Source organism: Simochromis diagramma, unplaced genomic scaffold (assembly GCF_900408965.1).
Source record: "Simochromis diagramma unplaced genomic scaffold, fSimDia1.1 OVJJ01000320.1, whole genome shotgun sequence".
Lineage (NCBI taxonomy): Eukaryota > Metazoa > Chordata > Actinopteri > Cichliformes > Cichlidae > Simochromis > Simochromis diagramma.
In genome coordinates, this window is record NW_024386773.1 from 5969588 (window position 1) to 6238294 (window position 268707).

General features: G+C 39.9%; 13 protein-coding genes and 1 long non-coding RNA gene across 28 annotated transcripts; 8 read left to right on the top strand and 6 right to left on the bottom strand.

The window, feature by feature from the left end:
* The first annotated feature begins 9685 nt into the window (after positions 1 to 9685).
* On the top strand, positions 9686 to 16780 carry pth4 (parathyroid hormone 4). 2 transcript variants are annotated; one of them, XM_040004898.1, is made up of 3 exons: positions 9686 to 10891; positions 12987 to 13075; positions 13375 to 16780. In XM_040004898.1, exons 1-3 carry the CDS (start codon positions 10883 to 10885, stop codon positions 13634 to 13636), a joined length of 360 nt encoding a protein of 119 aa, XP_039860832.1. In that variant the 5' UTR covers positions 9686 to 10882; the 3' UTR covers positions 13637 to 16780. The 2 variants fall into 2 exon arrangements, with proteins under 2 accessions (XP_039860832.1, XP_039860822.1); XM_040004888.1 differs by lacking the exon at positions 9686 to 10891 and adding an exon at positions 11035 to 11448.
* Positions 16781 to 18775: 1995 nt separating this feature from the next.
* Positions 18776 to 38645, top strand: cept1b (choline/ethanolamine phosphotransferase 1b). The gene is made up of 10 exons (XM_040004911.1): positions 18776 to 18996; positions 21834 to 22126; positions 24830 to 25004; positions 26721 to 26868; positions 26948 to 27089; positions 30776 to 30860; positions 31172 to 31303; positions 31684 to 31842; positions 33346 to 33471; positions 35019 to 38645. Exons 2-10 carry the CDS (start codon positions 21936 to 21938, stop codon positions 35139 to 35141), a joined length of 1281 nt encoding a protein of 426 aa, XP_039860845.1. The 5' UTR covers positions 18776 to 18996; positions 21834 to 21935; the 3' UTR covers positions 35142 to 38645.
* Positions 38646 to 41944: 3299 nt separating this feature from the next.
* Positions 41945 to 48243, top strand: dram2b (DNA-damage regulated autophagy modulator 2b). The gene is made up of 8 exons (XM_040004923.1): positions 41945 to 42141; positions 44785 to 44959; positions 45082 to 45149; positions 45252 to 45394; positions 45490 to 45667; positions 46279 to 46361; positions 46612 to 46704; positions 47044 to 48243. Exons 2-8 carry the CDS (start codon positions 44829 to 44831, stop codon positions 47176 to 47178), a joined length of 831 nt encoding a protein of 276 aa, XP_039860857.1. The 5' UTR covers positions 41945 to 42141; positions 44785 to 44828; the 3' UTR covers positions 47179 to 48243.
* A 4483-nt stretch (positions 48244 to 52726) lies between these two features.
* On the bottom strand, positions 52727 to 53634 carry LOC120717092 (putative nuclease HARBI1). The gene is made up of 3 exons (XM_040004935.1): positions 53441 to 53634; positions 53257 to 53366; positions 52727 to 53181 (listed from the first exon to the last, which is right to left on the bottom strand). Exons 1-3 carry the CDS (start codon positions 53446 to 53448, stop codon positions 52805 to 52807), a joined length of 495 nt encoding a protein of 164 aa, XP_039860869.1. The 5' UTR covers positions 53449 to 53634; the 3' UTR covers positions 52727 to 52804.
* Positions 53635 to 57746: 4112 nt separating this feature from the next.
* Positions 57747 to 64063, bottom strand: cunh6orf89 (chromosome unknown C6orf89 homolog). Its single transcript, XM_040005086.1, has 8 exons — positions 63769 to 64063; positions 61510 to 61776; positions 61061 to 61226; positions 60051 to 60199; positions 59426 to 59577; positions 58832 to 58967; positions 58397 to 58520; positions 57747 to 58097 (listed from the first exon to the last, which is right to left on the bottom strand). Exons 2-8 carry the CDS (start codon positions 61696 to 61698, stop codon positions 58015 to 58017), a joined length of 999 nt encoding a protein of 332 aa, XP_039861020.1. The 5' UTR covers positions 61699 to 61776; positions 63769 to 64063; the 3' UTR covers positions 57747 to 58014.
* Positions 64064 to 64932: 869 nt separating this feature from the next.
* Positions 64933 to 73097, top strand: nfs1 (NFS1 cysteine desulfurase). Its single transcript, XM_040005054.1, has 13 exons — positions 64933 to 65277; positions 66207 to 66277; positions 66392 to 66508; positions 67105 to 67188; positions 67904 to 68056; positions 68284 to 68377; positions 68548 to 68682; positions 69095 to 69252; positions 69342 to 69447; positions 69783 to 69864; positions 70315 to 70398; positions 70639 to 70728; positions 70859 to 73097. Exons 1-13 carry the CDS (start codon positions 65172 to 65174, stop codon positions 70920 to 70922), a joined length of 1344 nt encoding a protein of 447 aa, XP_039860988.1. The 5' UTR covers positions 64933 to 65171; the 3' UTR covers positions 70923 to 73097.
* Positions 73098 to 73791: 694 nt separating this feature from the next.
* On the top strand, positions 73792 to 100586 carry cpne1 (copine I). 6 transcript variants are annotated; one of them, XM_040005028.1, is made up of 16 exons: positions 73814 to 73946; positions 91936 to 92064; positions 92156 to 92335; positions 93447 to 93521; positions 93609 to 93680; positions 94069 to 94152; positions 94369 to 94458; positions 94543 to 94641; positions 94724 to 94810; positions 95275 to 95334; positions 95524 to 95657; positions 95842 to 95896; positions 96075 to 96129; positions 96568 to 96701; positions 96789 to 97025; positions 97484 to 100586. In XM_040005028.1, exons 2-16 carry the CDS (start codon positions 91936 to 91938, stop codon positions 97598 to 97600), a joined length of 1608 nt encoding a protein of 535 aa, XP_039860962.1. In that variant the 5' UTR covers positions 73814 to 73946; the 3' UTR covers positions 97601 to 100586. The 6 variants fall into 6 exon arrangements, with proteins under 6 accessions (XP_039860944.1, XP_039860936.1, XP_039860962.1 ...); XM_040005020.1 differs by lacking the exon at positions 73814 to 73946 and adding an exon at positions 89927 to 90752; XM_040005037.1 differs by lacking the exon at positions 73814 to 73946 and adding an exon at positions 89927 to 90607.
* A 113-nt stretch (positions 100587 to 100699) lies between these two features.
* On the top strand, positions 100700 to 130494 carry fer1l4 (fer-1 like family member 4). 2 transcript variants are annotated; one of them, XM_040004948.1, is made up of 48 exons: positions 100700 to 101244; positions 103051 to 103106; positions 107228 to 107316; positions 107909 to 108008; positions 108100 to 108197; positions 108325 to 108369; positions 109121 to 109285; positions 109400 to 109460; positions 110265 to 110396; positions 110475 to 110537; positions 110639 to 110723; positions 110804 to 110972; positions 112393 to 112570; positions 113223 to 113409; positions 113812 to 113891; positions 114844 to 114969; positions 115186 to 115252; positions 115928 to 116034; positions 116272 to 116380; positions 116678 to 116906; positions 117334 to 117466; positions 117556 to 117656; positions 117778 to 117865; positions 117953 to 118069; positions 118181 to 118333; positions 118706 to 118913; positions 119133 to 119257; positions 119528 to 119662; positions 120788 to 120961; positions 121242 to 121352; positions 121458 to 121619; positions 121758 to 121929; positions 122078 to 122190; positions 122316 to 122432; positions 122724 to 122763; positions 123087 to 123187; positions 124648 to 124782; positions 124855 to 124974; positions 125113 to 125240; positions 125625 to 125795; positions 126361 to 126515; positions 126833 to 127014; positions 127098 to 127282; positions 127412 to 127529; positions 128396 to 128519; positions 128801 to 129105; positions 129324 to 129424; positions 130017 to 130494. In XM_040004948.1, exons 1-48 carry the CDS (start codon positions 101166 to 101168, stop codon positions 130195 to 130197), a joined length of 6180 nt encoding a protein of 2059 aa, XP_039860882.1. In that variant the 5' UTR covers positions 100700 to 101165; the 3' UTR covers positions 130198 to 130494. The 2 variants fall into 2 exon arrangements, with proteins under 2 accessions (XP_039860882.1, XP_039860890.1); XM_040004956.1 differs by having other exon boundaries at positions 115931 to 116034.
* A 2860-nt stretch (positions 130495 to 133354) lies between these two features.
* On the top strand, positions 133355 to 153141 carry unm_sa1614 (un-named sa1614). 4 transcript variants are annotated; one of them, XM_040004970.1, is made up of 29 exons: positions 133355 to 133858; positions 134046 to 134221; positions 137788 to 137860; positions 137939 to 138084; positions 138683 to 138757; positions 138982 to 139031; positions 139150 to 139279; positions 139373 to 139458; positions 139548 to 139623; positions 140086 to 140166; positions 140260 to 140357; positions 141479 to 141548; positions 141672 to 141759; positions 141923 to 141971; positions 142355 to 142527; positions 143732 to 143865; positions 144621 to 144712; positions 144797 to 144983; positions 145160 to 145245; positions 145344 to 145459; positions 146042 to 146109; positions 146867 to 146974; positions 147383 to 147665; positions 147773 to 147940; positions 148037 to 148100; positions 148855 to 148898; positions 149542 to 149696; positions 150134 to 150259; positions 150887 to 153141. In XM_040004970.1, exons 2-29 carry the CDS (start codon positions 134096 to 134098, stop codon positions 150959 to 150961), a joined length of 3027 nt encoding a protein of 1008 aa, XP_039860904.1. In that variant the 5' UTR covers positions 133355 to 133858; positions 134046 to 134095; the 3' UTR covers positions 150962 to 153141. The 4 variants fall into 4 exon arrangements, with proteins under 4 accessions (XP_039860904.1, XP_039860913.1, XP_039860919.1 ...); XM_040004979.1 differs by having other exon boundaries at positions 134089 to 134221; XM_040004985.1 differs by having other exon boundaries at positions 133355 to 134221; positions 147773 to 147931.
* A 403-nt stretch (positions 153142 to 153544) lies between these two features.
* On the bottom strand, positions 153545 to 179621 carry st3gal8 (ST3 beta-galactoside alpha-2,3-sialyltransferase 8). 3 transcript variants are annotated; one of them, XM_040005076.1, is made up of 9 exons: positions 179493 to 179621; positions 166096 to 166435; positions 165834 to 165987; positions 165619 to 165757; positions 162655 to 162848; positions 162340 to 162519; positions 159574 to 159619; positions 158944 to 159063; positions 153545 to 158158 (listed from the first exon to the last, which is right to left on the bottom strand). In XM_040005076.1, the coding sequence occupies exons 2-9, from the start codon at positions 166244 to 166246 to the stop codon at positions 157928 to 157930; spliced, it is 1215 nt and encodes a 404-aa protein (XP_039861010.1). In that variant the 5' UTR covers positions 166247 to 166435; positions 179493 to 179621; the 3' UTR covers positions 153545 to 157927. The 3 variants fall into 3 exon arrangements, with proteins under 3 accessions (XP_039861010.1, XP_039860996.1, XP_039861003.1); XM_040005062.1 differs by having other exon boundaries at positions 165834 to 165990; XM_040005069.1 differs by lacking the exon at positions 179493 to 179621 and adding an exon at positions 166947 to 167059 and having other exon boundaries at positions 165834 to 165990.
* A 20063-nt stretch (positions 179622 to 199684) lies between these two features.
* On the bottom strand, positions 199685 to 226749 carry LOC120717223 (protein SSUH2 homolog). The gene is made up of 12 exons (XM_040005130.1): positions 226550 to 226749; positions 219616 to 219696; positions 219465 to 219540; positions 219252 to 219381; positions 218509 to 218569; positions 217558 to 217679; positions 216507 to 216569; positions 216338 to 216417; positions 214305 to 214397; positions 214039 to 214144; positions 213373 to 213480; positions 199685 to 201802 (listed from the first exon to the last, which is right to left on the bottom strand). The coding sequence occupies exons 1-12, from the start codon at positions 226560 to 226562 to the stop codon at positions 201662 to 201664; spliced, it is 1074 nt and encodes a 357-aa protein (XP_039861064.1). The 5' UTR covers positions 226563 to 226749; the 3' UTR covers positions 199685 to 201661.
* Positions 226750 to 227170: 421 nt separating this feature from the next.
* LOC120717232 lies at positions 227171 to 227720 on the top strand. The gene is made up of 2 exons (XR_005692125.1): positions 227171 to 227296; positions 227631 to 227720. It is a non-coding gene; the product is annotated as an uncharacterized LOC120717232 (long non-coding RNA).
* Positions 227721 to 229981: 2261 nt separating this feature from the next.
* Positions 229982 to 237791, bottom strand: LOC120720165 (protein SSUH2 homolog). The gene is made up of 11 exons (XM_040009790.1): positions 237773 to 237791; positions 237357 to 237437; positions 236995 to 237278; positions 235779 to 235839; positions 235205 to 235335; positions 234904 to 234966; positions 234740 to 234816; positions 234355 to 234447; positions 231289 to 231394; positions 230878 to 230985; positions 229982 to 230180 (listed from the first exon to the last, which is right to left on the bottom strand). The coding sequence occupies exons 1-11, from the start codon at positions 237789 to 237791 to the stop codon at positions 230040 to 230042; spliced, it is 1164 nt and encodes a 387-aa protein (XP_039865724.1). The 3' UTR covers positions 229982 to 230039.
* Positions 237792 to 245680: 7889 nt separating this feature from the next.
* On the bottom strand, positions 245681 to 263861 carry LOC120717208 (protein SSUH2 homolog). Of its 3 annotated transcripts, none has more exons than XM_040005107.1 (14): positions 263664 to 263861; positions 262798 to 262894; positions 260983 to 261063; positions 257861 to 257941; positions 257710 to 257785; positions 257497 to 257626; positions 256411 to 256471; positions 255846 to 255967; positions 255453 to 255515; positions 255289 to 255365; positions 253301 to 253393; positions 248894 to 248999; positions 248434 to 248541; positions 245681 to 247753 (listed from the first exon to the last, which is right to left on the bottom strand). In XM_040005107.1, the coding sequence occupies exons 2-14, from the start codon at positions 262808 to 262810 to the stop codon at positions 247613 to 247615; spliced, it is 1152 nt and encodes a 383-aa protein (XP_039861041.1). In that variant the 5' UTR covers positions 262811 to 262894; positions 263664 to 263861; the 3' UTR covers positions 245681 to 247612. The 3 variants fall into 3 exon arrangements, with proteins under 3 accessions (XP_039861041.1, XP_039861032.1, XP_039861051.1); XM_040005098.1 differs by lacking the exon at positions 263664 to 263861 and adding an exon at positions 263077 to 263211; XM_040005117.1 differs by lacking the exon at positions 263664 to 263861 and adding an exon at positions 263000 to 263028.
* Positions 263862 to 268707: the final 4846 nt, after the last annotated feature.

A 268707-nucleotide genomic window follows, 5' to 3' on the forward strand; every position in this document is an offset into this window, starting at 1 on the left:
ATTTTGTTTTTATCAGGCTGTAGAATTTAGCATCACAGTGGAAAGGACTGCGTTAAAGTGCATGAAGCATGAAATCTGACAGCAGGGTCGCTGACAGGATTAAAGCAACACTGAGGTCATGAACACAATTCAGCCCCCAGCGCAAGCAAAGATAAAATGTTTGTCTCTAATTATTTTGATCCTTATTAAGTCTGCAACTCTGTTATCAGCGTTCTGTTTCTCAACATCATCGAGTAAACTTGAAACTTGACATTAATGCCTAAAAGTAGTGAAATGTACAAGTTCCAAACTGCATTTCTTCCTTTCTTGTAAAACACTGTTTATGTGTCCAAGTTGTAATACTTTTCAGCTTTAGTTGAATTAATATGAATCAAAACAATGTTAAAAAGTGCTTTACAAAAAACATGTGATGCGACGAGATTAAACAAAGATAAAAATCCCCAAATTCAACCGTGCTCTATCATCACAGCTGACCAGTGTTGGTTATCTGGTCGGCTGCTTTGGTCCAGACTAGAATATCGGAGTAACCGTTGGACGCTCTGTCAGAACTGAAATCTCTGCACAAACATTCGTGACTCTCGGACAGGGAATCTTCTCCCTCTGGGATAAAGGAACACCGTGATAGATGAGGGAGCCTGGCTGGCTTCATGGCGTCCACAGATCTGGTCGGCCACAGTGGCGATCAGACTCCCTAAAAGAAAAATCCTTCACACTGACTTTCCCTTCAGTGCTAACACGAGGGTGACATTTTAGTGAAATATCTGGACACTTTATTGGACGGACAGACATGGAGTTTAGCACAAAACATTTGGTGTCCCCCTTTGAATGAGGTGTAACACCTTTGGTGGTCCTTTAGCTTTCCATCGGCTGAAACGCAGAGGTCGTGACCTCTGTGTCTTCGGTCCTGTCTGCTAGACTCTGAGCCGCAGTGGTGGTTTGTTGTTTGAGCCAAAATAAAACGTCCTGTGCTTCCCTGAGTGAGTGTGTTCGTGTGGATGTATTGGCTCGACAAAGGTGTGTTTCCTCAGTGCGTGTGTGTGTGTCACCTTCCCTGTTGTTCACTCCCATCCTGTCCGTTCCTGTCAGACACCCTCCTCCTGTTTGCTTCAATCTATGCAACAGAATCCTTCAGTTCGCCTCCAGTGGTTCATCCGGTTTCTCTCCCTCGCGCTCTCACTCTGTCCGCTCGTCCCCGTCTTTATCTGCTTTTTGTGTTCCAGTTCTTTGTACAGACAGAACCACGACACCACCTGTACACTGATATATGTCTGTGTGTGTGTGTGTGTGTGCGCGCGTGTGTGTGTGTTTGTATACAGCAGCTGTGTGCACACAGATGCACATACACACGCGCACACGTTTTCTTTACTCTTTTGTAAAATATGAACATGTGGAATGCCTTGGTCTTAGTGTCATGTCGTTTGAACTTAAGCTGAACAAAAGATGATAATCAAGCAACTGAGTACAAGTTGTTACATAAAGATATATATATATAATATATAAATATATATATATATATATAAATATATACAAATCTATACACATAAAATAAAGCCATTGAAATTTGAAATAAAGCTGTGTCAACTTGTGATTTTATTTTATTTTATTTATTTTTTGTCAGATTTTGAATGTCAGGTTTTTTTAAAAATAAAACTAGACCTGAACCTGCTGGGGGGATGAAAACCAGACTGTTTTGTAAGAGCTCTTATTTACAGATGTCCCCTTAATGCATCACACGAAGGCGATCATAAAAAGCACCGCAGGGGTCATAAAACCTGAGTGAGTTTGCATCTTTCCACATCTGGTTGCCTTTTCTTAACCTCAGTGGCTTTTAGATAAACTACTACTCACTACTGTATACAGTGCGTGTCATTTCACATCGCTGCCTGCATGAAAGTATCTACAAATTAGAGGTTTACATGAGGTCATCGTTGAAGCAAAAGCATTTGTGCATTTATCTCTGAGTGCGCATGTGTGTATTTCAGTGTGTGCGCAGATTTATGTGCTTTTGCGACCATAACAGTCTCAAAGGTTTAGTCCATCAGAGTTGCCTTTGTAAAAGCTGGAACTGTTTGGCTGGCCTGCCCCTTCAAAGGCCTATTTGAAGGCAACACTTGGTTTTAGAGATAACGGTTGGGCTAGGTTGGAGTAATGGTGCATTCACAGACTCAGGGGTATTTATTAATCCTGGGAGAAGATAGAAAAAGGAATCTCAATATATAAAACAAAAATGAATAAAAGCAGTCAAAGTGATGTGTTAAATTAGAATTAAATATTAGAAATACTACATGGATAGTACAGAAAAGTAAAATTAGTCCAGGTATCACAAGAAGGAGTTATAAAGTTTGATGGCCGCAGGCAGGAATGACTTCCTGTGGCTTTGAATTCATCTTTTGCTGAACAAAGTCTACGGAAATCAACCTGACTTCACTGTTTAAACCTTGGAGAAAAATTTGGGTCACAAAACTCTTTTAGCAGAGACTCTCCCAAAGACTGGATTCACCTGATGCCACAGACAGTGACTGACTCTTTATGTCCAAAATAATCCAAGGTCCACAGAGAAGCGTTGTTGCCAAGATTAAGCAGTATTAATTTTTTGCAATAAATGCAAACATTACCAAACTAAACTTAAAATAAGGATTTCAAAGACTAACTAAGGATTGTGTGAGATAAGGAGCAGTGTCTGTAGAGGTCTTGATCTTGTGAGGTCAAAGACTGTCTTCCTGCTCCAGCAACTAGTGATGGGATTTCCAGCTCTTTTTAGAGAACTGGCTCTTTCGGCTCGACTCACTAAAAAGAGCCGGCTCTTCGGGTTGTTTTGTTGCTTTAATTAATTTATTATTAACAATAATATAAAATTATGCACAAAAGGAATTACTAATGTAAAAAAAAAAGTGGTTTTATTTATATATGTTTATTAGGGGTTCAACGATACACAAAATTCACGGTTCGGTTCGGTTCGATACTTTGGTGTCACGGTTCGATATTTTTTCGATACAAAAAAAATGTTCATGCCTTTTTAATTTGTCATTTATTAAATTTTCACGGCACATTCTGCACCACATCTCTGTGCGTTCATGTGTTTGAAGCCTGCTCACCTCCTGCAACCACTTTTCCGAGAATACGCGCTTCTTTTGTGGTTCGGACTCCTGACATTTCTTTGGAGGTAGAGGAACATCACAGTAATTGCTTAAAGGAGCTTGCTTCTTCGACATCTTTAAGAGTTCTAAACAAATGTCTGTCCTCCTCCTGAAAATCTTATGTACGCAAACACGAGTTGCAACTTCTTATCTTGTGCGCGTTTTTTATTTTGACAGCGAATGCGCACCTGCGGACCACTTATGTGCAGCCCTGGTTATTTAGCTCGTCATATTGCAGCCACAGAAATTCTTTTGTCCATAAAACCATAAAGCTGCACTTTCTTTTTGCCTTATAGTCTGATTTGTCATAACTTTTCTGTTTTGTGGTAAGCTTTTCTTTGGCTGTCACTTCTTCACCCTGACCTGTCTTATTTGGCTCAGCAGAACTGAAATATATATCCTGCTGCTTTTACACACACACTCACATAACCCTCAGCGATTCTCTGCGCGATCAACCTCTCACATGTTTAAGCTTGCTGCGGGAGATTTCACTTGTCATGTTTGCATAGTAAGCTAACGATTGATAAGACGATGTCAGAGGAATTGGTGCGCAAATTATGTCGCTCTCTATACACAGTTCGCGCGATTGCAAAGTGAAAGCAAAAAAGCAAGCACAAATTCAAACGCGATTTCAATATGTCACATTGACAGTGGCTCACCGATGCCAATGACATAATTACCCAGCTACATTTCCGAAAGAATGCAAAAGCATTGACATATATTTTTCCTTCCTACAATAGCCCGACGGGCAGGGCAGAGATAGATTTTGGTAGCCTGACTGGAAAAATCGCTAGCCCCGGGACGTCGGGCTAGCGATTTTACGAGCCCTGTATCTGATTGAGGAATCACTCATCTTTGGAAAAGAGAGTTTATTACAGAGAAATGGCTCTTTCCAAAATAAAAGCTATACTATCCGCTTCTTCTGGGCTATATTCTCAGCAGCATATTAAACATTTCATGTCCCCATAAGGAGAATCCTGTGCTAACGGCTGTCTAAATGACGGGTAAAGTTTGTAGCATGCGTGCTTGTTGTTTTTGTCTGCTTCCACTTGTCTTTGCACTAGGATGATGTCCGAGTAAATGTACAGTCATATTCGTTGTGTTCCCACTAGTGCTGTCAGCGTAAATCTCGTTGAAATGACCTTAACGCAACAACACGGCAAATCTCCGTTAACAAGCTACCGCGGATCGCCCCGTGCATGGGGCTGGACGGCCAACACGTTAACGAGCTAACTGCGCTAACACACTAGTTCCCACCCATGTAATTGAGCATTGCTTGGCACATCCAACATACTGTTTTACTTTAGTCCATGACACGCTTACCTTCAGGGTCATACGTCACATGAAAACCAAAATAGTTCCAAACGCCAGATCTGAATGAGGTTCAATTTGCCATGTTGCAAGGAGAGCTTAACTTCTGTCTCGCTAGCTTGCCCTGCGCTCAGTGAATCTGCGTTCGACTACTCCGCCTAGGCTGCACTGTCGAGCGCAGATCCACTGAGCGCTCAACACAGACAGCATCGTCAGAAGGAAAGTTGATCAAATAAATTAAAAATTTTGTATTGTTCGATACATATGCGTACCGAACCGAGAGCACTATATCGAACGGTTCAATATCGATACGAGTATTGTTGCACCCCTAATGTTTATATATAAATATTTACGGTGGCCCCTAGAGACAAAGTACGTACAAATTCCAAAACACATTTCTAGCGTTAACTGAACTTCCAAAACATAGCTACCTAGATCACTTCAATTACACAATTGAAAACATATGTGTATGGTTTGTGTATTTATACACAAGCACTCATATATATTCAAATAATTTTAAAAAATGTTCATTTACCTGTTACTACCACAAACCAAATCCGGTCGTTGGTATTTGCTGGCTTGTGTAGCCACTAGGTAACAAAAGCCCAACACTGCGCCTAGCATCCTGGAGCACTTCTGTTGTGTTTTGTACGTGTTTTGAAGTTTGTACGTGCTTTGTCTCTAGGGGCCACCATAAATATGCTTTTATTTATTCACTCCACAGTGGAGTACACAGTCCGGGGCGCTACACATATAATACAAAAACCAACTAGTCACAGTTCAACTTTTAACTATTTAAATTTTCATCTTTTTCCTTTTAAACAAATTTAAATTGAAACAACACAAAACACTACAAACCACAACACAATTAAATATAAATTAAAATATGAAAACAAAAAGAAGATCCACATTCTCTGTCATATGGACCTGCATGAATAAACTTTCTGAATCCTTTATCATCCACAACTGAAAATAGTTGTGGATGATTACTACACCTTTCTAATGTGACGTTGTTGTCCCTGGCTCTCTTTCTCTGTCTCTCCCTCCCGCTCTGTTCCTGTGCTACTGCGAGTGTAACTACCGCCCCTCCCCCCTCTGCCCAGCGCAAAGCACAAAGCTCGCATGCCGAGTGAAGTGGAAAAAAGTGCGCGAGAGAGAGGGACAGAAAAGGAAAAAAAGCCCCACGGCTCGCGATAAGGAGTCGGCTCGCGGCGTTCACTTCAAAGACCCGGCTCTAAGAGCCATTTCGTTTGCCACCGACACATCACTACCAGCCACAGCCTCCAGGTAGCATCGCTTACCTTTATCTCCTTTTCCAGCCACTAGGTGGGGCACATGTAATCATTTTTGGCACCTACTGTGTGATTAAACTTTTCTTTTATGTAGACAAAGGAAGAAAATAAAAGCTGGGAGAAAAGTGAGGAAAAACAAGTCAGGGTGCACTCTTCCACCAGTTCGGAGTTAGGGGCAAATGTTCACAGATTTTCAGTGAAGCTTCACTTCACTTCGGTCTGAATGCATAATAATTGTTTGACAGTTAGGTGTTGGTCAAACTCAGGTTAGGAATGGATTATTGATTCTCAAAGATGGCTAAATCAACATGTGTATATTTGCTCCTGGCCAGTAACACAGAGTGGAGCAGCCACTGCAGGGGAAACACCAAGCTTATCCCAGCTGCCACAGGGCGAGTGGCGGGGTACAGCCTGGACAGGTCACCCATCTGTTGCCGGGCTCCTATTGAATAAAATTATCAAACAACTGATTGGCACTTGATAGTGCCTTGCACATAGACATTTATAGATGCAGCTTCCTAACCAAATCAGCTGATGGTTTTGAGGCTTAGAAAAACAAACAAAAAAACAAACAAAAAAAAACAATAGTAACGTCATGTTAACAATGCGATTTGTCTTTAAGAGAATTCATAGTTGTTGACCAATGCAGGTACATTAGACTCTGTTATACACCGTGTATTAGCTGCTCGTGCTTTTCATAAACGTTAAAAAGGTGTTGCATTTAAAGTGTTTTGATGTAGTGCTTTTCATTATGCAGGTGTATATCCTTTTGGCTCTGTTCTTTGAGACCTGAGTGATTCAAGGACCGAGAAACAAAAATGCCAAGAGAAAGATCTTGTGCACATTGCCCGAGGCCGTGCCAGTTGCATGTGACACTTACAGTTAGATTACTCTGTAGATTTTAAATCAAGCAATCAAGATGTGATTGATGTGCAGACCATCAGCTTTAATTTGAGGGTTTTAATAAAAGTATTGCATAGACTGTTTTGTTTTTTTTTTTATAAACAAAACAGTATAAACTGTATAAACCTGTTTATACGGTTGGGGAAACCTGCAGTCAGCTGAGACTGAAGAAGTCCCTTGGATGAGTGACGAAACGTTTCTCCCACTGAAAACTCTACGTCCAGATGAACAGAATCAACCTTTTGGGATTTACTTACCTGAATGATTGAGCATGCATCAAGACAGTAAGAAGGACAGAATCAAGATGTTTGCTAATGTTGTGACTGTAATGAACGCTGCTGCCTCTATGGGGCGTTACTGAGCAGTCCTAATGTATTTTACTGTATGTTACTCAGCAAATGAATTTAGTGTTGCAGTGTCTTAAACCTGCTGTTTGGTGGTTCATGAGCAACACTCAGCTGCTCAGTACAACACTGCCCCCATGTGGATACAGGTTGCTTTACAGGTGAGGATATCGTCCCAAACGATGGGGCACAGCCACTGCATGTTGAAATATTGGTTGTTATGTTTTTTGGGGGGGGTTTTAGGGAGAAATAAATAAACAGTTTACTGTTGCTATCAGCGGCAATCATTATTTAACTAAAAATTACATCTTTTTTTATTATTAATAATTTTTCTGAGTTGGTGTGTCGCAAAAGGTTTGAGAAAAGCTGGTGTGTTATGGCCCACGGTAATTCTCTTTCTCTCTTCCATGTGGCCCATAATTTGTCCATTTGTATTTCCTGGTGCCTTTTCCTGAACAACTACACCAAGGATCTCCTCTGCTGCTTAAAGAGCCTGCAGGCTGTGAGTGAAGGTGGCTGTGATTTGATGGGACGAGCTCACTGCTGTGTGCGTCTGAGCCAGAAACACTTTAAAGGACCTTAAAAATGACCCTTTTAAGGTCCTTTGCTTGGGCGCATTGTTTTTTCCTTCTGTCTGTTCTAGAAGTGGAAACTTATCTTCACCATCAGGATGCGATTGACATGCAGACTTTTAGCTTTAACTGACGGCTTTAACAAAAGTATTGCAAAAACTTTTTAGGAGTTACACTCTTGTTTATACATATAGTCTCACATTTTCAGATGCTCAAAAGTAATTGGACAAATATACAATTTCACAACCCCGCTTCCAAAAACGCTGGGACGCTCTGTAAACTGTAAAAACAAAATGCAACCCCTTTTTTATTTACAACTGAACAAAGAAAACACATCACATTTTTAAAATGAGAAAGTGTACAGTAAAGCTAAACCCCACTATACAGATTAGCATTATTTTGTCAAAACATGCAAGAACTTCTCTGGAAACGCTGTCGTCTGGGAACTGTGTATAAACACAGTTCCTTTATCAGGTATCTGTAGTAGCTTAAACAACATTCAGCCCAGACTGAAATACAGCACAACTAAAACTAAAGAGGACGGGAGATTTATAGAAGCACCTCGAGGCGAGGAGTGCTCTACTGAAGGAAATCTGGTTTGCTGAGTCAGAGACTTCCTTTAAGTTGTCTTAAAACTTTCACAGGAAAGTGTTCCTGATTTTACTCATGCTTGAACTTCTCTGTCTCTATTTCTTTTAAGAATCTGTAACTTTTATTGTGCTTCACTGGTATTTATAGACCTTATCTGAACATTGTGGTTCACGACAGAATTTTACACATTTCTGTAGATTCCTCTTTTATTTTGAAAGGATATCTTTCTGTATTTGTTTGTTTGTTTTTACTTTGTCTTTTTCTATTTTTTTTACTCTCATCGGTTTCTCCTGTTCTCACTCTGCTGCCTGTTCTTTTTTTCTGCCTTGGTGGATTCATTGTTTTTGGGTTTGTTTGTTATTTTTCCTGTTTACTATTTTTCTGCAGCTTTGAATCATCTTAGTATTAAATCGCCTCCCCCCCCCCCTGCATTTGGATCCTTGTTGGAACTGCTGCAAACCTTTGATTCATGCGAGAATCAAAGACAGATAATTTGGTAAACCACTGTTAGTGCGTAACAGCCAAGCAACTGGTATGATCCCCAGGTCATGGTTTTTGTTGTATGAGCTGTATCTCATATATCCGTCATAGCGACTGTGAGACCAGCAGATATCAGAATACTTTATTTATCCCAAAGGAAATTATGTAATCAGTTATCTGTACAACTGATTACCAGAAAATTACCAATTTCAGTAATGTGTTGGACAGTGAGACATCTTAAAAGTGCCTCATTGGTACAAAACAGACACAGGAACGGCAGAGCTGACCTTGTGCAAATTAAACAAGCCCAAAAGACACTACAAAACTCTAGTGTCTTAATTCCAGGTTGATACTTCAGGGCAGTAGATGCAGTGGGAGTAGGAATGGGAATTGATAAGAATTCCAAATCCAATACTGACATCAGTTATGATTGCGATTCTCTTAGATTCTCATTAGCTCCACTTTGAGTTACCACCATCTCTTAGCAGCACATCAAAGACATTCATGTAAATTAATTACAAGCTTTGTGTTCAAATGTTTGTGCAAGTTGGAGGTAGTTCCCTTCATTGTTGTGATCAGTGTTGGGGGGTCGTTGTAACACATGTTACACAGAATGCCTGAAATGCCTTTTCATATAATTAGCATTTAACAATATTAACCTATGGGCTACAGTCCCTGTGAGGACACACCACATGATCTTTGTCTTAGTATTTTAGGTATCAACACAAGGCAAAGATGAAAACCAGCACAGTGAATTAAAAACTTTAACTGCAGTGATGCTACTGTAGAAACATGAACAGGTAGAAACAGAGGCTGCACCCTGACTGCTAATCTCTGCTGTTGTTACTGTGGAAGTTCAGGGTCTGGCTGCTGCGATGGGGTCAACATTCACAGCATCACTCCGGGTTTCTGGCTAGCTTAGCATTAGCATGCTCTCTGTGCAGGTGCTTGTAAAGAGTTGTGTTAGCAGTATAATGCAGCTGTTTCTGTTCTAGATGCAGTTTTCACTTTACCAACGTGCTCTCGTCCTTATCTGTTGCACGAACATCTGTTTACTGGATGCTATGTAGAATAGATACACTGCATATATGCTGGAAAGATCACTATCACATAGCCACTGGCTTACATGCAAATTCAAAATCACCAATTAACCTGCATGCATGCCTTTTTAAGGAAGCCCGAGTACCTGAAGAGAACCTGCACAGACACGCCGCACAGGCCTCGGCTGGCCAGTGGATTCAAACCCAGGCAACAGTGCTAATCCACTGTGAATGTTTAACAATGAGTCTTCTATATAAAACAGAATTTGAGTATTGGGTTTGGACGTGAGTCATGTAAACACTCACTTCCTGCTGTGAGAAATTAACCTCCATCGGGCTGATTAGTTTCTTGTCTGGTTTCTTTCACCCTCACCACTCCTCCCTTGCTGTCCGTCTCTGAGTTTCTTCACACTGCCATCAATTACTCCTTAATGACCTAAATCACTTCTTCTCGCTCCCATCTCTCCACCCACGAGCCTCCGATGGCAGCCCACATTTCTCGCTGAGGGAAACTCGCCCTGCAAGATGTTGTCACGACGACTGCATTTCTAATGGCGACTGCGGCGCCACCACAGCAACCAGTGACTACAGTTTGTTTGGGTTCATTAGTGACGGTGGTCATAATGTGGAGAAGAGCTCCAGGCGACAAACATCTTAACTGCAGACAGATCATTTAGCAAAGTTTAGAGCTGAACTGGTAGACGGTTTGCTGACGCTCGCGTCATTCACGCTGACTCATTCCTCTCCGTGTCTTCACCCTCAACATCAATACAACCATTCAGCCCCATTTCTTAGTAGCCAGCGTGAGTCTGCAAGAGGAACCAGAGGGGATTAGACCAGAAAATAGAAAAATGATAATCCCTCAATTGAATTTCATCCTCCTTTTGAAAACACCTGCTTATGTAAAGAGCATGTATAAGTGTGTAAACCTCCTCCACTGTCACACTGGGGATCAAATTATTAACATGAATAAGCCCCAAAAAATGCTTCATGCTTTGCTCACTCTTCAGACACAAAGATCACAGATGTCAGAGATGATGGTGCTGACGTTTGTTTCAGGAGCAAATCAAACCATTTTCAATTAAGAGAATGGGAGGTCTGAGTAAAGTGTGTGTCCGTGTGTGTGTGACGGAGAGGGCTTTATAAAAGGTCTCGAGATTGAATCTGAAGTCAGTTTAGTGTCTAATCAGCCGAAGTACTGCAGTCGCAAACATGGGAAATGTAAGTACCTCTTTAAGAGTCGGATTACTTTAAAGAAGCTTTTAGTTAATTTTTGTTTCATATGATAGTTTTGTAGTTTTTAATTTGATTCATTTTTTTGTATTTAAATGTTGCTGGTATTTATTTTTTCTGTGTCAGTCAAACAGTTAAAAGTAAATTGAACTTTATAAAATTGAAATTGATATGAAATCCAGATTCATTTAAAGAAAACTGAAGCAGTTTCTTGTTGTGGACAGACCGACCCAACGGGGACGAAACAGACAATATCGGGAACGTTTGCATGCTCGTTTTACGTGTTTTTTCTTTTTTGTGTGTTGAGGCCCAGATGGAGTAGGATCCATCAGCTTGATTTGTCTTTGACTTTGGGAGATCATTAGCTCATCATGACTTACCCATCACACCTTTCTCTGCATACAGCCGATCTTCCAGCTTTGTGAAAAGTTTGAAGTTTGCTTCGAGGCAGAAAACAGCAGCTGTGTTCATTCTGGATTCTGATGCTGGGGGAAAAAATGAATGGCTGCAGAGGAATCAGATGTGTGGAGAACTCTTTGTTGTTTGTAGGTTCACAGAATTATCTCTTTGTGAGGTAGTGGAAGATAATTTGGTTGCATCCTCCAAAAATATCCTCCAACACTTAGAATCAGATTCATCCAGATTGTCCACATCATCAAACATTAAAACACAATCAAAACCTTCATAAATGATGCTTTGTGTTCATATTCTACAAGCACATTTATTTCTGGTATTTTTCAGGCTGATTACTGTGCTTTTATATTTACAGGAAATGAAAGAAAAGCAAATGTAAATAGCATATTCTGTAAATATAAGTTGTTCTTCTTAGCAAACACCTAAAGTAGTATCTTATATTTTCTGTATTGTTATATTTCAGTGACTTGCATAACTCAGTGGTTCCATAAGAAGTGGTCAGGACCTGGTAATGGGTTAAAGGTCTGTTGGCAGCTATCTAAATAGGGCAAGGTGTGCGTTACAGGTTATTATTTAGCAGTTTATTTGAAGACAAGTTTTTAAACTCTAATCAGAAAATACGATAAGCTTAAATGGGAGGTTTATTCTCATGCAAAAGTCTTTGCATGTTCCCATGTTCTCTTTTCATTCAGAAGAACTTGTTAACTTTAATTTTAGCTGCATTTCTGTCATATCTTTGAGTTTCAGTAGGGATGCATCCACAGATCAGCACGTCTCTTATTGAGTGTCACTTTTCTCATGAGACTCATGGGCTCCTGATTTGAGAGCCAATCAAAAGCTTGGACATTGTCTCAGTATGTGGATCGTGGGGATTGGGGATAAAAATGTGGCGCAGTCGCTGAATAGACTCGGGCACCTAATCATAGCCACAAGAAAAACGCACTCACTCGCTCACACGTACACCGCTGAACTAAACATTTCCACAGTTTACCTGACACACAAGCACGAGAACACAAATGTCAGATGCAGTCTGACATTTATGTGATGTCATAATGCATCACTCCATATAGTGCAGCTAACCGCTGCGAGTGGGCATTGTGCTCCTGCGCGCTCTGTGCAGGCCTAAAACACACTGAGTATTTCCAGCAGCGCTAAAGTGTCTGAGGTGCTCTACTTCCTGCTGTGTGCTGCATGTCAGAGGAGACCACTGTGGAAAATGCCCATAAACGATTCTCCTGCAGTTCATGTGTGAAAACGACTCATCTCTGCTGAAGAAAATTTCATTTTCCTCAGTTTGTTGAGCTTGTGCTCCTTTTTCCTGGGAACTGGTGGATGATTTTTATCCATAAGAAAGAAAAATGTTTCCAATAAATAAATAAAGTAAATGGGCTGGTTCTTATAGCACTTTTCAACTCTACCTAAGCTCTCAAAGTGCTTTATGTAGCATGTCTCATTCACCCATCCACACACACATATATACAAGCACTGTTTTCTATGTCTGGATGGGTTTTTTTAATCTAACATTCCCATAGATGAACCCATCAAAAGCAACTCAGGGTTCAGTGTCACCAACCTTCAGCAATAGCTGATGTGCATTCAGAACGTTTGTTTTGTACCTTTCGTATGAGAGGTTTTAATGTGTTTTGTCTTTGCTGCTGTTTTCATGCAGAAGATGCAGACGTCCCACAGGCCTGTGCAGTGGCTCGCTGTCATGCTTCTTGTCATTGTTACAACAGTCCAGGGCCAACAAAGCGACAGGTGGTCTCACTGTTCCCACTTTATTTCAGAGTTTATGAATAATAACTATTACTTATTTATTACGCATTTTCTGTTTTTGGTGTCACTTTGAATCTAAAACAGTTTTCACTCATTTAAAATGTATTCATGAGCTAAGAGATGAATGGACCCTGTTTGCTGTGCTGCGTTTGCGGCTCTGATTTTGTTTCCATAAATGAATCCGTGTGTTGGATACAACATGTCATTGATGGTTGCTGCATGAACTTTGAGACTGTGCGCTGACCAGCAGCTGCTTCCTGCTGTCTGTTTTCTTTCTGCAGTCGCCGAGCTGTGACCGAACACCAGCTGATGCACGACCGCGGCCGAACCATCCAGAGTCTCAAGAGACTCTTCTGGCTGTCCAGCGCAATTGAGGGTCTCCACACAGCACAGACCCGCTCTGCTGCTTTCAGCCCCACAAAGGTCTTAAACCTGGCTCTGAATCCAGAGCTGATCCCTGATGATGGAAACCCCCAGAATGCCCAAGTCAGGAGCCTCCTGAGAGACTTCTCTAATCTGTACCTGTCAAACGGAGACGACTAACAATGCACAGAAGCAAAACATGAAGCTGAACATATATAAAAAATTTATTGTATCAATTGTTTGAATAATAAAATGCACAAAAAGCACAACTACAAAATCATCCCGAGTGCCCAAAGCACCCATTCAGCTGCAGATGTGTCTCAAGTGTTTAAAAGCAGCTGTAAGTTTAAGTTTAGTTAATAGAGCTGCATGACAGTGTACCAGTGGGTATAGTGGTAAAGTTTCAATGTATGACTGCATACGTCTATATGACTGCATAGGCTTTAAAAAATATTTATTGGGGTTTTTTGATGTTGTTGTTTTTTAATCATGACTGAATATCACACGTTAAGGCAAACACGACAAATTATCTAGAAAACGAATATAAAACTTGTGGGTTATTGCAGACTTTTTTCAATATCCAGCTTTAGTTTTAGGACCAGCATATTCACGTGTTTGAAATTTCATAACTGCAGATGATGCCTGGAAAACCCAAAGTCACAACAGACCTAACTGTGACAGATAAAAGATACACGATTTAGTCTGTTATATATTTATTCATGGAAAAATAAGCTTTTTTTGTTCAGATATTTTTTAAAAAGTCATACTTATACTAAAATGGACAGTTTAATTTGTGACGTTCTTTTTTTGACCATTTCCCTACAGCTGGTTACCTGGTTAAGTTGAATAGGCTTACTTTTTGTAAACGAAATGCTGTAACCCTTTAGTTTTCAAATTTGGGAAAAAAATTACCAGCTGGTAACAGCAAGCATAAATATTTAAAAGACTGTATGCAGATTTTTCCTGTATAAATTCTTTGAATTATAAACACATGACCCCCGATATAGAAAAGCTATAATAGGTCACCCAGCTCTTCTACATATTTCAGCTCTCATTCTTGTCCATCAAATGCAAATATACAAATTTTTTGATTCGGCAAAAAGATGGCGAAAGTATGAAGCCTAGAAAAAAGTGTGGGACAGAGACACTTTGAGAACCCGCACAAAGGCATGTAGCAGTTTTAAAGAACCTGATCTGGATGAGAACCAAAATTTATTGGGTTCTTTTAAATAGTTTTTATGTGATTTTGCTGGCAGAGAAGCAGCATGGGATTCCCAAATACATTTGGGAGAAAACAACGCTCCTACTTCAACAAAACTTAAATTGCGTAAATTGGTTAATTTGTTTTTTTTAAATACCCTCTTCAATGTCCACCTTATAACATAAAAATATCATTTTAATTATGTTATCTTCTTGTAATGTTAAAAGGTCCTTGAAGCATTAGACATATTTACATACCTGCAGCTATGCCTTTCCCACACCTCAGTAGTGCTTTTTTTTTTATCATTAACTGAAATGTTTTCAGGTTGGTCTCTTTTGTCCTTTATTGTGCTGCTTTGAGCAAATTTGCCTGATGCACAACAGTGTTGTTGAGTTTTTGGAGGTGTCCGTTGCTCTGCATCCTACAGCTGCCCATAGCATCCCTCTATGCACAGTTTTTGCAGGGAGTCTAACCTGAACTTAACACGCATCGTAGCACTGTGTGCTATGATACGTTCTGAATAAAGAACCCGAGAAAGTAAATGCAGAGGTAACAGCAAGCTTTAAGTCGAACAGAGTAACAGAAAAATTGAAAAAAACTAAGCTGAACACATATTGAGACAGCAGCATCGCACAGGAACACAGCCAGTCTGACAAAAGCAAAGGCAAAACTATTGAAAACCACACAGAGGGACGCAGACTACAAGGAGACCACAGAGATTTAAGAGGTGCCCCTGAATGTAAGCATCTCCATCCAACGATTACAAAAAGTCCTATTGTCCAATGAGTATTATACAGTAACCACGACCCAGACAAAGATGTGCTGCCTAACAAAACAAGGATGTGGCTGCAGGTGAAGACCATGTTATATGTACAGCAGAAAAGGCAATAGAGAGTTATGTTCAATTACAGCAGCATGGTCTGATTTAACTCCTATACTGAAAGCTGACTGAGGATTTTGACTTTCAGCCTTTTCAGTGAATTCGTGTTACAAAGTGAACGATTACAGACACAAAAAAGCCTGCAATACAGGAAGGAATGAGGGGCTTTAGGCTGCAGTTACTACATTCAAGAAGACTGATGCAACTGTGTAAGAGGGAGAGGAAAGGAGGGAAATGATGACTCCTTTAGATCTTATTGCAAATATTTGAAATCATTTGCATTTGGCTTTGTGCAACTTTTATGCAGCTGTCAGCATGTTGGAAAATGCGCATGGTCATTGTGCTTTTCTTGGCTGCGTTAGACCAGTGCTTTGTGTAAAATAAAATCAGTGCGTTGTGGTTGGTTCAGTTGTGAAAATGCAAAACTGTGTTAAGTTTAACATGTCATATAGTGCAGCTTGAATTTACCCAGAGTCTCAGTAACATTTACAAATTTGTGTGATCAGTGTATAAAGAAATGTGCAAGTATGTATGCAACACTAATCTGAATGCCTGCAATTTTACCTTGTGAATATTTATATTAAACTAAGTGGTGCACAGTTGTACACACGGTCTGTGTCAGCTTACTGCTTAAAGGGGACTCATTATGCTTTGTCTCATCAATCAGTGTCGCAGACTTTACCTGAATCTGAGCAGAGAGCACAGAGTTCATCCTGTTCATCCTGCTAACCTGGTTCAGGTTTTACCTGGTACCAGGAAACCAGGGACTGTGCATTGTTTCAGGGCTGTGCAGTTAGTGTTAGATGTCAAGTCTAATCTGTCTTTCTTGTTCCAGAGTGTAACCTGTTGTTTGCACCTTGTCACAAACCCTCTGTATTTCTGTCTCTAATCTCATGATTAGAGACTTTTACAGTGATAAAGGAACCTCCTCGCGAGTGTTCTTGACTCGGTTACAGGTGTGAAGGGTTTTTCTTAACCCAGGAAAGAGTTTTGGAATCATCCACTTTAGGTGTCTTCTGTGGTCTCTGAGGCATTTTGCATTCAACACTTCTTTGGGCCTCATATTGTCAAATACCAAATTGAGTTAAAAATTCTGTGGCTTACCTTTAAAATCATAAACAATACTGCACCGTGCTACCTCATTGAACTCCTTAGTGCCTATATCCCTAGGAGAGCCCTAAGATCATCGGGACAATTACTCTTAGTGCAGCCTAGATCCCGGCTAAAGACCAGAGGTGACTGTGCCTCTGATTCCATCTATTCATTTAAATCTCAATTAAAAACTTACCTGTTTGACTGTTTCCCCTGTATAAATACCCCCACCTTATATTTATGAATACCCAGTAATTTTATCTCCTAAACTATGCTCTAATGTTTTATTTCTTATAAAATGTTTTATTTCTGTCTGTACTTTTGTAATCTGTTATAGCCTTTTATCTTATATCTTATGTTTTAACCTTGTTGTGAAGCACTTTGGTGTATCTTCGGTTTTAAGTGTGCTATATAAATAAAGTTGTATTGTATTGTATTGTAATTCTTTCTAACATCTTTATGGTTAGATTTAAAATCCACTGTTATTGTGTACAGAAGCAAAATTAAGAAAATTGTGTCACATGTTCCACCCATCCTAATCAAATCTAATCAGCTGCAGTTTTGTTCCAATAACCATTGAAATGAAGATAAATTTATGTAATTCTTCAAAATACCTATTATAAATACCCAAGGGCATTTCAAGATGGCTGTTGAGTAGCAGTACTTGCGCTGGGACGTTGGGTCAGTGAAGCCTGTGTAATCTCTGTAAGACAAAGGTTCATGTGATAAACTGTGCTGATGTTCCAGATGTGGTCAGCGCTAGCTTTCAGCACAGACACTCCAGTTACCTGTTGCTCAGATCTGTTCTTTATGAGGGAGAGACACTCATTTGCTATAAAGAGAGAGACAGGCGTGCAGCTTGTTGAGCTGAGCCTTGATGCAGCTCCAACAAGTGCTTTAGCACAGGCGTATAAGAGAAGTATAAGTAGGATTTCTTTGAATAGTGAATCATGTAAAGCTACTCTGGAGTCCAAAAATGAAAAGAATATGCAGCTGGAGATGAGCTGAAATAAACTTGGCATAATTTGATAAGCCTGGACTTTTACTGCTACAGAACTGAGGAGAAAGGTTTGAGTCTGGATTTGAAAGTCTGCACTTAGCCACCCTGGCGACCTTGGACTGGAGGTTTGTGCCAAAGGAGAAGAGCTCTGTGGCCAAATGCTGTGTCCTCAAAGGAATTTAGTTACTGAATCCAGGGACAGTTAAGAGCCCAGCGTGAAGGGTGTGATGGTGTATGTTGAGTAATAGGGCTGGAAATGTCAGGGGAAAGATAATCCGATTAGGACCTTGAAGGTCAGGAGGAAGATTCTGAAATCAGGTCTGGCTTATATTGCAAAGACACCTGGACAGGACAATTATGATCGAACTTTTTGGATAACAACTGCTGCACTTTGAACTTCCTGAAGACCACTTGTTGCTGTCAATCAGTTCTGGGTGTAATAAAGTCGGGTGCAAGGTTTGCAGCATCTGAAGTGGATGAGAGAAACTAAATCTGGGCTGTGTTATCTAAACAAAGAAGAAAAGACAGATAGATAATATTATTTTTGAGGTAAAATCTCAAAACTTACAAAATACAAAAGGTTTTCTGTCTTTTTAAATGCTATTTTTTGGGTTGTGAGGATTAAAAAAACTGTTTTGTTTTTTTTCATTATCAGATAATGATTGATTTATTGCAGCTTGGGTATGAGAAGCCTTTAAATCCATGTTAAAAAGGCTTCTAACCTTAAACTATCAATACTTAGTTACTAAAAGACATTCTTTGTAGCACTGACCCAAAGTCCTTGTCAAAGCAAGTCTCACCACTGTCAGTAAGTCCATTTAAAAAAAAAAAAAAAAATCTTCAAATTTCAAATTACTTGAAAGCCAACTCAAGTCAAAACTTTGCGATATTCAAAATTTAGAGATGCCAATTCAAATTTTTACTCGTATCTGCCTGGCAGAAACAATCTTCTTTATAAGGAAATAGGAGCCTTTGGTGGAGTGTTTTTATGCAGTGGTTTTGTTAGTCTAACCACCTAGACATCAGATCTGGGCTGTATGTAACAAACGAACTTGACACCCCTACACTGGAGGGCGTTTGAGCGGGCTGTGTGCCTGTGAGATGAGTTCAGGGCAAAATTTACCCACTACGAAAGGAAACTTCGCGAGATTTCTGTGATGGCTAACGATAACTAGCCTGCTGTGTCAAACCACAGTGACACCGGTCGTGGTGATCCACCTTACAGATGCAGACGCTTGTTTTGATACTCCAAGTCATAGAGGGGAAATCACAAAGCTAACCGAGGACAGAAAGGTGCTGTCTGTCGACTTGAAGCACTCCCACCTGGCCCTTGGACTGTCCGCGACTCTCGTCCTTTAATCGCTCAGGTCAGTCGGCATTACGTTCAGCATCCTGCCAGCAGTCTGGGTTAGCTAGCTAGGCTAGCCGCAGTCACCACGGGAGGTCCACGAGTTTCCGTCTGATCTGAGCAATATGCTGAGTATGCACCGGTGCCTTTAGCAAAATAAGTATGAAAAAGAGTCAATAAACTTGCTGCAAGCGTGTAAATTTATAATGCCACCCTGACATGAGTGTTCCATAGCCGTTCGCTGCGCTAACGTTGCAGATAGTCCAGCTAATGCACACGCTAACTGATGGGGACTGAGCTAACAGCAAGTGTGCTAGGTTTCAAGAAGCAGGTTGTTTGGTGCCCTCCGAGCTTTGTCAGCAGCTCAAGTGACAGTCACAAGAAGTAGTTTAGAAACGTAGACGAGGTTAATGACCGGCAGCGTCAACCGCTGGCGAGCTAACTCCTGTCAGTGTCAGTAATGTCTCAATAAATATTGCGTTATTGATTTAATCTTTCTTCATCGTCTTCTTTGCTCTGGGTCCTGTCATCAGCAACACATGGGCCTTCTCTGTTACTACAGAAATTTAGATGTGCCCTGTTGTCCCAGTTACGAGTCTTAATTTGCCTTTAATCTCAGAATATTATGGGGAGCATAATTAAGCTGATTACTCACATCCACCTATGATTGTAACTGGGTGGCTCTTTGCAGGAGTGTCTTTTCAAGCTCAATACAGAGAGTCATGTTCCGGATGACGTCGTCATGTGGATGTCTTGTCAGTGTGCATTTTCTATATATATCTGTATAAGACCCCAAGATACTTAAACTCCTTCACTGGGGGCAGCAGTTCATCCCTGATCTGGAGTGGGAACTCCACTCTTTCCTGGTTGAGAACAAGCTCCAGCTGAAAGAATGAGATAGATACAAGTGGTGGGAATGAGATTTCTCCAAAGGGTGGCTGGGTGAGAATTTTGGTCATTTGGGAGGGACTGAAAGAAGAGCCATTACTCTTACACATCGAAAGGAGGAAGCTAAGGTGTTCTGGGCATGTCCTACTGGGATAACACCTTGGTGTTCAGGCCCAGTAAAGCCTAGCAATGTCTTGTTGTGTGAGACTGAGGTCTAGGTTTCTTTGCTTAGGCTGCAGCCTCTATGACCTAACTCCTAACAAGTGGTGATGGATGGATGGGCTTATACATTAGAGTAGGGGAGGAACAACTTTCCAAATCCATGCTTTAGGTCGTTCCTAGGGTTTTTTTTTTTGTTTGTTTTTTTAAAAGCTCAGACAGATTATCATAGTTATGGGCTCATCTATCTGCTCCTGCAAAGACTCAAGGAAACTTACAACTATGGCATCTATTACATATACGCTTATATAAGTTTTTTTTTCCATGTAAAAGCACTGCTTGTACTGTACAGCAAAAAATATAAACCTTAAGGAGTCTAAACAAAGCCACATTTAAAAGTGTGTTTTTTCGCCAAACCAACAACTCGCAGGCAGTTTAAATTCAGTGGGCGCAGAGATGCCTGACAGGCTGTTGAGGCATCTCTGCTGTTCTTAGTTAATTTTTATAACATCCTGAATATTTGCAAAAAGGAAAATTTTCTTTGTCTAGCACTGACAGAAGTGTTAAATAGTCTGTATGTACTAGGAAAATGTTGAATCCATAATTGTGCACCTTTTTCCTTCACATGTGATGTAACAGCGTGCAGTTAACTTCCCTGTAAGTCCAGTCTGGTTATGTTAGTGCTGCTGCTGCTGCTCCACCACGTCCGTTGCCTAAAACCTGCAGTCTTGCTGTGAACTTGTGCTATCAGCATTAGCATTCAGGGCCTGCATCACAGAGACTTAGTCAGAGTTTCGTCTCTATTGATCTGCTAATGGCTCTTTTCTCCATATTGAAACTGTCAGTTAATGTTGATTGTACATCGATATAATTGATCAGCTGATTAACCCAAACATCTGCTGTCACATTTTAAACTTTACCCCGGTATTTTTAAAACAATAATACATGAGCCTATTTGGCTTTGTGGTAATTAATCTAGGTTTATAAAACACGAATAACAGAAATGGGTGAAGTGTAAAAGAGCTTTTTGTCATCGTGCTACTCATCTGATAGAGACAGGATCATGGGGGGAGGGGGGCGCGCAAACCCTCCTTTATTATACTGATGCATTTCCACTTTACTTGTTGCCTTAGCACTGGTTAAACATGGCATCAGACTTGCATTCTTTAACCAGTCTTGAGCATGTCTATGTGGGTGTTACAGGAGCTGCAGATATCTGCATTGCACTTTCACTTTCAAGAGTATTGCATCCACATTTCCATAGTGCAACAGGGCTATAGAGGTATTTGGGAGGTTGGTTGTTTAGGCTTTTGACAGCTCACTTTGCAGGAGCCTTTGTCTGACTTTATGCTAAAACTAGGGCATAGTAAGTGTTTAATTTACCTAAAATAGGTAAATGTTCACTAAAATTATTCAAGCAGGGAAAAAAAATCTATGCCATCAATAACAGTTGCAGTTGGTCATGCAGTATTCCCATGTGGCTCTTGGTATTAGTGAAGTGAATTCGTTTTTTTTTTATTTTAGTTTAAAAAAAAAAAGTGTATGTTATTTTTTTAATTTTAGCTGTTTTCAAGTTTTAGCTTTTCCAATTGAAGGATTTGTTAGAGAAAGTTCTTAAGCACCAGATTTAACATTGATGTATAAAAAGTAGCCTAGAAGAATAATTATAAAATAATTATGAAATAATAATAATTTTTAGTTGTAGCCTCTGAAATTGGTTTTTGGGATTTTAGGAGCTGCATTCTTTTTTTTCTTTTTGCTGAGATATTTCCACAGGGCAGTTTTATGGTGTTGGGTTTTTCTTCTTAGGCATCATCCGGCCTCACTGTGGATCTTTAGCCCCTCGGGCAGGGCAGTGGCAGTGGCAGAGGTAAAGCCATCAGGGACCAGACCAGCAGGAAGCAGGACTTCATGAGCGCCACGGGGCAGCAGCAAGGGGGGGGTCTGCGTACTCGCCGAGGCCTTAGCCGGGACAAAGACCCCGGGCACGGCATGGGCATGGAGGCAACCTGCTGGCTGTCCCCTGGAGTCCTGCGCAGGCTGATTGAGTTGCCCTCACCCCCCCTGTCTCGACACCAACTCAAGAGACTGGAGGAGCACAGGTAATGCAGGTTTCTGCTGTGTATGCTGAACTCAGGAAAACAAAGTGTTAGTAAGTGGAGTGAAAAGACAGTGAAATGTGGGAAATCTATTTGATGTCAAATGTGTACTGTTGCATTACTGGATGCTTGTATTAAAAACAAGCAAAGATTTCAAATAAGGAGGTGAGCGTTTCTACAGTAATCCCTGTGAGCTAAAAGCACATGCTCAGTTTTTTGTTCTACTCTTGGCTGTGTATGATTTCAAAGAGAGGGTGTAGTCATAATATGATCATCTCATGCACACAGGTGCAGTGTTCAAATCTTTTTGTGAGGGGCACCCAGTCAGAAGAGGGCTGACACTGAGTCACGAGATGCTCCTCTACACCAAATATTAAAAAAGTGTGGCAGCGTTTTTTAACTTCACATTTATTTAATGGGTTTATTTGATTAAAATAAAATGAAAGTTCAAGGAAATCCAAATTTCTTCTTTTTCAAATCGTAATAAAACTGTCATTTTTCCAAAGTCCAGGAATAATTGTGTTAAATAATCATCTCATTTATCTCAGACAGGATCATTTTTGGCCCTATAATAGGTTGCCTTTTAACAGTCTGAAGAGAATGGAGCTGAGTCCTCAGCCCTTGTCTACAATATCAGTTTCCAGTTCATATTTATAGCTAGCATAGTGACTCAAATTGTAATAATAATTTTCTGTAGAGACTTTGTGGTCTCCACAGCATGAAACACGACTTGCCTGCACCAAGTGTTCTCACTGACTTGTTTCAACGTGAAAAAAAAAAAAAAATTAAATGATTCCCACAGCCACTCAGACACAATACCTCCTAAATTAAACCCGATTTCTCCAGGAAAATTTGTGACTTAAGCTTATATTTGTCAAGATTTGTGCTAGCGCTCTCTATTATTGAAATATGTTATTCAAAAATAGTGTTACATTAATGGATAACAGATGTACGTAGTTATTATGATTGGTTTAGGAAAAAAACTGCTGGTATGTCAGGATTGACGAGCTATGTTACTGTTAACAGATCAGGCCTGTAGCAGCTTGTGCTGAGTTTTTTTTTCCCTTCCCTTCTTCGTGTTTCCCTCTCAGACTCACCGGTCGGGTTGAGTCACACCTCGAGTTGAGTCAAAAAGCTTATCATCACTTTCAGTTTAATTTAAGGTCAAATAATGCATCAGAAGTGAAAAGATATTCTTCCCAATTAAAACGGAAGTCATTTCAAAATTTAAAAAAAAGTTCAACAAAAGTACTTGTTTGAATTTAAGAACTTAATCCAAATAAGTTAACAACATTGTTTGAGTTTAACCACAGAGTTCTGGTGAACTGTTATTTTGAAGCCATTAGTCTTGTCTGAGACTAATGAGCTAGCAAAACCGGCATCTTCATTATCATCTTTAGTGTTTCCATCAGGATGTTACAAGCTCGATGGGGTGAAATTGATCCCCTCTTGGGCCTAAGCAGCTGGGATTTTATTTATTTTTAAGATGTTAAATTAGGCTGTTAAGATAAATTGGCTAATGATACTGTTAACGGGATTTACACATATAATAGCAGTCTTAAAGAAGCACTCACAGTGTGTTATCTAAAATGTGTAGGAGGTGAAACGGTGCTGGAATTTCTTGCAGTGACGTGATTAAGAACATTAAAAATCCATCCAAATGGAGTTTAAGGTAATGTTTCTATTGTCTGTGAAGGTTCTCAGTCATCCAGGCCATTGTAGTCAAAGGAGCTTACAAAGAAAAGTGTCTGGACTTCTTTAAGTTGCTTGAAGACGTTTCACCTCTCATCCGAGAAGCTTCTTCAGTTCTGTTTCTATTATTAAATCTGAAAACAGCTTAAACATTTTAACATTTAAAGGACTGGCCACTAGCCACCTCTGAATTCAGAGGACTTATGGTTATTGGTTTAAAGTTTTTAATGATGCTATTTGATGTCTATGGTATTTACCTATGAAGGGTTTTTGTTATGTTTGTCTGAAAGGTACTATAGAAATGAAATTGTACTTTTAAGTCTTTTTAGAATGTATTTAGTTATAATTTAGAGCACAAGCTGAGAAAAGTAGGTGAACCCTTCAGTTTATAACTCACAGAACCTCCTTTAGCAGCACCAAACTTGAAGTATTCCCACAAGCTGCTAATGAGACTTAAACAAGCACGAGGAGGACTTACGGACAAGTCCTCACTGGAAAACTGTTTCAGTTCATATTTTTGTATCCTCTGTTTTGTGTCTGTAACTGTGAGTGAGATGAAGATCACAAGACATTTTAAGTAATTAAAACAGAAATCTTTGCAAGAAAAAGTTTGTGAACCTTTGAGAGGAACAAATCTTCCAACTTTTAACCGTCCGAGACTAATGTAAAATTGTAACAAATATTCATGTATTTGACGAAACACCTATGTACTAAAGCAAAATGTTTTAGATCAACCATAAGCCATATAATGTAGCGTCCCATTTGTCTGGATGAGATTTTTGTGTTTTGTTCTCGTGCTGATTGGAGCATTAACCTTCATTGAGTACTTTGATGATAACTCTTCATTGCAGCTCACAAACTCAAGAAACTCTAGCTGTAACTCTGTTTCTACAGCTTGGTGAGATATATTTAAACACAGTTAATAATTGTCAAGCCCTCGTAAAAGTCGGTAAACATTCATATCTGTCGCTCCTCTGTGTCTCAACTGCTGCCACCTGTTGCCCATCCCTGCAGGTACAGCAGTGCTGGACGCTCCCTGCTGGAGCCTCTAATGCAGCGCTACTGGGAATGGCTGGTAGGACGTGTCCCTTCCTGGATTGCACCCAATCTCATCACCATCATTGGCCTGGCCACCAACGTCTTCACCACCCTCGTGCTCGTCTACTACTGCCCAACTGCCACTGAGCAGGTTAGCCGATAATCTTAAAGAGGATGAGGTCCATAGCTACAGCGCTACTGTTATTGTTATTTTCTGTCAGTGTTTTATATTAAAACATAACCAGATATGAAAGTGGTAAGATTAGGTCATAGGAGCTGCTGGAAGGCTTTTAATGTGAAACATCAGAAGAGCTCGGAGAAAGAAAAGTGTAATAAGAAAATCATCAGTTAACTCATGATTGAAAGCAGTGTTGGTAAAGATGCTTTTAGATTGGTATATAAAAGAAAAACATTGGCACTGTGGTGTTGTCTGTGTGTTTCTGCACATTTAAGCCTCAGTGTTGCTTTTTTGGAGGCAGAAATGATGTTAATTGAACACAGGTTGGAGAGAACTTTCAAGAAAACAAAAGAAAAATAGTATAAATGTGCTTATTAATTCTATAAAGTTGGACATTTTAACATGGGAATCTATGGGGTTGATGAAGTTTGAGGGTCAGCCTCAAGTGGCCATTAGAGGGACTGCAGTCTTTTTTGTTCTTGGTGTTAACTTCGCTGTTCAGATGCTGAGGTTGCTGCTTGGTTACAATTTCATGTTTTTTGTGGAAGTTATAAATGGTTATCAATATCCTTATTAAACAGGCTAATAAGTATTAAATGCATGTTTTGAATAAAGTCACTTTGAGCTGACTTGTTGACAAAGAGTCAGGATGAATGAATCAAATCATAAAGACATGTCACTTGCTCTGGCTTATATCCATGTAGACAGCTTTGTAATGATCTTTTAGTCTTTGTAATGCTAACCCATCGGACTGTAACTCTATTTAATTTCCACTGAAAACATCCTGGTTGGTCTGGAGAGTCCACATACCTGAATATCAGTGATTTTCCTTTGGAACTACCTTCAACCTCCAACAAAAACTGGTGACTTTCATATGTGAGCTCTTAGGACTCAAATATATGAGAGCTTCTGTAATTACTTCAGCTACCGTATATATTGTTTTTTTTTTTTTTTTTTTAAATCTGGTGATATTTATTTGGGTGACAGAGGGGAGTAAAAAGGCAACTGACGTTCTTGCAGCCAGCACTGACATGTTGCTGCTGCTTCTGTCATCTGTGGGCGTTTCAGCTACATTGAAATATCAAATCTCACAATGAGGGGGGGGAAAAGTGAGAGTATTTCTGTCTGCTGTTACATTAGAAACTGCACAGGTGCTTTTGTTTCTCCAGTTTCCTTAAAGTTTAATAAATTATTCTGATTCTGATTTGAGTGTGTTTGTCTGTAAAGACTTGAATGAGAGCGACAAGTGAGGCATTTTACACACATGTAATAATAGACTGAGCTGGATGAGTTACTACAACTACAAACCTAAAGGCAAAAAATTTTAATGACTGTTCAGATGATCTCCGTTCATTTCCACTCACTTAATTAATCTACATCATTCATTCATCATTGTATGTGAACAAGGCCTCACACTGAAGCCTTTACTTCATAGTAGGAACTAAACTCCCCACCCAGTTCCTCTTTCACCAGCACCACAGTACTCATTATGAAAGGTGTTAGCACAACCCTAACAATTGCAGTCTCTGTGTTTATGTATGTTAATGAGGTGAAAGAAACCATCATGTTCATGCTGCCCAATCCTCCACCAGCCACGGCATGTAAAATTTGCCTTAGACTGCACCTGTTCGTGAGCATCACCATAGAGTGACCTCTTCTTCATGTGATTATTTGTGTTTTTTGCTCCAGGCTCCTCTCTGGGCATACCTGTTGTGTGCGGTGGGTCTGTTTATCTACCAGTCGTTGGACGCCATCGACGGGAAGCAGGCCAGACGCACTAACAGCAGCTCTCCGCTGGGTGAGCTGTTTGACCACGGCTGTGACTCCCTCTCCACCGGTCAGTTTACATCCTGTTTGATTCTGTGTTTCAGAAAATCTGAAGCTCGGTGAACAATCTGTGTGTTTTTTCTCTGCAGTGTTTGTGGTGTTGGGAACCAGTATAGCAGCGCAGCTGGGCACCAACCCAGACTGGATGTTCTTCTGCTGCTTCGCCGGGATGTTTATGTTCTACTGTGCACACTGGCAAACATATGTGTCAGGAACGCTGCGCTTTGGGATGTGAGTCAATAAAAACTGCGTATTTTCCTTTTCTTCTTTAAGAGAACAGTTTGCAGCCATTTTTCTTATCTGTCAACACACGTAGTCGTCTTAAGACCAGTCTGTTTCATTTCTGATTTCACAGCAGTTCTTACTGATGCTTCACTGTGCTGAGTTTGTTAAAGAATTTATTAATATCTCATCACCGCACACCATTAGTACCTGTTGCTTTGAAGACCTTTGTCTCTATCTGTGGTGGAAAGTAAGACAATGACAGATTTCTTCTGATCTCCACAGTGAGCAGTTGTGCGTGGGTTGTGTCTCAGTAAGCTAACATTTTATTTGTACGCCTCAGCTGTAAAAGGCTGATGGGGTATTGTTGTCCACCCATCGTGCGGGTGGGTGGCGTGGACACCTAAATTTGTGAATGTAATAACTCGAGAACAAGGCGATGCTGGAGCTTCAAATTGATATCGTAGGTGCACCTACTAAAAATCTTGGATGAGTTTAAATTTCAGTGACCTCGACCTTAAGGTCAAGTTTTCTGAAAATCCTGCGAGTACGATAACTTGAGAACAAGGTGATGAAGGATTTTGAAATTGATACCATCGGTTTATCTACAGGGAGGCTAAGTACTGTTTATTTATGGGGGGGTTTAAATATGCAACCACTTTGCAATATGCAATCACAGCCTCACTGCTGTTCATGAAATACATTTTTGGTCTATTGATTCTTACTTCTGGGTGCAAATGTTCCTTTTCTGTTTTTTTTTTTTTGTTTTGTTTTTTTCATTTTACATTTTTTGTCAGTCTCATTTCTTCTGTCATGTCTCTCTACATAGACTCGCTCTATGTAGGATTTAAAAGATTAATAAATGTCCACATCTGGAGGCTGGAGTAGTTCAAAGTTCAGACGATTACCTCAAACCATTTGTGCTGTTTTAATGGTGTTTCTAATTATTTAAAAAAAAAAAAAAAATACTCTGCTAGGTTTAGGCACTACTTCCTGACAGGACAACTCATGGCCATGAACTTGATTTACTTGAGTTTCTGTAACTATTCCATGTTTTGCCATGAAGCCAGGCCAATTTTACAGTTATTCAAAATTTTAAACTGAAAGCAATAAAGGCTGCTGAAGTTAGCACAGCTAACATTAGCCCCACTTTGTGTATTCTGGCATTTTATATGCGTAATATTACGCATGACACAAATGGCCGCACAATTCATAGGATTTCATTATCAAAGGATGTTGTTAAGTCTCAAATGGTACTTAAACACACACAACAGCTGTAGAGACTGTTTAATTCAATCTGTTAGGTTGCAGATGTTTTTCTGGCTGTTAAACTAGTCAGCTAGTCTGAGTTTTTTATTATTAGTAGTAAATTGCTCAGTTTGTCAGCCAATAATCTCTGATTTTTATTACAAATGAGGGTGACATAAAATTTTTATGGTGACTGACTTAAGAATTGAAAACCCTGAAAAGTTCTAGTTGTTTACTTGACCTTTATGTGCGCTCTCACTTTTATTGAACTCTTTCTGTATAAATATAAACACTGATTTTTCTTTGAACACAAATATTAGATTGATGTGATTGATTTTTTAAAGCCAGCATCTTCATATTAGGCAGAATGGACTATTAGTATAGAAAGAATGTCGTCATTTTGAATCACCTCCTGACTTTACCTACTGAAACCTGTGAGAATCAGAATCAGAATACTTTATTGATCCCTGGGGGAAATTATTTTTTTTGTTACCCAAAAAAAAAAAAAAAAGTTTGTTAAAGAATTTATTAATATCTCATCACCACACACCATTAGTACCTGTTGCTTTGAAGACCTTTGTCTCTATCTGTGGTGGAAGGTAGTCATAAACAGGTTTTTCAGGAATTCAGTCCAAAGCTTTGAAAAAGTTAATAAAAGGTGCAGCGAGTTAATTAGACCTGAGGTTTAGTCTTGTCATTAGATCACAGCATTTATGTGTTCAGGTGACCCGCAGTAAATGTGGATGTGTTCTGTGTGTAGATTTGATATAACAGAGGTGCAGCTCTGTCTAGCAGGATTACAGATGCTCACAGCCACTGTGGGTCCCTGCCTGTGGAACGTGATGGTAAACTTTCTGGCTGCTGCCTGCATGGCTCACTGTTGTCCGCTTCCACAGTCAACTCTGACCTGCATGGAGTCACATGGTCAGATCGGCTCGTACTCATTTCTGCTTGAAGGTGCGGTCAGTAAAATATGGCTCTGAGTAGCATCAGCTGAAGCAATTGGGCAGCTAGCTTTCATCTGTTAAATATAACATTTATAAGATTTTAGTTTCAAACTTTTGTTAAAAAGGACTTTATGCATTTACATTTTTATAAACTAAATATTTTGATTAGAGGCCATAACAGAGCCTCCACCTGGTTTTACAGAGTGGCTGTACACGCTCTCTGTTGTACCTCTCTCTTCATGTCAACCGTAACATATGGGCAATGAACCAAAACTTTAAAACTTGGACTTATCACTCTAAGACCCGTTCCCACTGATTTTCAGCCAATGACGTGTGTAATTAGGTATATGTCAGTCTAAGAATGGCTTGACAGCCACCTTTCCACTGAGACTATTTTTAATGAAGCAGTATAAGAGTGTATTAACTGAAGGGGCCAGATGCATCTCTCTTTAATGGGGTTTTTTCGCCTCTTAAGAATATGACTTTCAGATCCTGTCTGTCTGCTCTACACAGGTTTTTTTTTTTTTTTTTTTTTTTTTTTTTTTTTTTTTTTAGTCCTCCCACGTCGTCTTTTGTACTCCAGTTTAGTTTCCTCAAAATCTTTAAAGACACACTGCACACCAAGCTGACAGATGCCAATTTATTCAGCTAACAGCTCTTTGGGTATAAACATAACATGCTTTTTGCAACAGGCTGCTAATCACAAAGTCTCTGTTATGTGTAGACAAAACATTGGTTTAGCTCTTGAGTTGGGTGCCTTTATCCTGTAATGATTCATAGGTCAGTCTTTAGTAGCTTAAAAAAACAAATAAAAGAAAGTCCTGGAAATGGTCAGGTGGAAGGACTTGACTGAAAATGAATGGAAAAAGCAGCCAATGTCAAGAGGAAAAACTTTGAAAGACCCTCAGAAAACTTGTAGAATTACTGCTCAACATCGCTTACAAAAAAATTTAATCTGGCTTCTTGGAAGCAAAGCATGAACGAATGAGCGGTGGCTTCAGACTTTCGAACAGTGCTCTATATCCCAAGACAGACTGTCAGCTTTGGAGCCAATAATAAGTGAAAACATGTTATCAGATGGTTTTAATAATCAAAATATAAGACAAACTTCGGCTGTCACCATGATCACAGCAAGAAGCAGATAAGGTGGAAACGAGCAGCAGAGGAACTGCAGCCTTGCTCGGGTATTGTCTACATGCATCAACCCTGATGTCCTAGTGACGTTTACTAGACCCATGTCACAGTTTGCCCTGCAGTAAACTTGCTCAAGTCAAAGAGATCAGGGGAGTGACTCACTCTGCTGACAAAACTCGTCCTTTTGTTGACCGAGCCAGTGAAATATTACTGATCGCACCTTTTAACCTCCAAATCAAACGTGTCGAGCAGAAGAGCGGGCTCCGTGTCCGGCAGCTTGTTGTGGAGGAATGCTGCAGGATGACTGTGTGCTGTTATACGTCACTAATCCTCACCGTAAACTCTCTGCTTTCTCCTCCCACTCAGCATTGATGTGACTGAGGTGCAAATCTTCATTATAATCGTGTATTTGCTGGCCGCCGTGGGAGGATCTGCTTTTTGGCAGTCACTGGTAATTCTGATTGATCTTAATCTGAAGAATTTGGAACCAATGACAGTGAGACTGTAATGTCATGACGTTTAACTTGATCATTTTAAAGTAATGCTGCTCTAACAGTCATGTTTGAACTGTTTTACTGTGATTGTTATAAGTGCCTTTTAGTAGTCTCTAACATTAGTCATGGTTGTTTAAATGAGGGTGGTGTAGTGAATGTGCTCTCAAAGTACAAAAATGCAAATTTTCTGTCTGATCAGGATTTGTTTTGATGACTTTGTGTTGCATAAAAACATCTAAGATTTCCATGTCAATGTCTCGAATTCCAGATTCCGATCCTAAATATCCAGATGAAAATGATTCCTGCCATCTGCACCTTGTTAGGAGCCATCTTCTCCTGCACCAATTATTTCAGAGTTATTTTCACAGGAGGTGTGGGCAAAAACGGATCCACGATAGCAGTAAGCCCTCAGTGTCCTGTCCTGGTTTGTAATGCCTCTTTTTGACTGATGCGCTGCACAGCTCTGCCCTGGTGCCTTATGAGAACCGCCCAGTGTTTTGACCAGCTTGACAGCCTATTTTTACATAGCAGATGATGGGGTAATTTACACACGGGGGGAACTTGATCTGCAGGCTGTGTCTTATGTAGCAGAGTACGTACAGCTGAAACCTATGTTAATGGATATCTGTAGAAAAAGAGCAGAATAAAGTTTCATTTCCGTTCAGAATAAAAGCATTGTTAGGCTAGCTTTAGTTTGTGTTACAGTTTTTTGTACCTGAGCAGCTCCTCTGTCGGTTTCCACTGATATTAATTGTCTTTTTCTCCTCCCTTGTCTTGCAGGGAACCAGTGTCCTCTCTCCAGTCTTACATATTGGTTCAGTCATAATTTTGGCGATGATGATATACAAAAAGTCTGCTGTCCAGCTCTTTGAAAATCATCCATGTCTTTATATCCTGGCATTTGGCTTTGTCTCGGCCAAAATCACCAATAAATTAGTTGTAAGTCAAACATACTTTTTTTTTCTCTCTTTATAATCATCATTAGTTTATATTTACTGAATTATGGTTGCGCTTTGTGTTTTTCACGGTTGTTATTCCTGATATCCTGCATAAAGATAGTCTGGAGAGGATGAACGATGCTCAGTGTTCAAGAAGGGTTTTAACATTTTTGCAAGTTTTACTTGTGAGCATCAAAGGTGTGATTAGCCTAGCTTAGCATAAAGACTGAAAGTAGGATAAAACTGTTTGAATAGTTCCATCAACAAACCAAAAAAAGCTTATATTTTTCACTTTGTAAACCTCATGCATGAGGTAGCTAACGTGCATATTTAATCGTTTCAGCTTTACTTCAGCTTATCAATGAAATAATAATTATTGGCAAAGGATTCCTGAAAAAGCATAGACGCTGACAAACTTAGCTATTTTTCCTAAGCCAGCTGAGAGACATGATCTCTCCAGGCTATCCTGGCTCTGCCCTGGCGTCTCTTCTCTGTTCAACATGTCGAAACGCCACACCTAACTCCTTTTGGTGTTGAGGATTAGTGGCTCTACTCTGAGCCTTTCCCAAATAACCAAACTCCCTTATCTCTGAGGGCCCAGACAATGAGGAAGCTCATTTCCACCACTTGTTTTAGTGTGTAATTCTTTCCGTCACTACCCACAGCTCATAGCCGTACGTAAGGACAAAGACTGCCAACCAGTAAAACTGCTTCCAGGTTTTTGGTACAGCATCCAAAACACTGCAGACACTGCAGGAGGATAAAAACAGGATTGTTTGTTTCTCTAATTTACACTGTTGGCTTTTCAGCCGCTTTCCATCAACAATCACGACACACGGTTGAAACTTAACATTAAAACTCAACATTTGACTCTCAGTTTAATTTATTGGTTGCTGACATTGTTGCCAACAGCAGCAAAAGGGACTCCGATCCAGGCAGGAGGCTTTGGCGTGAACTTTGCATGTTGTCTCCTCGTTCTCACCCAGGTTTTCTACTGGACCTTAAGTTTCTGCTGGCATTAAAAAAACATGTTTGTTAGTGCTCATCATAACAAAAAGTTATAAATACAGGTTTCAAAATAGCATTAAGATTCACAAATGCCACAAATAATTATTCTAAAACCTGTTATTGTAAAAAATAAATAAATCTTTGGGGGGGGGATTCAAGAGTCTAAACATCCCCAGGAAGAGACTTCTGAACTGCTCATGTTTAAAACTGTCTTCCTTTCCTGCTCAAAGTGGAGAGATGCTGGATGAGAGGCATCTCTGAAGATGTTCACAGACTAAACTTTATAAAATTAGGACAGAGATGGGGTGGGAAAACTCCCCAATAATTTAAGATGCATGCAAGATTCATTAGGCGAGCCACCACATCAAACTGTAGCAGAGGAAGTTTGATGCAATTTATGTAGAAAACTGAAACTTCAAACAACTCCAGTGCCTTGCAGAGATGACTGTTTAATTGAAACTCTGTGTGTGTGTTTGTGTGTGATCTTTGTGTACAGGTAGCACATATGACAAAAAGTGAGATGCATCTCCACGATTTAGCCTTCCTGGGACCAGGACTACTGTTCCTGGATCAGTATTTCAATAGTTTTATTGATGAGTACCTGGTGCTCTGGATTGCACTGGTAAGTACGCACGATGCCAAGTTTGGATAAATGTGGTCATGACATTTTTACTTTGAAAAGCTGGAAAATCACAGAGGTAACTAATAATATGAGTGATGGATGTGTTCCATTTAGCTGGGTCATGTCCAGAATTCAGTGTTTATATCTTTGTGTTTTTCCTACTCTGATAGTCACAGTGTCACCTTCAGTCAGTTATTGTTGCTGTTTAATCCATAATCGTTACACCTTCTCACTGATGGTGTCTGTGCTGTATGGAAGCCCATTGTTGCCTGTAAAGGTACGAAGCAATAAGTGAAATTGGTGTTCAGTGCGAAAACCCTGCTTCAGTCTGCACCACCAGGCAGTGTCAAGACTGTTATAAATGAACAATGATGTTATTTCTAAATTAGCCCAAACATTTATGCTTGTTAACAAGGACAAACCACATCACTTAATGAATTGCTGGCATACTTCAAATACCTAGAAATCATCCCTAGAAACAAAACGTAAGTCCGTAAAATTAAATATATATAAATTTACAGTTTAAAATAAACCAATTTTGTCCTTCAAGACAAAAAAAAACAAGTAGAAACAGATTTGTATCCGATGGACCCAAGCACATATTTTTTTATATATTTATAATTTTGGTTGCATTTGTTATTGCAGCTCTGTTTAAAAAATAAATAAATAAATAAATAAATTTTAAAAATGTGGTAATAGTGGGCTAATAAGGTGAAAACAAGAAGGTCATAACACATAAATGCTAAGTTATTACTAATTAAATGCTTGAGTAAAAGCCAACTAATCGTCTTGTATCAAGTGGTTTTAGCTGAGCAATGTTACACTGAAGTTTATGTGGGTTTTTTTTGTTTGTTTTTTTTGTAATAAGGTATCAGAAACTGGGGGGATAATGTGGAAATCATGCATGATTTTGAGGAAACCAGTTAGTAATCAGTATCGTCTTTAAAATCTTTTAGAATAAAATGGAAACATCTGTCCATTTAATTTTCTTGTATGCTGGCTTTAAAGTGGTATTAATTCATAATAATGACAAAGTACTGATTGGTGTTTCAACATATTGGGAGACTATTACTGTGTTATAATGCTGGAATTAGTCCTGCCATATGTCCCCAGCATTCGTCACAACACACAGTATGCATGGCCAATATACCAGTATCAGTATTATACCACTGTTACCTGTTGGTTTTGCTTCATAGCCATACATTTGCTGTGTAATATTACTCAGCTAAACCCAGTGCTGATACAAGATATTACTTGATTATTTACATATTATGTGGTAAATAAGTTTTAATAAGTTGCAGGTTCTGAATTATCTTCTTGTTTTCTCCTTATGACAGCACTGCTGCTGAGCTATCATAAAAAGTGCTACCATGATTTACCAAAGGGTCGTACGGGCGCATGCTGGAATATCTTAAACGTGTCTTAATTGGCCAGCCCATATATCAGTATCTAGTTTTCATTTTCTTGGCATCAGTGGGTTTCCGCAGTGTGTTAAGCTCCTGTTTTTCTGCTTTTAAAGAGTGACCTTGTTTCTTTCTCTCCCGCAGATCCTTTCCTTGTTTGACTTGGTGCGTTACTGTGTCAGTGTTTGCAACCAGATTGCCTGCCATCTTCACATTTTTGTTTTCAAAATCAAGCCTTGTTCAGTCCTCGGCTCAGCTCCTCACTGAGGACACGCCGGCCATTACTGACTCTGCACCCTTCCTGTTAGCTGCACTCACCTTTTCTTCCCTCTGTTTTCCACGTAGAGACGCGAGGGGGGGTGACGTGGTGTAAACTTTGTGCTTCTGCCAACTGAATGTCAGGACAAATAATATATATTAAGATACTGGAATATTACTGTCATTGTCTGTTTTTCACCAGTGCAGAATTACATTTATACCAGTTTCATTTTCTGCTCCAGTACTAAGAAATCTTCTGACAAACTTACAGTTGCAAAGAGCAGATATTTCAGGAGAGTACAGGTGCTACTCAGTATGCTCAACGACAGAAACTTACAGCGTGTTTTAACTGTTCACGTGCAAGAAAATGTATAGGAACCGAATCGTTCTCTTTGCTTTTCATGATTATAATTTTTGTAACTTTACCTTTTTGCTATTGTAAATACCAAACTGTTACAGTGTCTGTGCTTTCTTTTAAGTTAAAAATCCTATTTTGACACATTTATTTAACCTTCCTTCATGTGTATGATTTTTAAAGGCACTCCATCCCCTACACAAAAACAGTGCAGCTGTTTTACATCAGCAAAATGTGGTTTTGGAGGAAACCTGATGCCAGTGTTACTTCCTCTTTCTTTCTTTCTTTTCTGTTTAAAGCAAATCAGAACGTCCTTTTTGTACAAGCCTGCAAATTATTTCACTGCCACTTTCTTGGTTAAATTTGCACTTTGGATTTAGGTTCAGGTGAGATTTTGGTTTGTTTGTTAAGCTCTTTGCTAATATAGTCATCATGAAGTTGGTACTTTTGTTACGGGGTATAGGCTTTCTTTTATTTATATTGTAAACGTAAAAGGGGGCTGTGGACGAGGGCAAAAGGTCATTTAGTGTGCTGTAGTGAAAGGTCCGTCAGCTCCTTTTGACCTCATGTACGAATGAACTCAAATTTCTCATTTTTCAGTTGATGAGAGCAAAGATCAAAACATCTACAGGTGGAGTGAAGCAGTAGACTTATTTCATCCAACTCTGTTACTGATCTCTGCTTTATTTATTGGTGTTTTTTGTTTATTCGTTTTGTTTTTAAGTGTCAAATTCCACAATGATAAGAAAAATAATCCGCCTGCTTCTTTGTTTTTGTTTATTTTTCTGAAACATTTTATCCTGTGTACTTTTTGCAAAAAAGTCAGGTTGAAATTGTGCATTTGGGGGGAGTGGTATTGTTTTGAAAAGCAGATTAACATGCATTTTGCGCTCTATATTAGATGCATTCCCTGCAGCATGTCAAAATAAAACTGCACTCCATGTGTGTTCCAGTAGTGCAACGGTTTAGCTCATTTTTAATGATTTATCTGGCTTTGAGACATAGACTATGCTTGTTAGTAGGTCGGTTAAATTTCCCTTTCACTGTATTTGTCAAAGAACAGTTTTGAATAACAGAAAATGTGAAAATGAAACGTACACATGAAAAATGGTCCTTCGTGTGTTGCAGCTACTTTACTGAATCACTGCTGTGTGTTCAGTGTTACCATCCGCCTGCACAGTACATCACGTTTCCTCCAAAACACACGCCTGCCTCAGCAGAACAGGTGCGCATGTGAGTGTGCGGGAGGTGAGGTCACCTGATGATGTCACGGTTTTTAAGGTGGTGACTGAGTCAGATCAAACTTAATAAAAATGTGTTGATTTGAAATGTGGCTGCTGGTCGCTCTGCCTCCACATCGTCGTTGTCATCTGATGCTGTTACACCTCAAACAGAGTGTTTATCGCTGCTCCTGCTGGAGAGGACCTGTAGTGATGGCCTGCATTCACGTGGAGCTCATGTTTGTCCTTAACAGCAGGGGTTAGCTTCTTGCTTTTACATTTTGTGCCTGTTTTATTTACTTTCTGTTGAATACTCCCATCTGCAGATACTGTGCTTTGCCTCTGCGCCGTGTTTGAAATGACCCACAATGCCAAATGTTGACTGAATTGAGGCTCTCAGTGTACATTGTCCTCCGAGCTGCGTCATTGTCTCAGCTGGATGAGTTCTTGTGCAGGGCAGCGGTGGTGGTGTTATCTGGATGAAAAGAGACTGATGGCCATTGATTCATGTAAACAAAGCCTTCTACACACAAGTGTTAAAGGACCACTTCACCCAAAATCACACAAACCATTGTCCTCTAATGCCTTAAGATGAAATATTATGGCTCAGTGTATTGTTTTTATATCATGCAAATAAAGTCATTTTGAGTAAAGAGGTTTAATGAAAATAAAGGTTAAAAGAAAAACATTTGCGTGAGGGTAGAGTGCTTAAAGGTTTTGTGTATAATGTGATGGAAAATGGGAAAGTTGGAACACATATTTAAAGTCTTGACAGCTCATATAATGTATTTTTTAAGTTGTTATTCCCTTTTTGTCAGAAAATGTGAATATTATAACTAGACTAAATGGGAAATTAATGTAGAAGAAAAGCTTTAATATACTGAGACTAAAACTACAATAAATACTGAAAAGCAACACTGCTGGCAGAGGAAAGAATCGACTATAAAGGTGCTGAAAGAAGAAAATTTGCAATACTTTGAGAATGAAATTATATTCAGTGGATGTTTTCTAAAAAATACATTAAAAGTTTCTGCTGCGTAAAAAATGCTGGGCAATAAAAATAGTTTGGTATGGTAGAAAATAGGGAAAATAGCTATGAGTAGGTAAACCGCTTTAAGATATTTCTGGATTTAATCACTTCATAATGAAATGCCAATGTGTTTTTCAATGGTAAAGTAAAATTTAAAATATGGTAAAAACAAAAAAAATTAATTTTAAGTTTATTCATAATTGTAAAGAATAAAATCATTTTAACAATATCAGAATCTAGCTTCAGTTTTGGGGCAAAGTAAAACTAAGTTGATAAACAGAGAAAACCTTAATTTCTCTGATATTTCTGTTTTGCTTTGAAGGCATAAAGAAAAATTAAAATCTCAGAAAATTCTGAGGTGGTTTTGCGGTTTGGATGAAGTGCGTCTTGAAGAACACTGATGAGTCCATTTTTTGTTGATTTGTTTTTGACAGATTTTGTAGTTGTAAATTCTGCACGTTGTGCAATAAAGAACAGTACTGACTCAATGTCACATTTATTTTATTAGTAATATTCATTTTTATCCTTCTAAATTCTGCAGTTGGTGTCTGATCGTTGATGTAGGAGATGCTGAGCTAATACGCATGTGTAGTATTCTGCTGTATAGTTTTGTACTGTAACTAGAGACTCTGAGAGATTCAGCATCAACACATATATAGTTCCTGATGTGAGGTCACATCTCTCATTGTTACCAGTAAAGGTTTGCCTTAAATCCGTTTGTTTTCTATTGTTTTGTACAGAGACCAGCGTGTTGTCAATGTGTGCGTTGGTTATGTTGGTCAGACTGCCAAGCTCAGGTATCTCATCAGTGTGCACAACACTGTGTTCTCTTAAGATGGTAAACAAAGTCACCTGACAATCTCTCCTTCACCTGCCATTGCGAATAAATTTCATACTCCAGCCTGGAACCAGGTTTGTACTTGTGTTTTTTTTACTGTGAACATCAAAGTGATGGATTCACCTGCCTGCTTCTGTACCTTTCTGTGTTCCATGGAAAAGACTGGTGATGCACAGAGCGCCTTGAGTTTTAAACAGTGATGTAAGAACAAGATGATAAATGTCAAAGGAGTGCTTTAATATTTATTATCTCCATAATGCATGTTTACAGAATTACTCAATAAGTTAGGGACAGATCTGAAGAAATACGTAATGAAAGGTGAGGTTTTTAGAGGCCCAGCGTCAAAGGTACTGTCTTTGGAAAAGATCCAGGAATTTTTGGAAGAATTTACGAGCTTTACTATTGTGAGGTAGGATCTTTTGTGTCGTATCTTTGCAAATGCATATCAAAATGAAATGAGAAAAACTGGGAAATCTTGATGTTGACGGTCTTGATGTTCTCAAGAAAATATAACGAACTTATCTAGATCTTTCTATCCTCCTCATATATATGGGCGTGCACTATGGAAATTAAAAGAAATACCTGCTTGACCCCTAAAGTGACAATGTTCCTTTTGTATACATGTCAAACTCGAGGCCTGGGGGTTCCAGCTATCCTGGGTCTTCCCTGGGGCTTCCTTCTGGTGGAATATGCCCGAAGCAACTCATGCAGGAGACGCACAGGAAGCATCCTTACAAGACAGCCGAATTACCTCAAGTAGCTGGAATTAGAATTTTCTTCATAATTTTTTCTTTCATGTTTTTGTTTTAAATGTTTAAAGAAGTCATCATCATCTGCCAAAACAGTTACCTGGGGGAATTACTTCAGTTTCTCGGCTGCTTTGATCTGGAGCTACCTCAGCAGCCACTGGGTGAGAGCAGGGTGACCCTTGACATGTTGCCAGTCTATCAGGTCCAGCCAAAAGAGAGAACTCCTTACTCTCATGTCCACACCTATGGCTGATCTAGAATCTACAGTTAAGATTAAAAAAAAGTATGTGTTTGGACTGTGGTAGAACATGCAAACTACATAAAAGGGACTCATTGACCAGGAAGTCTGAACCCACAACCTTGTTGCAGTAAGGTGACCATGCAAACCGCTGCACCGCCCTGATCTAATACAGGATTTCCTTGTTTCTTCTACAGCTACACAAACACCTTCTGGTGAAACACTGTCACCCAGTGGTGATATTAGTTCCTTTAAACGACACACTTGCACAGTTTTTCATGCTACTAGAAAGCTTCCCAAAGGAGCTCGACAGCCCCTCCTTGGATTTAGTTTGTCTCAGTATCCTCTGTCTTTTCATGTAACTCCAGACTGAATATGCGAAGATCAGAGCTCAGTGGGATCCACCATCTGCTAAAGCTCCTTCTCCTCTTGTTGCTGAGTCGGGCAGTATGTTTGGGCTTTCTGTTGTGCTGCAGCGGGATTTAGGATCAGATGCTTCCCTGGAGGTTCTGCTTGATAGATCAACATCTAAAGTCTCTTAAGCCACAGAATTATGTGTCTGCTATGCAAACATGCACATAAATGACATAAATGAGATTAAATGCTGATTTCAAAATTCATATTTTTAATTCTCTGACTCCACTGGAGTAGATTTACATGGCAACTCAAAATCCATCTTATGTTGCTATAAAACTTTTCTCCCTTTAAACATTCAAAGCCTAAGTGATCATAAGTGAAAACCCAATTACAGCCTTTTAGATAAAATCCAAAAGAAATTCTTTGGTTAATACTTTTTGATCAGTGATTATTAGAATGATTGTTTTACCCTGACTGAAATAGAAAATTTTTAAAACCAGACTTGCACATTCTGAGAGCACAGAATTAAGATTAGTTGGAAAACTAGAAACAACACACAGCAAAATAAAGAAAAATTTTTTTAAAAAAAAGTCTGAGAGTTCAAATAAACCCTCCCACAGATTTTATATGGGAACCACTATTGCTGGGTTAAAGTAACACTTATTAACACCATCTGAATTTGAATGCACACCAGTTAGTTCACCTGTTCCACCATCCAGGTGTTGTTTTTCCCACCATGAGTTTGACATTGAACTTAGCTAGGAACAGAGCTTCTGTGCACAAAATACTGCTCTGAACATGAGGTGTCCAAGGACTGTTGGTTGTACCATACAGCCATCTGGCACAACATAGAAAAATTAGTCTGGACCCTGTAAGACGTTTGAACATCAAAGGGCTTCAAAGCAACTCAAGTCATGATGTGTAACAGCTGAAACCTGACTCTCTGATATCAAAAGCAGATCTCATCTCTCAGAAATATGTTATAGATATTATTGAAAACTGACATCTCATTGGCAAAGTCTGTTTGAACAAAGCTGAAATTTATTTTATCTGACATGTCAGACTGAATAACTCTAAAAACAAATTACAATACCTTTAACAGGTAAGGACTCCCATTGATAGAATGATTTGTGGGTAATTTCACTTTAGGTTCTTTTTCTATGATGCAAAAATATTTTACTTTACTAAACACAAACATCCCAGAAACCCTCCTGATGAATAACTATAAACGTCAGCACTCCAAATCTTCTTCAGAGAACCTGCCACCTTATAAACGACCAACACTAAGTAAGACAGCTGCTCCATTACTTCCTCAAGTTTGCCATAGTGTATGAATCAACACTTTTTTATTTGGCACGGAGTTGTTATAACATTTGATGCCCTCATGCAGACCTCCAATTTATCTGGACTTGAGACCAGCAATAGGAGTACACCAGCTGGTGACCTCCTAAGGCAGGTTGTCCATGGGCTACTAAAACTGACTTTAGAAATAAAATGAATGAATGAGAAATAAATGGGAATATTTAAGCTGTCACACCAACTATCTGCATGTCATCCTTCACTACATATATGAGTCTCTCTCTCCACATGCCCTGTCTATCCTGGTCACTCCAAGTGAAAATCTTAACATCTTCACCTCTGCCACCTCCTGTCTTTAGGTTAGTGCCACTGTCACCAAACCACACATCACAGTAGGTCTCACCAACATGCTGTAAACTTTTCCTTTTGTGCTTTATGCTGTCCTTGAAATTTGTTTCCACACACGCCACACACACTCTTTTTTTTTTTTTTTTTTTTACCTCTCTTCACACTGTCCATTGCTTTGGAAAATGAAATAAAATCAATAAAGAAAAATAAAATCAAATAACATCACATAGATATTTAATGCATTTAATATTTTAGCTGTTCATGTACTTATTTATGTGTGAGTTTAAGAGTTTTGAGTGTATGTCCTTAATGCCTACAAGCTCGCCTGCGAGTCCAAATTCAGGAGGTAAAGTAATATTTGTGGCTTCTGACAGGCGCATGCGCAGTTTTCAGTAAGGAACTCGAATGTTGTAGGCGCTTTAAAAAGTTTATATTATAAATGAGAGTCGGTTCCTTTTTCCGGCGATTACGGTGATTACCGGAGGTCTGAGAAGCTGCTTCGGGGTGTGAAACGAGTGACTGGAGCAGTTTTGTGCGCGCTGGGGGGGTTATGGTCGCAGGAGGACTCGAGTAACGTGAGTGTCATTATGTTGAAGTAGAGAAAAACTGACTTTATCTCCTTGGGATTGTTGGTTCCTCGCTGTAGCAGCTGTCTGCTTCAAGAGAAAAAAACTTTAAAGTAAAGATGTCCTATTCAGCAAATTCATTAGTGAAGGCTACTTAACGAAGCTAACTTTAGCTGGCTAACTAGTTGCTATACATTTTATGATTTTAGACATGCTTTAGCCATCTTTTAGCCATGTTTTATAGACGTCTCTGTCAGTATTTGTTGGCTTTATGTTGCCAGTTTAGCTCCATGCTTTGTTTTGGTCCTTCTGTCTGTAGGTAGTTCTTTATTTTCACGTGTAAATAAATACGTGCGTTCATTTGCAGCTTAATGTGTTGTCAAACGCCTTAAATTGTCTATTTTTACAGTGCACTTTGGTATTGAAACGTCTCCCCTGTGAGATATTTTCACTTTGTTTCGCTTCCTCAGTGAGAACAAGGGAATTTCCTGCACTCATGTTTGTACCCTAACACATTTTTGTCTCTCACGAGTCATGCAGTAACTCACATGGGCTTACCTGGATATTTTCTTTTTAAAAATTCCATCCTGGAGTATTGTTTATTTTTTGTTAAACGAAAGTCTGGTGCTATATCAAAACACATTTTGTATATTCTAAGCTAGCTCCCAGTAAAAATTAGCATTTTTTTGTGCATCTCATCATTATTGCTAAGAGGTTGTGTGAAATAATAATTAAGATCTTATATCATAGTCTTTGTACACTTCTGCATTCCCTCTTTCTCACCTGGTAGCTGTGATTTCACTCATCTACCTGCCCTTCTGTGAAAATGGCATGTTACACAAAAATGAGCAAAAACAGTATAAACTGTTACCTGTTATTATTCAGGGGTTTTTACTGAAACTTACTTCTTCAAAAGTACGTTTTTAGAAAATAAGTAGCAGAATTTTATTGCAGAATAATCCAAAATACAATACAACTTAATTATATTTGTATATATTTAATAAAATTATTATAATAATTATTGATTTGGGTTTTTGGTGAGGATGCACCTTTAAATCTGTATTTTTTTTTTTTTTTTTAGTTATATCTAGTAAACTACATTTAATAAAAATGCTGGCCATTGTCTCTATATGTGGGATGGGGAGGACTGAGGATAAAAATCGTGTCCATGTCAAGTAGTTATTTGGGTCACACTATTACGAACATGAAAGTGTTGTTCTTTAAACTTTACAGGTAAAAAAAAATGACACGATGGCTCTGGGCCACTAAAAAAAGTATGCTGGGCATGTTGAACAACCAGCTGCTGGGATATTTTGGTTAATGCTGGTGTATGCATTTAATTTACTGAGTGCTTCTCCTTCTAAAATTGTAATCTAGTTTTGTTATTTCTTAGACATTAAAAGCCATATAATTGACTTTGGCTGTTTTTGTGTGGGGAAGTGTTATGTTGAACAGTGCTTTTATATCAACATAAATATGTTGTTAACTAATTAAGGTTCAGATTAATTTCTTTTAAACATTTCAGAAAGACACAGCTGATGATATTTTGTTTTCTTTAAACAAACTAATAATATCCCGTTTAGACAAAGTAAAGGATGCATTCGAAAAATATCGTATGAATGTTTATTTTCTGTATTAGAAGTACCAAAATTACATTTACTTCCCTGTGAATGTGCATATATACATTTCAAAATGTCTCCTCCATAACTGAAAGGATTCACTTCAGGTCTATTTTAATCATCCTGGTTTACATCATCATTGGACCACAACAGGTTTCCAAACCAGTTGTGTTGTAACAATCTGTCTCATGAGTTCTTGAACATTTTTTTTACTTCCTGCTTTCAACAGAAGCATTATGACTCGGTCACAAACAATGATCAAAGCACTTTTTTTTTCAGATCACTTAAATCACAATCTCAAATAGGAGAATGTAACCCCACTTAAACTCTTTCACAGTGCAAAAACAAACAAAATGATTAAAAACATTCGTCACTGGGTGCATGTACATCTTCACAGTTACTTGTGCATGTGAAAGCATTACTCAGTATCTGGACATATCAGTGTAAAAATACAGTAGAGTTGGGCTGTTTTTAACAAGATATTCACCCTCTTTGGACTCTTAACAAGTTAAAGTTTAATATTTAAAGTTAATGATGTTGTTATGAGATCAAGTCAGGCTGAAATCCAAGCAGAATGGCTTTTTTTTTTCCTGTAACCTAGTTTGACCATCAATATAATAGGATATATGATAGTTTCAATATTGAAACTGCACGTTTAATGGCTGTTACATTAAATAACACATAAAACATCCAAAATTTCAAAAAGTGCTTTTTGGGTAAACTTTAACAGGCCGTGTCATTGTGTGTGACAGGTGGCTGGTCAAAGAATGTTAGAGCATATGAAAGGTCTTGTTTTTACTCACATTTAGATATCAGGCTCACCTTTGCGAGCTGCAAGTCTTCCTGTGTTTCACAGTATAAATGTTCAATTTTATGTTGAGTGGTAAATGTGCTAAAGTAATGGTGCACAACTCCCCAGCTGATTCGCAGATCAGGTGGAAACTGACTTAGAAATTAAATGCATGAAATTATTAAAAAAATAAATAAAGATGGAGTGCTCCCATAATAATGATGATGCTGATGTTTTGGACAGGGCACAGTGAATCAGCATCAGTGCACACATCCAGTGAGGGCGCCATGTGGTGGTTCCAGCAGGGAATGTGCTTCCTCCCTGCCGCTCTGGTCGTCTGGACGGCGGCGTCCTTCATCTTCCCTTACATCACGGCGGTGGTGCTGAGACACGTGGATCCTTTTGTGCCGTACATCAGGTCTGAACAAACACAGAGGAAATTTAAGTATTTTTGATGTTAAATAATAATTTATTGAACCTTTTGATCTGTTTAAGAAACAAACCAGACTTTTATAAACCAGCATTTGTTTGGTGTTACAGTGACACAGGAACGATGGCACCGGAGAGGTGTGTGTTTGGCATCATGATGGATGTGTCAGCCTTTTTAGGTAACACACACGGCTCTATTCCGTAAAAATGGTGTAAACACACAGTCATAACAGTAAAAGTGCTCAAACACATAGTGTAGCTGATGGTTATTGTGCTTGCAGGTATGGCCACGATGTACGTGCGTTACAAACAGGTGGAGGCTCTGTTGGGTGTGGACGATCTCAAACTCCTCAGATTGAACTGCATCGGGCTCTGGGTGGGCTGGACCAGCTCCTTCGGGATGTGCGTGGTGGCCAACTTCCAGGTGCGTGCTGCTGCTGGTCTGGAATCATTTTCTACATGCTCAGGTTCTGACGCATCGATCGTGTTATCAGTGTATCTCTGTGTCTGTTTGAGCAGAAGACCACCATTTTCTACATGCACCTCGTGGGGGCGATTCTCACCTTTGGGTTCGGGGCTCTTTACATCCTGCTTCAGTCGGTGCTCTCCTACTGCATGCAGCCCCACATCCACAGCAGGACCATCTACCTGCTGCGCCTCTGCATCGGATTCTGGACCCTGGGCAGCATCATCAGCAGTATCCTTCGACCCGCTGACCCTGTGTAGTCGTCATTTTTGCTTTAATCTAAAACAAGCAGGAAACTCAGGGCCTGAGAATGAAGCCAACAGAAGCAGTGCCTCTTGCTCCTCAGCCAACACACCCAAGTTGGCTGTTTCTTTGGCAAGTGTGCTTATAAAACACTCCAGAATTAGTCAGTTGAGCCATTGCACTGTTTTCATGCCTTTTCAAGCCTCTTTAAAAGTTTATGTTCCATAAAATTCAGTCAGTTACTTGGCAGTAATGTCAACTAACTGATTAATGCGTGTTGCACAAGTGCAGTTCATCATGCTAACACGTGCTAGATGATAATTTAGCAATAACCACCACTAAAGACACATTATACACAAAAATAATAAAAGCATATGCATGAATAGCTGCAAATGCATAAATACAACCCTTTAAAATGTTCTGGTGAAGCATTTAAATCCAGTTTTTCCTGTGAAAATATCACCAGGCAATCAGTCGAAGGGTAAATACCGAGGATGCAAAACATGCAGTCCATAATCGGCAGCTGCATCTGTCTTTTAGTCTGTTTGTTATATCCGATGTCCTGATGACTCTGAAAACAGTCCTCAACAGCCTATCAGTGTTTATATCTTCAGTCATCATGTACACCAGTCTGATAGGTGTCGACGTACCTCGCAAACTTCACTGGACTCCTGGAGAGACGGTCAGTAGTCTTCTGAGTGTGTTAGAAGGTTGAAAGTCATCAAAGTATTTTTTTAGTAGTTCTCAAGTCAAGAAAAATATGTTTTACTGTATTAATTCTTCAATTTTTAAAGTTTTGTCAGCACCAACAGCCACAGAAGATCTTTGATTTTAGCCAGCAGCTCTGAGCAGATGAACTGCTCCCACTGGGACACAAATACTCTTCATTTAGTATTACTGCAGCATTCAAGCTTGTCCTCTTTTTCCTTCAGGGTTACACGGCTCACATTATCAGCACAATCTCTGAATGGTTTCTGGCCTTCTCCTTCATCAGCTTCTTCCTCACCTACATCAGAGATTTTCAGGTACTCTTTGTTTCACTCACAGCAGCTGCTGAAGGTCTTATTTGACAGATTTACTCGTAACATAACACAATAATGATCTCGGCCTTGCTCCGGGGGCTTAAAAAGGAAAGTCATTTAGGTGGAATCCTTTTTTTCCCCTCCCCCTTTGACTCAGGCTAATAAGTTTCTGTACAGAACAAATTAGCCCGTGTTGCTTCGGTCTAACTGAAATACCACAAAACCACAAATGATGCCACTGAAGAGTAAAAAAAGAAGAAAGCATTCCTTTTATGTCTGCATTTACAAAGACCCGCTTCCTAATCTTTTCTTCTTTTTTTTCTTTCCTCCTTCGTAATAAAGAAAATAAATCTGCGAGCAGAGGTTGATTTGCAGAGCAGTCACCTGTACGACTGGACTCACGGGCACAACCCTGCATCACATCACAACAGTCGCGCACCCTCTGAAGTGTCTCCACTGCTGGCGGGAACAACATGATGAGAACAGGACTTCCTGCACCAATTTCTTTCTTTTTTTTCCCTTTATATTTTAATTTACATTTAAAGGCATTTTATAAAAGGTTTCTGACAGCTGTAGTGGTTCATAAAGAGTCAGTACGCACATACAGTGTCTCCTCCTAACATGTAGTCAGACATTAACGTTCGGCTGTTATGCTAATATTTCTTTCTCTACCTCTATAATGTGGAAGTGAATTTAGTTTGAGTCTTAATAATCCACAGCAGGCAGATGTCATAGTAAATATATCACCGAGTCCTGGCAGCATTTATGGTCCCTCCACACTTTTTTTCTGTAGCATGATGAGCAGGAAACCAGAGAGACTAAACGGGTGTTAATATGGTTTTATTTTTTACCATTTTTAAAAGTCTTTTTTTAGCTTTATTTGAGTTTTTGTTATTTTTTTATATAATATGTGCGGTATCTGTAGAAGTTCAGATCAGTACATTCAGTAAACCTGCATGAAAGCTGCTTCAAGCTGGTTGTGTTGACAACTTTGACCAATTCAGTTAGTTAGGGTTGCCATTTGTATTGTTCCAGCTTTTCACTCCTGAAGCAAACATTTAATCTGAATTTGGTGAATAACCTTCTTTGAAATCAATATTACAAATCCGAAGAGTCGCACATCTCAGTTGTCCGTTTTTTATTTTTAGTGTGTGTGTGTGGACTCTTTGTGCCTTTACTCTGAAGACACGTGTTTGACTGGTGGTCCTACTCGCAAAGAGATTATCTTTGTGAACAACAAGGTTATTAATACAGATATAAAGGACATATCTTTAGTTTTAGTCTTTGTTAGTTTGGTCGGATTTGTCAACAAGATGTCTGATGAGGTTTTGGTGCTTTTGTTACTGAGACTTGGATATCTACATGACTGAGACTCACCTGCCTTTACAGTCTTTTGTTTTTATCTAGTCTGATTTTCTTATATCTGTCTGGTGACTAAAATTTACACATTGAAATGGATAAAAAAAATGAAACTGACATGAGAAAACCTGCTCTGGAAACTAACCAAAAAAAACAAACTTTAAGTAAAAATGAAAATTAACTGAAAAAACAAAAAATTACTCTTGCAAACCACACATTTGAAAACCATCAGACAAACAGAAAAAACACTGAGAATCATGCAGATTGTGAGGCTTTCTTGAGAGGATCCTCCAAATATGTGGGAAAACCAGAGTGCTGGCAGGTATCCCATCACCTTCCTTGTATAGGGTTCGGTGGAGAAAGAAATCAGAATCAGAATACTTTATTAATCCCGAAGGAAATTAGGGTTACAGCAGGCAGCACGCTAATGGCGCATGCTAAATCAAACTAAATAAAAACCTGTCTGACTGAAGAGAGAAAACTAAGAGGAGAGATTTTTTTTTTATTATTATTATATGACCCGGTCAACATGAAGCTTTTGCACTTTTCTGTCAAACTATGTAACCGCTTTGCACTTTTTATCATTACTCTTTCAAAAAAAAAAAAAAAAAAGGGTATTCATGTTCATTTATGAATCATTACTGCTGTTCCTTCAGCAGTCTCTGGAGTCATTAGATGGAAAACTACTGTTTAAATCGAAGTCAGTCTGTTTGTATTTGAGTTGAGCTGCCGGCTTGTTCAGTTCAGCAAACATTAAGTTTCATTCAGTCGTGTTTGGCTGGTGTCAATAAAAAAATAACAATGCAGTTATGTTATCAGAAGCTAACCTGTAGTGTGCCACTGAAATGATTTTGATCACTGAAAGTGTAAAAACATTCCTAAAGAAAGACTTTTATAACTTGGTTTCTAAATAGTAAAATTTTAAAAGAATTTTATCCTTTACATTCTTAGTTCATTGTATCTGTTTTGGCATATGTTGTTTCCTGGTTACTTTAAAGGTGCGCTGTTCAGGTCTTGTTGAGGAAAAAAGGTTTACTGTCGGTGTGACACTCTAAAGTGCTCAATTTATTATTTTACTATTTTTAAACAATATATTTTTGTGTCTCCTGGCACACTACAGATGGCACTTCCTTGCTGTCAGTTAACATGTGATATGTTCTCATATCATATCATATCTACAAATATATAATCAAACAAATATATAATCTGAGAACGAGCTTCTAACTTTAAACCCTTGTTTCCCCTTCTGTACTGTGGCATCTGATGTGCATTTTTATACAAAAACTAATAAAGCTGCACTTGTGTTTCAATACTTTACATAAATGTAAACTTCAGTTCTGTCTATACAAATATTTTGATATAAATAAATATGTAAATATACTGCTGTTTTCTAGTCGTTTTTTTAGTGTTTTATTAAGAGAAGGACTGGGCATGTAAATAATCCTAAATTCAAATCTGAGGGGTTTAATTTCTCATGGTGGAAAAAAAAAAAGCTTTTTAAAAGCTTTCACCACCAGGGGGCAGCATTTCCAGTGTTTTGAGGCTGTGCCACCAAAGTACAGCCCAGGGGTCCGTTCTTCGTACCTCGTTTACTACATCCAAGATCAAATGACACATCCAAGATCAAATCATCGCGCCAACTTTGAGCTCGCTATTCCGGTTCTCCGAACACACCTGTTGTTGACGATTAGTACAGCTGGATGAAGTAATGTGAGATCACTGGGTGGCTTAACAGGGGCTACGCATCGATAGTAGAAACATTGATCGGCAACCCTTTGATTGGTCGGCGAAAATGTCGAAGGAGCGCGCTCAGTATTTTTCGGCAGCAGAGCAAGAACTCTTGATTGAGGGATTTCAGGAGTTTCAGAGTGTAATTAAAACGCAAGGGAACACTGCAAAGGCTGCAAAAGCAAGGAGAGAGGGCTGGCAGAAAGTTGCTGACAAATTAAACTCGTAAGTAATTTATTATATTATATGACATCATATCATATTATATTATATTACATTATATCCTCTTTCACATTAGAGCCACAACAGGACCCACTAGAACATGGGAACAAGTAAAAGTGAAATATAAGAATATTCTACAGAATGGTAATATTTATCACTTATATTACTTTTAGTCTCTTGAAAAGAGACCCTGAAATAATCTGTTTGTTTGTTTATAACAGCAACCAAGAAAAGGGGAGAGCAAAAAAAGACAGGTGGTGGTCCTGCACCCCCTCGTCACACCCCGGCAGAGGAGCTGGCCCTAGGGTTGAATGCCACCAGACCCATTGTTGAGGGCATCCCTGGGGGCAGCTCTTCCTTAGACCAGCAGCCGGGGTGCAGTAGCAGCAGCACCTTCATAACTGGTAAATGAGCTCATAATTCTATTTGTACAATGTAAAATATTTGGTTGTTGCCTTAATTAACATGCTTTTTGTACTTTGACATTTATTGACATTGTGGGGTTTTTTGTGTGTAGTTTTACATAACACTCCATCACTTTTACCTGTTCCCATGCAAGGGGTGACTGAAGCATGCACAGTAAGTTGGGAGATATATATATCTTTTTTTTTTAATTATTTAAACCAATAGGCTGTACCACATCCCTTTGTAACACCATTTTGTTTCCATTGCACAGGACAGTGACGCAACCCTGTCAGATGACTGTGGTTTGGAGGAAGTCCCTGTAAGTTCATGCATAATTTGGCCTGAATTTCTATCTACTTGTGTACTTCTATGTGTTTCTGACTGCAGTATGATTTGCAGGCAAAGAGGCCGGCAGAGAGGCCTGATACAGAGGTGGGCAGTGTTGTAATTAATTTTACTTCCTACAGGGAGTGCAGAATTATTAGGCAAGTTGTATTTTTGAGGAATAATTTTATTATTGATCAACAACCATGTTCTCAATGAACCCAAAAAACTCATTAATATCAAAGCTGAATGTTTTTGGAAGTAGTTTTTAGTTTGTTTTTAGTTTTAGCTATTTTAGGGGGATATCTGTGTGTGCAGGTGACTATTACTGTGCATAATTATTAGGCAACTTAACAAAAAACAAATATATACCCATTTCAATTATTTATTTTTACCAGTGAAACCAATATAACATCTCCACATTCACAAATATACATTTCTGACATTCAAAAACAAAACAAAAACAAATCAGCGACCAATATAGCCACCTTTCTTTGCAAGGACACTCAAAAGCCTGCCATCCATGGATTCTGTCAGTGTTTTGATCTGTTCACCATCAACATTGCGTGCAGCAGCAACCACAGCCTCCCAGACACTGTTCAGAGAGGTGTACTGTTTTCCCTCCTTGTAAATCTCACATTTGATGATGGACCACAGGTTCTCAATGGGGTTCAGATCAGGTGAACAAGGTGGCCATGTCATTAGTTTTTCTTCCTTTATACCCTTTCTTGCCAGCCACGCTGTGGAGTACTTGGACGCGTGTGATGGAGCATTGTCCTGCATGAAAATCATGTTTTTCTTGAAGGATGCAGACTTCTTCCTGTACCACTGCTTGAAGAAGGTGTCTTCATGGAACTGGCAGTAGGACTGGGAGTTGAGCTTGACTCCATCCTCAACCCGAAAAGGCCCCACAAGCTCATCTTTGATGATACCAGCCCAAACCAGTACTCCACCTCCACCTTGCTGGCGTCTGAGTCGGACTGGAGCTCTCTGCCCTTTACCAATCCAGCCACGGGCCCATCCATCTGGCCCATCAAGACTCACTCTCATTTCATCAGTCCATAAAACCTTAGAAAAACCAGTCTTGAGATATTTCTTGGCCCAGTCTTGACGTTTCAGCTTGTGTGTCTTGTTCAGTGGTGGTCGTCTTTCAGCCTTTCTTACCTTGGCCATGTCTCTGAGTATTGCACACCTTGTGCTTTTGGGCACTCCAGTGATGTTGCAGCTCTGAAATATGGCCAAACTGGTGGCAAGTGGCGTCTTGGCAGCTGCACGCTTGACTTTTCTCAGTTCATGGGCAGTTATTTTGCACCTTGGTTTTTCCATACACTTCTTGCGACCCTGTTGACTATTTTGAATGAAACGCTTGATTGTTCGATGATCACGCTTCAGAAGCTTTGCAATTTTGAGACTGCTGCATCCCTCTGCAAGATATCTCACTATTTTTGACTTTTCTGAGCCTGTCAAGTCCTTCTTTTGACCCATTTTGCCAAAGGAAAGGAAGTTGCCTAATAATTATGCACACCTGATATAGGGTGTTGGTGTCATTAGACCACACCCCTTCTCATTACAGAGATGCACATCACCTAATATGCTTAATTGGTAGTAGGCTTTCGAGCCTATACAGCTTGGAGTAAGACAACATGCATGAAGAGGATGATGTGGACAAAATACTCATTTGCCTAATAATTCTGCACTCCCTGTATATGACATATATTGACCGTTAAATGTTGTCTCTACAATTGAAACAGGGTGACATTCATTTGCTCTATAAGAGAAGTCTCCAGCAAAAAATGGAGTATACTGAGCTGAAGAAACAAAAGCTTCTAGGTGAAATCAAACTTCAAGCTCTAATGAGGCAAAAACTTCAACTAGAAATCGAGTTGCTTCAAAAGGAACTTCAGAGTAAGTAAAAATACACTTTCATACAGAGCACTATTGATGACCTTGCGTGACACAGTATATATGATTTTTTTTTCCAGGCAAATGATGACTCGCTTTTTTTTGATGAGACAGAAAAAGATGCTCAAATAAATTTCAATGAAAAATATGTTTTGTCATGTTTTTAATATTCGAAATTGTGCTGCACAATTCTGTCCCGTGCAGCTCTGCCACTAGGTTGGTCCAAGTGCACTGGCTGGAGGTCATCATCAGGCTGCACCTCCACCACAGGAGTCCTCTCTTTTCTGATGGTGGCAATGTTGTGCAGTACGGCACATGCAACAATAATGTCACATGCCCTGTCAGGTGCAACCCTCAGACTTTTCAGACACTGAAATCTTCCCTTTATTTGCCCAAAGGTCATTTCAATGCGTGCCCTTGTCCTGGCTAGAGCTGCATTGTAGCGGGTTTGTGGCCCAGGGTTGGGGTCAGGGAACGGTGTCATGAAGTACTGCCTGCATGCATAACCCCTGTCTCCAAGGAGAATCCCATTGTAGGCCCCTGTGTAATGGAGAAATGCTGTTATGTTAGGCCCAAAATAAGTATGAAATATCAAAATAAGTCTCTTTTTCTTACCACGCTCAAATAATGTGCATAACCCTGACTCTCTGAAAATCCTTGAGTCATGCACTGATCCGGGCCATTTAGCTTCCACATTTGTGATATGGCACAGAGTCACACACCATCTAAGAGATTTCATTATATGTGAACACACTCCTTTTCATTATATATTACCATCTAAAATATTAGTATTACTCACCTGCACATTTATACTGTGAACCCCCTTTCGATTGACAAAATCCCCTTCATTGGGGCCTGGGGGGGCCTTGATCGCAATGTGTGTGCAGTCTATGGTACCAATCACATTAGGGAAGCCTGCGGACAATCGAGCTATAGTTACAGACCTAGGTCATGATTGCATCACATTCATTATCGAATGTAATGTACCTGCAATGGGGGAGAAAAGCCCTGTTTGACAACCTGCGGTCTTAAGTGGCTTGGAAAAACCACAAACACACCCAGGAAATGCTTGAGTGCCAGCTATACTTTGCGAATGGAACGGCAGACAGCACTTTTGCCAATGTTCTCTGCGTCTCCAACAGCGTACAGAAACGTGCCACTCGCAAAGAAACGCAAGGCAATGCACACAGTTTGTGCAGTTGTTAATGCCCGACTACGGTGAGTGGAACTCTTAACATAGGGATCCAACAAGTTGGTTAAGTAAATAATTCCCTCACGGGAAAATCGATATCTCTCTATGAGCACACTGTCGCGCTGAGCTAAAGGATCCTGTCTATCCCGCAATATACGCTGAGTTCTGAAAACTCTCCTTATCAATCTTGCACCTTCCGCAATGGGTGGCTCGCGCACAAACGGACAGGACATGGCTGCAACTTCCCAAATCCACCTTCGCTTTTATAGCCGTGGTCTCTCATCTTGATTACACGAAGTAATTTACTATTACTACTCTAAAATATGAATTTTCATGTATTTGAAATAATCAAATACATGAAATAGAATGATTAATAGTACATTTCCCTTTTTTTAGGAAATGACCTGTATGTATCTGTATGGAATCAATAAAAGGATCAAATACTGCATTATCTTTAGTTACATTGATAATATTTATTTATGGTAAAACAGTGGTAAAATATCGCTGTTGCTTTCGTATAAATGAAGCGGACATACCTGAGTGGCCGCGATCTAATCCTGTTTACATAAAGTAAACCTGCTCCCAAGCAGGTTTACGCTTACGGATCTGTTGCTATGACAGCAAGTCCCGGATGAGCTTCGGAGAACCGAACGATCCAAGATCACGCGAAATCGTCAACAATCAAATCCAGCTAACTTACTTAGCGAGGTACGAAGAACGGACCCCTGGCCTTTGCATTAGTTAGCTATAAACTGCACAGCTAATGTAAGTCTACTTCTCCTGTAAGGTCCTTCAAAGGTACCACAATGTTGTAAAACGGGCCAAATCTGAATTAAATAATGGGTTTAAAGCAGGATTATTTGGATGTGACATGTAGAGCAGTTTTCTTGGCAAACCTTACAAATGCTTAAATGTTGACAAAATATTTAAATTAGACCTATTAATCATACTCATTTTTACTTTCTTTCATATATATTCAGAGGTTATGTACTAGTATCTCTGGGTTAAGGTTTTCAGACTTAACTTTTCCTTTCCTACTGTTAATTTGTCAGTCTAATTCTAAAACCTTTTAAAGTTTTTTGTTTTTTTAAACTAGATTTAGGCCATTGGTCTGGAAATACATGTATTCATTTGCATTGGGATGACATCAGAAACAGTGATGTCATCTCCTAATATGGGAATTTAAGGCCCAGAAGCCCCACCCATCTGCTGTTCTGTTTTAGAGGGGCAGCCAATCAGAAAACGGTTGGTTCAGATGGATAGGATTCAAAATAGAGGCTGAACTGATCCGGTGTAGTACAACAATGAGGATTATATTTAACTGTGAATCATCCAAGCTACTCTAGTGCAGTCCAAGAATGACTTTTGGAGATGACAATGAGCATACCAGATCACCTGTAGTTATTCTATTTTGTCTGCCACCCTGAACTGGATAAGCAGAAGAAAATGGGTGGATGGGCTTTTGTCTGCAAGACCTTTTGTTTGTTTTTGTTTAATTGTCTTCACAATACCTACAATTCCCCATAAAGTTCAGACTCAACTTTTTAACTTTTAAACAAAGTGTCCACACAGATGGAAGCATATAATACACGATAAGTTTTAATTTCCTCATAAAAGTGTTACATCTCTATGCAAAGCAAACATTTCAAAAGATGCAGCCCCTGACTTTGCTTCAGCTGCTTTGCTGGAAATGTAAAACTCTTAAACAAGCTGAGGGAGTTCATCTTTAAAATGCAGAAACTTTGGCAAACTTACTTGACATTATTCAGACTTTTAAACCCTGATAAGCACAAAATATATCCTCTGCTCTTGCTCTGTCTGTGCTAATGATCCCATGTAATAATCAAAAATATAATATTACAACACTTTATTATTAAAATTAATGGTTCAATTTCTATACAGCCATAACAATAAATAGCGACAATGAAATTAGAGAAGCAGCTTTTGTCTGTGTTATCAATAAAATGTCTCCCGTCTGCTGCTGTGTGGTGCCTTAGTGTTGCAAACTGGATGTTAAAGGGCCAGCTCACCCATATATTCTCTCACAGGTCTAAAACTTGTGTTGAGGCAGAGATGGCTCATAATCTAATAATCAGGTTAAAAACACTTTTGTAAAATGCTCAAATGTGACCAAAAAAAAGAAAGTTTAAAAACTTTTTCAAGAGAGTTTGAAAAGAACGAGAATCGCAGTGTTATGTTTACATTTGGCAAAAACATGAGCCAAAACAATTCATTTAAATTAAGCCTTTCCCAATTTTCCTTGTTTTCCACCATATTTATTGTTAAAATGAAGGATGCTCACATTAAAAGTGGCCAATTTTCAAATAAGGATGCCTATATATCCACATGTCATTTTCATTTCTTCTACTCTAAGATCTCTATGATGTCAGTAAGAAGGGGTAGGCCTGTGCGATATGACCAAAATCTCATATCCCGATATAAGAATTCTATCGTCCGATAACGATATAAATCACAAAAATGTAACATTTTCTGTAAATTCTGTGAATCTCGGGCAGCTCGACTTGCGTGAAGTGTTTCCAGCCGGGCGTTGCGTACCTGGAGTCGAGTGTTTTAACTGATGCATGAAACTATACTTTTTTAGACATTTTTTAGCACCTGACGGCTCGTTTTTGCTTCTCATCCGTAAATACTCTAGATCTTTCACGTGATTCAGTTTATTTTGAAAAGTCTCAACAGGATCTTGAGCTTTATTGTGAAAGGTTTGTGGAAATAACGACAACGCATAAAAACAAGCGCTTGTCTGTCTGTAGTGTGGTTATATTAAATATAAGAGAAAGAGAGAACTTTAAGAAATTAATATAACCACTACAGTGACCATAATGAAAAAAATATTGCCGTAAACAGTTTATTTTGCGACACCACGAAACAAACAATAGCGTAAAATGCAACGATAGACGTTTTTTATAACATCATCATCCGATATATATCGTTATATCGAACAGCCCTAAGATGGGGTAACTCTAATATCCTCTTACTGATACTAGAACATAATGGGTCCACTTTGAAAAAAATTACCCAAAATACAGAAAAACTAAAACGCAGTTCAAATGACAGACTGTTTTAGGTACTACGATATGTAACTGAGAATATCATAGTTTTAAAATTTGGGGTGAACTGTCCCTTTAACATAATCAAAAGAACCAAATAAAGGGCAGAAGCTGCAGGTGCGTCACAACAGATGGCAATTGTTTTCTTTAGTTTCTGGGTTTGCTTCTGCACTGAGCAGTTCGATGAGTTTTTCCTCTCGGCACCATCTGAGTTTGTTAGCGGCTGGAAGTTCTGATCATAGTCCGGCTCTTTTACCACATCCACATGAATCCAAATGACACCAAAGTTCCTTTAAAGTTCCGAGAAAGTGCAAAAACTTAAGCAGGTGTTAGAGGGAGAAGAAGAACGGGAGCTGTGGGGCATCCCCTGCGTTGCTACTGGTTCTACTTTGATTACTCCCAGTTTAGATTCATTTTAGATCAATCAGTTATTACAGATTAAAAAGCCACAAAGTTTAGGTTAATCCAGCCTGGGGTCGGCTGCACACGGCCAATATGCAAAGCACTAATTTTGTATCTCATTGTTCTTCCGTTGTACATGGTGCTTGGGTTGTCTCTGGCTGACCAATCAGCTGTGACTCAATATCTGAAACCCCAAGTCTCTTAAGAGGACTCCATTTAAAAGTCATTTTTCATAAATTTGACCCTCATCACTGTGAAGAGTCACACATGAAGACATTTTTCTGGCTTTGACACAAAATATAACTTTGTTTTCTCCAACCAACAAGGACAACAGCAGATATTTTAAAATCACTGAACGAGTCGGAGGTGTCGGCGGTGATTCAGAGACCTGGGACCGGGCACACTAAAGAGAAACAAAGATTTCTTTTGTTTGTTCTTTTTTTATCTAGATATCTGTGGAGCTATGGCACGAGATTACGTTCAGCTGGTAAACTAAATGAGTCACTTTTCAGTCCTCAAACCTCCATGTGTGCAGTTGTTCCAGCTCTCTGAGGATGATGTGAGGAAAGAAGGGGTACCAGGAAAAAGTAATAATAATAAAAGGTTGGGACTGTAAGGCATCAGTGGGCGGAGCTGGAGCAAGGCAGATGATCTCCATGTCACGCCTCAGTCCTGAACTCCGCCCTTCTTCTCTTGGCGCCTCCTGAAGTTTTAAAATGTCGACCCTCCACAGATGATGTTCTGGCCTCGACCCGGAAAGAGCTCCATCTGCCAGTACCGGGGGTCAGCGTACACTGTGCAGGTCAAAGGTCAGAGGGGACAACAAATCATCAATAGGTGCTCAGTGTGGCTTCAGCAGCTACACAAAACATTAACTGCTTTGATTTTAATTTGTCAAATTAAACATTAATTTATTAATGTTTAATTTGACAAATTAAATATTAATGAATTAATAAACTATATAAAGTCCTAACAACAAAAACTATATTTTAACTTTAAAAAAAAAAAAAAAAAAAAAAAAAAAAAAAAAAAAAATTATCTGTATTTCATCTGCTGTCCATGTGTAAAAATGTGCAGGTGCAGCAGGTGTTACCCATGTCTCCCGGCGTGAGCCACAGGTTGAAGGAGCTGCAGTGTTTCTGGCAGCGCTGAACGGGCAGAACTCGAACAGTTGGCAGCCCCTCGCCCACCACCAGCCAGCCCAACACCCTGACACCCTGAAACCCAAACGGCAGCTTACAACAAAGAAAGCTGAAAGGTGTGTTTTTGTAGTTAAATATTATCGAGGACAAAACGTCACTGAGGCGCTACAATCACAACTGCACAACCTCACACTTCAGCTGCTTTAACTTAATACTACTACTACTACTACTACTACTACTACTACTACTAATAATAATAATAATAATCCATTTTTTTCTTTATTTTTACCGTTTTTACTGTTTACTCTCTGCATCCATAACGATAATTAGCGTGGAGTTTCCTCCACGATTGGAATATGAACAAATATGAACACAGTTGGACTCACCTTGCTCTGAGAGTTTGTGCTGTGGGTGACCAGGCAGCGCTGCAGGATGGTCCCGGCGCTGTCCAGCAGGGGGCAGAGCTCAGCCTTCGGGAAGAGCCACCTCAGCACCTTCTCCCTGGTTCCATAGCTGAACCGCCTACAGGGACAGAAGTAATATGCACAACTACAACCACACAGACTGTATCCAGATATAATTAATGGTCACAGTGATGTCAGCTATTGGTTTTTAACGTCCAGTTTTAGGGTCATAGGGTCAGCGATCTGACAATTACAAGGCTGGCTCGCTCTAAAACATACTCTAGCATAGGGTGGACTTAACTTCCTCTTTTGAATGTAATTGAGACCACAATTTACAAAGGTCAAAGATCACAGGGGTAGTACAAAGATTTGTCTAAAAGTGTGGTAAGTAGACTTTTTAAGATAGATGTGTTGCACCCAGCATTTTATTTATTACACAGTATGCGTCCGCATGTAGATGTTTTAGTGGCACAACAATCTGATTCTGACCTCCTCGAGTATTAAATTAGTAAGTATTTTCCAGTGGTTTGGGTTAGTACTGAGCAAATGGAACACTACTTTAAAAATGCTAAGTACCAGAGCAACGTGAAGTTGGCAGGTCCCTGAGGGAGGCCGAGATTGTGGTTGTGCAGACCGTCCTCCTCCTCCAGCAGAATGGACATGGAGCCCGAATGAGCCAGGTAGAGCTCCTCGAGCTGCTGCCGCTGGACGCTGAGGGACTCCCCGCCCTAGAGAGAGCAGCATGGACAAATGGAAATAAAGATGAACAAACTGTTTTGTTTTTTATTCAAACTGAAGATTAACTGTTTACAGGGCATGTGATTTTACAGGTCTGCTTCTGACTTTTTCCTAGTGTGACAAGTGTCTTACACACATTCTTTATCTCTTGAGATCTGTGTGAGCGGCTCCCACAATATGCATGTGTCATTTGTTCAGCACAGTAGATGCAGTTATCATGATGATCTTAAGTTTTTGAAGTGTTTGTAGTAATAAATAAATAAATAAATACTTTGGAAAGAAAAATGCTCACGTGCACATTTCAGAAAGACAGAGGCTACGTTAATAACAGAATCAAAATTAAACAAGTCAAATCCTTTAAATGGCACCACTGGCACACACGGTGGTGTTTACAGACATTTTAAGCAGGTTCTCTATCAGGAATATGACACAAGGCTCTTTAGAGACAGCGTTGACCTCTGACCTTCAGCAGGACAAGCTGAGGACCTCGTCGCAGAGTGACAGTCCCTCTGAGGCTCTCAGGGACTTCCAACACTGAGGAAATCTCCGCACAGCCTGAACAGTTGACTAGATTTTGCCTGAGAGCGCCGGCGCTCCACCACTCATGGAAACCTGCAGCACACAAATAAACACTTAAGAAATGCATGTTTACAGGCTGGTCTGAAACAAACAAACAAACAAACAAGCTTTGGGCTCTAAGGATAGCTTCATTCTTGACAGAGCTGTCAGTGCTGTGCTACTGGAAAGTGAATTTCCCAGAGGAACCCACCCGAGGGATTAATAAAGTTTCATCTAATCTAATCTAACTGCATGGGTTGATTTAATTTCTCCTAAATAAGTCACCTGTTTGGATTTCTTTTAAAGACCTATAGTCTGACGGATGTCATCTCCACTAACTCGAGTCATTGAAGTGGTTCATGTTTATGGTGCCTTTAGGGACATTTTTACTGGAATTAGTTTACTGCCCTAAAATTCTAGTATGTTTTATTTTAGTTTGTTTGTTACAGTGATTAGCAGATAGCACTGTCTGTGCACTGCCCCGTAAAGTTTATGCATACAGCTTACAGGTAGGCACTCAAGTCAAAGATGTTATAATGATGAAACAGTTTTATTAAGTGTCCCTGCAAGTAACAGCATGCATAAACACAGGTCTGCCCCTAAGCAGAGATGCAAAAAAAAAAAAAAAAAAAAAAAAAAAAAAGTGTTTCTCCTTTTTGGTTTCAGTTTTTTCTCAAATGGAGAACAAGTTTACGGAACAGTCATGTTTGCTGCTGCACACAAACGTCAAATTTAATTTAAACTGAAACGTCAAATATCTTCTGGATTGGCATATCCCAACTACAGCTCTCTGCTGAGGTGCTGAAATGAATCGTGCAATCCTAGGGTAATAAGGACTTTCTCGTTAGTAGGAAACGTTGGATTTTGTTTGTGTACGCATGTTTGCGACAGAACAAAAACTGAAACAACTCACACCTTGCAGGTTGTACTTCTTGGCGATGGGTAGGGAGAGCAGGCGGACGTGGCTGAGAGGGGACGACCAGTTATAGCAGCCCAGATTGACCAGTCCCAGCTGGGGAGCATTCTGGGGGTAGGTGAAGGCCAGCACCACCACCAGCAAGAAGCCAACAGCCACCACAAACTGAAGAGACAACACAAAGACTTTGCAACTCAGACAAATGTCTCCTTTATCAGGACAGCACACGAATAACCGTCTGTGAAGTGTAAACCTATTTTAGAGCAACAAAAAGAGCTGAGTCTTCTACAAAGTAAACTTATTGGATTTTCACACTTTAAATCTATCTTAAAACAGTCTTTCAAACTAATTACCAACACTACTGAACTAAAATTAAAACTAAGCCTCTCTAGTGTCAAAGGTCTTCAGTATTAATCCGTTTCAGCAATGTAATAATTTATATGTGGACCTTGATGGTGGCTCTCAGGATGGGAAACTGTGGGGGCTCTCTTCTGGGCTCGTTGGTCTCCAGGACCTGCTTGATGAACCTCTCGATCTCCCTCTCCGACATTCCGTAGCGGTAACCCGACTGACGGAGGATGTCGATACTCTCGGACAGTTTATCATAAATACACGGCTCGCTCATCGTTGTCCCCATGATGGCGGCAGTGGCGACAGCTTCTTAGTCAAACGTGTCGATTTTCAGTTGCTAAAAGCTCTTGGAGCATGGCGTCACCTGTGAAATAAACCAAGGGGTCAGCTGACATGTCACAGCTTTCAGCACTAGCAAGTTACCATCACTGAAGGTGCAGATGATGTGGAAATACTTCTATGTTTAATCTGAATGTGGCTGAAGGTTGCCCTCTTGGCCACTCACACAAACATGTTTGTTCTTCCAGACACTGTCACAAATCTTTCAAATGAATTTCTGGCTTTCATAACTAAAACATATTTTACAATATCATCCTTACTATCATCTTGATTTGTGAGATTAATACGGTGGATTTATTATCGTCATGCACAGTTGCAAAAATTATTTGACTTATTAGATCAGCTCTGCATGACTCTCAAAAGGTCCAGTACAAGTCGCATCTTGTACTCTACAAAAACTACTATAGAGCATCATTTATTAATAAACTTAAAGAAAATGGGGGTGCACCTTCTTTGACATAAAAATGCATACACTCTGACCAAGCCACAGCTTTTATTGATTTTTAAGAAGCTCGGTTGAGATCATCTGTGTGCCATATTCTCTTGTGTCAGTTCTACACAGACTTTGGCACCAGTTACAGATAACTTTGCAAAACAGCCCTGTTTTGATATCATGAGGTTGGTGGCAAAATTTACATTTGCAGCACTCCAAAAATGCCCGTTAAGAACGTTGCATGTATAATTTTTGAACTTCTTTTTCCTGACAGCAAGAATTAAAAACCCCACAGTGACAAGTACTTCTTTTACCATTCATTTCAAATGAAGGGTATATGATCTCTAAAGTCCTGTTCACAGACTTTCGAGATTTCGAACATTTAAATAAGTTCTCTTCACTATTTACTTGTGTATTTGTTTGTTTATTGCTATCTGATCATAATGAAACAAGTGGTTCTTTCCAAAAGAAAGGGTGCAGGCCAAAGCAATGGCTTGCATACGATGCACCCCTCATACATAAAACAAGGTTTAACCATCCAGAAAGTAACATTACAACAGAAAATATTACCAGATAGCCACAGTGTCAAAGCTGGAATCTGAGACTTGCACTTGTGGATCAGGACAATAATTAGAAACATGCAACCAAAACGTCCAAAGAAACAAAACAAAAAACATTAAAAAGGTTTTGAAGTATCCTAGGCAAAGTCCAGGCTTAAGATGTTTTGGTTTGACCTTAAAAAGGCTTTTTGTGCTTGAAAATACAGAATTAAAACAATTTTATCAATAAGGGTGGGCCACGGTGATGTGAAACACTCATTGCCAGTCATCACAAATGACTGCAAAGACAGCAGCTCTTGCTGCCAAGAGTGGCAAAAACAATCAGCTTTAGGGCAATTACTTTTTTTACAAAGGGTCAGGCGGGTTTGTGTAGCTTTTTCAGTTTATAAATTAAACCATCATTTAAAAACCGTATGTTTTATTGACTTGGGTTTCATTTGTTTAATATTAAAATTTAAAAATAAAGTAAAACACATACACACATACACACATCAAAAAGGAAAAAAAAAAAGTGGACCCACACAGACTGTCCAGTGTAGGTAAACTGATAAATATTTCTCACTTATTTATGTTCCATAATAATATCTATACGAAAATAAAACGACAAGCTACTATTACATATTACAGTGCAAATTCAGTTTCAGTGCGAACGTAATATCAGACTGAGACTCGGGAGTTAAATCCCCACAGTGTTTAGTTCTGCTTTTCACTCGTCGTTGTAAATAACAAGTAAGAATTGACGCTCATGTTGGTGTCTAACGTTCAGGAAACTAGTTTTCTCTCCTTTTTATCTTTAATAACTACGATCAGTGCAGCTGCTACGGCCAGAAAACGCATGTAAATGTTAAATATAACACTACCTAATTTATTCGTTAATTTGACTAAAGCATAAACCCATCATATTATTTGATATTAATAAAAACAAAACCCCAAAACGTTTTTACCGTCCTGCCAGCAGCAGCATACTGACAGGTTAGCTCGTCTCTGCGAGCTTTCACATTACGAGCAGAAACCTCAAACTCACCTCAAAGCGAGATCCACCGCTCAAAAAGTTTAATTTTCCATCCCCGGTGTTTTTAAAAATAATATATAAATAGGGTTTTTAAAAGTGACCTAGCTAGGTAGCTAATGAGCTACATTCGGCTTCTCTTCCGGTTCTACCTTTTCTTCTTCTGTATTGGGCGAACGTCAAAAAAGCGCCACCAGCTGGTATGGAGTTTGGGTCTGGATTTAAATATTGCATTATCCATCAATTCTCTTCGGGGTCGCTGGAGTCTATCCCAGCTGTCTTAGGGCAATTTTGGAATCGCCAATTAACCCGCCCCCAACGTATTCGGACTGTAGGAAGAAGCCCGAGAGAACCAACGCAAACGGGGGAGAAGATGTAAAAACTCCTGATGGTGGAAGTGAACTCAGGACCTTCTATGCTGTGAGGAAACAGTGCGAACCACTTAACTCCAGAAATATACGCAAATAGTTATACAGTACAACACTTTCACCCAAAAATTTTACTGAAGCAAAAATAGATTATTTAAAAGTAGTGTATTCATAAGATAATGAAACATACTGAAACCACTTTGCACAAACTCGTTGCTTTGTAGCCAACCAAAAAGCAGAAGCGGTACCAAAACACAGAAAATTAACGAATAAGAGTGGTGAACGTTCACAGGAACTCCCGCCTCCTATTTCCGTTTCTTGTGCAACCATGAAACGGCATCGACATCGAGCTGCGTCAAGCTATCAAAGTAACCGAGTGAAGACGCTGCAAAGAGGCGGAAGTTAAAATAATGGGATTTTATTTAATGTATTGCACAATTTGTTTTGGCTGCAGAAGTCCCAAATTTTTGTGATAAAGAACATATTCCATTATCTTACTTAAATTAATTAACAGAAACCTGAAGTTTTTACCCTGTAAAGTCTAAGACATCATTACTGGTGACCCTAGTCCTATGATATTTTTTTATATTGTTACTTGCATTTATTTATCTGTTGCTTTTTCTCTCCCCTTGACAATCAGATGACAAAAACCGCTATCAGTCCGACTGATAAAAATCCAAATATATGCGCATATTATATACTTTTTTAGAAAATAATCCACTTTATATGAAACAATGCTTATCATTGCGATGGTTGTGAAAAGCTTTTAATTTGAACGTCTCACACGGAAGTGTTCGGTGTTACGTATTCATCTTGACATTTGTGTTTATACCTGGACGTAACAGACAGGCGGCAACATCACCGAACTTCACTCAAATTTAACCTTATGTTTAAGTAGTGATATTTTGTTATTTCTATTTTCTTGCGGAGGAACCAGTGGGTTAAGCTGGTCTGTGCCAAGTTTTCTGTTTTGCTGGTGTTCAGCACGAACAGCGTGCTGTTTTTGACGGAGGTCAGCGGCTTTCCAGTTGAAGCCAGTCCACTGACAAGATGCTTGCCTCGGGTAGGACCGTGTCCTCCCGGCTGCTGAGGCCAACCGCGTGGCTTCCTCTCCGGCTGAGCTCCGAGCGGACGGCCGCTAGCTTCCCGCAGAAAGGTAACAATTGCCCTGGAGCAAAATGGGTAGCTTATTCCCCCAAGACCAACTAGCACGAAGCTAATCCCAAAGTGACGCAGTTTAGTGAGGCAGGAAACTTCACAGCATCTGTAAACTGTCAGGTTAACTGACGACTTTAAAATCCATGTGAGGTCAGGAAAACCTAAAAAATACTAAATTAAAACACTAATAAACGGAAAGTTCACGAGCACTAGCTGACTGGCACAAGACGAAGCAATCTTGTTAAATAACTGTTTTAAAAAGATTTTATGTTCTGATATTCTCTGTGTCACTCTCCATTTTTATAATGTTAAAATCATGCACATTACTCTTGACTTCATTGCCAGATTGACAACATTTTTAGGGCCTGAGCACTGAGAGTGCTCTGTTTCTTATTATTAGGGCCTGAGCACTGAGAGTGCGAAGGCTCCATTGTATCTGCTCTGTTTCTTATTATTACCGGTATTATTTTCATTGAAATGAATTGCCTTTTTTGAGTGCTTTAACATGCTCAAAAACTCGTGAAATTTTGCACACATGTCAGGTTTGGTGAAAAATTTCGTATTTTAACCTCCTAGGACCTGGCGTCCACATATGTGGACATCACGTTTTTGGGTTATTTAGACCAAAATACTCAATTTTGCTCTACAAGGGCCTGATATCCACTTACGAGGACATTATACTGCTACTGTTCTATCGAAATTTTAAACTAATATCCTCATATGTGGCTCTCATTTTTCATAAAAACAAAAATAAGGTTAAAAAAAATCTGGTAATTCTTTGTTTTTACATTCATCGGGCCCCAATATGCCCGATGAATGTAATAATGTAACAATTTAAATGCTATTTTTTTTTTTTACATTAATAAATTTAATGTGGTCTTAAAAATGGCTTTAAATGTCTTAAATATACTGTAATTTATGCTGCAGAGTTGATCAAGAAACATGAACAGGATGAGCCTCGCCCCCTCTACATGGACTTCCAGGCAACCACTCCCATGGTAACTGTTACTAAGCACTTTGTCACTTTTACAGGCTTTTACAGCTGATGTCAGAGAGAGTTGGACATAAAGCTGGTTGTATTTAGAGTTTCATATGTTTGTGTGTGTCTTTAGGATCCCCGGGTGCTGGATGCCATGTTGCCGTACCAGGTGAATTACTACGGTAACCCTCACTCCAGAACGCATGCCTACGGCTGGGAGAGTGAATCTGCTATGGAGACCGCTAGGAAGGTAGAGAGCTGCTCCATCTTTAGAAAAGTGGGCTGTGCTTATTTACACTTTCTTTGCAGGTAGTAAAAGGACAGTAACATCTAGTCCTTTTACTGAAAAAATCTGGTCCATGTATCACTTTGGCTTGCTTAGTTGTAGCTGTGGTATGCAAAGAGATGCAGGCTTCATACAAGCTAGTGAGCACACCAAAGTCGAGCACTGATGCTGAATGTTTGAATTCAGCATCAGCGCTCCGACATTAATATTTGTAACCTACAACATGTGCGTGTTTCACCGAGAGTCACTGACTGATGTTGCTATATGTCTATGGCTACGTTCACACTGCAGGTCTTAATGCTCAATTACGATTTTTTGATCAAATCTGATTTTTTGTCTGGTTGTTCACACTTTGTCCTCAAAGTTTATGTGTTAAAAGCAGGAAAAATGGCCACGCATAAGAATTTGAGCAAATTTCTCAATGGCCAAATTGTGATGGCCACTGGGGCGGAGTTAGAGCATCACTAGAACACATGTTCAAAATTAGAAACACAAATTAGAAACATGTAAATCTGTTTGGTGTTTTTTTTTTTTTTCCCCCTTTCTTTCTCTCTGAGCAGCAGGTGGCTGATCTGATTGGAGCCGATCCCAGAGAGATCGTTTTCACCAGCGGAGCCACAGAGTCCAACAACATGGCTATCAAGGTCCTACTCTCTTGACCTTAATCACTTTCTCTCACACAAACACACACAGGTTTTGTTTTGGTGAAAACTGATCAAAAATATAACATGCAGACAACAGATTAAAACTACAACTCTTACAAAATAAGAACACTGTAAAAAAAACCAAGTGATAAACTACATGAGAAATAAAAAACACATAAAACAGTAAGAGCAAATTCAGAATGTGAACTGATTAATAAAACTCCTTAAAACAAAACTGTCATTAACAAAACTCTTTGTATCGTTAATGATTTGGATGCTTCTTCTGAATCAAACTATACAATATTGAAATGCAAAAACTTGTGATAAAAATGGAATTTGTCAGCCACGTTGAGAACATTTAATTAAAAGAAATTTTCTGTGCACACGAGGCAAATAAGTCAACTGACAGGAAGAAGTAGCATCTGTTTTCACTGTTTCACTGAAACAAACTACTTCACTTCAGTCCACTTGGATTGCCTTACCAAAGACACCATGTGTAGCAAAGAACAAGTAATAACAGCGAGAATAGAGGAAGCAAATTAAAGTCACGCTGCTGTCGATTCTGATTTACTGGAATTATAAATGAGGTCATTGAATTAATGCTAAAAAGAAACGAGCAGTAGCCACAAACTGGATTCACAACTCCAGAAAGTGCTAGAATCAGAGAAAATCTTAAAACTTTCTTCCCTTTAACCCAGTGTGTTCTCTCCTGTAGGGTGTAGCCCGGTTCTACAAGGCCAAAAAACGTCATGTGATCACCACTCAGACCGAGCATAAGTGCGTCTTAGACTCGTGTCGGATTCTGGAGTCCGAAGGGTTCGATGTTACTTACCTGCCGGTCCAGAATAACGGCCTGCTGGACCTAGAGGTAAACATACAGAGACAAAAAGAGAGATCACGCAGACAACAACCAGAATATTGTCTGTGTGAACATATTAAAAACTGGCAGCTATCTTTACAATACCTCTGGGCAGTGAAGCCTGTATTTATTATTTTTACCTCCATTTGTAGTGTTACAGAATTCACGAGTTATTGTGTCCCGTGTTTGCTCCTTACAGTGAGTCTTACTACATGTTTGTTTGTTTGTGTGTTCAGTTGTTGGAGGCCTCCATCCGTACTGACACCTCTTTGGTGTCGGTGATGACCGTGAACAACGAGATCGGAGTCAAGCAGCCCATCAAGGAGATTGGTAAGCATAGCAAATCAAACACACATGAAATGCTCACAATCACGCACTCATAATATCCACATCTAAATAGTTTTGTCAGTTTTACTGAATAAATCAGACTATTCGCTTTATGCGGAGCCCAACCGAGAGCTCTGATCAGATTAATGAGCTTGAACTCTTTCTATCTACAGGTCAGATTTGTCGCTCAAAAGGAGTCTTCTTCCACACTGATGCTGCTCAGGCTGTTGGGAAGATTCCCATCAGCATCTCTGACTGGAAGATCGATCTGATGTCCATCAGTGGTCACAAGATTTACGGACCCAAAGGTCAGCTTTAGTAGCAGTACCAGTAGGTGGCATAACTCTAAACCGATCGATAGGCAGGTGAGATAGTTTGTGGAGCTCATTTGTCAGTGCCCATTTCCATTTTTATATAAATTGTATAAAACTAGAAATGGCTAAATTTTCCCACAGAAATATGTGTTTTGGTTTTAAAAATTAAACAAAATACATGCAGGTGAAATATGAAGCAGGAAAGATGGCAAAAAAGTATGTATGTATAAGCATGTAGGTTGTTTATATGAAGATTTTTTTTTTTTTTTTTCTTTTTTTTAAATCAGCGGAGTTTCCCTGTTAATTTTTTCAATCAGCTGTCAAAGTCGGAGTTTGATTATCTTTGAAAAGATGCACGTAAAATGGTGTAAAAGCAAAAATACTTACTACGTGTGTGTGTGTCCAGGTGTGGGTGCGTTGTACGTGCGTCGCAGGCCAAGGGTGCGTTTGGAGCCAATACAGAACGGTGGCGGGCAGGAGAGGGGGCTGCGCTCTGGCACTGTCCCTACCCCACTGGCTGTTGGACTGGGAGCTGCCTGTAGCATCGCCCAGGAGGAGATGGAGGTAAAATAACCAAAGTCAAACATCCAAAAAACCTTCCCAGACGATGCTACATTTCAGGGGGATTAGTGCATGTTTGTTTGTTTGTTTAGTATGATCATCAGCGGGTGTCCATGCTGGCTAATCGTCTGGTCCAGAAGGTCATGTCTGAGATTCCTGATGTCATCATGAATGGAGATCCAGAACAGCGTTACCCTGGTAAACACATTTATGTTTGTTTAGCAGTCTTTATGAGGACATTTATTAGCGTAAGACATTTCTTAACTTTAGCCTATACCTAATTCTAAACTGAACCTCGAAACCAACTCTTAAACTGTAAAGTGTTAAAGTGCTCCTTGTAACTAAACTGGTTTTATAATACGCTAATAAATTCCATGTAGAAATGAAACTCAGTGCTGCTGCTGCAGGCTAGAGTTTAAACCAAAATTGATTTACAAGTCAGTGAAGATTTTTGAAGTTAATGTTTTTGAAGTGTTTTTGTTGGAAGTTGGACTAACACCTTTGATTGTGTTTGTGTGTCTGGGTGTTTTCAGGCTGTATCAACCTTTCTTTTGCCTACGTGGAGGGCGAGAGTTTGCTGATGGCACTGAAGGATGTTGCTCTGTCATCAGGGAGGTCAGATACAAACTTTTTTTCACGCACATATGTCCAACTTTTGAGTGTAACTTTACCCACTGCATCAAAAAGTTAGAAAATCGGCATGGTTTTGAGAGGATGGAAGTGTTGACCGATTTGTGTACTATTTATGAATCAAGTGTCCTGCCACCTGTGTGGTCATGGTAGCATTCTTACATTAGCTTCTCTTTGTTGGCTACTTTTTAAATCTGGAATTGAAATTAAATCATTCTCCTATCACACAAAGTCCTGAATGCCTTGAGCACCTCCACTGCCCACTTTTCGTTCCCCATCTTCTGCTCAAGTTCACAGAAACACTTTTAACATAAATGTCAGTTTCAACACCAGCATTGAGAGTACAGTTACATGCTTAATGTACAGTTCAAAAGCCTCATATGATTGTGCATGAAGTCTCTAAAGATGACTGAATATTTGTGTCTGTGTGTGCAGTGCATGTACTTCAGCGTCTTTGGAGCCATCATACGTCCTCAGAGCTATTGGAGCAGATGAAGATCTGGCTCACTCTTCCATCAGGTAACAATACCTCCTGTAACCTGGATTATGATAAAAACTGCAACTCCCCAGAAGTTTAATAATGATTTTCCTTGAGCTTCCTAACTCTTTTCTTCACATTGATCAGACTTGGCAATCAAAGTGATTAAATCCACAGAAAACTAAGCTGTTTATAAACTTGGATAACCAGGGAATGGTTACCAACAGCCTTTCATGTTCTCTAGTTTCAGGTTTAAATGTCTGTGTTTGTGTCTGTGGCAGGTTTGGTATTGGCAGGTTCACCACTGAAGAAGAGGTTGACTACACAGCAGAGAAATGCATCGAGCAGGTCCACAGACTCAGAGAGATGAGGTAAAGTCAGCTCTCAGACACTATCGCGCAGATGCTGATTTTACTTTACATTCATAAAATTGATACAAAATTTTGAACGGTAACCTTGTTTTCTCTAACCTGCCTCTTTGCCTCTCTTTCTGTCTGTCAGTCCTCTGTGGGAGATGAGTCAGGAAGGCATCGACCTGAAGAGCATCAACTGGACGCAGCATTAAGCTTCTTCCACTTCTTGCCCACTTCGACATGATAGTTCCCAAAAGACTGAGGGAACAGACCAGCTTTTTCTTCCTGTAAACAAACACGCACAAACTCCCTGTCGTCTGGCTGTAGCTGTAGCTCAGTGTCTCTGTAGAAGCTCCTCCAGTTGCTCTCTCAGGAGATGTTGCTCAGACAGTTGACCAACGCACATCGATCTCTTCTTTTTCTTCTGTTGCCCAGAAGGTTGCTTCTTTATCTCAGATGAAACGTTTACAGAGGCTGTGACACGCTCTGAAATCTAACATGACATTCATGAGAAGTACATCCTCTTTGGTTGTTTCAAACTAAATATGGTATTGATTGTGCGATATGTCTATCAGTGGCCGATTTGGGGCTTTGATCAACAAAGACTGCCCGCAAACAAAAAATTGAGACAGACATCCAGGACCATGTTTTCACAGCAGGGCTACTCAAAAAAAAAACAGTTATTCAGAATACAACAGTAAAGGATAAACCAGTCGGCACATGTCGTATTTTTTTAATAAAGGTTAGGGGAAAACAAATTTGTGGGCACACACCCAAACCAAAACAATTAGTTGTAAAGGAAAAAAGGAAAAAAAACCCATCTCTCTATGACTAAGAAGAAACCCTTTTATACTCATGTCTCTGTCATTATTATTTTTTTCTAAAAACATTGCAGCACTGTAATCAACTATGCATCCATCGCACAATTTGATATGCATCAGTGTCTGTGACCAAGATTTGTCTAAAACTGGTCTTGCACAGTGTGACAGACATGCAGCAAATGGCACAGAGGCGCTTTTAATCTGACTCTTTAGGTGATTTGACTTCACCTAATCTAACATCTTGATGACTGGTGTCATGAAGCTGGTTAACAGACAGCTTAGTTTACACTTGTTTCACTAATGCACTCATGAGCGTGTCTGTGGGAAATGGAAGTTACACACAGTACCGTCCAAATCATGAAGTGGTCAATGTGGCAGGCAGGTTGAAATGCAACATTGTTTTGTTATGACACTGCAATTAGTAGAAGCTTTGTAGGCCCACACATTGTAGCTGTGTACTGTCATCTGTCAAATATATCTCAGCAATGTAGTGTAAAAGACTTCAAACTGGAGTGAAACTGAATATTGAAAACCTGAGAAGTCTTTTAAGCAGTCAGTATGCCGGGGCTAATGGCAAAGTGTGTTTCCATAGCCCTTTCATTCTTTGACTTCCAGTAATCACCCTCTCTGCAGAGCCAAAGAGCTCCACAGAAAGACCTGATCAGACGTTCACACAACTAGAACAAAATAATTTATAATTTACTGAGTCAAGCAGTAGTTCAAACATCCATTGGTGTTATATCCAGCGATCCAACTGACCAATTGATGACAAGTTTTGATATTATCTTGAGAATGAACCTGCTGTGGAGAAGCACGAATGTACATGTGACCAACACAGTTACTGTTTACTCTTGCTAAATGTGACCGAGCTTTGTGATACCATCACACTCACATTAAACCCAAAGATAGCCACATAAATTAGAAAAAAATAAAACACGGGCAACAATCTAAGTGATAAAAGCATCGGAACAAAGCTGTGTTGCTTCAGCAAAGCTGGAAAGAGCAACTGAAGGCAGCAGGATGTGATGATTCACCCAGTATTTATTTGAGTCAGACCTTTTCACTAGATTCACAGGCTTATCTCTCCAGCTCTGTTCATAGGTTATAAACTGCCCTCTCTGTCTCATGCTCTTGTCTTATCATCCCACATCAGCGTTTATTATTCATTCAGTGGTAGCATGTTGGCGTATGATCAGCAGTTCTCAGTGAAATATCCAACGAGACCGGGTTAGCAGCAGCGGTTTCATTGTTCTGTTAGTCAGGAACCACTCTACAAGTCTGCAGCCCTGATTTTTAAAGTCAGACTTCTGTCACACGTGTCCGTGGCTTATGACAGGAAATACAAGATGATTGTGAAAATCTAAACAAAAATAAACAATTGGTTAAAAAATGTGGGTCTCTAAGACTACACTCTCTGGGGGGGGGGATTCTTGTATTGTGTTCTTGGATGTATCTGGAGCCTCTTTTTGATATATTTACTCGTCTCCTGCATCTACTGTCTTCGACTGTTACATGTCATTGCACATTAGTATCCAATAAAATTGTTTCTTCTGGTTATGCCATCAACTTTTGATGTATTTTATTTGTGTTTATTGTTTTTTCAACTCAGATTCTCAAAACAGTTTTGATGATGTCTGAATGCGTTTTTCACATTGCTCCACGGGTCGCAGAGAGTTCAACCTGAGGTAGTTTGACCATTCCATTATAAGATAAAATAAGATGGATCTTCTTTGCCCTGGAGATCAGAAATTGTCTTTTTTTTATGTAGCAGATAAAATTTCAGTTAAACACCACGAATGTCTGTGACTGTAAAACTCCAAATCTGTCTGTCCACGGACTCTTATGCAATCAGGAGTTTAGCAACCAAACATGGCACAGTTACATCTTAGGCCCCTGTATGTATGTATGTATAATCTTTGCAAAAGTCTTGCACCACTCATGTCTTCCCATTTTGCTTCCAGTAAACACTGAAATATACCATACGAATATATGAATTTATCTCTGAAAAATAAAGATAGTCTTACCAAATAATAACTTTCATATTTGCTAGAACTGTACAACCCCTGTTTTTACCCAACAAAAAATGTATATAATAATATAGTAATTGTATAGTATATTATAAAATATTCGTAATTTTATAATCTACAAAAACAACTTAAGTTGTCAAGAAGAGTGATTAAAGGTGCAGTGGAATAGATAAGGAAAGGTCTACTAAACTACTTAATTCCCCCAGTCGACAGGTGGCGATGTCGCTCAATCAGGATATCCCCAGCTGAGTGTTCTCGCGTCATCACGCCTTTCATCGCGGTGTTTGTGCCGACATTTCGTGCAGTCGTAGCAGCAGCTTGCAGAAGGGAGAAGAAAAGACCCGCGTTCATGAGTTAAACCTCAGTGTGTTTGTTGACAAATTTCTCGGTAAGAACACATCCGCGGCTGCTCGCTAAAAGACGAAATCATAGCGGGAGCCGATGAAAGCACGCAGCCTGCTCGTTGTTCCGCTGCACTTCACACACAGACACGCACACATACAAAGCAACCACCCCAGTCAGCTAGGTCGCTAATGAGCATTAGCCTGCTAGGAAGCTAAGCGGTATAATCTACATTCACTCTTATCTGCTGAAAATTTGATAGTTAGCTACGACTGTATAAACTCCACGTAGACTATGAATACCTGTTAAGCGTAATGACTGTTAGCATAAGAAAAAGTGTAAGCAGACTTTGTGTAAAACGGTGTCTTAACCGTAGCTGCAAGCAGATATATACATTTTTCTATTTTTCACTGAGCGTCAGTTCGTGTTCTTGTCGTGTATTTATTGAGTGGAGTGATGGGCATGGAGGAAGGTTTTGAACGATTTTTGCTACGATACAACGCCGTCCGTCACTGCCCAGTAGAAACCAGTAAACCCCGGCTTTGGGTAATGACGTTAAGCGTTGAGCCGCGATGTTGTCAGAAAGGATGTTGTTCAAGATGAGGCTGAGTAGTCATGGAGACCATGTGGGGACGTTTCTGATAGCTGTTAACTGATGTGTGGTCTTGGTTTATGAACATCAGCCCTTTTCAGATGTGAAATATGCAATCCCAGCTCTCCCCTGTGATCATCATGATTTAATTCAGTCATGATAGAACCGAGAGAGAGCTTCTAAAATATGTCGTATACAGTATACATGCCGTTACACTGTAGCGTTAATATCATGATTTAATATATGCAACATAGGCCAATGCTACATATTTCTGCATAGCCTGAATTTATGACGATGATGCGCCTGTTGTTTTTATGTAATTCCTACAGGTAAGTGCATAGTCAAGATTTAGGTTGTCAACATAAAGAACAGCTTAAAGTGTAAGACTGACTCTAAAGTTATGTCTTTTTCACACTCATTACTAGGGATGCACCAGTGTTTTTGTTTATTTGCATTGTTTTTATAATTTTTAAATGATAGAAATAAGTATTTTTTAGAAGTATTTATTAGAAAACATAAGTAAACGCATTGGAATGGTTTGATTCTCTATCCATTATAATGAATTGTGGACAGTTGTGACAGCACTGTTTCACACTTTCTTTAACCAATGTGACACAACAGCAACTGGTAAGTCATCTTATTTGCAAATAGGTCAACAACAGGGATGAAAACTTCAGTCAGAAATAGCATTCAATAAGGAAAACTACTTAAGTCCCAGATCTCTGCAGGTAGTTTTGCTTTGCCAACTTTACCTGAAAAAGTTTGCACTTGATTTTTTTTCCACTCCAAGTTGTAGTAGCTAACATTTTTACTTAAGTGTCTCAGACTGGGAAGAGACACAAACATGGTTTTGGTCCCGAGCCTGGATAAAAGGGAGAGTTTTATCAGGATGGGTATTCGGTGTAAATGTCTGCCAAATTATCTGCTGTGATGCCTTCTTGGGAAATAAGTGAGGAGCAGAGTTGCATGTTAAAATATAACAGACAATTGTAATAACAAGGAATTTTTTTTTCCATAAATGTATAATTTGTGACGTTTTGAATATATGACTATCATAACTAATCCTCACACAGCAGTATGTAAGATTAATGAGTCAATTTGGCCAAATATATTGGTGCATCCCTTCGTATGGCCTTTCATGTACACTGTTAATCAAACATGAGACTTGTATATCAGTGCTTCTAAACATTCACATCAAAGGTGCATGTCTGAAAGGGGCTTTAGTTGAGTTTGTGAATGACTTCCCAGTTGGTCTGTTGGATGCTGAACACAGCAAACAGGAATATTTATCACAGTTTCTCCAGTATTAGTGGTTTCTAATTTTGTTCTGTTGGCTCACAGTGTGCATTGCGCAGGCCAGTGGAGCTCTGTACTAGTATAGCCAGAGATTTTTCTTTATCAGACATTTCTGAAAAAGGAGGGCTCAGGTGTGCTCTGGGCTTCATCCCAGAGGCAGTCTCATTGTCCCATCTGAGACTTGATCTACATGCTGAATGTTGTGAATGGAGAGTTCCTCATTCTTGTTCTTTGGTAGATTATGGTCTTACTTTCTTCATCTTCAATTCCACTCTTTGATTGATGGATTTGACAGCCAGTTATGCGTTCCAGCTTTGAACCAACAAATTAAGACAGTGTGTTTTTCCTTTTGATTCTGAAGTTTCTTTCTTGAAAATCAGTTTCTGGTTTTCTTTGTGTGATTTATCAGCTTCACTGTGTCTCTGTTGTGTTAATACAAGCTGAATGTTTAAACTTGCTTCTGGTTACTTGATTCTTTGACAGTATTTGTTTGTTGCTGTTTCCTCTTCTGCTGTGTTTTATCCTCTTGCTGCTGTTGATGTTGGTAGTGGATGTCTTGAATGAAATTGTTTAAAATCTAGTTTAAAAAGGCAGTGGGTACACTGCTGACGCTGATAATGCTAATGTTAATGTCCAGACTGATTTTGGTGGGTGTGTTGAGTTGTGGGTAGCATCCTGGCATACAAACATGTTCCTCTGCAACGCATTGCTTTGTACTTTCTCCTCTGCTCAGCTGCTGTCTTTGGTGCTGTGCTGGTAATTAGTTGCTGATATTACTTTGGTTTACTTAAAGCTAATGTTGCTCCGGTTGATATGATGCTAATGTTGCTCTGGTTGACGTGATGCTTATGTTGCTCTGGTTTACATATATCTAAATTTGCTTTTGACAAAATGTTGAAAATGTTGCTTTAATTGATAAGTTACTGTTGTTACTTCTGTAATAGTTGTCCCAATGATTTGTGTTAATTGCTGACGATGTGTTGCATATTTGCTGGTTTGGTTTGTTCCGCTTGTTGTGCTCTTTTAAAGCCAGATGCTGAAGTGTTGTCTGCTGGATTTGGTCAACACTGTGATGTTGCCTTCGACCTGTTTGCCAGATCGGTTGGTTTTTTGGGTTGTTGCTTTGACGTTTGGTGGGCATTGCTGAATGTTTTCAGATATTGTTATTATCTATTTGTTGATAATTACATTTTTTTGTAGCTGAAGTCATCATGTTGTTGGTTTACGAAGCCTAAATGTTTTAGTTTAGTGTGATATGTTGTGGGCACTGCTAGTCTTAGTCATGATGAGGTTGAACTTTGGACTGGAGTTCTTCTTTGCTTCTGGCAGTAGTTTTTCTTTTTGCTGTCTCATTATGATGATCTGTTGTTGGGAAAAGATTTCCAGTTTTAGTGTCCATGGAGCTTATAGAACAATTTTCGTGTGGTTTTCCGTGATAAGACCAGCTTTTAGTTGTAGGGCTAAACTCTTCCACCACATACTACTTGTGCAATATTCAGCTTTTTTTTTTTAACTGAGTGAGTGCAAATACTTGAAACTGATAAAGCACATCCTGTCAAAACCTTCTTGAAAATGGCTCAACGTACCATTCTTTTCTGTGAAAGGCTGAATTCATTGATGATGTTTTTAAAAACAGGAATGCTTGTTTCTTTGACCTTTTCACCAGGTTTCAGTATCCTGCAGAAAACCTCTGTCTGTTACAGTGAAACTATACACACAGCTTAGTTGCATTGGTGAGTTGGAAGTTGCATGAGATTTATAAAGGATTACTGTTGCACGAATGATTCCATAGTTGAATAAACAAGCAATATCGCTGTACTGCATGATAGACAACTTAATGAACCTTATTGTTGCAGCCAGTTTATTAGGGCTCAATACTCCAGAGTACCACTGCAAAGACTCAAGGCCTTGATAAACCTTAGACGAACTGGGTTGAATGACACTTCATCATCTGTTTCATCTTAAACAAAAATTAAAACATTTAAAAAGTCCCTCTTTGGAAATGGGCTTCACTGGGTTTCCGCCATAACTTAGGTACATTTAGTAAGGCCACTAAGGCCAGAAAAAGCAGAAAAAGGAGGAGGAAGTATTAACATGGCACTATTCAACCAAAGTAATGAATACTAGGTACACATGACGATCAAGTACAATAGGCTACACCAGCAGGAGGGCAGTGGGGGGGGGGGATATAGCCTCAAAATTATATCACAATATTTTAATCATGATATAGACAAAAAAAATGCTGAATGTTTTATTGTGCTTCTTTGGAGGCTGCTAAAGAAACTCCCATTTCAGATAGGTTGGGTAGGGTTCATAAAAACATAGTATTGCTATAGCAGTGATATTGGATAATGACTTTTTTATGTCACTTAAAATGTTATATCAGTATTGTCATGGACAATATGATATGGCACAGACCTACAGTGCACTGAATCACAGTTAATCTTGTATACAGTGATGGATGATTTTTGCCTGCTATAATTAGCGAATGTAATTGGGCAGATATTAGCTGAAAAATAAAGGTGAAATGGTATTAAACATTTTGCTACTTCAGTCCATTTTATTTTAGTATGTTTGTTTTATTTGTTTTAAGAGTGTTCGCACCAAACGTGAAAAAAAGTCTCACCTTGCGCCAGTACACTTGCTGAGTAGTTTTATGGAATCCACAAATGTTTGGCCATAATGGCCAGTAGGAGAAAAATCACTGCAGTGCTGCCATCATTTCTAAATGTTCACAAGAACATCTTCAAATTTGCTCACTTTTCTCCAAGCTTTTTAGTTTTTTCCCTGTTCGACCATACAGCTCCTTCAATCCACTAACACCAGCATTAAACTGGTCCTCACTTTCTAAATGTTGGTGATGTCAGAAGATGCTAGTCTCTGGGAGAATAGAGAGAAAGATGAATACACGTGGATTTGCCTTAATTTCCATTACCCGCATGAACTTGCATAGACTTTTGTCAAAACTTTGCTTCACATTTGGTGTGAATGCTACACTTTAAAAAAAAAAAGAATTTGTTGACAAATGTTTAAAAACAGAAGGCGTACAAGATACGGTAGCTAGTGTTTAACTAACAGTCATAATTTTAGCTCATAATTAAATAAAAATTAAATAAACACGACCTGAAAATGCAACCATCTTAATGCTTGATACTCAAACACTGGCGGAAACCCTGGACTTCAGATGCTTTTATGCAATCTAGTATTGAAAGTAAAACAAGTTGTGTTAAATTTTATTTCTTGGTTGAGCTGAACAGTTTTACTGAAACTTCTTCTTTAAAAGTTTTCTTTTTGTGCACACAATTCACATTGAAGGTATGTTGATACCTGAAAATGCTTGTTGAATGAAACAAAAGTTGTGCTACTTGTCTTTACAAACCAGATAAGCTTTACTGAGGATTAGAATTTGACCTGGCCAGGTGCATGCATGGTTTAGAAGGACAACAAGATATCACAGATGACAAATGAGTCTCATTTTTGGCATGTAAAAAAAAATTTCAGAATTTTTAAATGTTATATATTTGCAATTCATGACAATTTAGGAGAGAATATACCACATATCATCACAGCGTCAACTTTATCTGGATTGTTTTTTCCCCCTGTCTTTAAGCCTGCCTGAAATTCTTGCTGTTCTTTAAGCACAATTTCTTTGTTCTTGCTATGCACTGTTTTTAACACTTGTCAGTTATTCAATACTAAAGCTATGTTTAAAGCTTAAGATTGTTTTGTGGTCTAGCAAAATATGTTGGGCAGGATTGCTTAATTATCAAAATGAAAGTTTAGCTAACCCATTAAGTGGTTCAGAGAGACTGTTTTAGTTGACAGTTTTGTGCAAATTTTTAAAATTCTTACCTCTATTTCCCAAACCCCTTCCAAAAAACCTTTGGTTTCCAGATGGCAAGACAAAAAGGAGTGCAAGATTGAGAACTTGTTATTATGAAGCGCTTAAAATTGTAAGCACTGCTGGCTATGCAAAAGAGACTCCTATCCAAGTTTACTAGAAAAAAAAAATCTGGAAACGATTGGTCACCCTCTCTCTGCTCTTCATCTGATGGTAGTGTTGCTTTCTCCCCAGGTTTTAGGGCTGTTGTTTAGCAGTCAGTATGGCGGTAGTCATCAGACTGCAGGGTCTGCCCATAGTGGCTGGCACCATGGACATCAGGCACTTCTTCTCTGGCCTCACCATTCCTGATGGGGGAGTGCACATCGTGGGGGGTGAACATGGTGAGGCTTTCATCGTCTTCGCCACAGATGAGGACGCACGGCTGGGCATGATGCGAACAGGTGGGTCCATTAAGGGCTCCAAAGTGTCGCTGTTGCTTAGCAGCAAGACAGAAATGCAGAATATGATTGAACTCAGTCGCCGGAGATTTGAGGCTGGGGCAGGGGCTGTGGAGATTGCTGCACCTACAGCAGGAAATGCCAGTCGTCAAGCAAGTGCTGCCCCTATACCCACAGTACAGTCTGGGGCAGGGGGGAGAAGCGGTAGCCATGGAAATCAGGGTTTTGGTAACACCCCGACTGCAGTGACGGCAGCAAGCTCATCTCAGGAGCCACCAAATAACAAAGCTGCAACCAGCTTGGCCAGCGTGGTGCCCAGCTTCCCCAACAGCTACAGTTCTGCTCCCACAATCACCACAGCACTGGCATCTCTTAATGCAGGACCCCCACCCATCCCTCCACTTCCCAGCATGCCTTCCATGCCTCCTATGCCCACACTCCCTACTATACCAGTTCCTCCTCCAGTCTCCTCCCTTCCTCCTGTTCCTACTGTTTCGCCACTGTCCCAAGGACCTCCAGTGCCTCCTATGTCACACCTTCCGCACATGTCCTCTCTACCTCCCTTCAACCCTTCCCTACCTCCCCCAGCTGGACTAGGCTCGGGCCTTCCTCTTGGGACACCCAACCATATGTTGTTTAACCCTCTTTCTCCTCTGGCTTCACTTGGCCTTCAAGCCCACATGAAGGCGGCTGCTGCCGTAGCCACTGGGGGAGGAGCTGGCAATCCTGATGAGTTGTTTGTTCTGCTGCAAAACCTCCCATTTTCATGCTCAGAGGTGGAAGTCAGGGAATTTTTTCGGGGTCTGGGGGTTGATGCTGTTCGCCTGATGAGGGATGGACAGGGGCGGCCAACTGGTAGAGCTATGGTCAAGTTCTTCTCACCCCAGGAGAGCTTTGAAGCAGTGAAGCGTGGAGGTGGCATGATGGGCCAAAGATTCATTGAGATCACCCCTGGCTCTGAGCGTCAGTGGGCCAGCCTCAATGATGGGTTGGCAGGCCATGCTCCTCACAACAGCAGCAAATCAAATAGCAGTAATGAGTCACAAGATCTGCAGCACCGCCGTGGTAATGTAGAGGCAGGAGGCAGAGATCAACGAGCAAGGTCACGATCTCCCCACCGACAGGAGTTCTGTGTGTACCTAAAGGGCCTTCCTTATGAGGCAGACAAAAAACAGATTAAGGAGTTCTTTAAGAATTTGGACATTGTAGAAGACAGTATCTACATTGCCTATGGCCCCAATGGACGAGCCACAGGAGAGGGATTTCTTGAATTCAAATCGGAACAGGACTACAAGGGAGCTCTAGGTGCTCACATGCAGTATATGGGCAGCCGGTTTATTCAGGTTCACCCAATCAGCCGTAAGGGAATGCTAGAAAAGATTGATGCCATCCGCAAGCGTGAAGCAGCACAGGGTGATGGCAAGAACCAGGATGGCTTAAAAACGCCCAGAAATTGCGCCCACATTACCAACATACCTTACAACATCTCCAAGAAGGATGTTCGAGCCTTTCTGGAGGGTGTGGGCATCTATGAGGACACCCTGAAGGTCCTGACAGATAGCCATGGCAACGGTTTAGGACAAGCCATCTTCCAACTGCGAACTGAAGAAGATGCTCGCAAAGCTGAAAGACTGCACCGTCAAAAGCTCAATGGACGGGATGCCTTTGTCCATCTTGTGACCTTTGATCAGATGAAAGAAATTGAAAGAAATCCTCCACCCCAAAATAAGAGGGGCCAACGCAACCAGAACCAGCAGAACCAAAACCACCACCAACAAGCCCAAACAAATCCCCAGCAACCCCAAATCAATCCATTTGCTGGGATTAGTGGTGAGGAGTTTAACTTTCTCAGAAACACTATGGGGAACCTCAACAGCCCCCCATTTGTGACTCCATTTTCAGCTCCAGGAAATGGGCTAGCAGGCCCTCCTCCTCTCCCACCACTGGCTGCGGGATTGGGAGATGTTAATTTGGGCGTGGCTCCCCCACTAGTTGCAGGCCTTCCTGGAGCGCCAATCTTGGAGCCACCTGGCTTTCGTAGTGGAGCTGCAGGAGGGGGTCCATTCAGCCAGGATGGGCTGAGAGGCTTGGTACCCTTTGACAATGCCAACAGAAAAGGTGGTGTGGGAGGACAGAACCGAGGGGGAGGGGCCAACAACAACCAGGGGCGTCCAGGTGGTGGAGCGGTGAGTGCACAGCCAGTGTTCACTCCAGGGGCAGAGGGTCTCCGCAACCAGCCAGCCCCCGCAGGAGCCAATAATCCTAGCAGTCAGCGTGGCGCTGCTGGCCCAACAATTGTAAAGCTGCAGAACATGCCATTCACCGTGACAGTGGATGAAATCATGGATTTCTTTTACGGTTACCAGGTGCTGCCTGGCTCAGTCTGCTTACAGTTTAATGAGAAAGGCCTGCCAACTGGAGAGGCTATGGTGGCCTTTCAGAGCCACGAGGAGGCCACTGCTGCGGTTATGGACCTCAATGATCGACCTATTGGAGCACGCAAGGTCAAGATAAGCCTTGGTTAAAGCCCCTACACTGACTGTAGTTAAAATTACCTGGATTAACCATCAAGTTGAAACAAAGCCAGCCTAAACCATACCAGATTTTGGACACAGTTCAGACCTTGCCCTGTGCTGTGACTGTCCCTTTGTGTAGATATTGGCAGGTAAGCCAGATCCCCTGCAGTCTGTGCAGTAGAAAACTATGACTTTGCTCTTTTCTGCAGCTCCTCCACTGACTTTGATAGCACAGTATCATGATTAATATTGCTGTGATTGTAATGATGATGATGCTTATGATGATGATGGGAGGATTTTGGTCCTTTTGTTTTCAAGCTGTTAATGACATCACAGCTTATTTCCAAATCATGTCAACTCATGATGCAGCGAACACACTCAACTGTTTTAGGTTTTTCTGTGTGTCTTTTTTGTTGTTTTTTTGCTATGCTAATATTGCTGTATATGCTTAAATATGCTGCGCTGCTGTGGTTCGATATTAACATGCTCTGTTGCTGTAATTCTCCACATTCCTTGTTGCTGTGGTGAAATCATGATTTTAAAAAAGCTATGTTGCAATGATCAAATGTTGCTTTGGTGAAATGTTGACATGCCCCTTTGCTGTGGAAAACGTATTACTGACTTGAAGTTTTGTGGCCATTGTAAAAGAAAGACACTTGCTATAGTAAATGTTGTCTCAAATCTGTGTTGCAACAGTCCTCTGTTGATACGTGGAGTGTGTGGGATGGACAGATTGCTGACTTCAGTTTTATTTTGTAAAAAGGGGCTGCTGAACTTCTTTAATTTTTCACATTTTTTATCATCTCGCTGTGTTTGAACAATGCCACCCTTTTTCCACAGCACTTGCTCAGTAGATGTTTGGATTGTAGAGCGCTAAGATGAAGTCTGTAGTGTTTTTAGTTTGGTAGCTTTTTGTTGTTTCATAATTGTTTTGGATATTTTCTTCTTTAAGCTTATGTTTGTTTCTCTCTATTGTCAGTGTGAAAAACTTGTATGAACGTATAACCCTATATGATGTGGAGTCCTCTTTACTTTAGCTAATAAAAGGATGTTCCTCACCTGCGATGAGCTCTTTCTGACTGCTCTTCACTGTCTGATGATGGAAATTGACTGAATATGAGTTATTTTTGTAGAAGCGGAATGGAAGACTCGTTTGGACTTGTTTCCAATACAGGTGACCTTTAATATCGACATCTTCAACTCAATATGAATAGGCGTTATTATGGGAAAGAACTTGAACCTATATAGTTATCCGTTCTCTTTTACAAAGTAGAGAGATTTTGTGTTTGGGGGGAGGAGGCGTACATGTAATGGTTTTATTTTCTCTGGAGTTGGAAGACAATGTAAAAAACAAAGGCACAATTTAAAAAGGCTGACGTGAAAGTTTTGCTGTTTGAAACAGTCAGAATAAGATGACTGAATCAATTGAAATGCTTTAGTTTAAACATTTTTTTTAACCATCAGTTGCACACAGAGGTTTGACTATACTGTCACAGTAAATCTCTTTCTGTGGTTAACACTAGACTTTTAACAAAACAAGATCATAGCAACAAAAAAAGGACATCAAGAATTCCTGAAACAAAATAAAACAAAAAAGGTGCTCTTTTGTGCTTATAACTATAAAAGTTGTAAAATAAAACATTTGATGACCTCAAATTACAGACACAAAAGTCTAGATAGTGAGTATAAAAACGACTGACCAAGAACAGTCGCAGGTCTCACAGTTACCTTTTACGGTAATAGCTTTATGGCATGTTTTGCGAATTACAGCATTGTTTAGCTAGCGAGTCTCATTCCCTTGCTCGTCTGAAACTCCCGCTGTCACCATGTTTTTCCCAGTCTGGTAATATACTCCCTACCCCCCCACCCCGGCCAGGTGGGTTGGCTGCGGGGGGAGTTACATGCAGAATATTGCCATGGTAATTTATACTAGATGGTTATGTTAAGGCCATTTTAACTATTATATGTGGAAAAAGTCATCATACATAGTATAGTATATTTGATATATCGCCCAACCCTACATGAAACTACCATTACTATGACAGCAAAGACCCAATAACTGAGTTAAGTACACAATGGGTTTTTTCCAGTCCCTAGAATACTTGGTTGAAAACTATTTTTAACCACTTCTGCTGTGATGCTAAAAGGGAAGCTGACTCCCAAGAAAATTTTCATTGGCGTTTTTTAAATAATTGTTTAGCAACAAACCTCTGGAGCACTGTCTAGCATGTTACAGGTGAATTGTGCAACAGTTACTACTACTACAGTTTCAGCTGTTTTTTTGTTGTTTGTTAGGAATTTAGTTAAATGCTTTCTTAGTGGAATTGTTTATGACGAGCCTATGCATTCTTGCACAGTTATAGAACTAAAGCACATTGTGTGTACATTGTAGCTGCAGAAAATAGCTGTAGCTTTTTGTGAAAATTTAGGCTTCCCTTAGAAATATGATGGGACATGAAGGCAGAACTTCACTAACCCTTTGTGCCTCAGCAGTATTCATGTTGTCTAATTCTCCACACAAAATAGAGCTCATAATTAAATTCATCCTGAAAACAAGAGTTAAATAATAGCTGACAGGGTAAAACAAACACTAGTCATATATGAACAAGAGGTTTATGATATTCTATGACAGCCTTTGTTGTTCACTGAACTCTTCTCTGAGCAAATTCAAACCAATTTGTGGAAGATCATTTATCCCAAATTACAGGACAGTTTTCAACCAAATCGTCAAAGTTTTGATTTGTCACCTCAGCTGCTCTCATTTTTGTCGATGTGCTTTATTTATTTTTTTATTTGCTGCAAACTTAAAATAAAGCCTTTGGATGTATTATCAACTCTGTTGTACTGAGTAGAGGTAGTGGAGAGCATCAGTGGAGGTAGTTTTGTCTGAAGAGGAGTCGTCTGCTATCTGGATATGGTTAACCTCCAAGCAGGTACAACAGCGTTCAACAATATGTGCATGCATTGCTGAACTTTGTGTGAAACTGTGGGAGATAAGCAGGCTGTAATAAAGAGAACTGAAGCACTGTCTTTAAAAAATGGTTGCTCGGAAAGATGACTGTGTCTTTGTTGTGAAGCTGGTGTGTGGAGTGAAGAGAAAATGTAGTGCAAATTAAAGAGAAAAAAAAAATTCTGACAATTGGTCTGCAAAGGATGCATGTCTGTGCAGTACCTGTGTTTTGGTGGGTGAGTGTGAGGCAGGGGTAAAAATTATCCCAGCGTGACTGCTACTGAGCTGTCAATCATTCAGCTGCTTTCCACCCTCCTGATAAATAGACATCCAGAAGGCAGATCTTGCAGGTGAGTGAAATTTAAAGCACATGAGAAATTTCACATAGTTTATCAACAATACCCTGAAAAGTGCTGGCGCTGCCTGTAGAGCACCAATATCATTAATCCTAGATTCGTTTTCAAGGCCATAATTGTTCAATGATTCAAAAAATTGGAGCAGGTGGCAGGCCTACAGCCTTGAATCACTAGATTGTCTAAATTGCCCAATGTTTGGAAGGCGATACATACTTATGAGCGATGGTAGCTATTAGATGGCTCCTAGCCTGTATAAACTCCTTGGAAGGTAGTAGAGGGTTTTTTTTGTAGCCTGTAAATGGTAGTCTGTAGGCGAGTTAAACCTATGGATGTCAAGCTGTAGATAACTTGTGGTAGATTGAGTTCTTTTAAGATTTTATAGGCACAGGCTCAGGGAGTGGCAGCCATCTGCAAACCTGACCCTGGTTCTGCTGAAGGTTTCTTCCTGTTAAAATAGTTTTTCTTCTCTCTCTTGGCAAGGGCTTGCTCATAGCAGGAGTTTTCTTTGTATTATTGTTTTACAATATAAAACTCCTTGAGGAAACATCTGTTGTGATATCAATAAATTTACACTTGCATAAATAAAACACTATATGACTAAAACTGAATTGATTCAAAGGTAAAGGCTGGCAGTTAAGTGGTGAATAGTAGTTTGTGGATGGTAGCCTATGTAGCATTTCATTTGTAGATGGCAACTAGTACAAGGTAGCATGTGGATAGGAAGTAATTTTTGGTGGATAGTAGCCTATATATGGTAACCTTTTGATCTTAAGAGCACTGGAAGGTAGCTGGTAGCATTTAGACTTTAAGTTATAGGAAGTGTATGGTATGTAATAGCTTTCTAAAAGGGTACCTATAGAAGGTAAATCATGCCTAGCAATGCCCTGTGGATAGAAGTCTATATAGTACTTACTACGTAACGGAGGAAGAATAGAACATGATTTCAGGTAAATGGTAGCGTTTTGGCAAGCTTTTGGTAAGCTGTTGATGATTATATAGGGTTGATGGTGCCCTCTAGATTATATTGTTTTGGATAGTAGTAGCCTGTGGCTGGAACAACAGCTTACAAATGGTAGCCAATATAGTGACTTATGGATAGAAAGTGGTTGTTGTTAAATGGCTGGAAATGGTTAACTTTTGATGGCTTTTTAAGGTGGATGCCGTTCTATAGAATATGCTATGTCAATGGTAGATAGAGGAATGTGTATAATAACATAGTGTTTGATTTTTGGTACAGTACAAATGTAGATGGTTGCCTGTGGACAGAAAGTAAGTGCTGGTTGACAATATTCTGTCAAAGGTAGATAGTATACTGTCAAAGGTAGTCTGTGGTTAGTAAGTGATTGTTGGTAGCCAATAGATTACAGGTGTCCAACTCCAGGGTCGGTGCAGGTTTTAAATGTGTCCTTGATCCATCACAGCTGATTTTAATGGCTAAATTACCTCCCTAACATGTCTCGAAGTGCTCCAGAAGCCTGGTAATGAACTTATCATTTGAATCAGGTGTGTTGAAACAGGGTGACATCGAAAACCTGCAGGACACTGGCACTCGAGGCCTGGAGTTCAACACCCTTGCAATAGATGGTGCAGAAGGTGGGCTATGTAAACTGTGGTTGGTTGTAAAAGGTAAAGGGTATTGCTGATGCCAGAGGCTTCTGGCCAGTAACCAACACATGATAGATGTGGATTGAATGTGATTGTTAGATGATGGTGCTCTGCAGATAGTATTGTCTAGATGGCAAATAGTGCTCTGTGAATGGTATCCTATTAGTAACAGTTACCTGTTGGAGGCCTATAGATGGTGTAGAAGGTAGATGTATGCGTTGGAATGCAAATTGAGCCACGGCAATATATAGATGGTCATGTATAGACATTACAGAATATTTTACCTGTTGTTCATAGTTAGCAACTGGTAGATGGGTTTTTATATGCAATTTATATAATATATAGCGGTATTAGATGGCGGAGATTGGAAGACTGGCATTTTCTGATAAAGTTGCCGCCTATTTAGCATTATTTTGGTAATGATTTGAAAATCAGTTGAAAGTAAATGACTAGTAACGTTAACCCAAATATACAATAGTTTTACAACATAAAATAATTAAAAAAAAATGTAAACACATGCAGCTAAATAAATGCAAAATTCACAAAATAATTGTAGGTAGGCAACCTGACCTAGTGATGTTGGATGAACAAATAAGTAATTTAAAATATATATATATTATAATTAAGTAGAAAACGATATACTACCTTCTTTATCCTTGAATGAGAAGCGGTGTATAAAGAATGGGGAGGAGTCCACTTGTGGAAATGGAGGAAATTGTGTGAAAGATTATTGACTGGACTGATCACTTATTATTTTTTTCTTTTTAAGGCATATGAAACACTTACATATGCCTACAAAGTTTGAGCATCTTCTTAATGCCACTTCTAGATTCCTTGCTGCTTCAACTTTAATAATAATAATGTTGAAATATTAGTATTTGTTAATTAGTAAGTCTTTCATCATATGGATTTTACAGAAATGCAAATTAATGACCCAAATAAGAACAAAACAAAGAAACAACATTTTTATTGTATAGAATCATGCAGTGAGTCTAACAATATAATAAATGTACATGAAGCTAAATTAACACCTAAGTACACTAAGGTAATGTTAAAACTGATATCTATCTATATCTAGATAGATATACAGATAGATATGGAGGAAAAGGGGTAATCTGAGCCCTGTGGGTTCTTGCAGATGCTGTTTTTTCTCAACTTTTTTGGTCTTGCATGAGGTCATGATAAACTTAGCAAGTGCATATGCTTTTCCAACTTAATCAGACAGTTGGCGTGAGTTTCAGGTTTATTTATTTTTGATGAGCATAACGTAAAATTAGGGCTAAAGAAGAATAATATAATGTTTAATGTATAATGTTTAGCTTAAGGTTCCTGTTACATTATTATAGCATGGATTGGATGTAAACTTATTCCAGCTCTTTTTTGAGGCTGCATCTTACTCAAACCATGGAGTATGCTACTTTCAACATATTTCCTCACAATTAAGTCCCAAAGATTTTTATTTATTTTTATTTTTAAGAAAAGGGTGTGAGTAGTTTTCAGGGAAAATGATCCTTACAGAATGAGAATCACTGAAGCAGGAGCTCTGTTTGTTTATGCATGTGAGATCTGCACGGTAAATAAAACAACAATACTCTCCCCTACCCTCTCTCCCTCCGTACTGCATTTATCTGTTTGTGCTTTTCCTGATGTGTTTCTGTGTTGCTTTTCAGACTGCACTGTGGTTCTACTGCGAAGGATGAATAAAATGAAACCATATTGTTCTCTGTGGGGAGGGTGACTCATGCTGTGTGCAGTTTGTTCTGTTTCCTCTCTGCTCTGACTGTTGTTCAGTCTATTTGGTCTCTTCTTCTGATCACCACAGTACATTTGCTTCATCATTCATTCATTTAACTGCAGCTGCAATAGCACTTCCGGCCCAAGTATGTGATCTTCAATATAAAAGCACTAAAACGTTTAAGTCTTAAAGCACATGATCTTTTTTCCCTCAAACATCAAGTCAGATGAAGAAAAAAACAAAAACAATAGCACCCTCCCCCAACACACATTATCTTTCTTATAGCTTCGTTACAAAAGAGCAACGGGAATTCTATTTTGGAGGACATAAAAATGAGGTTGAAAGCTTTAAATAGATATTAATAAAAGATTTTTCTATTAGGTCAGTTTTGAAGTGAAATTTGGAAAAAATAAATCTTCAATTGGAAATGCATACATAAATCTCCAAATATTGCTACATCTCTGTAGCAATATTACCACCCTCGTAAACATGCTGGACTTTAGCAAAAACAATACACATATTAGGATGGATTGTTCAGCCATGATAATTTAAACTAAAATTAAGTGGACTGAATATTATCTCTGATGGGATGCAGTCATGATCATTTATAAATTACTTGTACGATTTATAATCCTCAAGGATTATGAATTGTGTTAAAGTGTGTAACACTGTTAAACATTTTTGCATTATTGCACTGGGATATGCTTTAATCCTTACCATATCTTTAAGTCTTGTTGTGCTTGTGTTTGGAAGTAAAGCTTTAATTATGCAAGATCTCAGGGACTCTGGACGTTTCTCTCTCTGTCCTGTCATCGTTGTGTTTGGGGTTATCAGCTTTGGTTTGTTGTTGGTGCAGTAATCTTTGGAATAGTTTCCCCGTTTGCTGCAGCAGCTTAATTCCGAGGCGGGTGTAATAATAATATCTTCAGGCTATGCTAAGGTTTAAACGCGGTGGTATGATTTCTTTTCTGTTGTTCTTGTCTCTGTACCAACATTACTACTAATATAATTATTAATTACTCAACAATGTGCATTATACCTGGTCGGCTGTAGTGTGATTGGAAAGTTAAATGAGTGGGAGGATTGATTGCGTTTGGCGTTATTGAGCTTTTATTGTGAAGGAGTCTACAGGACATGTGAAAGGTAGTAACGTCACCATACTCTTGTTCGGGATCAGAGGGCGTTACTGACAGTTGTTTTGGCCAATCAGGAGTCGAGTACGCAACCGCATGTTCAATCAGAGAATAGTTAGCCTGGCCACCACCCTCCCGTGACATCGAAGGCTTTCGAGCAACGACAAACGGAGTTATTTTCGTCTCAGTTACTCAAGGCTTGTATTGTGTGGTGTGTATTTTACTAGAAATCCTGATAAACTGGTAAGATAACGTTTAGTGAGCTCTTTAGTGTGTTTAACAGAAAAAACAAGGAGTAGTTTCCGTTCGCGGGTTGTGGGAGTGGCTGTACACCGCCCTTGGTTTTTATTCCTGTTTGAAGGGGATAAAATATAACGGATCCAATAAGGTGATTTTTAGCATTTATGATGGCATAATTCTCTTTAAATGTGTGTTTGTGCGAGAGTGTGTGAACTTCGTGTGTTGGAGAATTGTGCTGGTTTAACTGGTTTTACAGGTCAAGTCAAATCTTCATTCAATCTCATGCTGATGTTTCCTTTAAGGGGCTGCTACTCCTTAAGTTCGTGCGGGTGGTGCCTTTACCTGCTTCTGCTCCTTTTGTTGATTTAGTTTGTAATGAAAACGGCATATCAGGTGGCAGTTGGTGAGAATATGTCACATGAGTTGTTATAGAAAAGCCTGGCTGACTTTATGGCTGCTGATAAAGACGATACCGCCACATTTCCTCTGTTTATTGAGTGTCTGAGACCGGTGGCCTCTTTTGAATGTGGAAAAGATAAATGAATACAGTCATCAGAGATATGCTGTCTTACATTTGGGCTGTTTTATGACTCTGTGGTGCAGGAAGTTGCAGAACACAAAACTGAGATCTTGCCAAACTTCAGTTAAATTCTGCAGCTGTTTGTGGTTAAAGAGTGATTGCATTTGTGGTGTTTTTGAGCTGCTGTTTCATTTGGGGACATCTTAGGGAACTCTGCTGAAAGTTTCCGGTTTTGAGTGGCATACCAATAAAGAGGTTTTGGCTTGCTACCAAAAGGAAACTTATCAGGATTGCAGTATAAAATAATTTGTTTTTATTTTTAATCAATATGATTAAAGTATATATTAATGTATAATGAGTTGACCAAAAGTAGCACAGCACTTAGGTTATATAAGGTAACCGACTCACTTCCTGGACCAGGTGGTTGCTTGCAAAGACCCAGTATGGTTAAAAAAAAATCCTGTTACCAACGCGTGTTTTTGTTTAACTAATGTACAAGAGCAGGAGATGAGAAGAGTATGATAGTGATTAGATGTTGTGTTTATATTGATCTGTAGCGGCTGAGTTGTTGTGGCCACTTCGGGTAACCCGAGGCTTTGTGTTTCTAGTGATTCAGTGCTTATGGATAAGCATTGGTGTTATTTGCAGTTGTTTTTTTCTGATACAGGGTACTATAACTGCTGTAAAGACACACATTTCTACTCTTGAATGACTATTTTAACGTTACAGCTGTCACTGTAAGCTATGCTGATATTGAACTCTTAAGTTCTGAAATATGCTGATTTTAATTTCTTTTCTGCTCCTCCTTCAGATGGCAGACTGTGTCAGCAAGGTGGAGCTGAGTGTCTCCTGTGCTAACCTGCTGGATAAAGATGTGGGGTCAAAGTCTGATCCTCTGTGTGTCCTGCTGGAGAGCACTGGAGGAGATAAGTGGGCTGAGGTAATATGACAGTCACGCTTCAGAACAGAGCTTTGTTTGGCTTCAGACTTCATTCTAATGTGAGAATCCTGTTGGTGTTTCTCTGCGTCAGTTGGGCCGCACTGAGCGTCTGAAGAACAACTCCAGCCCGTCCTTCAGTCAGCGTCTCCGACTGGATTATCACTTCGAGAAAGTTCAGAACCTGAAGCTGGGTGTCTACGACATCGACAACTCCAGCTCTGACCTTGGTGATGATGACTACCTGGGAGGGGTGGAGATCACACTTGGCCAGGTACACACCGAATGTGATCAGCTATTACTTTCAATACCAGATTTATTAGAATCTATTTTTCAGTAGACTAAGGTTCAGCTCTTCAAAATGCAGTCAAGCTTATTTTTTTGTTTGTTTTTGTGTCCCAACTGTTGTAGGTTAGAATTGTAATTTTCAGTCTGTTGCTTTCTCCAGTTTCCCAAGAAGAAGCAGGAGAAATGTATACAATAGGATGGACATGTATATAAAAAAGAGAAATGTATACAAAAATAAGAGAAAGGCACACATTAGAGTACAAGTTGCAAAGTGCTTGGGAGTAGTGCAAAAGAAGACAGACTTGGTCTGAATAGAGTGTGTGTGCGAGCGGCCTGAGTGATGGGGGTCGCTCAGATTAGTGGGGTGGGTGGGCAAGGGTGGGGTACTTTTTATAAAGTTTATACATTTTTCATAAATGTATGTGACATCAAACATATCACATTTTACTATAAAGTTACTGAAATACGTAGATGCACTTTCTTTATTGAAAGTGGAATTGTAACTCATTAACTTTCATTAAAACTTTTGTTGGCAAGGTGTCAGAAACTAGCTGAAATGCAAAATATGCTGAATATGACCAAGAAATAAACAATTTGAGATGCAGGAAATGTTTCATGGTTTTTAATTATTGTGCAAAGTTGTTGCAAATAAATTTTCTTTTAACTAACATAATGATTCACGATCAGCTGTTCCAGTCTTACAATGTGTAGATTATTCAATGCAGCTTATTCTGCAGTTTTCCAATGTAATGCTGGCGCCCTCTAGTGGTGTCATTGAACCATAACGAGCTATGCTGTCTGTGCTGCAGCTGATTGGCTGTTTTTAATTCTGAAATGGCGTTTTTGTTGTTGTTTTTTTTTAAACTTACACATTCAGGTTGAGTCTACTGGTTTGAGGCATGCAAGCTGATATAAGATTATAATCTGATATCCATTAAAATGTTCAACAACACTTTATTTTTGTTAGGCAAGAAACTAAAAAGTTCCTCTGAGGTCAACATTGCCCTCTGCTGGGCAAACTGTGTTATGCAAATTCAGGTTTGGGAGCTGGCTGTCAATGATTAAGCTGCAAACATTACCTTCTCTGTGTGTTTCAGATAGTTTCCAGCAAAACTGTGACCAGACCTCTGCAGCTGAAGAAGGGCAAACCTGCTGGGAAGGGAACCATCACTGTACGTAAAGTATCGCTGTACTGAGAATAAAACAAGATTATGATGACTGTGACTTTAACATAAGTGTGTGTGTTTCTATGTGTGTAGATCACAGCAGAGGAGATAAAGGACAACAGAGCCATTGAGTTGGAGTGGGAGGCTAAAAACCTTGACAAGAAGGTATCTTCTACTTCCTACTTTATTTAATTCTTAATTATTACTCACTGAGGTTTGATCTCATGAACAGCTGCTCTGGATGGCTGATGGTGTTTCTTGATACTCCCCATCGGTCTTATTTTTCCTCACCTTTGTGCTTAAAAACATCATTTAAGTGTATTTTTTAGCTTTTTAATTTTGAGCTTTTCTTAGACTCTCACCTCAAGCAGCATTATTTTTATTACAAAGAGTTTGGTAATGTGTACTGAATTTTCCTTTTATATATCTGAGCCACTGATGACATGCAGCTATATCAGAGTGTGTGTGTGTTGCTTTCTAATCTACCCTCACTGCTTAGTAAAATGCATCGCCAATAAATGAGATTGCAGCATGCTGTCCTCCGTTTGTTTAGGATACGTTTGGGAAGTCTGATCCATTCCTGGAGTTTTTTAGACAGGGAGATGATGGAAAATGGCAGCTGGTCCACAGGACAGAGGTAAACACACATGCACGCACCTTATTTCATGTGAGAGATGGCTGTTAATTGCTACGATCCTTCTCAAACTCTTTCTTGTTGCTGAAATACAAAATATTTAAACATCTAACACTCTTAGCTTATCATGTGGAAAAACTACAAAAGCACAAACAGAAAATTATGGTGAAGATGACCGAGATGAGACTGTTTCTGTGTATTTGTGTTTTCTGTTTGTAGGTTGTGAAGAACAATCTGAATCCAACCTGGAAGAAGTTCACCATCCCTCTGCAGACTCTCTGCTACAGCGACCTTGAAAGACCTCTGAAGGTTCCACCAATTAGAATCCACCTCAGTTCATGACAGCCAATCAAATGTGTAACTGTTCCATTAAATCCTGTCCTTCCTTTGCAGGTGGATTGTTCTGATTACGACAGTGATGGATCTCATGATCTGATTGGTTCTTTCACCACTAAAGTCTCCGATATGCAGAAAACAGCACACGGCTCACCGGTGAGTCCACCGATGATAAGACACGTGACGTATTTTAGTTTGCTGCTCAGAGGTTATTGAGCTGTGCCGTGTTGTTCTCCAGGTGCAATTTGACTGCATCCATCCCGAGAAACAGAAGAAGAAGAAGAGCTACAAGAACTCTGGAGTTGTCTCTGTCAAGAGCTGCAAGGTAAAGACTACATGACACAGGGTTCTCTTCAAGGGGTTTACTTTCTTTAAATTTTCAACTTTAAAGGAATTCCCATTTAAATAAAGTTAAAATCTCACTTTTGTTTAATGGGGACCTGCCCAAGAAAGTACACATTACATGGTTATTAACATTATAAAATCAAGTAAATCAAAGACATATATCAGATAAAAATAAACAAATGAGAAAACGATGTGCATAAAGTTCAGCTTAGGGATACAAATTCTACTCTTCCTCTACAGTTACTGTGTAAACCACTGTCAGACAGACTGAACAGATTCCTCCTCTCTTGAACTCAAGTTTCTATTCATTGAGTTTTCTTGAACTGTTCACTGCTAATCAGAGCTCTGTCAGCTTGGCTTGTTGGTGACTATTGCAGTGACGGAAGTGAATCTTTAGTACAGATGCATGCATCGAAACATGTTTGATTCTCTGTTTGTGTGCAGCTGATCACTCAGTACACCTTCCTGGACTATGTGATGGGTGGCTGCCAGATCAACTTCACCGTATGTCAACGCCAGCTCACATGCACACATTTTAAGTGGTGTAATTTATCTAACCAAGCTCAGTAACTCAAAGGGTGGCTTATCTTTGTCATTTGACTTTTCAGCTACTGATCACAACTTATCAATCAACTTGAGCAGTTGAAAAAGAAGTTAATAAACTAACGCAGTAATTTTATGTGAACGCTTTAGGTTGGGATCGACTTCACTGGCTCTAATGGTGATCCTCGCTCACCCAACTCTCTCCACTATATGAGTGCAGATGGGCTGAACCAGTACCTGTCTGCTCTGTGGTCTGTGGGCCACGTGGTCCAGGACTATGACACGTCAGTACTCATTCACTCAAACTACACCCAAACAACTTCACATCTCCAACCTGAGCCTTAAACTCTAAACTCTGCAGCCTTCTAAGCTCTTGTTCTGCTCTCCTGACTGCACTCTAACCTCTGGTGAAATGAAAATGTTTCTGATCTTTATGTCTAACAGTCATTATTTTGTTTCCTCTTTCAGCGATAAACTCTTCCCAGCGTTCGGTTTTGGAGCCAAATTACCTCCAGACTACCAGGTCAGCTCTCTAACCGACCAATCACAAAGCCTGTTTCTTTAGTTTCTATTTGTTTCTGAAGTGAGAGATCATTAATTCCCTGAGGTGTAAAAATTATTTTGTAATTTTCTGATTTGATTTCGTTGATCTAAATCAGTTACGTCCGGTTTACTAAACCGTTCTACTGTTGGTCCTACAGGCGGCACACCACGAATTCGCCCTCAACTTCAACCCAACTAACCCTTACTGCCAAGGTACACACACATTTACTGTACATCAAAAGTGATATGATTTACTAGATTATTCCATTTAAAAAACAGGTGAGGGAAGAATTAATTAAAATTTTATTTAAGATAGTTTAGCTGTTATTTGACAAAAAAAAAAAGACTGTACCCTGTACCCTTAGTCATGAGTTTTAACATCTTATTATGTATCAATAAAGATGTGATTTGATGAGGATTAGAATGGGTTTATGGGTTTTTCCAAAGGTAGCTGCATAGGAAGAGATCTCTCTCACTAACATCTGATGCACACACAGTCATTTTGTTCTGAAGCAGACCTGAAAAGTGACAGAAACCGCTCAGTTCAAAAAAGAGAAACATGGTTACCCTTAGTAGGCATCCAAGGAGGGACGAGTTAACAGATTTTCTTTTTAAAGTTTGGTTTTTCTGCTTTGCTGCTGCCACTCTTAGGCATCCAGGGGATTGTTGAAGCCTACAGGATGGTTTTGCCTCAGATCAGGCTCTCTGGACCAACAAACTTCTCCCCCATCATCAACCACGTTGCCTCCATTGCTGCCGGTGCCGCACAGGCTAATGCTGCCGCTGTGAGTGAACTCATAACAACTAAAGCTTAAGACAATTAGCCTGAAATACACAGTCTAACTTTGACATGTATCTTCTTGTCTCTGCAGCAATACTTTGTCCTGCTCATCCTCACTGATGGCGAGATCACTGACTTTGACCAGACGAGGGACGCCATCGTTCGGGCATCAAGACTCCCCATGTCAATCATTATCGTGGGGGTAGGACCAGCTGACTTTAAGGCCATGGAGCTTCTGGACGGAGATGACGGTGTGCTTAGGTCAACAATTGGAGAATCAGTCGCCAGAGACATTGTCCAGTTCGTGCCGTACAGACAGTTTGCAGATGTAAGTGTGATGCATAAGAAGACTAAAAGAAAGTTCAGGCAAATATAGACAGGATTTAGGTGGATTCTTGCTTGAATTTAATGAAATGCAAGGACATTATTTTTTTACATCTTCCTCCAGAATGACAACTTTTCTCATCCAGTTTTGTTTTATACTGACGGCTGACCCCTCCCTCCAACTACCCTGCTGGATTTACCTGTGTACTTTTATAGATGAAGGGATATTTCTTTCATAGAAATGATGATAAGTCTCTACATTCAATTCATGCAACCACTCTCCTCAGAGGGCACAAAACAAAAATGCATCAACAACAGAAAATAATTTCTTAATTTAAAACCTGTTCAGGTCTAAAATAATATACTCTAAATGTTAACCTGTCTCTGGGGGTGAAGTCATTTCTGTGCATGGACTCTGTGGTGTTGGAGGAAATCATTAACAACGTCTCTCTCTTTTTCCAGGCTCCTCAGGCTGCTCTGGCTCAGTCTGTGCTCGCTGAGGTTCCCAATCAGCTGGTCTCTTATTTTAAAACGAGAGGGCTGGAACCACCAAAATCTCAGGCTGCTGCTAAATCCTAAACCTATAAATCCTAAACATTCCACATTCCCTAAAGCCCACCCTCACATTCCCCAAAACCGAAGGCCCACCCTCATGTCATTCCAACCCACCGCTAGACCACATGCCCCCACTCGGCCTTCAGCCACAAAGTTGACCACTCTTCAAGGACCACGTTGATGTGTTAGCCAATTGCAGAACAGCACTCAGCTGTTAGCCAATCAGGATGCCACAGGAAAACATCCCAGTTTTGTTTACTCCATTTAAGAATGTCTTTGTTTCCAGATCTTTGTCTTCTATAGGTGGAATGATAATCTTAGAATAGAAATGGCAGATTATTTATTCCTTCTGCTGCTTCCACAGTATCTATGCAGATCACATGTGTTTGTTAGCATGTGTTTGAATAACAAAGAGCCACACACTCACACACACACGGGGAAAAAGTGTCTTGTTTTTGTTCCACATGTATTCTAACAAAAGAAAAAAGTTACTGACAGAGGAGATGTGATCTCTAAAATCTGCACAGATGTCTGGGTTTTCTCATTCGTTTAAATGTAGTTTTATCACAGCAGCCCCTAGTGGACATGAGTGGCACTGCAGCTCCTGGTTCCTCAGCTCTGTGTGTGTGTCGCTCTGATTAGCTTTTTTTTTTAAATGTGCCAATACCTTGCACTTTGCTGGAAGATTATATTACAAATGATATATAGCTTTACACCTACCGCCTTACTATAGACTTTAATGCTGCCTTATAGTGTAGCCTTAGTTTAGCTTCTTTCTTGCTACTTGAGCTTGGATGTTTCAGCTCTCTTGTGCTGCTGGTTGTTAATGCTGCCATTTTGGCTCCCAGAGCTCCATTTTGCACATTATGTCAGTAACGTTTGCAGGTTACTAGTAAATCTGAACGTCTGCAATTCAACTGCAATCAATTGATTGAAATCGAGTCGAGGTTGGACATTAAAGATAATATAATGTGTGCTTTATAAGAAAGCAATTAGTATCAAACATAATGTGCAAAGTGAAGTCAAACAAAGTTTAGAACAATGACAGTAAAGTGCCTTTTTGAATAAACCTGAAAACTTTTCACACTTGAATGAATCCTGGGAGCCAAAATGGCCACCTGTGCTGCACAGTGACATCACTGCTCTATTTAGATTCTATGCAAATAAGATGTTTTTGAAGTTGGAAAAAAATTGTTTCCAAAGCAAACACGAACGCTTTAAAACATGAATTTGTATTCAAGCTTGAACTCCATATCACAGCAACATGTCCAGGCTTTGTGAAGGAATAATGCCAAAGAAAACATGAGATGGAGAAGTAAGCAATTAATAATCAGACTAAGCTTTTATGTAACTGAAACGCAGTGAAGTCGTAAAACAGCAAGCATTGTGGACACTTTAAGAAACCTCAAGATAAACATGGCTCCTACAGCCTGGGATGCTGGGATTTAAAACGTGTCAAAATATGTTTACAGCATAGTCACATTTAATTTTGTTATAAAATACTGTTACCACAGCTTCAGCTGTAAAGACTTCTAAACAATTATTAGATGTTGTGCCTTTTTTTGTTTTTTTTAAAAGATTAGCTAGAGAAAATGCAGGAAAGGAAGGAGGAAAAATGGGAAAAAGAAGTGCTTGGTTAAACTGAAACGCTCGACTTTGTGGTCGGTGTCTTGACCTCCAAACTCATGGCAAGATTGAGCTTTTTTTTTTACTCATGTCGCATCATCACTTTTGCAAACGAAAAGAAGAAAAGTGACATCAACGTTCGCTTTTCACAGCTAATTTTAGGTCAAATTCTTGTACTCTGTATTGATTGTATTTTTATTTTAACTTGAGCCAAGATTTCTTGTTTCAGTCTCATGAAAGTGCTGGTTTGATTTTCTTCAATTAAAACTCTGAGAGATCAGATCTCCAGGGGAAAAGGTCAGGCAAAAGTGATCAAACATGTTGTTTTATCTATTTTTAATTGAAACAGTATTTCACCATGAATATGGGTGATAGAAAGCCACCTCTTCTGCACAGCGTCCTGATAGACTCGCAGGAAGTGAATCCTCTGCTAATTTTGTCACAGAAGTTCAGAGATCAGCTGAATGGGATAAACTGATTCTTATTAAAACACCATCTCCCTTGTTTTGCTTTACTGTTTGCCAAAATCCTTTTCCTTGCAGAACTGACTATAATTGTCACAGCAGCGCACACAACTACTGTATTAACAGCTGTGATCAGTTCAACAGAAAGATCCGTATCATTTAAATACATTTTTAACAACTGCAAAATTTTTATTTATTTTTTTAAAGTTCCACGTATTGGACAAAATTTGGGCGAAAAGTCAGTTTTTGTTTGTTTTCTTTAAATTTATTTTCTTCATCTCATGATCTGCTCTATGCCAAGCCTTTAGGTCGGGAGCTGCTGGTTTATTTCTGCTGTGGCAAAGGGGTTAGGGTCTGCAGTGTTTGAATCTTCTGCAAACAGAACATTCTAAACTGTTGTAGAAAAAGATAATAAAATCAGAACAATAGTGATTTCATTTTGGTTGTTTTGGGGTTTTTTTGTACCAAACATTAGTAGATTCAGTAGAAAGCTTTTTTTCTTACAGGTTGTTTTTCACCTTCACCCTCACCTGGTGCTTCTAAAGAAAGGGAAACTTCTGTTTTCACATGTTGAATACTGAAATATATTTTTGTTCTAGTAAAACATATTTTAGGAGTCAATTGTTGATCATATTGATTGGTCACATGGTGCAGTCATCTCACAAACCCACAGTATCAACAAATTAAGCTTAAGATTAGGTATTAATAATGATAAAGCACCACATCTCCCATAGTATTCCCACACTGCTGCAGGCTGTGATTAGAATAGTTTGTGGAGCCACAGCATAATGTGACTAGCAGCTCCACTGCTTGTTCGGCTAACTACTATCGACTTACCTGTGTAACTAAACCAGTATAACCAATAATAAACCTGTCTGTGAAGAATGCTTTTCTCGAGATGGTAATAAAAACTGGGAAAAGGAAAACATGGTGGTTTTTGTGTTTCATTGGAAGAGCTGCTGCTGTTCTTGTAAAAACGTCATTTTCTTCTTATCTTTACTTACTGAGAGAAGGATGACTGTTTGTTTAGCTAGTCTACCTCTCAGCATGAATGATTTCTCACACAAACATACTGACGTTCATGTTTCAGCTCCATCGGGTTAAAATGGAGGCTTTGCTCCATATATTCAGTCGAACACACTCAGAGCTGGTCAAACTATCTGATCATCTGTGCTGGAATCAAACATTTGTTTCCCCATCATAGAGTTCATCCACTCAAAGTTAAAACTGCTTCCTGGAACAGGGTGCAGGTGAACTCTGCAGAAGGCTGGAGTGTGTGCGTGTGTGCTTTCTGAGGAGGAAACTAGTTGAGCAACTGTATTTGCTTTCTCAAACATTTAAAAGGACCTGCCCTACACACACACACACACTTTAACAAGACTAACTGTACAGCCACACACACAGTTTCATACCACTGAAGAGGGAAGACGGAGAAGAAGCAATGAGTCGACTTCATAAGGACATGATGTAAATAGACAGAAAAACAGGTGTCTGTTATCATGTCCATCACTGTGAATCTGAAGAGGATCTTTAACCTGCCAGGACGATCTGACAGAAAGGTCGAACTCTGCTTCAGAGGTTGGTAACACACAGCAGCAATGTCCGCACACACCTTTGGTCTCTTTGGCACATTAAGTGAAACAAAAGTGTGAGGACACACATGATCTGTGTTCTTGGTTTGCTTTATTGAACTTCTATCGTTTTTTTTTTTATCGTAAAAGTAACAGTACCAAACTGTAAAAATGCAACAATGTAAATTCCACATAAAAATACTGAAAGTATAAAAACTAGCAGAAAAGTGCCAATAATTGAAAACAAGTAAATCCAGAGTATTACATTTAAAAGCTGCATTACTGATTTGTAATTATGGGTTTTTATTGTGGTGGCAGAGCAGTGTAGAGTTCATTGTCACTGCGTTACATCTTCTGTTTACATTTGAGACTCTGACGTTAGAGAGAAACTGTTTTTTTAAACTTCATCCAAGGCTTGTTTTTGTTCTGCTTCACTTCCTCTGGAGGGACACTGGTAAGAGGAGGAGAAATGGGAACAAATACATAAACTACAAACAGATGTAGCAACTGAAACAAGGGAAAAGTTATTTTAGCACTGCTGGCATGTGGAGATTTATTTATTTTGTTTATTTTTAAGCTGAGAAATTCACTGCATGAATTTAAATTTCATACAGTGAACAAATAAGAAAATCAAACATGGAGCTCAGATGACGAGTAAAAACACGTTGAAGCTCAAATGATTGACAGGATTCAAGAAGCATTAAACTACACAAGGTTGATGTTTATTGTTTAGGTTCACATTTCCAGTGTTTGTTGTTGTTGTTGTTGTTTTAATAAATTTTATCTAGTTTTTCCTGATATCTAGTGACGATTTTTTGATGTGGTCCGAAGCCAACTTCAGTCTTGACTGAAACCAGCTTATTGTTTCATTATTGCCAGTAGCTGTACTGGTGTAAAACAGAAACTGCTTAAATCAACTTTTAGGCTGTGCTAAGAAGAGCGTTAAAGTGTACTCTGTGATGGTCTTTTCATTACAGCGTACAGAAAAGTTTATTTGTCAGCATTTGAACAAACATTAAATTGCTACACATGTACACGTATGGGTGTTACTCAGTCAACATTAAAATAAGTCCCTACACTGCAGAGGTGAAGTATTCAGATGCTGATGCGTATATTATCAGGGATTCAATTAGAAGTAAAGGCGATGCATTTAAAGTATTTAAGTAACTGTGACCACCACACCATTATAAACTGCTTTTAGAGTGTTTTATTGATGCATTAACGTGTAAATAAAACATTGCTTTACTTCAGTTGGTGCTTTTTTGTAAGATCTTTATAATTTTTTCATAATCTTACAATCTGTTTATTATCTCATTCTAACAACTGATCTGGTTTGGCTTTTGTAATAAATTCATACTATGATGACGATGAAGTTAAAATAATTAACAGTGAGTGAGCTTTTGGCCAAAATATATTTATTATATATATTATATATAATTATTGTAATTATTAAAATAATGCCATTGACATTAATGACTATTTAATTCAAAGTAAAGCTGTATTTGTAAATGTTGTCAGATAGTTTAAATTAAAACATATTTAAGATTAGGATCACTCATTTCTGTGCAAAAAAACAATGAAGTACATTTTTTTCTGAAATGTTGCAGCTTGAAATGATGAAAATTACAGCAAGTTATTGAATTACACATCTTTTTTTTAAGAAGAAAGAGACACATAAATACAAAGCAAAAAACAAAAAAAACATAGCCACAAAGTGGAACATTAGACAAGGCAGTATTGTTTTATTGCTATGTTTATATTTTATTCACAGTGTGCAGACAAAAGCATCACAGTCTGTCTGTCTTTCCTTCAGGTTTCACCCATAAAACCAGAGTCCTGCAGTGTGAGAATGTGGCTATCTTCAATGAGGTCAGTAAACCATATTATGCTATGGACATGCTCATGTCATTCAGAAAAGCACCAGCTGGATGTATCCCTGTAAGCATATTCTGCAGATGAACATTTAAAATCTCGAACCAAAGGATTTTTGGTGCTGGAAGCTTTCTGGTTTCCATCTGCTTTTTTCTAGTTTTCTGAGCACCATTGAACAATCACAGGCATTATTTGGATTTGGGTAATGGTCTATGCAGACCTCCAGAGTCTAAAGTTACCAGGCTAGCTTACCCGTCCTCATAATCCCCAGATGTATAGTTACCTGACAAATCTGCTTTCCAAAACTATCTTCAAACTATGACCAGTTATAAACCCAGTTCCTTGAAACCTGCATTTTTCTCTAATGATCTCCAGGGGACGACGATGCGAGACTGTCTATAAAACAATGACGCTAAATCGTATTTTGACTTTACTATGGAGTTTTTATTCTCAGTCTGTATTTTAAAGTCTTCCTCAACACAGCGAGATATTTAATTTGTAAGTTAGATTAAAGCAGGGGTTAATATAGCTGTAACAAAATTGCGATGGAGAAGCTGGCACTTTATACCATCGCTCTCCGTTTCTCAATTCAGATCCACAAGTTAGTTGTGTCTGATTAAAAAACAAACAAAACAATCAAAAAAGAAAAGCGTGACGAGACCGGCCAAAATGCTTAGCTTGCATTTTCTAAATAGGAGGCCACAAATCAAAGGGAGGCATCAGTATTTCGTTTCTTGTGTGACTCTGGCGTTTAAAGAGATGTCTGTTCAGATGGGAGTGCGGAGATTAGCCTTCATTCTAATGGAAGCCCTCATACACATGATTTATGCACAGGTTTGTGCAAACACACTTTTAGTAAGTGAGAGCATTTGAGATTTCAGATCAAATGATTTTCATCCTTTCTGTCTGTTCTGGTCTGTACTTCTTTGTTTATCAGGACCGCGTTGAACTCGCAGGGGGCTGTTTGACACGTCAGACTTGGTTTTAAGAGGACAATAAATGGTCAGTTTGAGGCTCCTCACAAAGACAGAAACGCTGTGCGCGTGTTGGAGCTGGTAGCTGCTGCTGTTTGCCTGCTACAGATTGAAACTATTTTAATTAAACTGATATGAGAGTGTACCCCTCCTATAGTGCACACACAGCCACTCCTTCAGCACACACGCCTGCTACTGGAATGAATTGACGTTAATCTGCTTCACTCTGTTAAGACAGATGTGATAGAGGAATCCATCCTCCTGGCATGGCTCACGGTCTGTTAGCTGGTTGGTCCACTAAACTGATCAGGTCTAAAATATTTAAACAACAACTCAACATGAAGGTTTTGATAGACATAACAGCCCATCCAATCCTAGACTGAACTACAACACTGGACTGATAGTTTTGGTTTACAAACCAAACCGACATCAACAAATTCTGCTTGTAAATCTTTCTTTGCAGAGTTTGCTGTTTGCCCAGTTTCTCCCCGGATACTCCCACAGTCCAAAGACATGCAGTTAGTGGTTAATTGGAAACACTAAATTGCCCATAGGTTTGAATGCGGGAGTGAATGTGAGCGTGAATGATTGTCTCGATGCGTTAGCCCTGTGACAGACTGGCACCCTATCTAGGGTGTACCCTCCCTCTCGCCCTTAGATAGCTGGGACAGGCTTCAGCAGCCCCGTGACCCTGAGAGGGATAAGCAGAAGAGAGTGGATATTTATTATTTTTCATATTATGCATTCTTCTATTTTATTTTTAATTTAAATATTTGTTTTAATGCACACACTTCAGTTTAACATGTTTCCAGGACAGAGCACGATACTCATATGCTGCATAGAGAGCTGTTCATTTCCAACTAATGCCCCTAATTGGGCTTTTACATCCAACATGCGCACACTTTAGTTTAACAAGAAAAATATTAATACATTTATAAAAGTACAAGAATGTAAACTCGTATTATAAATAATGAATAATTGGCTGCAGCTCTGACTTGCTTTAAAGAAATGAGAGCTTTCAACATTCTTCCAAAAGAGATATATCTAAGAGGATACATCTCTGCCACATGTCAGAATACAAGTTTATGGTACCTAATGAAGCACCTGGCAACATTTCTGGGCAGCAGAGATTTTGGCAGCATTGCTGTGACACAGTGTCAAAAATACTCTCTTTAAACTTGACACACTCGCCGTATTGCCATCTTTGGTGTCCCAGTGGAGTACAAACGATTCTCCAACCGGTTAGATGGAGATCTCACCTCATTATTGGCAATGTGACACCTATTCCTACTCCATCACCAATGCTCCCTCCCATGTGCAGTGGCTCTGTGATACAATGTCTTTTCTTAAACCTGATACGATCAACCATTCTCTCTGAGGCAAATCCCACAACTTCTCACATGTGGAAAGCCTTCCTGACACATTTTAGCTCAGTATAATCCCCGTCTCCAGATGTGTCCCCATCCATGTTCTCCCACCTTCTTGATTCTGTATCTATTGACTTATTAGTTTTTTCTTTTTCTCTCTTATTGTTTCTTCTGTGATGGATTTTGGAAGTTGAAAGGCCTTTCCGACAATAAATACATTAAAAGAAAAAGAAACACTATTGCATGATTTCAAAGAAGAAAAAAGAAAGCCGAGTAAAAGCCTCAGTCTCATTACATAACCTCCTGTTTGTTGATAAAGTAATACAGGAACCTCTTGTGACGTGATCATGAGTATCTGAGTATATATTTCTTTGCTTCTGAGTCAGACATCTGTTTGTTCTTCAGGTGTGACCAGGTGAGTGTATCTGTGTGTGTCTGCCACACCGTGATTAACAGCTGAAGTGGAAAATGTCCAAAGTTCTTTCCTGGATCTAGATTTAATTTTTCTGTTTGTTTGAGGATCAAATTCTTTTAGTACAACAATTACAAGATGTCATGGCTGAGAAAACGGAAATATTAACATTTGAAATAAAAACTGAACTTTTACAAATAAATGAAGCTAATTAACTGTGAATCATGATGAGTGATGGATCCTGACAGATTTGTTTCTTTATGACTTTTATCTGTGAATCCCAGCATGCTAATTAAAAATCATGACGTAATTGTCAAACTGCATCATAGAACCATATTTTGCTTTTATCTATGCTTCAGATACAAGAAGTGTGTCTGAAAATGTCGGCACCGGAGGCATTGCACAGTAGCTGATATAAAGTTTTACACAACAAATGTGTAAACCAAGAATATGAAGATGATTTGGCACAAAGATAGTGTGGTTTTATTTTATTTTTCCTTACTTTTTCACATCTCTTTATTGAATTTTCAAATATATTCTGGTACATAAAAATACACCCCCAATCCATCCCAACTCCTGAACTATTCCCACCCGAGTAGGCTACAGTTATGGTTTTATGGATGTATTATTTATTTTCACAATAAAATTAAGTACAGCTTTCTTTTCTTTGTGATAAATATTATTTTTTTGAAATTCTGAGTGACTTCTATTGAAATAAATTCCAAAAAATATTTTCTAAACTGTAAGAAAATCACTTAACCCAGATTTTTGACTCAAAGTGTCATTTTTTCCCCTTCTTGTTTCCATTTTTTTTTTTTTTTACTCAGACTTACTGGGTTTTTTTGGTTCAATCACTGCCTCCAAAAATGTCCTTAGTCAAGGCACTGAAAGACTCTGATTAATGCATAATGTTTTAAATGAAATCAGGTCAGTATAAGTGTAAAACTGTGGAAAACTCCCGTTCTTGATTGTTTTGTGTTGGTGGTATGTTTTAAGACCATTAATGGTTTTTGTTTTGAGTCCAGTGTCTTTTTTTAAAGAAGAAATTGTACAAATGACTGCAGCTCTGGCCAAAGACAACTTCAATATTAAAATGTTTTTTCGTGTAGATTTCTACCAGCAGAATGATAGAAATAATCTCAAAACAAATCTACTTGTTGTCGTTGTGTTTAGATGTCAGAGGATGCAAGACTTCAGTCTTTTATAGTGTGTTTTATAGTGTATGGAAGCATAACTACCATGTTTGTAAACCTCTGAACGAAGCTCAGTCATCTGAATTCAGTGAAGAAGTCGTTAAATACATTCAAAACTGTGTGTGTGTGTGTGTGTGTGTGTGTGTGTGTGTGTGTGTGTGTGTACTTGCAGCATTTCCGATGGCCTCACTACGGTAAAGAGATCAGTACTGAAGTTTTGACCGTCAGCGTTTACAACTGCAGTAAATTCTTCTCTAACAGGTAACACACACACACACACACACACACACACACACACACACACACACACACACACACACACACAAACACACACACACACACACACACACATCCAACAGATTAACAAAAACGTCATCATCACATCTTATTATCAATTTGTCATAATGAAATAGTAACTAATAATGATAATTAATAGTAAAAGGTAAGTCCATGGTGAGTTTATGGGGTGCTTTCAATTATTATGATGAACACTCACACGTCTCAGCTGGGAGGACCTAATAACATAGATTATATACACAGAAATGATCATATTTGGATGAGAGGGTGATCCTAGCAAGCCTGATTAGCATCCTTCCATCCGTGATCTGTGCAATGAACAGACACAGATTTGCTAATTATTGTTATTCAGCCCTGCAGTTGCTCCATGAATAAGATGTGAGAAAAATGAAAATGAAGTAATGAAAAGCACCTGTGGTGTTAGAGTAGAAAGAAAAAGAAATTCAGTTTTGACATGTTTATACATTTTTACTTTCTCTATATTGACTAAATTGTATTTTTAAGCGTAAATATCAAATGCTGTTGTGTAAGTTATACTGAAAGCTTGTTTTTGTAGACTGCTTGGGAAGCTGATCATCAGCCTCCAGCATGTCGTGACTTCTGGGAGGTTGGTAGTACGGGAACCGCTCACCGATGCCAGCTACAGCCTGACTGATGTGAGGACGCACAATCACACACCGTGCTGTATGAAAGTCAGGATTTTAAATGCAAACACTTACCTCTGGTTACATCTCCTTCTTTCTGTAGATCTACATAGAGCTGGAAATTCGGTTTCATCCACTTGAAGGAACCGCAGGAACCTGGGATGGACGGGACTTTCTGAGCATAGATGAAGAAAAGGATGAGTAAGTAATATATATGCTGGACAGAAAAATCTTTTTTTTAAATCTCATCTGCAGTAAAGACCTGTTTTATGAAAGCGGCCACTACAAGATGTTTTAGCTTGACTAGTTTTGTTCTTTTGTTCTTCAGATCAACTCTGGTCATCAGAAATGAAGGAGCTGATGACATTGAAGGGTGAGAATTAACATCACTTACACAATCTTTAAAGTGAGCTGACACCAAAGCTGCTCTGTACATAGAGTAAAACTCTTCCTCACAGGAGTCTCCGATTCATTAATCATTCAAGCTTTTTATCAAGCAGTCAGTCTACAGTAATGTCAGTTTATTTATGTTTATAGCCCGATGTATCATGCATAAAGATTTAATGGGCTTCACATGCATAATAGCATATTAAAAATAAAACAAAAGAAAATAAATATTTAAAGAGTCACTGATATATTCAAACAAACAAACAAACAAAAAAAGCCCAAAGATACCACAAATACAAAACAAAGAAATAGAAAAAACAAGAAAATCATCTCAGGCTTGATGATTAATTAATCTCTGCTTCCATCCACCTCGACCCCTCCCTCTGTGGAGGCCATAGGTCTATGATAACATCATCTTCCTCATGCTTTCCCCTCATCCTTCCTTCATTATTTTGAATCACACTTTCGCTCCTTTTCATGTGTATAGAAGTGTGTATGTTAGAATGAACGTGTGACCCTATGTGTCTGCATGCTTATCTTTGATATGTGGCTTTTATTCAAACTAGGAAACACTTTGTAAGTCCGTGTTTATTGTTATTATTATTATTCACAAAAGTGTGGCAAGCCTCTCTGACCATTCACGGTGTCTCACTCTAGTCCAAGCCTGTGCACTGCTGGAATAACGTTCCTGTAAATCGTGGTTGAGTTTGTCACTGTGTCTCGTATTTTCCCATCAGGCAGCGGACAATCGGCCGCCTCGATCAATTGGACAGAGAGGCTCGGCGCCTGGGGCAGAATCTGCTTCCGAGGGATGAGGAAGACGAGGATGGTGATTACGATGATTACGATGATGACGTGATGGACATGGAGGCTTCGAACATCATCTTTACGTCTCTGCTGAGGTAAATCAGGTTACCTTCTCTATGTTATACTACCTGTAGCTTATCTGAGTGAAGTTGAAATGATTACTGTCTGCTGTTTTATGTGTGTGTTTGTGCGTGCGTGTGTGCGCGCAGTCGTTGCAGGCCGCTGTCTAAAAGTTCTGTTGGAGCGATGCCCAGAGTCCAGAGCTTCCAGGTGAGTTCATTCAGCTATTTATTTCTGAGGCTGGTGTTTACAGGACAGGTTCAGGTCAGGGATGCCAAACATGCGGCACGCAGACCACAACCTGTTCTCAAGATGGGTCCAATCCAGCCAACTGCCTGGCTTTGCAAAGAGAGAAACCTGTAGGAGAAGAACTTTTGAGTGTATTTTAGAATATTGGAGTTTTATATTGGAGTTAATATTTTTTTATTATCTGTTTTGGTTTATTTCTTTACATACCATGAAACAAAAACACATTTCTTACAGTTTTTATGTAATGGTCTTACTCATCTGGCTACCTCGTCAACAAAATGGGATGCACATAGCCCATAAACTAAGATTTGACAACCCCAATTAAGTAATTTTTCCTCCTTACATTTGCTGGGAAAGTATTAGGAATCTTGTCCCAGGTAGCCATTAATTAAAAGATAAAGTTTGTCTACAGGATAGAGAAATGCTGCTGTAGTCAGTGAAAGAAATCTGTCAGAGTATTTCATAATGAATCAATCATACATAGAAAATATTCAGTCTTTATCAGTGGGAGAACCTGTAAAACCTGTGAAACAGTTAAAAGTCCAAAATCTGTGCCCTCCTTCACATTGTCCAAAACACTCCAGTGGGCCAGATTTGAGTCTTTTTGTCAGGCCAATTCTCGCCCCTGTGCCTTATGTTTAACACCAACATGTGCTTTAGATAAAGTCAACAGACAGACCTGGATATCACTCAGTCCTCTATCATTACACACTATAAAGACCATAAATTTGAATTTTGTGTGTGTGTGTGTGTGTGTGTATACAGGTAAATGTGAACATCCTCGAGGCCCAGAAGCTGGTTGGAGTGAACATCAACCCTGCAGTTTTCATCAGCGTAGGAAACCAGAAAAGACACACTGCAACTCAGAAATCCACCAACTGTCCGTTCTACAACGAGGTACAGTGGAGTGGAGATAAGAGCAGAACACAGTAGACTGCAGTAGAGTCCATCACAGTTTTTCTTCTGTTCTTTCAGAACTTCCAGTTTGACTTTCAGGAGGCTCCACAGACTTTCCTTGATAAAGTCATAGAGATAAAGGTCAGCTCTATTAATTTTCCAATTGTCTCTCATGATGTTGCCATGGTGACATACTTGAGGGTATGGCCTAAGTGAACACCTGTGATGTTTCTTCCTCTCAGGTGTTCCACAGGCGGACTTTGGCCTTCCTGTTGACCCACATTGGAACCTTCAAGATTGACATATCTACCGTGTACAACCAGCCGGGTATAAGTACTTTTCACAGTGTGGTACTCTGATCTGACTACTGCAGTACTCACTGACCTCTTTTCTCTCTGCCTCTCCAGACCACCGCTTCTACCAGAAGTGGGCTCCTCTCACTGATCCTGCAGATACAAGGTCGGGGATCAAAGGTTATGTCAAGGCCAGCCTCAATGTGCTAATGAAGGGGGATACTCTGAGCATGCCCAGTCTGCCACCGTCCTCCTCGTCTGGAGCCACCGAAGACATTGAAAAGTCAGTTCTAATGCCGTATTGGAATCATTATTAGTCCTCATGTCTTATTCACCTTTATTTCAGACAAGATTAGTCTCTATCATTGTAAAAACAATCAATAATAATCATTACCAATAACATAAAAAACAGAAGATGTAAAGAGAACCTGTCATTTCTAGTCTGATACTTTTATTATTATGCAGCAATATGTTTTTGTCTGAAACAAGCAGTTTTAGTTCCCTTCACACTCAACCTCCCTTTATACATGGCCTTATTGTTGCCCCTCATAAGCAAACGGTTTGAACAGCAGGTGCGTTGGGCTTCTGTATTCACAGGAAATGATTGTATTGGCTGCACTCCGCTGCTTTCTCTGGCATCATGTCGAGTCCCGACAAGTCATCTCGCTCATCTAGCTCTTGATCCATCACAATTCAGTGATAAAATGAAAAATGTGGCAACGAGGACCTCAAGTCATTCTGTGTTTGAGTAATTCTGAGCAGTGCTGCAGGAGGAGCAGTGATTTTTGTGAATTTTAGCTTGCCATGGTATAGCAGTCCTTGGGCCAACTGAGCTAAAAACTGCCTGAAACTGAGTGTTTAGACCAGTGTAAAGCCCATTTTTCCCTAAATGGAATTATTTCCACATTTGCTGACCTCATGTTTAAAACAAAATTATACACCCTCTAATTTGAGTATGAATTGCTGTAAAGTGACAGAAATGAAAGAAAAATACAATAGCTTCCTTGTTTAACAAAATAACACAGTAGTGAATGCAGAGATTATGACTTAACAAGGCCACCTCAGTCCTAGCAGACCCCTAAAATCAAGTGTGGGCACAAATAAATCAACACCACCTCTTATTGTTCTGGATAATTTACCTAATGGAAGCACTTAAGTATTATTAAATTCCGTTCTTTTGAATTCTTTTGGCGACAGAGAAAGACTGGACTCAGAGTGGTCACAGCTCAAAAAATGATCTTTATTTTACATTTTCGGAAATGGAGGCCTGAACACACGAACACACAAGCTCAGGTCTGAAAGCATTAGAAGCCAGCACGGTTATATAGTTCTGCTGCACGTCACACAAACATAGTTTCGATATAAATAACTCCTTCTGTGTTACTAGTTTCGCTTTTTCTGTCTGGTTTCCTGTGATTTATTAATATGTCTCTGCACTAAACTTCCCCTTTCTTTACTTCAGGATTCACTGTGTTTAGATGACGTGATGAGATGGGGTCGTCTGTCTTACTAGTAATTTTGCTCTTTATTCTAAAGGTTCCAGTTTGTTAACTTTTGTCATGAGTTCAACCACTAAACTTATGGGCGCATCAAATCTCAGCAAAACAAAAACGCAGATCTCGTTGTGAACTATTGAATCTGAGATTGATAAAAACATACAGCACACATCATCAGTGGGTTGTGATATTGTGTTTTTCCTGCAGGAACTTGCTGCTTCCTCGTGGTATGCCTTCTGAGCGCCCCTGGGCTCGGTTCCGTGTCCGGATCTACAGGGCCGAGGGTTTGCCCACCATGGAGGCGGGGCTAATGGCCTTTGTGTCTGTCACCGACAGGACTGTATTCATTGACCCCTATGTGAAGGTGACCTTCGCTGGCCAACAGGTACTCAGATATATAAATGTACAAATGTTGTTTGTGGTCTGAGTGCTGGTTCAGAAGCATTGCTGAAACAAATTTTCCTGCATTTCAACTTGTGTACCAAACTTTGGTTTCTGCTATTGTCACATCTGCAAGAAAAACACAAACAGGATGTTCACAGCTTTATAATATTCATAGGTCAGTTCTGGAATTGCAGTAAATTTTTTGTGCTCATTTTCAACTCATTTTCTAGTTTTGCTAGAGTAGCTTCAGAGATTAAAATCATCCTTACCTACATTTTAATGGGCTTAGCTCCAACTTTTTTCTAATTAGTTCACCTCCACAAACAGAAGGTCTGGACAGCCTGCAGGTTGGGCTTTCATACTGACAGCCTAATCTTGACCACATTAGGGATGTTCCTTCTGACTGAATAAATACAGAACCAGGAGTAGAAAGAACTGTCTGATAGTGAATGTTTACAGCAGTCTAAGGCCTCCTTTCAGCTTGAAGGGTTTACTTGTACATACACTGACATCACTATCTGAATTGTTGGCCATGTATCGTATATCACAGAAAATATCGGAAAGCAGAATAGGCTGTTTTTAAGTTGTTTTGTTTTTGATAACAATGTTTGGAGTTGTCACATTTCATAATCTTTTTGTGTGTCTGCTTTCAGGGGGAAACATCTGTCGCCACTGCCACCAACTGCCCAGTTTGGAACGAGGAGATCTCCTTCATTGAACAGTTTCCTCCTCTGGCTCAGCGAATCAAAGTTCAGATTCTCGATGACTCTAAGATGGGCGACATCGCTTTGGCAACTCACTTTCTTGACTTGCAGCAGATCTCTGACCCCACCAGGAATGGTGTGACCCCAGATTTACACTGTCTTAATAAAACAATGCATAATGTTTTTTTTTCCTTAATTCTATTAAAAAATGATGAAAAACTTGAAAATCAAATCTTAATCTGCAAAGATAACCGAGTATTTGTCACTTTAACACTTCCTGCTCACTTGTGGTAGGAACAAAGCTTCAAGGAAGCTGTGATCAATGATTAAAAATGGTATTATTGGTAAACTGAAAAGTTTTAAGCAAAGCAATAAGTATTGACAAAATTTTGTTTTTGTCCCTTTTAAATACAGCCAACGTTACATGTTTGGCAAACCGACATTATTTGAAAAATGTTATTTTGAAAAATGTATTATGCTAAAATGTATTATACCATTAATTGAAACAGCAGAATTTCTGTCCCTCCTTTGTCTGCAGGATTTAACCCCACCTTTGGCCCAAGCTGGGTTAACCTTTATGGATCTCCTCAGAACTCCACCCTTGGAGATGTCCACCAGGTAATCTACACCCAGCAAACCAGCATTAAGAAAGGCACTATTTTGCTCTCTATCTGAAAATAGGATGGAGATGAATATTTGTTGTTTGCCTCATTCAGCAAGTTTAGTTTAGCACAAAGACTAAAAAAGATGGTAAGAGTTCTTCTGGCTTTATCTAAAAATATATATATAAAAAAAATCTCCTCTACCATCCAAAGTCCCCCCAGAACTAACAATTGTGTTGTCCTTAGACAGAATAATATTGGCTACTTTCAACTACTGACAGTGTGTATGCTAAGCTAATGTAACCTAATCAGCTGCTGGTTGCAGTTTTATGCACAACATACAGAAAAAAGGCTGAAGTTAGTTTTCTTACCTACCCCTGAAGGAAGAAAGCAGATAAATCTCATCTCTAAATTTCAATTTTTAAAAAACTTCCAGGCATCTTGTGGAGTCATCCGCAGGAATAATATGTAACCTTTGCAGGATTAAAATAATCGTAACTAGAGGACTTCACGATAATTTGTAACATAAAAACATCACTGCTTTCACAATGCTACTTGGAAGGAGAAGAATATTACTATGTTGGGAATCTAAAAACCCGCCCAATGTGTCCCTGTGGTTTGGCAACCTCAATTAATTCAATTACAAATAATAAAATACAATCTCTGAGGGTTCAGGGACAAATTCAGTGCTAACATACCTACATTGCTTAAGACTTCAAAACTTGCCCACCTAGCAGCCCTATCACATTAACATTTGTGTGTTTTATGTGTACATGTGAACTATAGCATGCAGGTCACGGCTTCAGCAGCAGTAAACCTATGCGAATACTCGTTTTTTTTTTAATGGACTGGTGTCCTACCATGTGTTCTGGGTGGGTGTTTGGTATTACTTTCCAAAGGGAATGTGGAGGGGAAAAATGTAACAATGACAATATGTATACTGATATATCTTTTGTTCACTTCTTCAGGCTTTGAATGAGGGTCTGGGCGAAGGACTGTTCTACCGTGGCCGAATCCTCCTCGCTCTCTCCATGGAGGTCTATTCTTCCTCCTCAGCCATCGCTGCAGACACAGGCTCTGCTGCCTTGGGAAAGGTACCTGAACAGCTGAAACTTCAGTATCAGTCAAAACAATTAGCAAACACTTCAGTTTATCAGCAGTATTTTCTATATGATGTTTCGCTCTAATCAGGATTTTGGATCTCAACAACAACATCATGTAATACAATGTTATTTAATTTTATTGCTGGCCTGATTTCTGCATTAATGACGTTACTAATTCATTTCTGAATCTATATTTTGCCCTTAAAGATGAAAGGAGCCCTGAGTAAGCTGGGATCGAGGAAGAAAAGGAGCAGTAAAAAAGATAAGAAGGAAGGTCAGTCTGCTGAAACTGAGAGAAAATAAACTAAAGTAATGTCTAAGCCGCCAAAGTGCATTTTTTTCAAGAAAAATTAGATCACTGGAGATGAAGGGACCTTTTCCAGTCATTTTCAGCTCTGTGCTTTTGTGCTTGGACTCACTTCGTATGAGTCTTGATGCAGACCCCTAGTTCCTCCTCTGACTGATTCACCTTCCAGCGTCTTGTTACCGATTGGCTCTCCCATCTCATAACCAAAAGATCTGGACAGCAGGTGATTGGGACAGCAAAGCTGTGCACCTGACATGACCATAGAAGGGTTATTTACTTTCTTTGACATCATACAGATTCAACAGTTGAAAAAAAGTGCATTTAGCACAGTCTGAAGCCTGAGAAAAAAAAACAGGACTTTATGACCTCCCCCGGTGGCAACTTAATGAGTTTGAAGTAAGAGGAAGTGAATTCAGTTGTGGTGAACGAGAAGAAATTTTGGGGGCAAAACTGTTTCACTGATATTCTCAGACTTCTTTGAAAGCTGAGCTGAAACAAAATGTTTTATCTTTTAACACAATATGTTTTCCTTTATTTACTCTGGATAATCGAAGCCAATGACAAAAAGTATAGTTAGGATAAAAAAAAATAGGTTAACTGTACAGAATAAAGGAATCCACTTGTTTTGCTTCCTTCTTGTAGCAGCAGCATCTCAGGCTGCTAGTGGACCTGATGAGTCAGGGGAGGCGAGTGTTGAGGTACCAGAGGCTGCGACTGTGGATGTCGAGGAGATCCACCCTCTCCCAGAGGTGAGTACCAATTATACTGTGATAGCTGAGAATATTTAATAAATATATATATACATATTTTTTATTCTGTTTTCAACACTGAGATCAAATTTGATCTTTTCTCATTGTTTTGTTTCTGCTCTTCCCTTCTCTGCATATGTAGAGAAATGAACGACACACTATACATGATTTTTTTAAATTTCTAAATTGTTGGGAATTTTCTGCTCATCACTTAAGGGAAGTTATTTTCCTCCTCAGGGTCTCCTGGGACAGAAGGAGGAGTTTCTGCTGTTTGCATCTCTGTTTGAAGTCACAATGATGGAACCATCTGTAGGAACCAAACCAATAACCTTTGAACTCTCCATAGGTAAATGTGGTGGTCAGTTTGCAGGATATGGGAACTGCTGGTTTAGTCACTGTGGGTCAACAGTTAGATATTATCTTCGCTGATAGTTTATCTGATTATTATTTTCTTAGTAAATTGTTGATATCAGAGATTGAGTCAAATCCTGTAAATTGATAGCTAGACAAACCTTCTGTGGTTGTGAGGAAGAAACCACAGGTTGCAGTGGCCGCTCTGGTTTTCGCTGCCTGGGGCTCAAATTTCACATTTTATTTGCAATGGTGAATCCTTGAACTCCAGGTACTGATGTGTTTTTCCCAGGGAATTATGGGAAAGCAGTACAGGTTAGGAAGTCAAAGAAGAAGCAGAGCAAGGAGGATCTGAGAAGGAGCAGGGAAGAACTGAGGAGCAGCAGAGAGGATCTGAGCGAGGAGACTCGGAATCTGCTGGATTCAGAGGACGAGCTGGACCGAGAGGAGGTTCAAAGTCCTGAACCTGAGAACAGATCTGTGTCTGCTGGCATGAGGCCCCAACCCACTGAGTACAGCAGGTAACCTCTGCCCCCTTTAGATTACTAGGACACGGTTCATCACAATTTTCTAACCTTAACTCAAGATAACTTAAGAACATCCAAGATGATTTCTGTTTGGAAAAAGTCTTCCCATCGTTTGTCCATCCCTGGGCAGAAGCTCTGCATTAGACAACTTTCTGCAGAAATAAATTAATCACATTGTGATGACACTTCTGATAAATATTGTAGAGTTCATTCTTCAAATACTATAACCCATGCAGCCCATTAACTGAATTAACCAATGAACAGTGTTGATAGAAGATGCATGTGACCTATGTAATTCTCTGTCATCTCACGTCTTCAAATGATAACCCCGTGTCTTTTCCAATACTTCGATTGCCTGTATAAGGAGATTTTTTTATATGTGACCCTAACATGACTTTCATTATGTCTTTTGGCCTCTAAGGTCTTTCCAGTGTCTCCAACTTCATCCCCCATTAGTGAAATCGAAGCCTTGTTTGTTTGTCTGGAGTCAGTTTGAAGACCACAGCTTTCGTCTCTATCAGGCTAACTGGCTGAGCAAGATGGCAGACAGGCTGGTGAGACTCGATGGATTTCCAATTTCAAAAATGAAATTATATATGTTAAGTTATGCATACAGTGCCATCCGTGCTCTCTCTACTTTTAGGAGATTGGTCTCGATGAGGTGGAAAAACTTTTGAGGAGGCCGAGGAGTAAAGCGAAGCAGCGACTGGACGAGGTGCTGCTGGAGCTCGTGGTCTCCTGCAAGTCAGTGTCCTCCTTCTGAAAGCTGTATTAGAAATGATTCAGTTTAGTTTGTTCTGATCTAACTTTATTTGTCTTTTGGTCTTTTCACTTTTCTAATGTTCTCCCTTCTTTCTCTCTGCAGACAGTTCAGTGCTTTCTCTGAAAAGAGATCTCAGTCGCGTCCCAACAACCTCGATAAATGCAGAAGGAACTTCATCAAGAAGAATTTGGTGAGTCTGTTCTCATGTCCTTCCTTTACCCATCACCATCTACCTGCCTGTTTCTCTCTGCCTGATTGAATGTCTTACTTTGTCCAGATCCTGCTGGCCAGGCAAGCAGTCAGGGCCAGGCGAAGGATTACAAGACGGACTGCCAAACAGCGGCTAATGGAGAGCAAGAGATTCCTCAAGAAGCTCCGCCTACTGGCTGTAGAGGTCAGAGTTCAAAGAGTGTCACTGATAGTCACCAAAAAGATGTTAGAAAATCGCTTTATGTACAATATGTTGCAAGTCTGACATCTACTGCCCACGCTGTGCTCTCTTCAGCCCCAGAGTACCATCCCAGATGCTTTCATATGGCTACTGAGTGGAAACAAGCGACTAGCTTACGTCAGGATCCCGGCCTACTCCATCCTGTTCTCATTGGTGGAGGAGCAGAGGGGGCGGGACTGTGGCAAAGTCAGCACTCTTTACATGAAGGTAACCATTTAGTCTCTAGTCATCAGTGAAACCCATGATAATTTGCTTTAGTTAAATCCAGCACTGGTAATACCACTAGGGGCAGTTTGTTTTGAAATAAATTCATAAATCAATGAAACCACACAAATCTGTCAAAACTTATAATATTAACAATATAGGTGCGATAAAAAATAATATAGCAATGATAACATGACAGTAATAATTATGACAAGTCGAAGAACTTTTGTAGAGGTCCATTCTCACAACGGATGAATAAAGTTTGTTTTTCCAACAGTGATCTGATAACAACACAGATAATTCACCTCCTCTCATGGTCACGCTCTAAAAACTGATGTTTCCCATTTCATCCCATTTATCTGTCTGTCCTTTTAGTCTCCGGGAGGTCCAGCAAGTGAGATCTTTGTGAAACTTGAGGTCTACCTGTGGCTTGGTCTTACCAAGTACAGCAAAGAGGTCATCAGTTGCCTGCCTGAGGACTTTGTGCCAGTTTATGAGGAGGACATAGGAGAGGGGGAGGAGCAGAGGGGGCTTGTTGATACGGGTGGAAGGAGGAAGCTTCCTCTCGGACTGTCCTGCCAAGGTGAGTCAGCTGAAACGTCTGTGTGTTGGTGGAAGCTTAGCATCCAGGTGAAAAAAAAAATCTTATTAAAGAACTAGAGTTTGCAAACATTTAAAGTTCCCTGCAATAAATTGATAAATTTGTACTTCTACATAAAAGCCTTGTAGTTTCTTTTATTTTGACTTGTTGATCGTACAGTTTCAGCTGTTTGTTCATGTTGGTTTTGTTCTTTCTCCACAGACCGCAGGTACTACCAGCTACGATGTCACCTGTACCAGGGGCGTGGCTTGATGGCTGCAGATGATGATGGCCTGTCAGACCCCTTTGCCAGGGTGGTCTTCACCACTCACTGCCAGGTCACAAGGGTAGGTACAACAGGTTTAACAGTTGTAAGTGCAATGTTTCAAACGTTACACATTTGAAACATTGAATCGGCAAAATAAAGTAATCGTTGAGGCTAAAATGAGCTAAAGTGAGAATTAAGGGTGACAAAAAATGATAATCATTATTGGGTCTCTCTTTACATTTACCTGCCACTAAAGTCATCTGTTGGTCTGTTTCTTTTTTACCATACTATCATGGGATCTTTTATCAGAGCTCGTAAACTTTGCACCTACTGTTTTTGATATGTACAGATGTTGCCAGACACACTCTCTCCTGCCTGGTGTGAGTGCTTGGTGTTCGACAGAGTTCTGCTAGAGGGAACGAGAGAGGATCTCCAACAGGATCCGCCCCTCATCATCATCAACATCTACGACTATGATGCTGTGGTAATGTTATTTTTTTCGTTGTTATATTATTATAAAATGTTATTATAAAATAATGCGCTTCATTTTTTTAAAATAGAAAATATTATCTCACACTTAGTGAGAACTTTAGTTTATAAGTTTATAACGGATTCATATACTAATTTCCAGCTCCACATATATATACTTGGACTGTACTAAAGTAGCTTTGCATGATAAACAGTTCAAAATAAGTGTTATTTCTCTTATATTTCACCTTGTTGGAGCCCCCCAGCTCATCTGCTGTCTGACACAAATCTTCCCTCTCACTTAAAGCCACTTTTATACTGCTTGTCTGCTTGTCTCATAAACAGAAGAGTGATAGCTTTTGTCCAAGAGTAGACAAAACTGTTTGACATTAGGCACTTATAGTAGTTTAGCTCACAGGGATTAAGTTCTAAACACTTTGGTTGTCTGTAACTGGAACATCCAACACTGTGTCAGTATTTAAAATAAGGACAGTAGGTGAGAGCTAAATGTGTTTCTGCAGTTGTAATCAGAACTGAACAGCATTCATAAATGTTTTTTTAATGAATGGAATCAACAAATTTTCCCTATTTAGACTCTAAGTGGCTCACTGTCATTTTTGCACAGTGAATACCATTTGATTTATCCAGAGGAAGAAGGTGGAAGAGGACCTGTTAGGGTGGAGGTATACACTGCAGAAGAAACGTGAAAGACAGTAGAAGCGAGACAGAATATATGTGGAAAGGTGAAGATGGAATGAGTAAAGGTAGTGAAGATGAATGGCTTTAAAAGGAATCAATGATCCAAAACAATGAAGAGAGCGCAAGCAGGGTGGAGTGGGTCGAGTAAGCGTCAGGGGTGATTTGTCACACAAGGACAGCAGCAAGAGTGAAAGGAAAGGTTTACAAGGTGGTAGTGAGAACCGTGCTATCATGTTGGAAATGATAGCACCGGCTGGTAGAGAGAGGAAGACGCTACGGATAGGGTGAGATCGAGGAAGATGTTCTGCTATGTCAACCTCTTATGGGAGCAGCTTTTTTTAATGAAATGTTTTAGTATTTGCCACATCGTCGATTTATTATTAAGTGATGTCATAATAGCTAATGTGTGTGTGTGTGTGTGTGTGTGTGTGTGCGCGCGCAGGGTGGTCCGAAGCCTCTGGGTCGAGCTTTTGCTGAGCCTGAGTTTAAAACCGTGGAGCAGTTGTATGAAAAGCCCCGCCTCCGTTTCTTTGATGTTAACATGGGGAGGGTCTCTGCTGGAGAGCTGCTGGCTGCCTTTGAACTCATCGAGTTGGACTACTCTGGGTTTGGAGAGGTAACGACTGTCAGCCAGTCACAATCTTAAAAAAAGTAAAGTTCATATTTAAAGCGAGGAATCTGGAGTAACAGTCTTTTTTGTTTCTAATCTGATAGAAGATCTGATGACAAATCTCAATGAATTTGGTTAATAAAATTAAAGAGGAAAAAAGAAAACATGGTCGCAGCAACTAAGTTTAGTTTTCTTTTAAATCAGAAACGTCCTTTTACATAGAGACACAGGTGGTGTGTCTGAACTGATCAAACATAGTGAATACCAAAAACATTTCCCCCTGCAGCCTACTCTTCCCAGCCATGTGGACCCGCAGGAACTGAACTACGATGAAGAGCACAATTTTTACCTGATCCCTGAAGGAGTGCGACCTGTGCTGAAGACTTTCAGGATTGAGGTCAGGCACACATGGACACACATAGTTTGTTGATGTGACGCAGATGGATAATGTGGACTTTTGGCTTATAGGGCGAGATCTGTGTCTTTGTTTGTGTGCGTTCAGGTGCTGTTCTGGGGTCTGCGGGACCTGAAGCGAGTGCACCTCTTTGAGGTGGAGCACCCTCAGGTGAAGATCGAGTGTGCAGGACGACAACTGGAGTCTGAGGAGATTAAAAGCTACAAGACTAACCCAAACTTCAAAGAGGTGGTCCACTACATGGATGTGGTGAGTTACTAGTTAAGGATGCTAAAGAGAACAATTCTGGTATAAAGAAAAGCAGAATTGTACAAATTCAGAACAGGTGCAAAAATGTAAAATTTCATTTCCCGTCCTGTTTCCTCTTTCTGCTTGTGGTCTGATTAGGAGCTGCCGGAGGAGTCGTACCTGCATCCTCCTCTCACAGTGTTTGTGGTAGAGCATCGAGCATTTGGCCACCTTGCTCTGGTCGGGTCCCATGTGGTTCAGAACCTCATGGACTACGGCCCGCGTGAGGTTGCTGGGGAGCCAGAGGAGGAAGAGGAGCCCAAGCCAAAAGGTAAGACCTGCAAAATTAGTCTAATGTTGCTCTCTGAAGCTGTTTGCTGAGAATTCAAGCGAGTAACTCGTACTACTCATTTGTTTCCACAAGGTTTCAATAGACAGTTTTCTCAGCATCCTCCAAAAGTTTTTGTGTGTCTTTTCAGCGAAGAAGAGTTCAATGAAGATGGACCCTCTGATGTCAGTGAGGAGTATGGGACTCAGCAACCTTTCAGTCAAACAGTCCAAGATTCCCATCAACCCCTTAAAGCTGGTTAATGTATGTGTGTTAATCTCCCACTCACTTTGCGCTGGGTGTTAAAAACTAGGAACTAGAAAGGTTCAGACATATTTCAAATCAAATTTCAACCATCCACATTTTAAAAATATGTTTAATGTCTTTAGGCACCCCTGAAAAAAATTAGAAATAAGGAGGAGGAGCTAGAGGAGGAGGTGCCTGAGAAGGAGGAGTTAGACTGGTGGTCGAAATACTATGCCTCACTGGAGGAGCTCGAGAAGCAGGTGAGACACTAATTTACCTGTGTACCTGTTAATTTTCCTGATGGACAAAAAGGTTAACTGTTGATATAAATTTCAAACAGAGCCGTGGATACATGTGAGGCTTCAGTAATATAATAACTTAAGAATCAATAAAATTCTGCTTAATTAAGACTTTCAACAAGAGACCATATGTTTAAATAATTTCTTTCCACCGAACATGTGCAAATACATGTGCTTAAGCTTATGAGAAATAAATAATCTCACTAATTAGGAAATTTTTCAGTCGTCCTAATGTTCTGATCCCATCTGCAGGCTGCTGAGATTCTGGAGATGGAGGAACAAGCCGAAACCGGTACAGTTAAACTGCTAAATTTAGTTCAATATTTTACATTTTCCACCCACTAAAAATATTAAATAGTCAGTATTATTTTATATTATTAAATATCAACAACACATCATCTGATTATTTACAAGGATCGTATGTTTAACAGAAAACACATTCTGACATAAAATCTTCTAAAATATGATTTTATTCTGCAGCATTAGGCGTCCCAATCCAGAAAAAATCCCAACAGTCCAAATGTCTAAATATAAAATGTTGATAGATATATAACAGAGAAAGCACGTGTGTGTGCCCATGTGTGTGTGTTTAATAAAATGTTCTTCTTTGCACAGAGGGAGTAAATCTAACCATGGCGAACATTGAAGAGGAAGAGGAGGAAGCCGTGCTTGTGGAGGCTGAGCCTCCCAAACGCAAAAAGATTGCAACACTAAAGGTGTGACTTCACAATGAATCGATCCCCGGCCTGAAGCAGCTGATCCATAATCATAATCTTATGGCCACATTACTAAAAGGAGTCTTTAGGATTCTGTCAGAAAAACAATTACAAACTGTTTTGGTCCCACACTGATATGTTAACTGTGAAGTTGTGAACTTGGAGACCCCTGTTCACTTGGATTGATCCATCCATCCATCCATCCATCCATCCATTCATTCTCTTCCACTTATCCAGTTCAGGGTTGCAGCGGGCTGGAGCCTATCCGAGCTGTCTTAGGGCAGGGCAACCTGTCCAGGATGTCGCCAGTCTGTCGCAGGGCTAACACATATTCAGGCAATTTCATAAAATCAAAAACTCGTCATAAACATCTTTTTTGCTTTAACTGTTAATAAGGTGTCTAAACTCAAGGCCACATATTATATTTTGGCTATATTGGCTTTTAGAAAAACACATCTGTGCATTTAAACGCTCACAACAAATACAAAATCCAGAGAACTCACTGTAAGCTTCTAGAAAAATAAAAACACAGGAACATTTGCAAAGCTTTTAGGGTTCCCCAGTTCCCAACCTTTTCAATCAATCAATCAATCAATCAATCAATCCTTTATTTGTCACATGCAAAGTTTGCACCTGAAGTGAAATTTGGGTAGAAATGTTAAATCAGTTGAAAGTACTAGAAGTTGTGAGTCAATCCACATAGACGTCATTGTTAAAATACTGTTAGCATAAAAAATTACATGTTTACAGGCAGTTTAAAAGGATTAGGATTCAACTTTATTGTCATTACACAAGTATAAATAGAGGGTAACAAAATACAGTCAAACAAAAAAACAAAAAAGTATAATAATCTGGCCCTTTAAAATAACTGCAAATACAACAAAAGGATTGCATTATATTAATGCATTATTACAGAAAAGGCCCCTTTGAGTGATTCATGCGCAGCTGTAGCTGGCATCATTCTGCAAGGCTTCACCTCTTCTTCACTGACCACTAAACTCTGGTCTGGATCAAGTTTGTGGTGGTGGCGATTGCCTTACAGAGAATTTTTAATGAATTTACCTCACAAGTGATGTGACTTGTTGTGTGATTCAGTCCATCCAAGCAGACTGACCTCAAGTTTTGGTGAGATAAATTTTGCTTTTCTTAGTCTAGCACTAGTTGGAAGATACCCGTCTGTTGTACCTGCAGATTTTATGGGTGCAGCTTACCACAATCATCTGATAACTTGGTACTCCAGCTTTTTAAATTTGGCCACTTCTGCCGTCCCTACCAAAACAGGATGTGGATGGCTATTTTTCTCAGGTGCACTGTAGCTTCAGTTGTTTTGGGTGCGACTATTTTCTGAGTCGAGTTTTTTCCGCAGCCTTGATGCCGATGAGTAACAACAGAGCAGGTTTGGAGCTGGGGTAGACTTTCAGACATTTTTCTCTCTGTGTTGTGTGTTTGTGTGTGTTCAGCTGTATGGAGGCGATCTGGAGTCAGAATTCAGTCACTTTCAGGACTGGCTGCGGGTTTTCCCTGTGTATAAAGGTCGAGCAAGCGGTGAGGATGATGAGGAGGATGAAGAGGCAAGGCTGATGGGAAAATACAAGGTAATGTATACAGAGCTGTCTGTGTATTATTCTGGTAAATAGTGTTTATTATGTACTTCTCTCTCTCCCTAGGGTTCCTTCTTGGTTTATCCGATTGAACCAGAAGACACTGAAGACACCAGCTGTCAGATCATCAAAGGAATCCCCAGAAACTCACCAGTTAAAGTCTTAGTTCGAGTCTACATAGTCAAGGTCCTTCTTGCTTACACAAACAGCTTTGTGCATTCGATAACCAAATTCACATTCTTGCCTGCAGCTGCATTGCACTGGGTTGATATCTGTTTGGACCCAATTGATGTTTATTTCCTGCTGTGTGTTTGGTGCCTGCAGGCCACCAGCCTGGCTCCCACAGACCCAAATGGTAAAGCAGACCCTTACCTCGTGATCCAAGTTGTAGAGCAGAATATGGACACCAAAGATCGATACATCCCCAAACAGCTCAATCCAATATTTGGAGAGTCAGTACCACAGTTATTATGGTTTTATTTTTTATTTTTTGCTTTTTTGTGGAACTGCTTGTTTTATTACTGTTAGTGTTGGTATTGGTTATTCTTTTTACGATAATATGTAACATTGTCTAATTGAACTTGTCTGAAGTTCTTGAATCTTAAAAAGGCCTGAAACTGACATCCCATAATCATTTGCACCAAAGCCTCCTCAGACCAGTTGTGTTGGAAATTTTAAGTTAACAAAGAATAAAATTGCACAACTTCGAGTTGTTTTTATTCAACTCTAGTTGTTTGATGCGTGTCAGTCTAGCTGTATTTGATTCTTTGTTTACCTATTTACCTATCTATATGTCTCACTGTCTGTCTGCCTGTCTGACTGACTCTGTATCTCAGGGTATTTGAACTCACAGTGTCTTTCCCGCTGGAGACGGAGCTGGTTATCACAGTCATGGACCACGATCTTGTGGGGGCCGATGACCGTATCGGAGAGACACGGATTGACTTGGAGAACCGGTTCTACAGCAGCCACAGAGCCTCCTGCGGTCTGGCTCTTTACTACGACACGTTAGTACCGCAAGTCATTCAAGGCTCTGGACAATGACACTTTAAATTTAATTCTACAACTTGGACACGTAAAAAATTATTTTGCTTCTTACTGTGTATAAACTATATCTTATTGTATCTTACTCATTGTCATTTAAACATAACAATAACTTCAGTACTCAAATGGCCTCCACAGTCCAAATGAGCACCTTTGGCATAAGATGGAACAGACGATTCACATCATGGATGAGCAGCTGACAAATCTGCAGTAACTGAGTGACACTGTCATATCAATATGGGCCAAAATCCCTTAGGAACAATTCCAGTACCTTGTTGAATCTTTGCTATAAAGTATTCACCCTGGAACGCATGTGATTGGTGCTTTGCAACAATCTCACTAATTATCATTTTTTTCAAATGGTTTAATGAATCAAAAAATATATCTTTTTATTGCAATGTTTTATTTGCTCAGGGTTTAAAGTGTTAATATAATTCTGACAGTAGGGTCAAAACTGGTACAAGCAATGTCTACTTGAAGTGGCTGGTGAGTATATATGCTTTGTCTCTCTGCTGTTTCTCACTCCAGTGATGGTTACAATATGTGGCGGGATGCAAAGAAGCCGTCAACTATCTTAAATGAGCACTGCAGGAAGTACGGCATCCCGTCTCCTGAGTACAGGCCATCTGAAGTCAAAGTCCTCAACAAGATCTTCAAAGTACCACCAGATGCGATACCTGAAGGTAAGACAGAAAGAAAAGGAGAGACAGGTAGGCTGTGATTCAGCTAGATCTAAATAGACTTTAGTACTAAGTGAAGCAGTGCTTACTCTGAAGCCAAAGTAAACAGTGCATAATTGTACATCTGTAAATGAATCATAATATACAGTACAACATCATATTGTTCCATCTAGCAGCTCTGAAACTGCACCATAATCATTTTTCATACTTTATTTCTGCTGCTCGTCTCATACAGCAGCCTCCAGCTCTCATAATACTAATAACAGTAATGGTAATAACAGCTCTAACAACACTGCTGCTGCCACTGTTATTGTTATTAGACCTGCTGAAGAAGAACCAGCGGTCTCCAGAGGAGGAGGCAGAGATACAGGAGCATGCAGCCCTGAGTGTGCTGCACCGCTGGGGTGAAATGAACGAATTCATTGCTGGAGTTGTTCCTCTGGTACCTGAGCACGTGGAAATCCGGTCTCTGATGAACCAGGACAATCTTGGACTGCCACAGGTAACTATACCACAGCAGTAAGGACAACACACTGCTATAGGTGTAAATAAGTATATTCAGCTGTGTGTGTGTGTGTGTTGCAGGGCTATCTTCATATGTGGGTGGACATGTTTCCCACTGACATCCCAGCTCCGCCCCCCATTGACATAAAGCCCCGCCTACCTGAACAATACGAGCTGCGTGTGATCATCTGGAACACTGATGATGTGTTTCTGGATGACGTGAACCCGTTCACAGGCGACCCGTCCTCTGACATCTATGTGAAAGGGTTAGACACGCACACACACACACTCTCTAACTTGGTCTGCACAGTCATCATGCCTACATCTTGATGGGCTTACCTCTGTGTTCCTGCTTAGCCTTTAGGGATCATTGTTGTGTTGTATTCCCTGTGCAGCTGGATAAAAGGACTGGAAGGAGACAAGCAGGAAACCGATGTTCACTTCAACTCTCTGACTGGAGAAGGAAACTTTAACTGGAGATTTGTTTTCCGCTTTGACTACCTTCCTACTGAGGTACACACATATTTTGGTGAAGTCTGGACCTTTTAATGTCAATTAGCCTTTGCTCTTATGTCTCCAGGGCTACAACCAGATAACTAATAAGTCTATAAAATGTTAAAAATATCATCCTTGAATCTTTACATAAAGTAGAAAAGCAGAAAACTCCTTTTTCAGAATCAGTAAACATAAGTAAATGCGCTCTTTCTCTGGAGATGAATCATCTTGACTCTTATGTTCTTTCCTTTGGTGCTGCCCAGAAAAGGCATTTTAGTTTAAAACAATTATTAAAGTACAACTTCAGTTATTTATAAAGCATGAAATTACAAAAATAGCCAGGATATTTGTTTTGTACGGTAAAGATCCATTAAGATGACATAACCAAAGTCACCAAGTATCCAAAATGTATGAGGAAGGACCTGGCAAGAGTGGGGAGGAAAAGCTCCCTTCTAACAAGAAGAAATCCCAGGGGAAGGCTGTCATCTGCTACGATGAGTTGGAGTGAGGGTAAAAAAAGAGATCAAAGAAGAGAAAAAACTACTAGACGGAGATGCTGATCTTCTTGTGGCTCTAGTGGATGCTAGCATGTCTCACAGTGAGCCTCAGTACTTAGTAGTATACTCTGCACCTTATGTACTTAGCTGTCTACCATGTAAATTTCAGGGGGTAGTGCCTCTGTGATCGCTTTTGTAAACTTCTGACCAGAAATATTACTGAGTTTCTCTATAGTTAAGACAGCAATTAAACAAACAAACAACCAACAGTGTCACAATACATGAAATATGTGTTTCTGTTAGTTATTTCACATAGTTATGTAGAGGTACTAGAAAATAACTGGAGACGTATCGTGTTTGTTAAAAATGCATCTTCTCCTTCTGTAGAAAGAGGTGGTGTACAAGAAGAAGGAGTCCATCTTCTCTCTGGAGGAGTCAGAGTTTCGTCAGCCGGCTGTTCTGGCTCTGCAGGTCTGGGACTACGATCGCATCGCTGCCAATGACTTCCTGGGTGAGGCACACAGGCTTATCAACACTGTCAATTAGGAAATGCTTAATAGCCCTTAAAATAATTATTAGACCACCACCCAGTGTATGGTTTATACCACAGCTGCCCTAAAGTAACAATCTTGGCAATTAACAAATGAATGTTTTTATGTTTCTGTAATAGTTATTTCAGCTTTATTCAACTCAGGGCTGAGCTGTTATTTTTCCATCCACTGTTTAAAATGTGTCACAAGATTACCTCGACTCTTCCACCCAGTCATTCCTCTTTTATGCTTCATCTGCTAGGTGCAATAGAGTTGCGCCTCAGCGACATGGTGCGACCGGCAAAGTCATCCGGTAAGTGTACGATTTCGATGGCGAAGGATCGGGCCAGCCCTCGATTCTCGATCTTTCGTGCCAAGAAAATGAAGGGCTGGTGGCCCCTGACTCGTCCAAAGACCGCCGAGGACTTCGAGAGGGAGGAGAAGGAGAAGGAGGAAGCCAAAAAGAAGGGACGCAAAAAGGAAAAGAAGAACAAAGACAAGAGGAGCCAGTTGAGAGAGGAGGACATCCAGTACACTGACAGCATGGGCAACACTTTCCTGTTAATGGTACAAAAATCCATCTGAATCACTTCAGTTCAAGAAGCAGTAAAATATTTATTCAATTAAATTATAGAACATCTGTGTCTGTTGGCACAAGAAGAGAAATTTAAACAGAGTTTTGCAGCAGCAAAAGCTTTTTTCCACTTTTGGCCTTCTGGTCTTTGAGTTTATAACGGCAAATGAAGAAAATGAATTTTATTTAACACAAACTTGTCTCTATGAAGGGAAAAGTGGAGGCGGAGCTTCAGCTGGTGACATTGGAGCAGGCGGAGGCCAACCCTGTGGGTCGGGCACGCAAGGAGCCAGAGCCTCTGGACAAACCAAAGTACTGCGTGCACTACCACATGCACACTACAACTCTTTTCTTTTTTTTTCAAGTTAATATATTTATACACTTGAATACTCTCTTATAACCGTCTTTAACTTCCTTTTCTTTCATCTCTAAATTTCCCTGATTAATGTAACTAAAACCATTTTCTTTTTTTTTGATTGATCTCTCTAGTGGTTGCTACAGCAGCTCATTTGCCTCCATCCCCGCTATCTCCAGCATCTTCCTCTTTCCAGCTAATCCTCTGCATGTCCTCTTTTACTACTCCAAGAACCTTCTCTATAGTCTTCTTCTTTTCCTCCTGCTTGGCAGCTCCATATCGAGCATGCTTTATCAAGTATATCCACTCTCCCTCCTTTGCACATGTCCAAACCATCTCAGTCTTGTCTCTCTACCTTTGTCTCCAAACCGCTCAGCCTGATCTGTTTCTTTGATGTACTAATTTTGTAATCCTGTCGTTTCTGGTCACCAGCAGGGAAAGTTTATTTTGTGGTAAAACACTGATGTTTTGAATTTGGTGTGACCCAGCCTGTAGGCTTCCACAGCCCAGGTGTGAACACATATAAACTGTCTTCTGTTGTCTCTCCAGTCGTCCCACCACCAGCTTCGCCTGGTTCGTCAACCCGATGAAGACCTTCGTCTTCCTCATCTGGAAGAAATACAAGAAGTATATCATTGCTCTGGTTATCATCACCATCCTCACGCTTTTCATCGTCCTCATTGTCTACACAATGCCACAGCAAATCAGCTCTCTCATCATCAAGGGGTAAAGAAATGGATGGCTGGTTGTTGACCTGACCTGGCCCAGCGTCCTTTTTATTCCTCACTTCTATGTACCTAATCTGTATAACAGGTGATTTAATGTATTTATCCTGACTGCACTACATAATCAAAGAGATGTTTTACGTTTGGATGAATCCATCCTCAGAGGAAATTAAATCTCTTTCCTCAGTTTGAAACCACACTGATCTTATTTACATGTATTTTATGAACTGTAAAACTTGCAGCAACCCGATGTAACAAATAAGTATGTATGTTAAAATAAAACACTTTTCTATTCATTGTAATATGTCTAATATTGTGTATTATGCATAGTTAGGTTTATATTGGTGTTATAATTTGAAGGTAAGTCAAATAAGTACATAACCTTCTGGCATTTAGCAGTGAAGTCACAGACTGCAGACAGATGCAATGATCATACTCCATGAAATAGTTCCCATTCTTGCTGTGGGGCATATTTGAAGCCAATAAAGCTGCAAAAGTTCGTATTTTCCAGGGATTATATACCAATTAAAATAAATTATGAATACTATAAGTTATTTTTGCAAATAGATCCACCTGGACACTGGGTTCTTAAATCTAAATATAGTGAAAGTTACTCCTATTTTCAAAGTTCTCGATCAGAGTATTTTCTCCATTGTCATTTTAGCTTTGATCATGAATGCAGATGGACCTGACTAAGAAACCGATAGAAGCCGCATGTAGCAACCTGTCATTCATATGATGATACCGCCCTTAAAGATACCCTGCATTACTGTCATGCTGGACACTGATAGGAACCCTCTTTTACAAAATGAACATGCATTCAGTGAGACAACAAACTGATCAGGAAAGGATTTAATAACAGCACGCATTCATGACACCAAGGATCTTTTACTTTTACATTTACTTCTATGCAACTCCTGCTTGCTGTCAGAATTAACAGGTTTAAGGTCAGACCTGAAAGTTCTACCAAATGATCAAACGAAACCTGCAGAGTCCCAGTGAAGGAGATTAACTTTAATTTGCTTTTAATTCTATTCAATTTGGCAGTTTTTCTGGCTTCTTTTATGCACATATTTGGTGTGCTAATTGTAGTGGGATCATCGTCACAGCAGCACTGAGAGCTATACGATTTCTCAGTAACTGAAAGACAAAGCAATTTGCACCAAAACAATCTGAATTGAATGTCAGCTACAACAGATTCCTTACATAACGGATGGTTCTATTTCTGTGCTGCATTAAGCAATCTGTTTATGTCAAAGACAATGGCACAGAGTATAATTGCTGCTACATCGGCATCCAGCATCTACTATACAAGTAATACATGCAATGTAGTCCTATATACACAGAACATACAGCATGCTATGTAATAGTGGTCTCATACATTAGGCCTTCTACATAACGTAATAGAAGAAAGAGATTTAAAGCTGCAATAATGCTGAAAGAAATCACCAACAGGAAAGTTAATTTCGTGAATGTTAGTGTATTTGGGTTGCGCTGTAAACTTTTGACTTTGATAAATTTTTAAGTGTATCTGCCACTTCCTGTTTTTGCTCCTGGCAGATCACCCAAATAAGGTAAAAAAAAACAAAACAAACAAACATAAAAGCTGAATCTGCAGTTCAGGAATTTAATACTTGGTTCTCCAGATATTTTTCCAAAATATTTGACTCCATAGACAGCTAAGACAACGTGGTAAGGATTTGTCAGTGCTGATTTCAGATCTCTGCTTAAGTAATTTCTCTATGTTCTGTCATTGTGCCTGTTACCAGCTATCACAGCAGAAAATTCAAGTTTTTTAATTCTGTAGAAAGGTGAGAAACAACATAATTATGAAGTGAGATGCCACATCTCTACTCACTGTGGTTATGCAGAATTAAAACCACAGTTTCTTCCCTTCGCAAATAGGTTGTGAAATTAGATTAACTCATTCAAAATTAATTGGCTGGGATTTGAACTGCAGGGACAGAAATAAGGCTGCCTCTGTGTAGAAGTTCTTGCACTGAAGTTATAGAGCACACATTATTTCTGTCATAATGACGGATTTAGTCTGGTGTAGGAGAACTTTGCTACATCTTCATTTAAAAAGATGTACTGTTTTCTAGCTTGACTATCATATTTTCTTGGAAAAAGGCTCAATATCACACCTAACTTTAACAGTGGGACATTTTATTATCCCATATCTAAAACAGGCATCAAAGAACTTTGGATGTTTCCTCTTTGTTAGGGGTATTTAAGTAATACGCTGCAGTCAGCTGTCAGACTTCATTCTTATCTTCTGTCAGAACAACAGGAAGTTGGAAGTAGCTTGTTTATAGCGGTTTGGTCTGATTGTTTCCCCTAAAACTATGATAATGATGGTTGATGCCAAGACAAACTTTGGCTTTTTGCCTCAGACACTACAAAGGAAATTATGTCAGAAGACGACTAATTGGTAGTTCACGTCAGTGAACTGAGGCGACCGTGTAAAGAGTGGACCAAAGTTCCTGCACAACAAGAAAGACCGATAAAGTCAAACAGAAAACTTCAAGTTATTGCTGCTAAATTATGGGTCGTACTTAGTTTTTCACAGAACTGGAGCGAGTCCAATGGACCTTAGCTTTTAACATGCCTGTATATACCCTATGGATCCACCGGTGCAACAGATCCAATATCAGCAGATACCAACATCTGTCTGACAACATTATATCAGCGAATAAGATGACATTTACTTACGTCATTAGACAACAACTGAACCGTGGTGTCGCATCGGTTTTTCACTGGCTAAATGCTCAAAAAACGTGAAGTTCTTCGAATTATTTTTAGAAAGATTTTTGGGTTGGTTTGCTAAAGAAGAAAATAAAAATAAAACTATCAACCCAAAATTAAATTAATATATATATATGCATGAAGTCTTTGGATAGGCATTAGCCGCTTACATGCTGGTCCTAATTAAGCCTGCCGGCTGAAACCAATTTAATTTATTTGTTTTTTTTTACTGAAAACGAGTCGAAAAAAGCACAAACAGGGATTTTCAGATTGTGGGGTCTTTGAGTAGCTAATCCTGTTTTCATGGTTCCTTTTCTTTTGAAACTAACTTTAAAATGGCCGTTTGTGGAAATGTAACTCCGGTTGAGTGAATTAAGCGAACAACGAGAGGACGCAGGTGTAACGAGCTGAGGTTTATTTGGAGGAGCGTGCGTTTCACACTCCTCCCGGTCAGCAGTGCGCGCGGCCGCGACAGAGGGCTCCGCCGCTGCACACCGTGAACGCGCCTCTCCATGCGGTTTAAATAAAGGAGCAAAAGCAGGAAAAGAAATATCTGTGACGAGAAGACATGAAGCTGCGGCTGAAGCCGACAGCAGAAGCCGCTTTTATTGTCTCATCTGAGCCCGGAACCGGTGCCCGGCGGGTCCGGTTCTCCCCTCCTCTCCTCCGCTCTTTGTCAGCGGGTTCACACACTGACCACACACGGGCGGGTTTGCTGGTTTTCTCTCAATGAAGACGCTCTATCGGAGACCGACTCGATCTTAGGACGTCAGTGAACCGGCGGCGTTTTAATCTTTTGGTTGTTTCGTGCAGAGAGGCTGGTGGGCTTTCATCTGCTGCTGGGTTTAACCACCTTTGTTTGGAGAAAAGAAGCTGATGCTGCGGTTCACTCACACTGACGGAGGAGGAATCACCCAGCAGGTCTTTAATTACCCATTTCTTTTTTTTTAATCAGCCAGTTGATGCTAGTTTCTCTTACCGGGACTGTGGGAGTCTGGACGTACCACTGATGGGCTCGTTTCAGCTGTATTTTTAATTTTTGTGTGTTGTTGGTGACTCTACGTTGCGCTTGGTGTCCTCGGTCTTTTGTGTGGAACTGGTCTTTCAGTTCCGGACTGTCCTGGTTCTCTCCCGGTCCTTACCGGCCTCAGGAGCACAATGCCGGAGTGTGTGTCGGTATCAGAGTTCGTCCAGGAGGTTCAGGAGGACTGGAACTCTCCCACTACCTCCTCTTTCACCTCCAAGATGATCAGCTGCAGGAACACAGTCTACCTGCTGGAGGAGGTCAGTACTGACAGAGGAGGGGTAGCAGGTAGTGGTAGCAGTCTGAAGATGCTTATCGTGCAGATTCAACAGGACGGGTGTAGGCTACCTGATGAATGAGATTATCCGTACACGGTAAATTGATTATTTGGCTTCTAGCCTACATTCATGGCCGGACCTAAGTGCTCAGGGTCCCCGGGGAAAATGAGCAGCTGTGGCCCCCAATCAATCCTTCATACCAACCCCTCTTTGTGTGAAATGTACAGTTTTTCCTTTTAACCCTGTCTCCTACAAATGACAACATTTTTATATTATTTGCATGTGATTAACAAATCACAAAGGCCTTTGCACATTAATTGTTTATACATACTTACTGTAGATGATAAATGCCTGCAAGCATGAAACAGTTTATTCCTTTTAAAATTCTTCTTGGTACGAAAAAAATGTAACCGATTTAAATTTGTCTCCTTGTGAAGCACAGCACAGCCTTTCTGCTGTGTTTAGATGGTTCCCTGGTAGTCCTGCTTTGACTAATGCATTTTAAAACCTCAAACTTGCAAAGAGAGCAAGTATCAACTTGTGTGTCAAAGTGTAACAGCCTTTATATCGACGATCATCGCTGTGAAGAGAGTTGGGTCAAAGAACTACGACACAGTGTGCGATACGGAGTGTGCGACCAGGAGTGTGCAGTGATTCATGAGGTTATGCACTATGAATTTATTGCCATTGACGGTTTCCATTAACTAACGATGACCCCTGGTGCTTAGCGTTGTTGGCTTTTCAGCTTGCTATTCACAATTTCATTTAAATGTCTGTGCTACTTATCCCAACCTTTTGACACAAACATAGACTCACCACACTCTTGTTAAACAGACTAATCCACATTATAACACACAGTTCTGATGGTTGGACTGTTTTACCTTGATATGTCTTTTAACATTTGTTTAGTCACAGGTCTGACGACATTATGGTTTATAAATATTATCCATTGAGCGGCTCCAGAACTCTCGCTGCTGTGCAGATGTTTCATTATTTTCACTAAATTTCAGAGCCATTTATGAAAGAAGTTGCAGAAAATGTTACCTCTATATAATGCTATTGCAAGAAGCTTTTGACTGTCATGACTGGGTTTCATGACATTGACCACCAGCTCAACACTTGGTTCTATAAGAGTACAATGCAGGCCTAATACAGTTTGTATGCCCACACCTCCTTCACCACCACCACTGCCTCCAGCTGTTTTCAAGGATCACACTGAAGCATTCCCAAGCCAAATGAGATGCACAAATCTCCAGGAAGGCATCCTGGTCAAATTGCCCAAACCCCTTCAGCTGTTTTATTTTAACAGCAGTGTTTGAGCTTGTCGCCATTATATCGAGATCAAAGCCGCTGTAGACAAAAGCTGTGTAAACTGGGCAGCGTTTTGACAGGTGACAATCATTTTTTACTAGTTCAGATATATTCTTAGTTACTGCGTACAGAAAAAGTAATGCATTCGTGTATTACTGTACTTTGAGGAAAGTATCAGATTCCTTATCAAAAAGCAATTCACTCAACTGTTTGCTAAATTCGTGCATTGTTTTTAATGACTATACTAGAGCTACATCTTCCATGTTTTACTTATTAATCAAAAACATGAATCTTCTTATTTACTGTCAATCGCCCTTCGAGCTATCATGCTTATTGGTGAAGAAATGTGATCATTTCTGTTAGACAAATGCTTCAGTGACTGAAGTAAGTCCAGCTTTTGTACTTCATTCACAATCAAAGTGTTGCTGTCACTTTGAGTTTTTGGAGGAAGACACAGAATCATGCTATGCAAAATTTGTCAAAACACAAGGGGTGCAAATGGTTCTTTAAATCAGCAGATTGGTAGCATGGATAATTAGCACAAAGCTGTTCCTTAACTACTACTCATCTTATATTTGCAGATATGTTGTTTACAGCCTTTCAGAACATTCTTGAATTAAAACAAAAAGCAGACTGTATCTCACTACGAAGTTTGACTAAAATAACATTCTGCAGTAACAGCAGTTTCTTTCCCATTTGTCTGCCACGACTTTGATATCACCCTTATAGTTTGCAGTGTGCTTGCAGGATTTCAGAAGGAAACGTGGAACAAAATCATGAAATGTTTACATCCGAGTTTTGTCTAAACCTCCCTTTGCATGCAAATTTGCAAACATTTTGGACCCTTCATCCGAAGACTCAATGGACTGAAGCCCTTTAAATATTTACATATACAGAAGTAATTTCTTAATGTTAAAGTGATTAGGTCTAAAGTTAGAACATTTTATAATCTACTAAAGGTCTTAAACAGTTTGTAAATTTGCTCTGCTACTGTGTGAGGTCTGAGAGCTTGAATGGGGATGCCCCTCAAGCCAGCAGGCAGCGCAATTCTCTCAATAGTGGAGCTACTGACCCCGAGCCTGGCCTCAAAAACACTGCCCTTCTGCCCCAAACATGTACCCCCAACAGTGTTGGCATATGTTACCATGGCAACAGATTAATCATTCACAGCTATGGTTATTTGATGATAAGAGAAGGGGCCAGAGGGATAATTACGTAAAGGATGTTCTAGCTTGCACACTGGTGCTGCATTCAAAGGAGGCTGAAAAACTGTAAATTACAGATTTAATTTTATAATTTCTAATTATTTATAAAAAAATTTTTTGAATAAACACCCATATGGTGGCATACCACCTGTTTATAGTGGCATTTATTTTATGTGTGCAAAGTTTTAAAGCCACGAATAATAAGCAACATATAGACAGTCCAAGCTTGTCCAAAGATAAATTCCCAACAGGCATAGATGAATGTTATTTCACTGTTTGACAATAAAGTAGAGCATATTATTAATGCTATGAATACCCCAAAATCTGCTGCAGATAGGGTCATTTGTTTAGTTCCTGTCATATTTTTTTTTTGCATAATTATCACTTTTCTTTAATTTTAATGGCATTTATGTCAACATCTAGGTCATAAGTACACCTTTGAAAGTTGACTGTGAAAAAATCAAGCAAACCCTGAAGCTGTTTAAATGTAATTAAATGATAAAATTTGAAATTTGTGGTGGTTTATTGACGTAACACAGTATTTTCAACCCTAACATTTCCAACTGCAATAATAACAACCATCAATCATCATTTCCACACTCAAGTTATAGTGTCAAAAAAAAAGTACTTAATAATAAATAAGAAGCAGCAGCGCATGAAAACTGGCAGCCTCCATTAGTTATGTGGTCTGACACATTCAGAAATAATCATGTAGAAATCGTTATACAAACTATTAACCTGTTAATAACTGCTGAAGGTAAAACATTAAAATCTTCTCAGAATGGGGAGAAGAGCTTCACTGTGGAGTTTCATGTGGAGATTTTTAGTGATCAGACGATGGTTCTCACACAGGAACGTTGCTGCCATCAAGCGATGTCATCAAGTTTGTCCTCTGTGTGTATGTTGAGTCAGCAGGTGAATTACTACCACCTCCCCTTCATGCACATGTACACACACATGCACACACTGCAGGTCCACACACTCTTTATTAATGTGTGTATGGTTTTGTTTTTTTCTTTTTTTCTTTTTCAGGTTCTGGACAGCGACAGGTTGGTGCTACAGAAGATGAAGAAAGCTGCAAAAGCCAAATACACATCAGGTCAAGGTACACACCCCAAAATATACACACACACACATGCACATCCCCGTATTGTTCCCTTTACTAACAGCATTTCTGTGTCAGAACACGTGTCTCATTTGGAGCAGTACATTAACGCGATGGAGAAGCTGTCGGTCAACTGTCACTCAAACGGAGAGACGGAGGTTGGCTCCGCCTTCTGCCGCCTGGCGGACTTTTCCAAAGAGCTCCTCTCTCCCATGAAAAACCTGGTGAGTGATAGCAACAAAACACCTCCAGCTGATGAGTTTCTACTTAAAAATCTGTAACTTCAGTTTGAAAAAAACCCTTAAAATGAGTCTTTGCTCTAGTTTGAAAATATCTGCTTCCTTCCTTTACAGAAAGCCCCATGTCGAGGAGCGCATAATGAGTTCATTTGCAAAATGACTGACTGACCAGCATCAGCTACATGATTAAATACAGACTTTTTGGTTATATGTTATGGCGAGTGCATTTTATTATCATTTATTGTCCAGTTATTCTGGGGTTTGAAAATGAGGTACTCATATTTGATTGCTTTATTTAAATCCGCTGTGTTGGTGTACAGAAGCAACATTACTGTCACTGTCCGGTTAAGGACCTAACTTAAGACCAAACTGTAGTTCTAATTACTATACATCTGGACGGCAGTAGACCGTAGTGAGCTCGTGACACAATCCTTGTGTCATATGGTTTTGTGCTCTCTGTCAAAGTCATAATCACCTAAACTGTCTTAATGTTTTTCATGTTAAGCAGTTCATAGTGTTACCCATGATGGCTTTGAGCAGTATGTGTTTTCCCTTTAGATAATTTATGTTTCTGTGTGTTCAGCTAAAGAGCATGCTCCACAACATCAACTTCTTCTTGGACTCTCTGGTTAAAGGAGACCTGAGGGAGGTGAAGGGGGTGAGGAAATTCATCTTTGCTTAGTGCATTCATACCACCTAAATAACTCGTATGAACTATAACAGTCACGAGCCTCTGGCCAGTGTTTCTGTCAACATTTCACCAGAGTTCAGTAAAAAAAAAAGAATCTTTGTAGTCTTTTTTACGGTTTAGCCTCAGGATGCTGCTGCTTGTGTTCAGTATGGTAAATAATTCTAATTCCAGTTTCCTTCTGTGTCTCCTAGGATCTGAAAAAGCCTTTTGAAAGAGCGTGGAGGGATTATGAGAGCAGATTGTGAGTGACACTGAATTAACTTATGTTTATTTTCTAGTATCTAAGACTGGAAACTTTAATACGTTTGTATTAGGGGCAGGAAGATTTTTAAATTAAAGTCTTCCAACTGTGTGTGCAGTAAACAGGTGGAGAAGGAGAAGAGGGAGTTAGCTCGGCAGTATGGGATGGTGAGGAGTGAGGTGAGCGGAGGAGAGATCGCGGAGGAGCTGGAGAAGGAGAGACGCTCCTTCCAACTGAGCATGTGTGAGGTCAGTGACTCTTCCCCTTCATTTCCATTCTTATTTATTTTATTTTTTAAATGTGCAGCTTTCCTTCAATCGCTTCTTGTCTTTTTCCCTCAGTATCTAATTAGGGTCAATGAGATAAAGACGAAGCGAGGAGTCGACCTTCTGCAGAACCTCATCAAACACTACCATAGCCACAACAAGTAGGAGCTCACACAAACACAGCTTTGGCAAAGCTACATACAGTAAACTGGAATGGTTCGATTTACTACATCTTTATGTTTGTGTTCAGTTTCCTGCAGGAGTGTGTTTCCACCACTCAGAGGCTGAAGCAGTACATGGATGAGCTCAACGGAGTCCTGACCACGGTACAGGAAGTGCTAACAGCAGCAACACTAGCAGCAGCCTTTAAGTGTGGCTGGCAGATTGTTAATGATTTGCACAGAGATTAAAATCAAGTCATTTACTTTTAAAAAATTATTATTATGAAGAATACAACATACAGAATAGAGACATTACATGAAGTAAGAAATTAAGTGATTTACTCTCTTTTTGACTTTCCTTTTGGAGCCAGCCTTGAGGAACTATACTTTGCCGCTTGGTTGTGCCCTGTCTCTGCAGTCACATGATCAAAACTCATCCATTCATACAGTAACTGATCAGTTCCAGCTCTCTACATATGTAATATACCATGAGAAGTAAACTCGTGATGATTTACTCCAAAATTAAAAATGGAAATTTGCTGAGTGAGATTTGGACGGTGTAAGCGCGGCAGCAGCATGTGATCCTGGATTAGCTGAGCTCTGCAGGTGAGCTGTTTGTGTGTGCAGGTGAAGCAACGTCAGGATGAGGAGAAGAGACAGCTGTGCACACTCAGAGATCAGCTGAGGCCAGTCGTCCACACGGAGCAGGTCAGAGACACAGACACATATGTGGGCTATTTTGCTGTTTGGACATGCAAAAATAATGAATGTGTGTCTGCACATGTGTGTGTGCGCGTGTAGGACTCTTTGCCTAAGCAGGTGTACAATATGCATCAGCTGCTGGGAGACAAACAGTACGGGACGGAGAGAACGGGATTCCTCTACAAGAAGAGTGACGGGTAAACACACAACATAAAATAACCTGCACGCCTTTTTAAACATTTACAAAGCAGTGCAATTAAGTTAAATGCCTCAATTACTCTTAATGTGCAAACTGCATTGGTAGTACTGATTTTTTTTTTTCAATTGCAGTTTTTTAAAAAAATCATTTAAATTTTAAAAACAAACGGTACCAAAGCGTTGATAAAATAGGGCAACTCATATAAACAATGTTAAATAGTTAAAAGTATCTTCACCTTGACCGACATTTGTTCCTCGACATTAATAACGCATTTAGAAAAATGTATCTGACTTGTGCTCTTAATGGAGTGTCCTTAAGCTTTTTGGTGCTACTGACTGTTTGAATTTGAATAGTTCTTGGACCACTTAACCAACATCAGCCTGCAGCCGTTGGTTTAATGTTGTTATATAATCATGGTCATTGCATCATCTCCTTTTAAAGGCTTGTGTCTCATAGCTTAAGGCACTCTTTTATTCTCACTTTTCTTTCTAATATTGTGGCGTCTTTACCCTACAAAATGAAGTGCCTTGAGGCAGCTGTTGTGAACTGGCGATATAGATATTGAACTGACAAGGAGCGACATTGCACATGTGCTGGATTCGTACTTATATTTGTGTGTGTGGATTATGGAATGGCAAGGAATTGTCTCCTTTGTAATTTGTTCCCTCCAGACTGGTCGATGTTTTCCAAAATATTTATGTTGGATGGGGGAAGATGCTGCATTTATTGTGAAAATCAGGGAACAGATCTCTCTGTCTGCACCTACAGACTGTATATAAAACATGGCTGTAGATTTCGGGTTTGAAAGGAGGTTTAAAGGGAGAGTACCTCAAACTTATGCTTTTCTAAGGCCTCAGTTACACATGCGACTGGTTGGTGACCCACTGGAGACCAAAGTATGCTAGGGAAAATGTGTATTCCCTGACAGTTACTAATTTGCTGTAGACAAGTATGTGTTTCAAGCAAATGAAGGGCTACTCTGGCAATCTGCTAATCACCAAAACTATAGGGTGGTCTTCCTTATTGATAAGTTGCTACAGAGCGAGGGCACTAAGACACTCGGTGATAGTCAGCGCTATTAGGATCACTAAAAGGACTAAAACTGTGTTTGTGTTACAGGTTGAGGAAAATGTGGCAGAAGAGGAAATGTTCAGTTCACAACTGTTACCTGACCATCGCGCATGCTACTGTGAGTGCGTGTGTATAAATGTATAAAGAGATAAAAACATCAGGAAAAATCTGTTTGGCTTAGTTCTCTTTGCTGTCTATGTTTTAACTGAATCTTATCAGCAGCGTTCTTTCTGCTTTTCAGCCGAACAAACCTCCCACCAGACTCAACCTGCTCACCTGTCAGGTTAAACCCAGCGTGGAGGATAAGAAATGCTTTGACCTTATCTCTCGTAAGTGTCACTAAATGCTATTCTACATGTACACTGAAGTCGTACATAATTTAACACAAGATAAAAACTGTATGCATCCAAATATAAATTTAAATGCATGTAATCAGTATTATGTACTGTATAAATACGTCTCTGTAAGCATAAGATACACCTTTTCCTGCAGATAATCGGACCTACCACTTCCTGGCTGAAGATGAAGCTGAGTGTGTGGCGTGAGTAAAACTTTCTTCGGGCAGGTTGTTAACGGGCCACTCTGCTAAGTTTACACGTACAGTATGAGTTATGTTTCTGCAGGTCTTGGGCAGTATGATTGCACATGTGACACTAGACACTAAACATTACAAGTCTGAAAATGTTTAGTTAGACAGAAGGGGAGTTTCCTTTGCTGCTCCACAAACTTTGCACCTAAAGAAGTGAGATGCATGTCTGTTGAAACGCTGTCTGAGAGAGGTTGGACTGAGATGTCAGCGGCCGTGTGTGTGTTTTTAATATAGTAATAGTGGTAAATTGTCGGACTACTCTTTTCTTGTGGTGCTCACATCATCTTGGGTCTAAAAATGAGAACACATTATTAAGAAGTGTTGTTTGTTTTCAGCTGGATGTCGGTGCTCACTAACAGCAAGCAGGAGGCTCTGAGTATGGCTCTGGACGGGGGGAGAAAAGGGGGAGGAGGGAGTGAGAGCAGCGTGGAGGATCTGACCCGAGCCATCACTGATGACATCAAACGGATGCCGGGAAACAACAGCTGCTGTGACTGCGGCGCACCAGGTAATCAAACCAACAAAGTACACTAGATGTTATGCCGAAGAGATTACTGATTTAATTGTGTCATATTTAATCAAGCAAATAATTGAAAGATTATTTTGTGGCAAATAAGACAGTTGAATGAATAGCTTAGTTTAATTCCAAGCGTGTATTTAATATTTATCTGCTAAATGTTATATAATTTCTTATTAGCAGTCTGTATTTCTACAATCAGGTGGTTTGTGCCAAGGTAGGCTTTTAATGTGAAAAAATCTGCAGGAAGTATTCGGGTGAGCCCTCTCGCTAAATGAAAATAAAACTGAAGTTGTCATTTTTGGCAGCTTTGTCAATAATCACATCGATGGCACTCTGGGCCCCCTTTCCTCCTCCTGTAAAACACATGTAAAAAACCTCGGTGTCTACATTGATGGTTCTTTTAAATTGAATAAGCAGGTGAGTGCAGTAGTCCAGTCCTGCTTCTTTCAGTTTAGACAGCTAGCCAAGGTAAAGCCATACCTCCCGGCTAATGTCTTTGAACGTGCCATTCACCGTTTCCTTGCTTGCAGATTGGACTACTGCAATTCATAGTATTTTGGCCTCGACCAGGCCTCCATTCATCGTCTTCAGATGGTCAAAAATGCAGCTGCTCGCCTGCTAACTGGTACCAACCGGAGAGAGCATATAACCCCAGTTTTAGCTTCTCTACACTGGCTTCCTGTCTCCTACAGGATCCAATTTAAACTTTTACTTTTTGTTTTTAAGTCACCTAATGCCCGAGCCCCTTCTTACCTGTCTGAGCTCCTCTCTGTTTATGCTCCATGAAAAACCATGAGGTCTAGCTCAAAATTAATGCTGTCCATCCCACAGACTTATCTCAAATCTCATGGCGATAGAGCCTTCTCTGTGGCAGGTCCCAGACTCTGGAATAGTCTCCCCCTAAATATTAGATCTGCACAAACACTTGATCGATTTAAATCATTACTAAAGACACATTTTTATGCCCTGGCTTTTAACACACTATGACCCAAGCATTTTGGTCTTATTTCAAATAGTTTTAGTTATTATTTTAATTCTTTTATTGTCCTATTATTGTTATTATTGTATTACATTGTTGCTTTTTAATGCCATTTTTACATTGTTAAGCACTTTGTGCAGCATCTTCTATCTGGAAATGTGCTATATAAATAAATTTGACCTTGACCCTTGACCTTGACCTCTCTTACTGTAGATCCTGGGTGGCTGTCTACAAACCTGGGTATCCTGACCTGTATTGAGTGTTCAGGCATCCACAGGGAAATGGGGGTCCACGTCTCCAGGATCCAGTCTCTGAGCCTGGACAGTCTGGGAACCTCAGACCTGCTGGTAGGTCAGACCTGTTAGCTAATGAGCTTATCAGTCATGCTTTCCAGGTGTAACTGGGTTCACGTCTGAAATGCTACTGTGCAGGGCATTTACATGTGCTCAGCTGAGAACTGTCATTAGCATGTGTCATAGTTTCAGTTAGCTTTGTGAACAGTTATCAAAGACATTTCTAGAGATAAACTCTCAGGTAGTTTCTACGTTTAGTCTTTTTTTTCCCTGCTGTGCATTTCCATTGCTTTGCAGCTGGATCTTTACTATTTCAGTGCAGTGTGGTTTATTCTGACATATGTAATGTTAGAAAATATTTAACTAAATGTCAAACTTGGTTATTTAATGTTAATTCAGAGAAGAGATTTATATCCATGCAAGACATAATAAGTTCCAATTCTCAGTCAGCAGTGACCTCTGACAAACTGAAAAAGATTGTAACGTTACATCTTGATGCATTCTCAATCATCCAGGTAAGTAAATCCCCAAAAGTTGATTCTGTTCATCTGGGCGTAGCGTTTTCAGTGGGAGAAACGTTTCGTCACTCATCCAAATTACTTCTTCAGTCATGACTGAAACTAGCCATGAGTACCGTTCACAGAGAGTTGGGAGAGAGTCCCCCAACTAATCCAATCTAGCTTATTCTGAGGTTAAAAATCATGATGATTCTTATTCTTGATACAATACCCACTGAATGGGTATTACATGGCCCTCATGTTGTTTGCCCTTGACTGTGAGCTCTCTCTCTCTCTCTCTGTATCTCCCAGTTGGCCAGGAATGTCGGTAATTCTGGTTTTAACGAAATACTGGAAGCCAACCTGCTGAGTCCGTCACTGAAGCCCTCTCAACACAGCCACATGTAAGAGACGAACACAGGTGCACACACTCAAAGGAAATATTTCACACTCTAACAAATCTGATGTTGTATATTTTTGACGTGCAGGCCGGAGCGTAAAGACTTCATCCTGTCAAAGTATCAAGATGTTAACTTTGTGAGGCGGAGTCATAGCTCTACTTCGGCGCTGCGACTTCGTCTGCAGGAGGCAACCAAGAGCTGCGATATCTACACTCTGATCCAGCTGTACGCTCAGAGGGCAGAGCTGAGCCAGCCACTGCACGCACACATACAGGTAGCTAAACACACTTTATACAGGCACACTGATGTGCATGTTGGATTGCACGCACACACATACAGATATAAAAAACCCCAGGTATAATCAGCTACACGTGCACAGCTACATTAAGATGCAAGGTATTAATAATCTGGGAACAACATAATCTCAAGGGATTGTTTTCTTGCCATCAGGAGAAAGGGGAGACAGCGCTCCATTTAGCTGTCCTACTGGCTGACAGGACATCACTGCACATCCTGGACTTCCTGGCTCAGAACTGGTCAGTCTGCTATGGAAACCTTTGTTACACCTCAGTGTGTGTGTGTGTGTGCGTACCTGTGTGTTTACCTGCATGTTTTTCTTTTTCTTTTTTGTCAGCTCTAATGTTGATATACAGACATCAGCGGGAAACACGGCGTTGCACTACAGCTGTCTACACAACAAGACCGACTGTGTGAAGCTGTTGCTGCGAGCCAGAGCCAACACACACATCAGTAATACACACACACACACACACACACACACACACACACACACACACACACACACACACACACACACACACACACACACACACTTGTATAATGTATCTGTCAGAGCTCTCATTTATCAGTTGAGCATCAACTGTGTGTAGAGGTTATTTAATGTCATTCTGATAAAGCATATGAGAAAAATGTCAGACTCTTCACATCCAAAATAATCCGAGTTCACCAGGATTACTGTCCCAAAGATAAAACACTCTTTATTTCAAACAACCACATCATCCAGAGGTTCACAGTAAGGATCGCAAAGACAAACTAAAGATAACCTGAAACAGAAGATCAGTGTCTGTAGAGTTGTAGGTCTTCAGCCTCACTCTCCATGTAGAGTCACCTGCCTTCTGCGCCCATGCCCATCGACTCCAGCCAATAGATGAGGCCCAATAAAAAAACAACAACACAGGAGGACTGTCAGACAATAAGTAAAACGCACAGTTTTTAGGTTTTTACATGTAGAATATTTTTGGTGACTTGGATAAACTGATGATATTTGGTAATTATTTCATTATTAATTAATATCTTAACCGTTTATTTCAGAGAACGAGTTAGGAGAAACCGCTCTGGATGTGAGCCGCAGGTTGAAGCACACCCATTGTGAGGCACTGGTGAGGTCATCGCTCTGATTACAGATTCACATCAGACTGTCTGATAAATCAGTAACCACCTGTTATACTGTGTTATCACCATATTTGACCAAGATGCCAGAGGACTAAATTACTAGTTTTTAATTTTTAAAAAATGTATTTAGCAAGATAAATGATGGTCTGTTACTATAATTAACTGCACAGCAATGCATCTTATATCTTTAAAAAGGCGTCAAACATGGTGAAAGCCCCAGTTTAGTGAGTCATATAAGTGGAGGTCAAAGCTAGCAGACTATCTTGTCTATAGTGAGCTTAAGTCACCTACCTGTTAATTTTAGTCTGTGTTTTAACTTGATTTTGTATTGCTGTTGTAGCACTTAATATTTTTACTCTGTTGTAGTGGTTTGTGACTGTTTGCCTGTGAAACTGTACTTACTTGCTTACCTGTTAACCAAAAGGCCTTGATAAAGTTTCACATTGAACACCTGTGTAGTTTTTATAAAAGAGCAAAACAGATACAGAGCTGAAACTAATTATTTTAGCAGGTTGTAAACAAGTGAATTTCTGTTGTTTAAAAAAAAAAAAAAAAGGCAGTCTATAGAGAGGCACCTAGTTTTTGGAGCTATCCTCAACTGACCATCTTTTACGCTCAGCATAGATTGTTAAGCAGCATGCAGTCAAATACTGCTCAAACCTGATAGGTCAGTAGCTCCTAAAGCCTTGTCCCTTGTCTTTGAAGGTGATCCTCATTTACAAATATTTTACTGTGTGTGTGCAGTTGCAGAAAGCCCAGTCCAACCAGTTTGACCATCACGTCCATGTGGAGTACGAGTGGAGGATTCGTCATGACGACCTGTACGACAGTGATGATGACTTTGATGACAAGGTAACCATGGCAACTGACAGGCTGCTGAGTTGAGATTTTTACAAAAAAATGTCCTCAGAGTAATTTAAATGATGCCACTGCCTTTTCTTCATGTTCTGCTTTCATATATAAGCATAAGGGGGATATGTTACTTGTATTTATGATTTACTCTACTCTGCTATCGGAGTTTTGCACAGTTCACAATTTGAAATAATCCTTATTTTATTGGGTTATGGTGCAGCCCATTGGTTTGTACTCTGTTTGAAACAAACATGTTTGGCTCCCTTCCTCGTTAGAGTAAAAGTCTTTGTGCATAAAATCTGCAGTTTAGTCATGATGCTCATAATGAGTTTTAAGCTATCGATTTTTATAAATTGTTCACTGCTTTCTCTCTGCTAACGTCTTCATGTGCTTCACCCTCTGTTTCAGAATGGTCCGTTGAAAAAGGAGCGCTCCACTTCCTCCTCATCCTCTTCTTTTACCCCCTCCTTCTCCTTCTCCTCCCGTCCCTTCAGCTTCAGTCAGTCCAACTCCTCCTGTGTCACGTTGTCCTCCTCTGGAACACCCGGAGGACCAGCGGGAGGCCTTCTCAGTGTGGGGAGGAGACTCGCCATGGCTATGGAGCTTCACAGCCATCCCGCTGGCTCCGTCCCCAGCCCACCACCTCCTCCTCCATCCTCTCCTGCGCCCCCGCTGCCTCCCAGGGTCAAAGGTCAGCTTATATAAACATTTTTTAAATGTTTTATCTGGTTCAACGTCTTTCTCTGGCTTTACCTGCTGCCTGAATGAAAAACCTCAATGCTCTCTTTTGGCTTTCAGCTCCCAATGTTCCTCCTCCTCCACCTCCGTCTGGAGGAGATGGTATGGGGGAGGAAGAAGAGGGAGAGGGTGAGGTATTCTTTCCCCTGACAGGAAATAGAAGGATTACCCCTCCCTCTCCCATCGCCGTCCGACACAAGCGGAGCTGCTCTGAGTCCAGTAAGCACGGTAATATCTGAGAAACACACTGTAATTAATCAGTCAGAAGGATACTGTGTTATTAACTCTGTGTGTGTGTGTGTGTGTGTGTGTGTGTGTGTGTAGATTATGGGTTGCCAGCCAGTCCCAGGATATACAGTGGTCCAGACTCCTCCTTCAGGAAGTGTGTGTGAGTATCCACAGCACTGCATCGAGCACATCCAGGAAGAATCTGGCTCATAACCAGTGTTGTGATCATCATTGGTGCAATAGCTGCTGCATTGATGATGATCACAACACCGGTTGTGTCTCTTTATTATTTTGTAAAAGTGTGTTGTTGTTGTTGTTGTTGTTGTTGTTGTTTTTGTTTTTTGTATGAATACAAACTCCAGGAGCACTACAGGGGTTTGTATGTACAGTCCAGTGTTCTAAAATGGTCCACTGAATTTTGTGTTTTTTTGTATCCTAGCTTTAAAAAAAAGAAGAAGCTAAAATTTAACCTTTGCTGATGAAGCTTATAATTGGATGTGCGATGAAGGGATGTCTCACAGACCGAGGTGCTATTCTGCTCATGTTGTTGTTCAGAATTCAAACCCGTAGAACAAAGTTTTAAGCAAAATAGAAACAAATTAATTTTAGGAGAGATCCTAAAATTTGAATTTGTTCAAAATCTGTCAGAGTAAATTTATTGGGACAGACAGCAGATATGAATATTGTTGGTTTATTATTTCATACATGATTGTAAAAGAATTAAAGAGGACATAAAAGGTTAAAGCTGGAACTTTATTCTTAAACAAAGTGAAGCAGTTTCTACCTAGATGAATTGAGGTTGTACTGACCTCTGGTGGATAGGAGGTGAAATACAGGTCAGTGTGATGAGCTTCAAAACACCACAGACAATAACACGGACTCCTTCTCTTCCCTGTCTGTCTCTGTTTTTCCAGTCCAGCTTCTCCTCTCAGCTCACTGACTGAACGATCTGACAGAGGTACTTCCTGTCCCAAAACGTCTTCTGAGACCTGAGTCTGTTTTACGTATCAAGAGTCTGTTAAATCCATTATGCCTACCTGTGATAAATGTTTACAGACAGCGTGCACCTACAGTCTTTAACCAGAGAGCAGAAGAGCAGACAAAATCTGAGGATACATTTTGGCTTCTATGAGTTTACACTGACTTCTATGATGGTTGTTTTTTTATTTTTTTATTTTTATTTTTTTTTATTAAAACAAAATTTATCTGCAGTTTTAGTGAAAATTCCAAAATCTTATCTGAGGATTTGCTGCTTTTTCTTATTTACAGCACGTGTGTTGCTTGTGACTGTTCCAAAAAAAATGGTTATTTTATCTGACAAAGAAGTGAATTGAATTTAGAGATTAATATTCACATTATTTAATATATGCAAACATGTATTAGTTTACATGCACAAAAACACATTATTTTAAAAAAAAAATCATTTAATTTAGTCATTTCAGGTCATTTAAAACTTAATTATGACTAATTAATAATGCATTTTAATGATTATTTTTTCTCTATTATGAAATTGTAAAATATATATTTTTGCTTATATTTAATGTAATTATTGTCCCTGTATGAATGAGAATGTACTTAAAACCTGAATCTTTCTGTCTGAGGTTTTCGGAGGGCGGACAGTGAAAGTGGCTCCTCCCATTTCCAGATCCTCAACAGTAAGGCACCAATAAATGGCTCTCCATCCAATCAGCGCTCTCAGAGCTTTGAAAGTGAAAGCAGAGGCTCCGCCCCTCAACCACTTCCTCGTAGATCACTGGTGAGATTTTTGAAAATATTTAACGCCCCATCAACCTTGCAGTGTTTTTAATATTGGGAAGAAAAAAAAAATCACAATCCAGTTGCTTCCACAACACGTTTGCCATCATCTTTCAATGCTGTGATTACAGCCATTGCCCAACTCTCTGTGAATAGTACCGGTACTCATGGTCTTTGATCAGTGGTCATGACAATTTGCATAGTAATGATCAAGAAATCCTTAATAGTAAAGGGGTATAATTCAAATAATTTGTGTGCAGGTACAGTAGTTATGCAAGCAAAAGGTACAAAGAATGAGCATGAAATGAAAGAAGTGAATCGATATCATATTGGGACAACAGAGGAACAAATTCCAATTGGCAGTACAATGAAATTATAATTGCTACACTGTGATACATGAGCAATAATGTTACACCTGATTTGGTATGTATCAATTAGCCTCGAGGAGCATCCAGTCGTCGGGTTCAGGCGCTGTATGACTGCCAGGCCGACCACCATGACGAGCTGAGCTTTTCTGAGGGCCAGGTGCTGGTGGTCCTGGGACAGGAGGACAATGATTGGTGGGTAGGTATCAGTATCACCAACCCGACCTCTCATTAGAGCCTCGGCCGGCGGGTTGGAGAAAGTCTCACAGTGTGACCTCATCTGTCCTCTGAACTTAAGTCTGTACTTCAGCTGAGACATATGCCCAGAGGCCTGTTCTGGTAAGGAGAATTTAAAGCTTATAGGATAAACTTTGGGTTTAGCTGGATTTTCACTGTTAACAAAGGTGGTTCAGTTCTTGCTAGGATACTCTAACCTGTGCCAGAGCAGCTTATATTAGTCATCAGCATGTATGAAATCAAACTGCTATTAACTAATTCTCTGGAAAAAATGGCATCACCATTTGTGAAAGTGCTCTTGAACCTCAGTAGCTTTTATAGATCATCTTTCTATGATGAGCATTAAAAAGAAATATAGATTTTTTTTTTTTTAAAGTATACGTTTTACTGTTGATATTACCTTTGCTTAAAAAGTTACCAGGGCTCAAAATCAAATCTTTACCCCTCCTTTAGAATAAAAAAAAAAAAAGTACATAATATGAAGGCAAAATTTTGCAGTGATCCACTCAAGTGGCTCTCACTCTTCAAACCTCTGTTTGACTACATGTCCAGTGAACATTAAGGTAAACATATCTCTCTGTGTGTGTAGCATGGTTACATAGAGGAAGAACCAGACCAGAGAGGGTTGTTTCCATCCTCATTCGTCCAGCCGCTGTCTGACTGATGTGAAACCAGAACTGGGCTGACCTCAGACCAGCACAAATCCAGATCACCGCAGAGCTCTGGAGAACCAAACCACATCAGAACACCTGATCTGCAGATGGACCAGGTCAGATGTTCAGAGGCTTCAAATGTTCATGGTCCTGACACTGTTGTCACAGCAACCGGTGTTCCTCATGCCTTCAGTTACCATGGAAACATTATGGATGACCTTCAGTAAAGACAACACATTTTTATGTGGCTCCAGTTAGGTCAGGAAAAAAACAATGAGACTGCCTCGGACAGACCAAACAGCCAGCACTCGAGGCTGCTGTAGCCCGGACTTTATTTATTTACTCAAAAAGCAAAAAAATATTTAAGCACAAAGGGCAAATCACAAGAAACAGCAATCCCCTGGATTTTTATTCTGAAGGTAATCTGGGCCTCATTTTCTTTTGACTTTATTATAATTTATTTATGTTTTCTGAATTTGTGGCTAGCCAAAACACACAAGCTACTGCTGCCACATTTTAGGTTTCGATAGACCCGGACTCAGGCCATATTATTGATCAGATCTGTTGGTTACAGCTGCTTACCCGGATAGCACAAAAGACTCTGAGATGCCAAGGACCAAAGCTCTGAAGTGAGATATGAAAGTTGGACTTCATGGGAGACTCACATTTCCTTCCAGTTGCCTTCGACGTCCCAAGATATCACATCGCCTCAGTGAACACAGCAGTGTGTTGCTGCCATGTTTGCAAAATGAATTTACTCAGTGCTCAAGTCTCAAAACTTCTCATTATAATGAGTTACTTCTGTCGTGATTAAATAATTCTGTTTTAAGAAGAACCGTTGTATTAACATTATAACCAGGGATGGAAAGTTTTATAATTATTATTTTATTTGGCTATTTGAGAAAAATAAGACCTAAAATTCAATCTCAGTAAAAGTACTGAGTTATTTTAGACATAGTTAAACTTAAGCAACAATTAAAAAAAAAAGAAAAAAAAAGCTTATGTAATATACATATGTACTCAAGTAATGGCATCAAGCACAAAAGTAAAGCACAAAAATAGACAAACTTGGTACTTTAAGACAGTAGAATTTAATCATTGTGCATAACCTGCATGTGTTGGATATGACTTTAAGAGAAAACACAAATCTTCTTAATGTATGTTCAATAATAATAATAATAATAATAATAATAATAATAATAATAATTGGATAAGAGTTTTTAATGTTACATGTTTTATTTTCCCATTAATCGTTTGTGTAATTCTTTTATTAGGTCCGTAATAGTGAGCTAAGCACCGGAACTTCATATAGCACATTTTGTATGATTTGAGTAAAACTTTTAGTAAAATATAGAATAAGTTCTACTGAGGCACCATGTTATGTGGTACATTTAATGAGGCAAAAAAACAAAACAAAAAGGGAATTGTGTACTGGACATCCTAGCATAATGTAACTAACACCCATTCAGACTGAATTTAGAACAGCTTTTTGCTTTTTAAGGCATTATTTGTACTTTAGTGACCTGTGGCCACTCAACTTGACTACTTCCATTCCTGGTTACAACAACATATCAGCTTATAATAACCCCTGGAAAAAAGTTTGGAATTATTAAAAAGAGTAAAAAAAAAAAAAGTCTTCTGTCTAGCAAATGAACAAATTGTTTAATTGCTCTGGCTTTATGAAACATGCCTCAACCAAATGTAATACTTTTTTTGATAAAGAAGATCATCAAAGTACCTCCCCTCAGGCTTATGCAATGGCCTGAGCACATGTACTGGAAGGGAAACTAGTTTTGACAAGGAGGCATTTTGCTCAACTCATTTTGCTATGTTATTAAAAAGAAACATCTAAAAAAAAAAGTGTGTGTGTGTACACAAAACTTTAAGGAAAAACAAGCAACCGTATCCATAATTCTGGATGAATGACCTCTCCTTAGTTTCAAAGAAACACTAAGGAGAGTACTTCCACAAGTCCAACCTACACAGGCACATGTGCTCCTCCAAATGTCAAACTAGTTACTGCAGTTGTTACAGAATCAATGAGCCGCTGTTAACTAAATAATTAACTTGAGCTGCAGTAAGTCAAGCATGATTCAAATTAAACACTGTTGAAAAATGTCAGAATTCAGCTGACCTTCGTGAATAGACCCCCAAAGCTCCCCCATAACATCAACACTGGGTTTCATCCATGAAAAAAAAACAAAACAAAAAAAAACATTCTCCATCAAGCTGATTCCAGCTTTCTTGTGTAACAGCTGACAGATGAGCTTTGCAGGTTGGAAAACATTTTTTTTCTTCCGTAAAATAATTTTGCCAGGGGTTGTAAAAAGACCTTTCCTTATAGCATCTCTGTATAAACTTCTTGATTCTTTTTTTTCTAAAACATTTTCATGAAAGAAAACAGTTCTTGTTAAAACATCTTCATTTAAAGAAAAAGGAAAAAAAAGAATTTGGCATAGTGGCAGAAATTCATTGGCGTAAGAATCAGCTTTTATAGACAAACTCCACAGACGATCAGTTCAGCTCTTACCTCCGGAGTACGGACAATTTTTCAAATAGAAAAACAAAAACCCATGAATTCTGTTTTTTTTTTTAAAAAAATGTTTTATTTCATTCAAAGTGACAGCGGTGGATTCAGGATTTTTATCTGTTGTTTCAATGCTTCTGTCAGTTTGGCCTCTATAAACGGACTGATAATCAGCAGGTTTGTTAAATGAAACTTGCATGACGAGCCGAATTAAAGCTATGGTACCACAGGCCGAACAGGTTTGGTCACTTGTTGTCACTTTGTACTAAATCTACAGCTCATGTACAGATGTTTATAATGGAATTACGAGCAGCTGACTAAGTGGATTTATCTGCACCTAGCAATGGAAATAAAACTCTACATTTGAAGACTGCAGAGAGTCATTGAGCACAACTTTGGATTTAAAGTCACAACAAACTCCTTTGTTAAAGGTGAGGAAGTAAACTTGTTTGCAACAATCCAGCTCAGGACTCAGAAGGGCTGCTGCTCTGTCGTTTTCTGGCATATTAAAGCATTCCTCATCTGTGTGTAAACTGGATAATTTCCCAGGTAATTTGGCAGGAAGTTTCCTTCCCTTCCTGGACAAGGCAACAAAGTGTTAGATCTCAGCAGTGAATGGAAAAAGTTTAGAGCAAGCAGCAGATGTTTCATATTAACATTAAGGCTTCTGGCGATGCAGCAGTTGGATTTACAAGACACTGACTTGTTCCAGACAGATAAGGGTAAACGCTTCACTCAAGCTAACACCAATGACAGAGCAACATCCTCCAAATGAAAATTCAGCATTTGATTTTTTTGAGAAGTCCTCAGCCTGCTTGTGATTCTCAAAGGGTTGTTTTTTTTTTTTTTTTTTATTCCTCCATTATTGGTATCTGACTTTTGTTTTCCTTTCAGGCAATAAAATAAATAAATTAAAAAAAAAAATCCTACCAACTTTGTACAGTTATACTTGGTAAAGAGGAGTGTTGGACAACACATTGTATGAACATTTTTCTTTGGAGCAGATTGATCTTTTCACTGACCATCAGTCTCAGGGTGGTTTCACACTGGCTTATTTGTGTATATATATATGTCTACATTGTCACCACAAATATGCACATTTTTGTTGCATTAAAACAGCCTGTTAACACACCAACCTCATTACTACAGCAGGCTGTTTGTTTCTTATAACAGCCATTTATGTAAAGTACACATATGCACAGAATTACAAAGCAAACCGTTGCATTCATCAACTTGTGGTTTAAAAAGTACATCCAGTAGGGGGCAGATCAGAGGCAAATTACAGACTCTTCATGACAACCTTAAAAAGTCCACTTAAAAAAAAAAAAACAAACAAGATAAATGTTTTTTTTAGTATTCGATTTTTAGATAAAAATCTAATACTATATTTACCTCCCGCCCACATCGATGATGGCACATGTGACCCAACTGTGTGAAGCCCAAAAGTTATGATTCCTCAGACTATATATAAAAGACATAATAGTTTCTGTGACATCACCCACTGGTTTCTGGACAGTGCATCACACTGCATCCATTAGTCACCATTTTGTCTTGGTTAAGAATCTGCCTTTGTCGACATACTTCAAAGCTGCCATGCTCCTTTTCCCCCCAATCTTTACAAAACCCACATGTTCTCAAGGAGAAACTACTCGTACTACTGTGATGACTGCTACTAATATAGAATTTCTTACTTAATGTCAAGAAGGAAACCCAAAGTAGAAATGCTTTTCTCTAAAGGCCACTTGAGGCTAGCTTCGAAATGAAATAAAATCACATGTAGGCAGCTGTAACTGCCAAATTTGAATAACATGGCCTGATGTGCCTGATTGTACTATCAGGCAACCAAAAACGTCTGTGGTCCAATTTTGGTGAGCAAACGTTTGCATGCTTTTGGTTTTTGTTTCTCAGTCTGTTGCTTAACACGAATCTAAAGTCTAGTTATTAACCAGGCTTGCAAACATCAGCTGGTAACTGTCATGTAATTAATATATCCTTAGTATCCTTATTTTCTTATTATATTGTTTTATGTACTTTAATAATGAAGGTTTGTAGAGAAAAGGCCACTTCTGACTCAAACTAAGTGCTCAGCCAGACTGAAAACAGGAAGTGTAGAGCTGTACAGCGTATTAATAAACTTTGCCATATAAGCAATGGTTGTATTGAAAAGTACCAAAATAATACCTATATGAGACAAAGTTTATGATTCTAATGTTAATGATCCTGCAACTGGCGTTTTGGGCTGTGCAGGGGTCTCTCTCTCCCGGAAGATGATTGAATAAAAAGAAATAAATGTTTTAACACACTCTGAGTCGGTTTGCTCTGTTCTATCATGGGGACAAAAGAATCGGGGTTAATATTTGGTGTTTCCGCCCGGTTCGTTTGTGTCCCAATTTGAATTTCTTCTTAACATCAGGAGAGTTGACATTGAGACCAGATCAGCGGCTGCCGCTCAGAGATGAATTCTTCTCAGGCAGCGGCCCCAGTGTGGACATGGACTATGAGATGTTACGCTGCAAGTTTGATTTTCGGGAAAAGAGGTGCAAGCTGCTTCTTCATTGCATGTGTATTTTTATAGTCGGGTTTAATTCATGCATCCTTGCACTGAGCTGTGGATTCAAACTGTCTCACTTCTGATTCTTTCCAAAAATAATTTCACATGTAACAATTTGTGTATGTGTGTTTTCTATTCATTCACGTAATTGTTAGTTCATGTATTTATCTTTCTCTGTCTTTCTCTGTGGTGGACAATCCTAAACCTCCATGAGTTCAGCCTCCATTTTCAATCTAATTATATCCTGTACTCTCTCACTCGAACTCGTCCGGGCTTGACCCCTCACTGGTCCCTGTCCCTCTTCTCACAGTGTCCTGTGTGGCCTTCAAATCTCCAGCAAACACAGGCCCAACTCAGCTGTTTCTTCTTCTCTGTTAATCTTTCAGTCTTTTCTTGTAGGTTAACTCCCAGCATGGCAAATATCACGTCCAGTGCCTTCAAACAGTCATGTCACTTGTCAAGTTTCCAGCTTGTGATTCAAAGCTCATGTTCCATCAGTGGTATTCATACATGCTGCTGCTTGACCCTTCAGTGTTATAGGTCAGTTGCACTGACTTTTGCCTGCTGTTAACTCTTCAAGTCCATGGTGTTCAGACCCCAAAAAGAAGCACAGAGAACCATTGTTCCAGAAAATGTGTTTAGGAGATTAAAAGCTCGTAAGACATAGGTTAAATGTGAACATAAAAGATATGCACTACCTGTTAAAGGGGGCGAAGAAACCAGGCCTAAAGTTTAAAGATGAAACGGGTTAACTCTATAGAGGATGTTACCAAAGGTTGACAAAATAATCTAGGACCTTTTACCAGAAAAGCTACTTGTATCTGTTTGGAGTTTACAGTGTACACTGAGGGACGTCAGGAGTGGTTTTAAACTGGGATTGAAAGAACAATACAGTATCCACATCTGAACTGATATTACCTGTGATGTGCCAATATCAGCCCTTATATTTTCAATAACTAAGTTTAGGTTTCAAGTATCACCACATTTTGAGTATTTTTGTATTGACGTGCAACAGAAGGACTGGTTCTCCTGACTTTACTACTCCAATGAAGGTTGGATACAACAGGGGGTTATGTGCGTTGATTAGAAAACTAAAATCTCCCTATTTTGGATGAAATCAGCTGCAAACCTTGAGACTGCAGCAGACTGCTGAATCACACAGGCTGAGAACCAAGACAGGACAGGAAGTTCCAAGTATCATTGGCTTACATTCTGAAAATGCAGAAGTAACAAGGCTTAAAAAGTTTGTCATGATCTTCTAGGTCAGGACGGTTTGTGTTAAAATTAGGATCAAATAAAATGGAGGGATTATAAATGATATACAATGCAAGAAATCTTATGTGGCCAAGTGAACACTTCCTTCACTCGGCCTCTTTCCACCATTTCTTCTTAAGGAAAAAGTGCTTTTATTTAAAAAAAAAAAAAAAAAAGACGAAGAAAAAGGTTATCCCTGTGTACCTATAAAATCCAATAAAAACAAAGATAGGATAAAATAAAGTTTGTGGTTGTTTCCAGCTCACAGCAAAGGTCTTTGTGGTCTATCCCAGCAGTTGCACACGTCAGGAAAGTTGGTTTTAGGTCTAGAAAAACAGACTGATTTTTTTGAGTTGAGCTTTAACTTCTTTCAGCCAGCAAACGTTGGAAGAGGCAGGGGATCTCTAAATTAGATAAGCCTCACAGATGTGTCCACAGGTAATTCAGCTGTCTGAAAAAGCTTAACAACATTCATTCCAGCATTCCTGGATGTCTGACTCAAGGCAGTTGTGGTGACTGACAGAAAAAGTGCAGGAGTCTAATTTCTACCCTAAAACAACAAATGTATGGTCTAAAAACTGGCTCAGATTTGGTTTTTGAGTGCCAGAGGACAGCCAGGTGTTTTGACGATCAGCCAGGTAGAGGTCAATTGAGTTTATGTGCCAGTCTGTCGTTGGTGCCTAGTTCTGTCTGCACGGATGTGGTTGTGTTGAGGTGTAGAGTGATCTTGCCTTCGTTGGCAAGGTGTTGGATGATCTGATTCTCAAAATCAGCGCTGTGGACGCCGGTCTTCTTGAAGGCTCCGGCAAACTGATTCTTCTCCCAGTAATGATGCCAGTTTCCTTGCTTGTCTGCACCATAACCAAACACTGACACCTGGACAGAGAGAAGGAAGCTATTTCATCAACCATGCATGACACACTGCTGACAGGTCATACTGATACTAAATACATCCCGCTTTTATACGCTTCATTTCATGTGTGACTTCTACCCTCACATATTAATTTTTGTGTGAATGCTGTAAGGCCCGGGTTTGAATCCCGCTTATGGCAACATTATATTCAGTTAACAGTTCAACTTTTTTAACTCTTTTCAACACAAACTTCAGCTTCTTCACCCATTTTCAGCAGAATTTTCAGCTTCTTCACCTCTTTTCAGCACAATTCAGCTTCTTCTGCACAGTACACATTTTTTCTCTCATCACATCTTTGTTTGGGACCGGAACTGGTTTGGCTCAGTGGGATGACGAGCCGCCGTGAGACCCGGTAGCAAAGGTTCAAATCCTACCTGTGGCGGTTGCCGCACATCTTCTCCCGTTTGCGTGCACTCTGCTTTCTTGACATTCTTCAGTCTACCCTTGCAAATACAACTGTCTTCAGCAGTTCAGCTTCTACACCTCTTTTCAGCAGATAATTCTGCTTCTTCAGCTGTTTTTTATCAGATTCCACTACACGGCATTCAAACTGCATTTTCGCAGGAAATGCAACTTTTTCTAGTCTTGGTTGTATTTGCCATGACTTGCTAGTCTGGACATGCTACAATATTGTCTGGACTAGTCTGTTTTTGGTTAGTAACACCATATTTTGTGAATATACAAAAAAAAAAAAAGAAAGAACAAATGTGGTTTTTCTCTCTACAGCCAGTCTTTACTTTCCTCTTACCTGGTCACAGACATGCAGAGCAAAGACGATGGCCAGCATGCCGGTGGACGGGTAGCGACCATGATGCTCGTTCCAACGTTCATGAACATACTTAAAGAACACTGGGTTCACCACAACAACCTGCGCACACACACACACACACACACACACACACACACACACACACACACACACACACACACACACACACAGTTTGTTTAAAATGGACGCTTATCAGGGTAGATATGACAGAAAATAAGGAAATGTATAACAGGTCATGTTTGAACATCAAATGTAGCGGGGCATCTGTGTCCAGATCAGACCAGAAGTGTGTATTTCATCATGTGTGGTTTCTGGTATAGACACTTCCTTCACTCTCACTCGTCTTAAAAAATAAAAATACTACAAAGATTTATTTGCTCATCTTTGTTCCCTTATTCTTTAGCAAATGCAATTTTAAAAATCTTGTAAATACCGGTAGATAAAACTAAGAACTAAAAATAGGAGCAGCAGCAAAAAAAAAAAAAAAAAAAAAAAAAAATGAGTTAGAAAAAAAAAAAAAAAAAAAAAAAAAAAGAGTGAAGCTGAAAGTAAAAATAGCAACAGAAAGCGCTGTAGAGAAAACTGAGATCAGTCGAGATTATAATTTACCTTGTCTTTATCAGCGTGCACTCTTGCTTTCACCCTCATGTAGGTCCTGAAAAAAAGACACACAAACACTTACATACAGGTCATATATGTTTACAGTGTGTCATGTTTCTTTTTATCTTTTTGCATTCATGTATATTAGTGTATAAACATATGCAACTCTTACTTTTCTCTCTCTCTCTCTTATATATAAGAGATATATATCCCGGGATCCCTCATAGGGGGTCTTTGTCCCTGGGGGGGGTGTTTAAAAAAAAAAAAGAAAAAAAGGGAAAAAAAAAAAAAAAAAAAAAAAAAAAAAGGGGCGTTCGTATTAGAGTAGCCTTATCACTTTAGGCGCTATGTCGGCTGCGTTTTGTTTACAGCACTTTATAGATGCCCCATCTATTGAGCTTTTAAATAGCTGTCGCAAAAATGATTTGCTGCAAATTGTGGATCACTTTCAGATGCAGGTCTCAAAAAATCTCAGTAAGATGTGATTTGAAAGCTTTAGTAGTGGACAAGTTGGTGGAAGCTGGTGTGATTCAAGCGCCTGTTTTGCCTGTGGTCTCTGGTGTGCCACACCAAGCTACCATAGTTGAGGAGGGCCACAAGAATGGTTCTTGTGGGGATGGCGAGGGGGATGAGCGGGGAAAAACGCCGCGCACACTTCCTCGGTATGATCCATTCTCCTCTGGGAGTTCAGATGGCAGAGAAGGAGCTCGGCTGAAGGTGCGGCTGGCACGTCTCAAATTGGAGGCTGAGGAGAAGGCCCAGAACAGGCGGCCTCAGCTAGAGCTTGAAATAAGAGGGCTGGAGATAGAGGCAGACAAAGCCATTAGGCTGCGAAAGATTGAGCTGGAGTCTCAGCCACAAGCCTCGTCTACCTCTGCTGACAATTTCGGTTCCACCTCCTCATCCGCTTCTGCTTTTGATATCAGTAAGTGCATTTCTTTAGTGCCCACTTTTAGAGAAACTGAGGTTGATACATACTTTGCAGCATTTGAGCATATCGCTGGTGCATTGCAGTGGCCTAGTGATATTTGGCCTCTTTTGTTACAGTGCAAACTGTCTGGCAAAGCCCAAGAGGTGGTGGCTTCGCTTTCTTTAAAGGACAGTTTAGACTATGCGTGTGTTAAAACAGCTGTTTCGCAGGCATATGAGTTAGTCCCCGAAGCCTATAGGCAGAGGTTTCGCCAGCAGAAGAAATTGCTGACCCAAACTTATGTAGAGTTTGCTAGAGAAAAGGGGATTCTCTTTGATAAGTGGTGTGTTGCTTCAAAAGTAGGTGACTATGACGCTCTGCGTGAGTTAGTATTGTTGGAGGAGTTTAAGAAATATTTTCCTGAGCGTATTGTGCTATATTTAAATGTACAGAAAGCGACTTCTCTCGCATCTGCTGCTTTTTGCTGATGAGTTTGTGCTCACTCATAAAGCCTCGTTTACTGGCAGTGAGAAGCCACGGGTTAGCGCTGTGCAACAGCCGCACACGGCTAAAGTGTCTGGGTCCAGGGAAAACCGCGAATGCTTTTACTGTCATAAAACTGGACATGTGATTGCTGACTGTTTAGCCTTAAAACGCAAAACATCAAATGCTCAGCAACCCAAAGAGGTGGGTTTTGTGAAAGCTGAGGCCTGTAATGAGGTGCCGGACCCCTGTTTCGAACCATTCATTTTTGATGGCTCAGTATCGCTAACCGACAATCCCTCTGATTTAAAACCTGTGCGTGTTTTAGGGACACTGGAGGTTCTCAGACTGTCATCCTCTCGAGTGTTTTACCTTTTTCTGCTGAAAGTGAGTGTGGTTTTAATTCTGTTCTATGGGGGACTTGTTGATTTGAATAGACTGTGCAGACTGTCCCTCCTGCCTTTGCACCTTTGTTTTGAGTAGCTGCCGGTGAGATGTTTAGGTGATTAGTGTTCTACTATTGCTATTAGCGTTATTTGAATATATGAGTTGTTTGTTATGTTTGTTTACATCACCCCATTGCGTAGTGAGTTATTTGACTAACGGTTTTCAGTTGTGGTAATAAACCTTCTGTTTTTCTTTTTATCTAACCCTCTGGGCTCATATTTATATATAGCCAAACAGCCCCCTAGTTCTTGTTCTCTTGAAATTCTTTGTAGTCTATCACTCTTTTAACTCTCTCTCCCCATCAACCCTCTGCTTACTCTGCTCCACCACCACAACCATCTACACCAGCGGTCTCCAACCCCCGGGCCGGTACCGGAGTGTGAGTTGTTTGGTACCGGGCCACGAGAGTTGAGGCTCAGGTTTGAAATTGATGGTTTTCATGGTTTTTATTGTTAACTCTGTTTCCCTGGGTATTTTTCCCATGTTGTAGTTGTGTGCCTTATTTTGAAAGAAATATTTATGCATTACCATAGCAACCAGAGAGCATTAAGGGGCAGAGAGGAGGATGTTACTCTCAATGTTGTTGGCGCATTCCAGAAGGACGCTGCTAATAAAGTTACACAATTACACAGTGAATTTGCGTTTATTATTATATTTACCAAATGCCACCGTTTTTTCTTGGTCATTTTATTTTGTTGTATATATCAGCGACACCTTAAAGGCCGGTCTGTGAAAATACTGACATTAAATCCGTGGCGCAAAAAAAAAGTTGGGGACTGCTGGTCTAGACTCCAGGAGTTTAATTTTAGATTTTTTTTTTTAAAATAAACTTTTCCCTCTTACATCAAATAATCTCTCCTGTCTGATATGTTTTTTGATGTCTTTTTGATGGATGCATGTGACAATGAGCATACTTGTTTTTTTATATATCGTACATTTTGACTGTTCCGGTGGACAGCGCGCTGGTCAGCCACTCCAGGTCTCTCAGTTTGAATGGCAGCAGGATGAGGCTGGTACCATTACTGATGTCCACTGCACTCTCTGGGTACAGGAAGTGATGCGTCGTCCGACGACCGACATCTTCCTCAAACCCTTTAGTCACCGCCTTGTTCATCCTGAAGAAAAAAAACACATGAGGAGGGTGAGGGCTGTGTGCATGCGATTGTGTGTGTGCATGTGATTGTGTGCGTGTGTGTGTGTGTGTGTGTGTGTGTGTGTGTGTGTGTGTGTGATTGTGTGTGCGCATTTACCGGAACACGAAGCCATGAGAATCAATGAGTGCGCCGTGTCCAGAATGCCGTAAGTTGCCAGAGTTGCCAACCACTGCACAACTACGGCAACGTGAGGGCACGGGCTCCAAGTCTATAGAGGGTGGGGATATGACCTGGAACATCTTTGAGATCACTTCCTTCAAGGACTGATCGTTACCGGCCCGTTGAAGACTCTGTGGAAGAGCAGACAAACAATTTTTTTTTCTGTTTAACACACTTATACTCAAGTAAAACATTTGCATAATGAGTCACGTTAAAAATTCTTAAACTTCCAGTGTCAAAAGGCTTGTTATTGGTGCTTATCTCTGTCTTTCATGACAGTAAAATAATTTTTAGTTAAATAATTTCTTAATTTAAAAAAAGAAGAAGGTGAAAGAGTACTGACACCCCTACCCCTGCGCACACACACACACACACACACACACACACACACACACACACACACACACACACATACTTTACTGCCTTCTGTGGCCCAGACTAATTATGTTAGCAGCATTACTGGCCTCCTCTTTTTAATCTACTAATGGTTTCTGCAGCAGGAGTTCACCTCTCTAAATGCAGGAAAAAGACTCAGACATTTGTCTTCTCATGCAAACTGCAGCCAGTCTCCACAAGGACAAATTCAGGCTTCTGAAAATACAAAACTTCATAACTGTTCTTGACTATTTACTGCAACATCATCCAGTATGTTACAAAATATCTGTTGGTCTTTCAATTTAAAACAATGCCCAGAGATTAAGCTGATTTGCTGTTGAGTCATTTCCCCTTTGAAGTAGGGCTGCTCGATTATGGCAAAAATGATAATCACGATTATTTGACGATATTTATTTAACCCTTTAAGATCTACCATAGAACCAAGTCCGCCAGAGCTTATATTATTTTTTTTACATGTTGTAGTGCCATTTGTGGGAGCATTTCAAGTTGCTATATATCAATACAACTGTTATAGCCCATATTTTAAAAATATGTAGGTATTAAGTCCATAGTAACTACATTAATTGCAAAAAAGTGCAATAAACTACAAAAAAAAATTGGAAATCGTTTTTGTTTTTTATACATATATTTCTACTTGGAGAAATTTAAGAGGTTTATCCCTCAAAACTTTAAATACAAAAAAGTTGCAAAAAATAGTTTACAACAACAGGAAATTTATTTTGAGTGTCTTCATAGTTTTATTTTGGAGATACACCAATTTTTATATACTGCAGGAAGAACAAAAAAAAACAATCCTATGATGCAAATTTGCAAAGAAAACAGCAGGTGCATCAAAATAAACTATTTCCAGCAGTGCAATTCGAGTTCTAAGCATCCGAGAAACTATTCAGAAAAGTCAAACATGACTTATAAAAACACCAGTATAGGCTTTTAAGGCCTACAAGTAAAAAACTATATTTTCCGCGAAAATGACATCACTTCCGGTTTCGGGCAGGAAATGCGATAGTTCGCGGTGATGTCTTTTTCAATGTGGGAAGTGTTATGAACAGCTGATCGGATCGGCAAAGCGTGTTTCTGGAATATTATGTTTTTGTTCCTGCAAGCGCTTTTTATGCAATTTTTGCAAAGCTTTATGTGGAAGGAAACCGTGACCGAGGACAAGCTGATGGCATAAGATGTAAGTACAACTCCTCTGGTTTCATATGGAAAAAAATTTATTGTGCTAGCTTAGCGGTTCAGGTTCTACAGGGATTTAAAAATAGTTACACAAAACGAGCATGCTGCTCTGACCGGCTTTAAAGGGTTAACAATAACAATGTATTGAATAATGACTTTAAAAAATAATATAAAATAGTGTGCAAATACTGATAACAGTGCAAATGTTTGCAATATAAGAAATAAATGAAAAATGTGAACTTTGCAGTGTTGCTCTGTGGTGCAGCTACTACACCATAGCAAAGTTTACACACTGTGTCTACTTGATCCACGTCTGACTCCGCGAACCCATAATGTTTCCACACCACTGAAGTTTTTTTTTTTTTTTTTACCTCTCTTTTCAACCAACGGCAGTCCACTCCTCTCCAAATAACTTCTGCTTAGCCTTCCGAACTTCCCTCGGGTCCTCTTAATCGCGTGTTCGAAATGCAGAGCAGTGCGCTCGATTTGCCACACGGAGCAGCGCGAGAGTAAAGCATGAGGGAGGGGCTAATAACCGGCTCAGTCATTTTTAATGATCGTTGAAAGCCCAGATCGTAATCGTGATTAAAATTCGATTAATTGAGCAGCCCTACTTTGAAGGCTGCAATGATTTCCTGTGAATCTTCTTTGTTCCTAAACTAAAGCAAAGGAAATAAAGGGAAAAACTGTAAATGACTTGGTAATTATTTACTTACTTGCAATAAAAGCCATTTACTGTAAAAAACAAAAAAATCGCCTTGTTTATTTATTTATGTAGTTTAAAAAAAAAAGCTTTACAAAAGTTGAATTAACAAATGATGCATTACTTTGAAGACAGTACTGTGGCTTAAGTAGACATTACTAATACTGCTGTATTATTTTAATAAAAAAACATTGATAATTCAGGGTAAGTTTATAATTTGGACATTACATTACCATTTGCAAAAAACTCTTGTTTTATTCACTATTCACAGAAAGTGTTTTGGATTTAGAGTTTAAGTAAACAAAGCAGTCACTGCCACTGGAGTTCGTGACCCTGCTGGCCATTAAAAAGCCACAGTTCTGCTTTTCACATTTCCTGGTTAAAAAGGAACAATCATTCAAAAGAAAGGAAACTTAAAGGGAAAGGAGCTTAAACAGCTTGTTTCAGACCGACCTTCAGACCTTTTTGGGGGCTACACTAAGGTGGAGTATTAGATAAATAAGGATCATTTTTTAAAAGTGAATCTTGCAAAACTATCTAGTCCAAGAATAAAAATGTAGAGTTGGAAATAATGACAATAGGTCCCCTTTAATAAAATCTGAACTATCACTACATTTTGTCCTTACCAGCCACCATTGAAGTGCATCAGAGTCAAAATTATTGCCGGTCTCTTTGATGATGGGCTGCTGTTTAGCGTCGTAGCGCTGGCTGAACCATTTCGACCCATTGTTGTCTGAAATACAGGCATCAGAGCAGCCACACAGCCTGAAAGAGTACAAAACACAGGTGTCAGACCAGGGTATTAGTGGATATGCAGGGTTACAAGTGTTACATGTCATACTTAGCGTTTTTCATAAGCTGCTCCTGAATCACCATCTCTTCCTCCTCCTCGTCATTTTCTTCCTCAACCATCTCTTCCTCGGTGGGACCAAAGGGAATTTGTTCAGGTTTCAGGTAAGGAGGTGCCTGACCTGAAATTGGGCCCGTGAATTCAGCTGCTGGAAACAGAAAAAAGTTCAGGCCGTGTGGATCAATACTTAAAAAACAACAACAACAACAACAAAAAAAAAAAAAACCATTCATTTCTCACACCCGCTCTTCACCTGTCATCCTGCCACTGGACGCGCTGTGGCCTCTGGGCAGAGCTGCAGGCTGCAACAGGAAATACCTCCTCTGAATGCTCTGGCTGGCAATCATGAGGAAGAGGATGGCAGCGATCACCAAGGCAACACAAGCCTTCCTCCTAACAATCATCGCTGCACTATCGGTGTTCAGCAGGAAGGGCGTGTTCTTGAGCTGTCAATTGACCAGCTATGTCAGCATAGTGGGAATGTTTCACCTGCTGTCATCTGGACATTTTCCTTTGTTCTGTCACGACACCACTCAGCTTTTCCTCCATTAAGGCTGAGACCGGTGTTGCTTTCTGATTGGTAGATACAAGATCTATTGTTGGAGACACAGTGAATATTGCGTCATTAATAATAAACTAAATATGTGAAACATGTATTTTCTTTTTTGCATTCTTTGCATTGCAACTCAGCAGTGTTTAAATACCTTAAAAACCACTGCAGAACTGATTAAAGATTACATAAAAATCTGATACTGACAAATCAGCCACTGGCAATCACACTCTCTGGGGCCCAGTATCAATCTATATTCAGATCATTTGAAAAACCTTAAGCAAACAAATCGAAGTGCATTTCTGTTTATTCATAAAAAGCCAAATATAGATTAAAAAAAAAAAAATAATAAAACCAGGGGAATATCTGGAAACTGATCATCTGTGACATATCATAAAATTATTATTGGTTCATTCAAACCTTGGAAAAAAAAGAAAGCATTCAGCTGCTCTCCCTCACTCTGATAACAGAGTCATGCTAATTCTTGTTTTGCTCTGTTGCCATGGTGAACTCGGAGTAAGCAGCACTTAAAACAAATTTTCCACCTGCCTCACCTTGCAATTCATTAAGGTGAAAGCTGCTGCCAAGAGGGAGTACCCTCTAGCGTTACAGCCCAAAAGAGCTGAGTACATCACCGATAGGAGAAGTTCCTCTCTGAAAGACAAACAGGAGCAACACAACCAGTGAGCTAGTCGGTAGCTCATTGATAGCTTACTCGCCCCACCCCCCAGCCAGATCCCCCAAAATGTAGTTTTGATGTCATCACTGATGCTGATAAAGGGGAAGGCTGAGTTTCAGCCACAGGCGCAGCGCCACTCTCTTAAAAAAAACTACAGAAAGATTTTTACCGAATGGAGTCATCCTCTTACTCCCACTCACCTCCACACCTCCCCTCTCCTCCTGCAGGAATGTATCCGTGCACACAGAACTCAGCCTGTGAATCCCAATCAGATCTGGATTCAGTACAGCTTCTCCTGTTTCAGCTCTCAATGTAAATCTCCCTCTCACTGTGCGTGTGTGTCTCTATGCATGAACACACTCAGTCTGACCTGTCAGCTAACCTGTGTCAGTGTGTGATTCTTCACTACTATTTATGTAAATCGGCTATCACACAGTTTTCTACACAATATCCATTTGATCTGGTTTAACACACATGTGCACTTTACAATCTTTACTTCCCTTTTTCTCATTTGACTTGTAAATTTTTTCAAACTGACATTTGTCAGTCCAATAAATGATGATAGGCGGTATATTGTCTGAGGTACTTTTTGATGGGCGAAGCAATGTAATCATGCACGGACTGATTTGCTTGTTTAGAATCTACAAGTTTTTTGGAGGGAATGTTTTACATTCTTTAGTTGTTTGTTTTAGAACAGCCTTTTTCCCGCAGCACGCCATGTTATAAATACTCGCAAAGAAAACGGCGGCCGTTACAACCTATTTCTAAAAATGTACAATTTCATGCATCGGTTAAAACACTGGACTCCAGGTACATGACGCCCAGCTGAAAACACTTCACGCAAGTCGAGCTGCCCGAGATTCACAGAATTTACAGAAAATGTTAAATTTTTGTGATTTATATCGTCAGGACAATAAATGTCTTATATCGGGATATGAGATTTTGGTCATATCGCACAGCCCTATATCCATATGATATATTCTGTATTTATACAGTGGCTTGCAAAAGTTTTCGGCCCCCTTGAACTTTTCCACATTTTGTCACATTACAGCCACAAATATGAATCAATTTTATTGGAATTCCACGTGAAAGACAGATACAAAGTGGTGTACACGTGAGAAGTGGAACGAAAATCATACATCATACCAAACATTTTTTACAAATAAATAACTGCAAAGTGGGGTGTGCGTAATTATTCAGCCCCCTTTGGTCTGAGTGCAGTCAGTTGCCCATAGACATTGCCTGATGAGTGCTAATGACTAAATAGAGTGCACCTGTGTGTCATCTAATGTCAGTACAAATACAGCTGCTCTGTGACTGTCTAAGAGAATATTGGGAGCTACAACACCATGAAGTCCAAAGAACACACCAGACAGGTCAGGGATAAAGTTATTGAGAAATTTAAAGCAGGCTTAGGCTACAAAAAGATTTCCCAAACCGTGAACATCCCACAAAGCACTGTTCAAGCCATCATTCAGAAATGGAAGGAGTATGGCACAACTGTAAACCTACCAAGACAAGGCCGTCCACCTGAACGCACAGGCCGAACAAGGAGAGCGCTGATCAGCCAAGAGGCCCATGGTGACTCTGGACGAGCTGCAGAGATCTACAGCTCAGGTGGGGGAATCTGTCCATAGGACAACTATTAGTCGTGCACTGCACAGAGTTGGCCTTTATGGAAGAGTGGCAAGAAGAAAGCCATTGTTAACAGAAAACCATAAGAAGTCCCGTTTGCAGTTTGCCACAAGCCATGTGGGGGACACAGCAAACCTGTGGAAGAAGGTGCTCTGGTCAGATGAGACCAAAGTGGAACTTTTTGGCCAAAATGCAAAACGCTATGTGTGGTGGAAAACTAACACTGCACATCACTCTGAACACACCATCCTCACTGTCAAATATGGTGGTGGCAGCATCATGATCTGGGGGTGCTTCTCTTCAGCAGGGACAGGGAAGCTGGTCAGAGTTGATGGGAAGATGGATGGAGCCAAATACAGGGCAATCTTGGAAGAAAACCTCTTGGAGTCTGCAAAAGACTTGAGACTGGGGCGGAGGTTCACCTTCCAGCAGGACAACGACTCTAAACATGAAGCCAGGGCAACAATGCAATGGTTTAAAACAAAACATATCCATGTGTTAGAATGGCCCAGTCAAAGTCCAGATCTAAATCCAATCGAGAATCTGTGGCAAGATCTGAAAACTGCTGTTCACAAACGCTGCCCATCTAATCTGACTGAGCTGGAGCTGTTTTGCAAAGAAGAATGGGCAAAGATTTCAGTCTCTAGATGTGCAAAGCTGGTAGAGACATACCCTAAAAGACTGGCAGCTGTAATTGCAGCAAAAGGTGGTTCTACAAAGTATTGACTCAGGGGGCTGAATAATTACGCACACCCCATTTGTAAAAAATGTTTGGAATCATGTATGATTTTCGTTCCACTTCTCACGTGTACACCACTTTGTATTGATCTTTCACGTGGAATTCCAATAAAATTGATTCATGTTTGTGGCTGTAAGGTGACAAAATGTGGAAGTTCAAGGGCGCCGAATACTTTTGCAAGCTACTATATATGTGTATGTGTGGTATATTTATGCGTACATCCTTACTCTCATTCCCTTTTATTGTATCTGGAATATGCAACTTCTGTCGGTGCTGTGCTACTGGAAACTGTGTTTCCTGGAGGAACCCACCCGAGGAATTAATAAAGTTTCATCTAATCTAATCTAAATCGCACAAAAGACTTAACATTAAAATCTAAGATTTTCACTGGAAAAAATTGCTTAGGAGTTTCTTCCCGTGTAGGATGAGAGGAAGCAGCTACTGTCAGTGGCTGTCTTATTCACAAGGGGTCACCACAGTGTGTAGTACCACTTGTTTGATTTGGTAAGTTTTTATGCTGGATGCCTTTCCTCATGTAAACCCAAATGGATGGTAAGTGAAACTGAAAAAACTAAATAGTTACACCTGTTACAACCTTTTCAGAACAAGACCAAACAAGTCAGCCCCATGACGACTGATTGTCAACATTGATACTTTTCTCTTAAAGTCATCCACTCCAGATGAGAAGAGTGGCACTCAGAGGACAAAGATTCTGACACAAAGGCAACTTCCTGGATAAACATAACTGCACAGAGCTTAGGGCCCCCTGGATTTGTTGAAGAAGAAGAAGATTAAGATGATGAAGGAGACAAAACTGGAATCAAAGAAAGTGATTTTCCCCCACAAAGTATTTTCAAACTCTTGCAACATATTCCTCTGTAATATATGAATCTCTGAGCTTCTGTACTGATGTATCATTAAAATGGTTGTAAAAAGCAACACAGTTGAACACTTGTGTCCTCAACCCAGTGGCTGCAGTACAAAGACCAAGGTTACAAAAATCAAGAGGTGATGAATGGTGCGGTTTGCCAGGCAGTGGTGCACAGCGAGTATAATGGGGCTGTAACTGTATGCCAAGTTGGAATGTCCAAACTTGCTCCAATACAAAGAGCTTTTAACACAGAGGCAGCTCAGAGCGGATATTATGATTGGCCCTGTAATTCCACACAGGAGGCAGCACACGGACCAACGTGTCTGCTAAAAATCCACCCCGAGAATTAGGAAATGCTTCAAACATCCTTGGGAACAAAAGGGGGGAAAGTTAATTCAAGCATAGTGGTCACAGTAGTAAAAAGTCTGGTGTATATTATTATATTTTTCCAATATGCACTGCCCATATATTCTGCTTCTCTTTGATGGCCTCCTGTTAAATCTGTTGAATTTAAAATATTTCCACACACATACAAAGTCTTGAATAATCAGTCCCCATCTTACCCTAATGCTTTAAAGCAAAGTGCAGCAGCCAGTCTGAGACTCCGTGTTTTGTAGAAACTGCACAATAAATTTTTAAGTAAAAAAAAAAAAGAAAAGAAAGAAGAAGTGTGGTGTAGCAAATTTGATACAAAATACAACTCGTACATGCAAATATTTTATATTCTTTTATTATTTTTGAATTTATTTTTTCCCCCATTTGATCAGGAGGTTTACTAAACACTCCATTTTCAATTCCATGTTATTAGCTTAACCTGCAAGTACCTTGTTTTTCCAACAGAGCACTTGCCTCTCAGATTAGGAACCACAAGTAAGTCTGCCGAGTCTGTAAAAGTAGAATGTGAGGCAGGGCCTTCAGCCATCACCTCCGTCCCCTGTGAACCAGCTAGTTGAAAAGATCAGATATCTCTCAAAAACGTCCTCCTGTTTTCTCTCCTGATGAGTCCATGTGTCCACGCAAGCCAAAAACCACATCTGTTACAACTGCCAGTTATATGTGGAGATGCAGGACGAAATTAAAGCAATTCAGATTTAATTAATTATGGTGATCATAACAATATTAACTTGTGTGTATAGCTGGGGAAGAGACCTAAAAGTCACCTAGACTGGCAAGCGATCACTGATTGCTTTGACCACGGTCGATCTCCAAAATCATCATCTACTTCCACAGACCTATGGAGAGGTGACACATTGTTGTTATTGTCGGACAACATCTCCCACACCAGGAGGAGACTCTGACAGCACTGAGCAGCTCTTTCTGTGGCAGGCTGCAGCACCCACAATGTGGGCAGAGGTCTTTCCTTCGAACTGCTGTCAGACTCCACAACAAAGACTGGAAATGACCACACACGCACAGACAGAAACACACATAACCAATAAACCATGGTAGCCTTTGCCAGTCTCGCTTATGTGCAGTGTAATCTTTCTGACAATTATGACATATTATTTTACTCTATTTCAGTCTTTCTCAAACTGTGTTACTTGGGCTCTCTCTGGTGATACACGGGAAATCTCTATGCAAAGATGACACAAGAGTTCCCGAAGCTCTTCTGGGAGCTGGAGTCAACCAGAAAACATTTCCTGGAGCGTGAATCCTCTATAAAGAGCAGCCTTTCCTTATCGCCAGCTACACAGCGCTGGCAGGCTCGTTTCCCTGGCCTTAAAACTGCAAAGGCGGCACGGCGCTGTCACGCTGATGGTACCACCTCATAAAATATATGGCTCTTGAAGTACCACCCTTATGAGCGACGTTAAAGTACAGTAGTATACGCCTAATTAACACCACATAGAGTTTAGACAAGACAATTTTATTTTTTATATGAATGTTATGTATTGTAACTGTCATAAACAGGATGCGGTAATTGATAATAATAACAACCGTACTGCATTAAAATCATTCACAGCGGGTGAGATATCTGGTCCCACCTGATGACCTACAAACCCTGCTTCTGGGTCAAAACTACTCTGCGTTTATCAAGGCAGTTGTGTTTGTAACATGTTTTAATGCTTTGTACTTTGTTCTATTTAATCTGAACAAGCCCCTAAAAAAAGCAGTGATCACTGTCGGCCTCTCTTGGTTTTTATTACCACTGTTTATTTTAAAGCTCAGTTTTTAAAACCTTATATGTAACTACAGCCCAGCCCATGTAGCAGTATATTAATTGCTAACCTTGTATTGTGGATGGATTGTCTCAGTATTTCTCCTGACTGAAGTTTGGTCTGTTTACATCAACCCGACATGCGATTGGATTTGTCCCTAAACATCGGGAACCCTCGCGTTAGCGTTCATACTCCAGACATTCCTGCAGTGTAACGAATGGTGTGTGTTAACTGGCTTCATGTGTATAGGAATTTATTTTACTTATGTATTAATCACATTATTTTATTGTATACTGCCTGGGTGCCACTGGATTTTAACAAGTCTCACACTCATACAGTAAGACGAATGGTGGGGGTCTAGTTAGGAAGTTGGGGGAAGCAGACAGCTCCACAGGAAGAATCTTTTGTCTCTTTGAGGACTCTGGGAGGTAGCAAGGGAGTGTGACTCTTAAGGTATGAAACCGCTGTCTGCTGCCTTTTGTTCCTGGAGAAGGTATTTAACTGAGAGCCATGCTAGGCTCAGAGAGACTCTGCTGACCTGCCCCGCGGTCATGTAGGCTCTCCACAAGCTTGGTTGTCTGTTCTTTGTGTGTTTTGATTAAAGAATGTTAGCTACCGCTCACCGCTCGTCTGCAGGCTTTATTTAAATGGAAAACTTCCACAACACATGGATCGATAGATCTGGGTGTCATCTGCTTAGCAGTGAAAATCTATGCCATGACTTCTGATGATACTGCCTATACTGAAAACCTATACTGATGATACTGCATGTATAATGTGAACAGAATTGGTCCTAACACTGAACCCTGTTGAAGTCCATAATTAACCTTCCCAGTGCGGGTATATGTGTGTGTGTGCGTGTCTCAAATGGTATTAGCAATTGTCAGTTTTACAGAAGGAAGTGTAGACTATGGAGATGTTTGCCAACCCTAAAGTCATAAAAGTTAAGAAAAGCTCTGTGTGCAAGTTATGGTCATGCAAATGTGTCTGCCCGCCTTTCCATTTCGACAGCAAGCACATCACTGGAAGCAGATGACATATGCAGCTGCTGAATGCCTATCGGTTGACAAATGGGACAAAATAGAGAAAAGAGCAACAGCGGAGTTCATCCAGGAATGGGAGAAGAAAACAAAACTTTAACCTCCTAAGACCCGAACTCTTTCATGGCATGCATTTTTAATTTCTCTTTATATTTGGGCAGATTGGGACCTGATGAATGTAAAAACAAAGAATTACGTGATTTTTTTTTTTTTTTACCTGATTTTTGTTTAAGAAAAATAGGATCCAGTCTGTCTGTCGCAGGGCTAATGCACAGAGACAGGCAACCATTCGCACTCACATTCACTCCCGCATTCACACCTATGGGCAATTTAGATTGATAAATTAACCTAACCCCACAAACTGCATGTCTTTGGACTGTGGGATGGACAGTCATTCATTTCCTCTTCTGCTGGCTTCATGCCTGAAGTCTTTCATACATTTGTAAACCTGTTCAGAAAACCTGTTTCCCTTATTAATGAAATAGGAAACATCCACTTAAGGCAGGGGTGCTAAACTCCAGGCCTCCAGGGCCGGTGTCCTGCAGGTTTTTGATGTGTCCTTGATCCAACACAGCTGACTTGAATGGCTAAAAGAGCTCCTCAAAATGTCTTGAAGTTCTCCAGAGGCCTGGTAATGAACTAATCATTAGATTCAGGTGTTTTGACCCAGGGTGACATCTAAAACCTGCAGGACGCCGGCCCTCGAGGCCTGGAGTTCGACCCCCCTGATTTAAGGCAATGTAAATATCCCAGAGAGTTGAGAGTTGAAAAGACAGTGGAGGGTCTGGATGTTGTTTTAGGGTTTTCAGGATGGGGGAAAAGGGACAGATAATTTCCTGTCCCAAGAACACATTGCAACAACAGGGCTTCCAACAGGGCTTCTCTGACACCTCAAAAGAGGTGTCAGAGATCACCTCAAAAGTCCCTTTTGCGTTTATTGATCCCAATATGCAGCACCAATAGTCTCTTCAGCTGATGTGTAAAAACGTCCAGGCAACTGCGGGCATTCACTTTAACTGGTGGAGTCTAAAGCTCCATGTTGATAAAGCAAATTAGTCAGCTGACAAAGCAACAGCTGCTTGCTTTCTCAAATTTCTGTAAAAGGAACAAGGCCTTGTCGAGACCCGTGGAAAAGTAAGTACAGTCTACTTGATGCGATCAGACCAGGTCCTCTGATGTAATAAACTCTTTGGCTCACAAAGGTTTCATTACACTTGCAGTAATGAGCTCAGCTGTTACAGACTCTGGGAAAGTTTCACTTTGTATATAATAAAGAACAGCTCTAATGACTGTGACACCGTCAATATTACATTTTAGTTAGAGGGGAAAAAGCAAAACTAAAAAAAAAAAACGTGTTTGTAGTTGCAAATTTAAGTTAAATTCTTGCACTCTTGAGCCCTGCACACAGCAGCTGTTGCCTTCCCCACCGTCTTTCATATCACTAACAATTCCCCCTCTCTTTTAGATTCTTGTTAAAACTGCAGAGCCTCATATGCTTCCTCTAATGTAAAAAAACAAGATGAAAATACTAAGAAGAAAAATAAGTCAAATTAAGGTATTATTGATCATTTCTGCTTTTCTTTATAAACTGTTTTATTTTTGGATGATTTCTTGTATTGTCAGTTTCTTCCTGTGATATAGCTAAATAAACTGCTTCACTTCAATACAAAACTGTTGACCAATAGTCTACTGATCCCGACAGATAAGATATTCAACAGTCCAAAGTTTTGTTTAACCTTCCTGTGTTCCTGTATTTACACGCAAATTTACGTTTCAGGAGAGACATCCGCCACGTCCAAATCTGGATCCATCGGTTTACTGCAGCAGTAATAATATGCTTACCATGAATTTACATTGATAAGGTTAGAATGACTTTTAATGCCATTATTGATTCATTTTAAAGGCCTAATTCTTTCTTGTTGAACTCACTGACTCCTGGTCAATGTGTGAACTCCCATCTAAAATGAATATCGAGCACCTTGTTGATGCACACTGTTCATTCACAAAGGAACAAAGTAAACACTAAGCACAATCCTTTGTTAAATACCAGGACTGTAGGAGTATTTAAGTTGCCTTAAGTATAACAGAGACAGTACTTTATTTCTGCCATTTTCAGAAGTATTGCTGAACTGAATTAGGAAAGAAAGTGTGTCAAGCTCTTAAAAGTTTATGAAGGTAAAAGCCACATGTGCGTTTTTGAGCCTTTGAGAGGACAGTGACTGATGTAAAATTCCTTGGGTCCAAGTCTGAACCCTTAAACATCTCTTTGAAGAAGGAAGGATCAGCCACGATGTCCTAAAATTGCACTTTGTACAATCCTCGTGAATTACACACTACACCAACAGTCAGAAACGCATTCCCTAGTCTTTCATAAAACACGCCAACTCCAAATTTAAAACCTTGTATTTATCTTCAAACGGTCCCTACTGAGGAAAAAAAACATTCTGACTTTCAGAAATGTAACTTACAGCGGTCCTCACAAAGATAGACGATCGACTATACACACAGAACATTTTAACAGCAATACAGCACAGGAAGAAGAGAGGCTAAAAAAGCTTGCTCTCATATCCGGTACAGGAAGGCTTGACTCACAGGCATGATTTTTTTGGGGTGGGATCCTTATTACATATTTTTACTGAACCTAAACATGTCACTGTCCTGTTTCTCTACATAACGGCTGTCCTTGTAGTCTGACAGTCCATTTTATAAAAAGACAACATCTATTCAGCATTAAGTATTGCCACACAAAAATCCTCTGACTCTGAATGTTCGGTGAAGAAATGAAAATGGATTCAGGCAAATGAGCAGACAGTGAGTCTGTAAAAACCGACTTAGTCAGATTTAGTCAGGCCTCTATAATTACTTTAGCCCCAACCCAGTCTAAAAAGAAAAACACTAAATGACCACACAACCTGCTCCTCTGACTGTCATTACATTACATTACATTCAAGTGTACCATTTCAGTTGTCACATAAACATAAATATCACAGACAGTCCCAAACATAATTACACAGGGAGTTTTACTGGTCCGGCGCACCTATGATCAAAGTGGGCTGTAGCGGGTCCTCGATATAAAATGAACCACAATTCTGTCACTTCTTTGAAGTTTTGAACATAAAGCACTGATTTTTTTTTTGTTCTACCATTTGACTATAAACAAGACAAAGCAGGAGAGCAATAATAACTGGGACTGTAAAATTAAATACAAGACAGTCAGTATCATAGACATGGCTATCTGTCCGTGCCCTTCTTCTGTAAATCAACAGCTAGTTTACAAGAAATACATAATCGGTTATGGTAAAATGTTATGACTGTATGGAACACAGTGACCTTGAAAGTAATATATTCTGAGCCCTGTCAGTTCAAAATAATTTGTAGAAGTCTTGATGCGTTTGTCTCTTCACCCTCTGATTGCTTTCTTCTTCTTCTTTTAAATTCTCTCACCAGGTGGCAAATGGTCTCTCTCCCGTCAGCACTGGCCTTTCCCTTCAGTTACTTTTTGTAGTGTTGTTTAATTATTATTTAACTTAGAATTTATTGCAATACCTTTTTTCTGCTTACTGACATTAACTTAGAGGATAAGCCTGAATGACGGTTGGTTCCAGGCCTTTTCCCTCTTTTGTTTGATTTTGCCATGGTGCCATCTCCCTTATTTGTGTTTAAGTGTCTTGGGTTCCTTTGATCCATGAATTTAGAGACCACAACAAAAGGTACACGATGAAGCCACAAATACTACTTGCCAAAGACCTGCAGAGCAACCGAAAATAGGGACGCATCAGGTATCATACAGACTCCAGTAGCACAACTGGCATCTCTGACACTCTGCTGATCTAATTTAATTAAATGGAATTTAGGGTTATTATATGTACATTCATCTTGCATAGGCGGAGCCCGCTGCATTCCAAGAATTAGAGCAAACACAAAAACAACAAATAGTCAGCAGTCCAGGAGCATTTTACACTACCACGCCAAGGTCTGTTTATTTGTTTGCCATAATTCATGACCTGATTGTGATGAGGCAAACAAACACTGGTCTAGTGAGCTGATGAGGAGGCACATCGCCCTAAAACTGACTGGAAAACTTCTATTGATCCTACAGTTTCATGATGAGATGTCAACAACAACTAAGTGATTAACTGCTATTACAGCGATACTGCAATACATAATATTGACAGCCAGGGGAAGATGACAAAAAATTATATTTAGCACAGTTGCTCTGTTGTGTCCTGAGGATTAATAATTAGATTTATGTTGATAAGGTGTCAGGGATAAAACTGCTGATCGTTTCCAGGATGTCAACAGGAAACAGGAAATGCTGTAATGAAGTGCTACGCACAGACAATCGCAGGCTACCAGCAGACTAATGTCACAGAGATGATAACAACCTGGAGTCAAAACAGGCCACACTGTCAACAGCACAAATATTACAGCAGCTGCTCTATATAAACACTTGATGGTCTTTTACCAGTAACACTAACGCTGAACTCTACAGTAGGGCAACAATACACCAAGAAAACCTCAACACATAATATAATATTGTTAAAGCACTAGCAGACAACAGGCCAACTCCACTCCAAGAACACATTAAATGCACACAAAGCAGCCGAGCACCACCAACTGTAATCTATAAAGACTCTCAGTAAGATAACTACAGACTAGCGATACACTGAAGTTCGATGTGGGAGGAAAATAACACAGTAGAGTGCAGCTACGTGTAAATACACCAAACTGAGCGCAGCATAACAGAGAAGTACTATTAAATGTACATTTTATGTATGTATGCCTGACATTTCTCCTTAACTTCCTATTCAAAGAAGTTCTTTTTTTCGATAGCGTGGTGTACAACAAGCTATAACTAGACTTTTTTTTTTTACTTTTACATTCTTCGCTCCATGCTTATCAGTATTTCTCCTCGGGGTTGTAAATAAGGGTACCGGTTTATATTGGTTTGCTTGTAAAACTATCATGCAAATACATTATTTTGCTTGACTAAGCATTATGAAGGCTAAGTAACTTGTACAGTTTTTGATGGCGCTTCTGTGTGGAACCAACTGAAGGCTTTACTGGATGTCCCACACTGTTACTGTTAGTGTATTCTTTGAGGGGGCGGCATTACATGAACCTTCTGGTAAGGCCCTCATTTCCTCATAAATAGATGGGTGGGCGGACAGACTTCTGACAAGCTAATGAATATTACAGGAGTAATATGAGCGATAAGTAAAGTCTATGAGGCAAGCTACAACACACAGGGTCACAAGACTATAGACATACTGTAAACATCCATTAGGTAAAATATATTAAAAGTACAATAAAAACAACCACTCCGTTTAAACAGATAAACTACAGCAATATTTCAGGAATACATGAAGCAGGCCATTATAGCTAAAGGTACATCAAATACTGCAGAAAGGCATAGAAGTTGACAAAAGAGAATATTCTAACACCACCATGAAAATCGCTATTATTATGTAGGACAAGCAAAAATAAGCTAAAATATGATAGGGATGCAGATATAAAGACCAGAGCAAAGTTCTAAAATAATTTTAAGGAAGCACTTTGTAGTAAGTTGTGGTTCCTTAAAATTGGATATACAAAGAACTGCAACTGCATGTCCCCCAGCAGCAGACGGGCAGCTACAAAAATAGAAAAGTACAGACCTCAAGTCTGAAGGTATTTGTCCCCAACCCACCCCCAACGTTATCTGCCTCCTTCTAAAGTATCTCACGCCTTTTCCTTTCCTTTAAAAATCACAACACAAACAAGCAATCCACGTCAAGAGAAAAACAGCACAATCCGGAGTAAATCTGGCTTCAAAATGCGTTAAGTTTTGGTGGAAACTTTAAGAAGTTTCTAGCCCGAGTTACGAACACGCCGTTACTCAGAATGATTGATACACGGCTTTAGACACATAACGAGCCAGTAAACAGACGGTAAAACCGCACAAAGCTCCGAGAAGAACAAACCGAAAAACACTTACACGAAGGAGCAGCAGCTGCAATAGACACCAGTTAGATTTTCTTCCTTTCTTTCTATTAGAGGAGCAGCAGAGCTGAGGGCATGATGATGCAGAACAGAGACCCCACCCACCGGGAGGGGAGGGGCTTGGCGAAAGAGGAGATTTTTTTTTACCACCCAAAAAACATTTTTTCTTTCTAACGGTGCGGTTTTTTGGGTGTGTTTGTGTTACAGGCATGTTGCAGTGTTGAGTCTTTAAATTTTTACAAAATGGATGCAAAGATTTTACAGATTTATCTGGTTAGGCCTTCTCGGCTTTGTTGAGAAAAAGCAAGGAGATAAAATCCAACAATAGGTTCAAGTTTAGGTTCTTAGATCAGGTTTCATTTGTGTTAATTAAACATGAGTTATGAGCTTATTAGGTTAATTTAGGTTATTTTTAGGTAACCTGTAGCTAGTTTTCAAGAATTAATACAAGTCAAAGTAATTTATCTCTGAACTGAAATAAACTTGTGTGTATTTCCCCATAAAGAGAAGGAAGAAAAAAAAAAGAAGCTTCAGTAATTTTATCTGTAGTTCAGTCAGCTGAAGTCTTAGAAACTTAATTGGGCTGTAATTAGCCCATATTTTAATGTCATACGTTTCATTCCAGTGGTTTTTGGCACTCACATTTATGAGTTTCTGTTCATTTTGTTTTTAAGCTTCAGATCAGACCAGGCCATAAATTTAGCCAGCTAATATATTATCACTCTGTAAACAATTACCAATAATAGTGGGACAGAGTGTTCAGCAATGTTCACTGAAGGGCTGTACTTTAAATGCTTTTAAATGTAGATGTAATTTACAATGGCATTTGGGAACTATAGGAGCCTTTGATATACTACTATAATATTTCTCAGACTGCCCTGTAATTGTTCTAGAAATGAAGTCTGTTTAAATATGTTACCAGATGACTTCAGTTTCTCCTTAACCAAACTCCATTCAAATCAAATCAAATCACTTTTATTATCACATCACATGTGCAGGTACACTGGTACAGTACATGCGAGTGAAATTCTTGTGTGCGAGCTTCACAAGCAACAGAGGTGTGCAAAAAAAATACAATAACATAAAACAAGCAAAATATAAGAATGGCTAAATCTGAGAGTAATAAATATATGTACAATATAAGAGTGTATGCATTACTGGGTGTGTATACTAAATATGTTTTTCTACGTGTGTGTGTGTGTGTGTGCGCGCGCGTGTATATATATATTTTACAAATTAAATAGAGTAAACAATAAAATAAAATATATAAAATATACAGAGGTTGGTAGTTGAACATGTGCAAAACAAGTGGCATTTATATACAGTGTGGAGTGCATAATGTTGAAGTTCCAGTAGTAAGTGTGAGGTATCTTCCTGATGGAAGTAGTCTGAACAGTTTATGGCTGGGGTGACTGGAGTCCTTGATGATCCTCCCCGCTTTCCTCAGGCACCGCTTCCTGTAGATGTCTTGGAGGGAGGGAAGCTCACCTCCAATTATCCGTTCAGAGCACCGCACTACTCTCTGGACTGGAGAGCTTTGCGGTTGTAAGCGGTGCTGTTGCCATACCAGGTGGTGATGCATCCAGTGAAGATGCTCTCAATGGCATTCGACTATCCCTTGGTGTGTTAGAGTGAATAATGTTTTATGTTTTGTTTTCATATGGCTATAATGAATAGTGCCTTTGAGTTCTCACCACCATTGTCATGAAAATGAAACCAGCCAGAACTATGAATTTAAACAGCTTTATTTATATGGATTAGGGTGAGGGGAGGCCCTAAAGTTGATGAATTTACTCACAACACACTCATATTAACGGTACTTAAAAACCCGATTATCTGTACACACATGTTGGTAATTTCGTGTTAAATTTAGTCTTAAGTTTTTTATTTTTCATTTGCACAGCTGCATCTATAAAAAACAGTTTTACTGGATATTTTCTAACAGACCTTAATCTTCAGTACTGATCATTTAACCTCCAAAGTTTCAGGCCTAGTATTGCTCATGTTATGATGAGGCATGGTTCGAATCCAAAACTCAGAGACTGAATAAGTAAACAAGAAACAAAGAAACTTTTTTTTATTTAGACAGAAAACTAAAGCCTACGATGTGCAAAGGTCGAGTGATGAAAATGTCCAAATGTGACCACCACATTAAAACGAGATTAGACACTCTGACAAACACTGGAAGGAGACTGAGAAGAAAATGAGGTACTCTGCTGAAATTAATGAAAGTGATGACAAAGCAAGTAACATAAATAGATCACACAAAACAAATGACTACCAAAATAAAACAGGAACACCTGAACAGGGAATCACAGAACACAGAGATGAAATTTTGATAACAAGATATAAACAAAAACTCTAGACACTAACACTAAGTTTGATTAAACCAGTCTGACATTAATCAAAAGGAGGAGATTTAAAAAAAAAAAAAAGAAAGAAAAAGAAAAAAAAGAAAAGAGCATACACACTTACACCCCAAAAACATTGAAACCTAGATTACATGGACAGAAATATAAAAAAAAAAAAATCACCTTAAAAAAAAATGCACAGTGAGGACGTAGAAGAACAAAACTCAGTTATCGCTTCAAATTTTTAAAATTCCTGGACCCTATAGAAACTCTTGCAAGAAGCTGCTGGGTGGGGCTTCTGAGCCCCCATTAAAAGTGGTGCGTCTGAGATAGTAGTGATCGTTGCTCTCTATGACATCACATACATCTGAGAGTTAAAAAAAGACTCAAAGAGAGAGTTTATAGCGGTTTAAAACCTGAACCTTTGGTTTAAAGGGATTAATTGAACACCCACTGAACATTTTTTTTTAATGTTGCCCATAATTAATATGAACATCTGCCATTGCAAAATAATGTGATCAAAAACAAGGAAAAGCAACACTTCCTCTGTCTCAGCCTTCACACTACAGACAAAAAGGATGGAAATACAAATAGAGAATCACATGAGAGATAGTTCATGGCGCCTTCTGCACACGTGTCTCTGTCTCACATGTGTGACTTCCTGTGAGATAACTATATCAACACTTAAAGGACTAGATGGCAGACACATCTTTATACGACAGGAAAAAGAAAACAAATGAGACAGGCTTCAGCATTTCCCTCCAGCTGATAAGGAATGCCTCAAGAAAAACAGCAGTTTAGCTGTTTTTTGTTTGTTTTTGAGGTGCTGTACTGCAGAAAAGGGCATCTCACAGTTGATCTGATGGTGACGTCTGCACAATGTCAGACTGCACAGAGACAAGGTTTAAGGATTTAATCCAAATGAATTAAAGTAAGTGACAGTGACAGATAAACGAGAGACAGCACAGCTTTCCACTTTTCGCTCCTCAGTTTTATTCCTTTTGCTAAACGACACAAACAACCGTAAACACTCGGAGATTTTCCCAGAGTCATTTCACACTTTTTAAGCAGAAATTACACAAAATAGTAAATTTTTTACAGATGGTATTTCACTTACTTACTTAGAACTTAAAACTTAGTTCCTCCTACGCCGGGCGGCGCATCGGGCAGCTAGTGATCTCCATCGATGTTGGTCAGCAGTGACTGCTTGAGCTTCGTCCCAGGCAATGTCGACAGTTCTCGGATCGTCCATGAATGTTCGACGCCATGTGGTCTTTGGTCGGCCTTGCTTTCGCTTGCCAGTGCGTGGACGCCATGTCATGGCAATCTTAGCTGGGCGATGAGGGGGTAGGCGTAAAATATGGCCCGCAAAGTGGAAGCGCCTTTCTGCAACAACATCAGCTAATGGGCGGGTGCCTGCTCTTCGTAAGACCTCCTCATTTGTTATTCGGTCCCGGTAGGAAATTCTCAGGATTCGCCACAGGCCACGTTGTTGAAGCACGTTCAGGTGTTGAATAATTGCACTTGTTGAGCGTCAGGTTTCACTAGCGTAAAGGGCAGTAGGGAAGACGATAGAGTTCAGTAGTCTGATCTTGACCCTTACATTCAGGGAGGTTGAGTTCCAAATAGGTTGGAGACGTCGCAGGACACCAACTGCCTTCCCTACTCTGGCGTCGACATCCCGATCAGAGACCCCGTCATTCGAGATGATGCTGCCAAGATATGTAAAATTCTCCACCTCTTCAGCACATTGTTGGTTGATCATGAGAGGAATGCGGGCACGTGCATAGCCAACTCGGAGTAACTTGGTTTTTTTGGCGCTGATTCTTATTCCAACTTTCGTCGCCTCCCTCTGCAGGGCCGCGGTCAACTTTTGGAGGTCTTCCTGAGTCGAGCCCAGCAGGGCGATGTCATCTGCGAAGTCCAAGTCAGTGAGATTACGCGCTTCGTGCCAGGGCACACCGATGCCAGCTTGGTCAACTGATCGTCGCATGATGAAGTCAATTACCAACAGGAAGAGGAAAGGGGATAGCACGCATCCTTGTCAGACGCCAGTATTGATCTTGAAGAAATCTGTGCAGCCGTCATCCGTCCGGGCGCAGCAACGGGGTTTCTTTTGGGTCGAAAATTGGTCGACGCATCGGGCAGTGGACGACCCGAGGGCTTTTCTCCACTGCCATCATTAAAGGTTGCCGATCATCTTCGCCCTGATTCAGTCGATAATGAGATTCACTTGCTGTTTCCGTAGCAGTTGGAGTTTTTACAGGGTGGGGTTGCTAGCCCCATGCCCAACCCTCCTCCTTTCTCATCCGGGCTTGGGACCGGCAATGGCAGAGTTGGTATTTCACTAATATTGAAATAGACTATAAGAGACTATATGACCAAAAGTATTGGGTCACCTACAGCACCTATCCATAAGCTTCCACTTATCCTTTCCAGGGTCATTGGGGGCGCTGGAGCCTATCCCAGCTGTCATAGGGCAAGAGGCAGGGTTAACCCTGGACAGGTCGCCATTCTGTCGCAGGGCTAACGCAAAGAGACACAGACAACCATTCGCACTCACATTCACTCACAGATTCACTTTAGGGCAATTTAGATTAATCAATTAACCTATCTCCACAAACTGCATGTCTTTGGACTGTGGGAGGAAGCCGGAGTACCTGGGAAGAACCCATGCAAACACGGGGAGCGCATGCAAACTCCACACAGAAAGACCCTGTGGTGGAATTGAACTCAGGGCCTTCTTGCTGTGCGGAAACAGTGCTAACCAACGTGCCACCGTGCTGTACACCTACAGCAGTGGTTCCCAAAGTGGGGGGCACAGAGCCATTGCGGGTGATGAAGCATATCTTGCCTTTGGCTTCACCTACACAACGGCAGTGCCAAGGAGGGCATTCCTCACAGAATTTGTTTCCCCTGTGTTGGTAGCACGCACTGGGCTGTCCAAATCACGGACAAACAGGATCCCACATTCTTGATTTTTAGTTCACAAACACTTCTTATAATGAAATTTTGGCAATGTTAGCTCTTTATACAGTAAAGTTACAGTGAGATACAAATAATATCAGGCTGATCCTGTCGCAATTTATTCCCCCTGTTCAAATCACAGAAAAACAGTATCCCACAGTTGTTTATGTTTTTGAATCTATTTTGCATGGACACATTTTTTGAATAATGTATTGATAGCAATGTTGAATATTATTACACAGTAAAAAACAAACAAACAAAAAACCAACTATATGTAAAAATAATTACACCATAAAGATGAATTGTTTAGTGGTTTATTTTATTGCAGCCTGTAATTTATTGCAGTTTACTTTTATTTGTTTAACTGTTTACAAAAGGTTTGAGGTGTGAATACACTGCAATGGAGACTGAAAACAAATATGTTTGTGTGTGTTTGGAGGATGTTTTTGTGCCGGGGGTGGGGTTCCTGTAAAAAAAATAAGGGGGGCTTAGCAAAAAAAGGTTTGGGAACCACTGACCTACAGGAACTTTAATCAGTGCCTATTCTAGATCCACAGGCATTAATTTGGAAATGGGTTGAAATTTTCAACCCTTCAGGGCTCTGTGTCTGCAAGTCAAGCTATCATAGCTTAACATGCCTTGCTCTGTGCACTGGGAAAAGTCGTGCTCGAACAAAAAAAGGGCCTTCTCCCAAACTGTTTCCACAAAGTCAGAATCATGGAATTGTGCAAAATATCCAAAAGGTTTAAGAAACCCATTCCAGCCACAGAAACACAACCCCATACTATTGTTGAGTGCCTTGAAAATGATCTGTAACCCAATACTTTTGTCTGTATTGTGCATCTCTGTGTTTTCTAAAATGTTATGTATTGGACCTCAGGGCCACTTTAAAGGGAGAACAGATAAAATCATCACCATCAGCAGCAACAACAGAAAGACTTCAGAAATTCTTAAACGAGGCAGAAAACACATGCGCTCGTCATCTCTTTTCGACATACATTTAATATCAGTCTTAAAAAGTCAGATTAGACGTTCATGTCCTTCTTCAACACATTATTTCTGAACATAATGTCCATGTTAACCCAAATATCCTCAGTCTCCTCTTTATTTATTTACCATAAAATATACTTCTTTAAAAAAAGGCGGGCTTGTCTTTACAAAATTGACTCAGCTCCTGTATAGTTAAAGAAAATAAGTATAGCTAGTGCCTTCTTCATGCTTCAAAAGAACAAAAATAATATATTATTTCTATTTTCTTAACCCTTTCACACATACTGGTCACTACAGTGGACAGCTATTCAAAGGTTGTTTTCTTGTATTTGTGTCAGTGTTGATGGTATATTTGCACATAAACCACTACATTGGACACTGACGTGTCACTCCATACCTTGCCACCCACTGGTCGTTTAAGGTTACTATAGATGTTTGACGCGTTTCATTGTAATTATTGTTATTTAATCCTTTCATGCATGAATTATGGCAACCTCCATCAGGATTTTTTTCATAAGTATTTTCATTCGTCTTTTCATGCCTAAAGATGAATAAAAATATTTAAGAAAAAATCCTGATGGAGGTTGCCATAATTCATGCATGAAAGGGTTAAGTTGGCTGTCCAGGTTTTCAACCACACCTCATCTCCTGCAGTCGATGATAGAAAATACATTTACTCAAGCACCTACTTATGTAGCTGGATGTTACTTTTAGTGTTTCTGTTACTTAATACATTTACCTTGTGACCGCTCAGGAGGAAATGCTGCATACATTCCTTTGCAGATTCAGAGTACTAAGAAGAAACTTACAATTATTTTCATTATAAATAAATATTTTTGTACTCAAATGCTTAACTGAATTTTAAGATGTATGATTTTATAGTGGGATATCACTTATCTTACCAGTAAGAAGTGAGTGGTATGTGTCACATAGCCCATTGGTAGGAAAAAGTAGAATACAGTGAAACCTGACAGCTCAACTCGTTGTTCACGCTGTACAAGACTGTTTTGGCCATTTTTAATGACAAAAGAACAAAAATAATATATTATTTATATTTTCAGCAACTGGCTGTACAGCTTTTCAACCACACTGCACCTCATCTCTTGCTGTCGATGTTAGAAAATAGATTTACTCAAGCACATACTTGTGTAGTTGGACTTGTTTTTTCAGTTTACATGTTACCTAATACATCTGCCCCGTGACAGTTTAGAAGGAGATGGTGTTTTCAGATTCCTTACACATGATAAATTACATTTCCTTGACAGATTCAAAGTAGTAGGTAAAAACCTCTCACTGGCAACAGGTTTTCAATGACACCTCATCTCACCCAATCTCTTGAAATCAATTGGAAAAAAAAATTTAGTTGTTCAAACACATGCTTGTGTAGTACACTGCAATGCTAAACTGAATTTTAAGATTTATGGTCTAGCACCACTCTGACTTGATCATTCTACTGGCTTGCTTTTTTAGGGTTTCAAATAGGATTTAAAGGTCTGCGGTTAATATAATGTTCAGACATCTGAATGCTGAAAGCTGAAACTTCATCCTTTTTTAAAAGGTGTCTACCCCAGAAGTTGTCAGGAAAAGTCAACGTCACGAGCGTCTATACGCAAGAGTGGTGGTGATGTTAAAATCAGAAAATGCATTTAGGCATCAAAGATTTTTCAAATGGCATCAATTAGTGGAGATTATCTTGCTGAAAAAAAAACTGCTAAGGATCATACAAATTTTCTTTCCCCACACAGATGCTATTTTATGCAATAATTCAAAACCTCTTGTATTCGTTCTCTCACCCCAACTGGTCTCAGCAGATGGCCGCCCCTCCCTGAGCCTGATTCTGCCGGAAGTCTCTTCCTGTTAAAAGGGAGTTTTTCCTTCCCACTGTCAAGGTCAAGGTCAAATTTATTTATATAGCACATTTCAAACAACTGATGCTGCACAAAGTGCTTAACAATATAAAAATGGCATTAAAAAGCAACAATGTAATACAATAATAACAATATAAAACAATAATAGGACAATAAAAGAATTAAAACAATAACTAAGACTATTAAAATAAGACCAAAATGCTTGGGTCATAGTGTTAAAAGCCAGGGCATAAAAATGTGTCTTTAGTAGTGATTTAAATTGCTCAAGTGTTTGTGCAGATCTAATATTTAGGGGGAGACTATTCCAGAGTCTGGGACCTGCCACAGAGAAGGCTCTATCACCACGAGATTTGAGATAAGTCTGTGGGATGGACAGCATTAATTTTGAGCTAGACCTCATGGTTTTTCCTGGAGCATAAGCAGAGAGGAGCTCAGACAGGTAAGAAGGCGCTCGGGTGTTAAGCGACTTAAAAACAAAAAGTCAAAGTTTAAATTGGATCCTGTAGGAGACAGGAAGCCAGTGTAGAGAAGCTAAAACTGGGGTTATATGCTCTCTCCGGTTGGTACCAGTTAGCAGGCGAGCAGCTGCATTTTGGACCATCTGAAGACGATGAATGGAGGCCTGGTCGAGACCAAAATACTATGAATTGCAGTAGTCCAATCTGCAAGCAAGGAAACGGTGAATGGCACGTTCAAAGACATTAGCCGGGAGGTATGGCTTTACCTTGGCTAGCTGTCTAAACTGAAAGAAGCAGGACTGGACTACTGCACTCACCTGCTTATTCAATTTAAAAGAACCATCAATGTAGACACTGAGGTTTTTTACATGTGTTTTACAGCAGGAGGAAAGGGGGCCCAGAGTGCCATCGATGTGATTAAAGTTGCCAAAAATGACAACTTCAGTTTTATTTTCATTTAGCTTTAAAAAATTTAATGACAACCACTGTTTGACATCATCAAGGCAGCGTAATAAGAGCAAAACAGTGAAATGAAATGCTGTACCGCGAGAAGATGGAACCCAATTGCCACCAATAGAGTGCGAACAGGGCAGAACCAAAAATAGAGCCTTGAGGTACACCGTAATTAAGAGGGGCTATTTTGGAGTTATGGGGGCCCATATTGACATAAAAAGACTGACAAGTAGGATCGAAACCACTGTAAGGCAGATCCTTTTAGGCCAGCATGAAATTCTAGCCGTCATAACAGGATGTCATGGTCGACCGTGTCAAAAGCTGCTGACAGGTCCAACAATAAAAGGGCAGCAGGGCTGCCAGAGTTAAAAGAATATCGTTAAAAACCCTTAAAAAGTGCAATCTCAGTGCTATGAAGTGATTTAAAACCAGATTGAAAATTTTCAGAGATCATATTAAAGTCAAGGTGGGCCTGCAACTGTAAGTAGACCACTTTCTCCAAAACTTTAGACAGAAAAGGAAGCTTTGAGATTGGCCTGTAATTGGACAGAACAGTTGGGTCGGGGTTATTTTTTAAGAGGCTGAACTATAGCTTGTTTAAAGCATGATGGGACGCAGCCAGTAGCAAGGGACGTATTAATTCATCTCAGGATAAAAGGCCCAACAGTATTAAAAGTGCTTTTAAGCAAGCTTGGGGGGAGACAATCAGAGGGGCAGTGTGATGATCTTAGTTTACTAACTACCGCAGTCAAGTCATTAAGGGAGACAGGATCAAACTGCTCTAAGACAGCTGAGCACATAGGAGAAAGACTCGGATAGGAGGTCATATGAATGTTGGGGTTTTTTCTCTTTATGTATCATTGTACGGTCTACCTTACAATATAAAGTGCCTTGAGGTGACTGTTGTTGTGATTTGGTGCTATATAAATTGAATTGAACTGAAAATTACTATTAGCTTTTGGTCCAAAAGAAAAAAAATTAAATGAAGATGCACATCTATAAAACTGTAGACAAAATTGAAAACAAGATGCAGCATGCACATAATAAAAGATGCTACAGGTGAGATGCTACAATATTATCTATCCACCTTCTAATATTTAGAAGGCAGCACACAAGAGGAAGATTGAAGACCACTTCAACAACAATAACTCACGACCGGTATGGCATGGAGTTCGGCACTTAACCAACTACAAGCCTGGCAACATCATGTTGACTGAGGGCAACGCGGCGTTTCTGGAGGAACTGAAGCACTTCTTTGCACGCTTTGAGGTGAAGGGACCAGAGGCAGCCGCGGCTAAAACATCGGACGACAGCAGCAGCCCAAGCTTCATTGTGCAGGAATATGAGGTGAGGTGCACACTGAGGGCAGTGAACCCCAGGAAGGCCACCGGTCCAGATGGGTTGACCGGAAGGGTCCTAAAAAAAAAAAGTGCAGACCAGAAGGTCGCTAAGACCTTCAACGCTTCACTGTCCCAGTCCTGCATCCCGCCGTGCCTAAAGTCAGCCACAATTGTCCCACTGCCTAAGCGGACCATTAGCAGCCCCAACAACCTCTGACCAATTGCTCTAACACCTGTTATCATCATGTTCTGCCTGCCACCCACACTCGACCAGGTCCATTTCACATACAGAGCTAACAGATCAACTGAAGTCGCCATCATTACAACACTCCACACCGCCATCTCTCACCTGGAACAACAGGGGCGTTATCCCAGGTTGCTCTTTGTTGACTTTAGCTCTGCTTTTAATACGATACTCCCGGACAGACTAATAGTAAAACTGCTGGATATCGGAGCTCCTTCTACCACCTGCCACTGGATCACAGACTTCCTCTCAGACCGTGTACAGAGAGTTCGAGTGGGGCGTTAGTACCCACCCTGACAACGCAGTAATTAAGTTCGCAAATGATACCACCGTTGTGGGGCTCATCTCTGGGGGAGACAAGACGGCATACAGAGCTGAGGTTCAGAGGCTGTCGGATTGGTGTGCAGACAAAAACCTGGACCTCAATATCACCAAGACAAAAGAGCTGGTAGTCAACTTCAAAAGGAGAAATTCTGAGCTGCAGCCTGTCAGCATCAACGGGGGAATGTGTTGAAAGGGTGTCCAGTTTCAAGTTCCTGGGTGTGCACATAGACACACACCTCGAATGGAGCTAAAACACCTTGGCGGTTTTAAAGGAGGCACAACAGCGTCTCCATTTTCTGAGAACACTCAGAAAAATGGACCTGAAGAAGGAGCTGCTGATCGTCTTCTACCGTTGCTCAATTAAAAGTGTGCTGACATATTGCATCGGTGTATGGTTTTCCAGCTGCACCATGGCACACAAAAAGGCACTTCAGAGGATCATCATTATGACCAAAAAAGTCATTAGACATCCTCTTCCCTGCCTGAAGGACCTGTACAGCACTCCCTCTTTCAAGAAGGCATGCAAAATCCTACGGGATTGTACACACTCAGGACACCAGGTGTTTAAGCTTCTGCCGTCTAGCAGGAAATTCAGGCTGCTGAGGTGGCAGACAAACAGACTCAAGGACAGCTTTTGCAACAGGACAATAATCCTAATCAATGATAACACCTGACCGGATTGGCTACCTCACTGGACTTTTTTAGGGGGCAATAACAGTAACAATAATAACAATGTGCAATAAACATACATTTATTAAGCCATTCCTTTGTTCATACCTTCCTTGCAACCTATAAATCCACTTTAAGTTAAGTTACTGTGTTGTGTTTTGTGTTGTGTTGTGCATGGAGCCGACGAGGGAGTTTCCAATTCCGTTGTACTAGTGTACTGTGCAATGACAGTGAAGACTTATCTTATCTTTATAAAGTTCAGTTCCACCAGAGGCGAGGTGCATCTTGCCTCTTGCAAGATGATAAGAACTCTGCCTGTTGTCTTGCAAGAAGCAGATTACACCCTGGACAGGTCTGCAGTCTATCACAGGATTCAAAGAGCATCCAATTCAAATAATAATGGCTTGCATGCAGAGGTGTATATTAGCTTTGGAAGGTCTGTGTGAGTTGAGCTGCTTCATTTTTAAAGTAAAGTTTAGGAGGCTTTGCAGTGAGTCTGAGCTCATTATGTGCTAATATTGTGTTTTCAATACAGTTTAACAAATGGCTAAAAAAGTTGGGTGTTTGCTCATTGTAAGAAAGCTGAGGAAAGATTTTATTGTCTTTATGTTTTAATGTTTCTCATGCCCCAGAAGACTATTGATATGTATAACTGTGCTTTTCATGTTTTTGTGTTCGAGGTGCTGTGGGTTTATTCCCCTTTGTTTTTTTTTTCTTATAGGTGCAGCAGTTGGCAGTGACACGTATTTCTTTGGCAACTGAACAAAACTTGGACTAGTCAGTTTGTAGTTCTTTGTATGGAATGAACAATGTCATTGTTTAAATAGCTTCTTAGTACCAGGCACCTACCTCAAACATGTTACTGTCATTACTAATCAGTTACTTGTAGAAAAAAATATATACATATAGTTTTAACACATTTTTTAGTAGATGCACCTGTGGTATCAATTCAAAATCCTACGTCATCTCATTCTCGAGTTGTCACATTCACAAGCTTTTCAGCAGAACCTTTGACCTTAGGTTTTCAATTACACCTAATTGACTGTCTATTTCTGTTACGCATTCTCTTTAGGTCATAACCACTGGGCCCTTTTCCTTTCTTCCTTCTCTCAGAATGCATTTAAATACTGGGCAGACTGTCAGAAAAACAAATGAACAGAGGGCAAATATAGAAACTTTTCATGGACACTTAAAGCTGACCTTTATAGTGATCATAGTTTATTTTAGAGGCATTAGATGTTTAGCATAAACCACAGAATACATTATTTAAAAGACAAAGTATGAAGAGGCTTCAATAAATGTAAAAAAAGAAGAAAAAAAATTCCAGTCACACCTACATTAAAAATGTGGAGTTTCAAAAAAATTGTCACAGATAGGAATTCACTCATTCACGGAAGACAATGTTTTCCAGTGTCAAAATTAACTTTGACACCGATTTGTCAACGCCAAACTCAAGGGCGTAGATTTGGTTTTGGCATTGGTGCAGACGGATGATTCAACCACCGAACCCTGCCCTGTTTCTTTTTTTCCTTTTAGTCTTTGCTTCTTGATTAAAAAAAAAAAAGGAGAAATATATTTGCCTACATATGCTATTCTACATGCTTTTAAACCATTTAAAATTACAATTTAGTTTTACATGTGAATTATATATTGTTAAATTACTATTAAACAAATGACTGACTAAGTATTTTAGACTTTAGTTTACTTCAGCCATATTCCTTATAAATCAGGTGTCATACAATAATAAAAATGGCTTCAAGTACAGTCATGAAAATAAAAGAATATGACTTTAATGACTTAACAACATTACTTCAGTTATAGTACACCAACATCTCTTACACATTAGCACTAAGGGAACACTGAATCACCTGGTGGTTTTTGTCCATAAAACTACTCATCTAAGATCACCACAAAGTAAAAGATCTCTCAGCAAAATTATGCAACATTTTAGGTACACTATACAAACATTGCTGATGAGTCACTCATCAGTAATGTTTGCAGGGTGAGTGTATTTTTTTTTTTTTAATTGTGCAAACTGCACTACAAGGTGGAATATTTGCAAAATCATGACTTAATCCTCTCCTCTCTGTTATAATATAAACTGCTTAAAAATTGAAGATTGCAATTGGCCGACATTTTTTGGCACAAGAGAAGAAAACAATTAACCTAGATAGCATTTTTTTTTAAAAACAAATGTTTAAAAGTTGTTTGTTTTTTTCACACAGGGTCAGGTAGGTTTGGATAGCTTTTTCCCTTAATAAATGAAATCATCATCTATGGGATCAATTATCTACAGCAGGGGAGGGCAATTAATTTTCCCAAAGGGGCATATCAGAACGCTGAGCTGTTTCAGAGGGCCGAACCAACAATAACCTGAACTTAACTATGTTCTAGACTAAGGATATTCTATTACAATAAAGATATAAAATTGTGGAGTAAGCCAAAAATACAAGTCATAAACAGGAAAACAACAGATAGGATCAAGGTCTGATCTGCAGGATGGTGACGTAGCAGGTTGCTGGATTGTTGTCAGCACTGACTTTTTGTGCGTGTTTCAGTACGCGTAGGCGTTGCCTTTCCTCTTGCAGTTCACCTTGTTTAAATGTTTTGTTTAAGACAAAGACACATACACAGACACTCTCTCACACACACATGTGCACACACTCACACCAAGTTGACTTTTGATTTATATATCTGTGCATTTTCATATTTTTTGTTCCAGGTGTTGTATGCACCCCACCCCCTTTTTTTGTTACAGGTGCAGCAATTGGCAACACATTATCCTTTTCTATTTGTGCCTGTGACAAAGTGGCTAGGACTGAATTCATTTACCATTTGTCACTTGCATATATTGTTATTTTGTGTTCTGTTATCTTATAGTCTATCATAATGCTTTAATGTAAACACAGCACATGTAACCTTGGCTCTACATACTATCCCAGGTCTGTTTGTGGTGGCATCGGTTATATTCATTTCATCTGAGCAAATTTTCTTAAAACTGAATGTCACTTCATCATTAATTGATTTGAATCTTTCATTTGTTTATGTAGTTTGGTTATACTTACCATTGTGTGTTCCTTTGAGCAGGTCCTATTTATAAAACAGGTATATGGGAAGGGCCGCCCCAGTACTTCCTGATTTTATAGGATATGATGTCATTGATCATGTCCATTGGGTGTAAGCAAATGAAGGGGTGTTTCTAGTGATGGGACGTTCTGTATCGAGGCTTCGGAGCGTGTGTCGAGTAATGGAGGGGGCGTTTCCGCGAAGCGCGTATCGAGGCTTGCTTCATTTATGGGAGGAGCTGAAAATGATGACGTCCGAAGCCTCGCTGCCCGGCTGTACCACGTGACTGGTTCATGAAGTGGTTCGAACTTTGCCGCGAGATATGACAGCGATATAAACCCCTCAGACTTCATTCAAAAATGTAGGTGTTTGATGGAGAGTTGCGGTTAGTGAGAGTTTGGAGACCGTTTGGAGGTTTATGAGAGTGAGGAGAGAAAGTCAGGAGAGAATGGAGCCAGCTAAGAAGAGGAGGATGTCCTCCCCTGTGTGGGAACATTTTGATCTTATTCCTCCCAACAAGGTATGTAAATTTCTACAGAAGATGTATTTTCATGATACTGATGGTGCAATACAATTTATGTTGAGCTGTCTTGACTTTTGTACAAGGTGAAGTGTTTGCTATGTGCCAGGGAGCTGGGATATAACAACAACACCTCATCCACGCTTAGGCACTACAGAGCTTTGCATGAGAATAAGGGGGACACCGATTGTGGAGCAAGACCAGGTGAGCCATCAAATGCAATGATAATATAGGATGCAGTAATGTTACTAAATGATATAACAATATTATACAACTGTTATAAGTTACGTGTGTGATATTTATATTTGTGCTTTATCTTTATTGTCTTTCCTCAGGAGAACAATCTCAAATAGATGAAGACCTGGTTAGCATGGTGATTGAGGACTCCCAGCCATTTAGCATTGTGGAGGACAAAGGATTCAAAAGATTTGTTAAATCATTAAATCCTAGCTATGTTCTCCCCACTAAAAAGGTCGTAAAAGCAGTGAAAATTTAGTTTTTACAGAATAAAATGTGAACAGGCAGGACTGAGGCCTCAGTGTGTAGCTGTCCATACCTCAACGTTACAAAAGCACAACTACTGTCCACACCCCAACCACACCTCACCTCACAGTAAATGATCATTTCCATTTCAAGCATTTCCAAATAATCATTTTCCATACTGCCAGTATAAATATACACAGTATACTGCCATCACTACAATATACATGTTTTACACACTCCTTTTGTTGTTGACATTTACAGGCTGTGTGCATAATGCCACACTCTTCAAATTCATGCCAGCTATTATTTTTACGTCCAGTAGGTGTCCTGCTAGAGCAAATGAAGCTTCTTGAAGCTTCGCGTTGGGGTGAACCAATTGGATGAAAAGCTTCAGTGCTTCATGGGGCTTCATCTGCCCATCACTAGGTGTTTCTTTTGTGTAAAATTGTTTATTTCATTTAAATAACCTCATGAGTCAGATTAAGTGAAGAGATTGACTTTTCAAACTGTTTAGTTGGGTGAATGAGTTTGTTAAGTGGAAAAATTATTTTATTCCTGTTTCTTTGTCTAGACTGTGTTATTTAGTCTACCCTGTTTTCCCAATGGTAGAGGTTAATGAGGTCCAGGTGTGAGTGGAATTCTATATAAAGCAGGTGAGATTTTGACTGCCACGGCTTCTTATGTTTTGTGAAACAACTGTTGAAAGGCAACGCCAGAAAATAAAGAACACTTAAAAGAAACTTGTCTGCAGATGCTGTCTTCCTATCACTTTCCATGCTGCTTATGTTATGCTATCTCACAGTGCTCTGTCCTTTTATTGGTCCTGCTTTCTCCCCAATTCTTGTCAGCTTAGACACTGTCATACTATACATACAATGTAATAAATGAAATAACACTGATAGAAATGAACAAATACACAGATAAAAAAAATAAACAAACACATGAACAAGAAGTTTAATTTCTAAACTTTATTTTTTCATACAGTTTACATTTTTTATATTTTCAAACTTTCATATATATTTTAAGTGAGCATCTGTAACTAAACAGTTTCCTTAGAGCGAAACTCTACTGCCAGCTAGTGTTTTGAGGGTAAAATTACAGAACAACACAGGCACAAAGGTACAAACACTGGCGACGATGCTGGTCTCTTGAATAGGCTATGCATTAGGCTCTAGATGGCCTCAACACAGAAGTCTAAATTAAGCTTTATGAAGCACATTTTCTCTACCAGTAAAACTAAAGATAATTGTATTTTAGCTTTAATGTATTACTTTTCAACTTTATTTGATTTATCATCAAAGTTATATTTTGATGAGACAAGGATATCAGAAGATGCCCTTTTAGTTTTCTCTTGGGCTGTGTGTTGGTCTACCTGCTGCAGAATCCTGGAGGTTGGATGTTCTTTTCACAAATGCTCAGAGGCCTGTGAGATTTCTGGGTACTTTGCAGTTTTTACTGTTAGCAATTTAGACTCACAGCATGTAATTTTCATCTTTATCAACTAGAGGGCGTCAGATCTCTCATCTTGGCCACAACATTCTTGCAAAAGTCATTTTCTAATCTCAATGCGAATTTTCTTGCCCTGGTTAAATACAGATAAGAAAATCACTCAAACATAGTGACTCTTCTGCAGGGGAGACCTACCTTGGCACTCGTGCAGCTGAAGCCAAAGGGAAGATATGCTTCACCATTTTCTAGTCTTTGGCTTGGAAGGAAGTTGGTTTGGAAACATATTTGGCGATGCTTCATCTCCTGCTTTGCGTTTGTGTGGGAGCCCTGTCAACCCCTGCAATGGCTCTGCGCCCACCCTAGAGGGCGGGCCCCACACTTTGGGAAACTCTGTGCTTTTGAATTTCAAGATTTCTGCCTAAATTAGATTTGATAAATCTCTGTTGTTATTAATGGGATGTCCATTAAGAAATAACTTTTATTCGGATGCGGTACTTTTGCCACTTATGAAAAAAATCTCAAAAACGAATGCATTAAATCGTTAAGTTAACTCAACTAAATATGTATATGTAGTTACCAGTTTAAAGGTAGCTTGATGATAATTTTGAGGACTGTTTCACAATCTCTTTGACGCTCTTGTGCAGCAAGTCTTTGCAGATGTGTGAAAAAGGGGCTGCCACGGTGTCAAAAAAACATGACAGAAGACAATTCACTTTCATTTCACATCAAAAGAAGCATAACTGACATTTATGTGGTTCGTATATCTGACTTCTCTTGCAAAATTCACACAAAAATATCACATCAAAAAATGTAAACAAAATTTTCGTGTTTTTTTTTTCTAACATTTTTAGCTTATACTGTTATCTAAAATACAATCCATTGGTGACAATTAGCAGTACAGAAGGCCAAAAACTACAGGGAGTGCAGAATTATTAGGCAAATGAGTATTTTGTCCACATCATCCTCTTCATGCATGTTGTCTTATTCCAAGCTGTATAGGCTCGAAAGCCTACTACCAATTAAGCATATTAGGTGATGTGCATCTCTGTACTGAGAAGGGGTGTGGTCTAATGACATCAACACCCTATATCAGGTGTGCATAATTATTAGGCAACGTCCTTTCCTTTGGCAAAATGGGTCAAAAGAAGGACTTGACAGGCTCAGAAAAGTCAAAAATAGTGAGATATCTTGCAGAGGGATGCAGCAGTCTCAAAATTGCAAAGCTTCTGAAGCGTGATCATCGAACAATCAAGCGTTTCATTCAAAATAGTCAACAGGGTCGCAAGAAGCGTGTGGAAAAACCAAGGCGCAAAATAACTGCCCATGAACTGAGAAAAGTCAAGCGTGCAGCTGCCAAGATGCCACTTGCCACCAGTTTGGCCATATTTCAGAGCTGCAACATCACTGGAGTGCCCAAAAGCACAAGGTGTGCAATACTCAGAGACATGGCCAAGGTAAGAAAGGCTGAAAGACGACCACCACTGAACAAGGCACACAAGCTGAAACGTCAACACTGGGCCAAGAAATATCTCAAGACTGATTTTTCTAAGGTTTTATGGACTGATGAAATGAGAGTGAGTCTTGATGGGCCAGATGGATGGGCCCGTGGCTGGATTGGTAAAGGGCAGAGAGCTCCAGTCCGACTCAGACGCCAGCAAGGTGGAGGTGGAGTAATGGTTTGGGCTGGTATCATCAAAGATGAGCTTGTGGGGCCTTTTCGGGTTGAGGATGGAGTCAAGCTCAACTCCCAGTCCTACTGCCAGTTTCTGGAAGACACCTTCTTCAAGCAGTGGTACAGGAAGAAGTCTGCATCCTTCAAGAAAAACATGATTTTCATGCAGGACAATGCTCCATCACACGCGTCCAAGTACTCCACAGCGTGGCTGGCAAGAAAGGGTATAAAAGAAGAAAAACTAATGACATGGCCTCCTTGTTCACCTGATCTGAACCCCATTGAGAACCTGTGGTCCATCATCAAATGTGAGATTTACAAGGAGGGAAAACAGTACACCTCTCTGAACAGTGTCTGGGAGGCTGTGGTTGCTGCTGCACGCAATGTTGATGGTGAACAGATCAAAACACTGACAGAATCCATGGATGGCAGGCTTTTGAGTGTCCTTGCAAAGAAAGGTGGCTATATTGGTCGCTGATTTGTTTTTGTTTTGTTTTTGAATGTCAGAAATGTATATTTGTGAATGTGGAGATGTTATATTGGTGTCACTGGTAGAAATAAATAATTGAAATGGGTATATATTTGTTTTTTGTTAAGTTGCCTAATAATTATGCACAGTAATAGTCACCTGCACACACAGATATCCCCCTAAAATAGCTAAAACTAAAAACAAACTAAAAACTACTTCCAAAAACATTCAGCTTTGATATTAATGAGTTTTTTGGGTTCATTGAGAACATGGTTGTTGTTCAATAATAAAATTATTCCTCAAAAATACAACTTGCCTAATAATTCTGTACTCCCTGTACATATAAAAACAATATGTATATATAGGTGCGTGTCAACAAGAAAATTCTAAGTCACAAAAATGAGTTCAAGTTTCATGCTAGACTGAGCAAAAATACAAGTTGTATCACAAAAACATCAGATAGTTGAACCTGAGTTAGACAAAACTCTGGAGTTTCTAGATGGTACTCTCCATATTTACTGTCTGCATACAGACAAATGCCTAACTGATGTCATTAAATATGTCAGCTAGACAAACAAATGTCACTGGAATGTTTCATTTTACCCTTTAATAATTCGTTCCATTGAGGGGTTTGGAGGTGAATTTCAGAGCATCACCAAAACATAATTTATATTCTTCTTTACATACAATATACGTGTAAGGCATATATACCTGCCTCCCCTTTTTCTTGCTCCCTAACAGAACCGTCTGCAAAGACTTGAACTGTTAAGTACTCTGATCACATATTACAAAATCTTCACTTCTTTCTGTTTATCATCATTTTTATGCATCCCCAGCTTGGTGGAAATATGGGAAAGAAGCAGATGAGTCTCAGAGTTTATTTTTCAGTTTAAGGATTAACATACCATTAATAAACCACAGTAATAACAGATAACATGTAATAACATGATCAGGCCCACCAGGTTAAGAGTAAAAATGTACCCGTATGAAGGTAAGGCAGGCTATGCAGATAAAAGAGCATTCCACTTAGTAAATGGTTATGTCCATATTTTAAATGCATGTTTTTCTAGAACAATCTGGCATTAGGGGTTACATTCAGAAGAAACAAAATTACAAAACAGAGAAGTTGTTGGTTATATTATCAAAATAAGAACTGTGTAACCTGTTTAACTAAAAACAAAACTAAAATCTTCAAATGGTTAACAGAATACATATTTAAGTAAATGCACATAAAAAAATAAATGCACATAAAAATATTTTTATTACTGATTAAACATTAACAGTAGACTATTTTACACAGAAATAATTTCACCCTGAATATCATAGATAAGTAACAGCCAGCAGAGAGCAGACCCTCTGAGTCGGACACTGCCTCCTACAGGATTTTTGCAGTCTTGAAGAAAGGCAGTCTAAAGGGTTGTGTGGTTTTGTGTATTTCTTTAGTTTTTGCAGACATACAATATATAATAGATGGATATAGTCAATGTTCTGCATTGATTAGTGAAGTTCCAATGTGAAGACTCAAAGCCTTAAGTTGATGATTATGACTGCTGCTGTCTTGGTGCTTTAATACCTGATGTGAGAAAGGAGACGCATCACACACTGGCTTGAGGTATATCGTGTTTTATCCTCCTTTCTGACAGTAGTGGTGTCTATAATTACCAATGCAACATCATGCTGTATTCAGTAAGACCAGAGATTAGCAACTTAAACTTAACTCCATCATAAAAGTCTACTGAGCTGACAGAGAAAGGCAGCTAACGGGCATTTGCTTATACATGTCTTTACATCTGGACTACATTTAGCCACTGGAAGAGTTTAAAAAGCTATTTAGTATGAGCTTTTATATCCAGTCTATGGTTGCAATTATGTAAGCTAAAGATGTGAGGGGTCTTACTGTGACTCCTATTGTCAGATGTGCACCTGGAAAATACTTATGGACACATTCAATCATTTAATTAACTGATTACAGTTCATTATAAAACTGTAATGTTTGAAATCTTTTATATTTTACAATTTTCAAATGCTGATAAGGTGCACCTACAACCCCCCCAAAATTCACATCAGATATTTTTTATAGAAGGAAGGAGTGCATGGTGAACTCAGGGTTGCTGCCTTAAGTGGAGGAGTTCAAGTATCTCATTGTCTTTTTCACAGTAGATGAATAAGACACTGTGGCAGATTGACAGACGGATTGGCGTAGCTGTAGTGCGGACCCCGTATTGGTCTGCTAAAGTGAGGTGAGCGGAAAACGGAGTCGAGCTACTAATATGTCATTCAGTCACCAACTCGCTTCAGGCCATATGAACTGAGCCCTTTTCCTTCCTTCTTTCTCCCAGAATGCATTTAAATACAGGACAGACTGTCAGAAAAACATGTGAATAAAAAAGCAAATATAGAAGCTTTTCATAGAGACTTAGAGCTAAGCAATAATTAACCTTTATATTGATCCTCGTTTCTTTTACATATGTAGGATGTTTAGCAAATGCAACAGACACTGTATGATATGCTTCAATAAACATGAAAAAGAAAAGAATAAAAAAGTCCAGAGGGGGACATGGCATGCTAAAATACTGGCGACTGTAGACAAAGATTTTCAGAAAGCGTGACCCCTGACCACTGAGATTCGTGATTTTGGCATATTTAAGACTATGCCAAAGCATCTGAAATGAATTTCAGTCTGGACTTTGACTAAGCTACTTCAAATCCTTAATTTAATTCACTCCCACCACTATGTTTACTTTGGTATGATGTGGGATGCTGTTTTGGCTTTCATAAATCAAATGAAAACAATTATTTTAATAAACATTTCATGCGCTGATGTTAAAAGAAGAGAACAGTCTACAGGATGACGCAGCAGCAGGTTGCTGGATAGTCGTCAGCATTGACTTTGTGTTCGTTGCCGTACACATAGTAGGCGTGGGTGTTGTCTTTCCACTCGTAGTTCACCCTGGTGATGGGGATCAGCTCGACCGTCTGCCTCTGAAAGAGAGAGATAGAGGTGCGTGTCAGCTTGAGTAGGAAAGCATTAGCTTAGCTTAGCATAGACTAAAAGCTGGAGGAAAGGAAACACATCAGCATCATTCTGTCGTACGTCTTGACCGTCTCTGATTCGCATAGACATTAAATGGTAGATCATTATTAAACATTAATAATGATTGCTGTGACTCATTTGTCACAAGCTGAAATTTGTGGCAATGATTGAACATGACTATCTCAAAGACTATTAAAGATAAAAGCCTAATATTTTAAAATATGTTTTTAAAATATGTTCAAATATGTAAAAATAAATATCTAAATATTTAAAATCTGAAAAAAGTGCAGGACTACTACAAAGTCCTATATATGAAAGCAAACTAATAAAAAAACTTCCCATTTCAAAAGACAGAAAGTGAAAATTTCTAAATAGTATATAGTTATCTTTCACAACAATGCTAAAATAAAACTGAATCCTTTTTAACATTAAATGATTATGATTTTCTTCATTTTTGTGATTATTTCCATTTAACTTTCATGTTTAATTGAGCAAATATCACAAGCTGTACCACAAAAACATCAGCAGATAGTAAAGATGGCACGATACCACTTTTTTTATATCCGATACCGATATCATAAATTTGGATATCTGTTGATATGACTCCAACATAGTGTATTTTTTAATCAATAAAACTGTTTTTTTTAATATTTTGCTGCATTTTGTATAAGTTCATACTCAAGTTTAAACAAAAACTAAAGCTATTCTGTTATACCTGTATGCAAAAAATACACTGCACCCAAAATATTTCATAGTTCAGCATAGTGATGTGCGATACCACTGATTTCCTTTCCGATCCGATACCAAGTAATCGTCAGGGTGGTATCGACGATACTGATCCGATACCGATACTTTGTACAAAAACGTATTTTATTTATTGTATCTCAAATTATAGCGTCATAATGATTACAGGACATCAGATTACTTGTTCTTATCACTTAATAATGCAGGGTTCATCATATAGAAATAAAAAAACTGAAGTTGTGCGCTATTTGAACACCTTGCCTGCCTGCAGCACTAAAGGACTCCGTGAGAGACGTCACCTGTCCCTCTCCTCCTCTTCAGTTCGCCTCAACATACGCTATTCTGTGATATGATTTACTCTGAGGTGTTTGACAAGGTTAGTGATGTTGCCACAACCATACATGCCAACCCTCCCGATTTTTCCGGGAGAATCCCGAATTTCAGTGCCCCTCCCGAAAATCTCCCGGAGCCACCATTCTCCCGAATTTCTCCCGATTTTCCACCCGGACAACAAAATTGAAAAACCATATTGCAGAAATTATAGCGCGGCCCAGCCAATTCCAGTTTCCAACAATGGCGGCAGCGACTTAGTTTTAATATTACTCTTATTTCTCTTTCTGGGTCGCAAAAAAACTTTTAACATATTTTCAGGTGAGAATGTGGCTGTGTAAACTTCAAATATCTGAGCCGACCGGCACATCGATTTCAAACCCCCGCGGTCTTTCACTACATATTAAACATGATATATACAGTGGGGCAAAAAAGTATTTAGTCAGCCACCGATTGTGCAAGTTCCCCCACCTAAAATGATGACAGAGGTCAGTAATTTGCACCAGAGGTACACTTCAACTGTGAGAGACAGAATGTGAAAAAAAAATCCATGAATTCACATGGTAGGATTTGTAAAGAATTTATTCGTAAATTAGGGTGGAAAATAAGTATTTGGTCACCTCAAACATGGAAAATCTCTGGCTCTCACAGACCTGTAACGTCTTCTGTAAGAAGCTTTTCTGTCCCCCACTCGTTACCTGTATGAATGGCACCTGTTTGAACTCATCATCTGTATAAAAGACACCTCTCCACAGCCTCAAACAGTCAGACTCCAAACTCCGCCATGGCCAAGACCAAAGAGCTTTCGAAGGACACCAGGAAAAGTATTGTAGACCTGCACCAGACTGGGAAGAGTGAATCTACAATAGGCAAGCAGCTTGGTGTGAAAAAATCAACTGTGGGAGCAATCATCAGAAAATGGAAGACATACAAGACCACTGATAATCTCCCTCGATCTGGGGCTCCACGCAAGATCTCATCCCGTGGGGTCAAAATGATCATGAGAACGGTGAGCAAAGATCCCAGAACCACATGGGGGGACCTGGTGAATGACCTGCAGAGAGCTGGGACCAAAGTAACAAAGGTCACCATCAGTAACACACTACAACGGCAGGGAATCAAATCCCGCAGTGCCAGACGTGTTCCGCTGCTGAAGCCAGTGCATGTCCAGGCCCGTCTGAAGTTTGCCAGAGAGCACATGGATGATACAGCAGAGGATTGGGAGAATGTCATGTGGTCAGATGAAACCAAAGTAGAACTTTTTGGTATAAACTCAACTCGTCGTGTTTGGAGGAAGAAGAATACTGAGTTGCATCCCAAGAACACCATACCTACTGTGAAGCATGGGGGTGGAAACATCATGCTATGGGGCTGTTTTTCTGCCAAGGGGACAGGACGACTGATCCGTGTTAAGGACAGAATGAATGGGGCCATGTATGGTGAGATTTTGAGCCAAAACCTCCTTCCATCAGTGAGAACTTTGAAGATGAAACGAGGCTGGATCTTCCAACATGACAATGATCCAAAACACACCGCCCGGGCAACAAAGGAGTGGCTCCGTAAGAAGCATTTGAAAGTCCTGGAGTGGCCTAGCCAGTCTCCAGACCTCAACCCCATAGAAAATCTGTGGCGGGAGTTGAAAGTCCGTGTTGCTCGGCGACAGCCCCAAAACATCACTGCTCTCGAGAAGATCTGCATGGAGGAATGGGCCAAAATACCAGCTACTGTGTGTGCAAACCTGGTAAAGACCTATAGTAAACGTTTGACCTCTGTTATTGCCAACAAAGTGTTAGGATGCCTGGGTCGTTGACCCAGGGTTTTTGAGTTTATGATATTATTTATACTTTCTAGTTTTTGGTTTCTTTGAGTTCTGTCTTATAGTTTATGTCTCTGTCTTCTCTAGCTGCTCTGTCTCCCCTGTCAGCTGTATCCCCTTGTCTAGTTCGCGTCTCTGTGTGTCCTTAGTGGCTATATCCCCGTGTCCAGTCAGTGTCTGTGTCTGCCCTGGTCCCACGTCTCTGTTCCCTCTGTTGCAGTGCGTGCGAGTCTGTGTCTTTGTTCAGTCTGTGTTATGTGTTTCCTGTTTTACTTTGAAAGTCCATGTCTGATGTTAATGTGTCTGGTTTTGCTTCCCCTTGTCTCGTTAGGCCTGATTTGCCCCAGCTGTGTTTCCCTCCTGTTACTCATTCCCTGATTGCTCCCTCTGTGTATTTAAGCCCTGTGTTTCTCTGTGTCCGTGTCGCGATCTACCGTTTATTTTGCTGTGTGTTTTGTCAATCCGCCGGTGTTAGTTTATTTTTGACCTTTTTCCCCCAGTTATTAGTGATGGCCAAATGAAGCTTTCCGAAGCACTGAAGCTTGTATTGAAAAACGGTTCATTACTCGAAGCTTTTCAACACAGTCCTCTCCGGTGACATCTGGTGGTGAAAATTTTAAAGAGCAGCTTGAATCTGCAAAATAAAACGGACTGCTCAATTATCACTGCTCACTCAAGAGTGGAGTTCTCTCTGATATTGGGCCACCGTTCCGTTGCTTTGAACATGTAATTGGTTTAGTTTTCTCGATTGGGGGGCTGAAAAAAATGTAATGCGTATTTGCGTAATACATTTTGATCAATAAACTTTCCCTATTTAAACATGCACTATGGTGTGGCCTTTCTTTGCTCATAACTCCTTGATGTTGGTAAATACAATAAGTGAGCAATATATATAATATACATATGAGAATGCACAGCGCATTATGGAGTATGCCCCTGCTGTGAAGTCCTGCCTCCATCTACTTGTCGTTTAATCACTGGACAGCTGGACAGGTTCATACAAAATATTAGATTAGGCCAATTGTCCTATACATATTTTTGACCTAGGGGTGGGATTGATTGTGAACTGGAAAGGGAAAATGCTTAGGGAGCTGAGTACGGCTGCATCGTCACTGATTTGTAGAATCATTTTGATTCGATACAGGATCTGATTCAATTTGATTGGAATCTTGAAAGTTTTGCCTCAGTCAGAAATATTACAATTCTGATCATTTAACAGTATATATCCATAATTTCGTATCTATTAAAAGAAAGCTGACACATGTGAGACTTAATTAGAGATGTAAACAGAGAGTTATGAAACCTGCAGCTGCAGAAGCCAGCGAAAAAAAAAGAGGCAAACACAGCGCGGACCCGACGACACATCAAAATCTGATTCTGACATGTCGGGTCCGCGCTCTGTGTTCACGTTTGTATGCAGAATCCGTAAACCTGCTCCCAGTTACTGTTTTAGCTGTATGGTGTTTGACGACATGTTGTGAGGTTTAACCTGAGATGCTGGCGTTTCAGGCATAATAACGTTAATTTACAAATCGACACAGGATTTTAATGAATCAATATAAATTTATTCAATTTAGCATGGATTGTAATCAGAAAGGCGATAATCAAAACCCACCCCTAATCAAGAACTTGCAAAGTAAAAACATGATCAATGTAAGGTAGCCCTTTTGTTATTTACATTTAAAAAGAGGATTAGTGTTACTGTGCGCTGGCTGAGTCTGTTTCTTTTCTTAGAAATAGTTTCTCCTGCCCTGGAGAAAATCCACTTGCATGGAACAGAAGAGGCTGTGGAGTGCAGGAACTACACTGCAAGTTGGTAGATATGCAGGTATTCCTGGGTCCTGCAGACTATCACCTAAAAACAATAAACAAAATGATTTTCTAAACTGTGTAGCAATGTAATGTACGTATAGTGTCAAATACATTTTTGTAGTCTTCATTAGCTTTAATTCACATGGAAGTGTTCCTAAAGTCATATGCTGTAATGATATTTACATTATGAAAACATGATTTTGGACATTTCAAGTTTTTCACTTCGGCAGATAAAATGAATTGAGCAAAATCAACTCAAAATATTCCCACATGCCAGAACGTCCTCTCTTCCTTGCTGGCTCCATATCTGTCAGTGGAATGATCACCTCGTCGCTATCTGTCACCATCAACACACTCCACGAATCCCGTGGATGATTCACTTCCTTATATCCGTTTGAATCAGGTACCGAAGCAGTTACGTGGGTAATGAAGCTTCGGACGTCACTGGTCACGTGACTTTTGCCAAACGAAGCAAGCCTCGACACAGTGCTTCTGAACCAGTGTGTTGTTTTTTTCGACACACGCTCCGGAGCGTCAGCTTCAAGCGGGCCATCACTACCAGTTATGTTATGTTTGAGTTTAGCATTAAAGCTGTTTTGGTTTAAGTTCTGTCTCCGGAGTCTGCACCTTGGGTCCTATTCCTGTCTGCACACAGCCACACCTAACAGAAGATCGCGACCAGAACATGGACCCTGCAGACTCCTTTTTCTCAGAGTTCAGCGGCGAGATGGAGCGGCTGGTGAGCCTGCTCGACCGCATCGCCCAGTCCTCGGATTTAAGGACCATGGCTGTGGGGCTGAGCGCGGTGGAGGCCATCATTCGGCATAATCCCCGGCTTAGCCAGTTTGCTAAGGACACTGAGTTGGGGAACACCATAACTGCCTGGAGAGAGCAAGTCAGGGCTAGTGAGCTTGCTCTCTCCCTCACTACATCTTCCCCACCGCTGCTGCAGGGCAACGCACACTCTGCCTCATCGCCACTGCAGGCTTCCTCCCCTTCCTCACGCCAGCCGGGACCTTGTTCGCCTGTCCGTTCGCCTGCCTTTTTTCTGGCGGCTGTGTGGTCGGAGGATGAGGAGGAGGTCTCCGTTTCTCCACCGGTTCCTGTTCCCTCATCTAAAAGGAAGCGACGCCACCGTCGCTCCTCTCCTCGGTCATCCGTTCAGCCTCGCGCCTCGTCAGCTGGAGGGCCCGAGGAGCCCGTTCAGCCTCGCGCCTCGTCAGCTGGAGGGCCCGGGGAGCCCGTTCAGCCTCACGCCTCGTCAGCTGGAGGGCCCGAGGAGCCCGTTCAGCCTCACGCCACGTCAGCTGGAGGGCCCGGGGAGCCCGTTCAGTTTCCTGTCTCTGCTGGAGGGTCCGAGGGGCCCGTTCAGCCACCTGTCTCCGCTGGAGGGTCCGAGGAACCGCTTCAGCCACCTGTCTCCGCTGGAGGGTCCGAGGAACCGCTTCAGCCACCTGTCTCCGCTGGAGGGTCAGAGGAATCGCTTCAGCCGTTTCTTCCTGCTGGAGGGTCCGAGGGGCCCGTTCAGCCACCTGTCTCCGCTGGAGGGTCTGAGGGGCCCGTTCAGCCACCTGTCTCCGCTGGAGGGTCCGAGGGGCCCGTTCAGCCACCTGTCTCCGCTGGAGGGTCCGAGGAACCGCTTCAGCCACCTGTCTCCGCTGGAGGGTCCGAGGAATTGCTTCAGCCGTCTCTTCCTGCTGGAGGATCCGAGGGGCCAGTTCAGCCACCTGTCTCTGCTGGAGGGTCCGAGGAACCGCTTCAGCCGTCTCTTCCTGCTGGAGGATCCGAGGGGCCCGTTCAGCCTCTTGCCTCGTCAGCTGGGGGTCCGGGAGGACCCAGCCAGCACGTCCCAGTGTCTGCTGATGGTTCTGGCGAGGCTGTTCAGCCACCACCGGCTCCACCGCCTGGTCCGGCCTCTGAGTCTGCAGTTCCGCCTGGTCTGGCCTCTGAGTCTGCAGTTCCGCCTGGTCCGGCCTTTGAGTCTGCAGTTCCGCCTGGTCCGGCCTCCGAGTCTGCAGCTCCGCCTGGTCCTGCATCTGCAGTTCCGCCTGGTCCGGCCTCTGAGTCTGCAGCTCCGCCTGGTCCTGCATCTGCAGTTCCGCCTGGTCCGGCCCCCGAGTCTGCAGTTCCGCCTGGTCCGGCCCCCGAGTCTGCAGCTCCGCCTGGTCCGGCCTCAGCCTCTGCAGCTCCGCCTGGTCCAGCTTCCGAGTGTTCAGCTTCGTCTGCTCCTGAGGTCTCCATGCTGTCTGTTCCTGCACGTCCTGTCCGGCCTGCACGTCCCGTCCGGCCTGCTCGTCCTGCTCGTCCCGTCCGGCCTGCTCGTCCTGCTCGTCCCGTCCGGCCGATGACTGGACGTCATTGCTGTCATGGACGGCCCCCTGATCTGCTCGGTCGCCGTCGGTGCCTCCCGCCCGCCCGGCCTCCTGATCTGCTCCGTCGCCACCGGTGCCTCCCGCCTGGCCGGCCTCCTGACCTGTTTTCTGGGCTCTTGGACCATCAGCCTCCGGGCCGGCCCCCCTGAACTTTTTTGAGACTATTGCCTGGGCCTCTGCGCCTTTCGTGAGCTCTTTTGTTTGTTTGCTTTTGGACTTTGCCTGGGCCTTGGTGCTGTTGTTTTGGACTTTGTTCCTGTTTTTTGTTCTGTTGCTTTCTGGGCTCCAGTGTTTGCATTTTTTTTTGTTTTGTTGTTTCTGGCTCTTTGTTTGGTTTGTTTCGAGCCCTCCATCCTGTTTCCCCCGCCGCCCACCCTGGTTCGGTTGTTTTTGTTTTTTTTGGTTTTGATGTTTTGGTTTGGGCTGTCTGGAAGCCAGCCCTTAAGGGGGGGGTACTGTTAGGATGCCTGGGTCGTTGACCCAGGGTTTTTGAGTTTATGATATTATTTATACTTTCTAGTTTTTGGTTTCTTTGAGTTCTGTCTTATAGTTTATGTCTCTGTCTTCTCTAGCTGCTCTGTCTCCCCTGTCAGCTGTATCCCCTTGTCTAGTTCGCGTCTCTGTGTGTCCTTAGTGGCTATATCCCCGTGTCCAGTCAGTGTCTGTGTCTGCCCTGGTCCCACGTCTCTGTTCCCTCTGTTGCAGTGCGTGCGAGTCTGTGTCTTTGTTCAGTCTGTGTTATGTGTTTCCTGTTTTACTTTGAAAGTCCATGTCTGATGTTAATGTGTCTGGTTTTGCTTCCCCTTGTCTCGTTAGGCCTGATTTGCCCCAGCTGTGTTTCCCTCCTGTTACTCATTCCCTGATTGCTCCCCCTGTGTATTTAAGCCCTGTGTTTCTCTGTGTCCGTGTCGCGATCTACCGTTTATTTTGCTGTGTGTTTTGTCAATCCGCCGGTGTTAGTTTATTTTTGACCTTTTTTCCCCCAGTTATGTTATGTTTGAGTTTAGCATTAAAGCTGTTTTGGTTTAAGTTCTGTCTCCGGAGTCTGCACCTTGGGTCCTATTCCTGTCTGCACACAGCCACACCTAACACAAAGGTTATGTTACAAAGTATTGAGTTGTATTTTTGTTATTGACCAAATACTTATTTTCCACCCTGATTTACGAATAAATTCTTTACAAATCCTACCATGTGGATTCATGGATTTTTTTTTCTTCACATTCTGTCTCTCACAGTTGAAGTGTACCTCTGGTGCAAATTACTGACCTCTGTCATCATTTTAGGTGGGGGAAGTTGCACAATCGGTGGCTGACTAAATACTTTTTTGCCCCACTGTAAGTCACTTTGATAACTTAAAAATGTTATTGTTTGGCTTTTTCAGTGTTTTATTTGTTCATGAGCAAATCAGTTTGGCTGAGATTAAAGTTATTAGATTAGATTAAATTAAATTTAACTTAATTGATCCCTCAGGAGGGTTTTTACACAGCTGAATAAACGTTAAACAGAAAACTAATTAAACAAAGTGTGAGACGGTCGAGAGTTTACGCCAGCGCCCTGTTATATTTTAGATAGCAAGGAGCAGACGGCAGAGTTTCACTTCACCGAGGGAGCTCGTGACATACTACCCGGCTTTCTTTAGACCGCGAAGGCCGGGTCCTCAGGTGGAAGCAGCTTCTGAATTTGGACACCCTCGCTGTTTCCGGGCCGGCCAATAATAAAGGTGACATTTAATGCATTTTATCCGATACATAAACACTGTAAAATGTATTTATCACCCCAAAACAGCCCTTTGAATGTCTCCCTAATTCTGAGGTCTCAAGGTTGGCAAGTATGGCCACAACACCTCACTTTTTTGCCACATGTATCACAAACCACGTCTCAGCTGTTTGTGGAGGTAAAATACGTCCGCACAATTACACTCAGCCATTGTTGTGAGCGCGCACGCCAAGGGGCTGTGAGACATTTATACAGCCGTATTTCGCACATCACTATGAAAGGCAGAAGAGGAAGTAGTTCCTTTGAATGTAGACAAGATCTGAATGTTATAGTTTCTTTCCACTGTGTTCCTGTTAATGATAAACTACAAATTTACCCTAAATTACTAAAATATCGATATTTTAATGTGAGAATTGATTCTAGAACATAAATGATTATGTATCGGAGGAATCGATATTTCAGGATCGATCCGCACATCACTAGTTCAGCAATACTCATCAATCTAATAAACTTAAACCTACACCATCCTCCCTATTCTGGTATTTTAAAGAGTACTTAGTGGAAATATTAAGCAACCTAACTAATAGGGTTGCAAACTCCCAGCAAAAAAAATAGGGAACCACCCCCCACCCTCCGCCTCGTGATGCTTAATCGACATAATTTAATTTAATGCACGTGTAAAAAAAAAAAAAAAAAAAAACAAAATGCACAGAAATCAATTATTTTTCTACAATAATTAAATAGATTCAACATCTTTCTTCAACAGAATTGCAGACTGCACAGATGGTACCTTTCCAAAGGAAAAAGTACTGTAGCTTATAAATTTGACTTAATAGTTCCTATATACACAATAATGGATTTCTATACATTTACATCAGATGAAAACTTTGGGTGTAAGATTCAGATAATTATGTATTAAAAGCTAGACATTTTAAATGAGAATAAGATGGAAAAGTATGTCTTTGTGCCCCCTTTTCCCTGTTAATGCCCTACCTGCCCCCTGGCTAAACTTTGCTAGACCCGCCCCTGCACAGTTACCAGCCGTCAGCTACGTAGAAAAGGATCCTGGTGTAGAAAGTAATATTAATCTCCATAAGTTGATTCTGTTCATCTGGACGTAGCGTTTTGTGGGAGAAACGTTTCGTCACTCATCCAAGTGACTTCTTCAGTCTCAGCTGACTGCAGGTTTCCCCAATCTTATAAACAGTACAACATTCTAACAACAGCTTATAAGCTCAAACGTGCTGCTGTTGTTTAGCCGCTGGTTTCCTCTTTCTGGTGCAAAGTGGGCCAAAAACAAACAAGGGAGATGGGACTTGCGACAGAAAAGCCGATCAGCCGATCATTGATCAGTTTGATGATTGAAGTAGCAACAGGAGAGGGAGAGAGAGAGAAGAGGCAGTCGCTCCATATATCGGTTGTTATGCTTAACGTGGGAATGCTTTACAAACATTCAGAGATTAACTTACACACTTCTTCTCTCTGGGATAACTTTCTTGGAGATGAAATGCCGGTTTGGTAGCGAGGCGCCAAGTGCTCAACCAGACCACCGAGAGGTCTCGCACGCCACAGCCGCTCTATCACGTGACGCATACTGCTCCGACGTGCTAAGGTTATGAGTTGAGTTACGCCATGGCGCAAGTTTTTCTTTGAGGCGCTTTCGTGATATTTAATGGATTGATTACATTTTTTATTACCGATATGTAATATTGGATCGGTCCATCCCCAGTAGATAGTCTAGCTTAAATAGAACAAAATCCTTGAATTTATGTTCTTTGTGAATTGTACTCTTTATTTGTTTTTGTTTTTTTGTTGTTTCCATCCCCTGATGTATTACTTGATATGGTTCTTTTGAAATCGTTTTTCAAGATCAACTTTGACATTGGGTGCTAACAATAAAGCTCAAGGCCAAATGTTTAGTCAACCAAGATACTCGTGTCCCCCCCCCCAAAGCCTTTTATATTATTGTGAAGTTTGAAGATGATCCATAAAAACTTGGGTGGGTTATATATGTTTTTGCTGATTTACATATTTTATGTGACCCTCGACCTGATTTTCACCAAAATTAAATCAGCTTGAGCTGTCCTTGGCATCTACCATCACAACATCATCACTATTTGAAAATGATATCTTGAAAATTGTTAACACTACACTGTTCAGAAATAGTGACTAGTTGTCTTTTGCAAGGTCAAGTTTTTTTTTTTTTATGAGTGTGTTCTCAAAAGTGTATTCATTCATTTCAAGACACCTTCAGTCACGACGCACCACAAAACACTACATGTGGCCATCAAACTGTACACGTGGACTATTTTCACAAAATCTCGCTGATACTTTACATAGTGTTGTTTTAACTTTGGAATATTTTCATTTTAATTAAACATTGCACTCTGAAGGTCTTTGAAAACGTTTCTTGTGTCATAAGAACAAACCCCTCTGAAACCCCACATTGTAAACTACACCACAAACTTTCCTGGAATTGTAAATGTATGTGTCTCATCACACTCATGACACTGTGATTGGCCCATTTGGTGCTTTTGTTTCTTCTACACATTTCTGGTTACTTCCAGAATTGTGTAGTTCATGTTTTGTTGCAACTGACTGGGAGTGTATGAATCAACATAAAGAGAGAAACTCCCCCACCAACAAGCATTTTGGTGGCAAAATTGCAGAGCAACACAGGCACACTAGAATAGACCTTTTATTTTTATCTTGAACTGTGTCGGCCTACCTGCTGCAGAATCCTGGAGGTTTGGCCATACTTCGTTTGATGTTCTTTGATCAGACGGTCAGAGGCCTGAGAGACTCCTGGGTTTGGAAACCCAAACAGCGGGTAAACCTGAGGGATAAAAGAGAGAAATTAACATGCAATATACACACAGCTAACCCCAGCAATGGCTTTTACTTCTTACGTTTATGTTTACCTAAACTACATCTGGCTGAAGTGAGCCCCTGCTGTGGCATTATGTTTTACTTATGAAGATTAGTTCATCTTTAAAATGTGAAATTTGGAATACAGCATTCTAAACTATTGTGTAGAAATTACAGTGATGTAGTTTATTGTGTATATTTTGGCATGAAATAACTGAACTGAAAAGTGTGAAGCTACATTAGCTGTGTGTGTGTGTGTGTGTCTGTGGTTTTCATGGGGACCAAAAACTGGTAGTTTACTATACTACACTATACAGCACTCGTTTGAAGGCATTTTTGAGACTCAAAATGTGGTTTTATTGTCAGGGTTACAATTAGGTTAGGTTTAGGGTAAGGGTCAGGGTTAGGCAATCATTTTTGATGGTTAGGGTAAGCGGCTAGGGAAAGCATTATGTCAATGAGATGTCTCCACAAGGATATAAATACACACACACATGAGTGTGTGTGTGTGGGTGTGTGTGCATACCAAGTTCTGGCTGTTCTTGAACAGCTCCTTCCCATTCACTGAGCACAGCTTATCAGTCTTTAAACCAGAGTTATGCTCCACCACGTGGTCTTCCACATTGTTTTTCCTAAATACACACAATAACTATATTCATATATATGTACCAAATCACAACATCTTCAAGAAACCTTGAAGATGTTTCTTCAAGGTTAATTAAGAAACATAATTCAGCAATCCAGTATTGCTGAATTATAGCAATGTTGGAACAGCTCAGTACTTGTACTCACCACTCCACTTTGAGCTCAATGTAGGTCAGCAGTTGGCGTTTTCCTTTACAGGTTTGACACTCCTTTTTCCCTCTGCCATTACACTTACTACAACTAAACACAAACACAGACGTGACACATTAACCTTTTGTTTTTATTTTTGTGGTCACATCAATATCTTCTTTAGGCCCTAGCCGGTGGTTGTTCTAGGTGGTTGGCCACATAACCAGTATGCTGCTTTGCTGTATTTGATCACCAACAGTTGGTTTTCGCTGGCAGCAGTCTCAATGTTTTTGTTTCAGGTGTGACCACATAAGGAAATTCCATATTGCATTTCAACAAACGGGCCTATCAAGGTTTTATTTCAGCAAGGTCCAGGTTTTGGAGGCGGTCTTCATACTAATGTTAGGCTGCTTCTTCTTCGCTTGGCCCATTCTGCTGTGGATGTAATCTGTGATCTGATTTTTGAACTATCAAATCAATGCGTTTAAATTCACTGCTTAATTGGGGCACCATTGAGATGAAAAGCAGCCGCCGATGCTCTGTGGTGTTGATTTAGAGTCCATATGGCCTGGCAATGCAGGCATTGTCACAGAGGATGTCAGTCACCTCTGCATCGTCATTTGTATCGATAAGCTGTCATTAGCAAACATCAGTCTTGAATCATACAGTGGGGCAAAAAAGTATTTAGTCAGCCACCGATTGTGCAAGTTCCCCCACCTAAAATGATGACAGAGGTCAGTAATTTGCACCAGAGGTACACTTCAACTGTGAGAGACAGAATGTGAAAAAAAAAAATCCATGAATCCACATGGTAGGATTTGTAAAGAATTTATTTGTAAATTAAGGGTGGAAAATAAGTATTTGGTCAATAACAAAAATACAACTCAATACTTTGTAACATAACCTTTGTTGGCAATAACAGAGGTCAAACGTTTACTATAGGTCTTTACCAGGTTTGCACACACAGTAGCTGGTATTTTGGTCCATTCCTCCATGCAGATCTTCTCGAGAGCAGTGATGTTTTGAGGCTGTCGCCGAGCAACACGGACTTTCAACTCCCACCACAGATTTTCTATGGGGTTGAGGTCTGGAGACTGGCTAGGCCACTCCAGGACTTTCAAATGCTTCTTACAGAGCCACTCCTTTGTTGCCCGGGCGGTGTGTTTTGGATCATTGTCATGTTGGAAGACCCAGCCTCGTTTCATCTTCAAAGTTCTCACTGATGGAAGGAGGTTTTGGCTCAAAATCTCACGATACATGGCCCCATTCATTCTGTCCTTAACACGGATCAGTCGTCCTGTCCCCTTGGCAGAAAAACAGCCCCATAGCATGATGTTTCCACCCCCATGCTTCACAGTAGGTATGGTGTTCTTGGGATGCAACTCAGTATTCTTCTTCCTCCAAACACGACGAGTTGAGTTTATACCAAAAAGTTCTACTTTGGTTTCATCTGACCACATGACATTCTCCCAATCCTCTGCTGTATCATCCATGTGCTCTCTGGCAAACTTCAGACGGGCCTGCCCTCTTGTAGCTCCCTTTTTAGGTATGAAGTCATCATTTGAGGCTGACACACTGCTCTCACTCTCAGACATGTCTGGAATTATCTTGTTGTGGAGTACGCTAGGCCACGTAGTATCATTGATATTGATATTCTTGCTTTCTTAATCACGTATAAATTTATACACTTATTATTGCAGATAGGAAGATATGGCTCAACCTTAACAGAAACTCAGCATCCCTGTGTTATCTATAGTCACAGTTATTTATATCACCTAAATTTTAAAAAGAGAAGAAAAAAGAATGGAAGTCTGGTAATGATTGCACTTGAATGGCTAATGAATGAATGAATGGCTAACTAGATATATTATTAATGGTTTGCATGCATAAACAGAAAACCTGGCTGTTTTGGTCCCTTTTTAAAAAAAATCTCCAGTTTACTGCATTGGATTGATTTGCTCTAAAAACATGTACTCATATTCTGAAGTAATAATTGCCTTTTTATTTATGGTAATGTTGTATGCATAGTTTTGTTCTGAAAAAAGTAGTACCTTTCTTTGCCTGTGCCATTGCAGTGACTGCAGGCCGCATCCAACTTCACTCCAGTGCCATCACACGCCCAGCAAGCTTTCTACAAAGACACAAATAAGCATTTTTTTTAACATTACCACCAGATTTCTCCTGTCAGCAATTATTATGCATTGTTGAGAATTTTCTTACTTTTCCACATCCATTGCACTCAGTGCATTGCTCTACACCTGTTGCATGGCAGGTGTTGCATTCCTAAAAACACACACACACACAAAAAAGTTAATAATAAGATTATTGTCACACTGACAGACACTTCGCCTTAGAACCTTCACACACATTCCATGTTAACAGCTTAACTTCTAATCAGAGATCAAGCTAAATCAAAACTGCAAATAAAGTTGTGGTAGGAGTTTGCATGTGCTCAGAAAAAGGTTTTTATAGTCAAATGAGAAAAGAAAAAGAGCTATGTGGCCACAATGAGAAGAAGTATGTTTGGATTAGTAAAGGTGAGGCATTCAAACCTAAATGTACCAGCTGTTAAAGATGGTGGAGGTAGCAAATTCTTCAAATTCATCTCAAAACAACAGCTACATGATTGAAATGCTGAGTGCTCCAGCAGGACAATGATCCCTAACACACATCGTTGTTCTGTTGATTTAGCCTTGGGGTTCTACACTGCCGGAAAAAAAAAAAGATTGTTTATTAATCCTCACCTTTGACTCTGCATTTGGGTCATTTTCACATACAATCATGACACTACTGAAATGTCTTGAAGAACTGCTGTATTGAGAACCCTTGAACACTATCGGTAACCCAAGAAACAACCTCCGGTCCTTTCAAGACCCTGTCAAACCCATGGAACATTTTCAGATTTGACAGCTTTAATTCACAAAGGGCTGCTTACATCTTTTCAAGGTTCCCTGCCAGCTTTACTGTGCCTATATATCCAACCATTACTTGAGCCAGCTCAATGCATTAAAAAAAAAAAAAAAAAGCTCTAGAAAAATCCCATGGACAACTAGCAACCCAATGAAACCTTGAGCATGATAATTCCTTAAGTTCATGTAAGGACCACTGAAATCTATTCCTTAGACCATAAAAACGTTTTCAAAGCTACTGTGGTACTTAATACATGTCCAGTGATGGGGGGGGGGGGATTCGATTTACATAATGAAAGTTGTGTCAGCCCTCTTAAAGCTAAAACCAGCACTTTGATAGATAGCTTCTGTTATTCAGTCACCTTGACAGAGGATGTGAATGGCACCCGGATCTTCACTTTATGGTCACTGAAGAGATTGGGGGGCGTGGCCTGGACCTCCCACGGTTGTGGAGCAGGTTGGGTGTAAAAGTCAGCAGGCTCACCTATTAATTATACAAGAGCTCACAGCAAGTGACAGTAAAAAACAAACGAACTGATGTTTAGGTAAGGATTAGGCAACGATGACCAAAAGAGGAATTCGTTGTAATGAAAGCAGAAGCAAGTGTGTTTCTCCAGTGTTGAATTGACACTAGAAAGTGTCTATATAGGTCCACTCTTTTGAGTGTTAAACATTTTTGACAGTGTTATATTTTTAACAGTAACCTAGTCAGTTTTAAAGATTGACAATGATGTTGAGCAGTGCTGATTTCCTAACACTGGACTATTACTAGCATTTTGAGTTATTTTCCAGTGTTGGAAAATCAGCACTGCTCAGTGTTAGTCATTGCTAACCTTTAAAACTGACTAGGTTACTGTTAAAACTATCACACTGTCAAAAATGTTCATTTAACACTCAAAAGAGTGGACCTATATAGACACTTTCTAGTGTCAATTCAACACTGGAAATTTTGCAGTGGCATTTTTCCATGTAGTTTCTGTTATGGTCCTGGGTCTGTTAGAAAGTGACTTTGAGTTTTTTTTTTAGTAAATCTTGGTATTGTTTGGAATTATATTCATGTATCTGTTCCCCATAGTGGAACAGTTGTGGTATTTAGTTTCTTTCCCTTGTTCAGTTTTCTGTGATTAGTTTGTTTTTGTATCTCCCTCTCGTTTCCTCGTCCCTCATTATCTTGTGTATTTATTATTTAGTCGCCCCACTAGCTGTGATTTTCCCCATGTTTCCTTTTTAGTTCAGGGATTTTTTTTTTTTTACCCGTTTCTCGACTGCCTGTAAATTGTTCTGGACTGAATAAAATGAAAATGTGTTTTTACCTTCATATGGTTTCTGGGCCCACTCAGTTGACCTGGACTCAGTGAACGTCTCTAGACGGTACTAAGGAACAGAAAACTGACTTTACCAAGAGAAACTGGATGTGATGATAAGATTCCCCTGTCAACGTACAACGAACTTTGTGAGCCTTCAGTGTGTTTCTGGATCAGGATGAAGTTGTATTAATGCACATGTAGATTAAAAAAAAAAACAAGAGGGAAACAAGTTAGGGTGAAAATATTTTATAACAAAAAAATATTATGAATGGTTGTCGTTAGCATAAAACTGTAGGTAGAAATAACTGATGTTAGCTTACTAGTAACAGCGTGGTGTGCATTACTGCATAACAAATCCTGCTGTAAGACTAATCTACAGTGTAGTTTTCGACCACTTGCAACAGCCCTGAAGATTTGTAATGAAATAAACTGTCCAACCCACAAAACTGCACAATTATTTGCTGCCATGGGGTTGGCAAACTACTGCTTCAGTAGGTTTGGACACTTACTTAAAGCCCTCAGGTTTCTGAGAAAAAAAATCATTACACATGTTAATTTTTCAACAGTTCATTATCATTCAATTATGTCCTTTGGTCAAATATTTGGAAAAAACATTTAAACTGAATAAAAGCAGTTCAAACCAGACCTCTTTAGTAGACCGATCAAGATAGTAAAGGCAGATATGGAGGTAACTCAGTCCGCAGCATCACTGATGCTGACAGCATTATAAAAAGGGAACATTTAATCACCCTAAATGTGTTGAATGGCTCCATGGAGGTGATGACTCCCTGAGTGACCGGAGCGTCACTGTAGCAGCAATGAGACGACACAAATTCCTTGAATGCCTTACGAGCCTCATCCTCAGAAAGAGAGGGGATGCTACAAATCACATAAACTTTGTGTTAAACCAGAAAATTCTACTGGTTGGTGAGCAGCTCAGAAACACAGGTAATATGTCGTACCTCCATTCAGGATTTTCAGGGGCAGGTTGGGGTGGGGCTACTGGCTCCGTGGGCATGGGAGGGGGCAGGAAACCTCCTGCATCAATGACAAATTTTCAAGTAACAGCAACAGCATTAATGTGAGGAATTATGTGAACCGGGCTTTTCTTACCTCCTCCTGGCACAGTGCCTTCATAGCCTGGGACATTGCCAAACATGTTGGCTTGGGGTGCCATGACAGGTGGATACATAGCTGGAATGAAAAACAAGAAACAAAAAATTCAAACCAATCTTCTGGGTGAAATTAAAACTAGTCATGTCTCCAGCTTTCCATGTTTACTTTTTGATGCAAACCAAAGCTCTGACCAGGCAGCTTCGGAGGTCTGACATTTTGTCTTGGCAAGAAACTGATTCCACTCTCTAGTTGGTGGCTGGTTAGCTTGGGATAAATACTGAAAGGGAAACAGCTATTCCAAATCTATTCAAAGTTAAAATATATATATATATTTCCGAGGAGCTTATTAATTAGCACGTAATATCTTTGTGGTAGTGTGGTGTGGTTTCTTCTCAACAGCAAAAGAAAGGTAAGACGGAATAGGTTTAGGGAGAGAAAGTTAACTGGTATAGCCTGGCTTATCAACCAGCACCTTTTTATCCAGTTAGGATAGGATGTTAGGACCTCGAAGTCTCATGAATACCTGATGAATATAGTGGTGGCTCATGAGGTAGAGCATGTCATAGACTAATCGGAAGGTTGGTGATTCGATCAGTGATTCGAGCTCCAGTGCTCATGCCAAATATCCTTGGGCTACTAAACCCAGGTTTGTGTCCGATGTATCCACTGGAGCATGAACATGTGTAAATGTTAGATAGAAAGCACCTCGGGGTGTGAATGGGTGAATGAGGAAAGTTTTACAAAGTGCTCAGGTAGAGTAGAAAAGCGCTAGGAACCAGCCTATTTACCATGAATACAGTGCCCAGGACACAACTGCACCCACGTGTGCTTTGCAATTTAGAGGCATGCAGAGCGTTTATTGGTCAGTTATGTCTTTTGTATAAGTACAGTGAAAATACACACTGTGGTACTGTACTCTACTGTGAGATCTCTCTCTGTCTCTCTGCTGGGAAGTGAAATCACTGCTATAACTGGGTTTCTTTAAGCTGTACAAAAATAACATTTTAATGAAAATTTGAATTTCATTTCTAGGCTGGACTAGCTTATCTGAAAGACCTTAAAGTACGGTATCACCCCATTACACCACTTGCGCTCAGACTTCAGGTTTACTTGTGGTTCCTAGAATATTTAAAAGTAGAATGACAGGCAGAGACTTCAGCTTTCAGGCCCCTCTCCTGTGAAATCAGCGCCCAGTTTGCATTCCAGAGACAGACACTATCTCTACTTTTAAGATTAGGCTTAAAATGATTCTTTTTGATAAAGCACATAGTTGGAGCTGAATCGGGGGACCCTGAAACATCCCTTAGTTATGCTGTAAAAGGTCGAGGCTGCTGGGGGATTCCCATGATACACTGAGTGTTTCTTCTTCTCTCACCATTCCCCCCCCCCCACTCATTAGTTATAATTAGTCACTGGCTCTCTTCCATAGCATGTCTTTGTCCTGTCTTCCCCCCCTCACCCCAATCGGTCACGGCAGATAGCTGCCCCTCCCTGAGCCTGGTTTTGCTGGGGGTTCCTTCCAGTTAAAAGGTTTTTCCTTTCCATTGTCACCAAAGCGTATGCTCATAGGAGGTGGTTTGATTGTTGTTATTGTTGTTTTTTGTTTTCTCTGCATTATTGTAGGATCTTTACCTTCCAATACAAAGCACCTCGAGCACCTTAACTGTTGTTGTGATTAGGTTTTGTATAAATAAAACTGAATTAAACTGAATAATATGTCACAACAGTATCATCAACATTAGCCCTCTTTACCCCTATGAAGGAATATTAGGACCATATTAAGAAAAAAACATTATTGATCATTTTTAGAATGAAGTCGAAAAGATTAAACTCGAAATACTATTTTGAGTAAAAAGTCCTTACTGGACATAAAAGACGGTCTTTCTTATAACTTTCCGGAGTTCAAGTTTTGCAACACGGACGCTCCATTTGCAGACCCCCCATTCATCTCACCTGAGACGCCTTTGTTCTCTGGCCCTGGAGGCCGCAAACGCCGACGCAGAGGGAGAAGATCTGGCGTTCTGGTTCGACTGAGACGGCGCACTTACAGACCACCGTTACCCAGTTTATTACTGGCTAATATGCAGTCTCTGGAGAACAAGCTGTGCGAGCTTCGGGCACGGATCTCATTCCAGCGAGAGATGCGGGACTGCTGCGTGATCTGCCTCACAGAAACCTGGCTATCGGACAAAGTACCGGACTCCGCAATACAACTGCCGGGGTTCTCTGTGCACCGCGCGGACAGGTCACAGGATCTTACTGGGAAAAGCAGAGGCGGTGGTGTGTGTTTCATGATCAACAACAGCTGGTGTGATTATGCGAACGTGCACCCGGTCAAATCCTTCTGCTCACCGGACCTGGAGTACCTGATGATTAAGTGCCGGCCATTCTGGCTACCGAGGGAATTTACAGCAGTGATTATTACGGCTGTTTACATTCCCCCACAAGCCGACATTGACCGTGCACTCAGGGAACTGTACAGCGCGATCAGCAGCGAGGAAACCGCACACCCAGAGGCAGCGTTTATCACAGCCGGAGACTTTAATAAGGGAAACCTGAAGAAAGTCTCACCAAAACTCCATCAACACATCCTTTTCAACACACGTGGAAACCGGCTACTCGACCACTGTTACACCTCTTTCTGGGATGCGTACAAAGCCCTCCCCCGCGCCCCATTCGGCCAATCAGATCACTGCTCCATCCTGCTCCTGCCCGCCTACAGGCAGAAGCTGAAACAGGAAGCTCCAACCCGGAGGGCGGTGCACTGTTGGACGGACCAATCGGAGTCTGCGCTGCGGGACTGTTTTGATCACGCGGACTGGGAAATGTTTCACGTGGCCGCCAGAGACATTGATGAATACACAGACTCAGTCTGTGGATTTATCAGGAAATGCGTGGAAGATGTCGTCCCATCCAGAACAGTCAAATCCTTCCCAAATCAAAAACCCTGGATTAACGGAGATGTTCGCGCGGCACTGGCGGCACGGAGCACCGCCTTTGCCTCCGCGAACACATCGGACTACAAACACGCACATTACCAACTCCGGAAGACGATCAAAGCAGCCAAACGTGAGTACAGGGACAGGGTGGAGCAACAGTTTGACAACCCTCGGAGTATGTGGCAGGGACTAAACACGATCACAGACTTTAGAGGGAAAACCAGCACACCGCAGACCACGGCCTCTCTGTGTGAGGATCTAAACGTATTCTACGCTAGATTCGACACAGCGAACACCATGAGACCGGACAGTGTGCGCACCGCGGATGATGTCAGTGCGCACACTGTGTCTGAGGAGGATGTGCGGAAGTGCTTCAGGAAGGTGAACGCACGCAAAGCTACTGGTCCGGACGGGATTCCCGGCCGCGTCCTCAAGTCATGCGCGGCTCAGCTGGCTGGAGTGTTCACGCACATCTTCAACCTTTCCCTCTCTCTGTCTGTAGTCCCAGCCTGCTTCAAAATGGCCACCATCGTCCCTGTACCCAAATCCTCCACCATCTCCTCATTGAACGACTGGCGACCTGTAGCCCTGACCCCCATCGTAAGCAAATGCTTCGAGAAGCTGGTCAGGGACTTCATCTGCTCTGCACTACCCGACTCACTGGACCCTCTACAGTTTGCATACCGCCACAACAGGTCCACTGATGATGCCATAGCCCTGACACTACACACTGCCCTGTCACACCTGGAGAAGAGAGACACGTATGTGAGGATGCTGTTTGTAGATTACAGCTCAGCATTCAATACCATCGTTCCCTCGAAGCTGGACAGGAAACTGCAGGATCTAGGACTGAGCAGCTCCCTCTGCAGCTGGATCCTTAGCTTCCTGTCTGACAGACGCCAGGTGGTCAGACTGGGCAGCATCACCTCATCCCCCATCACACTGAACACTGGTGCTCCACAGGGGTGTGTACTGAGCCCTCTCCTGTACTCACTCTACACCTACGACTGCACAGCCACTAACAGCTCCAACATCATTGTGAAGTTTGCGGACGACACTACAGTGGTGGGTCTTATCACCAACGGTGATGAGACGGCTTACAGGGAGGAGGTCAGCGCCCTGACCCACTGGTGTCAAGACAACCATCTCACCCTCAACGTCGCAAAGACAAAGGAGTTGATAGTGGACTTCCGGAGGTGCAGAGAAGTACACACCCCCATCACCATCAACGGCGCTGCTGTGGAGAGAGTGAGCAGCTTCCGGTTCCTTGGAGTACATCTGGCTGAGGATCTTACGTGGTCAGTACACACAAACAAAACAGTGAAGAAGGCGCAGCAGCGCCTCTTCTTTCTCAGGAGACTGAAAAGATTCGCATGAGCCCCCGCATCCTCAGGACCTTCTATCACTGTGCCATTGAGAGCATCCTCACTGGATGCATCACCACCTGGTATGGCAACAGCACCGCCTACAACTGCAAAGCTCTCCAGCGAGTAGTGCGGTGCTCTGAACGGATAATTGGAGGTGAGCTTCCCTCCCTCCAAGACATCTACAGGAAGCGCTGCCTGAGGAAAGCGGGGAGGATCATCAAGGACTCCAGTCACCCCAGCCATAAACTGTTCAGACTACTTCCATCAGGAAGGAGGTTCTGCAGCATCCGGTCCCGTACCAGCAGACTGAGAGACAGCTTTTTCCATCAGGCCATCAGACTGCTGAACACGTCATAGACACCTCAGCTTCACTACTGGAACTTCAACATTATGCACTCCACACTGTATATAAATGCCACTTGTTTTGCACATATTCAACTCTGTATATTTTATATATTTTATTATTATTATTATTATTATTATTATTATATATATATATATATTTTTTTTTTACTATTTAATTTGTAAAAATGTGTATACACACACACACACACACACACACACACACATACACACACGTAGGAAAATATTTAGTATACACATCCAGAAATGCATACACTATTATATATTGTACATATATTTATTAGTTTCAGGTCGGCCATTCTTGTATTTTGCTCGTTTGTGTTGTTGTGTTTGCACATCTCTGTTGCTTGTGGGGCTCGCACACAAGAATTTCACTCGCATGTGCTGTGCCAGTGTGCCTGCACATGTGATGTGACAATAAAAGTGATTTGATTTGATTTGATTTGAAGTCAAAATGTGAAGATTACTGCAGCTGCTACAGCCTCTGCAAAAGTAACGTGTGTCGATGTGTTAGTGAAATTGTACTTTAGAATCAGTTTTAGTTACAAGGAAATTAGGTAGAGTAGAAAAGCACTATATATTTAATTCCATTTATTTATATAGCACTCTTCACAGGATAAAAAACACAAAGTACTTCACCGTAATATAAAAACAGAAATACATTGGGGAAAAAAGGAACCAGTCCGTTTACCATTTACCATGAATACAGTATCCGGGACACAACTGCACCCAAATGTGCTTATATCTTTTGTATGAGTACAGTGAAAATACACACTGCGGTACTGTACTATGAAGTCTCCCTTTGTCTCTCTGCTGTACAAAAATGGCATTTTAATGAGAATTTGATTTTTATTTGGAGTGCAGTAAACACCTTTTTTTGGGGGGGGCTTGAAAAAAAAGGTAAAAAAAAAAAGGCAACCGAAACCCCACCACAGGTTCTCGTTTTTACTCATGACCTTTCATGACAATTAAACTAATGACTTTAAGCCAGCAAACCAGAGAACCACACAAGATTTTCCCTCCACTTGCATTTTGTTTACAATAAGCTACCACATTTTTAAATTCAAAATCACTGACATCTGTCCCTGTGTCTCCCTTTCTCTCGCTCTGCGTCTTAGTTGTGTCTCTTTTTTGTCTCCCTTACTTCTTCCCATGTTCTTCTCTTTGTTTCATCCTTGTCTCTTCAGCCTGTCATGTGTTCCTGGGTTTGCTTAACTCTATGCCAATGTCAAGCTTGCGTGTTTTATTTAGTTAATTGTTATTTCATGTGCACTGTGTCCAGCTTTGCATCCCGTTTTGTTCTAATTTGTTCCTGCTATGTAATTATGTGTTTCCACTTCCCTTATCACCCATCAGTGTATATATATATATTATCTCTGGCTTCCTATGTCATTTGTTGGAGTGTCTGTTTTCCCACCCAGTGTCCTCCAGTGTCCCCTCCCTGAGCCCAGTGCATGCTCCTGGGAGGTCATCTGATTGTGGAGTTTTCTCTGTACTACTCTTGCAGCTGTTCCAGCATCTCAAAAAAGAATGAGTATGTTAACCTGACACCCGAGCAATTACCGAGGAAGGACTGGGCTCAGTAGTTGAAGAAAAAAAAAATCAGACACAAAAAACTGAAATTAGTGAAACAACTTGATTGTAAAAATGTAAACAAAAAAATCTGGTTGCTTATTGCTCAAATTGAACTATGTACAAAACAGAAAGTTCCTGTTAATTCGGATTTTTTATTTTATTTTTTTCAATTTCACTTAATTTCTGTCGCCACTACAAAGGCGAATATCTGCACTAAATTCTTCAGAAAATAAGGTTCAGATGGGTTAATGAGTTTCATCTGGAGTTTACTGTCCGAAAGAGAAAACAACTGAAACTCCTTAAAAAAAAAAAAAAAAACATAAATAGATTAAAGCAGCAAATATATTCAGTTTAGTGAATGCTGAGGTTTAACGTGATTCTGACTTCCTAATCTTCTCGCACTGAATGAGTTTATAGAAGAAACAGCGTTTCAGTCCTGTCAAAGTATTTTTCTTTCACAAAAGTACTTTTTTCTCCTGCACAACTGTAAACAAATAGAGAAAAAATGCACACGTTGGACCAAGAAATTTCAAGAGTCTAAAAATGCAGATTGTAATCGAAACACATTTACGAAGGTGGACTATCAGAAGCGGAGCCCCGCGCTTGCCCCTTTAATGGCCCGGAGGCGCTTGGTGGTCGGTTTCGTGATAGTTCCTAAAGTCTGCCGTCCTGTGTTTCAATTCTTACCTGCGCTGTTCATTCTGCTGCAGATCAATCACGCTGTTATCAGCTGATTTTTATTGATCCGTTATAATCTCTCTGAGTTTTAGTAGTTATCCCCCGTTTCCTCTCCGTCGGGAGCGCGCAATGAGCACGGATAGCGGATCTAGTTGTAGAAAACGTGGACGACGCCCAAAACATGAAGCCAAAACGTCCCTATCGCCCCCTGGTGTCTGTCTGCAGTATGAGTCATAAACCCCGCCTCCTCCATGTTAGCGGATGGGACTGAGGTCAGACTAAAATAAATTAATTCTCCTCAGATACATTTTTTCCAAAGATTCTTTCTTTTGTTATCAATAGTTCTCATCACGCTGATTTATGTCCAAGGGGTCTCCTTTCCCATAAGTTTTATTCAAATTCCTACCGCGGTGATGTTAAATTGGGGCGTAACGTCATCATAACAGCTTTGACTGGCAGCTGCAGTCACGGAGAGACTTGTATATCTCTGTTCGGGAATAGCAGATAGAGCGTAGGAGAGAGAGGGCCAGCGTTTACGTTACAAAACCACGACCGACTGTTTTAACCTGACAGCTATGGCGTTATTTTTGTGCCACTATTCTGAGCGCACGTAAAAAAAATTAAGCGCCTGCAACTTTTTTTTTTTACGTGCGCTCAGAATAGTGGCACAAAAATAACGCCATGGACAGCCTGAGGTGTTCTTCAGTAAACTGGACTACCCGACAAAAGGACCCGAGGCCCCGCTGCACTTTTTCGGTAAGTTAAACGTGTTTATAAGCTAATCCATTAATACCGTCCTTAGCTAGGTCCTGAGACCTAGCTAGCTAAGATGAGCACTCGGTTGTCGGGGAAACTTGTTTTGAAAAGTTCGTTTAGCTAATCCGTGCAGGTGAATGAATTTACCCTGACTAAAGAAATCAAGAGAAACGCCCCAGGTTGCTCAGTCACTAATTACCGTTACTGTACTTTTATTACAAGCATTATACTGTAAATGCAACAGGCTGCCTTCTGCTTCAGCTCCTGTGCAGAACTTTGAGAAATAAACTTTATATTTCAGTTTGTGATGATTCTGTTCTCGTTGTGATTGCAGGAGCTGCCCTCAGATTCAGAGCTCAGCACCAACCAGTGACAGCAGACAGATCATCCAACATGTTCACATGTTAACTGCAAAATTAACTGATGAAAACAGTACAAAGGTTAAAGTACCACATGTGCTGTCAGTGAAAGCTGCAGCTGTTTTATAAAGTTAAAGACAAAAAGTCAAAAGGATTACTCACCCCTGTAACTGTGTCACTATATATATATCAGCATTAACAGGACCTGTTTGGTGTTTCAGAGAGCTGCTGATCTCAGACCTGCACAGCTTCCGTTTTAAACACTTGATGTACTCAGCTACATGAAGAACATATTTGATTTTCTCTGACATGATTAAATAAAACCTGATGAAGGTCAAAGGTCACCACTTGTATGTCGAACTACAAACTTGTGATCTGGAATTCTTTCAGTTTTTTGCAGATAGTGTGTTATTCACCATAAAGTAATTCAGAGTTATTCATACTAGAGTACCCAGAGAGGATAATATATTTTTAAATGTGTAACGTTCTACAGGACTGAATATAATATCTTTATGTAAAAGCCCGGACACACTGGGGAGTATCCGAGTATTTATAACATTACACAAACCAAAGGTCTCCATCAAAGAGTTCATAAAATGCTGGGTATATCCATCTTCTGGGGTGGGCCTGCGGTGGAGCTCTGAGAGAACTGCTGGTGGAGATCATGAGTCCTGCTTGATCAGTGCCATGAGCTTCAGTCTTCCTGGTGTTTCTTAATTGAAGTCTCTCAGTGGGTCAACAGAACATCTGGCACAGGACAGCTGTGATGAAAGAACGGGAAAAAGTTTCTCCAAACCTCTGGACCCAGGAAACCCAGCTTAGTCCTTATGGTCTCCCTCATTAGTTTCTCCCCAGGATGAATGTAGCTGTTGATACAATATGGATTCTATAAATAGACTACACTACTGAAACCTGCTGCTGTTTTTAAAGTTTACACATACACAGTAGACGGCTCTGAATATTTAAACCATTTAAAATCCATTACACTCACAGTCTTAAATGTTAAAATCAAAGAACATTAGAGTATTAGACTAATAGAGTAACAGGTGTTTAGCAGTTAATTCGTTTGCTAGATTAGCCGCTAGCATACGCACTGTGTTGGAGGCTTGTTGTTAGCTAGTTAGCGATGCTACACACCTGTTACGCTAATAGTCTGTATTATTGAAGGATTCGGCACTCCTTATGTTTTTTTTTTTTAAATCCATTTTTGGACAGCGATGAGATCATCTGCACACTCCACAGAGGCCCAGAGTTACTTTTAATATCAAAAATATAATGCTGTCCTTTGAGATTTTAACATAAGACTGTGAGTGTAATGGATCTGAAACGGTTTAAATATTCAGAGCCCTCTACAGCCTGGTAACATGGAAACTTTAAAAACATCAGCAGAACGTTTCAGTAGTGTATTCTAATTTGTTCTTTTCATTTAATAATAGAGTCCATATTATATCAACAGCTAAGAGAAACTAACAAAAACACACATACAGACATGCTGAAAACAGGTAACCCAGAGAAGTATTCAACTGACAATTTCATGTCAACGATCAGAGATGATTTTTAATTTTTATGTAGTGTTATATTCCATTGAGTATATTGAATTTGACCAGAAATATTCTTCTCTAGATTTATGCAGTGGAATGAGATAAACACATGCACACAAATTTAGCCCAGGTTTCCAAAAAAGAGGAATCCATTGAGAAAGTCATGTCAATTGTCAAGCATGATTTTTAATGAATTTTTCAATATGACGCAGTTTTTAGGCACAGAAAAACAAGCGCTGCGTTAAATTGGTTGCGATACACAAATGGCTCTACCGTGTCAAGAAACGTGTGATGGCTCGGAAAGTGAGAGGGTTAGGTTTTTGGCACCTTGAGTGTTCAGTTGTGAGAAGCCGAGATTAAAATTGGAGTAAAATATTGGGATCTCTCGTGTCATCCTTTGATACCTCCACAGTATAGTGTTTTTATTTTTTATTTTATTTATTTATTTTTATTTTGAGAAAATGTTGAACAGAATACTAGATACTGTTATTTTTTTTAACACAGGTATGGTTTGCTTTTCTTACCCTAATAAATGAAATCATCATGATATATGGAAAAAGGAAGACTGATGTTAAAAAAAGAGAAGAATGAGTACATGTTTAATTGCTTTCAGCTGTGTGTATTTGTCAGTCTACAGCAGGGGTGTCGAACTCCAGGCCTCGAGGGTCAGTGTCCTGCAGGTTTTAGATCTCACCCTGGGTCAACACACCTGAATCAAATGATTAGTTCATTACCAGACCTCTGGAGAACTTCAACACATGTTGAGGAGGTCATTTAGCCTTTAAATCAGCTGTGTTGGATCAAGGACTCACTAAAACTTGCAGGACACCAGACACCTGTGGTCTACAGGATGACGCAGCAGCAGGTCTCTGGGTAGTCGTCAGCACTGGCTTTGCGCTCGTTGCCGTACACGTAGTAGACGTAGCTCTTGTCTTTCCACTTGTAGTTCACCTGAGTGATGGGGATCAGCTCGACCGCCTGCCTCTGAAAGAGAGAGAGATGGAGGGATTCATATTAAAGGAAAACTTTCAACAGCATCAGAGCGCATCAGCTTGAGTCAGAATACTTTAGCTTAGCATTGACTGAAAGCAGGAGTAAAAAAAAAAAAAAAATGTAGTAATGAGCACTTCTCTTAGCCACGTTTCAGATTTGTATTAATCTTCAATTGACCAGCTTCAAACCTTTATGTCCTTTTCTTTAACAAAAATTCCAACAATTAATTCCCCTTTTTTGAGTGTTTATATAACAGCTAACTCTTCAACCACCATCAAATCATTCAAGATGGCTTTAGTTATCTTTATAGGACACCTTATCTCTTGAGCTTCTGTAGCAGTCAATTACTTGAGTAATTGAACAGTCTATTGATTTTTCTATTGACTAACTGAGGAATCAGTTAAGTTAAATATTTTGCAGAGCAAAGCAATAAATTGCAGAGTAACACAGGCACACCAACACAGGCTGGCCACTGGGGGTGACTACACTATAGCCTATAGACTCAAAACAGAAGTAAACTTTGCACATTTTCCTTGCTGCTTCAACTACAAATAATGGAATTTCAGCTCGAATCAATTATATTTAAACTAGAACTAACTGCTGATGGAACAAGGATAGCTGTTTTCTTTCCCTCCACTACTGGAGAAGATGGTTCCTAATTTCTCTCTTGAGCTGTGTGTCGGCCTACCTGCTGCAGAATCCTGGAGGTTTTGCCATACTTAGTTTGATGTTCTTTGATCAGATGCTCAGAGGCCTGAGAGACTGCTTGCGGTTTAAAACCAAGCAGTGGGTAGACCTGAAAGAAGCAAGAGTTTAATTCACAATATTCACACAGCTAACCCCAGAAATGTGTTTTCCTTCTCCCCAACCTTTCCTTTACATTTATCTCAACTACACCTGTCTGAGGTGAGTTCCTGCAGTGGCTTTGTTTAATTTATGAAGATTATTTCAACATTTTAACATTTCAAACATAGAATACAACATTCCAAACGACTGTGTGAAACTACTGAGATGTAGTTTTTTGTATGAAATTTTGGTATTAAAAAAAAAATCTTATTAGGATACAAAGTGAAGCTACATTGTGTGTGTTTGTGTTTACCAGGTTCTGGCTGCTCTTGAACAGCTCCTTCCCTTTTACTGAGCGCAGCTTATCACTCTTCAGACCACAGCTCTGCTCCACCAGATGATCTTCCACATGGTTTTTCCTAAACACAAACACACAGATATGAACTATATTCATGTTGTATCCATCAAATATAAAATATAATACAGATATAACACACACTCTACAGGGTGGGCCATTTATATGGATACAATGTAATAACATGGGAATGGTTGGTGATATTAAAGTCCTGTTTGTGGCACATTAACATATGTGAGGGGCAAACTCCTCAAGATGGGTGGTGACCATGGTGGCCATTTAGAAGTCGGCCATCTTGGATACATAGATAGGACCCAAAATGCAGGACTCTGAGGCAGATGTGAAATCAAAATACACAGCTTTATTGCTGGAGCAACGGAACAGAAACTAAACTAAACTGAGAATACAAAAATTAACTAGGCAGGCAGACAGAACACACAGATAACGTGAGGGTACGATGCAACAGAGAACACAGGAAAACACAGTGCTTATATACACAAGGCGGTAATCAGGGAATCGGAGACAGCGGGGAGAAATAAGACTAATGAGACAGGGGAGCAGTAAAACTGAACACACTGACAACATACTGGGACAATCAAAATAAAACAGGAAACATGAAACAAATCACAAAGACGCAGACTTGACACTAAGAGGCAGACAGAAAGAATATAACACATGGAACTCAAACAATATTAAACATGAGACACCACCGAAGAACTAATCCCTCACCAAGAATAAGACATATTTATAATCATGATCAAAGCACCAGAGAATAAGAAAATAATCCATAATGTAAAAATAAACCAAAACATAAGAAATTCAAAATGCTGGGTCGAAACGACCCAGAACCGTGACAGTCAATGGCTGTGAACAAAGAGAAACTTGTAAATAACTGATGAAAGAATAAAGTTACGTTGAAACCAAGCACACCATTGTTTTTCTTGTGACATTACCAATAAGTTTGATGTGTCACATGGCCCTCTTCCTATTGAAAAAAACAAAAGTTGTATCCAAGATGGCCGACTTCTAAATGGCCACCATGGTCACCACCCATCTTGAGGAGTTTGCCCCCTCACATATACTAATGTGCCACAAACGGGACTTTAATATCACCAACCATTCCCATGTTATTACGGTGTATCCATATAAATGGCCCACAATGTAGATTCTGATGAATACAACGTTACATGATTTAATACATTTTAAGCTTTAAACAATTAACAGTTTCTACTGCTTTCAATTTAAACTTGCAGCATCTAATTTTGATCTATATTGACTAGAGGGCACCAAAGCATCTGTCAAACCACCATTAATTCTCTTCCACTTATTTCTAAAGAACTCTTATCTCAGATGAGAGGTGAAACGTCTTTTCTTTAGACTATGATGACATGGATGACCAAGAACCTTCACAATCATATCTCTTCTGCTTGTTCTTATCAGGGTTGCATCGGACCTTGAGCCTATTCAAGCTACCATAGGTGAAGAGGCGGGGTACACCTTGGACAGACTGCTAGTCTGTCACAGGGTTAACACAGAGAGACAACCGTTCACACCCAAGGGCAATTTATAATCACCAGTTAACCTAACCCCAATCCTTGGATGTGGGAGGAGGCCCGAGTACTAGAGCAGGGCGATATGACCAAAAATATTTATCACGATATACATTTGAAAATTTGCGATAACGATATAACTGACGATATAATTGACACTAGACAAAACACTTTACAACTCCACAAATTTATTAGTGCAAAAACAAAACAAAACATCAATGTATTTTCACTTAAACAAGCAGCTGTTTTTTATATGCATTAAAGTTATTTAATATAAAAAATTAACAGTGCAAATGCAAATTCCTTGCTGACAGTTTAACCAAATGGTAAATGGTAAATGGCCTGTATTTGTATAGCGCTTTTACTAGTCCCGCCTAGGGACCCCAAAGCGCTTTACACACCCAGTCATCCACCCATTCACACACACATTCACACACTGGTGGAGGCAAGCTACAGTTGTAGCCACAGCTGCCCTGGGGCAGACTGACAAAAGGCATTTCCAGTGGAAATTGGCCGACATATCCTCAGCTAACCATGTATAATATCCACAAAACTTAAAAAGAGGTTATACACACACAATACGGTAATATTATGTTGAAGCACAGTACGTATCACTCCACGAGGCGCCTGCCTACGATAGCCGTGTGGGTTCGTAGCTTAGTCATACCGAAACATTTGACAGATTTTCGAGCGCCGTGTACCACATAAAATCGTTTTGAGGTCAGTAAACACAACCAGAATTCATACATAAGGCACACAGGATTATAACGGGCACTGTCGACTTTCAGACAAATCAAAGGATTGATTTTAAGTGTGCCATATTTTCCAAAAAACACGGTAATAACGACGGCCCGCTAGCATGCTCTACCAAAAATAGTGCTTTGTTGTGTATCTGACGGATGAAAGGTAAACCAGTTCCACACCACTGATGCTGCAGCATTTTTACAAACCAGCTCTGGTTCATCTGTTTTATTCAACGATCCGCTTTCGCCCTTCTCATTCTTCGTCGCCGCCATGCTTTTTCCGCTATGTGTGTATGAAAACAAAGGCACCTGCGCATGCGCGTTTTACCCATATTCTATCGCAATATTTCATTTTCTTATCGTTGCCCAACATTATACCGGTATTACCGTGAACGGTATGATATGGTCCGGCCCTACCGAGTACCCACAGAGAACATTCACACTCCCGGACCAGATGGTGGAGTTGAACTCAGGACCTTGCTAATTTCGGCTGACTTTTCAAAGCCTTCTAAAACTTCTCCATGGACCATTTTAATGCCCGAAATAATTCATGGATATCTGCCAAAAACAGGTTAAATGAATTGAAATGTATAAAAACTTTTTATATACTTCTGAAACCTCCTCCAGGACCATTTGAGTTTTCCAAATGATTCCTAAAAGACACTGAAGAACCCAATCTTCAAGGACTCTGATAAAGCCACTGAAATATAGGAAACTGCTGTTGTACTCACCACTCCACTTTTAGCTCAATGTAAGTCAGCAGTTGACATTTTCCTTTACAGGTTTCACATTGCTTTTTCCCCCTACCATCACACTTTGTACACCTAAACACACACAGACACATAACTCATTATTTTTGGTTACTTACAGACATTGCAGATTTTGCTTTATTTTTTTAAAATATGGTATTTGTTTATTTTTACTTCTATTATTATTTTAAAAAATTACTGAACTTTTACTTATTGCAGCATTTCTTTGCTTAGACATTTTTAGGGCATTTTGCATCCGTCCTTTTCTAATTAGTTACTGTAATTAATCGTATATCCCAAACATATGCACAGTCATAAAACTGGTATTTTTTCTGTTTTATTTTCAGTTTGTGTGACCATTCAGTACCTGTCTTTGCCTGTGCCATTACAGTGAGTGCAGGCTGGATCAGACTTTGTCGCACCATTACACACTGGGCAAGCTTTCTACAACGACACAAATAAGCAAATGTTTTAATTGTACCTTGATCAGACTTTTCATGTCTTATTATTTACTATTGAGAGTTTCCTTACTTTTCCACTTCCACTGCACTCCTTGCATTGCTCAGTACCTGCTGCATGGCACGTGTGGCATTCCTAAACACAAACACACAAAAAAAAAGTTAAAAATGAGCAAAAGGTAAAAAAATTTCACGTGTTCATGGTTTTAAAGCCTCAATAAACTCAGGAAAAGATGAGCTGTAGAACCATCTCATGGACAACTAAAGATCCATCAAAATTCATCTGGAAAATTCTTTAAGTATATATATCTTCAAGCTTAAAGCTCAGAACTAAACTGCAGGTAACCCAGCACTTTGACAGATAGCTTTTGTTATTCAGCCACCTTGACGGAGGACGTGTAGGGCACCCGGATCTTCTCTGTGTGGTCACTGAAAAGTTTGGGGGGTGTGGCCTGGACCTCCCATGGTCGTGGAGCGGGCTGGGCGTAAAAGTCAGCAGGCTCACCTTTTAAATACACGAGATCACAGAAAATAAAAGTCAATAAACTACTAGTATAGTAAGTTACTGCATTGTCAGTAGATTTACGCAAGGATCAATAAAAGAGGCATTTGTTATGAAAACCAAAGCAAGTGTTTCCAGGTTTAACTCTTTCAGGTAAAACATTATTTATTAATCAGTTGTTCTGGAGTTTGATGCGTAATAGGCTCTGAGTATCACACTATCGTTTTTAATCCCTCACAAGGCCATAAACTTTGAGTGTGGTCAAGAACAAAGTGAAAAAATGTGGTTTGGTAACAGGAAACAACAAAACTCTACCATCAGATTAAAAAGCATCCAGCCTTGCTCTATAATAACAGAACATGGTGGCTCATGGAAACAAATGAAAATGACCATTTTAATGGCCCCACATCAGATTTGGATTTAACAAAATGAAAATGTGCGTTTACCTTCATGTGGTTTGTGGGCCCAGTCAGTTGACCTGGACTCAGTGAATGTCTCCAGACGGTACTAAGGAACAAAAAACAGACTTTACTGAGAGAAACTGGATTTGCTGATAACATTACTGTGCTAATTTCTCTATATTTCACACCAGAGTGAAAGTGAAACATAAGTTTCTATGCATCATGTGCAAGAAATGACTCTCCCATTAAATCCTACACAAAATTTGTTAAACCCAATCAGTATCGCACATTATACCACACAATGTATTTCCGGGTTGTTGCCATATAACTGGGCATCATATTACTGGATAACAAATTTTGTGGTAAAACCAGTACTTGGAACCGGTATAGAGTCTTGAGGATGTGATGAAAAGTTCTGGCAAACTATTACTTCAGCAGCTCTGGACACTTACTAAAAGCTCTGAATTTATTGAGAAGAAAATGGTCGCACTTTCTATTACAGCTCAGTAATAAGGGGGTAATAGCAGGTTAACTAGTTAACCTACAAGGTATGTGTTTTAAATGTGTTTTTTGCATGTTGCAGCTGTATTTCCTGTTTTATTAGGCAAACTGCCACAGTTGTTTTCAGATAATAATCACACACTTTTTTTGCTTTAATAGGTTCTTAATATGTTATTAAATTTAAACAGGTGGTTTTGCATTTTGCAGCTCTGTTTCCTGCTTTTTACACAGAAACTACCACAGGTAATTGAGGTGTAATAACTTAACGTATTTTACTGCATTATAGCTTTCTTGTTTCTTCCTTGTGACTCCACTTTATTGTGGAGTTGTATTTCCATATTATTATGTGCAGTTTTTTGGGTTCTCATTATCCTATTACATACATTTCTGGGCAATATTACTCAACTGTAACCCAACTGTATGATATTACTTAGATATTAAGTGGTTATTACTTTGGTAATTGCATAGTAAAAACTTAGAAATTACCACATTATTACACTCTTTTTTCCCCCTTGTTACCCTACTACTACCCCTGTATTACCTAGCTGTAATAGAAAGTGCTACCAAAAAATTCATTATGCATGTTTCAACAGTTCATTATCATTCAATTATGTCCTTTGGTCAAATGTTTGGAAAACTATGGATAAAAGCATCTCAAACCAGAGCTCTGCAACAGACTGATCAAGATAGTAAAGGCAGATATGGAGGTAACTCAGTCCGCAGCATCACTGATGGTGGTGATGGTGGAACATTTAATCACCCTAAATGTGTTGAATGGCTCCATGGAGGTGATGACTCCCTGAGTGACTGGATCTTCACTGTAGCAGATATTAGATGACACAAATTTTTTGAATGCCTCCCGAGCCTCATCCTCAGAAAGAGAGGGGATGCTACAAAACACAAACTCTGTGTTAAACCAGAATATTCTACTGGTTGGTGAGCAGCTCAGAAACACAGGTAATATGTCGTACCTCCATTCAAGATTTTCAGGGCCGGGTTGGGGTGGGGCTACTGGGTTCATGGGCATGGGAGGAGGCAGGAAACCTGCTGCATCAATGACAAATTTTCAAGTAACATCAACAGCATTAATGTGAGGAATTATGTGAACCGGGCTTTTCTTACCTCCTCCTGGCACAGTGCCTTCATAGCCTGGGACATTGACAAACATGTTGGCTTGGGGTGCCATGACAGGTGGGTACATAGCTGGAATGAAAAACAAGAAACAAAAAATTCAACCAAATGGATCAGGTGACCCTGAATCCTCCCTTAGTTATGCTGCAAAAGATCTAGGCTGCTGGGGGATTCCCATGATGCACTGAGTGTTTCTTATTTACTCACGTTTTTTCCCCCACTCACTATATGTTTATACACTACTTTGCATTTAATCATCAGTTATTATTAACCTGTTGCTCTCTTCCACAGTGTGTTTTTGTCTTGTCTTCCTCCTCTCACCCCAAACAGTCATGGCAGATGGCTGCGCCTGCGTGGGCCTGGTTCAGCCAGAGGTTCCTTCCATTTAAAAGAGTTTTTTTCTTTACCACTGTAGCCAAAGTGCATGCTCATAGGAGGTTCCCTGATTGTTTTTTTTTTCAGTTTTTTTTTGTTGTGATTTGGTGCTATAAAACTGAATTGAATTGAATGTCTGGAGCTGAATAAGACTGTTCCTGCACAGAAGAATGTTTGGTGCAATGAAAAATGATTATGCCCACACTATGGTTAGCCACGGCCAGGTGGGCTGGTGTATTTGCGGTGTGAACCCAAAAGCAGACACAGGAGAGGGAATGAGGTATAACAAAAGCCGGGCCTTTTATTGAGGCTGATTTCTAAAAGAGAAAACAAGGCAAGGCGAGTTGGGGGAAAAGGAAAGCAAAACCTAAACAGGAATAACCTAAACTCAATATGAAAACTATGACATGGAACTCAGCACATGCGAAAATGGTGACCAGAAACATGAACATGAACACGAACATGAAGCATGAAAACAATCCTGAGACTTGCAGTGACATGACATGAGATATACAGACAACCTGACAATGAAGAAAGTGAGACAGAGGACTTAAATTGTGTTAAAAAAAAATAAAAAATTAAAAGTTAAAAAATTGTGTGTGTTTCTGTTCTGTGTCCTGTGTACTGTTTGTTTATATATGTGTCTTTCTGGCTGCTGTCAAAACCAAATTTCCCCTCGTGGGACAATTAAAGGATTATTCTATTCTATTCTATTCTAAATACACAGAAGGGTATACTCTGTTGAACCAACAAAACAGAAATATTTTCCATATCCTCAGTACGGTTTCAATAACTCATGCAAACACAGCATTTTGAAAAGGGTATAGAAGCCGTACCAGTTGTTTGACTCAAAACAACAAATTAAATCTTTATATTTCAACTTTCTTTGTCTTTGTCTCAAAAGATTATTTATTATCATGCATTACTATTATTATCATCACTGATTATTTCCTGACTTTCATTATGCCTAAATTGAGCACATAGGTCTGCACTCCCTTTCTTCACCTGAGTTGATTAAACTTTAAATCAGTTACTGAAAATCTGACCTTGTTTTCTCTTTCAGAGTTTAGCAATCCATATGTGTCCTTATTTGTTAAGTCTAAAGCAGGGATGGCAAACTAATTTTAAAACATGGGCCACACTCACCCCATTTTAAATTTAAGCGGCCGGACCACTGGTCTTTCCAACAATAGAAATAAGTTTAACTACACATTTAGCTGAGATGCATTAATCTAAAAGAAATGCACGCAAGTCTTATAGTATCTCTTAGTTTTTCTACATGATAACGAAACACCGCTGACGTTAATGATAGAAATATGTCAGTATGACTCTTTGTCATTGGAATTGTAAGAAATAAATGTGTAAAATTACAGAAAAGAGTACAATTGCACAAAGTACAAAACAGAAAGATCCGGTTAATTCGCATTTTCCTCCCAAATCCACTTTCTTCCTGCTTTTCTTTCTTTTTTGTCCACTACAAAGGCAAACGTCTGCATCAAATTCTTCAGGAAACAAGGTTCAGGTGGCTTGATGAGTTTCATCGGCAGTTTACTGTCAAAAAGGAAAACAAGTGGATCATGTTTGGAGCTCCTCTTTTAAAAACTAAAATATACTGAAGAAGCAAACGAATGCAGTTTAGTGAATGCTGAAGTTTAACATGATTCTGACTTAATCTTCGCACTGAATGTTTATTAATAGAAGTAACAGCGTTTCAGCGCCGACTATCAGGAGCCGAACCCTGCGTCTGCGCCTTTGAATAGCCCGCAGGGGTTCTGTGGTCAGTGTCGTGATGGTTCCTAAGCCTGCTGGTGTGTCCTGTGCTGCAGTTCCTACCTGAGCTGTTCATTCTGCTGCAGATCAACCACGCTGATATCAGCCTCACAGAATCCGTTACAGTTAGAGTCATCCAGAACCGCTTTTAAATAGTGAAATTCGGAACGCCCCCTGGTGGGAGAGCAGGTCCGCCTACCCCGAGTTAACGATCAAAGATAGAAGCAGTGAATGCAAACAATCGAAAAACTGTAAATCTTTATTTTTCCTGCGGTGTGCTTGTGACTCGCTCAATAAACAGCTGATCAGGGTCTATCTTGTGGCAGCAATTAAGGCTGTTTTTAAGCGCAGAAAAACAAGCATTATATTGTGATCACTTAGAGCCGTGTGTGTGTGACAGAATGCAGAAATCTAGCTTTTGAACATATTCCAACCCCCCAAAAAAGACAAATTATGGAATTTCCTGCAACTGAATATTTCATTAATTTTGATTGGTCTTCCTTGAGTTTGGCCTCATTGGCTCAGTGGGCATTATAACCTACAACTCTTGCACCAATTTTAAACATAACAATGAAGCTGAAAAAATGTAGTTGTTCACCAGCATCGCAATTCCATTTTACTTTTATCATGGCTTACCTTGGTGTGGTTTGCAAAGTGCTTCAGAAAGATGACGAAATCTGTTTCTTGCATCCATCCTGATTTATTTCCACTACCAATACTTCCTACTGGTCCATCTCTGACACAGTGGTCTGCATAATGTATGTGTGGGAACACAAACAGTGGAGGAATTGTGTTGCCAATGGCATTAACCACATATACAAAAGCGACCAGTGAACCTCTCTCTGCTGATGTCGTTGCCCCAACTTGTTCAATATAAGTTAAAGTAATAGTGTGGTAAGTTGTAACATCTGCATTATTGTTACAACTAACCCAGACTGTTGCTGTTACAACTGACCCAGACTCCTAGCTATGAACTAGCTAACATTACAGCCAACGGCTAAAACATTAGCACTAAAGACTTACACAGAATATATCCCCATAGACATACAAATAACATAATTTAAGTTTGATGAGTTTAACTGCAAAGCAGATAATGCTATTAGAAATTGAAATAAAGTAGAAAAACTTACTTTTTGGCATACAAATTACTTTTTTTCATGTTAAACTGTCTGTGCTTGACAAAATGTGCTGATTTTTCACATGTGATAGCAGAACTGAATTGGGCATGCACAGGATGAGTCACATCATTTGAAACTTAGCCCTGATTGGAGAAATTGGAAGTGTTACAACTGACCCACGTTACAACTATCCCCGGTCTCCCCTACATCAATGGCTTTGGCAAGAAACAAATCCCGCTTTTTCTACTTTACTGTTAGAACTCAGTTCATCATCATTTCGTTGTATCGGCATAAACGCGGCCGTTGGGTTCTTTTGTGCCGAAACCTGATCCAAATCCAACTTTTCAATGTTTTTTCTATTTGTAATACATTTACCAATATTGATGAATAGACTGCATCCAACTGGATTGAGACAATTTTGACTTTGCGTTATTGTACGTATCCTAATGAATATGTAAAATATTTCTATAGAATTGTGATTTTACATTTGTCGCAATTTCTGCTCCCCTCTTGCCCCCTTATCCTCACTTGTCAATGACGTTTTTTTTTAACCTGGAAACTGATCGCAGCTTCTACCAATGTTCCTTCTGGTTTATAATAATTTGATATAATCCCTGAGGGATTTGTGTGACATTTGTTTGACAGATTATAGGCTAAAAACCTGTTTACAGCTGTTTGAATACCAATCATTTTTTGGCAAAACCTGAAAGCACCTGCTTTGAGTGCATTTTCTAATAACCTTTAGTTGCAAAAAACCCAATTTTCCAGAAAAAAACGCCTTTCAAAATAAAAATGCAAATTACATGTAAGAAAAAATAAAAATAAAAATCCTTAATTTCCAAGAGAGACCCGGACATGGTATGTAGGGGGGTATGGTTGCAACATGGGGACAGTTACAACACCCCCAATTCCATCAATCAACAATAAGATAGGAGTCATGTGATCATTTCAGTGTTTACCCACTTCTATCCCTGACTTGAGGGCTAGAAATAGGGCATGCAGATTTTATTGAGAAAAAGGGATTTTGATGTAACAACACAAAACTTTGTTTGCAGATAAAATGATATGGCTTACAGGAGATTAAATTCTGATTTCTTAGCTAAACTGTGATGCACCCCCTCGGGGTAACAATGCTAATACAGTTAGCTAAACAATTGATGACAGGAATTCTGTACACTGTTCTGAAGAGCCCATGAGATAAAGCGGCTGGTTTATGGCTAAACAAGCAGGAAGCAGCTAAGCCTCAGTTCTCCTCTTGATCTCACTGATAAGATCTGCTCTGGATATATCGACCTCCTCTCTGGTTGCCACTACACAGCTTCACCACTCCATCCTTCAGCTACTGTTCTCCCAGTATAGCCACGAGGGGGATTCCTGCTTCCTCACAGTACTGCAGCTGACTCAGCAGTTGGGTTGATGCCAGCATTCCAGAGCTCAGAGATGAGTTGTCGTTGTTATAATCTCACACAACTAATTTACAGCACAACTCGTCCAAATCTTAAATGCCCAGAAAAGTCATCACTTATTGATTTATTTCTAACTAATATGCCGTATAAATATTCTCACACTGGGGTTTTCGCAAATGATATCAGTGACCACTGTGTGGTAGCTATAGTCAGACAATCGAAGCTCCCAAAATCAAGGCCACAAATAGCTTTTAAATGAGATTTTAAGCATTTCTGTGAGCAAGCTTTCTTTCATGATTTATGGGACTATAACTGGAGTAGAATCTACCTAATAACTGATCTTGAGCTGCCATGGAATTATTTTTATGATACTTTTATCAAAATTATAAATAAACATGCCCCTATCTGCAAATTTAGAGTAAAATGCAGAAACAACCCTTGGTTTTCTCCTCAGCTCTCAAGTCTACTCAAAAAAAGGGATGCTGCCTGGGCTAAGGCCAGAAAAACCAAATCTGAAGCGGACTGGCTGATTTTTAGACAGCTCAGAAACCGTTCAACTTCCTTAATTAAAAAGGCCAAATCAGAATTCTATCTTTCAAATACTACTAAACATTTGAACGATCCTGAAAAATTCTGGAAAATAATAAAATCTTCTTATGGGGACATAACTACAAATGAGATGCCAACTTTTGTTGTAAAAGACTCCTGTACTTTAACAGAGAAATGTGACATTCTAAACTGCTTTAATGAGCATTTTGTTTCTTCAGGATCTCTATTTGAATCTTTATATCCAGATTTAAAACAGCTTAATCAACAAGAGGCTCTCTCTGCAACCACTCAAACTGAATCTGTGGTCCAACCCTTCAGTTTTTCTCCACTAAATGTTTTTGAGGTCCACAGGGCTTTAAATCTGTTGGATCCAAATAAATCTGCAGGACCAGATCAACTTGATCCCTATTTTCTTAAGTTGACTGCAGATTTTATAGCAGAACCAATAACTTACATTTTTAATCTTAGCCTCTCGAACAGTGAGATCCCTGTAATATGGAAATCTGCCTATGTTCTCCCTTTGCTGAAAGGAGGTGATCCTTCAGATGTTAATAATTACAGGCCCATATCTAAATTGTGTGTTCTAGCAAAAGTTCTAGAAAAGTTCATTAGTGAACAACTGAAAGACTTTTTGGACAAAAATTCAGTTCTTTCCCAACATCAGTCAGGATTCAGAAAAGAACACAGCACAATAACTGCTGCTATTAAAGTGGTTAATGACATTGTTGATTCAATAGACTGCAAAAAATACTGTGCTGCTCTTTTTCTTGACTTGTCAAAGGCTTTTGATACAGTTGACCATGCTATTTTATTAAATAGACTAAACAATATTGGTCTATCTGTAAATGCTGTAAGTTGGTTTTCAAATTACTTGTCAGCAAGAAAACAGTGTGTCCGCGCTGCTGGGTCTTCTTCCTCTTTTCTCCCAGTATCCAAAGGAGTTCCGCAGGGCTCCATATTAGGGCCATTGCTATTTTCTCTTTACATAAACAACCTTTGTGATAATTTGTCAAATGCAGCATTTCATCTTTATGCAGATGATACAGTTATTTATTGTTCATCCCCTTCAGTAGCACAAACCCTGCAATTTCTGCAGTCTGCCTTTGACGTCGTTCAGTCCCATTTAACTCAACTTAAGTTGGTGTTAAATCCAGAGAAATCCAAGTTCATGTTATTCTCAAATGGCAAAGAGTTGTTAGCTACGTCTCCTAAGATTAAAACAATTCAAGGAACTGAAATTGAAATGGTCACATCTTACAAGTATCTAGGGATCATTATAGATCAGAATTTGTCATTTAAGACTCACATTCAAAGGCTTGTGTCGAAGTTAAAACTAAAACTAGGTTACTTTTTTAGAAACCAATCCTGTTTCTCCCTCTAAGTGAGAAAACATTTGATTCGTGCAACCTTTTTACCTTTATTGGATTATGGTGACCTGCTTTTTATGAATGCACCTGCCCACTACCTAAAGAGGTTGGATACTGTGCACCATTGTGCTTTACGTTTTATTACTGGCTATGGAAATCGTGTACATCATTGTTCTTTGTATGCTGCTGCTAAATGTCCATCTTTGCATATTCGCAGACTCTCCCATTGGTTGATCTTTATCTATAAATCTCTCCTTGGGCTGGTTCCATCTTATTTATGTGTGTATATGTGTAAAAACCACAACCAATACAGCCTTCGTTCGCACAATATCATACAATTGATTGTCCCAAAAATCAGGAAAGAATTGGGGAAAAAGGCTTTTAAATATGCTGCCCCTGCTTCCTGGAATAATCTGCAGAAGAGGTGGGGTGGGTTGTAACATATTTTAGAAGTGTTACAACATCCCCTTACATAAAACTAAGAATAATTTATTAATTTGAATCATTTTACAGCACACCTAGGCAGTGGTTAAGTGACACAATGCACACAATGCATTCTGGGATGACATGTAGCTGGGGAGATGCAGCAGATTGACCCGGAACTTATACAGAGCTCATTCCCTCCACAATGAAGGGATTTCCGGAAGTGGTGTCAGATGTTACCTTGGTTACATAAAGGCAACATATTAAGAGGTTAACCCACAGGCTAATGCCATCATCTCATGTTTTTATTTCACCTTTCAACTGTGATTAGTCAGATTTTTCTCTAGAGGAAACATTTAATCACACATTGTTTAAAGTTGAAGTCACACATACAGAAAGCAGCACGTCATTGTTTTTGAAAGTTTTAGATGGATAAAAGGATGTTTTCTTGTCATGCTGAAGACGCTATAGTGGCACATACTGGCACATGTTTGGAGTAAACTTTTTGGTAACACAGAAACACCTTCAGTTAGAGGCACATGAGGCTGGTTTTTGCCTTCAGAGCATAGCAAAAACCTTCCACAGGAAGTGAAATTAAGTGGGCAGTAAGGAAGAGTAAGTAAGTGTACAGCAATTGGTAACTATAGGATAGTAGTTTGATTGGCAACATCATTATATTACAAAAATCACCAACAGTAAACATTTCCTGTTATTGTAAATGTGAAAACAAATAAACCCAGCGCAAATGTAGCCATCCTTCACAAAGTGCTGCAGTTTTTTTTACAGCGACTTGCTATAAACATCGTGTGAAGGTACATATTATATTCATAATTCTCTATTATATAAAAAAATTTAAATGTCCTTAAGTCCCTGCAAAAATTTGAATCATCTTCATCTGATATCTCCAAAGTATGATAAGGACACGCATGCAGAACTTGCAGTAAGTTGCAGTAACAGCGGAGGGAGATATTTTATTTCAAGCCTACATGAAAAAAATCACAGGAAAGTGTTTAAACAGACATTATGAACCTATTTACATATATAAATATATATTATTATCTGCCCTGCTTAATCATTTCTGGTGATTAAGGACATTGGAATGTACATCATATGTTTTTTGTTCACTACTGACTTGGTGGCTTTAATATTATTATTATTATTATTATCTACCCCTGCTGGTGATGCAACTTCTGCATGCCTGTCCGTTTCACTTTTTGGAGAAGCAAAGTGTGAAATGGATGCAGTGGACCGGTGTGTCTTGTCCCGATTCGTGATTGAGGTGTGAGACAAACGACTGCTGGTCCAAGTGCGTCAAAACAATGATTTTATTAAACACATGTGTGAAGGAAATACACCATCACAATCCTCAGCATAAATCCCCCAAAACAGCATACTTAAAATGTTTTTATATGTCAGGGTATAACGCCCCCTCATGCATCAAAGCAGATACATCACATGCATAAGTTACAGTAACCACAGCTCTTCTGCTGACAACCTTTGACACACACTCAAAAAGACATTTTCTTCGTCTCCACGCCAGGTGATCTTGATCTTCTTATTCTCGCTTATCTCTGGAACATCAGAAACACATTCTACAAAAACTGTTGCTTATGCAGGCACAAAATGCAGTTACAAGCAAAATATGTCTTAACTCTAACCTAGAAATGAATCTATATACTGTCTGTATATGCAGGCGAACTGTCTCGACATCACTCGACTCTGTCTCACCTCTCAGCTCACCAGATAAAGCTTGTAACCTCTTACCAGACAGAAGGCCAACTCTTTCATAAGCACATTCTTACAATATATGTAATAACATGCTTGAAACTATATGTGTAATATATATTGAATAAATGTTTTAATCAAATGCCACTACTCAAAGCTTAATAAAAAGGATATCAGAGAATAAACATATTAAAATGATATAAAATGATATAATCCCCACAGTCTGTTATGTTTTCCTATGAGACTGGGTTGTATGGCTACAGTAGCTCTAAATGAAGCGTTATAACATGTTAAATATCACAATTATTCCTTTAGCTTGACCACTTACATTGTTGTGAAAAAGTATTCGCCCCCTTCCTGATATCTTACTTCTTAACATATGTGTCATACTTTAATGTTTCAAATCAAAAACCTTTTAATTCTACACAAACCAGAGAAAATACAAAATACACTTTTTAATTGATGATTTCATTCATCAAGGGAAAAACATTAACCAAACCTACCTGATACTACGTGAAAAATACTGGCAGCCGCCAGTGCTAACCCTCAGTTTCCTAGTAGATGCACGGTATGGTGTCAGGCCGAGCTTATTTTGCTTGTGTAGTGGCATAATACAAGGTTACCACTCTTGTGTCCTGGGTTCAATTCCTGGTGGTGCAGGTGTTTATATAACGTCCTCAGGGATTAATGAAGAATTGCAATTTTTAAGATATTACAGTGCCTCGTTCTTGAGTTATTGCATTCACAAACTTTGGTGTCCACACCACCCGACCACATGCCTGGCCGGTGGGGTGACAACGATACCCCATCAGCCTTCTACGCTTAAGGGGTAAAAAGCAGTTGCCGCTAAACCTAAACTTAATAAGAGCTTGTGCGACCCTTGGCAGAAAAAACTGCAGTCAGACATTTGTGATAACTGGCCATGACTCTTTCATATCGCTGTAGAGGAATAATAGCCCGCTCTTATTTGTAGGATTGTTTAAATTCAGCCACGCTCAAGAGTTTTTGAGCATGAACGGCAAAAATCGCAATCTGATATAAGTCCAAACTTTTCTTAGGTCACTTTAAAACCTTCACTTTTTGTTCTTTATCTATTTTTTTAAAATTTTTTTACCATTCAGAGGTAGACTCTATTGTATTTCAGACATTGTCCTGCTGCATAAGCCAAGTGTGCTTGAGCTTCACAACCCAAAGTGATGGCTGGACATTCTGCTTCTGAATTTTATGGTAGAGAGCAGAATTCATGTTTCCATCAATTACAGTAAATTGCTCACAATGTGACATTACCAGCACCAACTTTAACTGTCAGTATAGAGTTTTTATTTTAATTTTTTAATTTTAATAAAATGCTGAACAGAACATTACATTCTATTACTTTTTAACACAGGTATGGTTTGCTTTTCTTACCCTAATAAATGAATCATCATTATATATGGAAAAAGGAAGACTGATGTTAAAAAAAAGAGAACAATGAGTACATGTTTAATTGCTTTGAGCTGTGTGTATTTGTGAGTCTACAGGATGACGCAGCAGCAGGTCTCTGGGTAGTCGTCAGCACTGGCTTTGCGCTCGTTGCCGTACACGTAGTAGACGTAGCTCTTGTCTTTCCACTTGTAGTTCACCTGAGTGATGGGAATCAGCTCGACCGCCTGCCTCTGAAAGAGAGAGAGATGGAGGGATTCATATTGAAGGAAAACTTTCAACAGCATCAGAGCGCGTCAGCTTGAGTCAGAATACTTTAGCTTAGCATTGACTGAAAGCAGGACTAAAGGAAATGAGCACTTCTCTTAGCCACGTTTCAGATTTGTATTAATCTTCAATCGACCAGCTTCAAACCTTTATGTCCTTTTCTTTAACAAAAATTCCAACAATTAATTCCCCTTTTTTGACTGTTTATATAACAGCTAACTCTTCATCAAATCATTCAAGATGGCTTTAGTTATCTTTATAGGACACCTTATCTCTTGAGCTTCTGTAGCAGTTGATAACTTGAGTAATTGAACAGTCTATTGATTTTTCTATTGACTAACTGAGGAATCAGTTAAGTTAAATATTTTGCAGAGCAAAGCAATAAATTGCAGAGTAACACAGGCACACCAACACAGGCTGGCCACTGAGGGTGACTACACTATAGCCTATAGACTCAAAACAGAAGTCTAAAGTAAACTTTGCACATTTTCCTTGCTGCTTCAACTACAAATAATGGAATTTCAGCTCGAATCAATTATATTTCAACTAGAATTAACTGCTGATGGAACAAGGATAACTGTTTTCTTTCCCTCCACTACTGGAGAAGATCTGGATAATTTCTCTCTTGAGCTGTGTGTCGGCCTACCTGCTGCAGAATCCTGGAGGTTTTGCCATAGTTAGTTTGATGTTCTTTGATCAGACGCTCAGAGGCCTGAGAGACTGCTGGGTTTGGAAAGCCAAGCAGTGGGTAGACCTGAGAGAAGAAAGACAGAGTATTCACACAGCTAACCCCAGCAATGTGTTTTCCTTCTCCCCAACCTTTCCTTTACATTTATCTCAACTACACCTGTCTGAGGTGAGTTCCTGCAGTGGCTTTATGTTTAATTTATGGAGATTATTTCAACATTTCGAACATAGAATACAACATTCCAAATGACTGTGTGAAACTACTGAGATGTAGTTTTTTGTATGAAATTTTGGTATTTAAAAAAAAAATCTTATTAGGATTCAAAGTGAAGCTACGTTGTGTGTGTGTGTGTGTGTGTGTGTGTGTGTGTGTGTGTGTGTGTGTGTGTGTGTGTGTGTGTGTGTGTGTGTGTGTTTACCAGGTTCTGGCTGCTCTTGAACAGCTCTTTCCCTTTTACTGAGCGCAGGTTATCACTCTTCAGACCACAGCTCTGCTCCACCAGATGATCTTCCACATGGTTTTTCCTAAACACAAACACACAGATATGAACTATATTCCAGAGGTGGGACCAAGTCATTGTTTTGCAAGTCTCAAGTAAGTCTCAAGTCTTTATCCTCAAGTCTCAAGTCAAGTCTCAAGTAATGTCAGGCAAGTCAGAGTCGAGTCTCAAGTCACTGGTGTAAAAGTCCAAGTAAAGTCTCAAGTCTGAAACTTTGAATTTCAAGTCCTTTCGAGTCTTTAAAAACCCCCCGAAAAAAAGCATGTTGCAGTTATATGCTAAATGTAAATATTAGACCATGTAACTTTTAAATCTGTGTTTTTCTCAACACATGACAAAGTAGTGAACTTAGAAAATATACACAAATTGTGAAATTGCACCTCTTTAAAATGCAGCTCAATTAAACCTAGCTCCAAGAATAATTTTCACCGACAGTTCTGAGATAAGCTGCATGTTATTCTTGGATGCGGTTGTAGGACCGGCTTTAAAATCGCATGACAAAAATATCATACATAAATAAATGATTTTTTTTTTTTTAAATATCATTTAAAAAAAAAACTGCATCACCAACGTAGCCTGGAAAACATTTGCTAGTTAGATGAAGTCAGCTATCTCATCGTAGCATATTTATATGCATATTTATAATCATACGGTTCTTGGAGTGAGTGCACACACTCATGAAGTTTAGTAACTTCAGGTCACTGCAACAAGCCCAGGTACAGTTTACCGACGGATGGGTGCAGGACCTTGAAATGCACCGTGTAGAAAGTAAAGACCATCGTACGTATCATAAGTTTACCAGTCTCACAAATCGTCGTCATAAATACACATTCATTAACCGTTTATTAATAGGACCTTTAAGCTCAATGGTAATTAATTAGCAGTGGAAATAACTTCTGGTTCGCATCACAGAAATGTAGCAGTGACAATAATATTGTATGCTGTAATCGTACTGGACAATTAGTGATACAAAACAACTGTTTTACCCTGTGAATAAAAGTATATGTTTTTGTCAATGTACCATAATAACAGAAGCGAAACGCAATATTGTGTCAGGACAATTCACTATTTATGCACAATAAACAAAGGAGCATAGCACGACAATTTCTGTTCAGCGCCAGACTTGCTTGTAACCTATATCACCAATTATGTTATGAAAATGACGCATTAACTACAACAGCAGACTGACCTTCGTGTAAATGCTTGGAGCAGACTAACCTGTGAGCTGGAGGGTTCTGGGACGTTATATTTGGTCTTTGAATGGCTGCAATCCAGTCGCCTCTTTGTTACTTCAGAAACATGGCTCGAACAATTTCTCTTCAACGACGTAATCCGATAACAACCGATCTCTTTACCCGTCGGCTTCCCGTGGCTGTCATGCGACCGGCTATTGCAGTTAATAATACAACAGCTTCTTGACATTTTTGTGTTTCTTTTTATCGCTGTATAACTGATTTTAATTGAAAGCCTGCGTGCGCTAGTACCGCTTGCCACGAGTTCCCAGAATCCTTTGCGGTTCTACCCGTGAATGACGTCACATTTTCAATCTCTATATAATATGCATGTTAAATTTTATATTTGGGGTAAAATATCAAGTCTTTTCAAGTAAACCGGTTCAAGTCCAATTCAAGTCCCAGGTCATTGGTGTAAAAGTCCAAGTCAAGTCACAAGTCTTAGAACATTTTTTCAAGTCAAGTCTAAAGTCATAAAATTAATGACTCGAGTCTGACTCGAGTCCAAGTCATGTGACTCGAGTCCACACCTCTGCTATATTCATGTTGTATCCATCAAATATAAAATACAGATATAACACACACTCTACATCCTGATGAATACAATATTACATGAATCAATCATTTCAAGTTTTAACCAATCAAGTTTCTACTGTTTTCAGTTTAAACTCGCAGCATGTAATTTTCATCTTTATTGACTAGAGGGCACCAAAGCATCACTCAAAAAAAACATTTATTCTCTTCCGCTTATCCTTAGCAGGGTTGCATGAGTGCAAGGGGAAGAGGTGGGGTACATCTTGGACAGGCGGCTAGTCTGTTGCAGTTCTAACACAGAGAGACAGACAACCGTTCACACCTAAGGGCAATTTAGAATCACGACAAGTAACTGCATGTCTTTGGACTGTGAAAGGAGGCCTGAGTACCCACAGAGAACACTCCACTCCACACAGAAAGGCCCTGACCAGATTATGGAGATGAACTCAGGATCTTCCTGCTGTGAGGCAGTGTAAGCCACCACATCGGGGGTTCGAATCCGCTGAACGGCTACCCTGAGGTACCCCTGAGCAAGGTACCGTCCCTACACACTGCTCCCTGGGCGCCTGCTTAGTGGCTGCCCACTGCTTCACTGAGTGAATGGGTCAAATGCAGAGAAAAACAAGTAATTTCCCCACGGGGATCAATAAAGTATACATTATTATTATTAGTGACTGAATATAATGGATTTGCAACAGTGCTTTGAATGTTCATGAAACCTGAATTTCCTCAATTTCAGGATAAATTACATCAGATAAATCTCTGTTGTTAATAATATTGGGGTGCCCACTGATCAAGAATTTTTTTTATTATCATTCAAATATGGCTTTCAAATTTAATGCTAATCCTCACATATTTTTACATGCTACATACTTTTACTGATAGTAAAACGAAACAATGACCATGTGTAATTTCTTCTCTTGTTTCCTTATTTGATTTTTAAAATTTGTTTATATTGTATGTCAGATATCTGCAGAAATATATGGGCCTCTTAAGCCTTTAAGCAACTCTGTCACTGAAAGATAAAATCTTTGTTTTCATAAACTGGTTATTCCTCAAGTACAACTAAAACCGTGGGCAGGGCTCGTGTATTATCCTTAAGGACTGGACCCCATCAGTAGTCTGTGGAAGATATTTAATGTTTTCTAAAATTTCAGTGGAAGTACCTCAAAAAATATTTAAGGTGGGAAAAAAAAAGAACCAACTAATTTGCATTGACTTTTCAAAGCCTTTTAAAACATCTCCATGTACCATTTTCCTCTACATAATTCATGAATATCTGTCAAAACAAACAGACCTCAAACAGAACCTTAAGTATCCTTAATTAACTCTGCAAGTATCCAGGACATGTAGCATAAAATTGGCTTCAAGGGCTTTAGAAACAAATTTAAACTGTTTAAAGGAGTTAAATTGAGTTCAAATGTAAGTGTCTTTATATACTTCTGCAACCTCCTCCAGGACCATTTGAATTTTTCAAATGACACCTAAAACACACTTGAAGAACCCAATCTTCATACAGGAATCATAGCAGTGGCGGCTGGCCCATAGGGGGCGCTCGGGCTCCGCCCCCCCAAATGTGGAGGAGTAAAAATATATATTTTTAAAAAATTCATCAATGATAGTTTTACTATGTGTGTGCCCATATACAGCCAGGCGTATTTTAACATTTTCACCAGCTGACTCATTAAAGTTCAACCAACAAACTGTGTTTTTCTTCTTCTGGGGCGCTCGTCAAAGCGCCCTTGATATGCAGCGAAATAGCCTATCATTAAATGGTTGCCAGGGGAAAATAATAAATATTTGACCTATCAGCGTCGCTGAATTAAATGGTTTGGGGGCGCTTAAAATTGCGCCCCTGCAGAAAACGCGCGAAGATTTGCTGTTCTAGAATTTTACCTCAGTCAGTAGCCTAAGTGAGCTATAAGGTCAGAGAGAGACGATGGCAGCGGTATTGTTAACGGTTGAGGCACAGCCTCCCCCAAATTCGGTTAGATCGCTTCTAACCTACCCTTTTGCCAGAAGGACAATGGCAGAAAAACTGCAAGTTAAAGAGTTGGGACCTGACAAGCCCGAAATTCAACTAACCCAGGCAACGAAGGAGAAGTCAAAAGCATACAACAGGACTTTTTGTCGGAGTTGGTTCCAGCGCAAGTCGTGGCTGACAGGCTGTGCATATTGATTTATATGATGCAGCCGGCTTTATATTGTTGCTTGATTACACCACACAACATTGGATTGATGTAGCCTAAGTAATGAGTAAGTGGACACATTCATTTTTGCTTAAAGGCTACTGGATGCTAATTTCTTTCGCTTTCTACCTGTAACTTATGTAGCTAGAGGAAAGCTTTCTGTTGTGTGTTGCCATCTAGTGGGCATGAGGTATCACTGTATGAGTTAATCACCTAGCAACAAATTAAAATTGTGTTGTTTGATGTACTCATTAAATGGGTCATTTTAGTCGATATCATAAAAATTGCCCCCCCTGAGATTTTTTTCAGGAGCCGCCACTGAATCATAGGAAATATAGGAACACTGAAACTGCTGTTGTACTTGTACTCACCATTCCACTTTCAGCTCAATGTAGGTCAGCAGTTGACGTTTTCCTTTACAGGTTTCACATTGCTTTTTCCCACTACCATTACACTTTGTACACCTAAACACACACACAGACACATGACTCATTATTTTTGGTTACTTATAGACATACACATTTTTTCCCAATTTTTTCTTTGTTACTAAAGTCCACATTGAAGTGAATAAAATCATTTAAATATATTTGACTCAGTCTTGACCATTGTCGATTCTCTAGATTTTATTTTAACTTTAAAAAAAATCTGATATTTGTTTATTTTGTCGATATGTGTATGCTTATTTTGTCAAGATTGCTGCTCATCTTCAACCAGGCTACACTCATAAAAGACTTTAATTATCAAATGTATTTTTAAAAGTTTGTTAAATAAATAAAAGTAACTTATGATTTCACATCCTGCTGAACATTTTTTGACTGATTTCTTCCTTTGCTCATATTTATTGGGCCAGATGATCATTTCTTTACAAAAAGTTATCCCAGTTATTGTGGGATAACTAGATGGCAGATGGGAGCAGACAGATGATCAGTTGAGTCTGTAGCGTCAGATAGAAGAGCAACAAATAGCAACAACAGCATTTTATTTCACTCTTTAAATTGTTAAACCCTTTATTTTATAAAACATTAATATATAAAACAATTGTTTAATGAGGCTTTTCTTGCTTTTGTAACACTTCTACTTTTGCTTTTAATTTGAGTAAAATAAAGCATCATTGAGGACATGAGCAGAGATTTAAGCAGAAAATGAATGGACATGCAGAAAAAGAAGAAAAAGTGATTCATTCGGTGGACTCTTGAAAAGAAAGAGAAAAACTGCTAAGGAAAAAAAATAGGCTAAAGGTTATGACTTTGGTAGGTTCTGAGAAAATGACAGACACACAAGTAGCCCAGGAAAAACATGCTGCAGGGCATTTCAAGTCTCCCAGAGGTGTCTCAAACCACCTGAAATAAACTGACACTGTCCCACGACAGTACTGATGACATGACTCTGTGTGTGTGTGTGTGTGTGTCTGAGAAGGGCGTTGTCTGAATCCATTCCAATTTTCATTAAGCCATTCAGCACCACAGCTTCAGAATAAAAACTAAAGTTACTAAATAAATAGCTATTGTGATTGATCAACAGAGAGGACCATACGAATGCCTGAGTGAAAAGCTTAGCTGTTAACTGACTGTAATTCAATTCATTATTCATGTTAGAACTTGCAGTCCATAATGCTGACAAAAATGTTATGAAGCCTTTTTTTCACAAGTTTATAAACCCTCAAACTCTGAAAGTCTCATACTCTGCTCAGGACATGTAAAAGAGTCACCTCATTTCCTGTATAGAGAAAAAGTCCATCATCATCCCAGCTGGCTGTTTTCTGAGTCTGATAAGTAGATATCTACTTCGCACAGCTCACCAAATAGTTCTAAGCGGAAGTGGGGTTTAAACTGTGTATTGTTGCGTTTGATTGGATCACCTGTATCTGAAGGGGAAAACATGAGGTAGAGGCTCCATAGTATAGTACAGGGGTGTCCAAACAGTTTTATTAATAGAAATTCACCTATAGGGGCCAACAATCCCTACTGACATTATTTTCTACACGCTCATAACCCCAACATTTTCATGCAAATATGATCTAATCAAAATGCAATACATTAAGCTGTGTTTTTGACTTTATAATGTTAATAGTGAATAAATTATTTGAAAACACAAATTCAAAATAATCAGAATCTAAAATTTATGAATTTCAGGAGACAATTCTTGTACTTGCTTGCCAACATTAAAAAAAAAAAATGAATAGGAGGTCTGATCCCAATTTATTAACACTGAATCATTTCAATTGTAATTGTTTAATTCAGCATATCATTATTAGTTTGCATGTTTAAAAAGAAAAAGGTAGATGAAGATAATACAAAATGTAAGCTTTGAAACTGGTGTTTTTTCTGTTTTATTTTCAGTTTGTGTGACCATTCAGTACCTGTCTTTGCCTGTGCCATTACAGTGAGTGCAGGCTGGATCGGACTTTGCCGCACCATTACACATCGGGCAAGCTTTCTACAACGACACAAATAAGCAAATGTTTTAATTGTACCTTGATCAGACTTTTCATGTCTTATTATTTACTATTGAGAGTTTCCTTACTTTTCCACTTCCACTGCACTCCTTGCATTGCTCAGTACCTGCTGCATTGCACGTGTGGCATTGCTAAACACAAACACACACAAAAAAGATAAAAATGAGTAAAAGGTAAAAACTTTTCAGAATCACACTGATGGGGAGTTCTCCTTAGATTCCTCACACACAGTTTGTGTTCATGGTTTAACTTCTAATTAGAGCTCCAGCTAAAGTGAAAACTACATGTGACTATAGCACTGACACCTCGTGCTATGTTAGCAACCAGCTCATTCAGGAACTCAAATCTTCACAGATTTCAAGTATCCCATTCTTTAAGTATATATATCTTCAAGCTTAAAGCTCAGAACTAAACTGCAGGTAACCCAGCACTTTGACAGATAGCTTTTGTTATTCAGCCACCTTGACGGAGGACGTGTAGGGCACCCGGATCTTCTCTGTGTGGTCACTGAAAAGTTTGGGGGGTGTGGCCTGGACCTCCCATGGTCGTGGAGCGGGCTGGGCGTAAAAGTCAGCAGGCTCACCTTTTAAATACACGAGATCACAGAAAATGACAGTCAATAAACTACTAGTATAGTAAGTTACTGCATTGTCAGGTTTACGCAAGGATTAATAAAAAAGGCATTTCATTATTATGAAAACAAAAGCAAGTGTTTCCAGGTTTAACTCTTTCAGGTAAAACACTATTGATTAATCAGTTGTTCTGGAGTTTGATGCGTAATAGGCTCTGAGTATCACACTATCGTTTTTAATCCCTCACAAGGCCATAAACTTTGAGTGTGGTCAAGAACAAAGTGAAAAATGTGGTTTGGTAACAGGAAACAACAAAACTCTACCATCAGATTAAAAAGCATCCAGCCTTGCTCTATAATAACAGAACATGGTGGCTCAAGGAAACAAATGAAAATGACCATTTTAATGGCTCCACATCAGATTTGGATTTAACAAAATGAAAATGTGCGTTTACCTTCATGTGGTTTGTGGGCCCAGTCAGTTGCCCTGGACTCAGTGAATGTCTCCAGACGGTACTAAGGAACAAAAAAACAGACTTTACTGAGAGAAACTGGATTTGCTGATAACATTAATAATTGCTAATTTCTCTATATTTCACACCAGAGTGAAAGTGAAACATAAGTTTCTATGCATCATGTGCAAAAAGCTGGACATGTTAAAATAAAAGCATATTTGTTGTGTCAGATGCACGTTATAGGCGTTATGATTTTATTCACAATTGAATGTCACTTTAAGGTTTTTCAGGTCACATGTCAGCCATGTGCAAGTTAAGGTTTGTTTTAAAGTGATGTGAAACAGTTTTTTGAACTGAGACTGTCCTCTTTGACAGCACATCTTTGCCTTTATTTTGTCTCTGCATGCTCAAGATGTCATCACTTAGAAAGACTTTGTAATAACACTGCTCATGCAGCTATTGCCTGTCAGCCTGGTACTGTATGAGCCTTCAGTCTGTTTCTGGATCAGGAAAGAGTTGTATTAATGCACATGTAGAATGAGAAAAAACATCTTATTGTCAAAATAAGTATAAGATGGAGACAAATGGGGGTGAAAATATTGAATAACAAGAACTATTTTCACTCTCACTGTTAAAAGTGTAGAACCTGAGATAGTTGTGATATTAAATCCACAATTTGTTTAAACTTGTAACATACAACGTATTTTCAATTTGGTTTCATATAACTGGGCATCATATTACTGCATAACAAATTTTGTGGTAAAACCAGTATTTGGAACCGGTATTCCATATTCTTTGAGCTACTTGCAAGAGTCTTGAGGGTGTGATGAAAAGTTCTGGCAAACTATTACTTCAGCAGCTCTGGACACTTACTAAAAGCCCTCAAGTTTTTGAGCAAAAAAAATCCTTACAGAGGTTTATTCTTAACAGTTCATTATCATTCAATTATGTCCTTTGGTCAAATGTTTAGAAAACTATGAGTACAAACAGTTCAAACCAGTCTGCTGCAGAGATAGTAAAAGCAGGTAACTCAGTCCTCAGCATCACTGATGCTGACAGCATTATAAAAAGGGAACATTTAATCACCCTAAATGTGTTGAATGGCTCCATGGAGGTGATGACTCCCTGAGTGACTGGTGCGTCACCGTAGCAGCAATGAGACGACACAAATTCCTTTAAAGCCTCGCGAGCTGCATTTTCAGACAGAGAGGGGATGCTACAAAACACATAAACTCTGTGTTAAACCAGAATATTCTACTGATTGTTGAGCAGCTGGAAGACACAGATAATATGTCGTACCTCCATTCAGGATTTTCAGGGGCGGGTTGGGGTGGAGCTACTGGCTCCATGGGCATGGGAGGAGGCAGGAAACCTCCTGTATCAATGACAAATTTTCAAGTACCAGCAACAGCATTAATGTGAGGAATTATGTGAACCGGGCTTTTCTTACCTCCTCCTGGCACAGTGCCTTCATAGCCTGGGACATTGCCAAACATGTTGGCTTGGGGTGCCATGACAGGTGGGTACATAGCTGGAATAAACAAGAAACAAACCATTGAAACCAATATTTTGGATGAACTTAAAAATTTTCATTCAAACTAAAGTTCTAACCGAACAGCTTAGGAGGTTTGGGCCCTATACCACGAACCTCGTTCAGCAAACATGCAGAACTAAAAGTCGAAAAGAGAAAAGCCAGCTTTAAATAAGCTTGGCCTAAAACAACAAAAAAAGAAAAAAAAGTGACATTTGATAACGGTGTAACACAATGTCACGCATCACTGAATGCAGGCAAAACAGAAAATACCTCGACATTATAAGTACAGTGTTGACTTTGGCCACATCTTAATTTTTTTCTAATCTTCACACAGATTTTTCCCTTTCTATTTATTTTTATTTGGAATTATTAATTTTAGAAAAATGATTATATCCATCTATGGGAATATCAGTTCCTACTGACATGACAGCAGAATAATGGCTCAGAAAACTAAAATTAAGATTACATTTACATGACACTTTCCCCTTCTAAAAGACTCAAAACTTGCCAATGTTCCTAAAATTTAGTTCCGATGCTTTTGAGTAATTTTGAGTAAGCTAGCATAATTTTAACCTCAAAGGGGATTTTTTTTCCTTCATGTTTGTATACAAGAGAAACTGCTTAATAAACAAAATCTATATGCGTTTTTTGAAAGCTTTTTACAACTTACAGACTTTGTTCAAATGCTTTTGCATATTCGTAGTGTTTCCTCCCTTAAATGAAATATCTACTTTGCAAGTATTGCAAGTTGCCCTGTTGTCTTCCGTTCTCGTAAAGTATAATCAAACTTTTTAGTGTTTGAGCCGCGTAGGCGCCGTGTTTCCTGCCAGGTAAATTACTTTTTGCTGCCATCCTCTCCTCCTTGTAGGTCCTCGCAGCGCAGGATTGCCGCTGCTAAAACTAAACAGAGCTCCCTGAAAGGCACAGCCAATCACATTGGCTATATTTGTCACATGATATAGGACTCCAGTAGAGAACGTAATTTAACTCTTTCTGCACCGCTGCGTGAATGAGAGGTTGACAGATCGCTTTTTAAAAAATTTTTTTTTTTTTTTAATTTCTATCGGTTTTGTTTTTCTTTACTCAAAGAGATCAAATTATTGGTGGGGACAATTCAATAATCGCTGGATATTGGTGGGGACATGTCCCTTCCGTCCATGCCAAATCTACGCCCTTGCATGAATTAAAAGGAAATGTATCATATTTCACATTATCTTCCTTCAGAAGACTCATTCATCAAACTGGTTAAACAGTGACAAGGTGGAACATGACAATTTTTTTAGATAAACTTCAGTTCATACAAAGTTACATTATGTGTGCAGCTGAACAAGCCTGATCCTGCACAGAGAAATTTGCGGTGCGAATGAAAGAGGGTTCTGCCCACGCTAGCGTTAGCTATTCCAGTAAGATTAAAACAAGCATGTTAACCTCACACCCAAAAATGGTGACAGAATATTGTAATGCATCTCATTTTACTTTTGATATTAAAATTTGACCCCCCCCCCCTTTTTTTGTTGTTGTATTAATTGTCATGTTTAAGTCAAATAAATGTAATAAATAAATAAGTCACCATGAAATCACAATTAAGGCAAAATACAGTTAATAAATTTACATATCAGAACAGAACTGTAACATGTTCTCCACTGCAACCCTGCAGGTTTATTTCTGATTCTGTCATAAGTCAGCTGTGTGCAGGCAGGAAAGGACCCAAACGCACACTCACGTCTCAAGTAAACTCAAAAAACACAGCCTTATTTGCTGGCGTGTAGGTGACACAAAGAAAATAACCTAAACTGGAATACTGGAACCTAATCGTACAAAGAGACACACAGGGAAATACACAGCCATGGATGAGGGAGATTGCAATGCTGGACAGAAGAAAACAAAGGGCTTAAATTAACAGGTAATGACGAGAGAACAGGAAACGCACACACACGCAGCTGGGGCTAATTACACACAACGAGACAGAGGATGCAAAGCTAAACATAAAACATGAGATAAGGTACCTTCAGAGTTAGAGAAGTGAAACAAAACATGGCACACACAGACAAGAGAAAGTAAAACCGGAAGTAATGGGAACATTGATTCACAGAGACGCAGACAGACACAGAAACGTGACTGAATGGGGCAACATGGCAGCCAGGGGAAAACAGTATAAAACACGAGGAGGAAATAAGACACAAGAACTCACACAACCTATATAAACACAGACACACAAAGAGAGACACAGAGGCCACAAGGGGAAAATACTAAATAATCAAGGAACTAAACAGGGAATATAAGAAAGTCAAAACAGGACAACTAGGCACTGAAGAATAATAATAAGACTAACAAAGTGGACTTCTACATAAATCATCATACAAAATGACAAAACCCCCCCCCCCCCCGAGATTCACAGTTTTTAAAGTTTCTATAAGTAGAATGGGAGGTAGAGTTTTGAGCGACAGACACACTCTCTAGTTTTAAGATTAGCTTAAGCACTGATTACTTCTCAACTCTCTTTTCTCTTTCACATACCACTATTACATACGTAGTCTAAACCAGCAGTCCCCAACCCCCGGGCCTCGGACCGGCACCGGTCCATGAGTCGTTTGGTACCGGGCCGCGAGAGTTGAGGCTCAGGTGTGAAATGTATGCTTTTCAGGATTTTTATCGGTTTTTAGCGTTATTTTGTTATCATTTTTATCGTTAACTCGGTTTTCCTTGGTCTTTTTACTTGTGTTATGAATAAACCTTCTTTTTTTTTTGGTACCGGTACTAGTTTTATTTTGTTGTATTTATCCGCGACACCTTAAAGGCCGGTCTGTGAAAATATTGTCGGGCGTGAACCGGTGGCGCGAAAAAGGTTGGGGACCGCTGGTCGAAACTACTCGTTAAAAATGCAAACATCTGCATAAAACTACAGGCTTCATATAGGCGGAGGGGGCAGGAACCGTCATCCAGCAATGATAAAGATCTTCAAGTTATAAAACAAGCTATAAAAAAAGCAGGTTAGGTCAATGCAACAACATTAATGTGAGGAATTGGGCTTTTCTTACCTCCTGCCGACATATTGCCTTCATAAAATGGGGCATTGCTGAAAGTGTTGGCTGAGGTGGGCATGAGAGGGGTATATGCAGCTGGAATAAAAAGAAATAAGAAACAAACCATTCAAACTAACACAGAGTGAACTCAAATTCATCTAAGTTTTTTTTAATGCATTAATTAATTATCCTTTTTTTTGGTGGGGCGGGGGGATGTTTTTGCTTAGGGTAAGGTGAACACTCAGAGGATGACATCAACATTGAAGTTTATTATGGATAATAAGTGTTGTGTAAGCTGGGCCTCAGCAGTTGTGGGAAGGGAAATGTATGGTCATGTACCCAGGGCTGGTCTCTGTGGCCTTGGTGCACTCTGTTTAAGAGAGGTCTCCCCTTCCAGAGGGAATTATTCCTTTTTCCCTTATCAAAGGCATCAGTCGCATTTGTTACTTTGATGGACTGCCGAATCTTCAAGAATCTGTCTTAGCTTATCCATCCTTTCATGCATCTATTTTCTGCCGTTTTGGGGGGGTTTTGGTCACTGAAGCAGCAGCCTGAGCAGAGAAACCCAGGCTTCCCTCAAACCAGCTCATCCAGGAGGACACAGAGACACTCACAAGTTAGCCAAGAGATATAATTTCTCTAGCAAGTCCTGGGTTTGCCCTGGGGGTTCCTCACGGTGGGACATTCCTGGAGTCCCAAGTCCTAGTCTGAGCTTCACTTTCCTCCACCTTGTCCCTTGTCAGCAATCAGTCTAACTTCCCTTCTACAGTTCTTAGTATTCTTTAAGATATTATTCTTCTGAGTCATTCTGGTTTGTTTGTTTGTTTGTTTAAAAGTCTTTCAGCCTAATTTCAATAGAGCTGAATACAACTGAAAGGGCTCCTATTTCCCCTTCTACATGTTGTAACAAGAACACTTCAGAGCCCTAGGTCATGGATTGCTTTTATCTACAATGGACAGTAGGTGGAGTCGCTTAGTCCTTGCTCAGGTGCTTGAATGCAGATATGTATGCGGGCAAAATAGAAGCTACTTTAGCATCATAACTTTGATGTTGATTTTGGCAGAGATTTGTAGATGTTTGTTTCTTTTTCTCTCCCATCTTCATACAGCTTTCTCCCTGTCTCTCACATTCTTTCAATCTTTGTGCCGCCATCCAAAAGATGAATGTTACAGTGTAAGAGAATTACAACCCAATAAAATGCATAAACTAACTCATATCAATTATCCATCCATATCGATAGCTATATTAAAATTGAATGAGGTGGTAATGCTGACAATTAACATAAGAAGAAAAATCCTTTTGGCTTTCTTTTACCAGCACCCTTTTAAAAATAAAAAAAAGAAGTTTATTTTAGAAAAAACAGGTATATCCATCTAACAGAGTCATCATTTCTTTCAGGACTTAGGTCAAAGGAAAATCCTAAAACTAAAAAAATATTCACATTGGAATTGTTTCCTCAACAAAATACAACAACCTCTGTTTATAAGTAAAGCTGTTCAAGCACAAATAAATCCCAGAGAGAAAATAAAAACCAAATGATGCAATTAACAGGTTAACTGATATCAGGTCGCCATTTAACAGAAGTTTAGGGCAGCAGGTTGTTTAATTTCAGTGAATATTTAATTTTGTGTATTTATCTAGTCTCAGAATTGGAAAAAAAAAAAAAAAACTTCAAAGAAACCCTAAAAATGCACCTTGCATTTGCTGGAACATATTTGCTGCTGGTAGTCGCGCCGACTACCAGAAGCTCATCCCTGCATCCTTCGTGTGTCCTGCATGGACTCGGTGTCTGTGCAGGGTGACTGCTGTCCTGCTATTTCACTTCTTACCTGCGCTGTTCATTCTGCTGCAGATCAACCACTCAGTAGACCAGCTCGGTTTTATGGTAACCACACAGGATCCGTTGATTTAACTCCGCCGCGCAACCTTCGAAATACATGTAATTAGGACCTCTTTGTATCAGCCCCTACGTCAAATATCAATATCAATAAACTAATGTTTAAACGACTGTTGTCATTTCTATTCCCTCACCAGCAGATTGGTGGTGGGTAAAGGTCTGAGGGTAAAGAATAAATATAAAGACAGAATTAAAACTATTCTTAGTCTACCTGAAAATTTGATATTGGGTCAGAGAGAACAATAGCGGCTCTATTTTCTTCTGTGTCTCCTCTGTGACAGAAAGGAAATGAAGCCCTGCCTCTATCGTATTGCAAACATACCAACAAGTAACGTGTCAGAAGCTGTTTTTTTCTTCTCCAGGCGTGTTGGCACAGCTTTTCTATTCAAGTGAAATTGTTCTCAGGTTAGTAGGAGGCGCCGACATTCCTGAAAAGTCATTTCTCATAATCCGCCCTCGTAGCCCCCCCCCCCATGTTGGACTTTTCTACATGTTTAAGGAACTTTCACACATAAAATCTGTATGCGTATTTTATATTTCGCACGAAATATATATTTCGTAATATTTGTAAGTATTTTTCGGACTCATCTATTCTTCATGCAGCTGTTCACACCGACCAAGCTCGATTTTCCCGATGTTTCGAATCTGAATTAACAGATCTGACCAATCAGAACACTGCATTTGGCAACCAGCATAGCTCAAATCGCGTGCATGTACTGAATATACAATGAAACGGAAATAGTAAAAATAATTTTAATAGTAAAAATAGTTTAAAAACAACAACAACAACTATTTTACCTCAGGCACACAGCAAAATAGGCCTTCTCAGGTGTGTGGTCCCCACTCTGCTAACAAGAGCTTAAACTGCACTGACATCTTGAAATACGTTCAAAAGCGGCCATCGTACAATTTCAGCTCCTGGATCAAAACATAAAATGCCTTCTCTAAGAATCTGATGAACTCAGAATCTCCGTCTTTTTCTTTCCTGGCTTGGGAACATCAGGACCAAATTGCGCAAAAGCGCAACGTGTTCGGTGTGTCTGTATGATACAGGGCAAGTTACAGCCTATACACTACATCAGTGGCAAAGGCGGTGGTAGTAAAGGAAAAGACAGAAAAAATAGATAAACAAAGATAGAAATTAAATGTTAAACAGGATGAGAGGAATAAATACTACAATTATTATACCCACGTCTTAACTGTGGGACATCTTCAAAATGTTTTTCTTGGCGTGGCGACCGTGGCTCAGGGGGTTGGGAATCGCATCTGTAACCGGAAGGTCGCCGGTTCGATCCCTGGGCTCTCTGTCCTGGTCGTTGTGTCCCTGGGCAAGACACTTTACCCTACTTGCCTACTGGTGTTGGCCAGAGGGGCCGATGGCGCAATATGGCAGCCTCGCTTCTGTCAGTCTGCCCCAGGGCAGCTGTGGCTACAACTGTAGCTTGCCTCCACCAGTGTATGAATGTCAGAGTGAATGAATAGTGGTATTGTAAAGCGCTTTGGGTGCCTTGAAAAGCGCTATATAAATCCAATCCATTATTATTATTATTCTTTTGCATTTGCGCCAAATGCAGAAAAGCAAAACTGAGAGGCCATATATGAATAAACATATTGTGGGAGAATGAAAAACATAAAGTAAATCTGACTTCTTTGTTTGTGTATTGCTTTTACAAACTCGTGTATTTAAAGAGAAATGCACCTTTTTCAGTTTAAAGTGTGTAAATTCTTACCACTAGAGGTCACAAGACTACAAACTGCAATCCATTGATTTCTGTTTTCTTACCGCCTAGCTATAATGGCTGCTGTAGGAAAAATGTGCTTTAGTCAGCAAAAAACAAGAAAACAAGAACAAACAAATAAACAAACAAACAAAAAATGGACTCAATAGCAATATTTTGCAGTATGCGTTTTTACCCCCAAGTCACCGCAAAAACTGGGGTTCCTCAGATCTGTCCTATCATATTTTTTTTTGTTTAGGTCTGCAAGGTTGTCAGTTAGCTGTTTACCTTGATATGCCAGGTGAGTCTCATCTATTTACTCTAGAGGAGGCTCTAAAACGTTTTAAAAGGAGTCTAATGCCAGTCAAATACACTGTTTTACTTCATATGTTGTTGAGGATATCCTTAAATGTTCTGTTGGTAAGCCCCGCTTTTTTCCACTGTTAGCTGCTGTTAGCCAGCATTACTGAAAATGTCTTTCAAGTGGATCTAACACGGTTGAACTTGACATTAACTTAATAAACTCTCATACTGTATGAGAATGTGGTCAAACTATTTATTTATCAGAAAGAAAGTGTTATTTTTAGGACACTCGAGTCTAACATTAGCTGACATAAAGTCATAACCTGCTGTGTTGGGGGGTTCTCGGGGCCCTATCCTCGGCTTGCCGCAGGGTCAGTTGCCCGCTGCCTGTAGTCCCCTGGCACTCATGCCTTTTGCTGTGGGAGCTCCATCTGGGACGGATTGATTAGTGATTGATTAATCATCAAGGGACTGACCTTCCAGCCCATTGTTCATTCAGTAGTGCTAGTTTCAGTCACTGTGCAATGTATTGTTTATAAGGTTGGGAAACCTGCAGTCAGATTAGACTAAAGAAGTCACTTGGATGAGTTATGAAATGTTTCTCCCACTGAAAACGCTGCATCAAGATGGCATTTCCTTACCTGGATGATTGAGCATGCATCAAGACGTCTGGGACCTCCCTTTCCCTTGGCTTCCCTGGGGTGGACACGTTTGTCATTAGGACATGTGGCCTCAGATCTTCAGCTTACTTGGGGTCCGTCGGCATCCGGTTTCTTGTGGGTCTTTTGTTTCATCCCCCATCCCCTTCTTTTCTGTCCTTTTTTCCATCCCCCCTTTCCCCCGTTGTCTTCTATCTTTTGCCAATCTGGCCTTTATTCCTTGTCTGCTCCAGCATAATATCCACACAGATAATAACACCAATAATAGAAATTAATTAATTAATTAAACAAAAACAATTAAAAACACTATGGTGCTCCTCTTGGGAAAGTAAATAAGTTTGGCTCAACAAAGCATTCAGACCATGATTCTGCTTGCTACAACTGCTGGACAGGTAAAAAACAAAAACAAAAAAGATGTAGGGGCGGGGCCATATGGCAGGTTCCAGGAACTGGGTTACATGTATGTCATCAGTTTGCTAGAAGTAATTACAAAACTTTTTTTTATCCCCCCCAAAAACAACAAAAAAACCCAAAAACCAACAACTCAAAAATGGCTGACTACATCTTTAAAGAAAACAACATTCAGCCACCAGGTGGAGCCACAGTGTCATGAAGCTAAACTGCAGTCAGTTTACATTCCTGTAGATCTTCATCGTGTCACAGTGAATAAAGAGGCAGAGTTACAGGACTGATGTCTGCACACTGAACCAGAGACATGGACACATACAGAGTGGAAACTGTTCAGTTTAAATAAACACAGGCGAGTGCTTGATTTTCTCTCTTCTGTACTCCATGTCGGCAAATCAAACGCACCTCAAAGGGTCTGAAATGTTTGAAATGGTATTAAGAATAAGCCTGAGGTCAGTGGCAGCGTGTTAAGGTGCAGATATACCCACAGAGGGTTTCTCTCAGTCTGTGACATTCAGGTTTGCCTGTTGCTCAGCAATTAGCCATGTACAGTGTTTCATGATTTCACAGGTAAAAGAACAAAGGGCCGAGCAGAGACTATTTTACTCATCATAGCTCACCAGAGACTTTAAAGGCAGGATGCCTTAGCCACATGTTAACACATTGGATGCCTTTTAGCAACATGTTGATATGTAGCGTTTAGATAGCGACCCAAAAATGTGATCTTTTCCTAAACCAAAACAAGTAGATGTAACCCACCCAGATGATAAGTGCAAAAGCAATATTAAGACACTTGAGGCATAATATGTGGTGTGCTGGTTCGCTGCACTGTTTCAGCCTCTGTCACTCTGGCTGACTCCTTATGTGGGCGTCATCTGTTTTTGCTGGTGGTGGACCTATTATGCATGCTTGGGATTTCTCCTGTTACAAGTGTAAGTACAAAGATAAGTGTCTACCAGTAGACACTTATCTTAAACATGACCAAAGCTTTAAATAATGACATCAGTGCAAGTACAAGTAATAAGCTAGCTACAGGGAGGGACGCAAGACAGTTTACTTTAAGTGCCGGTCCCAAGACTAGATAAATAAGGAAGGTTACATCAGGAATGGCATCCGTCATAAAATCTTTGCCAAATCAAACATGAGGATGCTAAGATTTTCATTGGGAGTGACCAGGATGGATAAGATTAGAAATAAGTACATCAGAGGCGCGGAGGGTCAGCTCAGGTTGAGGATTTTGGAGACAATGTTAAAGAGGGAAGGCTGAGATGGTTTGGACATGTGCAGAGGAGGGATAGTGGATATATTGGGGAAAGAATGTTAAATATGGAGCTGCCAGGCAGGAGGAAAAGAGAAAGACCACAGATAAGCGCCATAGATGTAGTGAAGGAGGACATGGGGAATGTTGGTGTGACAGGCGAGGATGCTGGGAATAGGTAAGATGGAGGCAGATGATCCACTGTAGTGACCAGTGTTGGTCAAGTTACTTGAAAAAAGTAATCAGTAACTAAATACTGATTACTTCCCCAAAAAGTAATCCAGTTACTTTACTGATTACTTATTTTCAAAATTAATTAATTACTTAGTTACTTTTTAAAAACACGATTTACAACCTGAATAGGTAATAAAGCGATAGATCTTTCAGCCTAATTCTACTTTTTCTGCATAATCCATCATACAAAATGTAATCAAATGGAAACGTCTATTTTAAAACTTGTTTTATTAGTTAATCTTTTAACTCTTTAACTTTATGCATCAAGCCAAAAAGATAGAATTAATATGCCAACAGTCTCTGACTGGAAGAATTAGTTTAACATTTAAAAACCTATTTTCTGCATACATTCCAGCACATAAAATAAAATAGTTTTGTGTGTTTACACTCCCGCTTTCAAATAGATGCAAGGTAAAAACACCAGCAGAAAATAATAAAAGTCAAAACTTGCGGCCCTGTTGGCGCGATTTTCACCTGTTAAGCAGGAGTGGGGTAGCGGAGGTTTACCCTGGTGCAGGTGTGCCGCAGCGGTCAGTGGAAGAATCCCCGAGTTTCTCTGTGAATTTCCCATTACGTGGTAGCGCACTCGGTGCTTGTTTAAGGGTTTTTTTTCGCTGTAAAAATAAGTTTTCTTCCCACGTACAACGGACACTAATGTTTTTGTCACTTTTTATAGAATCTAACTCAAAGTAAGGTCAGTACTTCCACGCTTTAAACGCTGCACGCTCATACTCTCTCCCGCACTCGATATATTATCCATTGTTGATCTGCACACAGCTGTTGTCATGAATGTCACACTCGCTTACGTCACTGTTATGAGACATTCTCGCAAAAAAAATCATGGCTTTAGTAACGCAGCGTGCTTACGGCAAAGTAACGGTAATTTAATTACCGTTTTTGCAATAGTAATCCCTTACTTAACTCGTTACTTGAAGTAATCGGATTACAGTAACGCTGCCCATCTCTGGTAGTGACCACTAAAGGGAGCAGCTGAAAAAAGTACATGCACACGTATTCTCTGAGTGAAAATCTTAAGCTTCAGGATACTCAAAGTGCTCATGTTTTGGACAGTTTTTGTCTATTGTTGGTTCTGTACAGAACAAAGAATTTAGGAATAAAAACTGATGGCGCTAGATATAAGCATAATAAGTCACTTTAAAGTTTCTATTCACAACAGATTCAGGAGGGAGTTGAACTCACAGTTCAGAGTCTGGTCCTCCTCCACTGAGAGGATGTTTACACCTCATTGTGTGTGTGTGTGT

Bases quoted from the DNA above. Each gene is read 5' to 3' on its own strand.
- unm_sa1614 (XM_040004970.1), top strand. From the start codon at position 134,096: ATGCCGGAGTGTGTGTCGGTATCAGAGTTCGTCCAGGAGGTTCAGGAG. The intron at 138,085-138,682 runs GTGAGTGATAGC...CTGTGTGTTCAG, and splicing joins TCTCTCCCATGAAAAACCTG to CTAAAGAGCATGCTCCACAA. The intron at 143,866-144,620 runs GTAGGTCAGACC...TGTATCTCCCAG, and splicing joins TGGGAACCTCAGACCTGCTG to TTGGCCAGGAATGTCGGTAA.
- cpne1 (XM_040005010.1), top strand. From the start codon at position 79,892: ATGGCGGTAGTCATCAGACTGCAGGGTCTGCCCATAGTGGCTGGCACC.
- st3gal8 (XM_040005062.1), bottom strand. From the start codon at position 166,246: ATGATTGTTAGGAGGAAGGCTTGTGTTGCCTTGGTGATCGCTGCCATC. The intron at 165,991-166,095 runs GTGAAGAGCGGG...TTCTGTTTCCAG, and splicing joins GTCCAGTGGCAGGATGACAG to CAGCTGAATTCACGGGCCCA. The intron at 159,064-159,573 runs GTAAATTATAAT...GTGTGTGCGCAG, and splicing joins TGCACGCTGATAAAGACAAG to GTTGTTGTGGTGAACCCAGT.
- LOC120720165 (XM_040009790.1), bottom strand. The intron at 234,817-234,903 runs GTAAGGAAACTC...GTGTCGTTGTAG, and splicing joins AGTGCAGTGGAAGTGGAAAA to AAAGCTTGCCCAGTGTGTAA. The intron at 231,395-234,354 runs GTGAGTACAACA...GTTTGTGTTTAG, and splicing joins ATTGAGCTAAAAGTGGAGTG to GAAAAACCATGTGGAAGATC.
- LOC120717208 (XM_040005107.1), bottom strand. The intron at 256,472-257,496 runs GTGATTAAATGT...TTTGTTCCTTAG, and splicing joins AGCCATTCAACACATTTAGG to TACCGTCTGGAGACATTCAC. The intron at 253,394-255,288 runs GTACTGAATGGT...GTGTGTGTTTAG, and splicing joins AATGGCACAGGCAAAGACAG to GTGTACAAAGTGTAATGGTA.
- cept1b (XM_040004911.1), top strand. From the start codon at position 21,936: ATGAGCGCCACGGGGCAGCAGCAAGGGGGGGGTCTGCGTACTCGCCGA. The intron at 25,005-26,720 runs GTTAGCCGATAA...TTTTTGCTCCAG, and splicing joins GCCCAACTGCCACTGAGCAG to GCTCCTCTCTGGGCATACCT. The intron at 31,304-31,683 runs GTAAGCCCTCAG...CTTGTCTTGCAG, and splicing joins AAAACGGATCCACGATAGCA to GGAACCAGTGTCCTCTCTCC.
- LOC120717223 (XM_040005130.1), bottom strand. The intron at 219,382-219,464 runs GTACGACATATT...TGTGATTTGTAG, and splicing joins CCTGAAAATCCTGAATGGAG to CATCCCCTCTCTTTCTGAGG. The intron at 217,680-218,508 runs GTAAAAACACAT...TATAATTAATAG, and splicing joins GGCCCAGAAACCATATGAAG to GTGAGCCTGCTGACTTTTAC.
- pth4 (XM_040004888.1), top strand. From the start codon at position 11,386: ATGCTGGGGGAAAAAATGAATGGCTGCAGAGGAATCAGATGTGTGGAG. The intron at 11,449-12,986 runs GTAGGTTCACAG...GTTTTCATGCAG, and splicing joins TGGAGAACTCTTTGTTGTTT to AAGATGCAGACGTCCCACAG. The intron at 13,076-13,374 runs GTGGTCTCACTG...TTCTTTCTGCAG, and splicing joins CAGGGCCAACAAAGCGACAG to TCGCCGAGCTGTGACCGAAC.
- dram2b (XM_040004923.1), top strand. From the start codon at position 44,829: ATGTGGTGGTTCCAGCAGGGAATGTGCTTCCTCCCTGCCGCTCTGGTC. The intron at 44,960-45,081 runs GTCTGAACAAAC...TTGGTGTTACAG, and splicing joins CCTTTTGTGCCGTACATCAG to TGACACAGGAACGATGGCAC. The intron at 45,395-45,489 runs GTGCGTGCTGCT...CTGTTTGAGCAG, and splicing joins GCGTGGTGGCCAACTTCCAG to AAGACCACCATTTTCTACAT.
- nfs1 (XM_040005054.1), top strand. From the start codon at position 65,172: ATGCTTGCCTCGGGTAGGACCGTGTCCTCCCGGCTGCTGAGGCCAACC. The intron at 67,189-67,903 runs GTCCTACTCTCT...TCTCTCCTGTAG, and splicing joins CCAACAACATGGCTATCAAG to GGTGTAGCCCGGTTCTACAA. The intron at 69,865-70,314 runs GTCAGATACAAA...CTGTGTGTGCAG, and splicing joins GTTGCTCTGTCATCAGGGAG to TGCATGTACTTCAGCGTCTT.
- cunh6orf89 (XM_040005086.1), bottom strand. From the start codon at position 61,698: ATGGGGACAACGATGAGCGAGCCGTGTATTTATGATAAACTGTCCGAG. The intron at 61,227-61,509 runs GTCCACATATAA...TTGTCTCTTCAG, and splicing joins TCCTGAGAGCCACCATCAAG to TTTGTGGTGGCTGTTGGCTT. The intron at 59,578-60,050 runs GTCAGAGGTCAA...TGCTCTCTCTAG, and splicing joins CTCAGCTTGTCCTGCTGAAG to GGCGGGGAGTCCCTCAGCGT.
- LOC120717092 (XM_040004935.1), bottom strand. The intron at 53,182-53,256 runs GTAAGAAAAAGA...TCCATTACACAG, and splicing joins ATGCACATTATTTGAGCGTG to GGGCCTACAATGGGATTCTC.
- fer1l4 (XM_040004948.1), top strand. From the start codon at position 101,166: ATGTCCATCACTGTGAATCTGAAGAGGATCTTTAACCTGCCAGGACGA. The intron at 121,930-122,077 runs GTAAGACCTGCA...GTGTCTTTTCAG, and splicing joins AGAGGAGCCCAAGCCAAAAG to CGAAGAAGAGTTCAATGAAG. The intron at 124,975-125,112 runs GTCCTTCTTGCT...TGGTGCCTGCAG, and splicing joins TTCGAGTCTACATAGTCAAG to GCCACCAGCCTGGCTCCCAC.